The following is a 288,358-nucleotide window of genomic DNA, read 5'->3' as shown; positions in this document are numbered from 1 at the left end:
AGACCTAAAATATTTTGTCATTAATTTATTCATATTGTCCTCTTTAGGTAGTTCTTTTTATGTGCTCTCTTCATTCTCTTTTATTCTGAGAAAATGAAAACTACCAAAATGGTTGCTGTTTTTTAATTAATAAACTGAGAAAGTACAACTCCAAGACTGTCACTAAAAAAAAATATATAATAATAATAATAATAATAATAATAATAATAATAATAATAATAATTCAATTAATTAGCAAATAAACGTGTATTTTTCTTGAGGGCTACGTAATTTAGAACAGGTATCTATAATTTAGACAATATTCAGCTTTAGCTAGTAGGCTTTATAATGAAGTTATGTGAGTATTAAAATAACTTCTACTAATTGTTCCCCTCACAGTAAAAATTGCCTGTTTCTTAATAGATTAAATGTCATGATAACTGTCCTAATTAAAAGAAATTAAGATTTCCCTACCTGCAAATGTATGTATTGTAGCTGCTGCAGGAAGAGTAGGCAAAACCTTACGTATAATTTTGATGTTTAAATCTTAAACTTGCAAAACTTAATGCAAACAAATAAAGGTTACCTATTCTATTAGTTTCATTTAGCAAATTGAAATACACGACTGTCTGCAAACATGAATGTTAATCAAGCTTACCATGTGAATTTACCTAAACAACTATGACATATTGTGCAAATAATCTTTGAAATAGTATTTTTAAAATAAATGTACATGTTTTTTCCAATCTCAGAATTTTCTTCAGATGCTGTGGACATCTTTGAGAGCTCTACTCTAACCATGTATACGGGACCACCAAAAATTAGTGACTGCAAGGGTCAATAAAGATTTGTCAACCAGACACTTTAATTTTGTAATGCCTGCATGTCTGAGATTAGAATTCATTTTCAGGAGTCCACTACTGTGTTTTAGAGTCCTGCATACAGGAATAGAAGAGAAAAGAAGGAGCTCCCCATAGACACTGTTCCATCACTCTAAAACAAGTCCTGGTCAGTTTTGTTTTATTTTTTTCCTCCCCTCCCCTCCCCTCCCCTCCCCTCCCCTCCCCTCCCCTCCCCTCCCCTCCACAAAAGTCTTTAACCTTTTCAGAAGGACATGTGAAATACCCTTCTTTGTAAGGGTACTCTTTTAAATATGATCTGTAGAAATGATCATACAGTGGCTCAGATCCCCAAAACAGAGTGAGGTTTTTCAGCTAAGAATTTTTCTTTCTGTCCTTTATCAGAAAATCACAGGCAAGTGATCTAAAGGATCTAAAGAGGATACCTCAGATACCAGCTTTAATCTTCTCTCCCTCGGAAGGAAAGTAAATTGTCTTCCATTCCTTTTCTTTCTGACTTGCATCATCTTCAACATCCTGTTCTTAGCCCCAGTTTTTGATAATGTAACCAGCCTTTACATGTAACTGCCTTTATTCCCACAGAATCACACAATACAAATTGTATCATTTGATTTCCCAAAAGAAATCTTACAAGCTTCTATGTGATGTATTGCTACCACCATCTTTTATTTTTCTTTCTTTTTCTTTTCTGCTTTCTTTTGTGAGGGGAAAAAATATCAACAAAGATAAGAAACATACAGTACCAAATCCCTCTATGCAATTATCTCCCACCTTTCTAAGGGCTGTCAAGATGAGAATACCACTGCTCAGAAAGAAATATCTCTTAGTACTTATGTTATGCTGCTTTTCGCCTGGTGTTAGACATAAATTGTCTCTGAAATATCAACTGCCTATTTGAGTGAAAGTGCCAAAGATAACCATAATGGAAATTACTAATATTTGCTATGATAAAGGTCAAATAAAAGTCTTCTTACAAAAGCTTATTTACCAGTTTCCTTTTCTACGTTCTTCAGAGCAGATCTCAGCTAGAGTGAGTTGCCCTAACTCCAGGAGACATGACAGTTTACCCCAAAAAGAATAGCTGACCCTTAGTTTCTAAACACAAAGTGTTCCAAAAATGGAAACAGAGAGATTAAAATCACGTCAAGGAACAAGAGGGATCTGAAAGAGAGTTAGACTGGCTGTTGTGACATTTCCATGCTGATGTATGAAATTTGCAATGGAAATAAACCAGAGAAGAGGCTTTTCCTATCTAAGGCTCTATATCCACTAAATGTTATACACCCTGTACAAAGCAGAGATGACGCCTTTTTGCTAACTGTCAAAAGTTATTCAAAGGGGATAAAAATCCTCTGTAGCTGCAGAGGTTTGGTTTGGCTACTTCAATAAGCACCTCCTGCTGAAAGTCAAAAGGAGTATGGGACTGCATTATTAAACACGGTGTCCCCCTTCCACAATCTTTTGGTTTTGCAAATTAGTCTGAGAACAGAATTCTGAGGATCTCTCTCAGGTTAGAATATGGTGCTTAATAAGTGTAGATGCACCAGGCAGAGCCAATTTAGGAGAGATGGAAATTGGTGATGGCCATTTTGTGCATTTTGGCAATACATAACATATTATTTTCATCTACTAATGCTTGACAGGATATTATAATTAAGGAAAAGTTTGAAATACAAGATAAAAGTGTCATTCTACTTAGAAGGGCAACGAAGCTGGTGAGGGGTCTGGAGAACAAGTCTTACGAGGAGCAGGTTAGGAAGCTGGGATTGCTCAGCCTGGAGAAGAGAAGGCTCAGCGGTGACCTTACCGCACTCTATAGATACCTTAAAGGAGGCTGTAATTGGTCTATTCTCCCACATGCCTGGCGACAGGATGAGGGGGAATGGTCTAAAATTGCACCAGGGAGGTTTAGGTTGGATATTAGGAAAACTTTATTTACTGAAAGGGTTGTTAGGCATTGGAATGGGCTGCCCAGGGAAGTGGTTGAGTCACCTTCCCTGGAGGTCTTTAAAAGATGTCTAGATGTAGAGCTTATTGATATGGTTTAGTGGAGGACTGGTTAGTGTTAGGTCAGAGGTTGGAGTAGGTGATCTTGGAGGTATCTTCCAACCTAGACGATTCTGTGATTCTGTGACAAAAGTGGAAATTAAAGCCATTTTGTAAGTTTTCTTATGTTCTGGCTTATTTTATGTTAGCCATTTACAACTGAAGACAAGTAGTAATTTTTGAATACTCTGTTCTTTGCTCCTGGTTGTATCCTGTTCCCATGTAGCCTGAAATGGCTCTTAGAGTTTTGTAATCACTGTTTCTATCCAAAAAGGAAATTAGAGGCATAATGTATATGGACATAATTGAAGGATAGGAATGAAAATTGAAGTATGGACTTTCCCAATATTTTCAGGTTACCAGGCTGGCCTATAACTTCATCAAATGAAATATTGATTTTTCTGCAACTCCAAGAAGAATCCTATTTGAATTCAGCTTAACCTAATTGCTTGTTATCTAACATTAAGGGCAAAAAACTAGCAAAAATGTTTTCCTGCTTAATGTACCACAGTCCATGAAGCTATTTTTAAGCTTAACTATACATTGGGGATCCCATGTGCAGAGACAGCTGCCAAAAATGATAATAAATATTTAGTTGGTCTAATTTAATCTACTGCTTTTTCTCCAAACTCCACAATAAGGAAAAAACAAAACAAAACAAAACAAAACAAAACAAAACAAAAAAAAACCTACATAAACAGTTTTGGGATGAGTACATAACTGAAAAAATATTCTCTAGGAATGTTCTGCATATATTATTAATGAAGGCATGCACAGACTCTTATTTTGGGATGTAATGCATTAGATGTGCAGTGAATGGTAGCAGGTATATCCTAAAAGGGGAAAACACTTTTTCTCCTTAGGATTTCTGAGAAAGTTTCATACATCTTAACTTGGAGACATAGAAATATAATCAAATGCAAAGGCTGAATAATTAAACTGGCAACACTGATATTCCATTGTCATAAGCTATAACAGTCAATAAATACAATATTTTGGGGACTGTTAGCGTTAAGTCAGAGGTTGGACTCGATGATCTTGAGGTCTCTTCCAACCTAGAAATTCTGTAATTCTGTGAAATTCTATTTCAGGTCCAGAAGCCAAATCCTATTTCTTATTAGCTATGAAAAAGACAAAATATTTCAGCTAAACCCTAAGTCTTTAGCCAAAAAATAACTGATGCTTGCAAACTGGTTGATAATTAAACACAAATAGTAAGAGAAGCTGGGATAGTACATCGCAAAATGGACTGCGTTAATTAATAAAATGAGTTTAGCTTTAGTAATTCATGCAAATATATCAACGCATATTCATTATTGTTTTGCAGCACATTTTGCAAAATAAGCAATTTGTATGCAACTGTGATACAAATGTTCTTGAGGGCCAATATGGTTAAAATATACTCTGCATAATAATAGTTGAATCATATTTCTCCTCAGTCAGCAATAACTGTGGAAACTCATAAAAAGGAATTTACAGTGGTAGCTGGGACTATAATCTCATTGGCCAGGTTTACCTAACCTCACATTCTTTCCAATTTCTTTCCTAAAAGGAAGGAATACATTTTGACATGGCTTGGGGGTGGGGCAGTGGATGTGGGGAGCAAAACAAGACAAAAAATATGTTGCAGACTTAGTCCAGTGAGCATGAATCACGTTCACAGAAACTTTTAGGTTCAAAGGGACCTCTTAAGATCAACTGGTCCAACTTAATAGTGAAATACTATTTTTGTCTTGATGAATCATTCTTAATCAGGTCATCATTGTAGGTGTTTCACACAAGCTGCATCATTTACTATGGCCTTTATTTGAACTTTTTCCTGTTTCTTATAACGTTATGAAAAGTGGGAGCAAAAAGATTTCAGATAATCTTTAACCAAAATATGAAGAGGGGAAATAAGGATCCCATATGTCGTGGTTTAACCCGGCTGGCAGCTAAACACCACGCAGCCGTTCGCTCACCCTCCCCCCTCCCTCTCTGGGACGGGGGAGAGAAATGGAAAGTGAAGCCCGTGAGTTGAGATAAAGACAGTTTAATAAGACAGGAAAATAATAATAATAATAATAATAATAATAATACAATGATGATAATAGTACTACTAATAATAATATGTACAAACAAGTGATGCACAATGCAATTGCTCACCACCCGCTGACCGATGCCCAGCTTAACCCCGAGCAGTCCGGCCCCCTCCCCCCGGCTAGCCACCCCTATATATTGTTTAGCATGACGTCAGATGGTATGGAATACCCCTTTGGCTAGTTCGGGTCACCTGTCCTGGGTCTGTCCCCTCCCAGCTCTTACTGCACCCCCAGCCTGCCTGTTGGCAGGACAGAGCAAAAGTCTGAGGTGTCCTTGGCTTGGTATAAACACTGCTCTGCAACAATTAAAACATCGGGGTGTTATCAGCACTCTTCTCATCCTAAGCCAAAACACAGCATTCCACCAGCTACTAGGAAGAAAATTAATTCTGTTCTAACTGAAACCAGGACATCTATCCACCCCTTATTCCATACCATTTATGTCATGCTCAGGTTACACTCTTTTCCATACATTCTAATTAGTCACCTATAGTAGTCATGGTAGTGGTAACATACAGTATTATATAGCAATTAACATGGTACAATTCAGTTCATGGGCTATTCTCACCCAGTATTAAATCTCCTTGAGGTACACACCGGACCTCTCCGTTCTTTTGCATCACCCACCAAGTGTATCCAGGTCCCTGAGCGAAAACAATTCCACGAATGGGTTTGCCTTTTCCTGAGGCAGGAGTAGCCCAGACTGTTTTACCCAGCATATTTTTTACATGCACTACAGGAACTTTATCCCCATCTACAGTACGTAACAGGTTTGATTGGGCAGGTCCAGCTCGGTTGGCAGATCCCCTAGTATTGACTAGCCAGGTGGCCTTTGCAAAATGCGTATCCCAGTTTTTGAATGTCCCAGCGCCCATTGCTTTCAATGTAGTCTTTAACAGTCCATTGTATCGTTCAACTTTCCCGGAGGCTGGTGCATGATAGGGGATGTGATACACCCACTCAATACCATGTTCTTTGGCCCAAGTGTCTATAAGGTTGTTTCGGAAATGAGTTCCATTGTCTGACTCTGTTCTTTCTGGGGTACCATGTCGCCATAGGACTTGCTTTTCAAGGCCCAGGATAGTGTTCCGGGCGGTGGCATGAGGCACAGTGTATGTTTCCAGCCATCCGGTGGTTGCTTCCACCATTGTAAGTACGTGGTGCTTGCCATTGCGAGTTTGAGGGAGTGTGATGTAATCAATCTGCCAGGCCTCTCCATATTTATATTTCAGCCATCGTCCTCCATACCAAAGAGGCTTTGACCGTTTGGCTTGCTTGATTGCAGCACATGTTTCACAGTCATGAATAACCTGTGCTATAGCGTCCATGGTCAGGTCCACCCCTCGATCACGAGCCCATCTGTATGTTGCATCTCTACCTTGATGGCCTGAGGTGTCATGGGCCCATCGGGCTATAAATAATTCACCTTTATGCTGCCAATCCAGATCCACCTGAGCTACTTCAATCTTAGCAGCCTGATCCACCTGCTGGTTGTTCTGATGTTCTTCAGTAGCCTGATTCTTGGGCACATGAGCATCTACGTGACGTACTTTCACAGCCAGGTTCTCTACCTGAGCAGCAATATCTTGCCACAATGCAGCAGCCCAGATGGGTTTGCCCCTACGCTGCCAGTTGTTTTGCTTCCATTGCTGTAACCATCCCCACAGGGCATTTGCTACCATCCATGAATCGGTGTAGAGATAGAGAACTGGCCATTTTTCTCGTTCAGCAATGTCTAAAGCCAGCTGAATGGCCTTCACTTCTGCAAACTGACTCGATTCACCTTCTCCCTCAGCAGCTTCTGCAACTCGTCGTGTAGGACTCCATACAGCAGCCTTCCATCTTCGATGCTTCCCCACAATACGACAGGACCCATCAGTGAACAGGGCATATTTCTTTACATTTTCTGGTAACTGGTTGTACAGTGGGGCTTCTTCAGCACGACCCACCTCCTCCTCTGATGATATCCCAAAGTATTTACCTTCTGGCCAGTCCATAATCACTTCCAATATTCCTGGGCGACTGGGGTTTCCTATTCGAGCCCGCTGAGTAATCAGTGCAATCCACTTGCTCCATGTAGCATCAGTTGCATGATGCGTAGAAGAGACCCTTCCCTTGAACATCCAGCCTAGTACCGGCAATCGGGGTGCTAGGAGGAGCTGCGCTTCAGTACCGACCACCTCTGAAGCAGATCGAACTCCTTCATATGCTGCCAGTATCTCCTTTTCAGTTGGAGTATAGCGGGCCTCAGACCCTCTGTATCCCCAGCTCCAAAACCCCAGCGGCCGACCTCGAGTTTCCCCAGGTTCTTTCTGCCAGAGGCTCCAGGTGGGGCCGTTCTCCCCGGCTGCAGTGTAGAGCACATTCTTTACATCTGGTCCTGTTCGAACTGGCCCAAGGGCTACTGCATGGACTATTTCCTGCTTAATTTGTTCAAAGGCTTGTCGTTGTTCAGGGCCCCATTCAAATTCATTCTTCTTACGGGTTACTTGGTAGAGCGGGTTTACAATCAGACTGTAATTTGGGATGTGCATTCTCCAAAACCCCACAACACCTAGGAAAGTCTGTGTTTCTTTTTTGTTAGTTGGTGGAGACATAGCTGTTATTTTGTTGATCACATCCATTGGGATTTGACGACGTCCATCTTGCCATTTTATTCCTAAAAACTGGATCTCTCGTGCAGGTCCTTTGACTTTATTTTGTTTTATGGCAAAACCAGCTTTCAGAAGGATTTGGACTATTTTCTTCCCTTTCTCGAAAACTTCCTCTGCTGTGTCACCCCACACAATAATGTCATCGATGTACTGCAGGTGTTCAGGAGCTTCCCCCTGCTCCAGTGCAGACTGGATCAGCCCATGGCAAATGGTAGGGCTGTGTTTCCACCCCTGGGGCAGTCGATTCCAAGTATATTGGACTCCCCTCCAAGTGAAAGCAAACTGTGGCCTGCACTCTGCTGCTAGAGGGATGGAGAAAAATGCATTAGCGATATCAATTGTGGTGTACCACTTGGCTGCCTTCGATTCAAGTTCGTACTGAAGTTCCAGCATGTCCGGCACTGCAGCACTCAGTGGTGGCGTCACTTCGTTCAGGCCACAATAGTCCACTGTTAGTCTCCACTCGCCATTAGACTTTCGCACTGGCCATATGGAACTATTGAAAGGTGAATGAGTCTTGCTGATCACTCCTTGGCTCTCCAATTGACGAATTAGCTTATGGATGGGAATCAGGGAGTCCCGGTTAGTGCGATATTGCCGCCGGTGCACAGTTGTGGTAGAGATTGGCACTTGCTGTTCTTCGACCCTCAGCAACCCCACAACAGAGGGGTCCTCTGAGAGACCAGGCAAGGTAGATAATTGTTTAATGCCCTCTGTCTCTAAGGCAGCTATACCAAAAGCCCACCGGAACCCTTTTGGGTCCTTGCAATATCCTCTTTTGAGATAGTCTATGCCAAGGATACATGGAGCATCCGGGCCAGTCACAATACGGTGCTTTTCCCACTCATTCCCAGTCAGACTCACTTCAGCCTCCAATACAGTCAACTGCTGAGATCCCCCTGTCACTCCACAAATATAGATGGGCTCTGGTCCTTTATAGCTCGATGGCATTATAGTGCATTGTGCACCGGTGTCTACTAAAGCCTTATACTTCTGTGCGCGTGATGTGCCAGGCCATCGAATCCACACAGTCCAATAAACTCGATTATCCCTTTCCTCCCCCTGGCTGGAGGCAGGGCCTCCCTAATCCTGGTCGGAATCTTCTTCATTTCTGTGTTTGAAGGACTGTCTGCTGGAAGTTGGAGCAGCAAACTTTTCAGAGAATCCCTTCTTCCTGATTGTTTTCTTTTGCAACTCACGTACCCGTGCTTCTAGGGTCGCGGTAGATTTTCCATCCCATTTTCTCATGTCCTCTCCATGGTCTCGTAAGTAAAACCACAGGGTAGCACGGGGTGAGTACCCACCATATCGTCTTCCATGTGTGGATGAACGACTACCCCTGATAGCTGAGACACTGCTCTGTACAGGTACGGAGGAGAATAATCTCTCTTCAAGTTGGTGAACCTTTTCAGAAAGTTTCTCCACAGTGTTCTCTTTTGGTCGGTGGACACTGGTTGGTTCAGGTGGGGATGAAGATAGATTCTCTTTAAGTTGGTGGAACTCTTCAGAAAGTTTCTCCACAGCTGAGACGCAGGCCTGTAAGGAAGAGGAGAGACTTTCTTCGTACTGCCGGAGTTGTTTAGCCACTTCATCCACTGTGGGTTCCTCATCCTCTTTCCAGGCCATTATTGCCAATGAGCTGGCATATGATGATGGTGCACTCCGTACAAACTTCCGCCACATGGGTCGTGTACACCTGACTTCATCTGGATCTTTGGATGTTTGTCTGAGGTCTGGATCCTCATAAATCACTTCCCGTACGGCTAATTCCCTCAGATACTGGATTCCCTTCTCCATAGTGGTCCACTTGCCTGGTAGACATAAAAGTTCTTCCTTGAAGGGATACCTTTCCCTCACAGCTGAGAGGAGACGCCTCCAGAGGCTGTGAGATTGTGCTCCATCTGCAATTGCTTTGTCAATGCCTGCATCTCTAGCAAGGGATCCCAGTCGCTTGGCTTCCCTGCCGTCTAATTCCACACAATTAGCTCCAGTGTCCCAGCATCGGAGCAGCCAGGTGACAAGCTGCTCACCTATACAGCGACCAAAATCTTTTCGCACATCTCGTAACTCACGCTCGTTTAGGCTTTGGGTAGTTACTGTTGATTTTTCGGCATCCTCATCTTCCTCCTCCTGAACCCTTGATGGCCCAGCGTCGTCGTCATCTCCGTCGTCTCTATACCTAGATTTGGCAGAAGATTCTCTGCGTTCTAAACGACCTGAATCTCTATACCATTTTTTCACCTTCTCTACAGGGGCAGCTTGCACTGCTACTGCTCGTTTCTCTGACCTTGTTACAGGGTCTGCCACAGAGGTTGGAATACCCTCCGCAGGGTCAACTTGCACTGCTACAGCTCGTTTCTCTGACCTTGTTATAGGGTCTGCCACAGAGGTTGGAATACCCTCTGCAGGGTCAACTTGCACTGCTACAGCTCGTTTCTCTGACCCAGCTACAGGAGCTGGAGCGGCTGCAGGAGCTGAAGCAGCTGCAGGAACCGGAGCTGGAGCGGCTGCAGGAGCTGGAACTGGAGCGGCTGCAGGAGCTGGAACTAGAGCAGCTGCAGGAACCGGAGCTGGAGTGGCTGCAGGAGCTGGAACTGGAGCGGCTGCAGGAACTGGAGCTGGAGTGGCTGCAGGAACCGGAGCTGGAGCGGCTGCAGGAGCTGGGACTGGAGCAGCTTCAGGAGCTGTGACTGGAGCGGCTTCAGGAGTTGGGACTGGAGCGGCTGCAGGAGCTGGGACTGGAGCAGCTTCAGGAGCTGGGACTTGGAGTGGCCGCAGGGTCTGTCACTAAGTTGATAGCAGTATCCATGGCAGCTCGATAGGCATGAGCCAGGCCCCAGCATGTTACAATGATTTGTGTTACTTTGGAACTTCCCGAATTGCGACACCTTTTATTCAAGCATTCTGCCAGTTTTTGAGGATTTTGCACTTGTTCAGGGGTGAATTTCCAAAACACTGGGGGTGCCAACTGGTCTAGATGCCTGCCCATATCCTCCCATACTCCCTGCCACCCACAACTATACTGCCTCCGGGCAGATCTCCGGATGAGCTTCCTAAGTAGTTGTTTAACTTTAAGCAGAACCTGAAGCGCATTCAGGAGGCAGAACAACAGGACTATGCTGGTCTGAGTATCCCAAGGATATTCAATATCTTGGAGAGCTATTGTAATAAACTCGGAGGATAAGAGGGTGGTGAAGGAGGAAGGGAGAGTGATCAAGGAGGGTACAGGGGTGGTGAAGGAGAAAGGGAGAGTGATCAAGTAAGAAAAATTATCTTCCCCTTTCCCCTCCACAGATTGACTCCCTAATGAAAAAAGGCAACAGATATAATTGCTAATAGTTTCCAAAATACAGTTTCCAAAGTATAGAATCGAAGATGTTACTGAGTACAAATACCAGGTTAGAGTCATGGCCAGATATTTCATCATCTCATAAGCCACTGATACAACACACAGTACCATAATGGTCTGAAACCAGGGCCCGGAGAGGATAAACAACATGACAGAGAGCACATACGGAAAATAACGTGCTATAATACTCAATTTGGAAAACAGGCGCAGCACAGTTGAGATTAAAGCAATCAGCATTATGACAAGTGACTATTAAGCAGGTCTAATACTTATACCAATTTTAGTTTAACACACTCTGGTCAGATCTGCCGTTATCTCAACCTTTCGTGCCCCACGTTGGGCGCCAAAAAGACTGTCGTGGTTTAACCCGGCCGGCAGCTAAACACCACGCAGCCGTTCGCTCACCCTCCCCCCTCCCTCTCTGGGACGGGGGAGAGAAATGGAAAGTGAAGCCCGTGAGTTGAGATAAAGACAGTTTAATAAGACAGGAAAATAATAATAATAATAATAATAATAATAATACAATGATGATAATAGTACTACTAATAATAATATGTACAAACAAGTGATGCACAATGCAATTGCTCACCACCCGCTGACCGATGCCCAGCTTAACCCTGAGCAGTCCGGCCCCCTCCCCCCGGCTAGCCACCCCTATATATTGTTTAGCATGACGTCAGATGGTATGGAATACCCCTTTGGCTAGTTCGGGTCACCTGTCCTGGGTCTGTCCCCTTCCAGCTCTTACTGCACCCCCAGCCTGCCTGTTGGCAGGACAGAGCAAAAGTCTGAGGTGTCCTTGGCTTGGTATAAACACTGCTCTGCAACAATTAAAACATCGGGGTGTTATCAGCACTCTTCTCATCCTAAGCCAAAACACAGCATTCCACCAGCTACTAGGAAGAAAATTAATTCTGTTCTAACTGAAACCAGGACACCATAAAAACCTGAAAGCAATTTCTATACTTTACTAGAAGTTACAATATCAGATATAATAACAAATCAGAAAGGTGGGGAAAAAATATTTTGAACAGCTCCCAAACTTTACTGTCTAGTGGTCAACATTACAACACAACCCACAAACTAGTATCCTTCAGACAGCTTTTTTTCTTGGCATCAGTTGTAACTTTTCCATTCTGTGGTCAAAAATTTCTTGAGAGGACTTTCCACGAGCTTGTTCATTGATTTGTTTTTGTAAGATAATGGAAAATTCACTTAGCAACTTATGTGGAGGACCCATTCCTTCATAAGAAATACACATACATCAGCCATACACTATATTGACCATATGTACACCTACATACCTAGACATTTCAAAGATGAAGATGCTTTCTTTAATTTCCTTAACTTCACAAAATTACCTCCTATTTCTACACAGAAAACACATACATACATTTCTACACATACATTCAGTATGGCTGTCCATAACAACTTTCTTCTTACCTTAATTTCTCAGAAGACTTGGTCTCAGATTTCCCAAATTGGAATACACTTCCTCCCCTTTTGCTCTCTTCACCCCTTAAATTTCTCAAATCATTCTGGTATTCAGATTTCTTCTTCAGCAGTATGCATTTATGAATAAAATCTTTGATCCAATCAAAACAGTTGCTAAGTCTGAAAGAAGAGTCAAAGGATAACAGAATTTATTGCCATTTATGACTGACTACAAGCAACAACTACTCATTTTGCAAAGTTATTTCTGTTGAATGGCTGTTGGAAGGTGTAAAAACTAAGTCCTACTGAAACATTTCCTAAAAGTCCAGCTACTAACTCTGCCCTTCAACTTTTTTTTTTTTTTGTGCATACTAGTTCTTAAGGCCCCTATTATATAGAAAATAAATAAATAAATAATTTCATAAAGAAGTTAATTGTCAAATCCTAGTATTATCATTTATTTGTTAATGTCACTTTTCCTACCTAGGCTTTTAAAGCAGTTTTTCCTTAATCCTACAAGAAAAGAATTGCTTATAAATTGACAGTACAAACACTGTCAGCTGAAAAAAAGAATAAATGAAATTTTCTTGGGGGTGTATTTTAGTTACTGACTAAATCCCTACTTGCTATATAAAAGCTTGTTTGTTTTTCCATTTCACAAATTACAGTTAAGAGATTAGGATTGATGGAAATGTTTTTAAAAGTCACCTCTTTAATCCATTCTCCCTATTTAAAAAAAAAAAAAAAAAAAAAAAAAGATTTTTTTTTAAAGTAACCTCTCCCCTTCTCTACACTCCTTTTGCTTGTTAAGCTTTGTCAGTTTTTCTGTCTACATTTATATTCAAGGAGAATGCATGTCATAAGACCTTTTATTCATGAAAAGTTAAAGTGATTTAAGAATCCTTTGATGAGATGACTCCCCTATAGAGACTCATAATTTTATTAACATCAAAATTCAGGAGAAAATATGTAATAACATTCACATACCACCCAGAAACCTAAAAAATATTCACAATTTAAAGTCCATGAAGAGTCTAAATTAGTAGAAGAGTGTGTGGCCTCTCAAATTAGCAACTCCACTGACAGCACCTGAGACAATAAGCAAGCTCAGAAATTATTGCACTACATTTTGATTCTAATAATTGCATATTGTCTTAAGTGACATGACAGTGACTTAACACATGCTAGAAATGTAGCCATAAGAGGACAAACTGTCAGAAGCAAATAATACATTGAAATGCATCTTAATTGCTAGACTGAATTTTAGAAAGTTGTTTGACATTAAAGATAGCTCCGCCCCAAAAAAAAAAACACAAACAAACACACACACACACACACACACAAAAAAAAAAAAAAAAAAAAAAAAAAAAAAAAAAAAAAAAAAGTTATATAGTCTTTCTTTTCAAGTAGTAATTTGGAATGCCACACTTCCTGCTTTATTCAGGAGTTTCTTCATGACCCCTTCTACCACAATAACTAGAGAAAGCTGCCTTATTGAACTAGCTCTAAAAGCCATTCAAATTTTTAATATTACAAATTTAATATAAAAATTGCTGCTATTTTGACTGTACTTTCACATTTTAACTTAATATGCTATACATTATGATGGATAGGAAATGGAAGAAGCTTTCAAAAAATCTGAACAGCTTAAATATCATAGGCTGAATTTGAAATCCAAATACACAAGATGTTTTCAGAATGGATCAGCTGGTGACATTTTTGAGTCTTTTTTTTTTTTTATAAGAATTTTGGAATGAATAATTTCTAAAGGATTATTACTTACTATGGCTGATCAAATTATTTATATATCATAACATAATACCATCATTTTTCACATTTGAAATCTTGCATGAATGTAGCAAAGAAGAATTTATGTTATCCATAAAAAGTACTTGTATTTGTATTAAAGTACTTGCAGTTTCATCAGGTCCAACAATACTTTGGTACTCTTATAGTGAAAGGTTTGAACTATGAGGTAAATTAGAATCATTGTGAAATGATTCTAGAAAGATTTTCTTAGAAAATCTGTGTTAGGATAGTATGATAACCAACTGTACATCACACAGGTATCACAAATTGTTAGTTGTTAGTTGAGTTATATTTAGTAAAGGTTTTATATAGTATAGAGCTATTGCTGGCCTTTATTAGGCCATATTAGTGCTATTAGGGTGTGGGACTCCAAATTAGATCAAGCCATTTTTCAAAGACATTTGACTTCTATACATTCCCATAACTTAGATTTTATTAATGAAATTCAACTTTGAATTTTCTGACCAAATATTTCCTGAAGTCTATGAACCATTATAGTCAGGCAGCTTACCAAAAACTGATGAGATTTCTATTTAAACACAATTTTTCTTTGTGATTTCCTGTAAATTTTATTGGTTAAAACTAAGTAGAGATATAATGAGAAATTACATCATATTTCTATAAACTCTAAAAGTTTAAAGCAACAGCTGGGTATCTTTTCAAGTTATATCTTTTCTAATCACATTCATTGATTGATTTCTTTTTACCTTTCTTACACATCTCAGTAGAACTGCTGAAGGGTCATGCTGGATTTCCAGCTTCTTTACACTGAAACATTACCACAGAGTACAGCAAAATTTTCTTCAGTCTTTCCTCCTAGATTTTCCTCTCACATAGCTTCTTTTTACTTTTCTACTTCCTATTCACACCTTATTAACGTAATATATGTAACACAGGTACCATACATGTATGCAATATATGCATGTATTCCAAATACTCAAGAAATTCAATTCAAAAATGTAACTTCAAAATAATCAATATCATATCCTTGTTATGGGTCTTTCTCTCCCTTTCCTATATGCAGTTTACTTTCTTTCCTTCCAATGTGAAACACACTTGTTTAAGGTTGCCTGCATTCACAGCATATTCCTACCTATCCCTTCAATTCTTCTCATGTGATTGCTGTTAAAAGCATCACATTAGGAAGCATTTCAAAATAAATATTGTTTAACATTAATTTTATAAGTTATAGGAAAAGGGTATTCCAAACCCTTATTTCAGAAGCATATACATGTTCTTCAGGATTGCTAATGAAGATTACATTTCTTTAATATTATCTCCACCTTCCAACCCCCTCATAGGAAGTGAGGCCACAAAGAACTCTCAGTTAAGCTACCTTCAAGATTTCAGCACCTAATATTTCATATCCAGATAATTCCTGTGAAATCTTTGTAAGAACATTGAAAATAAAAGGAGGGATATACCCTTAAGAAACTCTACATGGAAGTGGTGACCTCAGTTTTGCTCATCAGTCCAGGCTGAAAACTGGAAATGGGGGAAGACAGGTATCACAAGGCAGGGTATGACAAAGGTTTACATAGAATATTCACACAACATTACAGTGAAATTTTCAACTAAACAGTCAGCCTTTTACACATAGTCTGTATAGTTTCCAGGTGTGAAGACATGATTTAGAGAGTGTGAATCAAGGCGCCTCAAACATTTGGTCTAGTTTTAGGAAGAGATCTGGTTCATATTCTTTTGCATATTGAAACAATCTGAAAGAATTTGTACAGCTTTTATAGTTAAGAATTTTGTTGATATTTTTGCTAATTCATGTCTATTCACATTGTTTTTATTATTCCAAAAAATTAATCAGCATCCCTCAGCCAAATTAAACCTGAAGTCGTGGAATTCAGTAGTACCTATTTGAGAACCTCCTTCTGACAACTTTCTATTGTTTCTCTGAAACTTTCTCCAATTTGGAACAGACCCTGATTTAATTCTTGTTCCAAACACAATAAGAACTATCTATTTTGGCTACAAGATGCTTCAGCTGAACATGCTTTGGAGCATCTTTAAACTAGGTAGGAAGGGGGATGGGGCTGAAGCAAGGATTGTTGGGGCTGTGCCAGGGGGAGCAATGGCAAGCCTGGGGGATAAGGTAATAGCCCAGCTGAAGTGCATCTACACCAATGCACGCAGCATGGGTAACAAACAGGAGGAGCTGGAAGCCATCATGCAGCAGGCAGGCTATGACTTGGTTGCCATCACGGAAACATGGTGGGACCAGTCTCATGACTGGAGTGCTGCAATGCCTGGCTATAAGCTCTTCAGAAGGGACAGGCAGCACGGAAGGGGTGGAGGTGTGGCTCTCTATATTAGAGAGTCTTTCGAGGTTGTAGAACTCGAGGCTAGGAATGACAAGGTCGAGTCCCATTGGGTTAGGATTGGCAGGGACAATAAGGCTAGTGTCCTGGTCGGGGTCTGCTATAGACCGCCGAACCAGGATGAGGAGACTGACGAGGAGTTCTACAGGCAGCTGACAGAAGTTTGCGAAATCGTCAGCTCTTGTACTTGTGGGGGACTTCAACTTCCCTGACATATCCTGGAAGCACAAAACAGCCCTGAGAAAGCAGTTTAGGAGGTTTCTGGAGAGCGTAGAAGATAGCTTCCTGACGCAGCTGGTTAGTGAACCTACCAGGGGTGGTGCCCCGCTAGACCTTCTCTTCACAAACAGAGAAGGACTGGTGGAGGATGTGATTGTTGGGAGCTGTCTTGGGCAGAGTGACCACGAAATGGTGGAGTTCACTATTCTTGGCGAGGCCAGGAAGGGGACCAGTAAAACCACTGTATTGGACTTTCGGAGGGCTGACTTTGAGCTGCTCAGGACACTGGTTGGTGGAGTCCCTTGGGAGGCGGTTCTGAAGGGCAGAGGGGTCCAGGAAGGCTGGGCGCTCTTCAAGAGGGAAATCTTAATGGCGCAGGAATGGTCTGTCCCCACATGCCCAAAGACGAGCTGGCGGGGAAGAAGACCAGCCTGGCTCAACAGAGAATTGTGACTTGATCTTAGGAGGAAAAAGAGGGTTTATAATCTTTGGAAAAGTGGGCAGGCCACTAGGGAGGACTATAAGGTTGTAGCGAGGCTGTGCAGGGACAAAATTAGGAAGGCCAAAGCTCATCTGGAGCTCAATCTGGCTACTGCCGTTAAAGATAACAAAAAACGTTTCTATAAATACATCAACACAAAAAGGAGGACTAAGGAGAATCTCCATCCTTTACTGGATGCGGGGGGAAACTTAGTTACAAGAGATGAGGAAAAGGCAGAGGTGCTCAATGCCTTCTTTGCCTCAGTCTTTAGCGGCAATACCGGTTGTTCTCTGGATACCCAGTACCCTGAGCTGGCGGAAGGGGATGGGGAGCAGCATGCGGCCCTCACCATCCACGAAGAACTGGTTGGTGACCTGCTACGGCACTTGGATGTGCACAAGTCGATGGGGCCAGATGGGATACACCCAAGGATACTGAGTGAACTGGCAGAGGAGTTCGCCAAGCCACAATCCATCATCTATCAGCAGTCCTGGCTATCAGGGGAGGTCCCAGATGACTGGCGGCTAGCACACGTGATGCCCATCTACAAGAAGGGCCGGAGGGCAGACCCGGGAAACTATAGGCCTGTCAGTTTGACCTCATTGCCAGGGAAGCTCATGGAGCAGATACTCTTGACAGTCGTCACGCAGCACTTGCAGGGCAAGCAGGCGATCAGGCCCAGTCAGCATGGGTTTATGAAAGGCAGATCCTGCTTGACGAACCTGATCTCCTTCTATGACAAGGTGACGCACTGGGTGGATGAGGGAAAGGCTGTGGATGTGGTCTACCTTGACTTTAGCAAGGCTTTTGACACTGTTTCCCACAGCATTCTCCTCAAGAAACTGGCTGCTCTTGGCTTGCACTGGCACACGCTTCGTTGGGTTAGAAACTGGCTGGATAGCCGGGCCCAAAGAGTCGTGGTGAATGGAGTCAAGTCCAGTTGGAGGCCAGTCACTAGTGGCGTCCCCCAGGGCTCGGTGCTGGGGCCGGTCCTCTTTAATATCTTCATCGATGATCTGGACGAGGGCATTGAGTGCACCCTCAGTAAGTTTGCAGATGACACCAAGCTATGCGCGTGTGTCGATCTGCTCGAGGGTAGAAAAGCTCTGCAGGAGGATCTGGATAGGCTGCACCGATGGGCTGAGGTCAACTGCATGAAGTTCAACAAGGCCAAGTGCCGGGTCCTGCACTTGGGGCGCAGTAACCCCAAGCAGAGCTACAGGCTGGGAGATGAGTGGTTGGAGAGCTGCCTGGCAGAGAAGGACCTGGGAGTGATGGTGGATAGTCGGCTGAATATGAGCCAGCAGTGTGCTCAGGTGGCCAAGAAGGCCAACAGCATCCTGGCTTGCATAAGAAACAGTGTGGCCAGCAGGGCTAGGGAGGTGATTGTCACCCTGTACTCGGCTCTGGTGAGGCCGCGCCTCAAGTACTGTGTTCAGTTTTGGGCCCCTCACTACAAGAAGGACATGGAGGTGTTTGAAATAGTCCAGAGAAGGGCGACGAAGCTGGTGAGGGGCCTGGAGAACAAGTCCTACGAGGAGCGGCTGAGGGAGCTGGGCTTGTTCAGCCTGGAGAAAAGGAGGCTCAGGGACGACCTTATTGCTCTCTACAGATACCTTAAAGGAGGCTGTAGAGAGGTGGGGGTTGGCCTGTTCTCCCACGTGCCTGGTGACAGGACGAGGGGGAATGTGCTAAAGTTGAGCCAGGGGAGTTTTAGGTTAGATGTTAGGAAGAACTTCTTTACCAAAAGGGTTGTTAGACATTGGAACAGGCTGCCCAGGGAAGCGGTGGAGTCACCATCCCAGGAAGTCTTTAAAAGACGTTTAGATGTAGAGCTTAGGGATATGGTTTAGTGGGGACTGCTAGTGTTAGGTCAGAGATTGGACTCGATGATCTTGAGGTCTCTTCCAACCTAGGAATTCTGTGATTCTGTGATTCTGTGATTTTTCTGTTTATACAGTCACCTCAATCCTCATTATTCAAAGAACTAATACAATTAATACCATCTCAGATACTTTCTGGCTTCCCCTTTTTGTTTGTTTGTTTGTTTGTTTTTTATTTATATGGTCATAGACATATAAATAAATGTAAATATTTCTGTGTTTATAATTAGCATGTAGGAGTTGATTTTTGCCTACAGCAATGTACAAAATTTCTGCTTTTTTTTTTTTTTTTTTTTTTTTTTTTTTTTTGCTTCTTTCTCTTTCCTTTTCTTTGTGGTAAGCGAAAAAGATAAGGTTGTCTTAAAGTTGATATAGCTGCCTCCTGGGTTGATTTCCTGCTTTTCTTCCTCCAGTTATTACAAGTTTTTCAGGGTAGCCTTATCTCTGAATTTCTTAGTTTGAATGTTTGAAGTATGAGATAACATTCTTACATTCTTACAACATTCTTTTTACATTTCAGTCACTGACACGAGTTCACAATTTCATTATTATTTCTAAACTCTCCAGGTGGGAATTCCTTCAATTATTAAAAATTGTACAAAGTGTCAAAAACAGAAAACTACAAGCAACTGATATGATAGTTTGTGATATGAAGATCTTTTAAATCAACTGTTATTTCTTTGTTTCTTTTAAATTTCAGAGACAGTTCATCAGACCAGTAGAAAGCGCTCAGCAGAGTTGCTACTTAAAAGATCATGACTCTTGCACTTGTATCTAGGAAAACAAAGTGAAACAGAGCCTCACTGGAATACACATTATTCAAAACTTGCACAGGATTTAAAGCTGCAGTGTATTGTCAGATGAACAAAAAGCAGTTAATACATGCTTACTAATCCAATCTTTACCTGCAATTAGCCTATGTTATTTTGTAATTAATAAGCAGCAGGCTTATAGGGTTATGTAACTAGAAACATTACATGGAATGGGAAGAGAGAATATACATCTTTGATTCTGTTTGGATATGTCTACACAATATTCTGAAGTCAGAACTTGATCTCCTTAAAACTAGACCAAATGTTTGTGGCACCCTGATGCACACTCTCTAAATCAATTCACACATGCAAAATACCATGCCAGCAAACACTCTCTGAATGATTACAGAAAAATGCTCTTGTAGAATAAAAAGATATGGTCAGTAAGTAAGACTATCCCTGCATTGCCTTTTTGATACTTCCATAAAGAACATGCCAAGAGTTAAGCTGTACTTTGGTGTGTAACTCTGAGACCAACACCATGAGCCCTAGAAGTTGAAATTATTTGATCCACCTGGGGGAATTCTCACCAGGGCTCCACAGTCTCTCATCCATTAATTCACTACACTTGAGCATCTACTGTGTAGTTAATCAGTTCAATGCAGTTGATAAATGCCTTCAAAGTACCTTCTGCACAGTAATTCGTGTATGTCTACTACTCTGTTTTTCTTAGTTAATCACTGTGTTAATAAACTGTCCTCTCAGTTCAGTGGATCATCTTGGGAAGAAAGAGAACATCAGGAAAAAAAAAAAGCTATAGATATTTTAGACATTCTTTAAATATTACCTCACAAAATCTTCGCTTTTCATGGAAAGTGAATTACTGCTAATTTTCAGGCATATTATACCAAGTTTAAAGTGGCAAAGTTTTGTTGTTTGAATTGTTCATCAGCAATGAGTGAAAGTACTTCTTCATGGTGACGGTGACGGAGCACTGGAACAGGCTGCCCAGGGAGGTTGTGGAGTCTCCTTCTCTGGAGATATTCAAGGCCCATCTGGACGCCTACCTGGGCAGCCTGCTCTAAGGAACCTGCTTTGGCAGGGGATTGGACCCAATGATCTTTCAAGGTCCCTTCCAACCTCTTCAATTCTGTGATTCTGGGATTCTGTGATTCTGTGATTCTGTGATTCTGTGAAATGGCAGATAAATAGTAATGAGGTCAAGACTTCTGTACATTTAAGTATGGAGCATGGAAAATTCCTAGAAAACAACTATAGTGGCCTGAGAATAAAATCACTTTGAATAAGCCAACATTGACTAAGCCCCTGGACTTTTTTTTCAGACCATGGGACTGAAAAATGTTACTCTGTTATATTGACAGACTACCAAACCTAGAACTGAACAGCTTGGAAAATTGTGCTTAAAAAAGTCGTCAACCTTTCAAAGTTTAAATAGAAACTTGGGAAAAACTTATATTAAGGTCCAGTAAATTCAAAGTAATAAATGTGATAAAAAGTAGTTCCAGCTAGAGATAAAGTGAGTTGTTAGCTAATTGCTGCCTATGACTTATAATGGCTAAATAAAGACACTTTTAATAAATTAATTTACTTACAGTTAAATATAAATACAAGAAAGTAATTAAATTATTATTTGGATGCAAGTAAAAATTGTCATAGATGCTAAATATCCTAAAAGATCATATCATGGAGATAATGAGATGCTTCCCTGAAACCTAACAAATTTCTCAAATTGTTTTATTGTTGTGTTTATACTTAAATCTAACGTAAGTTAAATATTTTACATTTTGCAAGTCTCTCTCTCATACTTAATATGCCTCATCGTATATAATATATGAAGGCTTACTACTATGTTTTAGAAGACTATGAATAGGATAAAAGTTTCTAGATTCAGAAATGTCATTCAAAAATATTAAGGACCGTGAAGGAATTGAGGTCTCCACCCACATTGCCTTTATTATCCTTAACATCTGTGTACAGAAAATGAAGCAGAAACTGAGAAAATCATATCGCTTTCAGCAAGTGACTGCAATTAATGACTCTACTAAACAACATTAATAATAATATAAGTCCCATATATACCTATAACACTCAAAAGCATACAAACCTTGGCAGAAATTGTAAAGGATAGTCAGGCAGACTGGCATACTAGCTGAGATGTTATAACTTAGGAAAATTCTTAGTATGATATAGTCACATTAATGCATTTGTTTTAATTTAAATACATATTTGTGCCATTAATGTAAACCTATATTTTCAAGTGTTCTGGTTTTTGTCCTTACATCTTGTTTGGCAACAGCCCTCAAACTTATCATATGTATATGAATCATAACTCTCCTATGCTTTGCAGAGGGCAAATATAAATAACTCATATGACCTGCATCATTTAATTCATTCCATGTAGTAACTACAGGAAAGTTATAGCTTCCATTAAGTTTCTTGTTTCCTAAATTTATTTGTAAATTTGATATGCAAAATAGCTGTAAGGTAGGAGATATATGGAATCCAGTTCCATGACTGTGACTTGCAGGATGAGTTTTTACAGTCTCAGAATAAACCCGTCATTCTCTACCACTTTACAACTGAAATTCTGCCAAGTTCTCATTTAACATGTAATTCTGATAGCTACATTGTACATCTTCAAACAAACAAACAAAAATCCTCTTCCTCAAGGATTACTTCCTACCACCACTTAATTTTGAAAGTGTCTTATGCCTCTTAGAATAGAGTAATAGAACTGGGCAATTAACAAGACTATGAAACTTGAATGCACATCCCAACAGCTACCCTGGTGCTTGAGAAATATGTTTTGGCCATTGCAAAGAAAACAATCCAGCCACTTTGTCAAACCAAGTCATCTTTGGCATAACACACTCAAAGCTCATTAGTCATTTACTTGTAAACTGTAAATTTTTGGCAAACATAAAAAATGAATGCCATCCATCCATTTCCAGCTTGCACTGGAAACTCAACATGCTAATACCTTGAGGGTAGACTAGATAGAAGTAGACTAGATGGAAGAAATTCTAATATTGGCTTTCTATATGTGAGGATACCATGAGAATAAAACTAAAACTATAGTTTAGGCTTGTTTAGGGCACACTTCTGATCTTCTAATGCTATCTACACAAAATTGTTTTTTGGCTGTTATAAACACAAATATTTCTTCCTGTGAAGAAATCACAATCTTCCTGTTCTCAAATCACACAAATTTATGTATTACACTATCAGATCAATACTGTCTTGCATAGCTGCTTATATCCAAAACTCAAATCTACCTGTCATTTTACCTACTGTCTCTAGGCAACATGCAGTTCTAATGGAAGGCAATTTCTTTAAAAAAAAAAAAAAAACAAAAAAAAACAATAACAACAAGAAACTAGCTTTTCAGGAGTTTCAGGAGTAACAGTCACTGCAACTAAAGGTAATGTTTTTTATACTTCAGAAATTAGATTGATTTTTATGAGTATCGTTAAATTTTCTGATTCTAGAAACACAAACATTTATTCTAAACATAACATCCTTTTCTGATTTCCACTTCAGCAGAATAAGCACTTTAGTCCAGTTCCAAACAAATAGGTAAGGAACTTATGATAGCACAATACTTACTGACAAGCTCCTATAAGAGCAGTCCGAGCAGACAGAGAATGAAGAAATGAGATCTAAATTGGTCCCGCTCTTAGGCTTTTCCTTCATGGCAAAAAGGTTATTATTGTCTACAGAATTTTAACTGCCAAGCCTGTTCATTGGTTAGGGTTTTGTTTCTTTTCTAAGAGACTATCTTCTCTTCAGAAATAAACCTACTTGAGGTTGAAGAGGCTGAACTGACCTGAAGAGGAATTACATAAAATATTTCTTTTCAGGAAGTAAATACAGGAAATATTTTTTTCTACACTGGTGGAAGAAAATAGTATGTATTTTTGAAATAAAAGTAGGGGGGGGGGGGAAATAATGGCAATTAAGCGATGGTATCTGTAGATTATAGTTACGCAGTATAGCTATATAATAGTTCACATCTGTTAAAGAATTAAGCCAAATCAAGCCATGTACTATTCTGATATTTTATAAAGGACCTGCAAACTTTAAGTTCTAATGAACAACAACAACAACAACAAAAAGTTTATGTCACATAGGAGATTTCTAAACAGGTCAAGACAGTGGTTCTCATCCATGATTTAGAGCAGGCAACCTCCTAGACCCAAATCTCCTAAAATATTCATATAGTTCATTCCCACTGAAGTCAGCAGGGCCCCAGCAGTAAGGCTCAGCAGTAGCATTATTGTTGAATTGGGCTTCGTAATTCATAACAGACTTAGTAACTTTGCAAGAAGAAAAAGGAAATGGTGGAACTGTCTCCTTACATCAGTGTTACCAATGAGCCAAATTGTTCTCTCAGACTGGCCAGCAGCTGTCAAGCTGAGAAGAGTATCTCTACAACATCCTGTGGAAGATGGTGGGGTTGTCTCTCATCCACTGTGGTTTTGCGTGGCTGCATTGCTTTCCCTATTACTGTCCGAAATCTCTGACTGGGTAACAAGGCAATTAAACTTCCTTTCCACACTCCAAAGGTCCCTTGCACTAAGATCTCATATGACATCTGTCTCAGATGTCATATGCCATACCAGACCAAGAGTCTGGAATCTGCAGGCTTTTTGTGTCCTCAAACAACTTTGGTTTTGCCTTGATTCTCCCATCCATAAATGGGGATTGGTATGGGAGCCCACATAGCCCACTCTTGGCAAAATGGCTTGGATGGCAATAGCTGTTAAATAGAAATGTCGACATACAAAGCATGTATGACCCAGCAACCAAAACTGTCTGAGACTGAATGAACCCCCAGACTGATCATGTTCAAGAGGAAGAACACCATCAGTCAGATTTAACTGTAACCAGAGAATTACCAGGAGGCTTTTGAGAAAATGAGTCATCATGAAGAGAAGTATAAAAGAGGCATGAAAATTTGTAGCACTTAGGAGAGACCTAGTAGCCACAACCAGGGTCTGTTTGGGCTCTGGTACCTGTTGCCCCATGGCACTGCAACACCACTGTCAAGGGCAGTTGCCCCAAGGGCACTGCAACCAACTGATGGCTGGCAGCACAAGGCAGAATGCAGGACCCCCACACTGGATGCCCAGGGCTGTGAGGGCTCTCTCACTGTTGTTGCATGTGTTGGCAGAATCTGGGGAGCAGCAGGGGCAGATGTTGGGCTGAAGAATCACAGAATCACAGAACTCCTAGGTTGGAAGAGACCTCAAGATCATCGAGTCCAATCTCTGACCTAACACTAGCAGTCCCCACTAAACCATATCCCTAAGCTCTACATCTAAACGTCTTTTAAAGACTTCCTGGGATGGTGACTCCACCACTTGCCTGGGCAGCCTGTTCCAATGTCTAACAACCCTTTCGGTAGAGAAGTTCTACGATCCAGCCTAAAACTCCCCTGGTACAACTTGGCACGTGGGAGAACAGACCAACTCTCACCTCACTACAGCCTCCTTTAAGGTACCTGTAGAGAGCAATAACGTCGCCCCTGAGCCTCCTTTTCTCCAGGCTGAACGAGCCCAGCTCCCTCAGCCGCTCCTCGTAGGACTTGTTTTCCAGGCCCCTCACCAGCTTCGTCGCCCTTCTCTGGACTATTTCAAACACCTCCATGTCCTTCTTGTAGTGAGGGGCCCAAAACTGAACACAGTACTCGAGGCGCGGCCTCACCAGAGCCGAGTACAGGGTGACAATCACCTCCCTAGCCCTGCTGGCCACACTGTTTCTTATGCAAGCCAGGATGCTGTTGGCCTTCTTGGCCACCTGAGCACACTGCTGGCTCATATTTAGCCAACTATCAACCAATACTCCCAGGTCCTTCTCTGCCAGGCAGCTCTCCAACCACTCATCTCCCAGCCTGTAGCTCTGCTTGGGGTTATTGCGCCCCAGGTGCAGGACCCAGCACTTGGCCTTGTTGAACTTCATGCAGTTGACCTCAGCCCATCGGTGCAGCCTATCCAGATCCTCCTGCAGAGCTTTTCTACCCTCGAGCAGATCGACACACGCGCATAGCTTGGTGTCATCTGCAAACTTACTGAAGGTGCACTCGATCGCCTCATCCAGATCATTGATGAAGATATTAAAGAGGACCGGCCCCAGCACCGAGCCCTGGGGAACGCCACTAGTAACCGGCTTCCAGCTGGATTTGATTCCATTCACCACGACTCTTTGGGCCCGGCTATCCAGCCAGTTTCTAACCCAACGAAGCATGCACCAGTGCAAGCCAAGAGCAGCCAGTTTCTTGAGGAGAATGCTGTGGGAGACGGTGTCAAAAGCCTTGCTGAAGTCAAGGTAGACCACATCCTCATCCACCAAGCGCGAACCCATGGTAGCACTGGAGTGAGGGTATATGGAACAAGTCATCCTTTCCATGGAGGGGCTGGTGGCATGCAACCCACACCTGCTGAATAGAGGTGGGGCAGATAGAAGCAGAGCTTTTGGGGATTAGTTCTCCAATGGTTTTAAGAAATTTGTTGTTGTAATAGTTTTAAGTGTCTAGTATCGGGATTTATTTGTTGTATTACTGATCCTGAATGCACAGTTCATTGAACACCAGTTAAATACCAGCTGCTAATAAACCCATGACTTGCTTCAATCCTGATTTAATTTAAGCTACACAAATAAAGCAGGATCTTTTTTTTTTTTCCCTTGCAATAGGGTTCATACCTCTTCCTTCTCCTTTCCTTGTCACTTGAGATTATAATTCTTAACATGAGACAAACTGAAGTCTTATCTTTTTACTATGCACTAGCCATTCTATAAATTCAGTTGAAATAATAAAACCAGCCTGTGTTCTAGATAAGCATGTGCAATATGGCAAGCGAATAAAAAGCAAATTGCTAAAGTTTCTCAGGCTCATCAATTGCTGGTAAAACTTGTTAATATACTTTCAGCAATTAAGATGCAACTATTTGTCTTCCATTCCAGCTTCAGATTTCTTCCTTTGTCAAACACTTCATCTGTACTTATCTTTTTGTCCTATAAAACAACTTCCTATAAAACAACTGTAAAAAAGCTGTTACATCATTCCTTGTGTTTTACATTTCTCATGTAAATCAAATGTTGACAGGGTAGTGGTAATAGCCTTGGTTTTTGCTTTCATATGGTTTCTATTCAACAGCCAGTCCTAAGAATATCAGTATAAAATCTCATATTCAATAGGTTTAAAAATTTGGGCCTGATTTTATCTATGCTATCAGGAAGACAGCTGAATGCTTATGTTAATCCTCCCAACTACTGAAGTCAGAGAAATAGATCTATTTATTAGTTGACTGTACAGTGATTTAATTATATGACCCACAAAATTAAATAGATGAATGATCTTGGACTTCATGGTCATTTGCCTGTGAAAGAAGAGTTGTAAATCTCCTTTCTCTTAAATCATTTCAAGTAAACCATGTCAGGTCCTCCAGGTGTTGCCTAGGGCAGGACTTTGCATTACACATGTGCCTTTCTAAGGATTGGTCATTAGACTCCAGTGCTTGCACTTGGTGTCAGTTTTGAACTTTGTGAGTGGATTTCACCAACACATGTCATTTTCTATTTGTTTTCCTTTCTAAAGGGTAAAACAGGTAACACAACCAGTGAAAGAGGAAAAGCAAGTCTGCCTAGAAGCAGGAGCAAGTCATTCTGTAGATCAGTTTAGCTGTAAAGCAAAACCATACCCTCTGTTTTCTATGACAAGAAAAAAGAAAAATAAAAGGGATGTTACAGGGCAGGAACCAAAGCATTCATCTCTTGAGACTCCAGTTATGCCTCTACTCACAGTCAAATGAAGCTGTAAAAGTAAAGAGTCTAGCAATGTGACATCCCATTACTGTAGAAAAAGTTTTGGAAGTGTCAAGTTAGGAAGGTCAATAAGGTTTTGGGGACTTTCTGTGGACTTCTTTTGCCCAATGTTGCTTGTTTTTTGGGTTGTAGGGAGGTGGTTGGCTAGCCAGGTGGAAGGTCTTTACTACTTCATTGAATTTAAATGAAGCAGCAAATGAAGTCTCAGAATTATAAGATATCCCTAGGAAGATAACAGAATCATAATCAGCCTTAGGAGAATGGAGGAGGCCAGAGGAACAGGGACAAGAGATAACAGATAGCCTGCATCAGCAAGTATTTGGTCTTGAGAAACTTGAGCTAGAAAATGGGGATTAGAGACCTCTGGATCCAGTAGTTCATATTTTCAACTGGTGTGGCATGGAAAAAAAAAAGTAAAGATCAAAAGTGATCTGTACATGGTTAGATATCTACTTATGGGCACATGTGTAAAATTTTCTATATTTTTAATATAAATTTTAAATAAATATATTTATATCAGTCCTTTTTATTTAAGCTGCACAGAGGCATAAATATAGTTTATACATAAAATTAAGGGTTGCCACTTCAATCTCTCTTATTTTAATCAGTAGTGATGACGAATATTTGTTCAGACAGTCAAACCTTTAAATGTTAAATTAGTCCTAATAACTGAGAGCTTCCAAACACTTAGATAGAGCAAACATTAGCTTACACCCTAGTGTTGTCAGTGAGACAGACAGATACACTAACGTCTACTGTTAAAATGTAGGCTCTGAACTGGTCCATGGACTATACATTATTAACCCTTAATTTAGGTTAGTTTTGGTAACACCCTTCCAAATCATAATTTACTTGTCAATAAGCCTGAACCCACAGTGCAGAACATTATCAGTTTTCTGAAGAACTACTGTTGAGTCCATTTTATAAGTTTCTTTCAAATAAACAAGTGACAAGGTGACAGCTAACATACAAGAAACAAGACTGAAGTTTAATAACAATATAATAAAAGAGTAAATAGCCTCCAGGTGCAGCAGTAAATAATAATAATAATAATAATAATAATAATAATAATAATAATAATAATAATAATAAAATATATAATAAAATAAATTGATTTATGTCTCATCAAGCCATGATGAAACAAGAAAGAGCAATGCATTGGAAGCCAGCATGTAATGCTGGCTTGCAGTGAAATGAAACATGATAAAGTCACACACAGGAATAGATTGACTAAGACAGTATCAGCTCATGCTATTTCATTATGAAATGGAGTGCTTCAAAATTAGAATTTTAGGAATTTTCAGTGACCCACATATCCTACTAAACTACTTGACTCGCACTGTCTTTTCCCACTACTGCAGTTCTGATCATATTACCTCATTGCTTGGGTCCCTCCACCTGCACAACCTGTTATGACACTATTAAGTACTGCTCTGCACTCAGGTTTTTGCTGTTCCTGTTGAACTTCAAATCAGACATCTTGAACTCATCTCAAAGGTCAGAGCACAGCACCACTCCTCCATATCCCACTTCACTGGCTTATTTAGGAAAGAACAGCCATTATCACTGTGAAATAGAATCATAAGATTTCAAACTTTCAAAACCATCAAGAGAATGGAAGCAGTGCATTTAGGAAGCTGCTTAAGGCAATTAAGTGGTGCAGAAGGAAAAAAAAAATATCTTCATGGATAGATGATGAGATAATGAAACAGAAGATGGGTGTAAATGGATTTTCTAGATGTATAAGCATCTGTAATTCTGTTAATAGCATTCCAGAAGTGAAAGAGAAGACCATTTTAATTAATATGATCAACTTTTGAAAGGATTTTGCAACTTTTGCTATTAAAACAAATTTCTTTATTGGGGCACATGAGGAGGTTAATAGTGACAGTTTTACTTTTCAGGTCTACCAAATCCAACAAGGAACTATGTAACCTAGGAGAAATGTATTTGGATATCCATAGCTAGGTGCAACATCAAAGGACAAAATGGTGGTTGTGTATGTGTAAGTATAATTATATTTCCATTCTTTGCTGCTGTTCATGAACTACCTTAAAGCTAGGTGGCTACCTAAAGAAGTACCAAGTAGTCCAAGTAGTACCTGGCTTGATGGACCCATACAGCTTGCCTGAATATTTAGATAAATACTCATCTGGTTAAACAACGTTGAGATTCAAGAAGCAGTCTCTTTGAAACCAATAGCCTGTCTAGACAACCAGAAAAAAAAAAAAAAAAAAAAAAAAAAAAAAAAAAAAACCTACATATTGTTTAATTCAAGTTAAAATTAAAGGTGTTCAGCTGACATACACTGACTTAGATTTATAACAGTGACTAATAACATGACCTGTAGCTTCGATATGTAACAACATATCCTAATTCCTAAGCAAGGAAGACAAATAAAACTACCACTATAGTAGTACTTTTTTTTTTTTTTTTTTTTTTTTTCCGAGAGATACATCATCAACCTTTAATACTACGTACCTATTTAAATCATTAAAATTCAAGTTACTTGTAGTCCAAGGCACTGCTTAGCAGGCCAGGTATGCTAGCTGTGCTAGCTTATCACAGCAGCCAAAGAGAATGTATCAGTCTGTCTTTAAGTGGCAATAGGCTCATGGGTAGCGAGACCAACACTAAATGAAGGCGTAACAGAAGAACTCAGCCACTGAATGTGAATGATTTTCTACTTCACAGCTTTTCCAATATAGTTTCCTCAGAAGTGAAAAGTTTCTGGTGGAACCAGGACATTAATTTTTTGGTGAACTTTTTTTGTGATGTAGTAGCTGATAAAACTCTAAAAGGAATAGGTAGGCTGGTTAAGTTACAAAAGAGAAATTTACACAATTATCATGCATCAGCAGTAAAAGGGAGACTGACTATCCAAAGACTGTTGCAACAAGATTTGCTGTACCAAAAAAAAAAAAAAAAGTGCCAGGAGTTGATTACAGATAACATTACATAATATTACAAGAATATTTTATATTTAAGAATACATTACATAATTTACTTTACATCACATAATTTACCTAACTTTACATAATTTATTTTATATTTACATTATATATTTACATTGCATAATTTATTTTATATTTAAGAATACATTACATAATATTACAAGATAACATAATTTTGCTTAGGATTAATATGGACTGGTTACTTCTACTAAATCATATCTGTATTCTGATCCATAAATTAGACAAAAATCATTAATAACATATTAATCTCCTCTAATTTGGTCCACGTGTGTAATATCAATTTTAATAGAGAAATGTGACATTTATAAAACACCTTTAAAACATTTAATATATTAATCTTAACTTTGAATACTGTAATGCATACAAAGAGTCTAGCAAGCAATAATACATTTTTAAATATATACTTGATTGTAATTTTTAATTTATAAAGTAATTAGTGGCATTACTAAGAATTGGAGTGATGAGAAAGAAGATAGGTTACATTTTTTACATGAATACAAACAAAAATCCCTATTGAGAGCACAATGTTAAAACTATTGAGAGCACAATGTTAAAACTAGGATGATAGAATCTTGTGTATAATACTTTCATGAAGTTACTATATCCTTCAGTTCTTCCAAGGGTAGTAACAGGAGGATCTTTAAATCAAAAAAAAAAGAAAGGGGGGGGGGGGGGGGAGGGAGAGAGAGGGGCAGGTAGTGGAAGAGGAAAATCAGCTCAGAGGTATACCATAGCGGAAGCATCTTGTAAATTGTTTCTAGTTTTGTAACTCATATAAGCACCTAAACATACATGTACTTCATTCAAGAGGAAGGCAGCAGGTTCGCTGCTGGCTGACTGCACTTGAAAGCAGAAAAATCAACAAGGAAACAAATAACAGCTAAGCTTGAATAGCAGAGAGAGCATTACTTGTGCATTCTTGTACAAATGCAAAGGTCTTTGGAGCAACTGTTTGTTTTCCATGCTTCCTCTAATGAAAGTTTTGTTTCAGCTGCCTCTGGTACAATGACAAGGTGAACCCATCAGCTGGTCTCACGTAGCATGTTATTGTCACAGCGCTGCTTGCCTTCAATGAACAGCAACTTGGTGCACAGACAGAAAGTTCCTAAAATGCAACTTATCAAGCCTGTGTTATAAAATCTGGGATTGAAGAGCAACATAAAGACAGTGTTTTCTTGCACACAAAGGCAGCCATTTTAGTTCACAGCATTTTAGCTCTAGTGGACAGGATGTAAAAGAAATCTTCACTACCGAATCACACCTGGGGTTAAATGTTTCACTCCCTTGAGCAGGACGGGTAGTATTTTTAATGCACAGATAGACAAAAGAGTTGAGTTTATCCCTAGTTCTTTCATGTTAAACTATTGTACCTGCAGAACAGTTACAAGCCCCTTCTGTCAAGCTGTATATTTTTCTGAAATGTTTTTAAGTTGAAAGAAACAGTGAGTTCTGTGTTGATGCTGTATAGAAATGTCACAGAACTGTTATTTAAAAATGTACAGTGCTGCAAGGCATGCTTCTCCCCTACCTCACCCCTGCCCCCCCCCCCCCCCCCCTTATTCTTAACATTGGAAGAAAAATGTTCTCAATTTTTAGATAAAAAAAGTACAGATTAGTGCTTAGTAACACTGTGTTACTCATGAAAACTATTAAAACTATTACATTGCATGGGCTATTCAGGAGGCCTTTGTCTTGGGGATATAGATGCTGCATTTATGCAGTTATTTTCTACGTTAAATTTCAAAAATATATATTTTCATGAAGCTGGTAATGGAAAAAACATACCCACACTACCGGATACCATTCAAGTTATGCCAAATTTGGATAAGTGTAACACCTAAGTTTCTTGAAATGTAATTTTAAATTAAGCTTCATTAAATAAGAAAATCTCATTTTGCCATAAATGCAAATCTAATATTAGCTCTAAGTCATACCAGCCTTTTACAGCTTTTAATGGTCTTTCATTTATTCAATTAAAAAATAAAAAAAAAAAAAAAAAAAAGAGTAATGAAAATGGTCTACATTCCAGAGTATGCCTGTTGTTTTATTATGGTATCTTTATTCAGACTCCGTAAATCCTTGCTGTTCATTAAATTCATGCTGTTGTGCATTGTTCTTTCATTCTAGCCACCTGAGATGGATTCTTTCACAAAATGTTTTGTTTTGATAGAAATATGTCATTTCCCACAAATACCTATTAAAGATTAATTTCATTTTTCACTTCAATGAAAGCTGTTTTCATTGTGATCAGGGTTATGCAAATCTACTGTAATTATAACTTTTCCACTGTATTTAAACAGATGTAGAACCCCTACTCTTCATAGTAATTTCACTGACAACATGGAGAAACTGCAGAGACTTGTCACAGGTACTGAGAGGACATCAAACCTGCGGTAAATGTTTTGATAATGCTAGTTAATAATGGTGGAGTGCACATAAGATTCTCTGTACACATACATGCATGTGTGCTTCTAAAAAGCAGATGTGCACTAGCTACTGCTATAGCTGAGCAATCTGTGTGGGTTTGAAGACTGACTTCAGCAATGGATTAAATCTATGGTCACTCTGGAGGAGTTCCAAAATAAACAAACAAAAAAACACAGACACACAAGATATTTACAGTGAGCTTTTCTAGGTTAAGACCTAGTACAGTCAGGTTCTTCTGGTGAGAGAAACAGTAAGGGAAAATAAATACGTGAAAAAGGGCAAGTCCAAATATACAGACCATTGCACCTAATAGCTGTCTGTGGACCTATCATTTATGAAGCATTCACATCTTCCTTGACCCACATCACTTTTACTTCCACAAGGCAACAATACTACTACAATAAATTCCACAACACAATGAAGTACTGAATCAAAGAACCTCCATTATCTTCAGGCTTTTACAGATGACTTCACTAGGCTATTTTATCTGTATTTTTCCTTTGCTTGTAGTCAAGTAGAAGATAAGCAGACTAGTGGAGTGGCACAGAAAGAACAAATAGGGTAATTCTAGAACCCAAAAGAAGCAGAAGAACAAAGACAATAATTTTTCATTAGAATTTTAGGAAGATGACTATCTTCTGAGGATCCAAGTGCTATCTATAGAATCTTTGCCATAGATTACCTACATGAGACTAGGCTACTCACAAAACATCAGAAAGAAAAAAGCCAGGCGCACAGACAAGCCAAATTACTAGAAAACTTGAAGTTTACAACTTAGTTTTGCATAAGTTTGTTTCTCTCTCTATATATATAGTTTAAATATGTGATATTTGGATGAAAATATGTGATATTTGGATGAAATTCTACATCTGAATCTATCATTTCTCTCTCTCCTTATATGTTCATAAGAATATCTGATTGTTTTTTACCCTTTGTTCCAGCTCTCTTCTTGAGCTAGTAAAGAAAAAATCTTTTTCAGGATAATTTTTTTGTATTTTTATTTTTCTTCAGTTTTTTCCTTCTCTTCTTCCTTTCCAATACATTTGTATGTTTCCTCAATGTTTTTAAGATCATACAATGTTATTATTTTGTATTAAATATACAGCAAGTACACATATAGTAGTATTATTTTTCTATATATCAATTTCAAAGTAACTTCCTTTTAAAGTACCTAATCAAGGCTCTGGGCTTTTTGGCAAAGTATTGAAAATAAAGCTGTCCGAAGGAACAAACTTTTAAATAGAATGTTGGATCAACATACAAAACCATCTAGGAAAATATAAATAATCTATTTTTCTTATTCTATTACTTCATTCACTAATTTGTGTGGAATAAATGTACCTACCATATAAAACTGCTTCTAAATGCACAATTCTGTTATTATTTTGTAACTTTAATGTTTCACTCTTCTCCCACTCTACAAGCATAAATGTATTTTGTATTTTGACAAGCAATGACAAGCAATTAAAAACAAACAAGCAAACAAAACAAACCAACCAACCAACCAAACAAAAACCAATAAACCAAATGAGTAAGTTTTGAAGGGAGGAATTGTCTTTGTTACAGGTATGAGATTATTTGTCATGCTTGTTCATAGAAACCAGCATTTCATTTAAAGTGACAGAATATGACTGTGTAGTTGTCACTTGTGAAATGAAGGTAATGCTGATATTTTCTCCAGTGTTGTAGATAAGTTCTACTATCACACCTCTTTGAACACTTCCAAAGAGTCAGCCAAAATTATTCAGTGCATCCTGTATATTCAGTGCATATTCCATATATTTAGGCTAGATGTTACTCTGCTCACTCTCTTTATTTAAAATTTTCCTCACTAACAGCATTCCCTGTTTAATGTTAAATTCTGAACTACAGTTTCTATTTGTGGTGGGTTTTGTTTGTAAAACTAAAATGCATTGACTGATGTTGTAGAGTTTTAGCCACTCGCTTAAATCTTATTTGATAGCTTCAATATTAGAAGGGACTGTTCTGCAAGAGGTGTCAGATGACTTCAGGGAGATTACAGTATTCAGTACAGCATGAGTTTGATCTTACATGCCTTTCCATGTAAAATGATGCTCTGTACTTGTAGCTGATATAGAATAAAACTTTATTAGTTTTTGAAGTTTATTGAAGTAATATTGAAGTTATTCAAGTAACTTCAGCTTTTGCATCTTTGCAATACCTTCTTAAGTTGCATAAAAGTATCTTGTGAGAAATAATATATAGTACTTGCAATTTATTTGATCATTATAAGTACAACATATTGTTGTTAAAATTTGTCATGAAGTTACAGAAATGTTGTCTAAGAGCTAAGAAAAAAATTACCAGGCAACCTTGATTTTTTTGCTACCAGAATATCAATATCAATTTATTGGAATGTGTTTTTTTATATGCAATTATGTATCATTTTGAAGGCTTTGTTTATTTGTTGTTTTAATGCCTCCATGACTAATATGCCCTAAAATTCAATATTTCTTTTCATAGGTAGGGTTGAAAAGATGCATCTTAAGACTTCACTGAAGTACTCTTCAATGTACTAAATGAGTACACAGACATTTCTGGCATACATATTCAAATATACCAATTTATAAGACAGTTTCTATAAATACATATGTGAGTAATTTAAAAATCTGCTTCCTAGACAGGAAAATGATCATTTAAGTATGTACAAAAAAAAATAATAAATAATAATAATGCAGAAGAGACACAAACATCGTTGCAATGGATTGATTTCAGAACATATTTTACAAATTTCAAACATCCTATCATTAGTTTTTACATTGATGAGATGACAGTCCATCTAAGATATGTAATCACAAACATGCATAAATGATATCTTATAACAGCCTAGGTATAAGATAGCTCTTATATTTCTATATTTGCATATTTCTCACACTGCACATTTATCAAAACTGTTAATTTAGCAATAATATATGGAGGAATACACTCCAATCAGCAAGGTTCTAGTTTTCTTTAAACCCACAAACATTTTTGAATCATTACAGCAGCATAGCTTGACTCTACAGTTCACATCCAAAAAAAAAAAAAACAAAAACCAAAAACACGCAAGTTTGCTGGGAGGCAACTGTCTTCCTTAGACTCTCAGATCTCTAGTAAGTGTACTACCTGGTTTCAGCACCCAGGAAAGAAACAAAAAATAAATAAAAAGATCACACACAAAGTAAAGGCTGAGACAGACACATAGGCTTACTGGGTAAGCCTCTGGATTCCTAATTGTTGAGAAAGAGTTTGAGGCTGTCTCTACCCCTTAATGTCACAGAAGGGTAAATCATCTCAAAGTCCGTTAAGTATCACATAGAAAAGGAAAGCAACATCACAGAGAAAATATACAGCAGTAAGTGAAGAGCCATTGTCAGTATCTGCAAGGAAAATATCTTGAGAGTTTAAAGCAATCCTGTGCCTTTCCTGAACATACACTGTTCACTCCAGCACCCTCCTTCTCAAGGCTCATTTTAATTTTCACTTAAGTTGATCTTCAAGATCAACCCTACGGAGTTAGCATGAAACACTTTGCTTGTTCAAAGAAATTCAAAGCTAGTTCTCTTGAAAGGCTGCACATCACAGATGTCTTGTTTCAGGTTGTTCACTATAATTGTTTTGTGGTTCTAGCCAGACTGGACTGAGAGGAAATCAAATAATATTTCCAGGAGATGATAATGGAATTGCAGCATCTCTGTTACTGTCCCCAGTATGTGCAGAGAGAGTTTCTAGTCTCGTGACCCAAAGTCAGTCTTATTCCTTCTGGATATCCACAGCATCTAGTCCCTAACATCTGTGCCAACATAGGTAAGCAGGCCAAAGCTAGCTGTTTCTGTTCAATTAGTATTGGTACTAATTGATACAAGATGGATAAGTCCAAGATGAATATTGCAAGAGAAAAAAAAATAAATCCTTAAAATTAATGTCTGCTTCGGATCTTCAGTAAATGCCCAGGCAGAATTTTATTAGAGTTCCTCCTCTAATTAACATCTTGTTAGCCTACTGTCAAACCCAGCACCACTTGAAATATTTTGTATGAGTGCTTCCTGTACTGGAATGGAATGAGAATCTTGTGTCTGGATTCTCATTATTAACAACTACAACTGTTCACTCAAGACCTGACAAACTCACCAGATGTGAAACAATGAACAGATAGCTTCAGTTCTTTTAGTATCACAAAATATTTGGAAATTGTATAATTAGTGAAGAACATACCAGGGAAAATAACTTAATCTTCAAAACAGCAGTTGTTAAAGTTATCAGAAACAAGATTCGGTATTAAATTTTTTGGATGCTGTAGAAGAATGAACATATCCCCTGTCCCTTTTTCTAACCTACACTACTTCCAAATAACATATATTAATAAATACAATGCCTAACACTTTTAATGACTTATAAACTATCCTTGTCACTTGTCCCAGTAACTTAAGATGCAAATATCCTCTAAATCTAAGGAGACCTCCAAGAAAACTACTTCAAGGTGGACTCTGAGAGTAAGAAGAATAAACCTGTGATCACATTATCTTTAACATGACAGAAGCCAGAAAGAAGAATATTGTCTTCCCACTGACACAGAAATAGCAAACAGCCTGAGGGAGAAGCTGACATAATGGTGAAGGTTTAGGCATGCTTAGTATTTTATTCTTCACCTGACTCTTACCAGATATTTACTGAAGACTTTGTCTAAAAGGCTTCATCAGACTGAACCCCTCTGGTTCTTCGATAATAGCAATATAAAAACGACATACAAAATCATTTTTCATCAGGTAACCATCTTTGCTCTGGAAGACAGTCCTGTTTTGTGTGTCTTGTTGCATTTGAAACATGGAAAACAGAACAAAAACAATGAAGTAACACAAGTTTTTAATAATAAGAAATTCTGGACAACTAACAAGGAGGATGCATGTGATGAACATCAAGATATAGAATTAGTCACTGCACTTCCAGTGCTTGGCCTCTAGTAAGTCAGATAGTGCCAGAAGCTTCAGATTCAGGAGGAGAACTGAAAACAATTTTTCACTGAACGCTACCGATTCATCTGCCAATACAGAAAGCACAGAAACTACAGGTTAATATATGAAGAGTCATACTTTTTAAAACAGTTTATTGTCTAGGCTTTGAACATCATTAATGGTATTCCAATTAGTTTTGCTTTCTCCTTTTCATGAAATCCTGACATGTCCTTGATTTAATGTGATCTTGTGGCCATGAGTTCCACAGATTAATTTGTAACAGCCCAGTAAAGAACTACAATGCTTTCTTGTAATGATTGTCAAATGCCTGTTAACAGTGTTACTGTTCTCTCTTAAGGACTTAAGGACCACCACTTCAAGATTTAGCTAGGACTGAAACTGCTTAAAAGGGAAAGATTTGCTTACAAATTTGAGGCTGGAATTTTAGGGACTTTCAGAGAGAGCACACCCCAGAAGTAAAAGTACTTCTTCCCTCTGTAGTCAATATACAGACTTGATATTGGGAAAATTGCACTTCGAGTTATATTTTTACCATCAAAATGGTATTAATTCCAAATATATTAACAGGAAGCACAGTTTCTCTCTTTAAATGATAGAAACAAATATTAATAAAAGACTTCCATTAAGTATGTTCCCAAGATTTAATATTATATATGCTTAAAATAAAATATTGATTCAAAAGTGTGATTGCACTTACTAAGAAGAGAAACTATTCCAACTTTTTCATCTATAAAGATGATAGCTGAGCATTGATTCTGCAGCAGAGAAAAGGTGATTAAGTTTTTAAAACTAATAACGTGCAGCTTCAAGCAACTCAGAAAAAAAAAATCAATTTGTATTTATTATGTGTTTCCAATATACTATATGTTCTACAGCCCTTTTTCTAAACTGCAGACTACTTACTCCAGCACCTGAAAATATATAAACCTAATTGGAAAGAGGAAAGGAAATAGTGAGATTTCTCTTGCATGAAGGGTTATCTTCTGTGGAACAGTCTTAATTTTCCAATACCAATTCTTAAGAAAGAAGAAATGCATTCAAAATATTCCCACAATTTTTATTTTATTTTATTTTATTTTATTTTATTTTATTTTATTTTATTTTATTTTATTTTATTTTATTTTATTATTTTATTTTATTTTATTTTATTTTATTTTATTTTATTTTATTTTATTTTATTTTATATTTCTTAACTTGCATGTATACTTGCCTTTTCAGTTCATATGTACAACTACTGCAGTTTCACAAAGAAGCCTCAAAAAATACTATTTTAAAATTATCAAGTAAAAAAGATGTTTCAGTGAAAGTATGCATTTATATCAGGAAATGCTGTTCCCTGAGAGTACTTTGTTATGTGACAAATCCGTAGATGGCTAAAGTCACTGGAAAGATTCTTTTTTAATTCAGTAGTTTGGGCCCTTGTGGAAAGAGACCAGGATTATACAAACGTGTAGGAATGTTATGGCCCTTTCCAAATGACTACTCAAAAAAGACAAAGGAAAAATACTCATTTTAGCTAATTCATTTCCATTATAGGGCCTCTGTCACCCTGTTGAACTGTGACAGACTTTCAAGAAAGCAATATTTTAATATTACTCAACTGTTCAAAACATTATATTAGATATTCTTGTGCATTTTGGTCTATGTGTCTTCCAATCCAAATACACGTATGTCAATGCAATGCCATCTCTACACTTTAACCACAAAGAATTAGGCTCCCAGGTTCCAGAACTTCAAACACATCAATATGTGTCATTTCTGTTGAAAAAGGCATGGAATGTTTTGATCTACACCATTGTCCAGGGTCTTGCAAGGTAACCATTTTACAGGTATAAGATAGGGCAGTTTGAGCTGGGCTGCTTTATGATCAAGACCAGCAGCAAATGGAAAGGTAATGTTCAATGCTCTATTGTGGTGGGTAAAATAGATATGTGATTATCATTGGATTATATAGATATAATGACAGTTTTACTAATGTAAAGACTATGTCCTGTAATTGAAACTGTTCTGAGTTGTTTTTTATATGGTATACTTATAAAATCAGCTTTGGAGAATAGTCTAAACTTGATGCATTAATAGTTAAATTATTGCAGCCTGCCTTTTCTCATCCAAATTTGCCATTCACTACAAATAAATGTTTTCTTGAAGAAACATGTGATGAATCCTTCTTTCTGTGTTCCTTCTATTGAACCCATATTTTTTCATGATATCTTTGCTCTATTCCATTCTGTAAAATTATCATTACACAGCATGTAAACTAAATGATACAGTATGCAAAGAGATCAGAACTTATAGCAAAATAGAAAAATATCTGCATTCAATGAGTAAGTGTTAGTATCTTTTTTTAGAATCACCATGCATACACAAGAAGTAGCTAAACTGCAATCATTTGGTTTATGTATAATATCAAATATACTTTAATTGGTGTGATTTGAATGATACTGAACTAAATCAGAAATATATATATATATATACACTAAGAGGGGTTGTTTATTTATTTACTTATGACTCCCTAAACTGGATGAACTTAAAATACAACACTTTTTCATACTTGTAAGTGTAGTGTAAGGATGCATTACCACAAAATGCAGAACATATTGAAAGAAGTAAAGGTCAGAGCTCACTTCCATTCATCTTGAATGCTCTGCCAAGTTCTTTCCATATCATAATTCATCAAATAATCTAATTAACTTGTTTAAAAATATAATTAAGTTAGGCATACTTAAGGTCATGCAATTACAAGTCTGTGAAGAGAGTTTTACACCAACAAAGCAGCTGCAATCCAAATGACAAATCACACATCCTCTAATAACTCTCCATTCCCAGGGAGCTATTAATAATGTTTTAATGTTTTCTTAAAACCAAATTAAGTGTTCTTTTTTTTTTTTTTTTTTTTTTTTTTTTTTTTTTTTTTTTTTTTTTTTTTTCTTTCAAAGTGCTGTGTATTCAAGGAAATAGTAGAGATTGGTATAGTCATTGACTCAGGCTAAGGTGTCTTGATTGGAATCTGGAATCATCATTTTCCAAATGCAGAAACACTGTCAGGAGATGTTGGGCTTACTTTCCTGCTTCTTGAGTGAATTCACTGTGATTCAGTAATGTTTTTTCTTCTTCTTCTAGTTAATTTTTTAACTTGTTAGCTATGTCTCAACTATGACTGTTACAGGACCCAGACAAGCTTGAAAAGTAGGCGCATGTGAACCTAATGAGGTCCAAGTGCAAGTCCAAGTGCAAGGTGCTGCACCTGGGCTGGGGCAGTCCCAGGCATGGGTACGGACTGGGAGAAGAACTCATTGAGAGCAGCTCTGCAGAGGACTTGGGCGTTCTGGTGGACCAAAAGCTTGACATGAGCCAGTAGTGTGCGCTTGCAACCCAGAAGGCCAACTGCATCCTGGGCTGCATTAACAGAGGAGCAGCCAGCGGTGTGAGAAAAGTTCGACCTTCTGCTCTGCCCTCATGAGGTCCCACCTAGAGTGCTACATCCACATCTAGGGCCCCCAGAACAAGAAGGATGTGGATCTTTTACATGTATAGTGGGTCCAGAGGAGGGCCACAAGGAGAGGACTGGATCACCTCTCCTATGAAGAAAGTCTGAGAGAGCTGGGGATGTTCAGTCTGAAGAAGAGAAGGCTTGGGGTAATCTTATTACAGTTTTTCACCCTTTTTTAAAGGGGGCTTAAAGAAAAGATATAGAGCAACTTTTTGCTCAAGCAGACAATGATAGGAAAAGGAGAAATGGTATATAGGAAATAACCGGAGATTTAGATTAGATGTTAGGAGGAAATTCTTCACTCAGAGGGTGGTGACACACTGGAACAGGTTGCCCAAAGAAGTTGTGGATCCTTATCTTTGGAAGTGTTCAGGACCAGATTGGACGAGGCTCTAGGCAACCTGATCTAGTGGGTGGCATCCCTGCCTTTGGAAGGGGGGTCGGAACTAGATATCTTTAAGGTTTTTTCCAACCCAAGCCATTCTATGAGTCTATGATACGACACAAGAGTGCATAAATTTGTTATGCTCTGTGGTCTTAGGACCTGGTCCTCACCAAAAATCTGAAGAATAAAGCTCCCAACCAGTCTAATAAAGAAATATCAACATCTGCCCAACCACTGAGCTAGATAATATAGCTTCACCAATATATGAGTCTTCATCCATGGTGATGATTCACTGCATTCCTTCAAGGAAATGAGTAGCATGCAACTATTTTACATTATTAACTCTTTCAATAGTCAAAATTTGCAGCTGGCAGAGACAGCTGAGATAAGGCCAGAACAAGCAGTCTGCCTGACAGCAACACAGATATCTTAAGAAACTCATGTCCATAAAGACTGTGTCAGAAATTATAAAAACAGAAAAGATAAGTAGGTTGGTTGTCTTTTATCTAGCACAAATTATTATGTGTTTGTTAAATAACATCAGAAAGGCTGGCTGAATATGGAAGATATAGGAAAAATGTACCTTTAAAATGGTCTTCAAGAAAAAGATAAATCTGGAACAACTCAGTTTTTAAGCAAGTGACTAACATTCAATAATGCTTACAAGTTAGAACTCAGGAACAGAGTGAAGCAGAGCCTGTGGGCTGTGAACACAGTGTTTTTGATACCATATTAGCAAAATAGAAACAAGTAATATTTTTTTTCCTTCTAGAAGAACAATTTTTATAACTGCAATCGTCTAGAGTTTGACCAAAAAGGAAAAAAAAAAAAAAAAGAAAAAAAAAAAAAAAGGCTTTACTCACCCAAGAAAGCTAACAGACTGCTGGGTGGCTGGATGACTGGTCACCACAGGTATTGAGAAGGTAGGAAGGAAGGAAGGAAGGAAGGAAGGAAGGAAGGAAGGAAGGAAGGAAGGAAGAAAGAAAGGAAGGAGGGAGGGAGGGAAGGAAAAGAAAATGAAGAAAGAAAAAGAAAATGAAAAGAAAAAAAAAAAAAAGAAAAGAAAATGAAAAAAAAAAAAAAGAAAAAGAAAACTCACCATTAGTATGTTTCCAATTAATTTCCACTTAATCAAACTCATGTGTTATTTATCTCAGTTCCCCCATTACTATTGTGATGATAAATTCTGCTATTCGTGTTATATTCTGTTACATCCTGTTCCAGAAATAGCTTGACTGAATATGAAGCACGGGTTCACACCAACAAGAAAACTGTGCTTGTTTACATTAATTTCTCTGGCTGTCAGTTGCAATCCAGTAACTATTCCAAGATACTCACCCCAGCTTAACCCAAGGTGCTCCTGAGTCTAACGCCTAAATTTCAAATGATCCTTTTTGATCAATATGTCATCCAGCTCACAGGCAATGTAAAGTTGTCATGCCCTTGGCATCTTTTTTTTTTTACAGAAAATCTTTATCTAGATGTCACAGAAGGAGTTTAATAAGTAAAGCAAATGACTGATTTAAAATGTGAAACATGGAGGAACAATCACCTACCTTTCCAAGGTAAATGAATGGATACCAAGTCTTTGGAGGATAGATCCTTACTCCCATGTTCTTGTTCTCAGGATGAAAATCCATGCTGTTGATAATCATCTCTCCACTTGCTGCAGCGAAGCAGCAGCAAGCAGAGCCAGAAGGTGAGCTGAACAAGACCTTCATCCCCAAATGTCTGCTGGAGCCTCCCGGCAATCTCAGTGCTTTGGCATGTTCCCTGATAAAAACAGGCTGGACATAATAAACTGATCAATAAGGGCTACAGAAGATATATGAGAGGACAATGTCACATCTGTCACCTCTCATGGATTTATGTAAACCATTTTCTTTTCTTCAGACTTCAAACCCCAGATGTCACTGAAGTTCAATCACACAAAACAGGAGAGATGAATTGGAAAAAGGAAACAAGGAAGAGACAAAAGGGACAGCCATCAGGGAGCAAGGGAGACATCAGGACTGTAGTAAAATGTGTGGTTTAAGCAAAATTTATCACGACAAAGTGCTTCCCTGTAGGTAGCAGGGAGATTTAAATTCATTAATATTATTGATTAGCAACTTATAGGAGCAGAGGGACTGTTAAGCTCAATTTTGCCTATGTCTTATTTCCAACTAAATTGGATTTTACCTGATTACTTCTGTATTACACTAGAAGATTATTTTTTTCCTTTTCTAAAATGTCTGTAGCTGTTTTTTCTAGTCCTGTGCTTTGCTGTAATGTGAGAAGAAATATAGTTCTTGTGAAGGAAAGGGAAAGCCTAGATTTTCCCAAATATGAAGGTTCTAGTGAAGGTGAGGAGAGGGAGAAAATAAAGATAACTTTGCACACATTTTTCAAAAGTTACTATTAAAATCACCATAAGATCACTTTCATAGAATCATAGAATCATAGAATATCCTGAGTTGGAAGGGACTCATAAAGATCATCAAGTCCAACTCCTGGCACTGCACAGGTCTATCCAAAAGTTCAGACCATGCTACTAAGTGCACAGTCCAATCGTTTTTTAAATAGAGATAGACTTGGTGCAGTGACTACTTCCCTGGGGAGCCTCTTCCAGTGTGCGACCACCCTCTCAGTGAAGAACCTTGTCCTGATGTCAAGCCTAAACTTCCCCTGCCTTATCTTAACACCGTTCCCACAGGTTCTATCACTGGTGTTTACAGAGAATAGGTCACCTGCCTCTCCACTCCCCCTCACAAGGAAGTTGTAGACCATGATGAGGTACCCCCTCAGCCTCCTCTTCTCCAGGCTGAACAGTTCCAGTGACCTCAGCTGCTCTTCATACGTCTTTTCCTCTAGGCCCTTCACCATCTTCGTAGCCCTCCTCTGGATGCTCTCTAACAGTTTAATGTCCTTTTTGTACCGTGTTGCCCAGAACTGCACACAGTACTCGAGGTGAGGCCAGCGCAGAGTAGAGTGGGACAATCACCTCCCTCGACTGACTAGCAATGCTGTGCTTGATGCATCCCAGGATACGGTTGGCCCTCCTGGCTGCCAGGGCACACAGCTGGCTCATATTCAACTTGCTGTCGACCACAACCCCCAGATCCTTCTCTGTGGGGCTGCTCTCCAGCATCTTGTTGCTCAGTCTGTACGTATTGCCAGGGTTGCCCCATCCCAGGTGCAGGACCCAGCACTTGCTTTTGTTAAACTTCATGCGGTTGGTGATCGCCCAGCTCTCCAATCTGTCCAGATCTCTCTACAAGGCCTTTCCACCCTCAGCTGAGTTTCCACCCTCCAAGTTTGCTGTTGTTGGCAAATTTGCTCAGAACACCTTCTAGTCCTACATCCAAGTCATTTATAAAAACATTGAAGAGGACTGGCCCTAAAATGGAACCTTGAGGGACCCCACTAGTGACCATCTGCCAGCCAGATGTGGCCCCATTTACCACAACCCTTTGAGCCCTGCCTATCAGCCAATTTCTTACCCATCGTATGATGTTTTTTTTTAAGTTGTATGCTGGATATTTTGTCCAGTAGGATCCTATGGGAAACCATGTCAAAAGCCTTGCTGAAGTCCAAAATGATCACATCAGCTAGTTTCCCTTGATCGACTAGACAGGCAATTTTGTCATAAAAGGAAATCAAATTTGTTAGGCAGGACCTACCCCTCATGAACCCATGCTGTCTGTGACCAATGACCTCATTGTCCCCCAGGTGCGTTTCAATAACTTCAAGAATCATCTTCCCCATAATTTTACCAGGCACTGACATGACACTGACAGGCTTGTAGTTGCTATGGTCTTCTTTCTTACCCTTCTTGAAAATTTGCACAACATTTGCCAGCTTCCAGTCTACTGGCACCTCTCCAGATTCCCAAGATCATTGAAAAATAATTGAAAGAGGTCTCGCGATGACATCAGCCAGCTCTTTAAGCACCCTGGGATGAATCCCATCCAGACCCATGGACTTGTATGGATTCAGGCAGAGCAGCAAATCCCATACACGTTCAGGGGCAGTTCAGAGTTTGTCATTCCCATTGTCATGGTCCTCCAGCTCAGGGCACCCTGGGTCCCAAAGCCTATCATCAGCATTGAAGACAGAGGTGAAGAAGGCATTAAATGTCTCTGTCTTGCCTATGTCATTGTCTGTGAGGAGACCTTCCCCATCAAATAGCGGACCTATATTTTCTTTGGTCCTCCTTTTTTCTGTTCACATATCTAAAAAAAACTTTTTATTGTCTCCCACAGACATGGCCCGCTTCAACTGTAGTTGGGCTTTGGCCACATGAATTTTCTGCCTACAAACACGAACAGCATCCCCATATTCCTTCCTCGTCTCCCTTCTTCCAGCAGCTGTACACTTTCTCTTTTTGCCTAAACTCCAGTAGAAGATCCCTGATCAGCCAGGCCAGCCTTCTGCCCCACCTGCTTGACTTCTGATATTTTAGAATTGCCTGATCTTGTGCTTTTAGGAGGCAGTGCTTAAAGATTGACCAGCACTGATTTTCTGAAAAGTGTATAGGAATCACCAACATTAATGCACACCACAAGTAATAGGTGGTGGGGCACTGGAACAGGCTGACCAGAAAAGTAGAAAGCAGAAAGCATCAAAAACTCCATTCACACATGAATGAATTCTAGGAAGCTGAAAACTGTGTATTGAAGAAATAGAGAAAGTTTGTCCCTCTTGTCACGGGGCCACCACAATCTTTGTGTGCCTATCTTAATGAAAAGAAATACTGGCATCATTGAGGTGGATACTCAGCTTTAGCATTACTAAAATGTCTTTTAATGTTTCTTAATGTTTTGTTGTATCCACAAAAATCTTAAGTGTAAGAGGTAGTGTGGAGATACTTCAAGTACAGTTAACATGAAACACTTTAAACACGAGCAGCATGGCAGTTGGTACTTACAAAGGTAATGCTAGGCAAAGTGAGAGTTCTGTATCAAAAAATTACAGGAAGAGAGGAGTAAAAGCAACCAACCAAAACCAAGAAAAAGTCAGCCTTCTTCCTGTTTCTACCAGCACTGCACTAGTACTAGTGATCCCATACCCAATGCAAAAATCCAGGGACAAGGTGTTGTTAAAGGCTTCCAGCAGCATGTGGGGAGAAATGACCATGGAGAACTTGAAATCAGCAGAAGCAGCAAGCTTAGCTTGCCACAAGGCAAAATGGAAACACAGAAATGCTTGTTATCATTCTGAAAGCCATAATCAGCTTGAAAAATAATCTCTGTTACTTCACAAAAAGTTGAAATTTTAACTCCTTTATGTCGACTCTCATGTGTATTTGGGAAATAGAAATTAACAGAAACAAAATAAAATAAATAATGAATAAAATGTTATTTTCTATCACATCAAATTTATTTCTTCCTTGTCTTTCATTTTTCATTTATTGTCTTTTGTCTTTATTTCCTTTGTTATTTTTCTCATTATTTTCTTTATTATTTATATCATTTATTATTTCCTTTGTGTGTCATTTGCTTTTTGTCATACTTGCACTTCAATTTCTCTTTCTAAGCTTTGGTCAACAGTATAGCAACAGTTCCTCATAGTTAAATTGAGAACAAAATGAGTGACATAGGTGAAATATAGCTTCAAACTGCTCGAGGAAATTAGAAAAACATTATCTTCTGTATCTTCTTTCAGGAGAGAATTCTGGAAGCATATAAGCTATACATTGCCCAAGGTCAGTCAAGAACATCACAACAGTTGCAAATGGAAAAAACACTCAATGTTATATTTGCTATAAGACAGTTTTTTACTGAACTTTTTTTTTCTTTCTTTCTTTCTTTTTTTTTTTTTTAAGGAAGAATTTTTTAAATAAAGCACTTTAACACTTTTGAGCTTTTGAGCTTCTGATCTCACTGCCCAGACCAGAGTTAGTAATTAAAAATCTACAATAGATCAACGTGTCTTTTCATAATCTTCTCATTGTGTATTTAATTAAAACTTCTCTTTTCCATCTTCTTTTATTATATACAAGTGTTATAAGTAAGTCTTTAAGATTTTATTTATAGATTAGGCATTGGGCATTTCAATACTTTTTATTCATTGCTAGTGAACTGCATGTATTCAGAAATAAACTTTTCCTTTATATTATTACAAAGCATATCGTAATATAAAACAAATATATCAAAGTCTAGATGGATTTATTTGTCTTTCTTAGCTTTAAACTGACTTTGCTATGTATTTATTCAGCACTCAATGAAGTAATAAATATGAGGAAATAAATGTAAAAATCTTCAATTGCTTATTGTATAAGTACATTCTGTATGTACTTATTCCTTCTGGTATAAGGACCTCCTTATAGGACCAGGAACTCCTCTCTATGATTCCCAATGAAAAAGACATATATTCATGCATGCTTAAGTTTATCTAGAAACACATGGGCTTGCAAAGCACTGTATAGGCAGACTAAACATGAAGAGTGTGTATATATGCACACAACTCTGGGATGCAGATTTCATAATTATTGGAGTTTCTCTCACAACTGAGACCCCTGTCCTATGCATTGTAGGAAGCATAAAAACCATAAAAACGTGACTTCTTGTAATAGGTTGAAAGGTATACTACTTGTATTATTGTAAAAGGTATTACTTCTTGTAATACCTTGAAAGGTATGTTCAGAACATTCATGGAATGCTAAGGGGCAAACAATTCTCACTTAAATGTATATATATACCACTTATATTTTATTAGTTTGCAATTGTGGTGTACACATACACCATATTAAAAACAAAGTGTCATATTTTATCTTTAAAAATAAAATATATATTAAAATAAAAATACATATTAAAAAAATCCTAGAGCCAGCAGCACAGAAATACTTGAATAGAAATGGTTATTCCTTTTATCTTTTTTTTTTTTTTTTTTTTTCATAAGCAATACTAATTTACTATTCAGCTTTCTCTAGGGATCATTTAACATCAATAAAAACACATGCTATCCAAATGCAAGAGATAAAAGACAGCCAATTATGTTTAACAGTAAAAATCCAGGCTAATGTTCCCAAATGGATGGTTAGTCAAAGAGCAATCAGTTATTTTGTGAGATTTTGCAGAAAGAATAACTTATTTTTTTACTATTATCTTTCCTGTTATTTTTCTATTTTTCTATTTTCTATTTCTATTTTCCTATTATCTTTCCATTTGGTATTATCAAATTAATGCGTATTTTTACTTTATATCAGTTTGCTTACAAAATATATTAAAAAAAAAAAAAAGAGGAAAATTCTCTTATTTTTGTATTTATTTTCATTAATACAGATGTGTTGAATATCCATTACATACCTCCTTTCTCCCATCCCCCTAATCCCATGGAGTCTCAACTATTAATCTAATTCCTAATTATCTTCATCCATATGCCACCAACATACTTTGCTGATCAACTCTGCTGTAGAAATCCATAAATATGGAAATATTTTTACCTCCAACACATATCTTCAAAAGACAAAGTAGAAATGGGACTAGCTCCAGATTAATCTAGACCAGGACAACCTTAATTCACACTAGAAATGGAAGGGAAAGAGTGGAAAAGTCACAGAAAATAAATAAATAAATAAATAAATAAATAAATAAATAAATAAATAAAGTATTTAATTCCTCTCTGGCCAGGAAGCAAGAATTTTAGTAGATTTTTATAGACTTGTGAGACTTCAACAAAACAGCTGATCTGCTGTAAAAGAACACATTTGGAAGAAAAGAGCTTCTTTCCCCTTTACTTTTTTTTTTTTTCTTTAACCCCTGGAAACTAGTAAATATTTACATTATACCTTTCTAAATATTTATTTCAATTTTGTCTAAGAATCACCAGTTTCTTGTGAAATATGGAACATCAACTTAAAAAGACAGTCACATACTAGAATTTTACGAAGGAAGAAAACCTTGATCTCTCATTTTAACTAGTCATTCATTATTGATAGTCATTCATTCATCATTTTGATACACTCAGATTTGAAGATCTCTAATACCACTGGCTTGTTCTTGAATATCAAATGAAGCTAATCTGAAAGCAGTTTGGGCACATTTTATACCCAGTTAGTTGAATCTTAGCAATGAAATCTCTTAGTCTCTTTGCTTTCTCCCTGCCATATACCTTGAGAGCTGTCTTGGCCTATGATCAAGATGAACACAACTGATCATGGGTAGGCATTTAGCATGAAACAGATACTATGTTCAACAGAATAAGGTACCGAAGATCCATCAACTCAGATCCCTAAGTGATCTGGAAGACTAGTTATTATCAGGACCTGCCAATTCAGGTGACCACTCTACTATCTCATATTATTTATGATGAAAAAAAGAAATATGTCATTGCTATTTGGGTCTGCTGCCACCATCTTTTATTGCCATCTTGTGGGACATCTTTCTCACAAAAAAATAAAATAAAATAAAATAAAAATAAAATAAAAAAGAGGTCATTAAAAAAAAAAAAAAAGATTAATTTCAATGTCTGCTTAAAGCATCATTTCCTCTCTGTGAAATTAAACCAAATAGAGCTAATCAAGAAGTAGTTGATTTCTGCATTCTACATATGTATCTCTTATATTTGCTTAATTACTCTTTAGAAATACCAGGGGTCATGTAATTCATGCAGCATGACTGACAGGACAAGACACCCTTAAGTTTTGATGGCCTATGAGAAGGACCAGCAGTATCAATTAAATTTATATTGAGGAATTGAAAGGAAAGTGAGAATGTGGGGAAAAAATAATCACTATGGAAATGAAGAGTCATGAAATTATAGATCTAGCTGACTGTGAAGTAGCTCAGTATACAGTCTAAACATTTTTCCTTCTGAATATTTTCAACACTTTACAAAACTCATAACTGACCACAAACACTCAGCAGCTTCAGCCCTCTGTGTGAACCCCAGCCTGATAAAATCCAAAATGCTTTTACTGGAATTTACTTGGGTAAAGTGGCAGCACTCAAGATTAAGCACTCCATGCTGCCACTACCTATTTGGATATCGCAAGAAACTTTCTAAAACCTCAGTCAAAATTCTGAGGTTTTGGTCAGGATAAACCAGTAGTTTTTAGGAAGATCTTTCTAGCCAGTTATGGACTTATGGACTTGACATTCAAGTGGGTCACTTGAGGTCTAGCTCTTCAATGTACTCCTTAAAAACTATTTTTTTTTTTTTTTGAATAACTTCTCAGAAGTACTCCAGGCACCTGAAACTAAAATGACTATAAAACTGTTCCTCTCAGCGCTACCTGAGCCAGTGGGAAAAGGAGTGTAGGAAGACATATATCCGATTTATTCATCCTATGCTTTTTTACTCCAGCAAGACCTTTCCTGGAAGTTACAGCAGAGAAACATGTCTCTCTTGAGCTTTTATACCTGCAAGCAGAACAGAAACAAATGCACTTTAGCTGGATATCCAGCACTCTTTAATCCAAAGACTAGGCCTTTAGGGTCTTTAGCAGAACCAGTAAGCTGCTCACAGATTAAATGCTGGCACTAGACACACCAGGAACCAGATGGTTTGATTTCATTGCTGGACATACCACCACCTGTTATCTACATTTCTCATCAGAACATGTACTTCCCGCATTCACAAATGCATGCTAACATATTTAAATGAGGCTGTTTTTCTGCATAGATATTTGGCAGTTGGTCTGTATTTCTGTTATCATTTGTCAGATAAAGCCGTCCTGATGTTTGGGGATTCCTGAAGTTTTTCTTAATCCTTCTCAGCATTTACTCTAGAAGCCATCAGTATTTCTGCATGCAGTAAGAATCTTTCCATATAATTTCGTATCTCTATTTGCCCTTTACCAGTTCAGAAAACACACAATCCTACTGAAACTGCTTTTGAAGGGCAAGCACTCTTCTTCCCAGGGGAAGAGCTGCTTTCTCTCTACCACAAAACCTTATCCAGCATGTAGGAGATCGATATGGAATTGCAACTATACAGGTGTCCAGTTCACCCTGTGCATGATCCTTCGATTTACGACCATGTCTCCAGTCCTGAGATGAAAATGAATGTGTTGGGTGGCCCCAACATACCTGGCACTGAAGGGTTATCTTGGCCTGAGCAACTTGGCCCTGCTCAGAGTAAATGTGGCCTGAAATATGGAGCTGAAAACTCAGGCACTTCCTCCAAATCTGTGTAGAGTCTTACACATTTCTGAGGTTTGATTGAGATTCTCATGATAGTAAGGCTAAAAATAACTTCTAGAGTAAAATATATGAACACTTCAGTTGTATATCACTTATTAGTTTAGTAGCTATAGAAAGAAAACTGGAAACATGATCTTCAGCAGCTTAAACCACCACCAACAAAATCTTGTTGGTTTTCTTTCTGGTGGGCTGAAGAGGACAAAAACTTAGTATATTTGAAAATATTTTGAATTATATATGAACAATATATATGATAGCATGCAAAGCAACATATAGAAATCTCCATCTTCACTCTTACATTTCTTAAAATATTCCCCCTCCTATGTAACCTATGTTACCTATGTAACATGGATTAAATAATCAGAATACTCGTCTTCTGCATTTCTTGGCAGAAAATCATGTGAGCCTACAGTACTAGTCAATGTTCTTATTATGTTTTAAACAGCAGAGACTAGGGAACTTTTATGTTTTCTAACTATTGTGTCTCTTCTTTTAAAGCATAGTTTCATTACAGTCAAAGTATGCTATCCTCATTCCATTCTTTTCTGTCATCTATATATCAAAAGTTGTCCACTCCATTGTATTAAGAAAACATTGCAAAGTTTTTGGAAGAGGTAATATAAAAGATAATGCAAGTATACAAAATATATTGTACTTTTCTAAGTGCAGGTTTTAAAGCAATCAGCCTTGCAATAAACAAGAGATTCTCTTGATAGGAACAGTCAGTATTTATCAGGCATATTTCCTTTAAAAGAGTTGAGTTGATATTAATAGCAATCTGTCGTTCTCCCTATCAATCAGGAATTGCAATCAGCTACAAACACACCCTCTAGTTCTCCTTCAATCAGGGAAATAGCGCAGAAACTCAACTGCATGTATTTAATAAATTCATAAAGGGAAAAATTTATCAGAAACTATTGGGAGCACACTGTCATGTCTTTATTTAAACTAGGATTTGCCTTTCTTTGTGAGCAGCTTTTTTTTTTTTTTTTTTTTTTTTCCCATGAGTCTTCACCTGCATCAGGGTACTATGAGCCTTCAAATAGACTGTGTGTTTTGGAGAGGTTTTAGTTCACAATCACTGTGGAAAAACAAATCAAAGTGCTAAAACTATTGCTATTTAGCACTGATGAAAATATATGTCTCTTTTTTCAAGTGTTTTCTGGGAAAGAAAAAGTAGGTTACCTGTCAGCTCTTCCAAAACAACCTCTGTAGTAAAACTCCAGAGCAGATTCCCAATTTCCCAGCATGGAGGTATCATTAAAAAAACACCATGAATTTAAAACCAATAAGCTTCTTTTTGAAGAGCTTAAGACATTAGCAAAACAGATTGTTTTTCCCAATGGTATGTTTAAACAAGCAAGGTACTTTCAAAGTGTTACTGTAAGGAACAGAATTTCACTTATGCATGTGCTTGTGATGCCAAAAACAAGCTTCTGAAACACATTGCAGATTATTGTTCATTACCAAGCAGAGACTTGCTAAGCATTACTAAGCCTCCAGTCTTGGTACCATATGCTTTAATTCCCCTATGGGAAATCTCATCCAGGGCAGAAGTCAGAGCAGGTGGAAAATCATGCGAAGTTCTTTAGAAATAACAGAAAATAGTTTGGAGTTTGGGATTTTTTTACGTTCACCTCCTCCTCCCCCTGCCCCCCCCCCCCCCAAAAAAAAAAAATAAATAAATAAATAAAATGATTATCTTAGAACACTGTAATAAATTCATACTTGATACATTATATGTCAGAATCAGGAGAGAGATTTGCTCAAATTAGCTGAAATGTAAGGTAAAATAACTGTTACTTTAATCCAATGAAATCCTTGGGAATCTGTCTTTTCTAGGTAAATAGTGATTAATACTGACTGCATTGCAAAATTTTTGTAACAGTAAGTACTTGTAACTACTTACTACTTCCAGGACAGCAAAGAATATTTAGGTCAATGTAAGAGCCAAATTTTAGACTGAGTTGTTTAAAACTGCAAGGTGGAAATATTAGTTCTAAAAAATGTCTACATGTAATATTTTTTGTCCTTGAGTAGCAAATCTACTGTTCTGGAAAAATAAATAAATAAATAAATAAATAAATAAATAAATAAATAAATAAATAAATAAAAAGCCAGTAACTGATGTGTTTATATTATATCTGCTGTTATCAGGTGATGCTATTCTTAAGTAAACTCATTTTTAAAATCATGTTCATCAGAAGAGGAAAGCGGGATTTAATATTCAAAGTAAAACAAAGATGTTCTTTGGCAACCTTAGAAGAACAGAAAGAGTGTTAAAGTCTGAAACTGCCAACAATTGAATTTGGATAAACCATAGAAGATTAGTTGTCCAGAAGAAACATGGAAAGGGGGGGTTCAAATATCTGCATGTGCATATATATATATATATATACCCACATATATTATATAAAGTTAAAATATCTAAATAGATAAGTTAAGTATCTAATAGATAAGTTAAGTATCTAAATAAAATTAAAATCTAAATATTTTTACTACTATGACTAGTGTCATGTAAAATTTCTCCTGTTTAAACTAATGCAAAATAAACATCTCTTCATGTCAGAAAATGTGAAATAAGTATAAATTGCTCCTATACTTGATAATTCTAAAAGGCTACTTATATAACATAATATAACTATAATGTATTATAATTATATTACAATTATAATAATATAATAATATTTATATTATTAATATAATACAATCATATCTTATATTAGTATATTATAATAATATAATAATACAGTATTATTAATATGATATAATGATTATATGTTATATTAATATAATATTACATAGGCTTCCTATGTTATATCCCTTTTGAGATTTTTTTCACTTGCTTTTTAGTTGTTGTTTTATTGTACTTTTGAGTGAAAAGATATTAACTGCTACTACAGAATTGAAATAAACTTAAAGGGACAGGAAATCAAACTCAAGAAAAGGAATTTTCATCTGAACCTTTTGACCCAAGTAGATTATGTTCACCTTTTAGGGTTCAATATCTTAAAATTATCAGACTAATACTACTTTGATATGATATTAAATGACCTGGTAAACAATGATTACATTTAGCAAGAAATTTGAGCCTCACACTTTAGGTAATAACACAAAATTATTCCAGCCTATCTTTTGATCAGAATATACAGCATGCCCTTTATCACACAGATACTTCTGCCTTGAACACTAGCCATAGTAACCTAGAAATGTAAGTCAGCAATAAAGTCGCTCTGGTATGTGATTATGGGCATATTATTTTGAAAATACTATATAAAAATGTAGTAATTTAAAAGATTACTTTATAGGAGTCATAAAGAATGACTTCTACTACTTAAAGGGCCTGGTGCTTTAGGAAGGCACTAAACTATTGTACGCTATGATTTGTCTTTATGAGTATTTGTCATCCCCTTGGCAGCTAAGAAGAAAATGTGTCTTTCTTTCCACCTCTGCTCTCCCTTGCTCAGTGTATCACAACAAGTGTTTATACTAACAATCACAAATATTTAAACATTCAAAACGCTTTGACTTCGTTTTGAGACATAGCATCTGAAGTTCTAGATATCAGGGCATTGTTAAGATATCCATCCTAGGCCTAAACTGGGAAAACACATGTAGCCTCCTCTGTTGTCATCAAAACATTACATCTTGATGACAGAAATAATTATCAGTTATGTTTATTAAGATTTGTAATGCTCCACTACAAGAAATTTTTATTATTAGGGTGTTATTCTGTTCTGAGACAGCTAATGACAGCACATTTAATCAATACAGACAAGCCATGGGCATACCAAGGTCATTAAACCATATTCAACAACATCTGAACCCAGAGGAGTATTCTTTATTCCTTTTATCTTTATTTTCCTAAACATCATTTTGAAAATTCTCATAGTTCACTAGTTTTAAAATCAGTTAATTTATTAAAAAGCTTTATTTTCTGTAAATGCTTCCCATAATAAATGTGATGCTCTTAAAGGACAACATTTTCAAAAGCCAGGACACAAAATAAAACATGGTGATTGAAATAAGAATCAAAGCCAGTGAAGTCCAGTAAAATAGGATCTACATTTAATTAAATTGGATTTCTCATTCTGAAAGGGAAAGATAAATAGCATTACTGTATTTTACAATGTTTTAAATCATGACACATTCACATATTTATGTTGTTATCAAGCATGTCTAGACACGGCTGCAATGAAGTTCTCCATTTTACCCTTTCAATTAGGGCTTTTTACTCTTCTTTTTCTAACAGCCTTGGTAAGAGTAATTTACTATGATGAAAGCAAACTTATGTGTACACGTGCAATTAGAAATACACCATTTTTGTGGGAATACAAAAATGTTTCCTATTTAGATATAATGGAACTGAATTTGACCTATTGTTCATAATTTTTGTTAGAAGGATCAAATTAATGTTCTACTGGAAAAGTTGATAAATAAACAGGCAAGTCAAGGAACTAATGACTGTTTTTTTTTTCTGTGGAGTTAGTACAGTAAAAACTGATTAAACCCCAAAACAACCTACATTTTTAACATTGCACAAGCACCTATAGATGCAGCAAAATAAAATAGGAATTGGATTTTCTACCATTACTTGGCATAAAATTTTACCACCAACCCCCCCGCATGCCCCCCCCCCAAAAAAAAAAAAAAAAAAAAGATTTTTTCTGAACTGGAAAGGCTAAATAACAGTGGGTATTTTTTGTTCATTTGTTTGTTTACAAGACTCTATGAGTCTTGTCATTGATAAAATATTAAATACACTTATAAGCATGAAAATTTGGAGACTTCCACATATTTTTACTTGTATGGATGTGCATGTGTTTATATCCATAAAGTGATCTTAAAAAAAAGAATAGGTTTGCTATATTTATTACATTTATATTGTGTAACCTTCCCTTGCTATTTCCTCAACTTTTTCTTTATGGGAAATGTTGTGCTTTCAATGATAACTAGAACATAATAGATGTTGCATTTAAAAAGACATGTATCCTCATTTAGCTTGGTTTCAAGCTACAAAACGTTTATTTTTTACTCTAAGGCAGCTGTCTATAAAGCATACCAGTATGTTTCTGCCAAAAGGCTCACATTTCCTAGCCAAGTTTTTTCTGACATTGCAAGATAGGAGCAAAGACTCTGTTCTAGCAGCTTAAACTACACATCTTGAGCTTGTTGGTAACAACTTTAAGTTCTCTAACAGCTTGTATGGAGCAGGTCGTTAGACACAGAAAATGGCTTGTTTTTGTAACGGAAAGACAGTCATGTTGCATGTGGCTTCAGATCATCCAAATCTTTACTTTTCTGTATGAATGTTTAGATCATACACAAAACTGATCAAAGAATAGGTTCCAAGAAAATTCCATTTGGAGAATTACAGTTTGGCGATTGGGGGGTTCTGAAGTCAAGAAATAAAAAGACACTTAGTGAAAAGGGGTGATGGGATGAAGCCGACACAAAAGCAATGCTCAGATAAGTGAAACATTGACAACATCTGTCCAGATCTAACTCATTTGATGATTCTGGTATGTGCTAGCAACACAGGAAAAGTTCAGATAGTTAACTGTTCTGTGGAAGGCTTTCCCAAAAGCTCTGTAATATATCTGCTGTAGTCTCATAATTTAACTATGTACAGCAAAGAAAATATGACATGCAGATGAAATTTTAACAATTTTACATGCTTATAGAATGTTTCCTGATAGTTATGGTTAATTAGTTTTAGTTACAGCAAAAAGCAAGATTTGTTTGGGGTGATCAACAAGGCCATGGGTCACTTATGCCAACAATCTAGGTTAGAAAGCAGTAAAACAGCCCCTTGGGAACTCGTTAATAGATGTCCAACAGCAAGCAGATAGCTGATCCCAAGTAACAGTGCATAAAGACCTAGCCAGCAGACAGGACTTGGATTTGTCAACCAGCCAGAGCAAGTATCCTCATTGCCAAAGGTCATGGTGCTGGTTACTGCTGTGCTGGAATCCTCTGTCAGTTCTGTTGGTGTGCGCGTGTTAAGGCAGAAATCATTACCCATGTGGTAGACCCACCCCACTCAGTAAATTAATATTAGATTTGATGTTACTGAGTGGTATGGTTCTGTTCTTTTGGTTACCACAGCCTTAAATTCTCCAATGGCTGGCTGTCCTCCCTTCATAGCATTAGAATATTAACATCTTAATTCAGCATAAATGGTTAATGGCCATAATATTGACAGTAATTAAATACTTCATGTCTTTACTCTAGTATGATATCACTATGGTAAGAGACCTCTGTGTTCAAAATGCAAGCTTCACCCCCTTTCTTAGTACGATTGATAATATTTATAGCATGACATAAATCTCGAGATTAGATAAATTTACAAGGAGAGAATATGTATTGTGTACTTATAAAGTGGAATGGATTTAGAGGAATGCGTAAAATGCAGTGGGAAATATCAGTTTTAATAATACATATACTTTTCTTGTTACTTTGCAATTTATAATTCAGTAGGGTTAATTATTCTTCTGTTGCCTCTGATAAGGCTATATAAATACTCTGAAATGAAAGAGTAAAAGGTGAAACAAACTTCTGTATGATGGTATTTGATTTTTCCAAACTTTACAGTTGTAAATCTGCAGACTAATTGCAGGGCAGTTTTATTTGCTCATTTGTTTGGCTTTCACTTGAAAATAAAATAATAAAAAAAAAATGCAAAGAGACTGTTACACTATAATCAAACATGCCAACACCTGCAAAGGATAGATATTTTTTTTCAATGCATAAATGCATAACACAACAGTGACTTAAAAAACTAATAAGGAAGTGCTTTTTCATAATCACTTTCTTTGGAGGAAAGTGATGGTAAAATAAAATGAATTGAGAAACACAGACAATGTATTTTTATTATTATTATTATTTTTATTATTACTTGAGACAACATTGACTTTATTAATGTCTGGCTGGTCTGCACGTAACAGCCCCTTATGATCCATGCGGAGTATATGCTTTGCAATATATGCTTTCAAATTAAAAGGACTAACTAAGCAATTTATAATGTCTTCAAGTACAGTGCATATAAATGTGTAAGTAGGTCAGAGCTGATGAAGTCTAAATATTCCTAAATAAAATACATATTTTCCACACACTTTTCATGAAGACAACTTGGGAGACAATTGTATTTCAAACTTCTTTTGACTAACTATTCCATATTTTAGACAAATATGATTTTTAAGTATATCTCTGCAAACAAATGATTTGGTTGAGTAATCTCAGTTCTTAAACCCTCACTCCTGAAATCTGATTTCAGAAGGATTAAAATAAGATTTTCAAGAACTAGAGAATTCACACAGCAGATCCACTGAGTGATCTGAGGTGGGAGTTGTCACAGTCCCTGTATTCCAGAACTTTCTGTCTAAACACAGTAAAAGGAATGGATCATCATACAAATGAGGCTCTAAGCAGCCTGATCTAGTGGGTAGCATCCTGCCTATGGCAGGGGGACTGGAGCTAGGTGATCCTTGTGGTCCCTTCCAACCCAAGCCGTTCTATGATTTAGTCAGCTCCTTATAAAGATCTGAGGGAGAAGGTCTTATAAAGATCTGCTAGGGGAAGCCTAGAGGTCCATGACGGATCAAGAAAAGAGCATATAGACAACTACAGCTGGTAAGTGTGGGTTTTAACTGTTCATATATGTAAGCCGTATTTCCTTCTGTCACTTAAGACTTTGAACTGGATCAAGATTTCAAGTAAGTAGTTAACCAAGATGTAAAGAACATCTACTGGTGATGCAGTTAACTTTTCAGAAGCAGATGCCAATAACTATTCAATTCCTTCAGAATAGCAGTGCCAGGTCATAATCAAGCTAGGAGCTCCACCATATAAACACATGGTGACAGGTAAGTGACCATATAGAATGTAAAAGACAAAGGCACATGTCTCTGCCTCGCATATGTTCAGTTAAAAGTCAAGTGAGACAAAACATGAACCAAGTTCCTGAACTGCTGAATCCAAAGCAAGATCTTGCAGCATTGTAAAAATTATACCATTTGTGCCAATGTAGATATCTGAGCAGATAATTGGAAAGAGAAAGACATAATGTAACAGTTTGTTTGTTTGTTTGTTTGTTTGTTTAACATTCACTTTCTTTTTCCTAAACAATTGAGAGAAAGAGTAACTCAATCTGTAATTGTGAGGTAGTGCTATTCATTTCACACATTATATTTTGTAGCAAAAATAATATTTATGTTATTAAAAAAATGAGAGAGAGCCTAAAATATACTTCTGATATATTCAACAATGAGGAACAGTCCATACTGAAAAGATGCAGTAGGATTTGCATATAGATGTTTCAACTCCCTTTCCTCCTGGCACCACATGCTGTGCATTCACAACATTGAAATTCAACAGTAATATGCCAAAGTATTACATTTTCCAGTAATTCTGTTGTAACAGTAAGATTTGTCTACTTACTCCTTTGGCATAAAGCTCTGGCTTTAACATTTGTTATAACAAAAGGAACAGCAAAGAGAAGAGCCAGTTGAGCCTCTAAACATTATGCATTTCCAGTGCAGAGAGAACTTATTTCTAACTCATTAGAACTGACATGGTGTGCAGGATCTGAAGGATGTATTTTCAAATGACATCCTCTGAAAGCTGAATTTGTAATAAAATTTATTTATGAACTTGGCTCAGCAGAATAGTAGTAGCATGAACTGTATCCTGAGTCAGAAAATTTCACTGATATAATATTCCACAAGAACCCTCTCTAGTGTAAATGGCTTTCTCAGCCTGGGGAAGCAGGAACGAAGGAACATGACAAACAGGATCTTTTAGTTTCCTCAAGTAAAACTTGGAAGGAAGAAGAATTCTTAAACACACAGAAAACAGGAAGAAACTCAGGCATGCAAGCTGCATGAAGATGTTTCTTATCTAGTAGCAACAAAGCATTTCTAAAATAAATATTAGGTGGAAATCATGAAGTTAGGGTCAAAAGAAGTTAGATGTATTAGCACTATGATTCTTATGCTAACAAACCTATGGAAACTGAGAATTCATGTACATCAGTGTACATCAGACGTGACAAAGATTAGTGCCTTAGATTTTCATCTTCTTAGCTACCCACTGAATTGCTTGGACTGCTATGCAATTAGGTTCAGTAGAGCACTACTTGCTAGCTCATTCCTAAAACCACTTCCAAAGGCATCACCATCCAGCACTATAAAGATTTTGGTTTTTGATTATTTTGCTATTTTCTTATTTCAAGGAAAGAGAAAAAGACAATTTTTCCCAAATTTCCTAATGTTTACCTAGAAGAAATTCAGAGGCAACTTTCTTACTACTTTTCACTAGAAAAACTAGTGCAAGCATTGTGAATTAAATCTAGAAGTAATGACAGCTGTGGGAAGTTACTGCTTACTTTAATATTTCAGGTAACATCACTAAATGTATCAGAAACCACAGCTACACAAAGGATTAAACCTCTCTTCCTCCTAGGTTCCAGTCTTGACTTCAATTTCTGAAAGCCAAAGCTGTTCCCTTATTAGAATTTTCACTGCTATGAACGGCTCCAAATATTTCAGCGGAGGAAGGAAAGGAAAGTAGTTTCTCCCTCCTAGATTTCAAATTGTTTTGGTTTGGTTTTTAACATGATTTGGTTTGAAAAATTTTGTGACTCCCTGATTCCAACTTCCAGTTTTGAAGTTCAGTGAATAAAGAGGATCAAAGTTACCAAAGCAAGAAAGCAGGCCCACATAGCTGCTAGCAGAGAGGCCCCAGGGAAGCTGTTTACCCAGCTCCAGTAAGAGGAAATAACTGAGCTCCATTTTCTTTAAATATCTCAGAGATTATCCTCAAGTTCAGCTACAACTGGAAACATAGTACTTCTGGCTAAAGTATAACAAATAAGTTTTTGTGTTGTGTTATGACAACAGGGACTAATTTTGACTTTTCATGAGTTGGAGTATAGTATAATGTATATGTAGATGTAACATTTTGTCTGAGATTGTCAGCTAAAACAAACTGAAGACACTAAACAGAGCAGGCAAGGTGGGAAAAAAAATGTGCTTCAATACAGAGAGGCAAATGCAATCTAGACAGCTCTTTTCTATTTGTGACTTTGCAGTGACAATGTGAAGGCTTAAATAAAACCTCTTTTCCCTTCTATGCCTTATGTATAAAAAAAAAAAAAAAAAAAAAAAAAAAAAAAGAAACAGATGTTTCCTATACTTAGTATAAAATCCTTATGTGTAGAGAAGAAAAAACAGTAAGTGAAGTGGAAATTCTTAGTTTTAGGTGTATCTTCAGATTAAAATGACCTCCACATGATGTGAATGTCACAGTTACATTCCTTTTTGTAATATTCTCCTACCAGAAGCTACTCTTATTCACCCTTGCTTATATCCAAAACAAATTTCCAATTTTTTCCACACAGCATTTGTTCCTCCCCTTTCTGCCATTATTGTATTGATTGACTGGAAACTTAATGGAATTTCTGTATTCATCTTCTCTTTACTTAACACGCTATTAGCTCCTTCATCAACTTTCTCATTTTCTGTTAGTCCTCAGGTAGTAGATTACAGATCACATTTTTACTTTAATTGACTACCTACTCAAATGAAATCATAGGTTCTTACAACAACTATTTCCCAGAATCTGTTTGGCCAGGTGTGCTTGACTGAAGAAGTAATGTTTTCATTATGTGAGTACTATATGGTGTTGGGTTTGTGCAAAGGATAATTAACACAGCCCACATGTCCAAATTAATAACACTTTTCTAAAGGCCCATTTCTGAATGACTGTTTGTGGGATTACCTCCAATGGGTTCCCTTACCTGCTAACAAATGCACACATGCAAACAAAATCTTCAGGAGCCTCATTTTGCAGAAGGAGCAGGCTCTCCCAGAGGGATGGATAGGAGACCCCACTTGTAAGGCAGATGATGGCTTCTCCTTTGATGTCACAGCAACCTCTCCCATCAAAGCCCCTGTGGTGGTTTTACCCTGCCTGGCAGCCGAACTCCACCACAATGGCTCTCTTACTCCCCCTCCTCAGAAGAAGGGAAAAAGAAAATAAATAAATAAAGCAACTCATAGGTTGAGATAAGGATAATTTAATTAAAGGGAAAATAATTATTAAAGTAAAATTATTATTATTAAGGGGAAATTAAATAATTTAAAGGGAAGAGGGATTAAAAATACTAATAAAATAATAATTATTATTAAAAAAAAAAAAAAAAAAAAGCAACGGCCAGGATGCGAAGTCCATATAGAAGCACAGAGAGAGAGGAAAGAAATTATTCTCTACTTCCCAGCAATGAGTGATGCTTGACCACATCCCTGAAGCAGGGCATCAATACATGTAGCCATTGTTCAGGAGGACAGACGTTTTCGTAACAGCCCTGCCCTCACCTCTACTTCCCCTTTCCCACTTTTTATTGCTGAGTGTGACATCACATGTCAGTTGCCCTGGTGATATCCCCTCCCCACCTCTTACTCAACCCCAACCTGCTTACTCTTGAGGGGGCTGGAGGGAGTCCTGATCCTGTGCCAGCACTGCTCAGCAATAGAGACAACACTGGTGTGATACCAGTGCTGTTCTAGCTACAGGGAAAGTTAACTCCATCCCAGCCAGACCCAGTACAGCCACTGGGAGGACTGGATGACCCAGTCAGTGGTTCCCACTCCACTGGACTAGTTTAGAGACAGAAATGTTGCCTTTTCTCTATCAAAAACATCAAACTTTTTGTTACCATGGTTATTTTGGTGTATACAATTAATTATTAATCGATATACTCTGTGAATTGATAGGTCACACAAAATCATTTTATTACAGCAGAATCATTTTATTACATACATCTATGCCCTCCAAAGCCAACTCTGCAAATGTCTTGCCTATTATTTTATACAGACCAAGGAGAGTGGTCTGTACATGTATGTCCAGGAATGACTTTCACGAGCTTCACCTCTTTCAAGATTTTAGTGTTGCTACACTAGAGGAGGAAAACAAAACAAAACAAACAAAACAAAAAAATAAGCTCTACCATCTAAGCATAAAATAAAGCCTCTGTAAGGCAAGCAAATGAAAGCAGGACATCACAATGGCTTCTACGCAAGAAGCACACATCTGAAAAGTCAAATGCACAGAACATTTTGTATTGTACTGCTGTGTGACACAAAATTCAAATTCATAAATAAGACATATGATGTCACACATGCTTGGAATGCTGTGTACTCACACTGGAAGACAGACTATGTATGGGTATGTGTAAGTACAAAAAAAAAAAAAAAGCTGCAGAAAATCTAAGTAACTTTCACCTGCAACATAACTAGCTTTAATGGCTGATTGAAAATTCTACATAAATACCATTCATAATCCTTTAAATATCATCATGAATTGAACATCTGTTGAGATAAATGGTTAAAAAAAGTATTGTTTTCCTCAAAAAGAATCATTAGAGATTTTTATGCCTCATTCAATTTTTCCATCATTAAATATTTTCCAATTCTATTATAACACAGTTATGAAAAACATGTATGTATGAAATATATTGATTCTGAGAAGCACCTAGTTTTTGAATAGCAGTTTGATTTTTTGATGGAGCCCCGAGTATCACAGAATTGTCTAGGTTGGAAGAGACCTCAAGATCATCTAGTCCAACCTCTAACCTAACACTAATCAGTCCTCCACTAAACCATATCGCTAAGTTCAACATCTAAACATCTTTTAAAGACCTCCAGGGATGGTGACTCAACCACTTCACTGGGCAGCCCATTCCGATGAATCACAACCCTCTCAGTAAAGAAGTTCTTCCTACTATCCAACCTAAAACACCCCTGGCGCAACTTTAGCCCATTCCCCCTCATCCTGTCACCAGGCTCATGGGAGAATAGACCAGCCCCCACCTCACTACAGCCTCCTTTAATGTACTTATAAAGAGCGATAAGGTCACCCCTGAGCTTTCTTTTCTCCAGGCTGAACAAGCCCAGCTCCCTCAGCCGCTCCTCGTAGGACTTGTTCTCCAGACCCCTCACCAGCTTCATAACCCTCTGGACTCGCTCGAGCACCTCAATGTCCTTCTTATAGTGAGGGGCCCAAAACTGAACACAGTACTTGAGGTGCGGCCTCACCAGAGCCAAGTACAGGGGGACAATCACTTTCCTAGACCTGCTGGCCACACTGCTTCTTATGCAAGCCAATAAGAAGCTTATGTAAGCTTCTTATGCTGGCCACATAAGAAGCTTATGTAAGCTTCTTATGCTGGCCACACTGCTGCTTATGCAGTGCCTCAAACCTGTTGTGTAAGGGCACCTGGGAAGGTGGGGCTGGTGGGGGGGGCATCGCCTGTGATGTCGAGTAGGGACCTATTTCCAATCCTCCTGAACTCTCAGGTCCCCTCCCTCTGCCTGACAGCAACAGGGCAGGGGGGCCACCCCCACGTGGGGTGTCTCACCCCAGTACCTGTCCTTCAGGCCCTGCAGGGAGTTGTTCCACAAGTCTATCTCCCCCTCACACTCCCTGATATCCCTCAACCTCTTGACCTCCTCCTTGAGTTCTGCCACCAGGCAGACCAGGTCATCCACCTGCTAGCACCTCACGCACACAGTCTCTCTGCCCCCTGCAGGTGGTAAAGTAAAACAATACTGGTTCCAAATCACAAATATATTGATTCAGCTCTTGTGCTGATGCAGACCACAGAAAATACCATTTAATTTCACTCTGTTCTCTTTCTTCTGGGAGCTGACGCATCCTTAGCAAAGTGCAGCAATCTGCAGCACCCTCCTCATCCTGGCTGTTCATGACTATTAAAAGTGAGCCCTCCCCTCACACGAAGCTCCTACGCCTGCTGTTCATGGATGAGCAGCAGCTGATCTGAGAGCAGTTCCTATCAATCTAAAGGGACCTGTGAAACATGGCAGAACCACACCCATCTCCAAGGCGTGTGTTTTCAGGCAACTACCAAACTCTTATATCAGAATAAACTACATAATTTTAACACTGGATGGATTTTTTTCCTTGTTCCTGGAAGAAAACCCTTATTAAGTGGGACGAGCAGTAGTGTCCCCATCTCACCCTTCCTGGCCACCCCTTAGACACCCCTCCCCACCAAGGACCATGCTTAGACAACCTCCCTGAGCCACTCTAGTATGGCCCACCATCCCATTTACAGAGAGGCTGTCTCCCAAAAATACTTGACATAAAGCAGTTATTTACAGCTAGCAATTGGCATAAAGCTGTCATTTGCTGGTTAACACATACAAAAACAGCTACAACATAACCAGCTCTGAGGCTAAGCACCACCCCACCGCATACCAGCATGTAAAAAAGCCAGGCAGTAGGTGAGGTGTAGGTGGCAACAAATCCTCAGCACGGCTTGACTACCACTTTCCCACTGCCCTTTTCTTCCTTTAGGATCTATATCTGCCCACATTTCATTTTTCCTACAGAGCAGTGAACTGCTGCCTATCCCCACCTCAGCAGCCCTGCCCCTACCTGACAGGGTTATGGGCAGCAGGCCTCCTCCCAGAGCAGTAACTCCCGCAGCCCTGGGCTCTTCAGTGGCTGACGCAGGGAGGGGGCTGGACACCAAAAAGCCCATCATGCCAGCAGGAAGGTCTGCGAGGGACTCTGCAACCCAGCCCACATGACAGCAGAGGCTCTCCCACTCACTCCTCAGGCAACAGCAAATCACGTTCCACTGGCATGCTCATGATGCCTGCACTGGAGGTGCAGTTCACAGCATGAATGTTCACATCAGCATGACACACACTGATTGCACAGGCCCCCAGGAATAAAACTTCCTGTTTAAAGATTCTCTGTGTTGTGCTCTTTAGTGATTACATATATTTCCCCATCTGTAATTACCACTATTTTGATCCCTAAAGGGTGATAGAAGTTTGCTCATTCTCCCAGAACACACATGCTTTCCTTTCATATGCAGCAGGAATGATTCAAAGGGCTTTTATTTTATTTTCCATTTGCATGACATAGACCTATCCAGCAAATTTCAGGCAACTGGGTTTTAAAGTAGCACTACATTACAGTACTAGACTTGTGTGGTTATTATAATAAATTCATTCCAGTCTTCTGCTGAGTGCATGCAGAAAAAAAAAAAAAAAAAAAAAGAGCAATTTCTGTACTACAGTCATATAGAATGTATATTAATTTCCATTTAAAAGCTTAAATCCCTTTCAGCAAATCCGAGCCATATTCTGACTGGCTATTTTCATATGCCCTTGTCAGAAAAATATGTGAATAGATACTTAGTTTCAAAGACACATGACAAAAGAGGAAAATCGGTTGAATTTCCATGAATACTCCAAAAGAGGCCCATTTTCCAATCCTTCAAAAGAAGTATTTTACTGAATGTCATGCTCCAGGCAAGAGTTTCATATACAGTTTAATGCGAAAATGTTTATTAACGTCAGGGTCTCTCATAAAATAGAGGTCTTACCACGCTATACTTGTGCTGGGTCTGGTTGGAATGTTAACTTTCCCTGCAGCAGCCCATACAGTGCTGTACTCTGCACTTGTAGCTGGAACAGCAGTGTTATCCCACCAGTGTTGTGTCTACTGCTGAGCAGGGCTGGTACAGCATTGGGACTCTCTCTAAACCTCCCAGGGGGTGGGCAAAAAGTGAGAAGAGAAACATCACCAGGGCAGCTGACCTAAACCAACCAAAGGGATATTCCATACCATATGATGTCACACTCAGCAATAAAAGGTGGAAACAGGAAGAAGAGGGAAGGGGTGGGCTCTCATGAAAACATTGGTCCCCCTCCTGAACACCGGCTATGTGCGTTGAGGCCCTGCTTCAAGGACGTGGTCAAGCATCGCTCATTTGTGGAAAGTAGAGAGTAATTTCTTTCCTCTGCACTTCCGCATAGCCTTCATTTGTTTTATTTGTTTGTTTTCCTCCCTTTTTTTTCCTTTTCCCCTCCCTTTTCCCCTTTCCTTTTTTTTTTTTTTTTCCCCTTTAGTTAAATTTTTTAGTTCATAATAATCTTTCTTTAATTATTATTATTATTTCCCTTTAATTAAATTATCCTTATCTCAACCTGTGAATTGTTCTTTGCTTACTTCTTCCCCTCCTCATTTAAGGAGGGGGAGTGAGAGAGCTGTTGTGGGGTTTAGCTGCCCAGCACGGTAAAACCACCACAATACTTCAACTGCAATGAAAATGATGATGCATAAGAATATGTACATACAAACCATGCAGTGTGCTCCTAAACAGCATGTAAGCACAACCAAAGGATTATTATTATTTATTTATTTTTAATCCCTAAACTCTCACTTAGCGCAGAGACTGGTCTTAGCTTTCCCAACATGAGAGTATCTATCTGATGATATCAGCAACATCCAAATAAATGTATTGATAAATTTCTTCTTCTCAGGAGAACATTTCTTCTTCTCAGCTTTTGACTCAGAAGTGAATTTGAATAAATTGCTAGTCTACACATAGATGAAGATAACAAAGAACAATTTATGTTTTAAATACTTCAAAACTTTTTACTGGTTTCATGCTCAAGAAGCTCCTGCTTCAAAGGTCCAAAGCTGGTAAAAACAAATGAACAAACAAACAAACAAATAATCTTTTGGCTTTTCCTCTCTCCTAGTCAGGCTTGAGAGTCTTTTTTTTCTTGCATCAACTCTGGAATCACAGAATGATGAACTATTCAAAAAACAATTCATGTTGAGACAAACACTCAGTATGGAAATTTTACGTCTGAACCCTTAAAGTTTGGCAGTGTCAAATGTGTTTGAAATGCAAGAAGAAATTAAGCATTTCCTTGATATAGGGAAATTACTTATCTTTTAAATTAGGTCATGCATCTTTTAAATACTAGCCACTTTTAGCACTGATCATTTTTCTATGATAGCCAGCAAAATATATTTCATGCGGTATTTCAGAAATAAATTGAGAAGTCAGTCACATTGAGACTAAATATGCAGAAATTTATTGGAAAAATATCTTGTTGTCAATGTTAATAATGAATAATAGTTTCACTACTGCTGAAGAGCAATTTTGCAGCCTTCACGCATAATGTCTCTTGTAGACAGTGATCTTGTTCATATCAGCCTGTGTACAAATGTGGTAGAGAAATTCAAGGTCCATACAGTTTGCTGTCTGTTTCCCCTCACCTACTCCCATTTAGCTTTGAACTTGCTTGCTAATACCAAACAGATTTAGAAGAATGGCAGAAAATTAAACAATTATTATTTTCCATGGAAATTTGCAGCTGGGTGGAGAATGGAGATGCAGATTAGGAGAAACTCAGCCCTTATACATTCATTTTGACAGCTGTAAACCAGTTAATTAAGCAGTTTACAGCACAGCAGCCAGTCAGTCACCTTGTACACAGAGGTGTCAGGGCCTGTGTTATCTCTTGCGTAACAATGGAGCAGGAGGTTAGGCCATGCTTTTGGAAGATTTGAACAATGGAGACAGAATGCCAAGTTCAATTTGTTTAGCTTTTCACAAAACAACCTAACTGTATGCCAAAACATGCAGAAAGATGAGCAGCACAGAAGCCACTTTCAGTGCACCTTTATTACCTTCCATTTATTACCTGTATCTCTTTCACATCAACAAGATATTGTATCACTACTTAAAGTTTCTGTGAGTCAGTCAGATTTTCGCTTCCCTCCCTTACACATTTTATTAAAAGACATTTTATCTAAATGTGAGACTTGAGATAACCTGATATAATAACTTGATACAACTTGATAACACCCTAGTGTCTTAGGAGATGGCTTTCCAGAGCTACTCTGGTTTTGAAGACAGTATGTTTATATGTTACTTCAAACTATGAGAAAATTAGGTCTTCCATGTACAGAATTTGCCACAAATAATGTTGAATTTGCTTGCCATTCTATCTTGCCAAATACAAATGAAACAGCGTGTAAAGACTTTGTGGGGAAGGACATTATTGCAAGGCTTATGGGGAGAATAGATTTTGTGCAGAAACAAAGCAGCCAAATGGAAGACTGAGAAAGCTGCTGAATAAAACCATTTTGTGTTGTATTCTGAGTCCAAACCAACTTCAAATGGATCAAAGAGCCTCTGGACAGCTGTCAAAAGAACTTCACACAACAATTCAGGATCAAAATCTATATGGTTTGTTAAGTCAGTACATGACTAGTCTGCAATACATTCTTAAATATACAATCATTCTTTACTTGCCTGTTTCATAGGTTTATTCAAGCAGATTTTGGCTGAGACGTGATTTCTAGAGTCTTACAAGGCCATATTCTCTAATTTTAAGGCTGCTATGTCTCAAGTTATTTTTTTGTTTATTGCATTTTAAAAGCTAGGTTGCCCTTCAGCTGGCAGGATTTGCTGTATTCAGTAAAGAAAAAGCAATCAACGAGTTTAGACTACTGATAACCTTTTATTTTCTTCAGTGCAAAATGTACCTCTGCACATGTATACATTGGAATAAGTACCTGAGAAGATAATAAAGCACATTCCTTGTTTCCAAACAGCAATATCAACATTCTTTTGAGAGAGATGCCAAAAAATTCACTGCACAGATCAGCAACCTTAGGAGTCTGGCAAAGAATATTTGTCTGAATAATTGGCAGGAGTAATAGAGTAGCAATCTTTTAAGTTTCAGCTTATGATTTCCAATTGCATGAATTGAAAGGTTACTTGCTACAGAAGTGTAACTACAGATACTGAGTTATGTAAGTCAGAAATCTTAAGTAGCTGGCTTCCTGAAAATATATCTACTAAAAAGGAGAAGTCACCTCTTTTACACAGCCTGTCATAAAACCAGACACTGTGTGAGATCTTAGATCATATACAGCACAACAAATATTTATTTTTTTTCAAGAAGCAAGACCAAAATAATACAGCGTGGATGAGAATAGGTTTGAAGACGCTGATATGCTGTTGCAATAAGTTCCTGAAGTAACACATTGGAAGACTTCCTGAATGAGAAAGTTGTCTGTCTCTCTTTGCTCAAAGAAACAAGAACATGTACACACATTTTTCCATAAACAAATAGAATTTCTTCAAAAAAATTGAATTACCGATTTCTAACCAAAGTAGACATGGGAAGTCTAGTGCTGTCTAGTGCTGTCATGCTGTCATTTAACAAAACAACAAAAATGAGAAGTAATTCTTGCCTAATATGTGGCCTTTATATTCTCATTCTCAAATGAATTGCATGGCTCATAAACAGATGGGAAATCAAATTGTATATTGATGACTTGTAAGCTCAAGCTTCCAGTAAACAGGTTATTGCAGAAGTTTGCCATAAGCTAAAAGAATCTTGCATGCTACCTACTTAATCCTTAATCTTTGTTCTGCTTAAAACCCACAAAAAGCTCTTTGTCATCAGCCACAATAAATAAATAAATAAAATAAATAAATTAGTCCCTTCACCTCAATAATACCCAGTGACCAAGTAGACCATGGATTTGAAACAATCTCTTTTATATAACAATCCCCTTCATACTGTAACAACAGAAACACGAAAAAAGTCTATTGCTGCTTGTGTTCTATGAAGAGATAAATGCATGTGAATGACTTCTTACCACATGAACATCAGCAGTAAATTGTCTGGAAATTCTACAGATAGTCAGTTATTTCTTCCCCCTCACCAGCTTCATAATTTTAACCATATTTTTCATTTACAGCAATATAAAGAAGAACAAATTATGTCCTTATATCTTTAGAGTCCTGATGATGTTAGCTGATATGGAAGATAAAGAACGCAAAATTATAGGCAATAGTAGTGGGATTTTGGAGAATATGAAATAGCTTGTAATATAAGAGAAAGAAGATTTTGGACTTTTAATCTTGAATTTATGAAAAATATTAAGAAAAAGACTTCTAAAAAACTATATTTAATAGTTTTAATAAAGGAACAAATTACACCATACTCCAGATATTAGCCTAAACATGACTGTGAGGTAAGCAAGAACCATAAACTTTTTCTGTCTTTTAAAACAATCTTTTTAAACCTGAAGCAAAACAGTGAATTTGATAATTTCCTTATTTTTGAAAAACCTTTATAAGCAGGTCTGTTTCAGACATCTACGGATGTCTGAAATCCAGTATTTGCAAAACTTGAAAACACTAAATGACATTTTAAAAAGTTTAGAATATTTCAGAAAGTTTGAAACCCTCTGGAAAGCCTTGGAACTGCAATCTTTCCTTAGTCCTATGTGTTTTCAAAAGTTATTATTAGTCTTTTTTTTTTTTTTTTTTTTTTTTTATGAAGCTGCATTTGACTTACACATCTATTTCATTATCCGTTTCCTGACATCCTGTCTCCACTGATATCAGATCTATCATCCACAGTCCTGCCTTACCTTAAAACTTCAGCACTAATAAAATAAATAAATAATCAACCACCATAGATTCTGGCTGTTTATAGTAAGAAGAAGTTAGCTAATGACTGGCCGATTTCTAATTTTCCTGCACTTCATAGCAGGTCATATATCAATAGGCTGCACAGCTGAACTTTCAAGAGACTACATCCTCTTTTCTTAAAAGAGCTGATCTATCCTCAGGTGTGTATGATGTATCACACTCAGATTTTGCAAATCTGGGTTTGCAGGTCCATGTGTTTGATATTTTCCTTGCTGAGCAGTAACCCTGGGGAGTTTTCTCTAATTCCTGCACCTTTTTTTTTTTTTTCCACGTTCTTTATCTAGCTGCAGCATAGAGGTACAACACATTTATGTTTAACAGGTTAGGAGTATACTGCAGGACCTACATTGATTCCCCTTGAAACAGCTTGAAACAGCTCTCCTCCAAACAATAGAATTGTAAAACCTGACTGGAATTCAAAAAGAAATGAGCAATAATAAACTCTTTTCAAAGACTTAATAGATAACTAATACTGAGAAAAAGTTATGTTTATATTCAACTTGAAAGATTTGGGGATTTAATTTAATCAGTTAAATGAAGATGGTCTGAGAAATCTATTGGTTTGATCAATGTGTTTTATTTTGAGAGAAAAGTAGAAACGCCCAGACTGAGATTTGGAAGCAGTACACCATCAGCTGCCTGTGGATACTTCTTTATTTAAATTGGAGTTATATTATTTCCTTCCTTAAACAGGATAAATGCATTTCCTTTGTCTGTCTGAGAAAGGTAAATACTTGAACATGGCATTTTGAGAAGAGTGATGAAAGGATGTTACAGGAAAGACTGGCAATCAATGAGGGTTGATAGGACAGGAAATAGGAGCACAGAGCCACATGTAAAACATACTGAAAAATAATAACATGGAAAATTACAGTTTTCTTACAGTTCCAGGTAATCTGCAAACACTGTAGATATTTTTATTTTATTTTTTTTCTTGACACAAACAGATAAAAATATTGCAATTCCAACGAGACTTAGCATAACACCTCCCAAACTTGGTATCTCAAAATCAGACATCAAATGCCTGGGACAACCAGGAGTGATCTACAGTGTTACAGCGTTCATGGGTTGCCTCTTATTCTGTTGGTCTGTTCTCAGATAGTTGAGCATGTTCACAGTCTGCTGGAATAATGAAAAAGGAACAGATCTTTTTGGATCTATTACTTATATGGAAGCACAGGGTGTTGTTCTTTTTGTTTGTTTGGAGTTTGTTTTGTTTGTTTGTTTTCATTTTTGTCCCCTTTCAAAATACAGAAGTAACTCTGGCAGATTTCTCTCCATATAATATAAATTAAGTCTTCTCCAAACAAACAAAAAAGCATGCTAAAACATACATCATGCTAATTTGAGCAGAATATATCAGGTTTTAAACTGAAAGGAGTTAAAAAAAAAAAAAAAAAGACAACAGAAAAAATAAAATTTACAAACCAGTTTGTAGGAACAATCAGAATAGTGCCAGCAGAAATTCTGAACAATCATAATATTTCATTCATAAATCTATACTTGAACAAAACAAGTATAGATACCACCAGGTGAGAATCTCCTACGAGCATTTCTAATACAATTTACATTCAGTTTAAACATACAGACATAAATGACCACTTGGCATTTAAACAAGCACTAAAAAGGAAAAGCAAATCGCATACTTTCGCACCCCAAAAAAAATGTTACCTGCAGTACACTATTGATTTTTACTCCAGCTTGCATAAAACATATCAAATATAGCAGTTGCTGACTCCTTCCTGTATCTTTTATTCTCCAAAGTTACAAGTGAGCAATGTTGTGTGCTTAAACTTTGCCCTTTCCTCCCCATTTTTATTTTCTCAAGATGTGATCATTAAGTTTTTATACAAAAATGAAATCAGTCATTCTTAAAAGGTTCATCAGTTTTTAATCCACTCTACTCAAAATAAACAAAAGCAAAAGGTACCTCTACTCTGAAAATAAATAAAATAAAATAAAATAAAATAATAAAATAAAATAAAATAAAATAAAATAAAATAAAATAAAATAAAATAAAATAAAATAAAATAAAATAAAATAATATTTTCCTGTAGGAAATTATTGATTTACCATTGTGAAGTGGCTTGTCAAAGAACATTTATTTATTTGAGTTTGATTGCTAAGGAAATGATGCTAGCATGATTGCACTAAAGCACTGCTGCCTCTCCACATTCATTAAAATCCCTGAATAACTTTTGAGACAGACAATGATTACAAAAAAATGTGGCAAAAGTAAAAAAAAAAAAAAAGACTGAAAACTGTTGCCACTTCATGGGAGAAAAAAAAAAAAAAAAAAAAAAAAAGTCACTGCAAAGTGGCCAAGACCTATCTAATTTCTGACAGCAGAAAAGTCTCCCATCTTAGACAACAAAGCCACAGGTGTTCTTATGCAGCATTATTCCTATGCGCTTACTCCTTACTCTCATGCACTTACTCCTATGCTTTGGGATCTTGTTTGTCTCTTATTTTTTCAAAATTAAAGGAAGAAACAGAGAAAAAAAGAGAGAGAGGAATGAAAGGAGGAAAAGAGGGAAGGAAGGAAGGAAGGAAGGAAGGAAGGAAGGAAGGAAGGAAGGAAGGAAGGAAGGAAGGAAGGAAGGAAGGAAGGAAGGAAGGAAGGAAGGAAGGAAGGAAGGAAGGAAGGAAGGAAGGAAGGAAGGAAGGAAGGAAGGAAGGAAGGAAAAGAGGGAAGGGAGGGATGGCAGGGAAGGGAGGAAGGGAGGGAGGGAAGGGAGGGAAGGGAGGAAGGGAAGAATTGGACTTCTGTTTTGTTTGTTTGTTTGTTTTCTTTTTATTTTTTTTAGCCCATGCAAATACAAGATTCTGCCTTACTGAGAATCACTTAAAAATTCTTCTCACTATGAATTTTAGTGTTTTGCTGTATTGAGAAACAGAAGAAGAATGTGAAACATTATAATTTTTTATTTTATTTTAATAAGTGGGAGTTAAATACAAGCCACTTTCAGGTTTACTCTTAATTTCGAGTTGCTGAAAAGCTGACAACAGGAAAGAATTTTAAAGCATCAATAGGCAGTTACTGGGGAGTTACTAGGTGGGAACCTCCTTGCACACATACCAGCTCATCCAACTCAAGACATCTCAAAGAACACAGGGAATACAGAGGCAACATGAAGCCAGATATAGCTTGAAACCTCCTTCCCAAGTAGTGGCTGCACTATGTGATGAACGAGACAGCCACAGCTCCATCTGGATTCTCTGACGTTTCAAAAGTAGTAATAGCATTAACTGTGAAGATTAGGAATATTCAGAATCATTAATGCTTGGCACGTTGGATCATAAGTTGCACCCACACCCTAAGGTGCTACAACAACTATGTCAATCAAAGAGTGAATATTTAACACATCAGATAAGAGCTGATGTTCCAGACACTTGTTTTAATTGGAAAGCATGCTCTCAGCATTCAAAGCTGGCAAGACATTGTTTTGAGAAGAATTCTATTTCTAACCTTTTGCAATACTAGAAAAAAAAATATACAATGAAATTATATTCTTATTGATGCTGTCCTTCAGAAGTAGACAATAGATGATATCCTACTAAAGGGAATCTCAGGAATGTGAGATGGATCCTACAAAGCTGTTAAAATTAAATGTTAAATTATATCTGACCACATTCCTTAACCCACTTATAGCTTTTATGCTTACTAATTGTCAATGCTGTTTTGATATGTTTTTAATAGCAAATGATATATTATATACATGGGCAATCACTTTCTACCTAATAGTATGAGTTTTTCAAATAACTAATTTTTTAGTTTACATTGCAGATAGTATCAAGAGAACTTTTTTCTCAAGTCATAAGACAGATTTTGCATATATTAACAGCTAACTGGCTTGATTTAAAATTCTGTTTATCAGTTTTTTATGTCTCCAAGTGGACAGAACCTATTCAGGAACATAAGAGATGTCTGCAAGGGAAGAAAAGATTAGGAGTGCCAGAAAAACACCTTTGGATTTTGCAGCTGAATAGTGAAGAAACTTCAATCCAGAAAAGCAACATCCCCTTAGCTACACTTCTGGTGCACTGCATTTCCTGATAATGATGCAGTGTGTGGAATATGCACTCAACACCAGAGGAAACTGTGGTTAAGAACTACCAACATACTCATTCATCCTACTTCCAAGCTAATATAAAACAATGCATAGTCTCGATACTATACTTGCTATTATAGAGAAGTTGTGCTGTCACATAAATGTGCCAGTCTAAAGGAATGAGCAAAGCAAAGTCTAGAGGAAGAAAAAATCTTATCATCAACTGATACAGCTGTTAAAAAAAAAAAAAAATAGACAAGCATTTAGCCACACAAGATTATATTTAGATCCCTTGCCATAAAGATGACAATGTGTTTATGATCTGAGCATATTGACTTGGTCCTAATTGGACACATGCTTTTAAAGGATTAGCAAGGTTCCTATTGATTGATAATCTTAGGATTTCTATTATGATACAACAAACCTGTAAAGAACAAATTAGGAAATAATCTTGAAGTTCAAGCATAGGGTTGAAGGGTTCAAGCACAGTTCAAAACAATATTAGCTAATTTATTCAATTTTAAGTCACTGAATCATAGAACCACTGAGGATTGAAGAAACCCTCCCGTTTGTCAGCTACAGTAGATTAGGTTGCCAGCAGCATGTTCAGTCAGGTATTGAACATCTCCATGTATGAAGAAGCCACAAACTCTACGGGCAATCTGTTCCACTGTTGGTAATCATCACTGAATTTTGAAAAATAAAATAAATAAAATAAAATAAAATAAAATAAAATAAAATAAAATAAAATAAAATAAAATAAAATAAAATAAAATAAAATAATAAAATGCCCTAGCCAATGTTTTAGTGTTTTCTTCTTCCATCTTGTTCATATGGAATTTTGTACTTCTTAGATTGTATCTATCACCTGTCTCTTGAACAACAGAGGAAAATCTGTCTCCCTCTGCTTTCCTTTCAATTACATATTTATACACGCTAGTAAGATCCCACATGAGTATTCTCTTCTCTAGGCTTAGCAGTCCTGCATCACTCAGCCTCTCTAAAAAAAAATGTTCCAAAACCTGAATCATCTTTGTGGTCCAGCGCTGGACTTGCTCCATATCTTTCTTGAGCCAAGAACCAGAACCAGTACTCCAAGTGTGAGTTCACCAGTGCTGAGCAGAGAAGGTTTCCCTCCCTCAACCTGTTGGGATCACTCCTCCTAATGCAGCCCAAGATGCTATAATCATTTTTTCATTATAGATCAGTTGTTTTCTGATGCCTGTTCAATAGTCTAAAATGGAAAGTAATACTCTTCCTTTGAGAAAAATAAAATCATACTCATGTAATGTTCAGATACAGTGACCATGTATTTGTAGAAATTAATGTACAGATATGACTGCCTCTCCTATACTACATAAAGGTGCCTAATACAAGATATTAGAATACACTTTGTGCACCAGATACTGAAGGCTATCTGCTGTAAAACTCAGCATGGGAGTCCCATATTCTACCCGGAAATGTAACAACTTTGCTTTGTTCCAGCAGTGAACATACCACATACAGAGCAGTAACCATAGTACATCCAAACAGCCATGGATACGTGTAAATTCCTTACAAAGCAAGAAAAACTAAAACTACAAACTAACAAATACACTCATGTTATTTAAAGGTACTTGCTTTGGGGTGTTTCTGTTTGGTTTTGGTTTTGTTTGGAGTGCAATTATGTTCGTACTTCAGGGTTTTTAGTGAATGTTTAGATAAAACTTATTGATTTGAATAAGTAATTTCAGGCCAATGATCACAAACACATTTTGTGTCACTGAAATATTTGTAGGTATATATATGTAGCAATAATATCTATACCATTGCAATGCTAATAAGATAAATTGTTCACCTCAGATTTGGGACATGGGGTGTATGTATACATGTATGTATGTAAGGGATAAAACTGTGAGGAACAGGCAAGGCTAGATTGATTGGCTTGCTAGAAATTCTGTGTTTAAGGCTTCTCACATATGCAAATTCTTTGCTAGAGTGATCCCATAATTCTGAGTTGAAAAGCTCATCATTTCTCACCTGAATGAAAATCTCCTTTATTTTCTAGACACTAGATGCCACTAGAAAAGTACTTATTAAACCATACCATAACTATTTCAGTGCTGTCTGTCCCTGTAAAAAATGCATAATAGCAGAAGAAGAGTAAGATTTTTAGAGTAAGATTTTTTGACTCACAGACGAAGAACACTACTTCTATAAGGCCTTAATATTATTCATAGTGATTTGATCTATACAAGGGAAGACATGCACAAAGCAGTTTTGTTTGTTGTTGTTGTTGTTGTTGTTTTTTAACTTAAGAGATAGAATACTTTTTATATAGTTTATACATTCATGACTGGAGAGAGATTTTTGTGGAAAATTCAGGTGACCATTAACACAGCCAATAAACAGTCATGGAATTGCTAACTACAACGGAGATTTCTCAAGTGAGTTGTGAGTAATGCAATGTCTGCATCAATATTCCATGTAAAAATCACCAGAATTACATTATTGATTTGGTTAAATTTATTGTTGTTCTGATGATTTGGATCCATTGCTTTTGAAAACAATTTTAAATTAATAGCAAAGATATATTTCAGGTAATATGCTTCTGGGAGATTACTGTGCTTCTCAGCTGGTTAAATCCACTCAGCCTTCAGTGTGGGGCTGCAAACACTTCTAAATTGTGTAGCAGTCTCCCACAGAAATCAACAAGAGTCATGTCTTACTGCTTTCATAAAATGTGGTTTACACCTCTCTGAGTAATTGAATTTTGCTAGGGTTATAGGCAGGCTGAATATTTCTGTACACCAAAATACTATGCAGCCCTTGGGGAAAAGAGGTTCTTTCTATTGTATGAAGTCTAATCAGAAATTACTTTGTGAAATTTATGCTGGTCATTTTTCACTCTAAAATGTTAATTAACAAGGAGATGAGTTGGTCTAGGAGAAAGAAAAGTCTCATAGAGTTATTACTGCTCTTATAAAAGTTTGGAAAGGCTTCTTGTGTATTATATAAATATTAAGTCTCTGATATATTCCATTACCAGTATAAATATAAAACATCTCTCCCTACTGGGAGAAAAAAAAAAAAAAAAAAAGCGCTCCTACAGTGAAGTCAAAGTCTGACAACTTATGAAGATCACAAATGAAGAAGGAATCATGCCAAGTGCACTAGTGGATTTTTCCTTAATGTGGGTAAATTAAACACTCAGAATTCAAGAGACTATCAAATTATTCACAACTAGGCATGAATGTATTTGGATGCAGACAGAACTATAAGAATTATGTGTGTTTATATACATACATATATATATATATGTATATATATACACACATATACATATATATATGTATGTATGTGTATATATATATACACATATATGTATATATATATATATATATGTATGTGTGTATATATATATATATATATATATAGGTCCACACACAATATAAGAATGAATGAACAAGCAAGCAAACAGGAAAGTGTGTTCACACAAGGCAGGGAGTAAAGTCAGAAGACTGTTAGAGTCAATCTTGGACAATTAGCAGTCCATACCTGTCAATGAAACCTTGATCATTGAACTTAAAAGGTTATAGAGAAAACCTCTATTCATTAAATTGTAAATAACAGACTGTAAATAACAACACAGAATATTTTTCACTTGCTGCTTAATATTTTTGGCATAGGACAAAGAGAACCGAGTTCTTCACAGATAGGTGTAACAGGAGCAACAAATCCAGTTATTGAAAACAAGCCAGCATCATATCTCCCCTTCTGAATACAGTGCATGTTTAAACTAACAAAGTCATTGAATTATTTAATCCTCTCTCCCTCATTTTTATTAGTCCTGTTTTGCTTCTGTAAAAAGACCTGGCAGGATATTAAACAAAGTACTGTTCAGCAAATAGTGTAAAAAGCAATAATATAATTTCTTAAGTCTTTAGTGCAACAAAGGCCTGCATGTTTAAAAATATTTATAGTGCTATGCATATTCCAGGAAAATTTTACAATTTCATCTATTTTATCATCAGCTTGAACATTATATTTCAGCTCCAGTGGAAGCCAGTGCTACTGTTTAATACTTGTTGACACTAGCAATGATCCAGTAAACCATTTTACACTTGACCCTTCTTCAGGATTTTGACGCTGAAAGAGCTGTCATTCCTACCAAGTATTCCCCAACCCAGCTAAATACAAGAGAATAGCACTCCTACATGTCATGAGACAAGATCTGGCTTTCTGGATAGTGAAACATTGTCTGCAGCACCAGAGTCCACTCAAAAAACAAAGGATATGAGTTTGTTTAGTAACATTTTATTAGAGACAATAATAATGCGCCTCACATCTCCTTGAAAACCATAAGTATTACAAAGGATGAGTGGATTGTACAACTTAGAGACTGCTGAAAAAATGTGCTGTCTTCTACTTTTATCACACTTTTGAGTAAAACTGGAATTTTCACATTATGGAAATTTTGAAAGTTTCCACTTTTTTCCAATAAAGAGGCTTCCTGAAGAATTTGGGAATGTTTAAAGGAATACTTCCATGTATATTTTTCCTCTGTTGCAGCTCAGCATAATTAGGACTAGGTCAGATTCCTGTTCAAAAGAGAATCACAGAGTAAATTCTCATTTATAAAAGTGAGAAAATATATTTTAAGGTACAATTTATGATAACCCATGACAGGAAACCAACCAGAATGGCAGATTTTATTCCTGAACTGAACTTAACATGTTTTATTTACTATTAGGTTGGCCAAAGTTTTGAAACTGAAGTGATCCATCCTTTTCTTAAAACAAAAACACCAGAAGCATCCAGGAACAACTTCTACCTCTACTGTTTTGTTTTATTACTGTACAATCCAGGAAATAATCTTTGCAATAGGAATGTCTCAGATCTGCTCTCTGTAATAGATTAAATATAAAAGTGGTTGTAAATAAATCTCTCCCATGTTTCTCTGTACATTCACCTTTACCAGTGTCAGTATTCAAGAAGTCTCCACCATTCCTATCCAAGTCCATAGGAAAAAAAATTAAAAAAAAAAAAAATATATATATATATATATATATTTTCCCTTCACCTCAAAGGTCTGTTCCCTCCTTTATTCAGCAATTCTGCAAATAATAATTATACCATAGGTTCCAATGTCTGCCATGATTTTCAGTCTGTACTACAGATTAGAAACTTATTCAAGAAGTGCATACTCAGTTGCTTTTTGGGAGGGCACAATTTCTTCAGACTCCATAAGATTTAACTCAATCCCCCATTCAGCAGTCAACAAAGGACAAGAAAGTATTTTTTCCATCATGTTGTGCAGAACCTTTTGTGAACAGAAAACACAGTAGCATCTATCAAACAGTAACACCTATCATATAAGACTTCAATTGCTCTGCCACCACCCTGTCTTTCAGAAAGAAGTGAATGAAACACCATTGGAATGGGTTGAAAAGACACTCAAATTTAGAGTTTTCTATTTGTATTCCAAAACCAAGAGTAAGTAATCTACTGATGTTTAAATAAAAATCAACAGGAGAGTAACAATATAAGTACCTTTTTTATATGAACTGTGACTCTGCCTAAAGACATCTGAGACTAATGAAAAAAAAATAAATGATGTAATAGCTTGATAATCTATAGATAACGAAGGGAAAAATGTTCTTTTTTGTCATACTTTTCAAGGCTAAAGGGAGATGCTGCAAGGAGTACAGAAATGACATGAGAGTTAACTGTTTTCACGTTTTTAGATTTATTTTTTTTTTTATCAAAATATGACTCTGCAAAACACAATTCAAATGTGTTCAGCTTGAACTCACAGTAGTATTAATTCTATTTTTATTGTGTACTGGCAGTATGCGAGATGCAACTGAGCAACTAAATGTGACAAAGACTCCTTTCTGCCAGACAGAAATGCTGAATGTTGGGCTTCAAAACATATATAGCCTAACCAGACATGATTGTCAAAGCAGAAATGGTGCTAAAAGGAAGGGAAAAGCCCAACCCAAATGACCCATATCATACCACTGCTGAGAATCCACAGGATGCTCTTTTCAGCAGTGCTAGACTCACCTAAGCTTCCCTGGATGGCTTCTCTTTGTATGGCTGGAAATTCTGTCTGGGTAGAATGAAAGTGGGTTTGGTTGGCATGGGCTTTTCTGGTTTGGGGTTTTGTTGTTTTTTTTTTCCTTGTTTGTTCGTTTGTTTCTCTGGTAGAGGGTTAGTGTTTAGCATTTGCCTGGGATTTTGCAATGCCCAGCAGTTTGATTAGAAATAATGTACAAGTAGCAAGCCCAGACCTTAGGGAAACTTCAAGGTCAAGTGCTAGGCTAATGCTTCCAGGAAGCATTAGGCAGACTGTTTTGGTTTTGTTTGTTTTGTTTTTAACTATGTGAATCAATTCATGGGAATCAAACATATGAGAGCATTCATGAAAAAAAGCTACAAGGAAACAAAACATTCAATATGCATACATTTACAGAAGCAGACTGCATCAAATGGACACTGTCTATAATCTAGAACAGCTGAGAGGAATTGCAGAGTACATTATGCCTGCCCAGAGACCAGGTATGTATTGCAAAGTCAAATAAAAAGTCTACAGGCTCAGATAACTGCACTATGAGTGTGGATTTGGAGAAGCACTTGAAGAAAAAACTACCTGCCCATTTTTACAACTGAACTTATTGAGACATTGAATCTTAAATCCAGTTTGCTTTCTAACAGTTGCATCCATCGTAACACCCTAGGGAAACATAAAACTATTATTTAGTTGTTTTAATCTCACCCAGATGAATCTAGGGATGCAGCATCATGCAATGACAAAAAATTTATCCTTCACAATAACCTGATAAATAGGACATATCTGAGGACAGAGGGCACTCTTAAAAAAAATCTTTAAAAATCCACTTTTTTTTTTTTCTACAACAGTTACATAACAGTGCTAGTTTCAAAATATGTCTGCAGGTAAAACAGTCAAAAAATGCTACAAAACATCCATAATTCCAGTCATTACATGACAAATTCCATTCTAACAACATGGTGGCAGCATTACATATCTCTGTATATTCTCAAATATAAGGAAATACAACTCTTTATGTCGATTTAACTTGTAACATTAAATTTCTGTCCACTTTTAAATACAATTAATATTATGGAAGTGAAAATGCAGTACTTATTCATGCAGCTGGGTTGGTTAAAATCCCGGTTCATATGATCCCCTGTATAGCCTTCTGTCCAGCTGTATGTTTTTCTATAAATTGTATTTCAAGCTCTAAGGATAAAGATTAAGTCCCTGGATCCCTGTTTTCTCCTCTGAAGTCTGTATTTGAAATTCATCCTTAAAAATGTTCACACTCTTTGAAAGCGTGATCACATCTATTAATTCTACTGTTGAGTCTTCCCGTTCTTTGGAGACATGGCTTGTTACAATTTGAGGGTTGTGTTCTGCACATATTTACATTGGGGTACACCTGGAACAACTTGGAGCTACAGAATAAAAGTGATATAGATGACAAAGGAAGTTTTCCACTAGAAAAGTGGAAGAATTCCTTTTAGAATAAATCTGTACAGAGAAAAAGGACTAAACATGAACTGAAGACCAATTTCATTGCATTGGGTTGAAATAAGTCTAATTTAATATACAGCACGCCCATGCACTGAGCTGCATGAAGACTGCTTTGTTATTTGATGAGAGCTCCAGAGCCAGACTCTGATATCTGTTCCATCAAAAAAGTGCAAAAAAGACAGTGCCTGAGAAAAGACAAACACCTTCCCACTGTCCAGGCCAGGAAGAAGGAAGGGAACATTACCCACCCTGCCCTAAAAGAATGGAACAGCAATTTCGGTTTGAAATTGCTTACCCTGACCAGACAGCGATGCACATTAACCCATCTCCTGGTCAGCTTACTTTGTCAGTTTACTCAAACTTTTTTGTGTGTTTCTGCTTAACTTTTAGATTTGTCTCAGCACCTTAGTATTTCCATCTGGCAGTGTCATTGCTTCATTTTTCTCTAAAAAACATGCTCCCTATTTCTGGTTTCACAGGACTTGACTGTGGATCGTAGTAGCCTGAACAGAACAGACTTAAATGACAAAGTGATTTTTAGGCACCTAAGGATGCAGTCTCTCTACAAAAGATAAGGCACTCACCTGATCCCAGTAAGAGAGAGCATTATTACTAACATTTTCTCTCCTGTGGGCTTGCTGGAGCTTTCTGTCTCAACCAGTGTCTCTTTTACTCCTCTCTGGGTTCACTGCCTCAGGTGAAAATGTTTTGTGAATTAGTTCCAACACAACATTAGTTCCTTAGCTACCAGTTTTCTGGATTTTACATTAGTCAGTTAAGGAACAGTTTTTTTCTAATTGGCAGAAGTTTAAAAAAAGAGATCAACCCTCTCCAGTAAAACCATAGCTGAGGAATGGATCAGTAACTTTAACAACAACAAGTTAAAAATAACTAGTAATAAACCTTCACTAACCTCAATCTATCAGGAGAAAAAAAAAAAAAATGAACAAACAAAACAAAACAAACAAACAAACCTCTGTTATTTAGTAAAAAGTGAACTGGGTGAAAACCAGTACTTGAAATAAGGATTACAGAGACACACCTCAGTTTATTCAAAAAAAAAGTATTAAGCACACGAGTAGTTTATATATTATTATGACAAATATGATTTAGGCTATTTCTTGTAAGAAGGTTTATCTGTTCAGATCATGCAAATCTCATCAGAATTTGTTCTACGGCTGAATGTCTAGACCTCCATTTATCTTTTAGGACAGCATACAAGTAAGGATACAAGTTTCCACCCAAGATGGGAATATCCATAGCCTCTTGGCCTGTGGAAATCTTTCCATTTGTTGTTGTTTGTTTTTTTTTTTGTTTTGTTTTGTTTTTGACCATCCCCATGGGTAAAAGAAAAATAATTCCTCCTATCTAACTAAAGTTGCCTGAATTTCAACTTGTGTCCTTTGCCTCCTTTCACACCACAATGAACCTGAGAAGTCTGGCTCCATCTTCTCTATACCTTTTAAGCAGTTTGAAAGTAGTAAGATTCCCCTTTAATTTTATTTCCTCAAGGCTGTACAAATTTAGTTACCCCAGCCTCTCATTATGTGCTTAAGCCTGATAGTGGCCTCCTGCTGGGTTTGTTCCAGTTTGTCAGTCTCTTCCCTGTATTGTTTTCCTTGTTCTTTTCATTGAGCTCATTAACATTTATATATACCTATACACACACATATACAGATATATAAAGAGCGTCTTGTACTGAATGGTCTATTAACTTTACCATAGAAATATTTCAGCAATAAATGACAAAGAAATCTAACTTTATTCATAACCAAATAGCTTGACTTGATACATGAATGACAAAGGGAATAAGAAGAGAAGGAAAGAAAATCTTCTGTTACTGGATTTCCAATTTCAGTTTTAGTCCTAATATTATCTGAGACTGTAACAGAGCTGTGACACTTATATTGGCTGAGGAATTAACCCCAAGACAGAACTAATGAGAGTCAGAAACTACTTTTCAAAGCCAGACAAAAATCTGGTAGCCAAGCAACCAGTTCATTTTATACTAAAGAAGAGATTTGTGGCCTTTTCCAGGATGCTTCTGTCATAGTCCTGTTACATCTGCTTAGTGAATTCTGTGTACTTTTCCCAGAAACAAAACCAGCACAACAAATTGACAAATTCAAGTTTTCTTGTATCTTGTTAAAGAGATCCCAACCTCTATTGAAGCTCAAATACTGTTTGAACAAAAATTGTAAATGAACCTAACAAAAAACACAAACTATTTTTGCAATAAAGTTACTGCTCAAAGATTTCAGTGAAAAAAAAAAAAAAAAAAAAAAAGATATTATCAATATAATGATTATTAATTATTAATAATTGGTTTCTCTTAAAAAACATATAGCCATTCAGTGTGGGGCATACAAAACAGATGTACAAAATATTCTGTCTCCCCCCCATCTTACAGTGGCCCTGAAAGTCTATTTCAGAATAACAAACATAGACCAGCAGTACCATTATCTGTGTCAAAACAAGAGTAAGTTCAGTAAACTGAGTAATATCAGACTGAAATTGATATCCATGCAAAGAAAAAACTTACATAGCCACGGTAGTCAGGCAGACCAGCAGAAAGCAGGGCCAGTTGTGTTCTCCAGACAAGCAACTCGGAAAAGCAGTGGTTTCAGGAATCCCAAGTTCTCCAGTGAGACTGTTCTCTTTAATTGCTGAGTTGCAGAAGTATGATCTGGGTTTGTTAACTGGCATTTCTATCCCACCTCTGCTTCTGAGCTGTGCCACTTCTCAACTCTGTGTGCGCACTGCTAAAATGCTACCTTAAGTGGTGGACCATCTCCATATGGAGAAAACAAACAAACAAACAAAACAGTTTTCTGAAGATGACAAGTATTCTACTGCCAAAACAAACAAACAAACAAACTTCATTCTCAACATCTTAAATTTATGAAGATTTAATGGTTTATTATTTTGATTTTGATTTTTAAAGCATTTTCTACTGGTCATGATAGAAGATTTTTACAGCATATCTTCTTATTTCCTGTGGCCAGCCTGAGATGGGAAAGAACTGGTCAGTTACCATCTTCTGAAGAAAAGTAAGACTTGGAACAGACTTGAGGCAGAGCCTGGAATTTTACACTTCCCTTTGAAGTTTTAAGTAAACCCACAGTGTAAACCCGTTTCTTAAATGTGACTTCAGAGGACAGACTTTAGGTATTTCAGAATGTAGGTATTTCTCACAGCTTGACCAAAGGCAACATTTTTACTTCAAAGCACATGCACAGGAGTCCCTCTATTCCCTTCAATAGCAGTTACAGTACTTGCTCAGTAACACAGTGATCTGTCTTCTTTTCCCTTCTTCTCTTGAGAGCATTCACATACAGACTTCCTACTCTGATTGTCACTCAAAGTAGGAAACTTTTATTCATTTACCTTCCAAAACTGTAACTATCACTACAAGATTATGGGGTTCTCATAGCAATCGCAAGCAGAATAACATCACACTAGACCAGGTAACTATATCTCCTGATAGATCCTGAGCCTGGCCTATTCTCATCACTTCAGCACAAGACTACTTATTTTCTCTCCTTTGGTCATTTTGAGACAGAGAACATCATTTAAATGTCTCCAAATGCCAGACTGAGACCTCTAAATAAAAGGCTTTTGCAGAAGACATCACTTTCAGCATATGTGAAACCACCAGCAAGTTCTGAGAAGCCTATTTGCACATGAGGTGATTGAAAAATGCCTAGCTGGAGAAGGATCCTCATTATTTTGGACTTTGAGCTGGCAAACTGAGGAGTAGGAGCTGAGCTGCTCAATTCTTTCATGACTGGGGCATTTCTGAGCAAGCACAGAGACACAACTATTAACAATTAACTGACCTGTAAATTAACAGGTGTTCTATTCGGAACCCTTGAGAAATCTCCAGCACTAACCAGCATAGAAGTCTTCCAGCCAACACAGAAGACAGATGTCCGGATTTATGATTTTCATAATATTTAAATGTGTACATTTTAGGTAGAAGATGTTCAGTTTAATTAAAGTTCTTTATGTGTCAAAGTAGTTTAATTCTAGGTTTAAATGCATATAAATTTTTATATATATATATATATATATACACATATATATTAACAATTGTTTAATACTAAAGATAATGCCCAGAAGTATTTTCCCAAACATGCCTGAAACAATTACTAGAGGCAGTGGAATAGTGCAGAGAACAAACCACAAATTGAGCAGGTCACTTGTATTCCCTGAAAATCTACCAGAGACAAAACAGCAGACAAGTTCGACCACTGCTGACCAAACTTTCTAAATAGGAAGTGACTCATTTTATTTTCTTGTTCTTAGTGTTCCTCAAAGCTAAGAAGTCACATCAACATTTCTGGGAAGTTTAAGTAATTCTTTACCCTAGCTACTATCCGATTTCCATTATTTGCAAACCTACATTTCAGCAACTTGAAGCCAATAGTTTTCTTTCATAACAGAGGATGCTCTCTATTCCTCTGATCATCCTAATAGTCTGTTCCAGCTCGTTAAACAATGCATGACAGAAACACACATAAAAGTCCAGGTGAAGTCTCACCTGTTTCTTTAAAATAGTCTTAAGAGTTCCCAGTCTTCCCTAAAAATCTCACCCAATACATAGTAAAACTACACTTACTTTTTTCTTTACCATATCATTTTGGTTTCTCATTCATTCTGTCACTGCCTCATATTTCTTAGATCTTTCTCCTCCTGCATCTATTTCCATCCTTAAAGAATAGTAACAGGAACAACGCAACCTTGGGACTTTGCCCTAGTGAATATCATTGTATTTCTATTACTGTCTCCTCTAGGTGACCCTATTCTGCTATGTGGTATTCTGATCCTTCTCTTTACTAAGAAGTACTCAGAGATTTGTGTTATAAATAATGCTCTCACTTTGTGCTTCAAGGTCCTTAATGAAATTAAATATTAAATTAAAACTCTCTTCATATTCATCTCTTCCTTTTCAAATAATTGCCAAGACGCTTTTGAAGATTTCATCCAAGGACGTAAATAAGTATTGATTTGGCACACATTCATTTTAAGAACTACAAAAGATTTTGGCATTTCAAAGTAACACTATAAATGCTGTAGGAAAGAAAAAAATAAGTTAAATCACTGGAAAGACACTTCTAAAAGACACAATTACATTTTTTATGCAGTCTAACTCATTCACACTCACTTTTAAATGTGTGAAATGGGGAGGAGGGCTGGCAAAATATCTTAGAACTTGACAACCAGACCTTCAAACACAAATGGACAGTGAAATGGGTGAGGTTTCATCCATATATTCATATGAGAAAAGGAAGACAATTATGTATTCTTATATTTGTAGAATTCGTAGGAACACTTGGTTGTTTTTTGTTTGTTTGTTTGTTTGTTTTTTGTTTGTTTCTGTCAAAGGTCCTTACTAGGAGACACAGAAACATATTCAAGCCCCAAATATTTCCTTCTGCATGAACACTCTCTTGAAGAGAGTTTGGCTATGACATCAAATTCACCTCTAATGTCACTCCTAGAGATGCTGAAATATGAGAGCAATCAATCCCCAATTGCTTCACTACCACAAGATACTGACCCTAGTAATAGAGCGCAAGGGATTTCCAGCTTCCCTGATTAGCACACGCAGAGCATTGCTCCCCCTCACTCTATCAGCACCATGCCCTCCCATGTCCTTGTACTTGTACACCAGCATAAATATTGTGCTAACAAGCAATATAATCACTTGCATGTCCTTAGTTTATAGGGACTGCTTCCAAACCCTAAGCAAACTTCTTCCCTATGCCTTTCCCTATGAAAGGAAATTTTGTCAAATGAAACCAAAAGAAAGCAAAGAAACATGAAAGAGCCCTGCACCAGGATTATAAACAAAGAGAATATTCTCTTTTCTGTTAATGCCAGTAAAAGAATCAGCTGTTTACTTCCACATGGTCTCAGGTATTGTATGAGCTTCAGAGAGACCAGGCAAAGGTGGCCAGGAGCAGTCAGGTGAGAAGTTGCAAGAGGAAGCTGAAGGATTCTCCCTCATCTTTGAGGATGACATGACTTTGGAATCATCTATGATTTAAAAATCTCAGTTCTTCTCTTATTAGGTGTCAAGGGGAGGAGTGTGACCCCAACTCTGAATATTACAGGGATAACATATCCCAGGTGAAAGAAAAGGACTTAAAAAATAAATAAAATAAAGAGGGACAGGGCAATTAGATGGATGCTTGGACACACCAATTAAAAAAGAAATCTGGATTTTATCTCAAGTTGGCAAAAAAAAACACCACATGGTTATTTCTTCACAGAGAGATCATGATATTTCTGATCAACTTTAATCTTTAGTCAGGATTTCATTCCATGTGCTCTTCAGAGCAGCTTGTTAAAAGGAAAGTTAAAAATAACTGAACTCCGCATTATACCCTTATCAACTATTAATACAGACTCTCTCATGAAAATGTTTCTTCCCATTGCAATCAGACTAAAAGAGAGATTGACGTGTCTTGCATTCCATTTAATGTGCATAATCAGTGTATAATATTAAACTGATAAATCTTTCTATTAAGCACAGAAAAATTCAACTGTAGATTTTTGAAATATAAATACCTAGCATGAGAAAGACAAGTTTTCAGGCAGTTTCAAGACACATAAATGTTGCATATATGCCTGGAATACTTAACACACACACACAAAAAAAATAAAATAAAATAAAATAAAAAAATTGGTTTGCAAGTGAAAGCAACTGATGGATCATCATCCTTCTCCCATATCTCAACAGACAGAAAAATGGAGATAAATTTCAGGAATTTCCTCCTCTTGAATAAATCAAATGAATGAACTACAATACTGATGACCTCAGAAGTAGTTATAATATATAACAACGACCAAGGAGCAAGCAAATAACCAGTTTTTTAAACAGAAATAAAGCTGAGTACAAGTGTCACAGAATAAGTAAGTAAATAAATAAATAAGGTAAGGTGGAGGAAAGGAAGCTGGTGGGATGATGAGGATGACAGCACTAAGGACATATATGCCTGACACTTACTAGCTTTCACTGGCTGCCTGCTACCACAAAGAAAGAAAAAAAAAAAAAAAAGTAAAAAGAAAAAAAAAAAAAAGCATGGATGAAACAAGAGGCAGGAGGCAGAAAAATTCAGAGCTTGCTAGCTTGCTATAAGCATTTAATCACAACTGCAGAACCTTGCAGAAAGAAAAAAAGTAAATGAAGCACAAGTAAAATAAACAAGATTATTTTAAATTCACAGTAACAGCAAGATCATTCAGGAAAAGGAAGAACTCAGATATTGAACTCAGATTGTGCAAGCAACAACCACTACAATTCAGGAAACATTTCTGATTTTACCGATCATTTCAGAAATGTCCATTACTTTTATATTCAGACCACAAGATAAAGCACAAATTATGGAGTAAAAGGGGAGGTAGGAATGAAAGCCAAAGAGTATTGTCCTGCCCTATAAGATTAAAGTAATTTTGACAGAAATCACCATTTCAATATATTTATCTCTTAGAGCACAAGATTTAGAAAACTACTAGGAAGATATTTCCCATCTGTCATCACTGACAATTCAGAAAGAAATAAAGAAGAAAATAACACCTACTTTCTCATAAATGCATTTCAACTGAGTAAATTAAACAGCATTACACATGAAGGGAGGGTGCCACCCAGTCTCCATTCTATGTATGCATTTCAAGATAAAAATAACAGGTTTGCACTATCATTAATCGGAGGAGAAATCAGGCATAGCAACATTCGCGACAACTAAATTATATTAAAACCAATTACAGATATATGGTAGTGGAAGTCTGCAACATTAAGAGTGCAGATAAGATCTCTACATATAAAGAGAAATCACAGAACAAATCTTAAAGTTTTTGTTTTGGTTTGGTTTGGTTTTAAGAAACCAAAACTTCAGTTTTTCTTCTCCAGACTTCTGTGGTTAAAAGGACAAGTGAGCATGACAGTAAAGACAGAAATAAGAGTTCTCTGTATTTCCAAGGAGTCTGAGGCATGGGAGAGACAAGGGTCTGATCTGCATCCTTCTCTCACTCCTAGTTCCCTGCTGCAAAGCACTAATGCCAGATGAAACAGGAAAAGTTTTTGCATGCCTAAATAAAGATATTGCTATCAGAGACAAAAGCCAAAGTAGACGTTTCAGTTCTAATCTTCCCATATTCATCATATACATTCTGAGTGCAGGTCTCCTATAGCTTTACCTGACATGCAGCTGTTCAGATCCACATTCAGGTCCATTGGCCTCTGGTTCCTAGAGGACATACTGACAGTGCTACTGACACTCTCTTTTGCCAAAAAAAAAAAAAAAAAAAAAAAAAAAAAAAAAAAAAAAAGAGGTTATAAGTGAAACAAAACAAATCTGCTGAATACAAGAGAAGGTACCTAGTAGTAATAGCTTCTATTACTGGATCTTGCACTGACCCACAGCCTGACAACAGGTGGGTGATATAGCCTCACTGTGTCCTGAAAACAAAAGAAATCCCCAACCTTCCAATCTTCTCTGACACTGAATGAGAATCACAAACAATTTTTTTGAAGTACAAGGTCCCAGATATTTCTGACATAGACAATTCATGCAAAAGAGCATTACAAGAGAATGTATCCCTCTTATAATTGCATAGCTAAAAATATTGTTGTAAATAGAGACTGGAGGTGAAATTAAATAGCATCTGTGGGCTAAAATTAAACTGTGCCAAAAGAACTTACATTACCAAATTCAGAATAATTTTTTTTCTCCTTATCAACATTTACTTTCCTTCTTTTTTTTTTTTTTTTTTCCTCTTTTTCTTTCTTACTGTTGCAAAACAACTTTAGATTTTAGAGGTACTGTCATTTCATCATGGTAATTAATACAATTTTCTATCAGGCCAAACTAAGGGCCTTTTTTCTGGGATTAACATATGTGCCTGTTACTCACAGGCTTTTGTCCCCCCTCACCTCTTCTGGGGACAAAATCCGTCACCATGTGCCTTTCAAATGTGCAGACAGTGATAAACATAGATGACTAACCAAATAACTAGAGCAGATATTATGCCCTTGTAAAGCAGTTAGGCCAAACAGATGTGCAGAAGTACTGGATGATCTTAACCATTTGGGATTAATTTTATTTTTATTTTAAGTATGGAAACAAGATTGATTTCATACATACCGTACTAGGTTAAAGAAAAATAAAATAATAATATAAAAATATATACATATGTATTAAGCAAGAAAACAGTTCAGGAAACTGAAAACAAACAACAACAACAACAAAGTAAAAACTTGCCTGTAAATTCACTGATTTTTAAATGAATGATTATTTATGTTTTCAATTTTTTTTTTTAATCTGACATCACTTAAATTGTATAATTTGCAGAGGAAAGACTATCTGATTGATATGTCCAGAAATTATGGCTCGGATATTTGACTGACATCAATATAACTCCAAACACTTCAAAAGTCTAAGTTCAGATTCAGTTCCTACAAGGATTAAATGTCTTTGATGGATCCCTTTAACAGTACTTCCAACTTCTGTTTCATGAACCAATGTAAGAAATGAGATAACTCTGATTATGTGCAAGGGAAAAGGAGTTGGGCAAAGACATGCAAAGGAACCAGACAGACATAGTCTGACATAGTTAACTAAAAATAAACTGGTATTAATAAAAGTGAAAATAATCAGAAGATCCATACATGTACATATTTTTAATATTTATTAACTTTCTCTAGCAACACATTAACTCTCTTCTTTAATTGTATTAATAGTTTGTCTTGATTGAAAGACAAAAGTGCTTCTCTGACAGACCGAAAGGGTTTTCTATTCTAATTCATTTCTATTCTAATTCAGAGAGCATCCACTTAATCTCTGCTGAACTCTTTCAGCTTCACTGACTGGGGACCATGAGTGAAGCCCTGGTGCTCAGTGGTAAACCGTGAAACTCAAAGATTTCCTGTGCTTTGTTGCTGTGTCCATAAAAGCAAGAGAAGCTTTTTTCTCTTGGTGCCTACTCTTATAGGTGAGATCTCATCGCTCTTTCAATGGGAGCAGAATAGTAGTGAAGAAAAGCAAGCATGACTGGGGCTCAATTTGCATGACCTTTAATTTTTGCTCTCAGTGACCCAAGTATATCTTTTTCCTGTAACTGACAAAAAAAAAAAAAAAAAAAAAAAGGAATAATCTCTGTGGGCTGATATGTGACATTCTCCCCAGATACAACCATTAGCCCAGCAAAAATACATTTACTCCCTTAGGCAAGTGCACCCATGAAGAGACTGTTTACATGTTCCTGGACCCTAGTGATACAAGATCTTTTTCAACACTAAGGGGAGAATAGCAATAAATTATTTTTTAGTTAAATCTTAAACTAACACACTGAAACGATGGCTGATGGACAGCAATGTAACTCCTATACTATCTGTCCTTCTTGTGAGTCAGTCTCCACTCTCTGCTGTGGAGAAATCACCTGCAGAGCAGCCAACTTCAAGAGATTTTGGGGAAGAAACGAAACAGGAGTGCATTTCTGAACATCACTGAACTGAGTTTCTGAGCCTTACAGCTTTGTTATCATTTGTGCACTGAAAACAAACAAACAAACAAACAAAAAAAAAGTTTTATAATTACCACTGATATTTCAGAACAACCACCTTCACTTGCAGACAACTACACAGCTTCCCTTCATATCTTGCTTTTTTACATTGCTCCTATGTTGTAGTTTCTTCTTTTAAATGTTTCTCTCTTGATGGGAACATCTTTGATGTCAGACTCTCCATCCTACCAAGCTTCTGCACCTTGAGAAATCACAAACAGTAATTTCTTACTTTAACTGTTTCTTATTAACATAGTTGGACACAGTTCCCAGTTCCATATAATAAAGTTTTCTTACATACTGTTGCGCACCTCAGAGGGAGCATTTTTATCATAGTTAAGAAGTCATGATAGCCAAATTACTTCAGACTCTGTTGTGTCAACTACAGTAAATTTAACTCCTGCCTACAAAGCCAAAGTAACAGGGCTAAAAAGGATTGTCAGCTGTTTCTAATATGAAACCCTGGCACTGCTAAGTAAAAGGTCTGCTTTTACCTATTACCTTCTCCACTTGCCTTTCATTTCATCTCTTCATATACCCTCTGTCATCATCTTGCTGAAGTTTTGTTTTAAGCTTGATTTTTAAAATGGGCCCCAGGATATTTCTTTGAAAATGAGATTTAGTTAAAAGGCGTGAGATACCTATCAGTAGAGGCAATGTTTTCAGAAAGGCCATCCAGTATGATTTGTTGGGCTGGACGAATGCAATTTCATCTCCGTGTCAATAATGTCAGAAAAGCCACATGGGAGCAGTCGAGTTCCTGCCCCCCAAGGATGCAGTTATTACTACTGCTCCAAGATCATCAGCCCCTTCTGTGGAGCTGACAAGATAAAGCCAAAGACAAAGAAAACAAAAGCCCCAAAACAGCAGTTTTTTGGATAGGTGAAGTATTTCCCTACCCACCTGGTGGCAGAAGCCTGTTTCACTGGGCTCTCAGCCGTCCTGGGGAGGTGAGAGTAAGGGATGTTGTGGGGGAAGACAGCACAGAGAGGCAGTGGTTAGGAGTCAGCCCCAAGATTTTGTGCCTGTGTGGGACCAAGCAATCTGCAGCATCTGTGTCAGATCTGTCCCACACATCAGGGAGGCCAAGGCTGCTCCTTGGAGTAAGTTAGAGCTTCACAGCAACCCTTCTGTAACGCGGCTGTGTCACACAGGCTGCCCTGCACTGGTGATTAATGTTCAGTTTGGATGTGCTGGAAGGCTTTAACTTTGTACCACGCCTCACTAAGCACCCAAGAGGTGATTAAGCAGCACTGGCACACAGTCTGTCATGCCTTACTGATTAATTGCAAGGACAAACCTACAACTTCATTGTTCCCATTGTATTGTTATTTCTTTCTTTTCCTATGCTGTTGCTTCTGGGGGTGTGATATACAACAACTTGATTTCATAAAGAGGGCACACTGTTTATCATGTGAACACCGTGAACTACATACATCAACATTGCTCATAAGAGAAAACATAGCAGCGAAATGCTTTTTTAAACAACATCATCATTCCTTGCAGCTTCGCTACTTGACAGCTACTATTATTTTATAAGGGAGGTGGCTGGCAGATAGAAACTTACATATATATTATTTGTGATGGCAATAAGCTTCAGTCCTTTCCTCATTACTTTGTCATTCTCAATTCACCTTGCTATTTCTCAAAGAGTAGATTTTTCATCACACCAAAGAACCTATCCAAAGACACATAACTAGAGCACCTGGACAAGTCAATGCACTGCCTGCTCAATTTCTCAGAGAAAAATTGTGGACAGAATTGTGAAAAGTATGTCATGATGACAGCACCCCAACGGGTCCCTTTAGAAGTTAGAATAGAAGATAGTACAAAGCATTCACCCTTTAAAAATCCTTTGCTGTTTAGGAGTCTACAGGGCCAGACTGCCTCAGCACAAGTACTCCTGGCCGATTTTTGTAACTTCAGCAGCATTCCTCTCTCTCTGCCTTTCTCTCTCTCTCTCTCTCCTTTCTTTTTCTTTTTGAATTTTAAAGAAGAGGAAAAAAAAAAAAAAAAAAAAAAAAAAAAGCTAGGTTGCTTGCAACTTTGAATACAAAACTGCCTGCTTTGTGAAATTTCTGACCAGCTGGCTTTATGACCAGAAATCTCTTTCTGTAAGTTTAAAGTATATGTCATGTACATAATTCATTAGGTCTTGGATACCAGGCATTTGGAAAATGTAATTTAAAAATCGATATGAGCTTTGGAATGTTAAGACAATTAACATTATATTGCTGAGTTATCCCTGTCTATTTTATACAAGATTGATCATTATAATTTTTTATGCTTAAATTAGTCAGATAGAGCAAATTACTTTTATTATAATGGGCACTCCATATGCTTCATTCAGCTTGCATCTCTAATAGCTGTATAATGCACCTGCTGTTTATCTAAACCTAAAAACAGAATGTATTTTTTGCAATGCTTTCAGATTTGTGTCTGAAGAAAAATGATTATTTTTCAAATACTTCAAGGCCAGGACAGAACTCTATTTATCATTGTGAATAATATTTTCCTTCTTTTTTTTTTTTTTTTTTTTTTATTTTCTTTAAAAATGATCATTTTAAAGCAGAAAATAATGTATTTGTCAAAAATTAAGCTGACAACCTAACATTGAAACATATTTACAGGTTTAGAGTCAATTCAAACTGCAGTTTCCATAATAACTTGAGAAGCTGAGGAGAAAATGGGGACTGAAAGTACCAGACAAAAAACTCATTTTTATATAATTTTTTCTTTGTAGCTTCCTTCATTTTGTGTTCTATTTTCCAGAAAAAAGTTGAAGAAATTATTTACTGAAAAGAATTTATGTTTCTCAAATTAGAAGCTTTATTCAAAATTAAATATCTTACGTACAGGTAATATCTCATGTTTATTCTGTTTCTTATTCCTTATTCAAAAATCTGTTGAAAGTGATTCAATTAAAGCTCTTGTTGAAAAAAGTCAAACATCTTCCCAGAGTACTGGACAAAAAGTGTCAAAAAAAAAAATCTAGTAATACAATGAAATTTCTGGGGTCAATGATTTTCTCAGACAGTAGATAAGGATTCATAGATGCTGAGACCAAAATGGAAATTTTGGCTGCAGCACAGGTAATTGCACTCACACTAATTTTTCTTCACCCACTTTAGGAATAACTGTAGTAAAGATGTCTCAGAGTATCATACACAAACTCCCAGGTCACAAATTGCGGACACTAGCTGGAAAGATAAACTGGCAGAGTAAGTAACAACACAAAGCTGCAACTCAGATTATTTAAGGTACCAGTCCTAATAGCTTCCTGGAGGGTCCTGAGAACCTCTCTGCAAATGAGTGTTGTAACTCAGCTACTGGTTTTACCTTTTTTTTTGGATTTGTACCAAGGTTAAATTCTAAGGATCAGAAAACAATTGAATATTTATATACATTAATAAATAAATAAATAAGTACAATAATAATAGGGCACCTGTTTTAGCACTTCTAGCACTTATAAATTATTAACTGAGAAATGTGACATTATCAAGAACAAAATACTGTACAGTTCTGAATTTATCTTTACTGTAGTTGTATAGATAGTAGATCTAGAACCCTTATGACTTTCTTCAGTAGAATATGTTCAAGGGCAATCCAAAGAATTGTTTGTTTAGAATGGTAAACTCAAATTTTAGTGAGTTTAAAATACAAAACTGAATATGCTATATCCCTGGTTTTGATTTCTGTGGAGAGCTGAAGTACCTTCCAAATCCATCCACTACTAGTTAGATATTAAATAGCTTTTGGCTTAAATTCATTCAATTTTCTTTCAATAGTCTCATTTCTCTAAGGTCCCCGAGCATATCAGCTTCCACAATTACATCTTTCCATTTGGAAATCTTGGGTTTGGTAAATTTAAGAGCTCTGATGAGTACATTAGAAGTTGCAGTGCTGTTGCTGCCAGAAAATACTGCATCTCCAAGCAGGTTGCCAGACATCCAGAGATCCCAAGAAAATAGCCACTGTAACTGTTTAAATTGTACATTGCATACAAAAGAATTCAGCATATCCATTCCAATTTGGTATATATCCATATACACGGACCAAGTGGTCCATGGATATTCTAGATGAATCAATCATTTTTACTGCATCTGCACCTACAGGTAATCTTAATAGATACACAAAGCACAGATACATATTGTTCATTTCACAACCCATATCATTGTTTTTGCCTTGCCTGGAAATAATAAGTAAGACAAGTTGAATAAAAGCCAATAAGAATAAAAGCAAAACTAAATTTCCAAACATGAAAATAGTCACTTTCTAAAGTACAACATTATTTCCTTAAAACATTAAAATCATTACATTACTAAAAGTTAAATGCATACATATTTTGTATTACTACTAATATCAGTAACGTTCCCAATTTATATCAAATATCTATTTATGTTCTCAAAAAGTCTGTTTTCATTCCATCTCTCTCACTCTTTGCTCTTTGAAAGATTGAAAGTAGAAAAATAATGAATACACAGGTCCTGACATTTCAGTTTTCAGGTAGGTATTACTTCTCAGGGAGGGTGGTGGGTGCTGGGCAGAATTGTGAAAGCCCTACAGTTTCCCTCTGTCAGCTGCAGCTATTTCCAATAATAACACTTTTGGAAAAGCTCAGCAAAGTAACAATATTTATGCAACACGAAGCATGTGTTCTCAGTCTCAGAGCAGGTTCAGAAAGCATAACAGCATAATATTGACTAAAAATGAAACAGGACACAGTCCTCTTAGGACTAGGGAGAGTTTCCCAATATTTCTGAACCTGTAAGCTTATGCCTACAACACTTTATCAAACAAATACAGTATGACAAGTCTTGCAGTGAGTTTTCAGCTAGTTTTGAAACTGAAGAAACCAAGGCAATTTAGATATGCAATCTCCTTTTTATTTATATTAATAAAACTTGATATCCGCTATCAAAGAAACCTTTCTAACTGCATTATAAAGCTTTCATATGCAATCACATTTTGAATATTAAACAACACACAAAATTCCAGCAGTGGCATTACAGGAGCTATGTGCGAAATATAGGAAGCATCAGCAGCTGCTGAAAGGACAAAGTAGGATCATAGGAACAGACCATCACAACTGCACAAAAACCTGAACTCAGTGCTAAATAAGATAATATCTTAAATGAATATTATTTCAAGTAACAGATTAAATACTTTCATTTTGGTATTTACCCAGTTTGCAGAAGTTAAGAAAAAGTTTACAGGCACACCAGTTGTTTTAAAACAATAAATTAGTAATTAATTATCACTTTTAATTGACATTTTGATTTCTTCTTTTCCTTGAGATAATGGCAAAGATTTCAAGAGACAATGAGCTTTAAATCTAATTTCTATACCAAATAACCCGTTATTCTTTCTAACATTGGTGCATACTAGAAGTCAGAGTAAAAGTCTTCATTCGGACCAACATTATTATCATGGGCTACTCATTTTTCATAGTACTTCTGGGATTTCAAGTTTGCCACCAGACACATTAGAAAAAAAAAAAAAAATGATACTAATTTACAAGATCCAAAAGAAACAGGCAAAAAATCCTGGTGATATCTTCTCAACAATTAATTTGCATTGTTATCAGTTATTGCGTTGAGAGATTGACAGATAAAATGCTAAGACCTCAAAAACTTGTGTCATCCTCTCATGCAGCATTCTCTTGAGGTCATTTCTCATCCCACAGCATTGGAAATTGCTCTGTGACCAACACACCTGTGACACCTCCTAACCATTCCTTGCAATGCTGTCAGAAATCTTCCCCTATGCCAAGGCCAACCATTCCTTTAAGACGAACATCCTACCCATATGCAAACAAATCAAAGGGCTATTGTGTCAGTTGTGCCTTGTCCCTAATCATGGACACACGTCATGCACTTTTTCTTCTTTCAGAGATTCTTTTTCTGACAGGCCAGAAGAACAGCTCATTTTCCCAGCAGCTTCTAGATTCTACTCCAAGCATGAGATATTCTTACTAACAATACTTCACAAATTTCTCTTGCTTACAATGTACTCACGAGAGTTATCATCCTAGTGCACTGGAAGGAGTGCACACAGATGGAAATAATTTCAAACTTGGATTTGCTTCCTGGACTTACCAACCAAAACATTATTTTTATGCTCACAAGGTCATGTTTTCTATTAGTGAAAACTTCCAATCAAGGCTTAAAAAATCCTTCCTTGGGTGTGAAAGAAATCTCTAGTACAGATTCTGCCAGGGACTCAAAATACATTTCTTTACTCAAATAACTGAAATCCTAGGAGGGCTCTCCAACATCCATTCAAAGTTTCAGCCATTATAGAATCAAATTTTTGCCTGGGCCTGACTCAAACATCCCAGCCCCAAACATTATCCACATTAGCAAACAGACCCTACACAATGAGTCATATCCTGTGCATAGCAGGGATTCATTGGCTTCACATACATACAGACCTTCTAATTACAGGCTGTCATTATTTGGTCAACACTGCCCAGAATTTCCAATAGCAATTTCCCAAATTACTAGAGACATGGAATCCCCCTCTTAATTACAGCACCAGTTGCTAAAGAGCTTCCACCCTTGAGGAGTGTACAGATGTCTTACTGTGCCCACATTTTGTTCCAGTATTTTTAATAAACATTCACACAGTGTCTTCCATATAATTGAGTTTAGATGAATGTGATTATGATATTAATTATGAAAGGTAAGATAGGTTAAGAAGCCTAATTAACTCATCAAACTTCAGGTCTAGTCTACAGCAAATTGGCTGCATCTCTTAAAATTAAAAGCTACTGTAGATTGATGCAATAATTGTAAGACTTTGTTTACGTGAGACCTGAAATTAATTGTGACAAAACTTCCTGATCATTGCAAACAGCAGATCCCCAGCAGAACACCTCAAAACTACTGTGACAATTGGTCTGTCGAATAAGCCATAGATGTAAAAGGCCTTTAAAATGGAAATGAGATGCAAGCAAGTTAAAAATAAATATAATGTGACAAATCAATTCTGTGGTCACCATAGCAACTTCCATATCATTAAGCATGAATTATATGACAGAACAATTAAATATTGCATTCATTATAGTCATTCAATGTATTTTATGCTGAATTGTGACCATATTACTTCACCAGAAAGTTTAAATGAAAATGGATTCTAAAAGATACTTTAAAATTTTGGAAAGGTAAACAGGATTAATGGCCAGAGGAAAAAAGTTGGATCAGTGTAAAATGATTTTAGGGTACATGCTATAGCAGCTAACTAATATCTAGTTCTTAAAAAAAAACAAACAAAAAAGACAGAAATTTAAAAACAATCGGAGACCTTATTCTTCTCTCCTTTTCCTCCATCAGCAAGTTGAACAATTACAATTGTAAAATTGTAAAATAATAATAATGCCATATATAAGCTAAACTGTTTGTATATAGGCTATCTGCTTATAAGACACCAAAAAAGTGTCATAAAAAAAGGGTCATTTTTCCCCTTGAAGCTCTGGCTGGAGTTGTGTGTAGTGATGGATGCATATTTGACTGCTTTTTATCCATGGTCTTTCCATTTTATCAAAAATCCTTTATGAATTTCTCATGCAAGAGGCAGACACTATTTTAGGCATGAAACTAACACTGGATATAGTAACAAAATGGCCTTATGGGTGTCTGAAGATTTCTGATGAATATTAAAAGATCAGATTAGTCCCTATGATCCTAATGTCACACTGGGACCTAGTGAGAATTAACTCTCTAGATTAGAGAGTTACCCTTTCTCTAAGTACAGGACAGGAACTTCTGTGCACGGACTAACCTCCCTTCCTGGATACCCAACCTGATTGACCCATCATCTTGTTTTTAACTATTTCTTTTCTTCAAACTTAATATTTGTCTAGTATTTATATATTAAAATCAATATTAATTATCTAGCGCTGCATTTTTTTCAACCCTTCTGGAATCATATCAGGAAGGATTACTGGTTAAAACAAGTCCAGCTTAGCAAGGTTTCCTCCTATTTTTTCTACAGTTCCTAGCCCCTGATTTATTGCATTTAACATGAGCACCACCTTTATTTTATTTAATATACAGTTCTCATATGAACCTGGCTTCGTCTTCCAAAAAGGCTGCACACTTGCTGGACAGTTAAAGAGTTTAAAATTAAAAAAAAAAAAAAAAGTAATTACAACAACTTTACAACTAGCTTGTCTTGTCGTTTTCAAGACTACATCTTTTAAAATATGTAAAAAGCATATACATCTAAATATTTGAATACTTAGGAAGTGCTTATTTTCAAAGCATTATTCACAATTTTTCCTCAATAAATAGTCTATCCAAAATGATTGACATCTATTGTTTTCAGCTTTAGATGAGCAGGTTTAAAATTCCAAATACATATATCATTTGTTTGGATTTTATTCTGTTTACCAAAGCCATGTGAGGTCAAGTCTTGATGATTTCTGTTTGCTTATCTGTTATTCTCTGTTCTGAAATCAATTTCTCCTTATCTGTTAAGATCAGGTCTCCAAAGCTTTATGCTGTGTTGGGTGCAAAATGAAAACAGAAAGTGAGTTTTAGAGTACTTAAAAATGTCAAGCACGCTTTGTTATTAGTTGTACAAAATCTCTAACATTATCACCTGAAGAGAAGCCCTGTAGTGATGTAGCTTTTCTTCCTCTCACTCATTTCTAATCTGTGATTATCAAGCAGACCGGAGGCCTGGAGCACTACCTAAATTATAATTCATCTTGCATATTATCTGTTATGACATTTTTCCATAAGCAATTAAAGATTGTTTATGCTTCTGACTTGTCAGTTCCTTGAACGTGGTAATGTCTTTTTTGGTTTTGGAAGAATATATATCCTTCCTAAAAGCATTGCACAAGTAAAATTTTTTTTTTTTTAACATTTCAGTCCTGTTAGCCATCAAACACAACTGTCATAACACCAAAGTTAGAATTTTGTTTAAAAATTTAAAATTACCACGTATTTCATTTTAAATACAGACTCCTAGTACTTCTGTATCAGCTATTACCATAAATAAATAAATAAAATCTACTTGCATTTTTTCATGTAAGACTTTTAAATTCCCACTTCATGATATTTTACTGCTCACTATGTTCCCTCTTCCAGTATAGATATGCATCATTCATTAAAAAATAGAATAACATACACTAACACATTGGCTTTCTTGATACAGAGACCACACCGAAGGAACAGCACCTCTCTGAAGAGCCAGCATACAGCACCATTTCCCAAAGCCACTCAGCCTCATGATCCACCCATCTACTTGCTCCTGTAATAGCTTGCCCTCTGCCTTTCACCTGCTCAAAAACACACAAAACTTCCAGGAGCAGTTTTAAGCTGACCTCAGGAACCTGACCTGATGTTTCCACCATCCCTCTAAACCTGTTTCTGACCAGGAAACAGGTGGGAGGAAAACATTTGGAAAAGCCACATCATGCCACACACTGCAGCAGTAACAGTGCATCCTTCACCTTGACTTCCCCATGAATTTTAGGAAGTTTTCTCATTTCGATGTCCTAAACTTACCTTGAAATTCTTTCTGTAGGTATAATGCTGTAGGCAATGAGCTTGCCTGGAGCAGTGTCTATAAGAGCTCTTGTTATGGCAACACGTCTCTGTGCCACACTACAAATAGCCTTCAGCCCAGTATGTGTTACAGGGATTATTAGGTATCATGCAGATATGGTACTGTGATAAAACATGCTAAAAGACGGAACTACAGAAAACATATATTTTCTTTCATTTATACATTAATCTTGGTGCACACAATAGTTGTTTTGTCTATTCTAGAAATAATAAGTGTGAAACATGATAAAATTAATATATATTTATCTGTATGCAGAACTCCAGTTAAATTTGATCCCTGCCAAGAAGATGCTGGAAAAAAAAAATTTCACCAAGTATCCCAAATTGTGCGTTGTTTTTTTTTTGTTGTTTTTTTTTTTTTAACTGTAAAAAAGTAAGCAATACCGTACTTCTTCAGAGCCTGACTATACAGATAATAATAAGGAACCTCTGTTATAGCATACCTTTTCATTCTGCAGAGGTTGAACAATTCTTCCTTTTTTCAGGAATACTTATTTTGACATTAGTAGCTAACCTCATGATACCAACATAAGGAAAGTGGGGGACACTTTGTTTTCTGATTTATAGTGAAAATTAAGCTACCATGGAGAGATTGCCACATTTTTGCAGACCAAGATCTTACTAAAGCTTTCCAAATCTTTTAGATGACATCATACACTGAAACGAAATTACAGATTTGTACTTTACAGTGTTTCTCACACACCTTTTATTCAACACTTTGCAGACATTTTTCTAACACCTAGAGAGCAGAATCCACAGCTATATAAAACAGCCCCAGAAACTTAGTGTTACTGGGTTTTGCCACAATTCTTTGAAAAACCTAATTTGAATAATCCATGGATGTAAAAGCATTATGTATTTTCTCTTTCACAGTCTCAACAATAATTCTTTACCATGTGTTTTTTATATTTCATTCAGAAGACATTATGAAAACCTATCTGATTTATTTCCTTTATTTTTGACATGGACTCAGTGTTCAGTTTCCTCCATACAACCCCATTCTTCACTGCAGTCTCCCCCTCTTCATTAAGATCACAGTTCTACCTTCTAGCTGATTTATACTTCTGCTGTTTCTGCTTAATGATTCAGAAAATAGCCTCATTGAAAAAAATATATATATTTCTATGTAGTGTTCAAATGAGATCCAACTCTTGTACTCTTCAAAATGATTCTCTGACAGAGTCCAGTATGCTTTATAAAAGCAGTATTCACAACTTATATAATTACTGTGCAGGCAAGAAAAAAAGTACTAAAACTTCAGCACAAAAAGTTGTACACATATGAAGTATTGGACCCAGCCTAGCCCAGTACTGGAGGGAGCTGTCATCTGCCTTCTTGCCTGCAGGAAGTTCTGTTCAATTTGTATCAATGATTTTCAATAGCTGGTTTAAAATCCTCTTAAAACTTATCATCTCTGATCTTCTGAATAGATATTTCAGGTACACTGGACAGCTGTATTAAATGTTTTTCTTTGGGATTTGATTACTTACAGTACATTGGGTTTTAATGCATCATCCACTTTTAACAACGGTTGGATTGTAACACTGGTTACAATCCAGCGGTATTACAATATGATTTGCAGGCAGCTGAGAGTAAGCTCAAGATACTGCAGTGTATGTTATTGGAAATTCAATGTTCCTACATATCACTGAAGAACAGAAAAATTCCATATAACATACAGCTTTATCATACAGCTCAACTGTCAAGAGGAAACATTATCTGAAGAGAATGAATAAACACAATACATGCTAAAGCATTCCATTAGATACTGGGCTGATGATAACATCTGAAAATCAGACACTATTTTCAAATATTCTTGTCCCAACATTTCAATCAAGGAAACAATAAATATGTAAACATATGTTTCATTGGTAAATTATCATAAAAGTTAACCAATTATGTTCTGTGGGACTTTTCTTAAGTGGACATCGTGTTTTAACTTCTAATTTCCAAGAGCACATTCTCTCCCATGTGACAGCGAAAGACATGTTCGTTCAGCCATCCCTACTGCAGCACTGCACCAATGTGGCAGAGCTCTCACAATTCTCCCACAGAAGAACAAAAGTTCAGGTCATTTATATTCTGCTATTTTTCAAGGAAAATTGATTAAAATACTTAGTTTGCTATGATGAGCAAAAATTGTAATAAGAAACTATAATTCAGGCAAAAATCAATAGACTGCACAAGCAATGAGAAGAGAATACAGATTTTTAAGTCCATTCCCATGACAGGTTTTCCCCCCTTGTGGTAACAATAAATGATGTTATCCAGTTGCCTTTAATTCACTTCCATTTTCAAAATTTTATATCTTTAAATTTAAGGGCATTTGTATCTCCTGCTTTAAAACTTAGAAAACTCGTGCCGTAAGAGACACAAAATGGCATATACCTAAAGTGATATTCCTTGGCTCAAACACTGAACCATGAAGCTACTGCAAAACAACAGGCAGGAAAAAATGATATTGATTTCCTTCAGTTTCATTTTTAAAGAGCTGGATGAAATCTAATCATTTCTCTTAAATATTTTTTTAAGGCTTTTGAAAAGGTTGAGGTGTGGATTTTGAGCTGGCAGAACAGCATCTCAAAACTCCAAGCTGAGGTCTGGGGGACTACAGAGGCTCTTTCAGGGCATTATAAGATCTTCTGTCTTATTATTGACTAGATCCGTACAACTATATACTGAAGGGTAGCAGTGTAATACATATCAGTATTCAGCAATATGATGTTTTAAATCCTACTCTGTGATGTCAATTCTCCCTAAGAACCATGCAGAGAATATAAGAGTTTAACTGAACATTCTGTCTATACTGGATGTCTAGCGTGCAAAGTATAAGGAGAGCCCAGTATAGCTCAGACCTATGTAAAATGTGTTTATATTCACATTGTTGGCTGTAGGACTTGAAGGAATCACCCTGTTCTTAGCAAGACCTGAGCTTAGGAAACTGAAACGAAGCACTGATGACAGATTTCTGATCTGTCAGGAAGAGGTCAAGGACAGCATTACAGAGATATGCAAAAACACCCTTTTTCTTTTTAAAGGCTCCCAAAGGGCTTCCTAGCACAGCCTGGTGAACTTGCAATATGAGCAGGAGACAACGACATAGAAAATATGTACTACACTTATCCCAAAACAGCTTTTCTTTTCCAATCCTAATTTCATGGATGTCTAAGGCTCTTTCAAATACAAAAGAAGAACTCCTGTGGCACTGCACAGACCTTTCAAATTCATTTTTCCACCCCATTGGAGAAAACATATGGAATGCTGCATATCTGCTTAGACTTTACAGTTCCATAACTGCACCATTTGCGAGGCATGCAACCATTTATGAAATAAAATGCTATGCTCAGTGATTCCCAACAGAAAGTAAAAAGCTTTCTGGGAAGAAAACCAAAAATGTTTCCTTCACTAAAATGATTACTCTTCACTCAGAAATATAAAGTAACAGGAAACCAATACATTCTTTTACATATTCTTTGTCTTAACGCATTCTCAAAATTCTCACAGCAGGAATCACCATAGTAGCACAGTGTAAAGGTGCTTAAAATTCACAACTAAGCAACACAGCAAATGTTCCTAAATACTTCTTAATCTAGATGCACTTTGAAGGGACTTTGTTTGAACTTGGAAAAAACAGATTTTTCTGATACAAACAACACAGAAAACACTTGCCATTCTGCATATTCTGGGTGATTTACCACCTCTGCAGTTTTACTAAGCCCCATTTGCACTGAATCAATGGAATCATTATAAAAACTTAAAGCAAGGTTGCTAGGTGGTGAAAAGAAACATTGAGATTGTCAGAAATTTATTTTTTTTTTTAATATGTTATTATCTTACAGCACTAGCAGCTGTCTAAAAGCAATAGCATACATGCTTAAAATGCAAAAATAACAAACCACCCAATTTTCAATGTACATTTCACAAGAAAGTGCATGAAAGGAATGAATGAGGTTCAAAGAATAGTAGGAGTCAGGTATTGCCAAAATCCTCCTTTGCACAAAGGAAATTTTTTCCCCTCTGAGAAAAAGAGGGGAAAAAAAATATTTGGCCAGCAAAGAGGTTTAAATCAGTATTTTCACAAACAATATAACCTAAGTACATGGCAACAATTGATTTCTTCTTCCCTAAGTGAAATGGATTCTCACAGAAAGAATAGCTTTGTTTTAAAAATATATTCTTTCCATGCAAAGAAATTTTCATGGAGTCTCTGTATCCAAGCCTTAAGGATTGTCACAGTTAAACTGCTTCCTCCCTTGTGAACCCTGGAATGGTATTAATGAGATACATAGGGAGCTATATTAAGATTTTTTCAGCCAAAAGCACACTTTGAGCTACTTTATTGATTTTGAAGGTAGAATAAGACATATGCTTTCCTTTATGCCTATCCAATAGGATATACGCAAGTATCCCACATATCAGAAGTACTGGCTATACTTTATGACTAGGGTAGTATATTAACACCTTGCAGCTCTGAAGAATGATTGGAAGAAGACGGAGAACTTCAAATAAATACTCTTCTTCTATATCTGTCATTAAAAAGATATTTTCAACCTCTTAGAGCCCCTTTTCTTAATCCTTAAATATTTTCATCTCAACTCTAAGGGTGTTCTATTTCAATTCATGTTGGAACAAACATTCTTAAATCACTAACAACTATACTCGAGGAAAATTAAACTTCTCAGTTTCTACAGTGTTTGCTTCTTTCTAATTTAAAGCAAAGAAAACAGTCCAAGAATCTGGATGGCTACAAAATTGCTGACCTTGAGGCCAAAAGAAACAGCAACAACAAAAAAGCCTTACTACTAAATGGTTGTGTTTTAGCTGGATCTGCTGAAATTATTACACAAATAGCTGCCTATTCAACTGAAAGCAGGTATCTTTTCAATTTCTTTGTTATCTTTAAAAGGAATGAAGTAATAAATTTATTTTTATTTTTATTTTTATTTTTTTTACAGTTCCATACAATCTTTTCAATATTTTGCATTTCCTCCAGGGGAAGTGCTGGTGAAGAAGGGTTTTTGCCTTTTCCTCACAAGTACTTTCCTAGAAATACTTTGAAGTGGGATTTAACACTGAAGGTGGCTCTGCTCTGAACAAGTACTTTTTACCATATCATTTCCAGAATTCTCTTCCAACCTACTTTGTTCTGTGTTTCTATTAAGATTTACACATAGTAGCCATATCATGCATCACATAAATCACTCACTTGGAATTTTTCTGAAGTCTGCCATCATCTGTATAACCTTACAGATACTTATCACAAATACATGCTATTCTTATATCACATGTATTTTATCATATCATATATTAAAACATATCAAGTAACTTGTGTATCATTTTCACCTATTAAAATAATTTGATCATTTACAGGATTCTTTCTTTCTTCACAGCAAAGCTTCCAGATCTCTCAGGGAGACGGTGCTCAAAGTCAAGAAAGCACATTCCTACAGCTCCATAACAGTTCACTCATACTTAGCTCATTTGTCTACTGTCAGTTTACAATTGCTTTCTGTATTTCATTCTGCTCAATGTCATACTAGATGGCTACAAAAATAAATAAATAAATAGCCATTTTGATAATTCTGCTTTCATCATCTCTAACACAAACACAAAATAAATAAATAAATGAAATAAAATAAATCACTGATAAGTCAGATTCTCCTAAACATTTGAGCTTTGAGAGTAAAGACTTCAAATATGGTAGCTTGCTTCTCTGAAAGTAAGACTTGCATAAACACAGCTTTCAGCCCTCATATTAAAACTCATTTAAACCAAAACTGACATAGGAGTCAAAATATAAGTTTAAGGTTTCCACTGGGAGGAAAAACAATGATGTGATTTGCTCTGGCCAACCTTTGTGGCTGAAGATTGCAGACAGACATGCTGATCAACCAGCAATGTTTTAAAATGCTATAGAACCTGCTGCCTCTTCCGAGTCAGTAACTCACATGAAGGCAGGTAAGGACAGGAGCTGAAAGTATTATAGCAGAGAAACAGAGACTACAGCATAAATGAAGACAGAGATTTGCTGAAGTGGAAAACATAGGGTGGTGTAAGAATAGAGAAAGAAATCATAAATAAATTATTGCAGCTACTGAACATAAAATCATCTGAATGTAAAATAAGTCTTTTATTTGTTTTACAAATCAAAATTTTCTCTATCTAATTTTTGTCTAAGGAAACATAATGTTCTTATTAGCTTCTTCATCTAATACATGGAAATATATATTTATATATGCATGTGTGTGTGGATGAGGCAAATTATTCCCCCTGTTGGCAACATGAAAATGAAAGCATATTTGATGATCCTTAGAGATATATGCATGTAAAATTTTCACTTAAAAAAAAAAAAAAAAGTCAGATGTAAATATACTGCAAACAGTATAAAATGGGGTTGAGCAGAGTTTATGGAGTCCGCATAGCAAAGCTGCAGATTTAAAGTCTCTGTGAAGATAGAAGTTTCTTCTCATTGCTTCTGCTCAGAGTCAAAAACAAAGATTTAGAAGCATATTAGCTTTGTAGGATGTTCTGTTAAAAATAAAAACAAAAACAAACAAACAAACAAACAAAAAAAACTATAAAGTAGGGTGCTAAAGAGGTAAGTAAGCATGAAGAACGGTTAAGGCTATCCCCCGGAGGAGGTAAAAAAAAAAAAACAACAAAAAAAAAAAAAACGGGGGGAGAGGGTGGTAGCATATTGCCTAGAGGTTCTGTTCCCAGGAACAAAGAGGCTATAGGTGCATTTGTCCTCTGTAAGAAGTTGCTGAATTTCCCACAGCTAGTTGTTAGTTGTTGAAGACATACTCCAGATAACAGATGCATAGATAACAGGTGTGTGTTAGATAATTTCTGTCAAAAAAATTGTTCCTGGTAAATTAACACAACCTTTAATAAATCTCTTAAAGTATTAAAAAAAGATTTTTACAGACTATTTCCTGGACACCAGAAACACTAAGATAATGCTGTATGACAAGCATTTCTTTAAAGGTATAATATCTCAACATTCTTGTCATTATACCAAGGAAGGAAATGCAACTATACCAATAGATAAGCACCTTCACATTCTTAAGTAATTAAAGCTGCAGCAACATGCTCAGCTTCATAGAAACAAGTGTTATAAACAAATACAGCTCTACAGATGTGGAGTTCAAGCCACAGTTCTTAGTTGGGATGTAACTGCAGTTACAATATTGCTGTTAGATTTGTTTAATCATTCCTCCTTAATGAACAAGGTAGCAGGATGATTAGTTATTCTTGTACTGAGCCTTCTGTTATCATGATGGTGGATGAAACCTAGAAATTTAGTTTTGTAGAAATTCTGTAAAGCAGCTATAACTGCTGTCTCTTTACTCCAGGACACACAGGATGACTAGTGAGTACTTTATGGTCACACAGGTTTCACACAAGAATTAAATACAGAACTTCCAACTCCAAATCCTGTGCCTCAGCTCTGACCTCTCTACCTTTTTATCCTGGGAATGTTGCAGTGTCCCCACTATTCATCAGGAGAACATCTTGGAGAGGTGATCAATCCAAATGATAATGTATTTTATAAGCTTTCTCCTTTGGTCAAATAGTGACAACCTACATGTACCTTCTCTTTCTAAAAACAGCAGGACATTGTGACTTTAATCCTCCATTTCTGGTCAAAAACTGCTGTTCCAACAAAATAAATCACCACAGGAAGACACTTGACTATTTAAAAGCATTAGATCTGTTTGTTCTTGAAGACTGATGTGAGGTCTTGAGCTGCTATCCTCAATCCACAAAGCTGGGTATACACTACTCCATGACACTGTTATGACTTTGAAGCCTTTGAGTAATCCTGACTTTGTTTCAGACACGTTGTTCTATTTTTTCTTCACTATCACCAACATAAACAGCATGTAGGAGGAAAAAAAAAAAAAAAAAAAAAAAGCTTTAAAAGCTTAGATAATTGACCAGAATAAATAATTGCACTGAACACTTTTATTGTATAAAGAGATTCCAGCCACAATCCAGATATTTACAAGCCAGAATGAGCCAAAGTTAATTTCACATGGATACCTCTATAGAAGGTAGTTTACAGGTTTACAGGAAGGATTTGAATGCTAAAAAAGTTCCTGCCTTGCCAATTGTATTTGGAATAGACTGGATGGGGAGAGTAAAATTCTTTGGAAAAAAAAAAAAAAAAAGTTAATCATAGCATTAACAGCTGAATTCACAAACATGTACAGCATTTAAAAGTCACATTGGTATTTGAGAAAATTACAAAGGTTAGACATCTGGAAATATACTTAATGTACTGAAATTCCGTGGAGAAACATGCCTTTGACCAATTTAATGACTACCAAAACAAGCCATTTTCCTTCTTCCTTTGTTTCTTCAAAATTGGAACCATTTCCAGTGGAGCTTCACATGAATAAAATTTTACCAAAATAACTCTAAATGACTGCAGTGATTCTACTCACATATACATTTTGCAACTGGTTTAACACCCTCCTTTCTACATCAGAGTGCTATAGTTAGCACCACAGCTATCAGGATTGCTTGTGTAAAATCTACCAACAATAGGTCATCATTTTTATCAGTGTACAGAAACATAGCAGAAACATCCCAGAAACTCATGAAGAAAAAAGACATACCAATTGTCATAAAAAGAGAAGACAGCGGGCAAGATAGCACTAAGGACCACTGAATACCTTTGAGGAATCAAAAAGTATTGTGAAAAACAGAAACTTCTGAAAGAAAAAAGAATGGGAACTTGCTAATCAAAGACCATTCAGACCACTGGGGAGCAAGCATGCACCAAGTCATCTCATTGAAGAAATAACTTGTTTATTTCTTGCTTGGAAAGCAGCCCGAGTGGCTCAAGGCTTGAAACCTGCTACATGCTCAAAGCAGCATACTCATCTACAGAAAAGTTCCATTGAAAATTTCTTGAGTTCCATGATGTAGAGGAGTCATAAAACAGGGTGACACCACAAGGTATAAAAAAGTAAAATAATTAATTAATTAATGTGGAATTAAACCTCTCTATAGCTTGCAGGAAGTCATGAGTTCGAATTTTGTGTCAGGCATACGAATTTCACCTTACTCTGTCAATAAGGTGCAATAACTATTCTCTCACTGTCACACATGAAGGATCTAAACATACACTGCTTTTAGGGCTTAAATGAGCATAGGCAAGTAGAGAAATGGCTTAGAGTTCATAAAGATAGCTCAGGATTCAAAGATAAATTCATATTCTGGATACTACTGATGCCAACGTTTTCCAGTACAGAACTCTACAGCCATACATGCCTTCATTCTTCATGCATACATGCCTTCAAATTATTATTTTTTTCTTTATAAAACCTTCAACAACATACTTGACTTTCACTATCTTCTTGTACAGTCTGATTTAATAGAACCACAGAACAGTTTGGGTTGGAAGGGACTTTAAAGATCACAGTTCCAACCTCCCTACAACCTCCTGTCCATTGGCAGGGACACCTCCCACTAGACCAGGTTGCCCAAAGACCCATCCAACCTGGTCTTGAACACTTCCAGGGATGGGGCATTCACAGCTTCGCTGAGCAACCTGTGCCACTGCCTCACCACCCTCACAGTGAAGAATTTCCTCCTACACCCCTTTGTCATTTGTTTGAGAGATACTATATGATATCAATATAACTATGTATCAATAGTCCACATCACCATGTTGGAAAACAGTAAATTTCTTCAGCTGTCCACTATATGTTTTTAATAGAAAGCCTGGATGATTTTAACAACTACAAGACATCAACCTACTAAATGCCTTCTTTCTTGATTTCTGACATTACAAATCAGTTTTGAAGTACCTACCATCATGCACAGCTCCCTTAGAGCACAGGGCAGGGCAGTGCAAAACCACCCTATCCAAACCTAACATTATTCTCACATTCACTCACCCCCTTTATTGTTTTTTTCTGGGAAGAAAAAAAAAAAAAAAAAGAGCTTCATTAATAATTGAAAACCTACATATATGAACAGTAGCATACATCTATGTAAATGAATACTGAATGCCCTTGCATTTGTCTTTTTGTATGTCATCTACTGTGTGAAATATTTTAAGTTTCCTTTCCTTTTTAAAGGGTTACTCCTTGTTTTTCAGGTGACAGCTGAAAGAAGTTTTTACCTCTGCTTTCCATCACAGAACTCCTAGAGCACATTTGCTCACTCAGCACTTCACTTCTATTCTTGGGATTTTTTTATTATTTTTTTTAAGTTTAGTTTTAAGTTCACAAAGCCAAAGATAAGATAGTCTGAATAGAAATTTCCATAAGTCTTTCAAAGTTTTCTCAAGGATCTCTAACATTAAATTAGCTTCCTTCTCCCTAGTGATTTAATCTGTCGATTCAGTATAGTTTCAGAGAACTAGGTCAGGGATAACCTAGTCTGAACCACAAACAGCAGATATTCTTAATGAAACTGTTTGCTGAAAAAATGAAAATAACCCGACAAAGCTCTTTTTTCTTTTTTTTTTTTTAGCAACATATGTTTTTAAAAATATTTTGAACTACACGAAGTAGTACCTACCTAAGACAGTAGTACCTACTCCCCAGAAATGTAAGAAATGTTGACAATAGAGTGTAGTAATTGGAGTGGATTTTAAATTAACATACAAAACACGGGGATTTCTTTATGATAAGCACCTTTTTTGCTCTTGAGACCATCCCATTTGAGTCTTGCTCTGGTCAATAATGCATGAAAATCAATTACACTTCCTGCACATACATGATGAGGTTGAACTTCAGGGTTACAAGAAATTTTGAACATATACCTATCTCTCATTAAAGCCAGTGGAAATGTATTATTATAACTAAACTAAACTATAACTATATTTAAACTAAATATAGTTTGAAACTAAATATAGTTTCAAACCACGGTGAAAAACAAGCATTGCAGTTATTTACAATAAATTTCTCCCTTTTTTAATAAATTATATTCTAAGGTGAATAGAAAATGTCTGTACCAAATGAAGAATCCCTACAGTTTTTCTCTTTTGAAAAAGTAAGAAATACATTCAGCTCAGTTATATAAAAGCTATTAACTTCACCTTTACAAAGCAAGAATTTATTTAAGAAACTGCATTCACATGAACTTGGAAAAACTAACTTTCCAAGTGAATATATCAGACCAGCTATTTCCACATATTGTTATTGTTAAAATGTTTGGTCTTAATCCATTACCTCTGTTGGCTATCCCTCCAAAGAACATTACTAACCACAAAAGAAGTTCTACAACATCTAAAAAGAATAATATTCAGAAACCACAACTTGATAAATACATTTCACCCTGACACAATTCAGCAGGGGAAGAGCCATCATGCTTGGCACAGAAAACACAAGGGAAGACTGATGTAAGTAAAACTGTCAATTTGGAGCAGTTTGTTTAAAAGTCATTGTTTCCTCTGTACTGTACTGACAGATGATAGCAGTCTTGTCACCTCGGAAAAAGTTGAAAGGGAATGATTTCATTCTTCCTGCAATGCTTTGTAATGTTGAAGCACTTAAGACAAGACGATAGCAGGTGATCAGAGGAAAAGGAAAGTACTTTCAAAGGAAACTATTCACAGCCCTAGAAATTACAATCCATACAGACCATTTTACTTGGACTCTGCTGCAGAAAATATTTTGTGCAGTGTATCAGCCCCACAGTGAGTTCTACAACACCAGAACAGATTGTAAATATTGAATTATTATTTCTTGCACCAACTGGCATTATATTTGATTAGCTCCGGTTTTAATTGCTTTCTCTCCCATAGTTTCTCTTCTGGGGCACATCCTACTTGCTAAAGGATTATTCCACAGTAGCTCCTGCATATCAAGGCCTTCCCCCAGGCATTTTCTTTCATTCCAAGTTCTGCTGTCAAAGTGTATAAACTTTGGCTACCAGAGTTTCCAGGTGCAGCAATCCCATTTCATCCACCACATACCTCAGTAATAACCATGCCATTCGCCATATCTAATGTATATCAAACCTGGTATGTTGTAAGCACATTACATAGCCTGCACAAGGGCAAGGAAACCCAGCACTCTCAGAACATTGCACCCTACATTGTACACAGGCCACCTGTGCCATCCTCAAGCAGTGTTCACACAGGCATGTATTTTGTTGTTACTTCTATCCAGTAAGTACAAAAACTGCTTCCATCTTTCCTACAAGTTGCTCACTTGCACATTTTTACACAATCTGGAAAACAAACAAACAAAAATATTACCCTCCAAACATGCTGTAATAAATATCAAAAGGAGCCTTTCAAATTGCCTATGACTTCAGGGGAAGAAAAATAATGAAGTACACATAATGGCTTAACAAGTGCATCAGAAAACCCAAAATAATACACTCAGACTCAGTTAAGATTGGTGACATTTAACAGATAACCTGCATTCCAAATTCCCACACAAGGGAATGATATGATATGCTTGAAAATATTTTCTCATTTCCGCTTTCACTAACTTAAACATATTTACTGCAACTTTACAACCTTTACAAACCTTTCAAGGTGAAAGAACAAATAATTACCATACTTTTTGAAGAAAACAGTGATAATGCCCATTTAAATTGAGTCAGTCCCAGGGTTGCAGAAGTGCACAGAGTCTTAAAGTAGACATGGAACAGGATCCAAGATTAAAGATTTGTTCACTGGAATAATAATCATTTTTAAATTGTAAGTCAGAAAAAAAAATAAATAATAATAATCTCCCACCCCACAATGTGAGCAGTCATTGCAATCTAATTCATTCTGTAACTGTTAGCTATACATGTTGAGCTTATTCCCTTCTACAATTTATTCACATCAGGACATAGCCACACTTCTCTGTGTTGTTTTCAGTTTCATTTTAGTTTGTGCCTCATCTAGTTGTGATAACAGGGAAATTAGATCTTTGCTTTTGAAGGGGGAAAAAAAAGAAGGAAGGGAGGAAGGAAGGTAGGGAGGAAGGAAAGGAAGGAAAGGAAGGAAAGGAAGGAAAGGAAGGAAAGGAAGGAAAGGAAGGAAAGGAAGGAAAGGAAGGAAAGGAAGGAAAGGAAGGAAAGGAAGGAAAGGAAGGAAAGGAAGGAAAAGAAAAAGGTTATTACCCCTAAATTCAAGAAATAGGTTGTGATGTTAGGAAAAACAAACAAACAAAAAAAAAAAAATCAATACTTTTCTTCTTCTGGTACAGTCAGCTAGACAAGATTCCATATAAAGTTACTATGCTTTTTCAAACTAATTTTTGGTCAAGAAAGGAAAAAGTGTTTTTATTATTATTGTTGTTGTTCTTGTTGTTCTTTGGTGGTTTTGTTTCCTTTTTTTGAGTGTTTTTGTTTGGTTGGTGGTTGGCTGGTTGGTTGTTTTCACTGAGGAAAACTAGTTGTTCTAATGATGAAGTAATCTTAAAATCAGTTACCTGACTTCAGAAATAAATAAACACAACTTGTAAAGCTTGACTGCATGACCACCAGCTTCCCTAGAGAATATTTTACTTACTGTTTTCTACTTGAAATTTTTGTCTGTATATGTTATGAGCTTTAAAGAGAACTGCAGAGGAACTGGATTCTCAGGGCCCAAGGTTCCCAAGACTTCCAGTGCCAGAGCCCTCCCTTGTCAGGGCACTCTATTAGCAGCTGCAGAGGCCCCCCTGCCAAGGCAATTGAGGAAACTGGGAAGGTTGCTGGCAGACCCTCCAAATCCAGTCGTCTTTTTCACAGCTGTCCCTCTGTAGCCAAACTTAGATATGCCACCAGTGCATAAAATACAGTTTTACCCTGCAACTTTTTGACAGGGCTGGAAAATAGGTAGGCAAAATCAGCATAACACGCCATGGCTCAGTTGTCAGTTCACAAGCTGTGACAAAATACAGTGTTTGGGCAGGTTTCTGATAGAACTACTAAATGTCACTAATGCTGTTTCATTTCAAAGCATTAAGCATTTAATAGTCATGAATATACTATATACGCCAATTTTCTATGTAACACAAAATTTCCAGGAGAGTTTTCCTGCAAAGACTGATTGCCTAGAAGATGATATTAGAGGACTAGTAAGTACCTTTTGGAAACAGTATAAACTACCATCACGGAAAAAAAAAAAAAAAAAAAAAAAAAAAAAAAAAAGTAGGAGAATATCTGCACTGTATTTCCCAAGGACACTATATAGTGACGAATGTCTTCTTCATCTTGGCCTTGCTTTTTGACTAAGATCAAAAGGAGGCAATGAAGTAATTGCTAAAGAAGTGACTGGAGAAGTAATGCTGCAAGCACGTCTCAGCTATACAACTTTGAGAAAGTTAAGATGCTGTCAACATGGAAAACTGACTGCTTCTATCCAGCCAAGGAGGGTTTGTCCTCCTAAAGCTAAGTTTAGGCTCTGAAAGAAGCAGCAAAGCAGCTCCCTGCTCACACATCCAGGCAAGTCATATTTATGCCTGAAGTTTGGAAGAGATGCATCAAAATTCATCACAGAAACCAGCCATGTAACTAGCTTGGACCTACATTAAAAGCCATTGTTTACTTTGAGTCCCAGCTGCTTGTAGCAAAGTTTTGCTTACAGAAGTTATATTTCAAAAAGCCATTTCAAAAAGCATTGAGAGATTTACAGGGAAAAATAACCCACTAGACCAGGTTGCCCAAAGCCCCATCCAACCTGGCCTTCAACACTTCCAGGGAGGGAGCATCCACAGCTCCTCTGGGAAACCTGTGCCAGTGCCTCAACACCCTCATTTCTTACATTAGAAGACATACGCAACACAAAAACATAAGCAACAATAGATCTAAGCAACTTTAAAATACCATGGATTACTGAGCATTACTGTAAATTGGAAGTTGCCTGTAAGCTGCAAGCAAAAAGATTATTTTACAAATAATTTTTTATCACTGAGCATTGTTTGAAGCCATTCCACTTATTTATTTTTGCATTTGGTATCACTAATGTAACTCAGGTTAAATTGCACCAGTGGAATAGGAAACACTACCCATTATCTGAGAACTTCCTTTTTCTCCACCAGTGACTCAAAAAAGATCTGGATGATAAAGATGAAAGATTATCTCCCAGAACATTATACTTCTACCATACCTCAGGCTCCACAGGGGCTAACTGGAATTAAATTTTCCTTACATTTTCCTTGAGAAAAAACAAACAAACAAACAAACAAACAAAAAGAAACAATAACAACAACAACAAAAACTAATAAATATAAAGTAAAAACTGAATATCTTACCTGAATATAACTTCTCCTGCTTTTTACATGTCTTTTCCTTTTTTCCTTTTCACAGTTCAAATTCAGAGGAAGTATAAGAAGTTTTAAAGAGTTACAGGACAAGTATGTACAACATGCAAACTACTCTGATAAAGTTTCATCTATATTAATCTATCTACCTACCCTACATAGGACTTTGTCCTGCAGAGCTAATGCAAATTAAATTGAACATTTACTTTTAATCACAACAGAATTCATTTGCCCATTTTGCTTCCCAAGATAAAGGGCTATAGCAAAAGAGGAAATACTTGCCAGCTTTTTCAGTGATGGCTCTGAGACATGTTAGTTGTCACTCGAACAGGAGACTTTTCAGAGCTGAAAACTTTAATTTCTGCCTGTCTTCCCTGAAATTCTTCCTTTCAGCAGGCACACTAAGATCATTCAGAGATGCATCTATCACACCTAATGATCTTCTACCTGGCATTCAAACTTTATTCCAAGTTGAATTGGTTTTCTTTGAGGAATACAGATGTGTCTGAAGAACAATATATCTGTTCTCCACAAGAGATATATTAATGTGAAATCAAATACTGTTGTTGTTAAGCTGTCACATTTACTAGCATCCTCATTTCATACTTTCAGGACCTGGCTGGGAGAACAGTCTGAATTTTATGTAGCACAGAGTATCTTGTATCCTGTTCCTGCAGAATACTAACACAATCCGGTCATAGAGCAGCAGATACAGGTAGGTGCATACTTTGTGGTTCTTGTAATTTCCAAAGGCTTCCAGTGGAAAAGATACATTCCATTGCAAAATGTCTTTGTAAGGACAATATACTATAAATTTCAATAAAAGTGGTCAGGGAGCAACCCTTTTTTTATTGCTTTTAAAGGGCTTTGTACGCTCCAGCTAGAAGTTTCCAAGTGAAGAAATAGAAACAGAGATTAATTGCCTCATCTGCTCAAGGGTAATTCCCTTTTGGGTAGTACTATAAAGCTTAGAAAGCTTACTGACGGAGTCCATGCTTTTCTGAGGAAACTTTGCTAGTTTCTTTGCAATGGACTTAATCAGTTGAACAGGGTAATTTCAGATTGGCATTTTGTTATTTGGAAGAGTTACATACTGAAGCAATCCATCTACATCAGGAATGAAATCTCCCTATTAATCTACACATGACTGTAGTCTTTTATGTACCTCTTTGGCAGAAGTCATTCTGCTAGCTCACAACTAAATAAAATAAACCTAAGTATTTCTCTGTAATTCATTGTTCTTCAGCAAATATATTTAATTACTGTTAACCTTTTGATTGTGGAATATAATATGTTACTGCACATTCATATTATAGAAACAAAGTTAAACTTCATCACAGATAGCTGTAGAACAAGTGATCAGTTCAGTATTATATAAAAAACTAAATTATGTGTTACTTCAACAAGTCTTCTTCATTTATGGTGCTGTCAAACCATCCCCTGCAATCTTCGGTAGATTTTTCTGATTATATGCACTGCAAGCCACAGTTTCTAAAGAGACCATTACCTGCAGGTAGTGAAACAAATTTATTCATGATTCAGGCCACTTCTTTACTCCATGAATAGTATCATGGCCTACTAACTTCCACATAGATTGCTTCAAGAGCATAACTGTGCTAAATCAACTCCACAGCAAATATTCTGACTGAGTATAAAGTAAAAGACAGATAAAAGAACAACCTGGCAATATCAGCAGTTTACCAAAACCAGGCAATTCATATAACTCCTTAAGTAATGGGAAGCACCTTAAGATCCCATTTACAGGTCTGTTATTTAGGATTATTTTTAGAACTGTGTAGAGTCAGAGTTCAAAACTCTGTGTTTTAGAGTTCATCATTTACTTTTGTAATGGGCTGTAAGTATTCAGACTTCATAATCAGGAGTAAGATTGACTGCTGTTATCTAAGCTGCTGCTGTTCAACTGATGAAACATATCAACAAAATCAGCATACATCAGGAGGTCTCATACTCCAGCTAAGTTCCCCTTGCCAGATTCTCCTTCATACACCATTGAACATGTTATAACGATAGTCCACTGAATAGTTAATAGCATTAAATAAAAGGCAACAGCAAAGGAAAGCCTTGACCTTTCACCCTTTACTAAACTCATTACAAGTCTCTGAAGTGGATTAAAATAGCACAGAAAGCACCTTTGATCCTCTTTTAGTCACAGAAATGACCTTTGAATTTTATTGTGTTTACAATAATCTTCTATGCAGATGGTTGTGAACTTTAGCTAAATTAGTTTGACCTATTGCAAATAAAGAAAAATGATTTGCATTTAATGTTTCGTCTTGGAAACTAAGGACAAAATGAAGCCATAGAGCAGTATACCTAGAAAATGCTTAAACATTTTCTCTTATTCTGCAACAGAAATATGCAAAATTCAACACAGAAGGAGAAGAAAATGGGAGCTTAAATGTATCTGTCTTATACATATAAGGAAACAGGATATAATCTGGCAAATGTACAGCTGGAGATATCTGGCTTTTCTAAAGTTTCCAAGCCCCAGAAAGGTTACAATCACTTTCTTGTATGAACTCTGTTATGTACGTAGCCATGTTAACAGGAAAAAGAATCTAGTCAATGAAAATACCACTGTAGGCTCCTTGTAGCTAATATCAATCAACAGAAAAGTTAGTTGCAAGGAAATACTGAAGTAATTTACTTCATTAATTTTTTTCCTTATGCAGAACTCCAAATTAAAGACCTGTCTTACTTGCTCTTTAAATTAATTTATTCCATTAAAAAACAGTAAAGCATTTATACAAATATAACAGGAATGTTACAGAACTGCAGCTATATAATGTAAACCATTTCTGGAAGTACATTCAAAATGGCAATTTTGCAAGAGGGATGCACTTTACTTTTCATGCTTGTAGTACACAGTTACACTATCCTAGTGCAAACTAGAGCGAGAAAACAATTTGTGCTCATTTCCCTTAAATACCATTCACTGCATCCATATACTCACAGACTACCATCCAAAGGTATAGGTTGGCAGAAGCTAGGCGTATTTATGAGGAGAACGACTACTCTCTACCCGTGCTGTTCCCACATCCTTCCCTGAAGGATTTTTTGTCAAAGACCTGCTATTATGTCAGACAGACCTTTGGACTCCTGAACTACAGTATACTTATTCCATCCCCCATCGCATCCCTTGCATCACTTTGCTTTTCATCGCATATCCCTCAGAGGGGAAGTCCATGTCTGGATGCAGACAAACCTTCCTCCTCCTGCTGCAAATCTGTCACTGTCATCACAATGTATCACCTTAATGAGGCCAAGGCCTGCCCTGTAAGTCTAACTACTCTACAAGCTTTATAAAAATTATAATTAATATTAAAAAATGCAGTCTAGTCTAATGATTACAGATGTAAATGAATAAAGCTTTATTGACATTCATACTGCCCTCTCTAAACTATCCAGTAATCTTTAGCACCAAACACTTTTGAGACATCCATAAAGGAGATGATATTTTTCAAAGCCAACATTTCAAACTCTGCATTTACAGATCCAGGAGTCCATAAATATTTGGAAAAGAAATTATTTCTCTATAAATAGATCTGCAAAGTCCTATCAAAGACATCCATTTACACATGACTAGGATTTTATGCATCTAGCTGTGACCAAATGTGACCACTTTTCTTGAGATACATTTGCTTATTATTAGAAAAAGAACAGCAATAGCCGTAAGCCTCCTCAAATACTGTACTTGAACACAAAACTTACATATGTGGACTAGCTGATTGCAAAACCAAATATTTTATGAATTACACAAAATCAAAAGACACTGGCATACAATTACGATCAAAATATGCAGTTAAACTGCTAAAAACATACGTACTTTGGAAGTGATAAACTTAATTGTCAAGTGAAACCACCTGAAATATTTCCAAGTGCAAACAACAAATTGATCATTTTGTTCCTTATTTTTTCTACACTATAAACTTAAGTTTTCTGAAAATTGAAGGAGGAAGAAAGAGTGTATCACTGGCACTTGATTGCTACTATAAATGAAGTGATTGCTGGAAGCACTACATGCTGTAGCCTTTACAATGTACTCCTGCTTTCCACAACACCAGGTGTTTTAGCTCTGTTCTGAAAAGCCTGAACTACCATTCTATCTGCAGGTTACTGCTCTCTGCCATTCACAGATTTTGCGAACATTCTCAAAGTGAGAAGATAGAAAACAAATGCACAGGTCTTTTCACGTCCATCCATACCAATAAATGTAAGGAAAGTGCATGCAAGACAATGTTTTATTCTCTGCTCAACAGGGTACCATGTTTCTGGGTGTACACAGAAAGAAGTATTGGCATGGGTGAGGTTTAATTGACAGGCATTATTCTAAGGCTTGTGCTACAAAACACAACAGTTGCTAATGCAACTTCACTTTTAGTATTAAAAAAGAATAAAGGCAGTGGGCAATTAAAACAAGCTCAGGTAGAACTATATTCATTCGTAAGACTAAAATAAAATAATATTTTTTCTTAATATTTTCCCGTTCTTGGCCCATAATTCACAACTGTCAAGACTGCTGCACATTCACAGAACTGCTTCTCAATTTCAGGATTCCTTCTTCAAATGTAGTGTTGCTTTAGCATTGATGGATGTCCTGTGGGAAAATTACATGTAGACTGTTGCCACAAACCTCTTGAGTCTGTCAAAGAGCCATTAGACAGAGCAGATCTGCACAGTGTTTCGACAGGAACCAAAAGATGATTATGTATTACAAGAAAAATAATCATAACATGCAAAACTATCTACCCATAGCTCTGGAAAAGGAACTTGTACTTCAATTCTTCTCCTCTTACTGGAGAAAGAGGATGATGGAATCCTTAATGATAGCAGGGTAATGCAGGTAGTTAATCAAAGCAGAAAAAAAAAAAAAAAAAAAAAACAATTCTTGTGAAGAGGAAGGGAATACAACAAACAAAGGTGTATTTAAAACAGGAAAGAATCTGTTCTTTAACTGCATTCTTGTATTGTCTCTAACTGCAATGGAGTTAACTTTCTTCATAGCTACATCTATGGTGCTGCATTTTGGATATGTGACTAAAACAGCACTGATAACACATCAATGTTTTGACTATTGCTGAACATCATTTGTACAGTATCAAGGCTTCTTCTTTTTCTCAATCTACCTTCCTTCCTACCCTCCAAACAGGAGACAGCTGACCTGAATTGACCAAAGAGATATTCCATATAACATCATGCTTAGCATAAAAAAAAAAGGGGTGGGAGGGGAGGGGTGTGCCTTTAAGTATTCCAAAGTAGCCACTGAGTGTAGACTGGCTGGGTATTGGCCTTCTTGTGGGAGATGATAAACAATTTCATTTTCATCATTCCTCTTCCATTCACTCATTAAACTGTCTTTGTCTCAACAATGAGCTTCTTTGCTTTTGCTCTTATTATTCTATGATTCTTCCCCCTATCCACCTGAGGTGAGTAAGTGGCTGGGTAGCTCACACTCACATGGGTGTTAAGCAATAAGTTATACTGTCAAAAGAGAGATCAATGTTAGTGGTATCACCTCTGTTCTACCAAGCTTGACATTCTTTAAACATTCTGCTCAAGCGTCTTAGCTTTCCTTTTGATTTACCTTGCTCATTAGATGGTAAGATTAAGTTCTCTTCCTTCTTTACTTCCTGAACATGAGAGAAAAGGGAGCAGTACATGCAGTTAAACTGATTACCTTATTTCTCCACACAGAAAAATCCATCATCAGCAACATTTAGATTCCACTATCCTCTTTTTTACTACCCAGTAATACGTTAATGTTGTGTTTTATAAAAGGAGAGATTCACCATTAAGGTACAACAATTAATGCCATTAAATTAAAGGTTTGCATTTGAATGAAGTCCAATATTTGGTGCCAGACTACACAAGCAAAAACTGCACCTGTCATACATATTTTTATGCCTAGAAAATGAATTATGAATGGTTATCCAAGTACTTTGATTGTACATGCACAAATGAGGTATTTCAAAATTCACATGAAGAAGGAAGATTGCATTTATGGTTAAAAGTTGCTCCAAAGACAAATGGTAAATTTGAGAGCAAAAATAACTCCAAAGAGGCAGTCTGTTTCTCAACAATTTGTGAGCCTTCCTGGGTCCATAACAAGTCCGCATTTGAAACAGACAACTATCAGACATGTATCAAGCACATGTAGCGCTCCGGAGGATGATCAATTTTATTAGTTTGTACCGATTACAGTACATTATGTGAAGATAGCACAAAGCATGGCATACTCCAAGTTTAAAGCTAGGCTGAGGAGGCTAGTAAAACCCTTCAGTAAGAGGAAGAACAAAGGCCATATTTCTTGCAAGGATTTTGGAAAACACATTTTGGAAAATGTGTTTTTCTTGTATAATGGCTTCCTTTTATCCTGAATAAGTGAATCACTGTAAGGGGGAGAAGTGTTGCTTTTTCGGTCAACTGTGCTGACTGAATACGCAGTAAAAAATGCATTATGTTTGGAAAAAAAAAAAAAAAAGTAACTGATGTCTAAAGTCTGATAAATATATAAATGAGCTAGATTCTTTGAAGATAGCGTGGACAGCTGCATCATTTTTACATTTCATAATGATAATGAGCCAATATAGTAAAGAAAGCTATATTTACACCACTATTTGTAAAATAAAGCTACTTGTTACAACTTCTTCTAATGCACTATGACATTTACAACAAAAAATGGCTAATGATAACAGTTTTCAAAGACATAAAAACTTTTATTATTTTATGCTGAATAGAGATGTCTATAAATACATCCTGATTAATAGTTATAAAAATAAAGCATTATTTTTGCTAAAGCTTATGGGATGCTATGTGTTATAGCTCCACTTGCATTCTGTTTTAAAACACATAACTCTACATATGCTTTCATTGCAACTACAGCATAGGACACAAAACTTAGAGAAAGCATAGTCATTAATATCTTCTGTACCTTTCACAGCCTTATTTTCAGCCACTTATGACTTAGCCAAATGTAGCTATTTGGATATGTTTCACTGAAATTTCCAAAGACGGGATTTTTAAACTAAACTACATTAAAAAAAGTAATAATAGTAATTTTAAAAGTAAAATAAAATAGCCTAAGTATTTTCAATAGGGTCTTAAGACAATGAGGTTTTGTCTTCATGGTAGAAAAATCAGTTTTTCTTCATCTTGTGGATTTTTTTTCTCCAGTTTGGGCAAGTTATACATCCTACACTTCAGTCTAACGAGGATTTAGACATTTGTTAACTATACAGCTGCATTTGTTCAAAGACTGTGTTACACTAGATACCATTGAGAACTGTATCATCTCATTACAACTGCATCTGACCCATACATACAGAAAAATTTGAAAAAATAAAAAATAAAAAGGGCACTTTAGGTTTCAGTTCCATGTGTTCTCATCTCCATTCTGTATCTCAGATAAAGAAATGGCAAGCAGAGAGATGGTCTGCTCTGAACAATCAATACTGCCTCTTGCATGAGCTTAAGAAGTGCAGAAGCAGCAGCTTCATGGCATGAACTTACATGCAGGGAAGGATGGATGGATACAAGGCTGTCAGGCACTTAGGGATCCATGTCAAAAGAGATTTTAAGGGCAAATGAGAGAAAGAGGGGAAGAGCAGAAAGAAAATAAAAATCATGTACTACTGTCTCTGCAGCTAACTGTGTGGGTCAGCTTATGGCTATGGCTAACTCTGGCTCCAGACGCTAAAAAGCTCTAGAATCAAGCTGCTGATCATGTTCTCACTACACAGGTCTGCACATGCCTCCTCTGTGAGAGCAAGCACAGCTCTGCTCAGCTCCAGAACAGGAAAGACCATCACTGCAATGCTGCTCTGCTACCACTTGTCACCCTGTCACCTACCTGGCTGATCAACTGGATCAGTCACACACCTTTAGTTAGACAAGGCTCACAGAAGTGTAGTGAGCCATAAAGCTAATGTAGTGGTAGATAAACATGAAGCAAAGCCTCAGAAGTCATCCAAAAGCTGACACCTATCTTATAGTCTCAGCTGCACAGTACATATAAAAGAAGAGATGGAGTCAAGATATAAAATGCAAAAAAGCATAACTAAGATTTAATTGGCAGATTGGTACCAGTGTGATACAGAAGGCTCTATTATTTCCTTCCTATAAAGAAATGTGTCCCTTATTAACTGCATTGCATTCCCTTCCAGTTTCACTGCAAACCCAGTCAGGTGGATAAAGAGATAATTGCTCATATAGTTGCTCAAGAAAGAAACATTAAAAAAAAAATGCCCTTGGTAAAATGATATGAAGCATTAAAGATTACATCATCCTGGTATCCTCGCATTTTTGCTGCAGAAGGGTAGGAGAAAAAACAACTGATTCCATAGCATATACAGCACTATTAGTCTATGAAGGACTCAGATTTACAGTGATTTATACAAAGCAATGCCCTGTATTTTATTAAGGTTCTGTATTTTTAGAAAGTAGTAATGAAATGTTTTGATCGGTTTAACACCCCTCCCTCTACCAGAAAATTGTCAGTTCATCATAAAAGTGGCTGCCAAAACATGCCTATATGGAAAAATATTTCCTAACACCTCTCTGCAACGTATGTTACCTCCCTCCTTCTGTAATTGTTATATCCATATCAGATAAAAAATAAAAGAGAATTTGGATAACAAATCTAAGAAGGAACTGTCTAAATTCTATCAGATTTGTTAGGCATCTGAAAGTGACATCTAAGGTTCTATTGTTCTGCAAGTTAGTTATCTTTAGGGACTTTTTTTTTTCTTTCCCCTTTCCAAAACTCCACTCGGTAACAGAGCCCAGTCCTCCCAGAGAATTATGTGTCTCCACCATGACAAGCACCTGTGGACACTGGCACAGAGCAAAACTCAAGAAAATAAACCTCACTGGTCAATGACCAAACCCAGAAAATCAGCACAGTGAGAAGATACAAACTATTAGACTTTGTTTCACTTATGTTTTTGTGTTGACAGGCCATTGCAGCTTGCGATCTTGGGGAACTGTGCTAGCCTGCCTGTATGGTAATGTTACTGAACTTGGTGCATCATTTTACACCACTGAAATATTCATCTCTTCCTACTGTGAAAAGAAAAAAAAAAAAAAAAAAAAAAAAAAAAAAAAGGATTTTGGAGACGCTGGAAATCATTTTCTAGATCATATATACATATATACTCCTAGTCCTTATCTGAAATACTATCAATTGGTTCAGTGTCTGAGCTTAGGGACCAAAACACTGAAACCATAGAATCATAGAATATCCTAATTTGGAATGGACCCACAGGGATCAATGAGTCCAATTCCTGGCTTCACACAGGACCACCCCAGATTCAGACCATGTGCCTGAGAGCATTGCCCAAATGCTTCTTGAACTCCAGCAGTTCAGTGCTGTGACCACTGCCCTGTGGGACCTGTCCCAGCACCCGACCACCCTCTGGGTGCAGACCCTTTCCCTAACCCCCAGCCTGACCTCCCCTGTCCCAGCTCCATGCTGTTTCCTCGCGTCCTGTCACTGTCCCCAGAGAGCAGAGCTCATCACCTGCCCCTCCGCTCCCCTCGTGAAGGAGCTGCAGGCCACTATGAGGCCACCCCTCAGCCTGCTCTGCTCTGGGCTGAGCAAACCAAGGGACCTCAGCTGCTCCTCACATGCCTTCCCCATCTTTGTAGCTTTCCTTTGGACACTCTCTAATTAATTTATGTCCTTCCTCATACTGTGGTGCCCCAAACCAGTATGTTAGGTGAGGCTGCACCAGCGCAGAGCAGAGCAGAACAGGACAATCCCATCCCTCAACCAGCTAGTAATGCTGTGCCTGGTGCACCCCAGGGTATGGCTGGCGCTTTTAGCCTCCAGGGCACACCGTTGACTCATATGCAACTGTCCATCAACCAGAACCCCCTTCCCTTTCTGTGGGAGCTCTGCAGCCTCTCATCCCCCAGTCCGTATGTACATCTACGGTTGGCCCTTCCCAAGTGCAGAATTTGGCACTTGCTCTAGTTCAGTTTCATGCAGTTGGTGATTCCCCAGCCCCCTCATTTGTCATGATCTCTTTGCAAGGCTTCTCTACCATTCAGAGAGTCAACAGCTCTTGCTAATTTAGTGCCATTTTAAAACTTCCTTAGTATACATTCACTTCCTGCATCCAGATCATTTATAAAAATATTAAAGGGAACTGTCCCTAAAATGGAGCCCCTCGGAATCCCACCTAGTCCCCAGCCTGATGTATTTACTGCATCCACTTACTATAACTCTTTGAGCCCAACCCATCAGTCAGTTGTTCACCCATTGTATTATGAATTTATCCAGCTGTATGCTGGATATTTTGTCCAGAAGGATACTGTGAGAAACAGTATCAAAAGCTTTGCTTAAATCCAAATGATTACATAAACTGGCTTCCTTGGTCAACTACATGGGTGGCCTTGTTGAAAAAGGAAGTTCGTTAAGCAGGACCTTCCCATCATGAGCTCGTGTTGGCTGTGACCAATGGCTGCATTTAACTTCAGGTGTTTTTCAGTAACTCCCAAAATAATCTTCTCCATAACTTTTACTAGACACTGGAAGTGAGACTGACAGGCCTGTAATTACCAACGTTGTCTTTATAGCCCCTCTTGAAAACTGGGACAATGTTTGCCAGTTTCCAGTTGACTGGAGTGTCTCCAGATTCCCAAAACCATTAAAAAGTAATTGAGAGAGGTCTTGCAATGACATCTCTCTGAGTACCCTGGGACCTAGTACATTCCAGTATATAAGCAGAAATATATACATCCAGGTGGAGCAGCAAATTCCACATAAATTTGGGGTTGGCTAGAAGTTTATTGTTACCAGAGTCACCATCAACCAGCTCAGGGCTCTGGGAGTCCCAGGGTCCGTCACTGGTGTTGAGGACAGAGGTGAAGAAAGCATTAATGCCTCTGCTTTGTCTACACCCCTTTTTGTGAGGTGATGATCCGCACCAAGTAAAGGACAATATTATCTCTGGTCCTCCTTTTGCTGTTAATATATTTTTAAAAGGCCATTTTAATGTTGCCCACCGTATTGGCCAACTTCATTTCTAATTGAGCTCAGGCCATACAAATTATCTCCCTACAATTGTGAACAGCATGTATATAGTCCTTCCATGTCACCTTAACCAACTTCCCATGCTTATACATTCCTTTTCTAAATAAGCTCTGGAAGAAGATCTCTGGTCTGACAAGCTGACTTTCTGCCCTACCTGCTTGAATTCCAACATTCTTGGATTACCTGTTCCTGTGTTCTTCATAGGTATTTAACTGTTAATAGGTACTTAATAAGTGGCCATGTAGGTTCACCTCCCAAGAGACCAGCAAGCTGCAAAACAGGGTCTTTCTGGATCAGTTTGGGATTTACACACCCAAAATATGCTTTAGTTCATTTAAAATTATACACATGATCATTATCAGCATTATCAGGCCAACTGAGAAGAGTTGAGACTAGTCCTCATTCCCACATTGATAAACTACTACTACAACTGCTAATAAGAGAATCTTAATAAAACACCAAAACTGTATATTGCTATGTAGACCAGTGCATAAGATAGAAGAAAGATAAGATAGGGATACAGACTCCTTCCTCTTAGGATAAAAGGATTGCTGCAATCTCCTATAAAAGCTACAATTTCACAGCAATTTTTGCATTCCCTCTAGGCATTTGATGGGTAGGAAGTGTTTGAGCCACCACACAATTTACTCCATTGGTTCCCCAAGCGTTTTACCAAACAACTTGCAAAAGATAACAGAGAAGATACCACTTTGTATGTGTCTGCAATACAACTCCACATCACCCAGCATTACACACACAAGGCAGGGAAGTGGCGTGACTGCTGAAATAGCTCAGCTATGATGAAACACATTTAGCTCTATCAGTAGTTTTGATTTCCCAGTCACAGCCCTGACATCAGGGTTCTATGCTCACACACAAGACTTTACCTATTTCTTCTTGTTCCTTCTGTGTCTTTCACCTGTCATGTCCATGCAACTGTGCAACCTTTGTGCTTCCCCAAGCAATCAGTTCAGGTTGATGAGATGCAGGCTAAACACTTGATATTATTTGTGAATATATATAGTTGCCCAATTACTGTTTTCCACTGATATGGCTTAGACTTTAGAGTAGCTCTTGTCTCCAGACCAGCTGGGAGTATACAGCTTGCAAACAGGGAAGCTCTGAAAGCATAAGAGAAAAGGGAAACAAGCAATACTGCACTCACCAGAATTGCAGTTCTACTTAAAAATGAGGGTGAGCAGGGGAAATATCAAAGATTATGCTTTATTTTGACATTTTATTTCAGAACTGGCCTCAATAGTCTTCAGTTGCTCTCAACAATTCATATTTCAGACAAGAACATTATTCTTTACTTTTTTCATTTTTTTTTTTTTTTCCTTATTCAGGAAATTTTAAGTCAGCATATACAACTGACTAGTCCTTTTTTTTTTTTTTTTTCATATGAAAGCTCAACCTTTCATATGAATTTTCCACATGATTACCTAACTCCACAGTGATGCCCAGCACCTGAGGTGCTTGCGTAATTCCCAGTGCCTCTAATATTCCTTCTGAAAAATATAATAGCCTACGGCAATTATTTACTCTTAATATTTTATTTTCTCACAATTACACAAGTCATTCAGCATTTTAGAGTTCACCATAATAACCCCACCAGAAATATAGCAAAAATACAGTTTCATAGATATATTCTTTTGCTTTGCCCCCTTCTGCTTCATGTAATCAGCTACACACTCAAATACAACTTCATATCACTTCTTGGATTCCCCCCAAGGCATCAGGAGGACCCCAGGTATCACTCCCCAAGGTGTGAAATGCAGAGAAGCAATTCTCTTTCATTTTTCTTATTTGTAGGTGGAAAGGGAGGACAAACACTCAATATTCCATTTTAATTGGAAAGACTGCATTGCATTTGAAAGTTACAAAACTCCAACAGAGACTGGAAATTTAAAGCACAGGAGAGTAACTAAAAGAATAACATCTTCCCAGCACAAACTCCTCACTGATATTGTAAAACCTGCATCCACTGCATGCTGCCATTTAGACATCCAGGAGCAATTTCTAATAATATTTAAATTAATAACAGCCTTATGAAAGGCACTGTTACCTAGGGTTATTAGATAGCTTAAATGCAATAGCACTGGAGCAAGTTATACAAAATGTCTGTAACATATATTGGAGATATTACAGTTTATATGCAGAAGTATCCCTCGCCAAGTGAATGGAAATTCACCATATAATCGTTTTCTGTTCAGAGAAGATAAAGTAAAATTCTTACAAGTTTAAAGGGTAGAAATATCTTGCTTCTGAAATAGCCACTAAGTTTTTGGTGTGTTTACATACACACACATGCATACCCACAATGAAATAAAAGGATCAGATTAAGATACTGGCTATTTATCTTCTGTAACTTCATATCAGAAGCAAAAAAAAAACAAAAAAAGAACAAAACAACAACACCAAAACACAAACCCAGCAGACTCTCACATAGGGTGTTCATGTTTTTGTATGTGGACTACCTTAGTAAGGGAGAGAATCCTTCAGATTAGTTCATGTTCATTGGTACAGCAAAATCACCATGACTTTGCGTAGGAACCTCTCTTTAGATTCAAGAGACAGTTCTGGATGGCCCAAATGTTTCTCTGGGGTTTCTTTTTAAACATCTTTTTGTTGCTGATCTTTGTTGCCTGGAAAGATGAGAAGGATAGATCAAAATGAAAATAGAGAGAACAAAATTGTGTACAAAAGAGGAAAAAAATGTGAAGCATGTAAAGAGGTAAATAAGAGAAGCAAAGGAATAAGAGCAAGATGGTTCACAAGCAATCTTTACTCTCCATATTCTACTTTTCCAAGGGACAACAGGTGTCGTAAGGGGATTTTACTTGCCAATGTCTCACTCCAAGTTTTGGGTTTCTTTAGCTCAATACTTCTTGCAATTAAGCTGTAATCCTGGTGCATGAATATTCAGCCTATTAATACACGATAGCAGGGCTGTAATACATTGGTTTTATGATATTTTTGAAGAGATTTAGTCTTTTTTCTTCGATACTGCTATTTCAACCAGGTTTTAATAATTGAAATTCTGAATCAAATGAGTGCATACATTCTCTTTTTTTCCCCCCAAAAAAATAAGTCTCCTTACTCTTTAAGTAGTCTTTTAAAAATGAAATGACTGCTATTAAGCCTGTAAACTTAAAATGCTCAAGACAGTATTATTTTTCTTAATTTGAAGAGATAGCTCTTATCTTCCTGATTTGGTGAAGAGTTGCTTAATCATCACTAAGCAATTAATTTCCCAGTTAGTTTCAGTATTTAATTACAAATTTCTTTGTTCTATACATAGAAAAGCACCTCATGATTCATAAAATGGTGTCAAGTAGTCACTGTATACCATAAAGCATATTTATGAATATATACCTCTGCTATTTTAACTGAACAAAATATTTCACTCTGCAGTTTAACCAGCAAAATCTTCTTTTGAAAAAAGTCTAGACACATTTTTTTAAACAAAACCAAAAATTCACTTTTTCCTATTTTGACAGGAAAGAGGCTGAAATAGATTTTTATTTTCATGTGTGTTTTGAGCAAAGATATAGCCTATAATACTGTCCTTTGTAACAAACTACCTTCTAATAATTTTACTTCTAAATTACAGTGAAGTTGCCTTCACATTTTATTTGCAGAAAGCCACAGTATCTGAAGCTCATTCATAACTGGAAAAACATGATAGAACTGGAGTAAATTTGAACCCGGAGTTAGTGCAGATACAGATAAAAACACTGGTTCTGCGGAAATTTAATTCACAGAAGACTGCTGTCATACTGCTGAGTACTGAAAGGTTATGATGGAGGAATCTCGATCCACTCTTAGCTGTCTGCTGGACCTGTTATTTGACCCAAATATACTTTAAGTTATGATATTTAAGAACATTTATAGAAACCAATTGGAGGCTAAATATAGGCCCTCAAATAGGAAACTTTGTAGTAAAAGTGTGCTCAAACTGTATGTAGCCTAACACAGTATTACCACAGACCAGCAGGTCAATTTGAAAACCACTGAAAATTATCTGCCCCCTTTTCCTGCTATCCTGCTCAAAACCAAGAAAGAAATAGAAATAAGGATCAGCAGGGTGGGGACTTGTCAAAGCACATTACAGAACAAAGAACTGGGTGCACACAACAATTAGGAACCTATGAAAAGCAAGTGGTGAGGACTGGAGGAAAGAAACCAGAAGATGGTCTTAACACTAAGAAATACCACAAGAAGCTGGGGAGCCACCAAAGGATAAGGTTTTACTTTCATCAGACTTCACTTATCTTTCATAGATGCAAAGACTATCTAGTGTATCCTAGAGGCTTTGATAATAAAGTCAGAGCTGAGAACCCAGTGTGCACCCTCTCTGTAGGGATTTCTTTGCTCATTTCCTTTAAGCAGTAACTGGTAAGCACTCCAGGAGGCCACAGGGGCCAACACTGATGCACACTGCAGTAGGCAGCCCAGTCTAGCACTACTCAATTTGTTTATAACTTTGTAGCTTGGGTGTTGGTTCTGCCACTTTCTTACAAGAAAAGCAAATAAACATCTTTCCCCAATTTGCTCTACAAAAATATACAGGAAGCGGTCATTTTCTCCAAGTATGGGCGTAAAACTAACAAAATCTCTAAATTCCATATCAGCATGAGGAAATCTGCAATTCTTTTTTTTTGTTGTTGTTTCTGAAGAAACTTAATTAAGAAACTTAATTAGCTTTTCCAAGAACAATTAGCACTTCCTTTAGTGATCATAAACACACCTAAATGTGTCTAGAAGCAAGCAAGTGACATAGTATATGACATAGTATAGTTTGAAATATTATAGCTTGAAAAAGACAGAGCAACAGGTCTTTTAATTATTTAAATAATAATAATAATAATAATAAAATGCTCTAAATTTCAGTAGTGTCGAATTTAAAAGGAAACATTTGCCAGCAAAATATTCCTTTATAATCAAAAATGATTGATTTGACTGCACAACAGGTACTGCTGTTTCCCTCATTTTTTGAGCAGTAGGAAGAATATAGTCTATTTGAAACATGGTGGTTTTGTAGGCTTGTTTTGTTTTCAGAGGCAAATCAAGCCTTCTCAGAACAGGGTAGAACAATTGCAGAATTAGACAGATCTATAATCTGTCTAATCCAAGACTGCACTTGAATAGTTTGGATGGACATTTTAATTTTGCCTTTATATGCTTGCCGAAGTAGCAAATGTTTTTATTTCACCCCCTTCAGGACAAGCACAAAATATGTCAAAAGATGAGTGAGTGTGGAAGACCAGGCTGACTGAACAGAGAGCTGCAGCTAGAGCTCAGGAAGAAAAGGAGGGTTTAAGACATTTGGAAAAAGGGGTAGGCCACTCAGGAGGACAGCAGAGATGTCACAAGGCTGTGCAGAAAATTAGAAGGGCCAAAGCCCAGCTGGAGCTCAATCTGACTACTGCTGTTAAAGATAACAAATAATGTTTTTATAAATACATAAACAAGAAAAGGAGGACTAAGGATAAACTCCATCCTTTATTGCATAGTGACAAAAGATGAGGAAAAAGCTGAGGTACTTAATGCCTTCTTTGCCTCAGTCTTTAGCAGCAAGATCAGTTCTCCGGGTATCCAGCCCCCTGGCTGGTAGATAGGGACAGGGAACAGAATGAAGCTCTCGTAATCCATGGGGAAGTGGTTAGCAACCTGCTATAGCACTTAGATGTGTCCATGGTGCCAGATGGGATCCACCTGAGGGTACTGAGGGAGCTGGTGGAAGTGCTCTCCAAGCTGCTTTCCATCATATATCAGCAGTCCTGGCTATGAGGGGAGGTCCAGTCAACTGGTGGCTAGCAAATGGGAGGCTCATCTACAAGAAGGGCCACAAGGAAGATCCAGGAAACTAGAGGCCTGTCACTCTGACCTTGGTGCTGGGGAAGCTCATGGAGCAGATTATCTTGAGTATCATCATGTGGCACATACAGGACAATCAGGAGATCAGGCCCAGTCAGTGTGACTTTATCAAAGGCAGATCCTGCTTGACAAGCTTGATTTCCTTCTATGACAGGGTAACGCACTCAGTGGACTAGGGAAAGGCTGTGGATGTGGTCTACCTAGACTTGAGTAAAGCTTTTGACACCATTTCCCACAGCATTCTCCTGAAGAAACTTAGGCCTGGATGGGTATACACTTTGTTGTGTTAAAATCTGACTGGGTGGCCAGGCCCAAAAATTCAATGATTCTATGAAATAAAACTTCATCTTGAAGAGGTAGATTGTTACCCCTCACTAAAGGCTGCCAGTGACACCATTTAAGTGCTACACTACTGAACATCCAGTGCAAAGGAACCCACCTAAGAATTAGACACAGCTCTGTCTCAAGGTCAAAGTCATGTTAGCAAGCAAAATCATAAAAGTCAAAGTTGATGTCCTCCTTTAACAATCCATTCCCTTCTTCTCCAATTTAGTTTCACTGCCTCTGCCATTAGTATTCCATGGGTACTGATGGGTGCCTGCATTGATATTGTTACCAGCTTCAGTAGATCATCCCAGGGTGCAAAACTATCAGCTCCTTATCTCGACATGAAGGCCAACATGAAAGTTTAGACTAGTATTTCAACCAGTAGGAAAGTGAATCATTCTTACTCCTAAGCACAGGGGACATCAAAGAGACAGATTTCTATCTTCTTGTCTCCATTTTCTCAGACTGTAATGCATTTTTAGGCTGAATTAATAATACCTACTTCATACAAAAAGAAGTTTCCAGAAGAGAAATCTATCTGGGCTACAAAAATCCAAACAAACCAATTCAAAAGTAGCAGGGGCTGTTTAAGGTCTGAATAAGTGACAACAAGTTCTCCACTGCTTAAAACATTTTTTTTTTTTTCAGTTAAAACTCCTGTTGTCACTTTACATTTCTAATTTACCTCTCTCAGGAGTTGCCAGGCACTCTTGAGCCAGGCTGACCCAGCAAAAGATGACACTAAAAGAGAAGACCAAGCAACAAGCCATAATCTTATGCTTCATATTCACTTGTAGTGAAGCCAATTAAACAGGAAGTCACTACAGAAAACAGTGACACTTCTATGGAGAAGGAAATAGATGTGCATCCAAACATGTACATGAAAGTAAAATCTAGCAGTAGATCAGTCTGTGAAACTGGCATTTACTGTAACTGCAGGTGGTTTAAAATTATAGGTTTTAAAGCTATCATTTGGAAACAAAGCAAGACTACTATCATTGTTTTGCATCGAAGAGTTTTATAGGACTGACATGTCATCAGTAAGTGAAGAATGTTTGCTTTAAAGCGTACTGAATTTAAAATGCAAAGCAGCCTACAAATGGTAGGGCAGGGACAAAAAGAATATGAAGCTACATTAGGCACCTCATTATTTTATATTTGAAATACAACTCCTTGTGTTTAGAACTATATTTTTTTAATAAACATGGATTTCTTTTTATTTCTACTCACCTACTTGTGTGTATGGGGTATGGTCAAGATCTAGGAATTAAAAACAAACAAAGAAAAAAAAAAAAACAAAAAAAGCAAACAAAAACAAACAAACAAACAAAAAGAAAAAAACACACAAACAACACTGAACAAATAAAATGCTCAAAAAAATTAACATCTAAAGCAAGAACTCCAGAACTTATTCAGAACTGTAACAGTAGTAACTCAGAAACAGGTAGGCAAAAGGCACACCAAAGAAATCCTAGGGAGAAGTAAAGAAAACAAGGGTTTCAACTATACTACTAAATAAATAAATAAATATCTGTAAAGCATAAATGCTATTTCGCAAAGTCAAACTGTATCATTAAGAACAATAATATTTTTTCTTCCTGATTTCTTGTTCAGACTGCATACTTTGGTTGTTTGTATCTATGTACTTATCCATTAGATACTTTTACACCCAGCATCAACTCTGCCTATTCTAAAAATCCATTAGAAACAAATACGACAAACACAAAAATTTAGTTTTCTCTGTTGTTAAAAGATGAATGCATTCTGATAGTAGTTTTCTACCAAGAATCTGGGAGAGTCTCACTTTGGCTTTATTTTAAATAAGAGCTTTGCTTCTCACAATTTTATGACTTGTATTAAACTTCAGAGTTTTAATACTCTGTGACCATTTTCTTGGGAACATTGTCCCCAGCTATTCCCGTGATAATTTAATGACAATAAAGTTATCTTGAGAATTGAAAAAGAAAGTGGAAACTCATAGCCAATTCAAGAAAATGGGGTGTTATCAAATGCATATTTTAGCCTCCATCTACCAAATAGCTTAAAGACCTTTGAATGTTAAGCAATAAGCTGAGATTTAGCATAAAAGACCGATGTTTTATTCATACCATGGAGAATCTTATTTGAACTGAAATATCCACCAGCAAAAAGCTCATCAATTGTGTCCCATACTAATAGACCACTGTACCTTATTAAGCAGAGCAATTTAAATCAAAACTTTTAGGAATTAGATGAAATATTAAATAAAGAATAAGATTTAAATTTCCAGTCAATATATATGCTTTTTAACAAGTGAATGGCTACACAAACATGGATTAGTAATAGAGAAAGAAAAGCAAAGTGAGTAGGCAGTACGGGGGATGAAAGATACTTTGGATTCCACATGATGTATCTTTCCAAAACTTGCAGCAACTTAGCTCTTCTCAAACATTTTAATACATGCCAGTGTAATATTTAGAAGAATTGTGATATTATGCAAACAAGTTTATAAAACGTTATGAGACTTTACAAAATTTTCAAGGCATGGTATCTTATACAAGAAGTTTGATACAATTTGATTATAGCTGGTATACACAAAATCCTGTCTTGCATCTGTATTAAAATAAAAGCTGATGCCTTCTATGTAACATAAAACCACTACAGAATGCATTATTTTATACAGTGAAAGTTCTTTCATTCCTAAATAAGAAAATTTAAAAAAGTGAATTAAATCAAATGGATGAACATGAAAGTGGCACAACACACAACTTTTTCAACACTAACTACAGAGCTGAACTGACCCATCAGATACTCTTCCATGTGGCCTTTTATTCAGGAGGGAGTCTGAAGCAGCACAAACAAAAACCCTACACTGACAGGACAAGCACTTCCATACTTTAACATTTTCACATACTATCAGAAAACTATTTTCAAAAGGCTCTTTTGACAACCCAGCTTGCTTATGAGCAACAAATCCTCAAAAGGGGATAGTAATCATGTTCTGCCTTTGAAAGTCTTTTCTGAGGTAAATAGATTACCATTTAGGGAAAGGCATGCTTATTCCAGATATCACATAATTTCTATTGTTTTAAGAGACAGGTTTTCTCCTGGCTGACATCTGATGCAATAATCCGCAAGTGTTATTTTACTCTGAAATTGAGAGCTAATATGTAAAACAAATAACAAAAACCTTTGTCTTCTTACAATCCCAATACAGTTCAGCCCAGTCATTTGTATCTCATAGCTATAGTAACCTTCCTCACAGCACCAACCCAGAAGCGTCATCTGTCATCCAGAAATGACAAACCATTCCTTAAGTATATTTATTATCAGCAAGTAACATCGTACACATTTTTCAAAGCATGGTCTCTCTATATATCTTACTCAGTTGAGTTCACACTTCTTTATCAATTACCCTTGTACTAGACATTGCATGACAAGTAGAAGATGAATGGAAGTAGTAAAACCAAATTCTATAAACTAGACACACAGCACAGTGCCCTGATGAATACACAGGGAAAGATAAACACATTATTTACTTTGGAAGTTAACAGTAACATTAGAGTAACATAACAGAATAGCCACTCATCCTTAACACCAAGAAGGCATCCTTCTGGAATGCAGTGGATTGCTTTCTGGAATAATTACTCTCTGTGAGTTCAAATGCTTCTTATGGAAGTGTATCTCTGCAGTATATACTTGACGTGAAGCCTTTATAATCTCAGAAGTTTGTTTGTTTGTTTAAAAAAGTGTTAGTTGGTCAGAAATAAGAACACGAATTGAAAATTTATTCCTAGAAGTTAAAGATGTCTAAATTAGGCACACACTAAACGACACATTGGGAACACTGATCTAAGATAGGTAGGTTCTGTGCATTCTTTTTTTATTCATATTTAAACTTTTTGACCCATTATATGGGTCAAATTAGGATCTTAGAATTCAATTTTGTTCCATGCTATTAAATAGTACTCATGGAAACCCATGTACAGGCATATTAATCAAGAAACCTAGCACCATGACCGAGTCATTCACTGAGCATACTTGCTCACTTTTGGTGTTTTATTTCCAAAATATGGATTCATTCATCTTGGAAGGCAAGGCTGAGACAAAATATCACTTCCTGTTTTGAGCACAAACCTGTGAAAATGTTTTTCAGAAATCCTAAATTCTTAATCTCAGTGGACTACAACAAGAAAAACAAATGTATCTAAAAGTAAGAAAAACCTCAACAATTCTAAAGCATTTGTTCTTCCCTTTCATCTCATTAGTCACTAGTAACATTGCCTTGATAATTACTTATGTCACTATGCACCCTACAGTCTTTAGATAAGCAATTTTTATATCTATTATAGAGAAGAATGCAGAGGGGGTGAGATTACTGATGAAGGCACAGCAGTTTAAAACAAAAGAAGCCCTGAAAATAAGGCATTTAAATCTTCTGGAAGGTAATCCCAGATGTAATAGACTGAATATGTCAATCTGAAGTTCATAAGATAAAAAGATAATGGAAATAAAGAGAACTATTGATTCTGTTCACAAAATGAGCACTTATACACACTCATGTACAACCCACTCTTCATTGGGAAGATTGCCAGGCACAGAGTGATAGCATAAGGAATTTTGACTTTGATGGGACAGAGTATTTATATATTTTCCAGGATGCTCATACAAAGTGTAGAAAAGACTGTGGTGGGGGGCAGCAGAGGGAAAACCCAGATGCTACTGCCATCAGTGTTGGGGGTGGCACAGGCAGAAATAATCAAAATGACCAAAAAAAAAATAAAATAAATCTCAGCCAAGTCATCTGTTTTATTACACAACCACCATATTTAGACATGAGACTGAGCTTCAAATCTTTCACCTGTTAAAAATATGCTCTTTAAGCCTGCCCATTTGTTTAGAGCCTATCCAGGATGGCAAAATCATCTTCACACACATTTAAAATAAGAGTAATAATATCTGTCTTTGTTGCAGTGAGGTCCAGCTGATATTTAGTAGTCTGGCTAACACCCAACAGTTCTCCATTTCCAAGGCAGAACATGTCACTGCGACAGCTGTAGGTGTCACTCTCACCTAACTCCATGTACTACACAGCTGCTTCCAGTGCTCTCCCATCTCTGAGCCCTGCTACTTAGAAACTTCAGGTTTAAGACTCTGAACTAATTATTTTTCCTAGCCACAGGGAAAAAGAGTTTTCTATTACATAGATGAGAATAATAAAGTTACATTTTCATCATATAAAAGCCTTTTCCTTCATCCTTAGCTTTTGCTTTTTTAAGAAAATTCAGAAAACTAATCAAAGCTTAATAATGTTCTCTCATTATTATGAGGCATGAGTTAAAGAAAATATATCAAGATATTACAAAGTGAAACTATTTTAAAATAATGCCTCTGGTCTAACCCTCCAATACAGTTTCATCACAGCTCACCTTTCCATAATTTTAGTGGAACTTCACATCAAATTACAACAGTACCAGAAACGATTTAAATTAGTTATCTGCAGAAATGCTAATGACATCTTACCTAAGAAGGCCTGGATAGCCTGTCACTAAGACAAGTGCAAGCATTTCCTTCCAGTTATTCCACCTTTAGAACCCAAACTGCATTCTGACATCTTACAGCTTATTTCTGAAAGACAGCAATATAGTGATTGATTAGCATTAGTATTATACTGCAAAGCTATTTTAGGATGCTTTCCCAAACAAGCACATTGTCATTCATCAGAAAGTCAAGAGCAAATGTTATTAGCATACTTTATAGACACTGTTTCCTTGCTGTTATAGAAGCTCTCTAAAACTTGTAATGCTATTCAGATAGGACTTTGAAGAAGTTTGATGTACAAGTGACTCTTAAAGCCTATTTCTCTTTTGTTGTTCCAGACAGCAACAACTACCCAATACTCTGTGACAGAGATTGATAGAAATGGAAATACCATCTTTACTGAAGCATTTGATGTCAACAGCAGAATATTCATACATTGCCTCCTAAATGTTGGTTAAAGCTTAATTTAACAGGAGAAAATAAATAAATAAATAAATAAATAAATAAATAAATAAATAAATAAGAAAAAAGCATAATGACCTAGTGAATTATCTTTAAGTACAATCTTTTTTATTGTGCTTCTATCTTCTCCTGGTATTAAGTTGTGGCACTCAAGTGATGAAAACAAAATATTTTGAACTGAAGTTTTTTAAATGAATCAACTGTTGAAAAGAAAAAAAAAAAAAAAAAAGGGCAGTGTTGGTTTATAATTGAGAGGAAGGACACTAAAATTTCAGCTCCTTAGAACAGCATGGAGGCTTTACACAAGCTCGAGAAACTGGTTTCTCAAGCACATGCCCATATACAAAGCATTCATAATAGTGTTCCTACACTTCAGAATAAAAGGTGTACTACTTTTTAACTTTCTGCAAGCTCAAATGCCAACACTGTGAATAGCAGGCCTGTCTGTATAATTTGGGAGTTTTCACCTCCCAAAATACTCATTGACTTTTGAAGAATCCTAGGAAGACATTCAAGTACGGACAGTGTCAATGAGATAGTGTGGCCAAAAGTTGCTAATGGCATAACTAGTTGTATTGGGTATATGTGGTAAGGTTGTGGTACCAGGGGGGCTGCAGCGGTGCCCTCTGAGAGCAGAGCCCAGCAGCTGCACCATGCCAGATCAGAGTCAGCTCCAGCCGGCTCCAAAAGGGACCCACTGCTGCCCAGAGCCAAGCCAAGAAACAATGCTGGTTGGGCCTCTGGGAAAGAACAGTTAAGAAAGGAAGAAAATAATAATAATAAATAATAATAATTAAAAAAAAAAAAAATGATGTGCTACAGCAGTTCGGAGAGAGGAGTGAGAAGCAGCCCTGCAGCCCCCCAGGTGAGTGCAGCAGGAGGGCAGGAGGTGCTCCAGGCAGGCAGCAGCAGTTCCCCTGCGGGCTGTGCAGGGAGAGACTCAGCATCCCCAAGGGATATTTCAAAGCTCTCTGAAGGACCCGTCATTATCTCTGACACTGCAGTCTCCATTAGGAAAGGGTAAATATTCCTTGCCCTTGTGGAAAGGAACTACTCAGTTAGCTGTTTCTAACCAAAATCTCTTTGTTGTCTTCGACAGACAGCCACCACATTTCTAGCCAAGCTAAACCACTGAAAATGGAAGTATTGGGACTACTTCCAACCCCTGCTGCTGCTTCTAAGCAGAACTGCGATGTAGGTGGGGACACAGCAAGAAGACACGTCCAGGCCACAGTGGAACTGAAAGGCATCTGTCTGAGCCACAGAACGAAGTCAGCGATTCCCAGTTGGAGACTGTTGCTCGACCAGTGACACAGCAGCTGGAGTGCTTCTGGTTGCTGCTGATGGGTTCCCGTGAATCAGCCAGGGATAGGAGCTATGAGAACCACTGAAGCGATCTGAAGTTACCTGAAAGAAAGAAGAGAGGAGAGAAGAAGACAAGAGGGGAGGGAAGGGGAGGGAATAAAAGGAAGGGAAGGGAGGGGATGGGATTGGAGGGGATGGGATTGGAGGGGAGGGGAGGGGAGGGGATGGGATTGGAGGGGAGGGGAGGGGAGGGGAGGGGAGGGGAGGGGAGGGGAGGGGAGGGGAGGGGAGGGGAGGGGAGGGGAGGGGAGGGGAGGGGAGGGGAGGGCAGGGCAGGGCAGGGCAGGGCAGGGCAGGGCAGGGCAGGGGAAGATAGTGTAGGGGAAGATAGTGTAGGGGAGGTTAGTGTAGGGGAGGTTAGGGGAGGGTAGGATAGTGTAGTGTAGCGTAGTAGAGGGGAGGGGAGCGTAGTGTAGGAGAGTATAGGGTAGTGTAGGGGAGCGGAGTTTAGGGGAGTGTAGGGTAGGATAGGGGAGGGGAGTGTAGGAGAGCGTAGGGGAGGGGAGCATAGGGGAGGGGAGCATAGCGTAATGTACGGTAGTGTAGCGAAGGGGAGTGTAGGGTAGTATAGGGGAGGGGAGTGTAGGGGTGTGTAGGATAGTATAGGGGAGGGGAGTGTAGCAGTGTGTAGGGACAGGGAGCATAGGGGAAGGGAGGGGAGGGGGGAGTGGGGAGGGAAGGGGAGGGAAAGGAGGGGAGGGGTGGGGAGGGGAGGGGAGGGAAAAGAGGGGATGGGAGGGGTGGGGAATGCTTCCATAAATAAAACTGTCAAATACATGACATTTTGGATCTGGAGCCAAATATTTGTGTTGCTGAAGGGATGCAAGACACAGACTCCTGATGGCTCTTGAACAGGAGGCGTTTATTGCCCTTTTTCACTACTACATGTCCTCTCCCCTTAGCCCCACGTGCTGTCCACACGCCCGAATCTATCATACAGTTGGTCAGAGACCCTCAGACATGCGCCTGGAGCCAGCCAGCTCAATTGCCCACTGCCCAAAGGTCCTCTTTAACACTGTAGCCAATTCTTGATCTCAGCCTTGCTCAAGGTTTTGTTTCTACCCCTTGTTTCCTCATTACCTCTAATTCAGGGACCTGTGAAACAGCGCGAAGCCACCTGAAAATTCCCTCCCCACACGTTGCCATTCATTCCACAACCTGATTTATCGCTGCCATCCGCGCATTGCACAGTGCCATGAAAGGTTTGGCGTGCACAGAGGTGGCTGAGGATTTTCAGAAATAACTTTCCTTAAGAACTGCATCAAGACTTTTGCTGGAAGGCAAAAGATCGGGTGATTGATTAACGTAGGGATGGCAGCTGAGCAAGGGAAGCATCTTCCAAACTTCCAAATATTTCCTGTATACAGAACTACAACTCCTCTGCTCTCCGGTTAGGAGTTTCTGTCACCTGCTCAGGAAGCAGAAGCAGTAAAATGGGATTTAGAGGATCCAGCTGAAGCGTCAGTGCCTGTTAGAGGAAACCATCAATTTACGGGCTTTGAAGAGAGTTTGACCAGTTTTCCAAGGAACATGTACTAGTGCTGCATATATATGTATGTAAGTATCTATACACCTGGCTTGTATCAGACATAGAGTGGCCATCAGGACTAGGGAAGCGGTTGTCCCTCTGTGCTCGGCTCTGGTGAGGCCGCACCTCGAGCACTGTGTTCAGCAAAGACCTCGAGGTGCTGGAGCGTGTCCGGAGAAGGGCTCTGAAGCTTGTTAAGGGTTTAGAGAACAAGTCTGGTGAGGAGCGGCTGAGGGAGCTGGGGTTGTTCAGCCTGGAGAAAAGGAGGCTCAGGGGAGACCTTCCTGTGCTCTACAGTAAGCTTAAAGGAGGCTCCAGAGAGGTGGGGATCGTTCTCTTCTCCCAAGCCCCAAGTGACAAGACAAGAGCAAAAACCCTTAAGTTGTACCAGGGGAGGTTTCGGTTGGTTATTGCGAAAAATTTCTTCACCGAAAGAGTTGCTCTGGTGGGTTTACGTGGCAAGGTTTTGGTAGCAGGGGGCCATAGGGGTGGCGTCTGTGAGAAGAATCTAGAAGCTGCCCCATGTTAGATAAGGGCTCCACTGCTGGCCAGAGCCAAGCCAAGAAACTATGTCGCTTGTTCCTCTATGAGAGCATATTTAAGAAAGGAGAAAAAAAAATAACAACAACAACAAAAAAGCTGCTTCACAGGGAGAAAGAGAGGAGAAGCAGCCCTGCAGCCCCCCAGGTAAGTGCAGCAGGAGGGCAGGAGGTGCTCCAGGCAGGCAGCAGCAGTTTCCCTGCGGGCTGTGCAGGGAGAGGCCCCCGGTGGAGCAGGCTGTCCCCCTGCAGCCCATGGGTCCCACACGGAGCAGATCTCCACGCTGCAGCCCCCCCGTGGGTGGAGGAGCCCCCGGTGGAGCAGGTGGATGTGGCCTGGAGGAGGCTGCGGCCCATGGAGAGCCCCCGCAGGAGCAGGCCCCGGGCCGGAGCTGCAGCCTGTGGAGAGGAGCCCCCGCAGGAGCAGGGGGTCTGGGGGGAGCTGCCGCCCAGCCGTGGGGGACCCGTGCTGGAGCAGTTTGCTCCTGGGGGATGGATGGATGGACCCCGTGGGACGGAGCCGTGTGGGAGCAGTGCTTGAGGAGCTGCTGCCTGTGGGCAGCCCGTGTGGGATCAGCTGGGGAAGGACGGCATCCCGTGGGAGGGACCCCACGGGGAGCAGGGGCAGGGACGGACCGAGAAGGAGCGGCGGGGACAAAGCATCAGGGACTGACCGCAGCCCTCAGTCCCCTGTTTCCCTGCGCTGCTCAGGAGGAGGAGGTGGAAGAGGGCAGATGGGGAGAAGACGTTTTTGCTTTCTTTCCTATGTTTCTCACGTGTCTAGCTTGTTGGTAGTAGGCAATAACTCTTACTATCTCCCTATGCTGAGTCTGCTTTGCCCGTCACGATAATTGTTGAGCGATCTCCCCGTCCTTATCTCAGCCCTTGAGCCCTTTGCATCGTATTTTCTCCCCCTTTCCCTTTGAGGAGGGGGAGTGAGAGAGCGGCCGTGGTGGAAACTCGGCTGCCCATTCGATTCAGACCACCGCAGTTGCAAAGGACTGGAAAAGTTTTCCGAAGAAACAAGATGGATAGTTTTCCAAAGAAACAAGAAATGCATCGTTTCCTTATTAAGGCTTCCTGGATAATTGGGGTTATTTCATATTCCGAGCTCAGAGGAAGAGAATTGTTGATTTCACCTTCTTATTTCTTACATGGAAATAAAAGGTGAACTGCTCTACAAGTACGGGCAACATATCAGAATCAAGCTCTTTTTGTCTGTAATCCTTTCTCAAGCAAAGATTTATCATGCACCTTCCACAAATGTAGGGGAGCAGGGAATAATTTTTGAACTACTCTAATTAAAGTCAGTTTGGGCATAGTGGTACTTCTCTAGCTGTTTCTGAGACATACGCATTAGCAACAGAGAGTGTTGCGCTGTCATTGCGAGGCGCCTGTGGTGATGACTTCAGAAACAGAACTGAATTATGTCACCACAGCACTTCGGGAACAGCTGCCTCTGTGCACGTTTAGCTGGGAGGGACAGAGAAGGGTGCTGGATGTGATGAAACCACACGAGGATTTGTGGATCTCCCCTTGAGGGGCACAGAGAGGGCCCATGCCCTTCTGTAAGTGTTGTGATGCTTGGCTGGGGAAAACAATGTGGTTTTGTTGTGAATGCTTCATTTTAGTATTCTGTAGTTTGTGTCAAGTCCTTACAGAAGCATCAAGTTTGGTACTTTGCTCAATGATGTAGCTGCACAGAGTGAGAACAGACCCAATGTACGGGTGAGGGCCTCTGCACGTTCTCTTCTCCCTACAGACAATCAACAAATAAGGGTAGACAGAGAAGAAGAGTGTGCTGTGGTCCTCCCATAGACCGCAAGTACTAAAGCATAAACAAGAGGCTTAAGAGTCCCCCTGTCACGTTCAAATTCAGGACAGCAATGGACTTCATCACATGGGCTGGCCTGTCGAGTAGTGTCTCAGGCTGTGGTGTATGAAGATGCACTCCATCTGCTTTCAGGGTAGCAATTGCAGTGGGCAAGCTGCCTGACCTTAACATTTTTCATTCCATTTTTCACCTGAGTTTTGCTGGTTTCCCACCATTCACTCTTGGTCTAGAAAAAAAAGAAGAAAAAAAAGATATTTTTTTTAAAAAAAAGGGAATTTGGATCAAAATAAAAGGATTTCCTTTCCATTAATTACATGTTCTTAACTTGACAGATTTGATTATCGACTTAGAAGGCAAATATCTGGCCAGAATGCAAGACTTATGCTCGCAGCGTGGGACAGCTCTCGTAAGGGTGATTCAGGGTAGCTTCTGGAAAACAAGACGTCAGATCTCCAAAACAGCTTTCTTTGTGCTAATGTAGGAAGGGCGAGTAAGAGTAAAGGTAAGAGTCCAGATACCGTAAGAAGCGGAAAGTGTGAAGGAAACTTCCTTCTGGCTGATACGGCTCCATATCTAGTTGTCAAGTATGAAGAGAGCAGTTCTAAGTTTCTTGGGGAGAGGAAAACAAAGAGACTGGGAGATTGTACAAAGAAAAAAATGGGATTAGCTATTTCAGGAAATCACAGTAACTGCAAATAGAGATTGGAAGAGTGCTTTAAGCCAAGACAGAAACTTTTTAAAACTAAAACCTAGGAGTTGGATGAACCAAGAAATTAATACATTTTGATTATGCAGGTGTGTCCAGTGTTATCTTGGGAAATATGGTTTCCACGTAAAATGTATCTGGGGCTTGAAGTTTTCCTAACGCACTTCTCTGTGTATTCCCTACTGTTTGGTAAGCGATGAGGTCACACTGCAGACAGCAGCACGTCCTCTCCCCACTACTTAGCTGTCTGTTTTCACAACATGTCTAGCAACAGAATGGCTTGGACACAACTGCGCCTATGACCGAGTTCATTCAAGCTGGTGGACAAGGTAAAAGCTCTGGACAAGCGAAGGGGAGGGAGGGATGGACATACAATATGATCACTTTAATCTCATTTCTCTAAGAATCCTTGCTGAGAAAACCAAACAAAACAGAACGGAACAGAACAAATGAAGCAAGCAGCCAGCTTGCTGGAGACATTGTCTGGGAAACAGTGAAAACACATGCAGACAAAAACATACCAAAGGACTAACTAACTCTTGGAGCTTAATTCTACTCCAACATCATAACCTCAAAGTCCTGTTTCTGTTCATAACAGGCTGGTACAGTAACATGGCGCATTTGATGACTTTGCAGCATAGATGTCAGGAATGCAGCTTGGGATCACCTCCTTCTACTTAGACTTCAGTTTGAAGGGATGAGCAAGTAATTTTCCCTGGGTTGACGGAAATCTAAAGTCTGTTTTCTAACACTCTTACAGACACTTCTCTGTCCATCGGCCTGTCCTGCCAGCTCTGGTGTGAGTGTGAAGTTGTGGCAAGAGGGGTTTCCCGTTCCTATTTCACCTGGTGGACACCAGCTTTCCTAGGAAATTGCTGATGTTGCTGAGCAGGCAGCAGTATCAAAGCCCTAGATTCAGAAAGAAGCAAAGCAAGCTAGAGGAAAACTGTATGTCCTGGTAATTTTCTTTCTTTTTATTTTTTCATTCTTCACTTGTAAGAAAATCTAAGTCTTTACACCATTTGTTTGAAAACACAGCTTTATGGAAATGCTCACGGGTGTGCTCCTTCACCTTGTTTGGAACCTGCTTAACCTCGCTTCAGCTATAGGACACCTATGCTCAAATTTATGCTTCCCATGATAAAGCGGCGTTCTTTCGGTATTCTTTTCTGTGATGGTTGCAGGTGAGGTTGAAAAGAGTTGTCAGTACGATTCTTCGTTTCCTTTGCAGTATCCAAAACTCCGTATTACAGCGGATCTTCTCCTCTGATCTGAAAAGCTTCACAGGCCAAAAGAGAATTGAGATGAAGAAGGAAATAGAGAATGCTGACCAGTATTTCCAATTACCACCCGTAAGTTTTGTGAAAGAATCTGGTGCATTTCTGTAGTGGTAGAAAGTTAATAAAGTCATGATCGTGCACTTGAAGGCAAGCAATGCTCTAAAAACGAAGAATGCAAGGCCCTGGTTAAGGACAATCTTCAGGCTGCTTCTCGATCAACAGCTCATTTGGTTCTTCCACAACCTCATCTCCGCTTGCTTAGAAGTTGTGAAGGTCGGAAGCGCACTCCGTGTTTTTCATCCCCTCTGTGTATCTTTTCCCTAACAGCAACTTCTGTCTTGGCTCTTCACATCAAGCTAGAGCAGTTTCTTTGCCTCCGCAACCTGCAGGCTGTCCTCTCGTGTGTACCTGTGGTGGACTGAGGGTAATGCTTGTAACGCACACAGATGCTGTATTCACTAGGACTTTTAGAAAAGAGAGCAAGAAGCTAACCTGCGCAGCAGTTTCTTAGGTTTCTGTATATCTATCTCTCTCTCTCTCTCTCTGCGTATATATTTCATTACTTATTTACTTATTTAAAGATCCTTTAAATATAGTAGATACTTTAAGAAAGCTTACTTGTCCTTCTCCTTTACTTGTTTGTAACGTTTACTTTTCTAACCAATCCTTAATGTTACAACGTTGGATTTATTTAGTTCTCAGTTCTTAGAAGTTCTCAAAGCACATCAGTGACTTCTGTATTTCTCAATCTTCCCATCTGCATTGAGACCTCTTATCTGAATTTAGGTATTAGGCGAAGAAGAACACTGAAACCAGCTGAAGCCGTATCAGCATAGATGCTTTTATGCTAGGAAGTAATTCAGAGTGCTTCCATGGTGTACTTTAGACAGATTTACTCCGGTCCTCTGGACTCAGCATCCCCAAGGGATATTTGAAAGCTCTCTGAAGGACCCGTCATTATCTCTGACACTGCAGTCTCCATTAGGAAGGGGTAAATATTCCTTGCCCTTGTGCGAAGGAACTACTCAGTTAGCTGTTTCTAACCAAAATCTCTTTGTTGTCTTCTATTGACAGACACCACCCGGCTAGCCAAGCTAAACCACTGAAAATGGAAGCAGTGGGACTACTTCCAAACCCTGCTGCTGCTTCTAAGCAGAACTGCGATGTAGGTGGGGACACAGCAAGAAGACACGTCCAGGCCACAGTGGAACTGAAAGGCACCTGTCTGAGCCACAGAACGAAGTCAGCGATTCCCAGTTGGAGACTGTTGCTCAACCAGTGACACAGCAGCTGGAGCGCTTCTGGTTGCTGCTGATGGGTTCCCGTGAATCAGCCAGGGATAGGAGCTATGAGAACCACTGAAGCGATCTGAAGTTACCTGAAAGAAAGAAGAGAGGAGAGAAGAAGACAAGAGGGGAGGGAAGGGGAGGGAATAAAAGGAAGGGAAGGGAGGGGATGGGATTGGAGGGGATGGGATTGGAGGGGAGGGGAGGGGATGGGATGGGATTGGAGGGGAGGGGAGGGGAGGGGAGGGGAGGGGAGGGGAGGGGAGGGGAGGGGAGGGGAGGGGAGGGCAGGGCAGGGCAGGGCAGGGCAGGGCAGGGCAGGGCAGGGCAGGGCAGGGCAGGGCAGGGCAGGGCAGGGGAAGATAGTGTAGGGGAAGATAGTGTAGGGGAGGTTAGGGGAGGGTAGGATAGTGTAGTGTAGCGTAGTAGAGGGGAGGGGAGCGTAGTGTAGGAGAGTATAGGGTAGTGTAGGGGAGCGGAGTTTAGGGGAGTGTAGGGTAGGATAGGGGAGGGGAGTGTAGGAGAGCGTAGGGGAGGGGAGCATAGGGGAGGGGAGCATAGCGTAATGTACGGTAGTGTAGCGAAGGGGAGTGTAGGGTAGTATAGGGGAGGGGAGTGTAGGGGTGTGTAGGATAGTATAGGGGAGGGGAGTGTAGCAGTGTGTAGGGACAGGGAGCATAGGGGAAGGGAGGGGAGGGGGGAGTGGGGAGGGAAGGGGAGGGAAAGGAGGGGAGGGGTGGGGAGGGGAGGGGAGGGAAAAGAGGGGATGGGAGGGGTGGGGAATGCTTCCATAAATAAAACTGTCAAATACATGACATTTTGGATCTGGAGCCAAATATTTGTGTTGCTGAAGGGATGCAAGACACAGACTCCTGATGGCTCTTGAACAGGAGGCGTTTATTGCCCTTTTTCACTACTACATGTCCTCTCCCCTTAGCCCCACGTGCTGTCCACACGCCCGAATCTATCATACAGTTGGTCAGAGACCCTCAGACACGCGCCTGGAGCCAGCCAGCTCAATTGCCCACTGCCCAAAGGTCCTCTTTAACACTGTAGCCAATTCTTGATCTCAGCCTTGCTCAAGGTTTTGTTTCTACCCCTTGTTTCCTCATTACCTCTAATTCAGGGACCTGTGAAACAGCGCGAAGCCACCTGAAAATTCCCTCCCCACACGTTGCCATTCATTCCACAACCTGATTTATCGCTGCCATCCGCGCATTGCACAGTGCCATGAAAGGTTTGGCGTGCACAGAGGTGGCTGAGGATTTTCAGAAATAACTTTCCTTAAGAACTGCATCAAGACTTTTGCTGGAAGGCAAAAGATCGGGTGATTGATTAACGTAGGGATGGCAGCTGAGCAAGGGAAGCATCTTCCAAACTTCCAAATATTTCCTGTATACAGAACTACAACTCCTCTGCTCTCCGGTTAGGAGTTTCTGTCACCTGCTCAGGAAGCAGAAGCAGTAAAATGGGATTTAGAGGATCCAGCTGAAGCGTCAGTGCCTGTTAGAGGAAACCATCAATTTACGGGCTTTGAAGAGAGTTTGACCAGTTTTCCAAGGAACATGTACTAGTGCTGCATATATATGTATGTAAGTATCTATACACCTGGCTTGTATCAGACATAGAGTGGCCATCAGGACTAGGGAAGCGGTTGTCCCTCTGTGCTCGGCTCTGGTGAGGCCGCACCTCGAGCACTGTGTTCAGCAAAGACCTCGAGGTGCTGGAGCGTGTCCGGAGAAGGGCTCTGAAGCTTGTTAAGGGTTTAGAGAACAAGTCTGGTGAGGAGCGGCTGAGGGAGCTGGGGTTGTTCAGCCTGGAGAAAAGGAGGCTCAGGGGAGACCTTCCTGTGCTCTACAGTAAGCTTAAAGGAGGCTCCAGAGAGGTGGGGATCGTTCTCTTCTCCCAAGCCCCAAGTGACAAGACAAGAGCAAAAACCCTTAAGTTGTACCAGGGGAGGTTTCGGTTGGTTATTGCGAAAAATTTCTTCACCGAAAGAGTTGCTCTGGTGGGTTTACGTGGCAAGGTTTTGGTAGCAGGGGGCCATAGGGGTGGCGTCTGTGAGAAGAATCTAGAAGCTGCCCCATGTTAGATAAGGGCTCCACTGCTGGCCAGAGCCAAGCCAAGAAACTATGTCGCTTGTTCCTCTATGAGAGCATATTTAAGAAAGGAGAAAAAAAAATAACAACAACAACAAAAAAGCTGCTTCACAGGGAGAAAGAGAGGAGAAGCAGCCCTGCAGCCCCCCAGGTAAGTGCAGCAGGAGGGCAGGAGGTGCTCCAGGCAGGCAGCAGCAGTTTCCCTGCGGGCTGTGCAGGGAGAGGCCCCCGGTGGAGCAGGCTGTCCCCCTGCAGCCCATGGGTCCCACACGGAGCAGATCTCCACGCTGCAGCCCCCCCGTGGGTGGAGGAGCCCCCGGTGGAGCAGGTGGATGTGGCCTGGAGGAGGCTGCGGCCCATGGAGAGCCCCCGCAGGAGCAGGCCCCGGGCCGGAGCTGCAGCCTGTGGAGAGGAGCCCCCGCAGGAGCAGGGGGTCTGGGGGGAGCTGCCGCCCAGCCGTGGGGGACCCGTGCTGGAGCAGTTTGCTCCTGGGGGATGGATGGATGGACCCCGTGGGACGGAGCCGTGTGGGAGCAGTGCTTGAGGAGCTGCTGCCTGTGGGAAGTCCATGCAGGATCATTTCCTGTGGGCGTTAACTCATGTGAAGCAGGGGCAGAGTGTCTGTGATGTAGTGTCAGAGACACTGGAGGCAAAGCATCATGGACTGACCATAGTCCCCGGTCTCAGTTCCACTGTGCTACTCCGGACAGGAGACAGCAGAGAGTGTATGGGGGTGGGAGGCAGGGCGTGGAAGGGTGGGACAGGGGGGTGCTTTTGGTTTGCTTTTAGTTTCTCACTGTTCTAGTCTGTGAGAATTTGTTGTTGGTGGCAGGCAATATATTACATTAATATCCCTATGCTGTCTGTTTTGCCCATGACTGTAATTGGTGAGTGATCTGCCTGCCCTCATCTCAACCCTTGAGCCTCTTTCATCGTATTTTTTCTTCCTTTGCCTTTAAGGAGAGGAGCTCATCTGTCCAGAAGGGTAAAATCATCATGTTGGTATGAAATTTTGTCCTGTATCTTGCTTTGTGCAAGCCATTATAGGCTGCTTGGGTAACTAGAACAGCTTAAAGTTACACTCATTCTAACCCATTAAGTACCTTTGACAGCACAGCTCTGCAAGACTGAAATGGAAGCTAGATAAAGATCGAGGCATGACTGTAGTCAGATTGTAGTACTGTACCTAAGCATCATCATCTGGCACAACCCTGACTACAGTGACAAGAACAGCTTTCAAAGGAGAGGAAGTCTTTACATTTAGGTTGGAAAAAAACAAACTGTGAAAATATTTCACTATTATGACTAAATGTAACAAAGTGTTGTCATTTTCTCCAACGTTCATGTTGTGTCATGCATACATGTTCACTGCATTCACTGCATTTTTATTGCTTTGCCATTCCAAGTAAATAAGCATCAAGTAATAATCTATTCCATAACTCTGCATTCATAAGCTTGTTATGCTAAGCAAGGTGTAAGCACAGCATGCACCTTTTATGTGAATTCTCATTTTAAGTGAACAAACCCTATACCCGTTCAGAACCAAAAGATCAACATAGTCATATATTGCCTGAAAGTTGAAAATTAAAGCTTGACAGTTACTGAACTATCATATGTGATACAGAAATCTCCATGGTGACAGGATTTGCCTTTCCAATATTATAGGTAGGAATTACATTTAGCACTTCTTATAATTTGACAACCATTTAAGCTACAGCAAGCCATATAAATGTATGGCCCTATTACATGTGGGGGTGGGGGGTGTTAGTGTTAAGGGTTGGGACGCTGCAGGTACAGTCAAAATATGCTACAGAGCATCATGTACACTTAAAAATTGTTTGATTTTTCTAGATGCTCGGGTGGTTTCATTTCATATTTGGTGTCCAAGTAAGCCTGAAAAACACCAAGTTCATAAACATTACCAAGCTCTTCACAGTTTTGAGCAGAATAAAATCACCTTGGAATGCCTAGGGAGAACTTCAGTCACTGGTATTTGCTCAAAATGTTCATACAGCTCAGTTCTCATAGCCAGAGTTCATGAAGGACAGAGCCAAATAATTTCTGCCCAGCTTCACATTTCATAGGAACCATGGTTTATAGCCCCAACTTAAACATGATTATGTTTGGTGTTTGGCTGCATGTACCTCACTGAAAATTGAGTTTTGATTTAGCACAATCATTTTAACTAAGCACAACACTAAACACAACCTGCAGTTCATACACAGATGGATTAAGTGTGATACCACATCAGCTAGGAAACGTGATGTTAAATCTAAATTTAACTTCCCATGTTGATACTTTAAACACATTAATCTCTCCATGCACACAAATTCACACTTATATAACTACCTTTTGATTTTTTCTTGCCATCTAAATCAATTCTGAACTTCAGCAGAAAAATAAGCAATTTGTTCAGAAAAGATATGTAAGCAAATATTTTAAGATATATATGCTTATGCAATACATTTGTTATCATATATAAGCTGCACACAGAGTACACCTTCTGCAGTTGGCAACTATAGTGAAATAAATGTTACAATTTTGCACTAGAAGTGGAAGACTACCTTTTAAATTTTTAATTCTTATTTTTAATAATCCTATTTGTTTACTCATTCTTAATGGTGCTCCCGCCCCCCCCCCCCCCCCCCCTTTTTTTTTAACCTTTATGTAAACACTTATTGCTCCTAAGAGGAACATAACATTGCTTTTTCCATATTGTCCTACACATTGTGTACATACTTAAAATTATACCACTCTAGCCTGCCAAACAGAAATGCTGAAGAGTTGTATATGTGTTTACCAAAATTCCAGACCATGGCAATTAGAACCCATCCCCTATAAACTGATATTTCAAGGACAGAAATGCTTCATCATCAGAAATCCAAACATTAGTGTGAAGATTAGAGTTTCCTAATCTTTGTACTGAAGAGCCCCAATCATGACCCAAGGTTTGCTTTGCACAGAGATTCTTTGTACCACGATCTCATAACCTGCATTTCATCCTTATTGACAAGGTTCTAAAAAACAGCTGTCAGAAATTTACAATTGGCATTGCTATTTTTTTTAAATCAGGTCTTTATTCTCCACAGTCTCACAATACAACCAGAACTACACAAATTTACAGTTTCCTACTTCACAGGATAATTATCATGTCTAAGACGTGGCTTTGAAAGGTAAAGGCAATGAAGTTCCCTGCTTCACAAAGGCAACGTTTAGAATGATTTGTTTCGAAGATACACTTAGAAGTAGGGTACGTAATCCTGAATCCTCAAATGTATTCCTACATTTTGTACCCTCAATGTGACCACAGCTATAATTAATCTTTCTATATTCAGAATTAATTCCCTGTATTCTGTGTGTCTATTAAAGCTTGTCTTTAGTTTTATATATTATACTTGCCTCCCTCTCAAAGTGGAAAGATTTATTATGCTCACTTGTTGAAAGACTTTCATTGTTCAGGCTATTAGTTTGATTCATCCTCAAGTTTTTAAAGGTCAGCTGCAAACCCACAAACAGCTTGACAAACAACCAACCTTTATAGATGAATATCAAATTTACGTGATATTATATCATTCTCATACTCTTGTAATTTGCAGCAATCTAGTTCATAGCATGTCATTTAAAGATATGTAGGTCCTGAATTATTCATGGATTCAACCACCAATAAATTGTTCAGAACTATCCTTCTTCCTTGAATACCTGTTTCCATTTAAATTATTCAAATTGCAAATAATCTATTCAGAATTTAAGCAGATAACCAAAATCACCACTGAATTTGTTTACTTATTAATCACATTCTAATAAGTTAGTTCAACAGAAGGTACTCAAACTGGTACCTGTAGCATATGTAGCATAACTTATACATCAATTATGGTTTGTTTAGAAGAAATGCGCGCATCATTATAACAGATATAATTCTTCTCACAAGTGTGTGCACACCTGTGTGTGTATATGCATATACACATGCACAAAAAGCAAAGACAAGTTAAATGGCTACTGGCTTCAAAACAAACTGTTGGGCTGTTAGTAAAGCTGGTGATTAGAGATAACGCAGAAAAAATATGGTGTATAAGACCCCATCAGAATTTTCAGCTTACATTTCATAAGAATTGAAGTTTAATTTAGGAATAAAAGGATGTGATAAGTATGAAAAAAGGCAGCCCCGTGCCAGGCCTACACGTCTTAACCCAACATAAGTAATTTGCACTGCTTTAAGTACTCTACAATGAGCAAATCATACTACCTTTTCAAATATTTTCAACAGGATAGCAATAATCTTTTCTTTATACATGTTGACTGGGGAAAAGAAGCACAAAATGATTTTACTTCTTTGATATGTGAAGTCAGAATACATATATAGGCACTTCATAGACAGACCTAAGGTTAAGAGTAAATAGAAATTATTTATCTAAGGATACCTTTGCCTCTTTCATGAGGATGGAATCAGTTGTCTGATATTCAGGATATTTAAAATTAACAGTTTATTCACTACTATATATTTTTTACTACTACTATTTGAAAGTAGTAGTATTTACTCCTACTTTTGAAAGTTTTGTATTTCTACAGTGATTAATATTTTTCATAGCATTTGCCTTTTGATTTCAGAAGTCACTTCTAAAAACTGACTAGTTTCTCAGCATTGATTAATGGATTAATGGATTATTTATCTCAGTTACTGTGCAGTTCTGGTCGACTGATTACTTTGAAGTCCTTTAATACTAAAGAAATACATCAGCTTCAACATTGTTGTTTTGTTTGTTTGTTTGTTTTGTTTTTTAATTATGGAAATAACTGAAATATCCACAAAGATTCTACCATCAGAATTATTTGTGGAAGTCACATAGCAGAAATAAATATGGGACCAGCCTCAAACTCTATCCAATTAAGATTTTACACACTAAAACAGGCCACAATAGTAAATACGTCACAATAAACGGAACCTTTTCAGCCATCCTTCATGTTATCTTCATATAAAATAACTCATTACTTCTGAAAGAAACACCATTATGAAATTTCATATAAAGATTTATATAAGGCATTGTACACATTTGTGACATTCTCATAGGTTTATAAGGTCTTGCAAGTGCTCTACCACATCACAAAAAGTTAGGCTGTTATGAACCAAAATGGAGAGGGTGGAGAAATGAATATAAATTCATACTACTGGAGTCCATATGCTATCATTCATGGGGATGCCTATTTTGTGCAGGGAAATTGACTTCCATCCCACTCTTAGGTCACTCAGAAGCTTACAGATTACTTGAATTTAAAATATGCTTATGTACAACATTATCCCACACCTTCTCTTTAAAAGTGTATGTTTTAATCCTATTCATTTAGGAGCTATCCTGGCACATACTTTCCATGTATGATAACTACGTAACAGCTTCTATGGGCAGCAGAAATTTATTCTCATTTGCACTAAGACAATTTCATAACATAAAAGGAAATCTGGAAGTTCTTGAATTTCATCCACAGCAAGCATTACCTTCCACAGCTGATTAAGTTTATAGGAAATACTTGGCTTGCTCTACCACTTTTTAATATCACTACTTCAAATTACTTCCGTTAATATGAATTAAAAAAATAAATAAAATAAAAAAGTACTGTCATGGGGTTTTGATATGTCCTTTTTGTTAATGTCAGAAAGAGACCAACTTACCTAATGCTACCAAGTCAGTGCTGATCCCAAATACAGGCCAAGATCACAGAGACACATTGAAACCCTGCTCTAGCTGTTAGATGATGCCTTCAGCACCTGGAAAGAAGATGCTAAAGCTGAGCTTGGGCTCAGCTCTCAAAGACGTCACTTGCGTTCTGTTTTCTTATTTTACCCCAACAAAGTCCAATTTCTTACCTCGTACGGCTTTCTATTTTCAAAAGCACAGATGACTTTGTGTATTCAATGGCATCTTTTTTTAGGGGTGGGGCTTGTATTTTTGTATTTGACAAATACACCTGTGATCTTGTTTTCATGCATATGCTAGGCTTCCCACCTGGAATATCTGTCCCCTGCTCCATCATAGCAACTCCAGCTTGAGAGGAAATGCTATAGATCTTCTCATGGGAGATGCTGAACAACCAAGGAGGTAAAAAAGAATAAGAAGCACCCGAATCAGAAAGCCGTCATGACGAGATGAAACACTTCCCAGAAATTAAAAGTTTGTTTGGGTGATACATGTTTTACTCTTTTGCAGAGTAAAAGAGTACACTTAAAAAACAAACAAACAAACAAACAAACAAACAAACAAAATGAGAAATGTGGCCAAAAGAGTAGAAAACAAAAAATTTTCTGATAAACTGTAAAGGCCAGCCAACTGGTTGATACTCTTATTGCTCCTTTATAACATGGAAACATCTTTCATTGGCCTTTCAAATCTAGCAGGTATTGACAGAATACTCTTGGCCAGGTACTAAGGTTATTAGTGATAAAAATGTGTCCTGAGGCTCAGGCACGTATATGCATATATTTCAAGCTTACTGCAGCTACAGAAATTGGCAGCCCTAAGATAAAGCTGAATAAAGACGATCATTCTTCTCCAGTTCTTTCATTACTAGACTCTCCAGCTACTTTCCCTTCAGGCTTTTAAACACAGTTTTCTGCACATTTTGATATGCTCTTTTGTCAGGATACCCTAGAACAGCACGGTTATTACTGTAACTGTCCTATACGCCATACACCCCAGTCTTTAAAAGAAAAAAAAAAGGAAAGGAAAAAAAAAAAAAAAACACCACTCTGAAGTGTGAAGAACACAACTTTAAGCCAAGAGGTAGCCTTGGATCTTTGTACAAAGAAGACAGTTCAGGAAAGCCACATACTGCAGATTGCTGCCATGCTACCTGCTGCTGCAATTCCATATCCTGCTCATCTTCCCCCTCCCTTTTCCAGCAGAACTAATGGAGAGAGCACTGCTGGCTCAGGCACAAGCAAGTTATCATGATCTTAATGGGTTATGCTGCCAAGCTGAAGTAGCCATCTGCCTGCATGCTTTTAGCCCACTTCAATTATGAGATAACACAATTTAGCTTAATCTTCAGCGTAAGAGCTAAATGTGAGATAACATGACTTCTCTTAAATCTGAAACTAAACTGCATTATCTCTCAATTTGACAGGCAAAGCATGCACCCAACTAATGGATAGCAAAGGTTAGCTGAAGGGAGGAAACTTGTTAAGCCATTACAACTCAATCATGCTAATGAAAGGTTTAATCTAATGTGCTTTACAGTGTATCTGCAGTGGTAAGTGCCGTTAAGGATGCATTCGTGAACAGTTACTCTGGCTCAGATGAGGAACAATAATTCATAAAGCTGTGCAGTTCATCTGTGATGCTTGACAGATCATACAACCTTTGTATATACAAACTAGATTTTGTACTAGAATAAGTCAAATAAACCTGAACAAAGTTGTTTAATATTCATCCATAGGCTACCCTCCTTTTCTGAGGAGGGTAGTCCACTAATCTATGGTGTGAAGACTATATAAGTCTTCTGCAAACTAGATACAAGTCTCTTCATCTGGGGATCCTTTTTGCAAAGCAAATAAAAATAAACACTACATCCAGTTTTATTAATACATAGTTCCAGATTCATGCCCAGAGAGACAAAAACATTGCAGTCTCCATCACCTGCTGAGACCAGGAAGTAATGATCTATGTCGCAAAGACATAGGTGACCACTCCATTTTCAAAAAAAAAATAAAAATTAGAGCCTATAAAAAGTTACCATTTATTTTACTCATATCTATGTTTAATAAATTAATGCCTCATCACACAATGATGTGTAACATGTTTTCTTATGGGAAAAATGGTAATTTAGGAGCTTTTAATCTGAATTAAAACATGTAACAAAATAGCTAGTACTAGTCTACTACTCCTGAGAAACAACTGTTTTCCTTTCAAAGGACTGTTATTTGCTCAAATACATTCTCAGTACTTACACTACTGGAAATGTCCAACAAAACTATATTTATCTTACTGAAAAAAAAAAAAAAAAAAAAAAAAAAAAAGTATATTGCTTTCTGGCTACTTAATAATATGGCAAGACATTTTATTTTTAAATAAATGGTAGTATTACTAACCAGGCTTACCCTATGCTTACTCTACTGACTTCAGCAGAGGTACAACAAAGATAACTCTGGTCCATTATGCCAAAGTGACCTGGAGCCAAATTATGATGAATTATCAGGCAGTGGGAGTTAAAAATAAATAAATATAAAAATAATAATAAAAAAAAAAAAAAACAAAGCTTCTGTTCAGAATGAATACTAATAAGGCTGAAAAACTCCAACGCAAATTACTGTACTTGTACAATATGCCATTGATTAAGATAACTACATAAAATAATGCCTCTTCGTATTAATATCTTTCCGTAAGATCACACTACTTACAATATTACCATTAGCCTCATAATTTTTTCCTAACTTTTGTTTTAAAATAAAGCAAAAAACAAACAACAACAAAAAGCATTAAAATATTTTAAACACGTATGGATAACCAAGAACATCCACCAGGGGATGATTGCTTTAAAAATCATTTCTTTTAATCTTGATTTTGAAGCAAATATACATTCAATTGTAACATACTTGTATATGACACTTATTCTAACCTGCTATCTCTTATTGGACCAAAACATATTTTGCAAGCACTAGAAGCACCCACAATCTGCATCTTTAATTACAACTTAATGCCATTGTTTTCTTTCTCCTTTTAATTACAACTTCAATGGCATAGTGGAAATCTCAACAAAAGCACTGCTTTTCTTCTTGTTTTCGTAAGTATTTTGCTGCTGCATAAGACTTACAAGTTCCAGAACCAGTTCACTAAGTACTCCTAACAATTAAAACATAACAAATGAAAACTGTGCAAAGAAAGATGCTGTTATAGAGTAATCATTCAGTATTACTAGTATGTGTGCAATCATAAGAAGGTTTTTGTGTTATTTGTTCTTTTATTTATAAACCATAACAGGGAACTTGTATGCTGTATTGATACATATAAAAATTTTAAGTTATAACTGACATTCTCATATTAATTGCCCAATTAAAAGCTCACGGTATTACCTGATCTACAGTGAACAACAGACTGTTTCAGATTGGATTCGGTACTGAAAATGTCACTTGGGCAACTGCATGGCCAAGGACATCTGCTTTGTTGTCCCCAAAGAGGACAGATGTAATTTCAGGATCTTTTTCAGCCAGCAGGGAACATCCCTAGTGACAACTTTTTCTCCCCTATGGAAAAGAAAATACATCCATGCCCAGTGTTAATTGTAAACTATTATAAATCTGGCATTATGTAGTACATCTAGACTTTTCAAGTTAATTGATTAAAACATTATCATTTGTCTACATGACTACCTTCTCTCTGCCTAATAATGTGAAACAATTCACAACATGGTAGTCTACCCAAAGCTGAAAGCTTAATCTAACTAATGAGCAACATTCATCACAGTCCAGTGGGGACAGTCAAGTTTCAGACAATGGAACCAATTTAAGCTTGTTTAATAAGCATTTCTGGTGAACATGACTGATTTTCTTCTTAGGTACAACACCACCAGGTATGAACATTCACTAGGTACACATGTCACTAAGAAAGGCCTTTTGCTGCCAGACTTGTATAATTAACTGAAGAAGTATGAAAAAAACAAAAGCAGCCTTCAAATACAGCTGTCATATACAGAATGTATTTGCATAATTTACAATTTTAATGTACAACAATTGGCCAAATTATGTTTCATCTTGTCAAAAAACATTTTAATTTAAGAAAGCAAGGCTGATCTTGGGATGAGCAGAGTAGCAACATTTCTTATTGGATGCTCCAGCCAGAACAGATGTCCTGGCAGGAGCAGCACTAGATCAGGATTTGGCGAACTCGTTACAACAGACCACATGCATCTTGCATAACTTGCAAACATCCAGTGCTCACTGTAATACACAATAAATGTTTGTTCATTGTCTTTTGTATTATAAAACAAGGAGTTCCGTTTGAGGAGCAGTAGTTGCAAAAGCTTCCTGCTGAAGTAAGGAGATGTATAATACTTGGCTAGACACTATGAAAATTCTTTTGCTTAATGTAACAAAAAAGAGAACCCTCAACCCCCACCCCTTCTCTCCTTCTGCATCTCAGTTGCCTCTTTTGTTCAAAGACATTGCTGCAAAGCTCATGTAACCATCTCCTGATAAGTTGCTAAACTAGTGTATCAACATCCTGCCTTCCTGTCTCACGCTGGGCCAACATGACCAAATAAAAAAAAAAGAAGTTGAACCACAATGCTGAGGAAGACTACGGCCTTCATCTTCACGACCACCAGAGGGACAGAGACGACCCCCTAGCAACAGTGCGTGCAGTCGCAGAACATACCAGGATGTGCTGCGTAATCCCGGAATTACCAAGATATAAAAAAGGACCCTGGCAGGGGTGAGGTGCGCGCCGTTGGCGGAGCCGAGACTCCCCGGCCGCCCAGCGCTGTTTTGCTTGCTGTTGCTTACTCAATAAATTCCTTTCTACTATTAATGCAATGCTCTCTGAAAATTAATTAAGGGGGCAACTTATAACAAATTTGGTGCCGTGACTCGGATGAAGGCAATCTGATTGAAAGACCTTCGGAGGGGGCGCCCCGCTGATTTCAGCGGCCTTCACTAGGACTACTTTCATTCAAATCCTTCACCGACGAACCCTAAATTTGGCAGCAAGCAAATAAAGCCGGCAACCCCTAGTAATCTTTGTGCATGAAGACCGAACGAAGACTCAGGAGTGAGTAAGTATAGGCCGGTGATCCGTTTGGTTGGGGTTGGGTATCCTGGAGCGTGTCGCTGTGAGACGTCCAATTGCGGACGAAGCGAGTGTGGACCCCTCGGTAGTGCGGTTCCCACATCCCGCAAGGGACTGGGCCACAAAAAGGGGGAAGCGATTCGTGCGTGTGTGTGTGAAGGCGCTCCAGAAGATGGGACAGAAGAAGAGTAAGCCTTCTGGTCCCATGGGTGGGGTAACGACAGATGTTAGGTTACCCCAGGATTAATGATTAAAAATTGGGAGGGGAATAAAGTATATTCCTTCCCCTTCCCTTTTAGGCGGGGAAGGAATAAAGTAAAAATGATACATTATTGTGTTGAAGTTTGGGGCAGTAAACAGATTCGAGGAGACCACCTTTACTGGCCCGTATTTGGGTCCTTTGAAGATGGGTTTGCCAGGCCCTAAATATTTATGTAAACTCAAAGGAACCTTTTAGTTTGGAAGAAAGTGAATATGCACATTTGTGGATCAGCTCAGAAACTCAAGCCAATTTATATCCTCTAAAAGAAAAAGGAGGGGATGGGAGGCACAAGAAAAACCGAGAATTAGAGATCCCAGCCCCACTGCCTCCCTATATTCCACCACCCCCACCTGCAGCCCCTCCGACTCCTGGGCTTCTTAATCTGCAACCCCAGGGGGATGCCAATAACAACTCTGATTCTAGCACTCAGGGACCAGTGACTAGGAATATGTGGCAGTCCCCATTAACCCCGGGGACATCTGAGATTTTAAGAAAGAGACAGGAGGAAGGTAAGCGATCTTTAATGGCAACTGGCATAATGTTTGCAGCTGCTGAGGAATAATTCTAACTGGAATAATAACTGTACATTGTATATTGTATATATAAAAGCCCGGGCATTTTTGTTAAAGTGTTCTTTTATACATATGTTAATATGTAAATATGTAAATATAAGAACTGCCATTGAGGTGTATGTCTAAGGGAACAAAATTTGCCCAGGCATATTATCAGCTCATCAGGTTTAAATGTCCCCAGTGTAATTGTCTACAGGCAGTTAATTTACAGTGGTCTGATTTTACATGTGTATCTGTATATTGTGGATTTTGGAGGGATTGGGATTGACTAGTAAAGAGCTTCTAGGAAAACAGTGGAATATTCACCACTGTAAATTACAATAGGAAAAGTTCAAAGCAAAGAAATCCCGAGGAAAAGCCTCCTAGGATGTATACTAACACATTACAGGGATATAGTGGTGTGAGAGGGTACAGAGAGTAAAAGAACCCTTATCAAATATTGTAATCAGTGGTGGCCACTTTATAAACTAGAGGATGGAGTGGAGTGGCCCCTAAACGGAACTACTAATTATAACACCATATTACAGTCAATGTTGGTTTTGTGGAAAGAAGGAAAACAGGATGAAATGTTGTATATTGATGTTGTTTCAGCATCTTGGAGGGAAAAGGTACGGGATTAAGTTGGCCCCTGACTGAGCCTTTGATGTCGGCATTAGAAAAGTAAAGGCTAGAGAAAGATAAAGGAAGTGTTAAAAGGTTTGTTGAACGTGTTAAAGGTATTCGAAGTTGAATGAGCAGGGAAAGGTGATGTAGGCATTATCTAAGTAACAGTGTAGAAGTTTTGGTATATTTGCATATTTGCTGTGGTGTTTGTTCAGTTTCCCAAGCACTGGGGAGGGGGGAACAGCCTGTTCCACCAGGGGCCTCTCCAGCGGCCGCAGGGGGGCTTCGGCTCCAGCGCCTGGAGCGCCTCCTCCCCCTCCTTCTGCACTGACTTTGGTGTCTGCGGGGGGGTTTCTTGCTCTCCCAGCCGCTGTTGAGCAGCAGGTTTTTGTTTGTTTCTTTGTTTGTTTGTTTTCGTGGATGTGCTCTCACAGAGGCACGGACTGTATTGCTCATGGCTTGGCTCTGGGCAGCACTGGGCCCCTTTAGGGCCAGATGAAATTGTCCCGTATCTACCACGGGGAGGTTTCTGGTTTTTCTTTTTTCATGGGGGCTGCCACTGCAGTTTCCCACCCCCACACCCCTCACACCCCCCGAACCTTGCCATCAAACCCAATACACTGGAGCAGCTAAGTCATTACTGACTTGTAAAGTATCAGGGATTAAATTAACTAATGAAACCCTAAATGTGATGGGGGTAGAAGGGACTGGGATAACTGTGCCACTTTTGGGGGATACCAAGCTGAGACTAGGGGATAAAATGATCACTGGGCAATTATTGTATGTATCCAGGGCAGAGACTAACTTGTTGGGAAGGGATTTGATGATTAAATTGGGCATTCAACTAGTAAATTGTTAGACTGGAATAACAGTGTTATTAATGGAGTGCTCTCTGGCCCTGAGAGCAAACGTACATGTATATTCACCTCTGACTGGAAAGACCCTGAAATGGGGGCGGAAGCAACAATATAGATGGACAATTTTACCTCAGGGGTTTACAGGGCCACCTATCCATTTGGGTAAATTCTAAAAAAGATTTTGGAGCAATTACAACCTCCCAAGGAGGTATTAATGTTACAAATATGTGGATTGTTTTAAGGAAAATCGATACTCCCTGATGGGAGAGAAATGCTGAATAAAGTGATAATGAGGCAAATATTAACTGTTTTACATCAGAAGAGTCATTGGGAGGTGCAAGCAATGTGTGATGTTGTTCTAAGAAAGCATGTCTGTGTAGGCATATATACTTTAGGGAAGCACGCATGCAGAGGATGTACTATATGTCAAAGGGTAAATAAAGAGGTCTTCTGTAACCTATCTAGAGGGGGACGGGAGCCAGGGCTTTGACCTTTCCAAAGTATACAGGTAGACTTTACTGAGTTACTTGTTTGTCCTAACTGACCACGTGACTGAATGGGTGTAAAGCTTTACTGCAAGGATTAAAGCAAGCCTTAGAGATTGAGTGGGATTTTCACAGCCCCTGGCACCCCTCCTCTTCTGGAAAGGTAGAGCGAATGAATGGTGAAATTAAGAAACAACTAACAAAACTTGTGCTGGAAACTTAGGCTTCTTGGGTAAAATGCTTAACCCTTGCACTGTTAAACATATGGACGCAGCCCAGAACTGATGTAGGAATTTCTCCTTTTGAAATGCTATATGGTGTGCCCTATGACTTGGAATTGCCACTTAATCACCCTCAATTCTAATTAAGACTTGGAAAGAGACTTCTTTAACACCACGATGGGGAAGGCCCCTATGTTGTTTTGCTTACCACAGAAACGGCAATTCGAACTGCGGAGAAAGGATGGACGCATGCCAGCCGTGTGAAAGGACCAGCCCGGGAAGGTAAATGGGAGGCAGCTCCAGGCCCTGACGACTTGAAGCTGACACTAAGACGGACTCGATAAGTATTGTGTAGTATCTGTGTATCGTGGGAAGGGGAGGAGGCCCTGTTTCGAAGGCTCCCTAGTAGGTTCCCCTGAAGAACACTGCTGCTGCCAAGAAGAACCAATACCTTGTAGTTCGCTGCAACCAAACTGACAAGCGAGGCAGAGAAGTGAAAACGGTGGGGGACTGAGGGGCCGACAATTTAAAAACACCCTGGAGAGATGGGCTCTGACCACCTCCTACAATACATGGGAGTCAGTATCATCGTTTTGGTCAGCTATGGGTCTGCGCATCCCCACCAGCCTTTTAAATGGAGCTTGATCAAATGGAAGGATCAATTCGTCATCCAGCAAACAACGACAGCAAGTGCCCCCAGTTTCTGCATCACATTATGTGACCTGGTGTCAGTGCAGCCATGCTTTAACCCATCAGGATTTTATTTCTGCCCAAGTTCTAACCCGGTAAAGGGGTACTGTAAATGCCCGAACATGTATTATCGTGCATACCGGGGGTGTGAAACCATTGCTACAGACTGGACACTCGGGTCTGGATAAATTCTTACAAGTGAGATATGGGCTGCAAGGTTGTAACCAACAAGTGGATCCCTGTTACAGGTGGCGAGGGCATGGTATAGGGTATACAGGAACCTTCCACGGAAATAAAGAAATTTGCAAGGTTCTATATATAAATATAACAAACTTGAATGATACTAGCTGGATACTAGGAAAAATGTCAGATTTTACGAACACAGAACAGATAAGGGAGGACTCATACTAATAAAAAGGAGGATGCTGATAGGCCCCAGGCAGTAGGACCAAATGAGGTATTGTCAGAAAATGTCCAGGGAATCCAGCCTGCGGAAAATACTACAGTGCCAACTCTCGGCAGCCCTACAAGCTCAGGTAAAGCCGAGAATGATAACATAGCTGAGAATAACATATGGGGGTGGTCATGAATGCCAGCTACCAATTATTAAATAAAACAAGCCCAAATGTAACAAAACACTGTTGATTATGCTTTAGTATAAGGCCTTCATATTATGATGCTATTGGGGATCCTGGAGAGCCCACCCGTACAAATGAGAACAACCCTCTACAATGCAGTTGGGGAAAAGACATAAGGGTAACACTAACACAAGTCACTGGAGGTGGTAGGTGTGTGTGCACGGTTCCTAGTGGGAAGTGTCACCTACGTAATATCATGGAGAATGGAAAACAATCAGCCGAGTGGTTGATCCCAGCCAACAACGCTAGGTGGGTTTGTTCATGAGTGGGTGTAACTCCTTGTCTATCACTAAAACCCTTTAATGCGTCTCGTGATTTTTGTATACAGGTGATAATTATACCAAGGATTCTATACCACCCTGAGGATTATATGTACACCCAGACACAGTGGAAAGTCATCTGGAAAGACGGGAAACATTCACGGCTCTAACTTTGGCCACCCTAATAATCCTGGGAGGAGCTGGAGTGGGGACCAGGGTATCCTCATTGGTTAAACAAAATCAAGGATTTACTTCCTTACGCATTGCTGTGGACGAGGACCTGACCCAAATTGAACAATCCATCTCAGCCCTGGAAAATCTATCAGGTCGCTTTCAGAGGTAGTGTTAAAAATTGTAGGGGATTAGATTTGCTATTTTTTTTTTACAGCAGAGCAGGCTGTGTGCAGCCCTGAAAGAGGAGTGCTGTATGTATGCTGTCACACTGGAGTGGTAAGAGATACAATGGCAAGACCCAGGGAAGGGTTGAAAAAAAAAAAGGAAATGGGAGAATGAAGCCCGACAGAGCTGGTACGAATCTTGGTTTAATTATTCACCTTGGCTTACTACTTTATTATCAACAATAACAAGACCTTTGTTGTTAATAATAATAGCACTAACTTTAAGACTATGTCGTTGTACTGGCAGTCTATTTTTTCCTCTTACATAAAAGTCGTATGGAATTTACTAGTAAATTTGCCTCTGCTTGTTTCTGTACACAGCAAAAGATTTTGCTCCCGAAGAAACTTCACATGGTATTTGCAGCAACTGAAGCATATACAAAGAGTGGTGGGGTGGGTGAGAACCTCTTAAACACATCCCAGAAAAGGGACTGTCTTAATTGCTTAAATGTTTAAGTCAGTATTCTGAGACACATTGCAGATTCTCTCAGAAGAGTTCCTTCTGTCCCAAAATAAAGTCTTCAATATGTGTGCATGAGACCTTGTAGTCACTAAGATTTGTTTGGCTTTGTCCAAAAGTCAGAACTCAGACCAAGTTTACTGCAATGGGTTGTGTTACAGCCCGTGTTATCTCTCAGTTTTTCTGTGTTACCCCTTAAAAAATATTCCATTCCCTTTTCACTGACAAAGCTTTCTAATAAAGATACACAATTCCTTAAACAGTTAACACAGTTATCAGTTTGCAGCTGCAAGAGTCATAGCATTATTCTTTCAGAATACATTTTAATTAAATCCATCATGCTAAGTAATTCACATTGGTAAGATGATTTTACAAAATGATCAATGACATACTTAATGACGACCTTTAAAGATGATTTCATTCTGAAAACAGTTGTCACATTCCATATTTATTGTCTACAGATGATTTCTACATCAGGTGTCCTCAGCTTTCAAGTGTAATTACTTTCCTTAATGCTATTAACAATAAGCTATCAAATTCTAAAGAAATGCAAAAAAAAAAAAAATACCTTCTCCTAGATTAAGACACGGAACACTTAAGGTCTTGGAAAATACTATACTAGCTAAATTTAATTCTTCTTGTAAGTGAAATCAGCTGATGAATCAAAAATTTTAGTTTCATCCCTGAGTTAGCACTGGTGATTCACCCATTCTATAGGATATTCTACAAAACAAGAGAAGCTTAAATATATACATACACCAGCTACCCCTTTAGCCAGGGCTAAAAAGGAACATTTCAATAGTCCCAGCTTGGATTTAAAGAGAGAGTCTCTCAGTCTAGCCATAACGGATTCTCATTTTCTGAGATCTGATCACAGAATACAATACATATTTTCCAATAATTTGCAAATATCACACAAAATCTATGAATTTCATGCATCTAGGATTTTATTTGTTCTGTAGCAGAACACCAAGTCAAGGGCTTTGAACTATGACTTCCTAGACCTTTTCCCTGACTATAAAAATACCAAAAGCTTTTAAAATAAAAAAGCTAGATTTCACTAGAATACGCTTGTATAAATAATTTTGCAAAATAATCTAAGCAACTAAGGCAATAATAGCAAGGTTTATATGCAAGTCTTCCCTTTTTGCACTGTATGTACAGCCTTCCTCCCAATGACTGAGTTGCAACAAGTCCTCACAAGGTCCCCCTGCTTTTATCACCCCGAGGGTCTGTTGTCTATTCCCAGCCTCCAAATTGGCTAGCTCTGTTCCTCTGCCTTTGGACTTTGAGCTCCCAGATCTTTCAAGTGTCTCCCCTGTTCCCTGCCAGTATCAACAAGCTCTCCCAGAACAAGCAGCATTGCTTCCCATTCTCCCTGAAATGTCACCTAGCCCATCAAAAGCAGCCAACATAAAAACCAAGAGCAAATCCAAACCCTGCAGAGATACAAAGCAACCAGCAGAAAGCTCTCTTGGAACATAGCCTTCACTGGAAATACTTCTAGGATAAGATTCAGGACCTCACCCACCTCACTTGATGATTGAAATATGAAAGCCTGTCTTTCACTTCTGCAGGTGGATTTTTCATAAGCAATTAAAGTTAACTACTTAGAATAAATTTCTCAGATCTCAGGGCAAGAAGTCCTTATTTCCTTCTTACTGCCCCTAATAGACCTGAATACTGGCAGTACTTCCACTGATCTCAAAAAGACGTAGTTTCCTACATTTATTGACTAATTCAGTCTTTTCCTTTAGGCACTTAATGTCTGTCTGTAGATACCTAGGTGAGAGTATTTTGACTAGATAATTTAATTGACATTTTTTGTAAATTAAATTATACACTTCCCTCATAAGAGAGAAGCAGCAATGTATTTACTGATATAATATAGTGATCTAACAAAGCTTAATCATAAATAAGATAGCAACTTAAGAAGATACCAGATGGCAAGGTACACTTAATTATTTACAGCCTAGAGGACAGGGTATATCATACACATCAGGGAGACCCTCCCACTGAGTCACAAGGTTCAGAGTGGACCCCTTTGAACCAAAGAGGTAAGGAGACTAGGTGCTGCTGAATCTACTCCTAGTCCCTTGTACAACAGCACATCTAAGGATTACCCCTCTCTTTCCTGCATTGTCTCACAGTTCCATGAATTAATATACACAATAGAGACAAAACTATGTATTTTTGCAGGTGCACAACTACAAAGGCATAGGATGTACAACATTGGTCAGGCCCAAGCAGATGTCCCATCCAGAGCTGCAATAAGGCCCCCAGGCTCTTGGGTGGGTTGAGAGCCCCAGGTGAGTCTGCTCAGGACCATTAATGCCAGTCAGTATTCTCAGGGCACTGATGTCCAGCTGTATATCTAACATTCATGTAGCTTCTTCACCAAAGGGCTTTTATAAAGCATACTTCAGGGTTTTCTTCTCATCACAGGATTTTGCTTAGGATTTCCTATCTTGGTTCAAGGGCAGAAAGGAATTTCTCCTCCTTTTATCACACCAAAAAGCAAACAAACAAACAAAAAAACAACGATATCTTTATCATGGACAGAATCATAGAAACCTTATTGCTTTAAAAAAAGAAAAAAAAAAAAAGTAACTAACACAAAAAATAAATTCATTGCAGCAGTTATAATGTAATGACACAGTATAATGAATTTCAGATAATACACAAAGCAACTCCGGTCATTAAAATCATTTTTCATAATTTTAATTGCATTTTTTCATTTAGTCCACATCCAGTAGAGCTCTCTACCTCTTTCTTAAATGAGCTTCTACTGAAAATAGATGGCTCAGAGCTGAGGATGAACTTGTTCAACTTGTGGATGGATCAGCTGTTCTTCCCTACATTCCTGAGTCACTGCAGACACCTGGCTGTCCCTCGGTAGGCATTTTCCAATGAAACAAAAGAGGAGCAGGCAGCAAAGAATCAAAGCTAGATGAGATTTTTGGTTAGTCTGAGAACCATGACTGAGCTCATTCTTCTGTTGGTTCCTGATCAATGAGTCTGGGAGCATCTGTGCATGCTGGTGAATTATTCACTTATGAATAGCAACCTTGATATTCTTCATGAAAATAGTTAGTAAAAAGTCACCTGAGCTTTAAAAATGTTGCTGTTTCCCTTTCCTCTGTTGTAATATAATATTCAACTGATGTGACGTGCAAATTAAAAGGAAGGTGTTTTTTTTAGTTCCTTTGTTTGCTTGTTTCTTTGGTTTTGTTAGGTAGTTCAAATCAAAATGGTATTTGATTTAGACTATAATTACTGAATCAGGGAAAAGTTACCCCACCCGTTTGCTTGTACATGATGAATATGCTGTCACATCTTGTGTAGTAATTTTTAAATATGAGTATTTTCAAATAAAGAAGAACAAGCCACAGTTAAAAGGTGAACTTGTAATCAGTAAAGTTGTGAAAATGTAGTCTGTATACTTCATATTGAAATTATGGTATGAGGATGCTGCGATACGGTAAGTCTTCCAGGTTCTGTATAGTATCTTTGTCTGTTTTATCTGTATTTGATTTGATGGATATTCACCCCTCCAAGAGGGACTACAAAGGGCCAGCTGTCATGACTGTATCATGCTTTTAGCTTACTTGTTTTTTTTTGCAAGAGTAATTCAGAATTTCTAGCTCCATTTGCATGAACTTGAGCTACTAATATGTGTTTTTTTTCTGTACAGGTATCCCTACTGCGAGTGACCTGTAGACACATCTCATTTTGGTACAAATTAATTCTGTGTTTTTTTTTTCAAGAATGGCCTTTTGAAAGACAGGTGTCCTCCAAAATGGGGAATCTTAACAATATACCACAGACAAAAGAAAGTTAGGGAAAAAAAATATTTAGGTTTACCTACTTTCCAGGTGAATGTAATTACAGCCAAAATAGACAATTAGGTGTAAAAATCTCTATATAACTTTCAAAATAAGACACATTTTGGCATATATTTTAACTAAATAAAAAATAAAACAAAATTTTAATAGCATATGCTACAAGACTGTGTTCCAAAGTACATTTTGCTTGAGTAAAATAATTCACAGTATGTAGGTCACTGTAATAACAAATATAATAAAGGTTAGCAGTATAGTAGTGCAGCATCACCCAAAATAACGAATTTAGAAAAGGCATTGCACTGTGATATATGTAAAGGTAAGACCTTTTTATGTGATCTGCATAATCTTTATGTTTCATATTGGTCTTCACCTACACAACCGCCTTCATATCTCATGCATATGTTTGATACAGGGGCCTCCTACAAAGTGTCAATAAAAAGTAATTGCTCAGTAATGCGCAATTGTTCATGTTCTTCAACATAAGGCTTTGGTTAGAGAGGCAGTTACAGACAAAACAGTAGGATAAAACTGCTAGGAAAGGCAAAGGTTTTGTGTGTAATACATATTAAAAAAAAAAAAATGTTTTATGTTTATTAGCCCTGAGTATAAAGCCAGGTATTCATATTTGAAATGAGTCTCAGTAAGGATACGTGGAGCTGCAACACATTCATAAGCATAAAGACAGGGTGCCATGTCTCATCAGGTTTGGGTGTTATTGCTGCTGACTTGAAAAGGAATCTAAATCAAGCTTTTAAATGTTGATGAATTCTCTCCCATGCCAGTCAGGTTTCCCTTACTCAATAGCAGTGTTCCTACTATAGTGACAATATAAAGTAATAACAGTTCCCCTCGTCTCCCTGGATAGAATGGCACTCCTTTTCATTCATTACCTGAAGTCTGTTATAACACCAAAGTACTTAGGGAAAGATACTATCATCATAGTGCAATCCATGCAAAACTGGGTTGTATCCAGCTTCTGAAAGTACCTGAATAAAAACAGCAGAATGCAAAGAGCTCTTTTTCCCCCCCCCTTAATAGACGTAAAACCAGCAAGATCTCATGCTCCCAACCCTCACCAAAGCTAGGAATCAGTGATGCTTATTTGGGACATTTAATTAGCTCAGGATTTTTACAGACACTGCATGAAGAAAATGGTACAACCTTTAGGAGAGGAATCCCAGCAGAACAAGTAGACAGCTCCTGAGGACAGCTTCTAAGCATTCCTTATACCTGTAATGCACCAACCTGAATTCTGAGTAACAAGGCAGAACTTGTTTTTATGAGACATCACAATATAACTTAACATAGGTACACATTCACATGCTGATCATTAAGATAAAACTCTTTTCTCCTCTAAGACGTGGCTGTTTTCTCCAACATTAAATTTCTACAATTTCCTAGAGACCTTGTGAAAGTTAAACTAGATAGTCTCATAACAAAGCTGTCAGTGTCTAGCTTTGATGATGACAGGCTGCTATCCTTCTTGCATCCTCCCCGAAACATAGCCTTAGCTCTTTTCAATCTTTTGGTACAATTTTAAACATATCAGAAAGAGAATTATTTATAATTTAAAATGTTTTTATTACAGTGTCTCAGACAGACCAGATTCATAAATTCATTCCATCGGAATACTAAAAAATATCTTTTCTCCCCTCAAAACAGCAGTAGAAACAAAACAACAAAAGAGTGAATTAATTATTATTGCAAAAGACAAACGTAAGTCTTCCTTTTCCCACTGGAATTTTAAACACATTAGTTTGCTATTCACCCAGGAAACCTCTCCATCTTATTGTTTCAACTAGAAATGATGAAACTTTTGTAATAAATACATCCCAAAAAGCCAGTTTATTTTTGTTAAAATAATTGGAAACCTTCATTTCATCACTTATTGACATGTTTCTTATTGCATGTCATAGAATTCTGAAAGTTACATATTTATGACCAAACCTGGCAATACTCCCTAAATTTATATACCAAACACAATCTCTTCCAATTTACAGCTTCAGTCGACACATTTAATACTGTGCATACATTTCCAATTATTCCTCCACCGAACCAAGGAAAATACCAGCTAAGATGCAAATTAGCTGCTAAAACATACAACCCAACCCTGCATCCAGAGCTTTCGTTAGAACACTCTAGAGACGAATTTAAGACTGTTCTATAGTTTGAGTTAGCTGACTACTAATTGACTTATTTTCATTTTCCATAGGTTAATTTTGCCAAAACCAGGAACACATCTGCTTCAGCTAATTCAAGGTAATTCACTTAAAATATTATTCATTCTGAAATGACTCAGCAGTTCCAAGGAGTGTTCCTTATGTACACTGTTTGTGAGACTGGTCCCTAAACCAACATTAGAAACCAATGCAATATAACAACAGTACTGTTACAGCATCAACAATTTCTGAAGGTCTGGCCTTAGTGTTAATCGAAAGCTATGAGGGTCAGGAGACCCAGCATTCTTCCCAATGTTCACTTTATGAAAATATTAGAATATATTCTGTAAAATACATGTGAAAGTATGTCTATCAATATACCAATTAACACGACCACCAAAGAGAACTTTTTTGTGTTAAACATTAAGATATGTATTACCAAAATAGTTGAGTTGCTTCATAATTTTCACTGGCTCTCTTCACCCAGATTAATATTTAATCACCAACATCTATCATATTCTTCAAGTGCGGTTTTCTGTAAAATGCCTAAGAACAGGAAGACTAATCCTGTTCACTTCAATATCAGCTCATTGTACTGAAAGTAAGACAAGAAAAGCAGACGAAAGGAATAGAAAATTTTTCCTGGAGATTTCAGGAGATTATATCACAATTCAATTACACCTTGATTATATTAAAGCAATGATTTTTATAACAGCAAAATAAATTATTAAAAATTAACAAGAGAAAGAAACACAAGACTCTGAATGGGAAAAAAAAAATAAAATCTTGTTCTCAAGGCAAAAGTAGATTTTTCTGCTTCTGAATCAAACAAAAATAAAACCTGTGTGTGTTTTTTCCAAAACTTCCTTTCTTCAATAATCTCTACCCCAATATACTCAATATTTTTGAACTTTTTTGAACCAGAACTTTCAATATATCAGATGTTAATTTCAGCAGCCTGTAAACGTGTCCTTAACTTACAAGAGGTGCTCATTAGCACCACTGAAACCTGAAAGATGCTTTTATTTGTCAGACTTTTCAGGAGATCTTTCCTTTGAAAGACCGTGATTATCCTCATATACAACTCAAAGCACATCAAACTTATGCAACTGTGTAACACTTAAATCTTCTTCCAATTCATAAAATTCCCTTCAAAGGGAATATTGCATATTGCAATTGGCTATATAACACTGCAAAACTTTCATAAAACTAGCTGAATCTTTTCTAGCTTTTGTGATAATCTGCCTTATCCTTTTTAGTAATATTTTTTCTCTGCTGTTTCACTGACAATGAAAAGGATATTATGAAGTAGCTACAAAAACTAACACATTCCAGTTATAAGGATAGCAAACTGTGAGTCAAGACAGTTGTGTTTTATTCCCCATTCTTTCAGTGACCTTCCCTGCAAACTAGGGCAAATCACATCAAACCTCGATTTTCTTTTGTTTGCTCTCTTGATTTACCCTTCTGGAAGCTCTCCTGAGATCAGACTTTCCCTGTATCTACCAATGTCCCATGGAGGCCTCATACTCACCAAGGTCTTCTGGGTCTTTTGGGTCAGATTCTATGTATTAAATACTGAATAGGAAATGTTTGTGGCTTATAAACACACATGGTTGAAGCATTAATTGAAGCCAGAATGGCCAAGATTTTGAGTATCTGATATTGCAGATTTGCCACAGATACAAAGAGTGTGGAAGAAAAATGCTTCTTTTACTTTTACCCAACAAGTTAATGTCACTGCACCAATGATAAATCATCAGTCTCCAGAAAAAAAAAAAAAAAAAAAAAAAAAAAAAGAAGAAATGGTGCAATCAACAAGACCTTTCATGAAGCATTGAAGTGACCAGTGTCCCAACAAGAGTCCAGAGAAAAGAAGCAATTCTTACACCCCAAAATATTCTGAACACACTTATTCACTGATGTTTTCTGTTTTTCTTTAAAAGGGCTATATAATTCCTTCAGCAAGGAAATACAAATGTATTTATTTCATTGTCTCATCAGGGTTAATTTTTTGGTTTGTTTTGAGTACTTTGTAAATTTTGTAGCAATATCAATAGAAAAAGAAGTAATACTGTTAACTGAATGACACAATGCCACTATAGTTCAACAAACACACACAAAATAAAATAAAATAAAATAAAATAAAATAAAATAAAATAAAATAAAATAAAATAAAATAAAATAAAATAAAATAAAAAAGAGAGAAAAAAGAGTATGTTAGCATTTCCTGTTTAAAAAGTTTTAAAATATTGTGCTCTCTTTCTCTTTTCTGAAGAGAAGAAGGAATGGCAATGGCTTTAACTACAGATAGAGTGATTCTCTGAGTCATTTCACTGATTCTGGTAGCCTCTGATTACTTTATTCATAATTTAGAAATTCTTGAATCAGTAATGTTACTTGCAAAGCTAAAGTATTCCCAAAACACATTAACTTCTCCTACCTGCCTGGAAACATGTCTATTTTGGATGTGCTGGTGGAAGGATGAATGTTGAGACTTCGCTGCCACTGAGATTTAATTGAATATAAAGAATATTCAATAAATATTCTTTATTACATAGAATAGGTATGTGTTTTTTGTTGTTTTTGTTTGTTTGTTTGTTTGTTTTAAATGTAGCTCTGTTAGACATAGATACTACACTTGCTGAATTTTGGAACCCCCTAGCAGTTTAATTAGAGTGATTTTTAGTATCAAAGTATGCATAGAGATTGATGTCACATACCTAATTAATGACTATTTTTGTCTGCAGTTTGGCACTGATTGCACTTCCCACTTTTATAAAATTGTATCACAAAAGATAATTTAAAATGCTGCCCCTGTCCAATTCTGTTCCCTGTTTTTACATATAAATCCCTAAGACCGTCACACCAAAACTCCTAATTCTCTGTTCCATTCTTCCTACCCACAATAATACATTCAGGAGACGGTATGAAATGTAAAAAAAAAAAAAGTATTCTTGTTGCACTTAATACTGCTGAAGTAGTAAGTTTAGTAAAACAGAATTAAAAAAAAAAAAAAAAAAAAAAAAAAAAAAAAAAGAAAAGAAAACCTTTCATCAAAAGATCTATCAGAACTCAAAATACTTGAAAAACTCTTTAAAAGAATTATCTTTTTTGTAAGCAAAGGGAAATTACACAAAAGAAAGAAGAGCGGATATACATAAAAATTGGAATGACTGCTCAAAGAAAAGGAAGAATAAATATAAAAACAAGGCCTAAAAAAGAGGTCTCTGTATGAAAATTGGAGATACAGAGAAAGAAAAAAAGTGAACTTGTTTACATCTCCTATTCCTGTCCTTAAGGGCCTAAGTAAATATTTAAGAGGAAAGAACTGTTCTGAGATTCTGTTTTTGTTCCTACATTGGAAAAAAATCTGGCTTTAATTTTCTGTCATGAAACAGTGGAGTTAATTAGTTTCCAAAAAACAGAAATGCAACCACTTCTGTTTAAGATGTGTATTGCAGTACAAATGTTTTGATCTCAGTTATGGAATATGCTGATTGTTCCCTGAAATTGTAACAACTTCAATTTATCCTTTACTCAACCCTCAAACCACAATTTTCAAGGAAATTCTCAGCTCATCTCCATTAAGGCAAACTGCGTTGCTCTTTGTTTTCCCCATTTATTTCTCTCACCCAGGCTGAATACAATTTAAAATATCTCTTGAGATAGTAGTGGCAGAGGGGGACAAAAGGTAGTCAGGCAGGGAATAAGAGAAAAAATGAGAGAGAAATCTTGCTAAATTAATTCTGTCCACAGAAAAGCTCTGAAAACAGTTATATTCTCATCTAGGCTGGGAAGGGAATATTACTTTTTGTATATAGCAGAATAAAGCAATAAAAATTTTAAATGCACTCAGCAACTTGGTACCGAATTTTGTGTTATCAGTTAAAATTCAAGGAGCTGAACTGTTTGCCTAAAGGACATATCAGGGCTTTCTGTACCAGTGTTTTGAGGATTTTTTTCATGATGTATGGGAGGCGTGGTTCAGAAAGAGCCCTAGAATCTTTTCTAGTTCTTAGGCTTAAAATAATCAAACCCTTACAGATACATTTAATTAATGGGCTCAAGAACATTAAGTCTAGACTAATATAATAAAAAGGAACAACTGAAAGCAAACTGTAAAAACAACCATGTTAAGATAATTTAACCACAGTAAAAAAGCTGGAAATCTTGGGCATTTTCTAAATAGTAGTTGAAGGCCATTTTCAGTGAACAGCTCAAGCATCAAAGTTGAGTAATGACTGAAAACAGCATTATTTCCTCCACATGGGTAAGTTCTGTGTCTCAAGCTTTAAAAAACTATCTTCTGGAAAAAAGAAATAGCATTCATCTGTCATCAGACATACAGAGGAGATTTGTGAAATGATACAAACAGACATGCCTAAAATATTTACAAGTGGTGTTTCAACAGAGGTATTTTTGTCAACAAAAAGGAGCCACACGTTGGGAACCTTCTGTCTAAACATCAGGAAGCACTTCTTTGTTGCACAGGTGATGGAGCACTGGCACAGTGTGTGGGACCAGTGGCTGAGTGGCTTGAACTACACAGCCAGCTGCTGCTGGGATCCAGACCTGGCAAAACAGGGTAGGAGACACGATGGAGACCTGGCATGTGTGTACTGGAAGACAGCTGTGTGGTCAAAGCAAAGGGAAGCAATGAGCAGCCCCCACTGAAATAGCTTTACCAAGAAGAGGATTGTACATATTTCAGGAAAGCAATTTTAGGATGGCAAATCATCTCATTGTACTGTGAATTACCCTGTGGCCCTTCCCCTTAGCCCCTAGTAAATTACTTTTCATCAAATCAACTGATTCTTATCTGAAAGTGAAAAAATGGAGCTTACTGAGCCCCAGACAGCCCTATTTAATTTCTCCTAGCTTCTGGGTAAGGCTGAAGCAGGCATTTATCAGTGATCCATAAAATTACAATTGGGCATTTTTGCTGCCAATCAACTTCTATCCTCACTTTCTTTATTCCCAAACCCACACAGTGCAAAGGGACATTAGTTTCCTTCTTCAAAGTAAAAATAAAACCCTTTCATTGCAAAGCAATTTTTGAGGCAATATAGGCAGAATTTTAGTATCTTCACTTATTAACCTCAGTGTTCCTGGCCACTTCAAATTCCTCTTCTTTACTTGCTCCTATGCATCTTGGAGCTGAATCATTGTCGTGGTTTAACCCGGCCGGCAGCTAAACACCACGCAGCCGTTCGCTCACCCTCCCCCTCCCTTTCTGGGACGGGGGAGAGAAATGGAAAGTGAAGCCCGTGAGTTGAGATAAAGACAGTTTAATAAGACAGGAAAATAATAATAACAAAAGTAATAATAACAATAATAATAATAATAATAATACAATGGTGATAATAGGAAAATAATAATAATAATATGTACAAACAAGTGGTGCACAATGCAATTGCTCACCACCCGCTGACCGATGCCCAGCCTAACCGAGCAGTCCGGCCCCCCTCCCCCCGGCTAGCCACCCCTATATATTTTTTAGCATGACGTCAGATGGTATGGAATACCCCTTTGGCTAGTTTGGGTCACCTGTCCTGGGTCTGTCCCCTCCCAGCTCTTACTGCACCCCCAGCCTGCCTGTTGGCAGGACAGAGCAAAAGGCTGAGATGTCCTTGGCTTAGTATAAGCACTGCTCTGCAACAATTAAAACATCGGGGTGTTACCAGCACTCTTCTCATCCTAAGCCAAAACACAGCATTCCACCAGCTACTAGGAAGAAAATTAATTCTGTTCTATCTAAAACTTCTGTTCTAACTGAAACCAGGACAATCATCCAGGGTGCAGTTTGCATCCAAGTTTGACTGAGATCTAAAATCATTTTCTGTTTTTTACCTTAAGTGCTCTGGTGCGTACAAGCCCTGGTAAGCACTTTCAAACTATGACAGAAATACCTGTTAAAAACCAGAAGCAGCACAGGAAAACCTGCTGCTGTTTCTCAAAACAAAGCTGTGCATCCTCAGCTTTTGGTCAAAACTAAGGAATTGACCCCTCATGAAATCAGTAACATGACTTTAGTTTCTACCTCATATACCTAGCAATTAAAGGCTGCAGTTTTCACCATCACAGTGCTAATTTGTTTGAGGGTGACCTGAGCACAGGCCACATGCTTACTGACAGGGCAACATCTGGGTGAGCAATGGCATTAAGGCCTGTCAAGAGCTCAAGGATTATCAGACCAGGCTTCTGTCATATCTCTGCTGGTACTGGCTTTCTTAACAGAAGCGTCTGAAAGTCATGGCTAGTGTCCATGCCCACTAATAGTGCCATTTAGGAGTGAGAAAGAGAAAGATGTATCATAAGACTCTGCTCCCCAACTCTGCTCAGCTAGCAATGGGATGTTAAACGCATATGTATATAAAACCTGTCCAAGAATTTCATATTTTCTTGTATCCATTTTGCTAGAATATACCCACAGGTCTACAGAAACAAATTCTGCTAAGCATTTAGAAAGAGCAGCACAAGCAGAGGCGTACTTGCTTGTTGCAAGATTGTACTGGGTACAAGAAACTCTCAACAGCCTGTGCTACACCCACAGACACGCTGAATAAAAATGAGACAGAATAGGTAATAACAATAGAAATTGTTTTCCAGAACAGTCTTTAGTAAGCAACTTGCTTATCTAACTACCATAATAATCTTTTTCCACAGTAGTTATTTATACTCCTTGTGGGACTTTAAAGGCATTTCAAAATCTTTCATTATTCACACAATGGTTCTTGTTGGCTATAGAAATAAAATACAGATAAAATGTAAGCCTATGGAGTAGTTTTCAGGCTCAGGTTTCTTCTACAATCTCCACAGAGCACTGAAAAAGTGCTGTAGTGAAGAAACCAGGTCCTTTGCAGTCATTTAAAACTGCCCTTATTTAGGTAACAATGTTGTGCCTGAAAAATGCAAGGTAAAATGAGAAAACATAAAATACAGAGAAAACACGGAATAAAGAGACAGGCATGTGAAGAAATAAAAAATATTTGCACAGTTACCACTGAAAGTCTAAATTGTAGGAGTTCCTTTGCTGATGTTGAAAAAAAAAAAATAAAAAAAAATTCAATAGCACAGAGTCAAAGCTTGACAAATTACATAGTTCAAATGACAAAGTGGAGACAATAACTCCAGCAGAAATCACTCTGTGCTCATTTACAGCAATCTCTTTAATATATACTAGATAAATTTATACAATCACCAAAATAAAAGACTATGCCACTTCAGCATTTCATCGCCCTTTTGCAGATATCTACATCAAAGAATTTTCAAAATGACTTAAAACTTTCACAGTTTTGTAATTTTTTTTTTTCACAAATCACACAGCAGGGAACACAAATCACAGTGAAGAACATATGCACTGTAGGTGTACACATTCAGTACCTCCATGATAGCTCTTAAATGACATCCAGTTGACTGGCAGCCGTCACCATCAGTTCATTTGTAAGAAATACGCATCCTACCTCTAAAAGCCAGTAAAGAGAATAAAGATAGATTTGAAAACATTTGATTGGAGGGCCAATGAAACAAACACTGAAAACAAACAAACAAACAAACAAACAAACTTTTTTCTTACATGTTCATATGTATATATATGATTTTAAAATGAAGGTACAGGATAGCAACACTTGCTTATTTTTTTAACTGAAATCACATATAGTTAGTAATCAAGATCACTTTGTTGAAACTGAAGTGACTGTTTCAGCTATACTAAAAACCCTTCCTATATTTTTTGATATGATGACAAATGTCTGAATAAAATTTGTACATAACTTCTTACTGGTCTTTGAGAAGGTGTCATGTTAATATGGGGGTATTTTGTTAATAACTCACTGGCTAAAACATAACTGTCAAAGTTCACGGGCAATAAAAGTCATAAATATCTCAAAAACTCCTTATATAGCAGGACACAGAGGTTGGTAAAGAGATTCAGAGGTTAAATATCTGCCCTTAAATAGAAAATGGATATTGAGTTCTTTCTGTAAGTGTTAGCAACAAGAGGGTTTTGCATAACTGACTGTACTTTAGAGGTTATCTATACACAAACAGTATCAGTAATATTTCATGTCTTTTGTTTGATAGGATTCATAAATATGAAGCAACTACACTTACATGGGTAACTATTGTTTGCTATATTTAATTTTACTTAATATGGAATTACATGTATGAAATAGACGAGGCTTGGTCTTGTGCATTTGCCTGTGTCACCAGTGAGGGGAAGTTTGCTGACATTTCAGCAAAACCAAAATGAAAATATGTTTCAGGTCTCTGATGAATAACTAGAAAAAAAATAAAAATATTTATTATAAAATATTAGAATTTGTTGAAAGGAATACTTTAAAGTTAGAAAATGATTTTTAAATTGAGAAACTGAAAGTGTTTTCTTTCACTAAAAAGAGACTTATGAAGCAAACATGAAGTTTAAAAATCTTGAATCACACAGAAGGTGCACAGCTTTGTGGTTTAAAAAAAAAAAGCAATGCCAAACACTTTATAGTAACTCTTCTTTTATATATATATATCCATTATTATATTTCTTTTTATCAAATACTAGCTTATGTTTTTCATTTAATTTTCATTTTTAAACCTAAATTAATTCAACACAAGAACTAGATAATACAAAAATTAAAAGAAGTAGGACACACATTTATAATATAAAATATATTATTGTGTGTGGTATGTCTGCACATATTTGGAGAAAAAATGCACCAGATTTGTTTAAACTTTACATGTAGCTGTTCATCACTTTAGCAATAAACCCTAATACTCCCTTTGTCTGGGGATATGCAAAAAGTAAAAACTAAAAAGTTGATATGTGAATCAAAACTTGTGCATATTCATTAATCTGTGGATAAAGTGGATGGTCACCATTTCTTCTCCTACTTAACTGTATGGGTTAAGTCAGTCCCAATTAACAACCTATGCTTGTAGTTATGCTATGTGCTTGATTCTGGCTCATATTTCAACCACTGTATGATAAAACTCATCTACTCTTCTTGACATATATAACATAATGTGCTATGTTGCTCATTTTTTTATTACTGCATTTCATAGAGTAGATAAAAATATTTAAAATATACAAAATTCTGTTTCATTTCTGCTCTTCAGCAGACAAATACAAACAATTTGAATTGCACAAACTGGTAGTAAACATGTTGCTGTGTATGACATTCAAAGAATTATTTAGCAGTCAATCACATAATAATTCAGCATTATGCTCTCTGTATTCTGAGTTTTGCAAGGCTCTGTGTAGAGACAATGTTGCTTAGAGGAGGCTATCTGTGAGCAGCAGGACAGCTGTCTTCCACTGTGATTAAAATCAGTTCCTGAGAATGAATTACTCCTGGGGCTTAAGACTTCCGAAATGAAAGCTTCTGTGTATGCTGTCTGTTCCTCTGCATGGTATGTTCTCTGACTGGTTTCTATAATGGAAAGAAATCAGTTATGTTTGCTCTGATAGACAGCCCAAATCTCTCTGAAATGCTATGTTTGCATTATACCTTGCAAAAGCATGTTTCAAACCTGCCACAGCTGATGGGGAAGACCTAAACACTTACTTTACCTTCACCCCACTGAGTTTCAGTCACTTCATCATGGACTGTTTTCCTTATGTTGGAAGGACTGTTGCAGTGTGGGAAAATACAGATGTACAGAAAAAAAAAAAAAAAAAAAATTAAAAAAAAGTAGATTGCCCAGATGATAGTCAGTAAAGAATCATTTTGCAGAAGTGAAATATCACTAATTTTGAAAGACTCAACATACTCATAGAGTGGTATACAGAGGAATTGGAATCCTAATTATATTTTATTAATATAGAAATTAGCTTCCCTGGCATCCCAACCTTAAACTGTCTAACTCTATTCTTTAAATGCCAAGAAAAATATAGCACAAGTGGAAAAGAAGGAAATATAGTTTAATACAGTGTATTTCTGATGTCTGTCTTTTCCTAATAGCTTCCAAATATGCACCTGAGATCATCATCTGACATCTTTTACTAGTCTCCTAAAGAAACTACCTGCAGGCATTTTTCATCTTGTCATTTATACGCAGTTTTATTAAATAAAGGAAATGTAATGGCCTGCTGACCGTTTTACTTTTGTGTATGTCAAAAAAGATGTATTATAGTAATTAAACTGTACTTGTTGGACCCAGTTCCCACCTATATTTCTGAGCTGATCTAAGGTATGTAAAGGACAAGAAAGAACCAAATGATAAATAATGAGTTAGTGGTTTTATTGTAATTAATATAATTACAGATTGGCTGCACCTCAACTGTATCTCAGTTCTTTAAATGACTCTCAATTATAAGTGGAAATCAGCAGCAATCTCTCCATCAATTTCAGGTTAAACCATCTTTTCATATCTCCATGTGGCAAAGGGTCTAAATATTGACTACAGGAAATGGCTGAAATAATTATATGAATTATAATAATAATAATAATTATTATTATTATTAATAATAATAATAGAGCTTCTATTCAAATGAAAGAGGGAAGGAGGGAAGGAAGAAGGAAAGAAAGGAGGGAAGAAAGGAGGGAAGGAGGGGAGACAAGAAGTAAAATAACCCTATAGCCCCCAGACTGTTGTTGGCCAAACTGCCTTCTGACTTCCCTGCTCACTTCCACACTTGGTTCCCCCTGGATCATACCAAGGCATGACACCTAAACCCCCATCCCTGCAGCACTCTATAATAAGATGCATCAAGTGCTCCATATCGCACCTCATTCATCTCTCTTGCCCACACTGATGCAGGTTCCTGAACCCATCATGTCCTCTTGAGCACTCATGAACTGGAGAAGTGTAAGAGGAGCTGGAGCATACAGACATGTATAGAGGTGCCATGGGCAGCAGGATGTGGTCTCTGGGATCATCCGGCTGTTACACCTCAGAAACCACCAAACACCAGGTGTGTCTCACTGGATTACTAGCATCTTGCTGGAGGCGAGGCTCACCCTGGCTCAGAGATACTGGGTACAGGCTCTGAGGACCTTCTTACTCCACAGGCACTGGTACAGACTGAACAACACAGCTGTGGTGATGATACCACCCATGTGGTATAGCAGGGTATAGAGTAGATCTCATCTTTTCCACACTGATCTCAGGGAAAAACTATTAATCTCAGAGTACTCTGCTGCTATGTGCCCAAGAGCAAATATACTGCAAGTATCTACCACAAGGTCTTTTTGTATGAGGCCCAAATGTGTACATATGCTGAGAACACCGCACGTACAATGTGGATACATGCAAAACTGATTTATTTTTTTTTCTCAGTGGACACATCTGTGAGCAAATAATCCTTTTTGTCACTATTTTCTAGAAAATATTCACATGCATTAAAACCGTGAAGACATCTGTAATTTCAGTTTTGTTTCGTGTCTACAACTGTTCTAACCAAGATTAGCATTTTAACACAAATACATAAAACCAGTATGTGGATCCATCATTTATGCTAGTGAAGAAAAATGTTCACTGTAGGTCCCCTGACCCACTCAGGTTACTTGTGCTGCTTGTTGCTGTTCATGAGGGGTTTTAACCTCTACAATCATTTCACTTTGAAATAACTCCTACGGTAGCTTCTAGTTTGGAATATCTTTAAAACCTCTGGATTCCAGAATACATTTTTATATTGTTTAAGCATTTCTATCTGTTGGATATTGGGTTAGACCTAAGAAAGAAAAAAGAAAAAAAAAAAAAAAAAAAAAAAAAAGAAAGGAGAAAGGAGAAAGGAGAGAGAAAGGAGAAGGAGAAGGAAGGAGAAGGAGAAGGAGGAGGAGGAGGAGGAGGAGGAGGAGGAGGAGGAGGAGGAGGAGGAGGAGGAGGAGGAGGAGGAGGAGGAGGAGGAGGGAGGAAAAGGAGGAGGGGGAAAAGGAGAGGGAGGAAGAGGAGAGGGAGGAAGAGGAAAAAAGGGGAAGGAAAAAAGGAGAAGGAAAAAAGGGGAAGGGGAAGGGGAAGGGGAAGGGAAAGGGAAAGGGAAAGGGAAAGGGAAAGGGAAAGGGAAAGGGAAAGGGAAAGGAATATTAAGGAAAATGGATGAAACAATCCTTTAGCAATTTGGAATGTTATTATTTCATTCATTCCACCTTTCCTTCAACTACTGATAATGAAAAGCTAGTTAAATCATTTTATTTTTCATTCCTGTGTAAGGGATGTGTCCACTAGAGCTATTAATGATTCCTCAGAAAATGGGAGGCATTTTAATTCACCTTATTTTCTGATCTTCTCTGACTGAAAAATGCTTAACAGGTTTTTCACAGTTGTCCTGGGATTCGTGACATTGGTAAGGTAGGAGACATAACTTTATGCTTCCTGCTGGGACTGCATCTCTCATAACTTAAATTACACTCCACTGTTATTGTCTACTACTGTTGCAATTCCTAAGAGAGTGAATCTTAAATGTGATGCTTGAGCTCGGTAACAGATCTCTTCATTGCAAATTTGAGAATATTAGTTTATGAAGAAGCTTGGAGCAAGAGGTTTTTGGTAAACAGGTTAACTAAACATTCTGAGAAATTCTTCTCTGTAAATTTAATATATTTCCAATGTTTCTTTTCAAATTTGCTTTCCAACAGACAGTGCCTTCCTGATGATCTGCTCTCTTTGACCAATTTTTCAAACTCATCTTTTTCAAACACAGTAGAATCGGGTAATCTAATCAAGTCCTGCATATCTACCAGGAGATAACATCCAGCTGACTGCATCCAAAGTCATCAAGAAAACATTTAGTTAGAAAACATCAGAAAGCAGAGGAGCAGGTTGGGCTTTGGGCAAGGGAGTGAGGGTCACTGGTGACACAAGGCCACCAGGCAGTCACTCACCCCTGGACTGCAGCTCTATGACACTCAGCCAGGTGACCAGCACAGACCAGGACCAGCGACTGAACTCAGAGCAGCTCCCAAGCAAGGGGGGAGTCCCAAAGGGGCTTCTCACAGCCCAGATCCCTCCCAGCCATGGGGCCCAGGACCTATGGCTGCCTCCCAGCCGGACTGGCCAAGCACTAGGGCCTGACATAAAACTTTGGAAAAGCTTGTCCTCCATGTAATATGAAGAGTAGAAAAATTCATCCAAGGGTAATGTGTCATGATGTGACTCATACACTTTTCTCCTCCTAACACAATTAAACTGAATTCACAAGGGTTTGCTACGAGCTTCGTTTACAAAATCTGGAATCGGACATCTTCACGTAAGATGTACTACATGAGAAATAGACAGAGGTGACTGAGTAGGCTGATGACTGAGAGTAATGTATAGATGGGGTTGTGTCTATTCATCTCTGTGTTTTCATCTTTATGTTTTCATCTTTGTGTTTTTGTTCATCTTTGCGTATTCCTATTGACCCTGTTCAGAAGCCTGTCGCCTCTCTGATATAGTAATTATACCCAAATAACATCTTCCACTTTCAGATGATGCCTACCTTGTTTCCTACACAGTATGAGTAGTGTGTATGAATTACATATATAAAAACAGACATATATAACCAGTTCTTTAATAACCTCATGTCCTCACTGATGTATAAATAATTCTCTAGAGAATGGTATTATAAAACTCCATGAAACAGCATCACCTTTAGTTTACAGGCATGTGAGGACCATCATCAGGGAAGTATGCATTTTACTTCACATCAAAGTAGTTGTGAGAGAGAAAACATAAATTAGGAGCTGTATTTATGTTCTTTCCCTTCAAAAATAATGAGCAAATGATCAATAAAGTCAAAAATTACATACACAGAGGAAGTGTTTTTGACATTTTGCTTGTAAACTTTTGAAACTAAGTACTGCAACATATGAATAATTCCAAGATCCTAGCAGGATTCTGCAAGTGTTAGCCATGTGTATAAATAATGAGTATGTCCAGAAGTGTGATAAAAACAAACAAGAAGCAGATAATAAATAGGCAATCATAAAACCCAAGAATTTTCACCCAGGTCACCTAAACTCTTAATCATCAACTTTCAAACAGGTCTCAGAATTATTTTAAACACAGAATTAACAATGCTTTTGTGTATATTAATAGACTTTTAGAAATTGTTTCTAAACTACTGTATTATAATAATAAAACAGTTCATTAAATGACTTCTTCAGGCAGTTCACCTCATCTGCATTTTAATCTTCCATTTAGTTGTTCTAAGACTAACACGTTATTAAGACAGTAGATGTATTTGCTGGAATTCTAAATTAAGAGATAATGTCAGAATATTTAACAGAAGTGGCTAAAATTACTGGTATGTGTTCAGATTCTGCATGTCAAACTATGAGATTTGACTCTTTCCCCTGTCCACAATAAAAGCAATAATCTGAGTCTTTTTTTTTTTTTTTTTTTTTTTTTTTTTTTTTTTTTTTTTACTGAAGAAATCATGATTATACTGAGGGATACATAAAGACAGTTTACAGTCTAACTGAAGAAATGTAGGATGTCATTAAGTAGTTCACTTTATTCTGGAAATATTCTGTTGTGAAATATAACATACTATATATGTACTGAGTTTACCTGGCAAGGGTTTGGTAGCAGGGGTGCCCTCTGTGAGCAGCTGCTCAGATGTCAGATCAGAGCCAGCTCCAGCCGGCTCCAAAAGGGACCCGCTGCTGGCCACAGCCGAGACAGGGAGCGACACCGGGAGGGCCTCTCGGGGAGCAGAGTTAAGAAAGGGAAAAAAATACTGGACAGCAGCACCTGGGATTGAGGAGCGAGAAGCAGCCCTGCAGCCCCCCCAGGTGAGTGCAGGAGGTGCTCCAGGCAGGCAGCAGTCCCCCTGCAGCCTGTGGAGAGGCCCCTGGTGGAGCAGGCTGTCCCCCTGCAGCCCATGGGTCCCACACGGAGCAGATCTCCACGCTGCAGCCCCCCCGTGGGTGGAGGAGCCCCCGGTGGAGCAGGTGGATGTGGCCTGGAGGAGGCTGCGGCCCATGGAGAGCCCCCGCAGGAGCAGGGGGTCTGGGGGGAGCTGCCGCCCAGCCGTGGGGGACCCGTGCTGGAGCAGTTTGCTCCTGGGGGATGGATGGATGGACCCCGTGGGACGGAGCTGTGTGGGAGCAGTTCCTGAAGAGCTGCTGCCTGTGGGCAGCCCGTGTGGGATCAGCTGGGGAAGGACGGCATCCCGTGGGAGCAGAGAATGAATGTGAGTGAACAGCAGATGACAGTGTTATGGACTGTACGGACTGGCCACAGTCCCCATTCCCCTGTGTTGCTCCGGAGAAGAGACAGCGGGGTTGGGAGCATGCCAGGGAGGAAAAGTGTTTGTTGTTTACTTTTAGTTTCTCACTGTTCTTGCCTGTCTGACATAGGTAATAAATTACATTAGACCCCCCTATGCTGAGTCTGTTTTGCCTTTGACTATAATTCGTAAGTGATTTTCCTGTCCTTATCACAATCCTTGAGCCCTTTTCATCATACTTTCTCTGTCCTCCTTTGAGGAGGCGGGGTGAGAGAAAGGTTGTGCTGTAGCTCAGCTACCCACCAGGGTAAAACCACCACACTATAACCTGATTGCTGCAGTAAGAAAAAATTGTCATTGGTTGGCCACAGAAAAGTTAATGGAGCTCAGAGCTACATGGAACTATCAAGAATTCTGTCAGGTATTACATAAAGTTCATGATTGCAGGGAATCCTTTCTAATGATAATGACTTTTATTACAGATAATGGATAATCTGCTGTGCATTTCTTACCACTGAGCATACAAGATGTCAAATTCAGTTCAGGTGACTAAATGGAACAACAAGGGTTTTGCCTGCGTTATGCCTAGGCTTTCATTTTGGGAAGCTTTGTCCTTATTTGACATAGGGGTTAGTTACATTTCAGTTTGCGATGAAGTCTCCATTCAAGTTCTCCTTATCAGCTCTATCATATTTATTCATTTATGTATCCAATGCTTTAAAAATACTTATATAACGCATAATTTATAATACATATGCACAAATACTTTAAAGAAAATATACAGTATTTTTTTAGAAAATTTCTGTCAAATATTGTCTGGGAGTGCACATTAATACCTTTAGAAATGACAACTTGATGCAGCCATAAGCTACAAGATGACTTTCTTTGGTCTTATGACACCAAAAAGGAATGACATTACATAGAAATGCTCCAGAGAGTGGTAGATGAAAGGGAGACAGACCATCAGAGAAGTCTACTAAATGTTGTGGAAGTAAAAGCAACGACTTTCTGTCAGAAAGGATAAAATGATTGTCATTTTATTCCAAACTTCCCATAGCTCCATATCAGTGAAACCACTGTAAGGAAGAAGCAACAGATAATGTGTAATTGCCATTTCAGTCAACATGCATTATAAAAAACATGACTGAGCCCTTTTGACAAGGTAAATCTTCACTAGGAGCCTTTAGGCAGAGAGACCATTATGCCTGAATCCTTTTGACACAGGCATTAAATTATGGTATTTATTGAGAACAGCTGTAGAAGTTTGATGAGTAAGTGAGACTCACATGCTTCATAGTGTAGACTGAGTACCATTTTCACCAGCTTCCAGAAGTCTTTCTACACCGTAACCATAGGCTTTTGGAATGACAGCCATCAGTAACACATTTCATAAGAACAGCTTTCCACCACCTTTTGGGAAGGAGTTGAAAATCATGTAAGAAAATGATGGAGTTAAACATACAAATTCTCTATCTCCCCAAGATGCAAATTGCTCCTCTTGCTGTGGCCTGCACTTCCACCTTCTTATCCATAAACTGCATACTTCTCCTAGAAAACACCAGTATTACAGCAGCACTAGCTGATCTTTCACAGGAAAAATGATTTTCACATGGTGAAATGACTCAGTTAGGTAACAACGCATGGCTGGTATCTTTTAGCCTTCCCATCCAATTTTAGCTCAAAGGAGATGAACGGGACCCTTCAAAGCCATCACAACAAACACCAACCTGTTAAAAAAACAGGAATCCAGAGTGATGTTCCCTGGTCATCTCACTTATAAGACACTGTATCACTACAGCACTTGTTGATCTCTTGCCATTATTGGGAAAATTGTAAGAGTTTCTATAAACTCCCCCAAATAAACTACTTTTTCCAGTGATTTAACACCTCAGTCATGCAACACAATATAGAGATGATATGGCAAATTCGTGTCCCATAGTGAGGCATATCATCTGTTTCAATTACCTTTGCATAGATATAGAGTGAAAATGAAAACAAATGTAAAAGAAGTGTAGATATATAAAATCAGAAGTAATGATTAATTCAGGCAAATGGTAATAAATAAATTATCTGCAAGTGCACAGTGCTTACCCCGCTTTACTATTATTCGATCACCGATAATTATAACATACAAATTTGTACATTATGTTATGCTAAAGACTAAATTGATTAAAACAGATAGTATTAAGTTATATGTCTAACACATTGCATTGAGGAAAACACCGTCTGGCATATTAATAGTAAAGTAGCTTAATGTAAGGGACATTGCTGTATTTAACGCCGTATTGTAAAGAATGGGAGTGGAGAACTAAATCCTAACCAGATAACCCCCATTCCTCTTATGTTCTCCTGTTTAGCAGGTGACTGTCATCATCTCATCTAGGCCTTGAGACTCCCTCCCAGGAGATACTCAGAAACACACAGCTTTCTAAGTCAAGGGTCTTAAGTGGAATGTAGGCCACCTGTAGAAGTTTAATCATAATATGTACCTTGATCAGGTCTAGAAATACAGTATGACATCTTCAGTAATCAAGTAGCCTAATTACAAATTTCATATTATTATGCCACTTTAATTTAATAATGTATCATCTGATTTAAATACTGATTATTATATTGATCTTTGGAAAAGCAGTTTTCCTTCTTAATTTTAACCTCTCTACCTCATACCTTATTTCTTCAAATGCAAAGTATTTCACTAATATTGCCATTATTTTTTCTGATTTTCTAAGAAACCTATTGTTGTGAACTCCTCAGTTCCCTTTAGCCAGTTTTGAAGCATTCAGTTACAACCTTTGACAAGCCAAGCCTGGAACGTAATGTAAACTAATTGAAACTCCCAGAAAATGTATTTAATTGAAGTTATCATACACCAGTTTCTTTAGCAGAATATTTCTATCTGATGATACCATTATCACTCTGTTTTGCATGAAAGCAGATTTTTATTTACATGACTTTAGCTCATTACGTTATGACAAATCTCTTGCTCTTACCAAAAAGCCCCTTCATGACAAAACTGTATCTACAGCTATTGCTGAAGAAATAGTGAGATTCTCTTAGGACACCTCTTTAAGCAGACATAACTAACTAGAGAATTATTGCTCATTTTCATTCTTGACTTTCTTCATGGCCTCAGGGAATACATTTGTTCATAATCATCTGTTGTTAATAGGATATTAGTGCCTCATTTCCTTAAACGTACGTACTGTGTCTCTGCTCTGACAGTGTCTCCCTGCACAGTACTATGCAATTGTAATATACAGTGTTTCACCCTCTACCATAACACAAATTAAAAAAATCTTCCTGCATAGCAAAGCTATGCAAAGTCTACTTCAACTAACCCATAAAAGCCTTCAATTTTCCCACATGATTTTTCATCAGAAAATTGTTGTGCATGGATTTTTGGCACTCAGTAAATCTCATTACCGCTGTCAAGTTATAATTTTATGATCTTGTTTTAAATATATGTCACCTTCAAAATGGATGTAACCCTGACCAGGGGAAAGAGCTGCACAAGTCATTCCTATTACTTGTGGTAGACACAGAGCATGGGTTACAGACTAATGAATGGCAATTAAATTGATCAGGCACAGGCTTCATTATAGTACCAGGGGATTTGTAGTGCCACTTTTGTGCAGATCACTGGGCTAACCTTTCAGCCTAGTCCTGTTTCCATTTCCAGTGCACTGCCTTATTTCTCCTTCCTGGTTCCTACATGGAAATTGGACTGGTGCTGCTGCCATCAACCCTGTTCTCCACCAATAAGGAGTAAATTCAGTGCACTCCTTTTTCCTGCACTCTTTTTTCCCTTGCCAGTAGTGCTTTCCCTTCTCTAACAGCAGCAGCTGTGAAGTTGGCCAGGGGGCCCTGTGAGGCATACATGGGAGAATGAGTTATGCTATGACTTTCATCTTTGATCTTACCAACTTTTACCTTAAAGGAGATCAATAGGATACTTCACAGTCATCTCAGCAACAAACACCAAGATCTTAAAAAACAGGAAGCCAGAGTGATGTTCCTAAATAAAGGTTTAGTAACTAGCATTTACTGCTAATTTGATGTGTGCTGAAGTAAACTCGGTAGTCATATCTTCCTCTTCTCTTTAAAAAGTAAATATAATAATTTCTTTATGAAAAGTGATAATATAATTAAAGTAAGAGGCAACTGGCATATTCAAAGCTTATCCAAGCTTAGCTGTTTCTGATTTTCTGTCTTAGATGAGACTTCACTGAATGCTGCAGAAAAGAAGATGATAACAAAATAGATTAAGTAAATAAAATTATTGAAGATGATGAGAAATAGGTGTCAACAAATGAAGATATTTAATTAGTATTTTTAACTGGAAGAATCTGGCCAAAAGCTTCAAATATTTGTATTCTTACATCTGAGAATTTAGAAAATATGGATAAAATAGTTATAATAACCACAAATAGCACTCATAAAATAAAAAGTAGCAAGTATCCTCTTTGAGTTTATAAGCAGTGCTTCGTCTCTCTCCAGATGCATCTGCAGTTTGAGTTCTCAACATCATCAAGTATTCTAAAATAATATGTCTCGGTTTCACACATAACAGTGCATGCACAGTTTATTCCCCTGTCCTTACTTCACACGAGGTGAAGAGAGATTTTTCAAGGGAATTGCTATAAATGTGTTAAAGCATTGGATGACAGACCATATGGGGGTCCAATGTTTTATATAGGCTTTTTGTGCAAGGCAATTTAATAGTTCATAACTCCTGTTGAGGATCACAGCATAATGAAAAATTTCCATACAATTCTTGTCACATTTGTGTGATACATTTGCATAAAATCAGTGGGTTAGAAAAACCACACAAAAATTCTCACACCAGGTATAATTCTAACCTTGAATTTTGTAAGGACATTAAATTATTCTTGACTCTGGCTGAAAGTCTTCCATCAGAAGCACTGTGCACGGAAGACCTGGAGAATGAAATGGAAGCCAAAGTTGTCTTTTCCTATCCATCTTACTATAGCCATTTCAGAAATGTAGATATGTATTGAAGGAGACGAGGCTTTCACTGATGCACACTGCTAGCCCTTCAAGGCTGCTTTTGCTGTTAATGTATCCAAGGTTATGTAGGTGATTATATAACCAAAAAGACTGCGCCAAGGCTGTGGAGATCTGCCACAAGGGAGCAAAAAATGCATTTTACAGAGATACATCAGGACTAGCCATCTGAAATAGTACCCAGGTATGCCACTGAACAGAGCTGAATAGGAGGCACAAGGTTATATCACAAATGCTTGTTCTTTCTCACCCCACCTTGTTTTTTTTTTAGTAAGTCAGCTTGAAACAGTTAGTAAATCCAAACACAGGCACTAAATTTCCCCAGCTAGAGCAGCTTGCAGTCCTCATCACTTCTGGAGAGGTAACTCTATAAATTCAAGGGTGAAATAATTCTCCCTGTGATGTGGCAATCTACATTTGTCTTGAATTCTTCTTTGTTCTCAGAGGGAGAAAAGAAAGGAGAGTTTCTGCCTTCTTCCCATGCCCTATGTTGCATAAATTGCATATTTCTAACATTGATATATTCATAATTAGTTCTCCAAATAGAGAAATATTGTAAAATTAAAAAAAAAAAAAAAAATCCCATGAAACTGAGCATTAGCACAACTTAATGATTTTATGACATCACCTTCCTGATGGAGAAAGGATGGCCCTGTTACTTTTCTCCTCCCATTAACCACATATTCTTTTATGGGAATAATTGCTACTGGAATGACCAAAGGCTGTGCTTACTAAAGAATGTCCTGAAGCAACCATCCAAAAACTTGCAAGCAAATGAGTCCAAAGTGAGTGTGAAGGAGAAGAACATGCAGTGCTGGGACTGGGAGAAATTCACTTGTTTTCATTTCAGTCTCTGAACATTCAAACAAAGTCCAAGCTAGTCACTTCAAGCTCTCTCAAGAGTCAGTGGAAAGACATTTAAAAATAACTGTCTTTGAAGGAGAGATGACATCACCTGGAAGCAACAGGCCCTGTTCTGTAAAGGGAGCCTGGAGTGATTAGCTCTGCTTTCAGTACCTCATGTGAGACACCTCAGAGCTGATTATTCTCCCCTGAATCCTATCCACTGTTTCTCAGACTCTCCCTCCTCCAGCCTCTGCTGCACCTGCAGTTGCTCTCCTGAAATGGTAGACCTGAAATGGTCTTCCAACACAGATAACTTATTCTATGTTCCCACTATCTAGAGGGCTCTTAAGGTATTTGCCTTTGTGATACCCACAGATCTCTGAAAACACTGGCCTGGGACTCCCTTTGACCTGGGGAGGCTGTAGAGGCAGTGGAGAAAGGTCAAAAGTGTCCTGCATTGACCATTTGCAGTTTCACAAAAGACAGCAAGGTTCTTCCGCTTATCAGAAAAAGGACCTAATTAATCTCTTCCACATACTTTAACCCCTCTCTCACAATTGAATTTATACAAGGTATTCCACTTTTGCACACAGTTTTTACACAGAACCTGTTCTGATAGTATGGTAATTTGAAACAATATAAAAGTATAAACAGAGAAAGTAAGGATGATGATTTTATGTAATCACAGAATGGTTTGGGCTGGAAGGGACCTTAATAATCACCCAGTTCCAACCCCCCTGCCATGCCCACTAGATCAGGTTTGCCAAGGTCCATTCAAGCCTGGCCTTGAACACCTCACAACCTCTCTAGGCAACCTGTGCCAGTGCCTCACCGCTCTCTGAGTGAATAAATGGATTTAATGGATGTTACTATTACTCTTATTGACAGAATACATATATGATAGCATAAGAAAGGATTCATTCATTTTATTCTTCAAGCAAAAGTTTAATCTTTTATTTTTAAACCAAATACCCAATATTCTGAATGTCATATAAAATAATGAAGAAGCACTGTGTGTTAAATAAACTGTTCAGAGTAAGAAAAGGAGATAAAACATACATGTATATATTGGAGGGGAGGGGAGGGGAGGGGAAGAAAAAGGAGAGGAGAGGATAAAAAGAGAGGAGACAAGAGGAAAAAGGAGAGGGGAGGGGCGGGGATGAAGATGCTGAAGAAATTTTGTCCTAACTAAAGGTGGAGCAATGATAGTTTATACCAAAATAGGCAGGTGACATTACACAATTCTTTCATTTACTCTATCCCTTCCTATATGGTAAATGTCTTCTGTAAATTCTCTTTGCTGTACAAAAGCTGATCTAATTGGTTTCAGTTTTGTTAAGGAGAAATGGTCTTCAGCAGCCAAGAACCTAAGTGGAAATTTTTAACGTGAGAATATTTAGTAGGTTCTGCATGTGGAATTGTAGGCCAGAATACAAAGTCTGGCTTTTAAACACATGCAGCCATGTGTTGACTCTCAATATTTTCAGAGGTGCCGAATAAACATAAGTGCATATTGTTTGTTGTTTTTTTGTTTGTTTATTTGTTTTCTGGATAGGAAATAGTTTTTTGAAATGTAAAAGTCCCTTTCTGTAGCATTTTATTAAATTAAATACTATCAAAACTGAAAATAAATAAATAAATAAAAAGTAATAGATATGATATTGAAAAGACAGATGTTTGGAGCATAAAATTAACCTTCACAATATTAAAACACAGCTAATTAGAATGAGAAAGTAGTAAATAGTAACATGACTAAAACTATAATGACAAAATATTTGCAAAGAAAAAGATCAGCTATGTAATTTTGGATTCTGGAATAGTCCCAGATATTTCCTTTGTAATTTCTAAGTAACTTCTGGAGAAGCAGTTAGCTTCTTTATTAGTTCTCAAACAAGTTCAAGAGGCCTTCATTCCAAAGAGAGGACTGAAAAAAAAAAAAAAAAAAAAAAAAAAAAAAAAAAAAAAAAAACACATTATTTCATTCTTTGATTCTATCAAGCCACACAAGATTATAGTTTAACAAGGAATAAAACAGCCCTTACTCACACATCTACCCTATGAACATTCACCATCAACAACTGAACTACCTGTCTGACTTCATTCATGTTTTCTCCTCTCTCTTAGAGACTGTTTACAAAGGTGTCTTGGATTAGGTACTCCCCTCACAACCAACTTCCCTTATTAGCAGGCATCTGATTTATTGTACTTTCTCAATGAAGGGTGAGGTTGCCGAGATAGCTTTGCCACTGCTCATCCCCAACAGAAACAGAAGCCAGAAGATGGCTCTTGCTGGTTCTGGGACACATTCACACTTCATAGCAAGAAGCCCTTGACACGTGTCAAAAAGCAGCAAGCCTCAGGGTCAACAGAGCAGTTGTGTAGGTTGTGCAATCTCAACTGATGCCTGCTAATATATCATACTTTCTGAAGGCAGGAAATCTGACTATAGAAAAGGTATTCAACAGAAACGGACAGAAACCTCTCCCCATATGAAGATAACGTAGGGGACGGCTAAGGCCAAAAACTAAGTGCCACTGGCTTTAAAAGTAGAATAACGCAGAATGAGTTAGGGAGAAATATGCTGAGCCAGTAATATACTTCTCTTGCAGCTTCTCTGGGCTCCATGGGAAACTGAAAGCTGTATTCTACAAAGCCCTGAGGCACGTCTCACATGCTGTAATGAAGTCAATAGGACTAAATTCAAAAAGCTTATTACTAGCCTGCAGAACACCACAACGTGTGCAGGTAGTAGTCATCTAAAATGATAGCTTACTCTGCTATATTTACTCACATCTTGAAAATATATCAATTTTATTTCATGCTACATAGAAATTGATAAATTTCTTGCACTAAGAAAGGTGTTTTTTTTTTTTTTCGTTCTGTATTTTTAGGCTGATTTTCTAATGGAGAGGGTTATATAATGGTACTGTTTATGCATTTGACAGTTTTCTCCTAACGTTTTTTTATTGTCTTGGCCAATTTCAATTAATGTGATTGAGGTAGCTGTGTCAGAGATGAGAAATAGATGACTGAGAGCAGACAGAGAACTGAATTTGTGCTCCATGATCAAAGCAATGGAAGAGATGAGCTCAGCAATGCAATCTTCCCCTGCAGACTGGGCAAGCAAGCAGAAAGTGCCAGTCACTAAGCACTCTCGCAGCGCAGGATCAGGCACAAGACCCAAGGCTAATGGCTTGGCTGGATGGGGAAGGCAACTTGGGTTGCAGATCACAGAATCACAGAGGAGAAATAATAACAGAAATGGCAGAAGGTAGTGGGGGGATGGCAAGGGGAACTGTAGGTAAGCTGACAAGGGTCGAAGGTAGGCACAACAGGGGGCTGGAATTACTAGGGGAGAGGGAGGAGACAGTGGACAGGACACACATCCAAAGAAAATCATTAATTATGCTGCTCCTGTAATGAGCTGGGGAAGGAATGTGATTTCACTCTTGTCTAACTAGCCAGTATGTGGGTTGTTTCTTTGTTAAGGAATTACCAGATGAGAATTATAGCATGGCAAGTTTACTACAGAACTGAAAAGAAGTTGGGAAAAGATTCACTGGATAAACTCTTCATTCACGGCAGAACACACTCACTATTCCACTGATGTCCTTTACAGAAATAAACCAATTGCAGCCCCTGCTCAAGCACACAAAAATATAATGAATCTTTTCTTTTCCCAATTGCATTCCTCTCTGATGAACAGAACCATCACCTCTGGATAAAGGATAGGGATTTTCTGAAATATGTCCTTGAGGTAATAAATGTCATCCTCTCTGAAAAGCAATCTCATCTCAAGATAACTAAATCTTTTTTCCATTTATCAAATATCAGAAGGATAACTATCCTTACTTGCTATTTAAATTCCTCAGCAGAAATTGAATTCTCGCCTCACAAATAAAGATGGTTGCAATTATTTTCTTAAACAGTAAGCACTGCTTAGGATATAAAAAAGGAACAGGGCGTTAGTGGAAAAGTGTAATCTGCAAACGGGGGGGAACCAAGCATGTTTTTACACTCCATAAGAAGTCAGGTTATCTTTTAAAAAAATTTTTTTTTTTTTTTTTTTTTGGTGAGGGGGGATTTTCACATTATCTGAATATTATTTATTAGCAGATTTTGAGTAAGGTTCTAAAGCCTGACAAAGTTCAGATGAAATAATCGCAGTAATAAAACTGGCTCATTTATAGCTCTGCCTGCATTTGCATGTCATAGGTGTTTCACATGTGTTCAGCTAAATGTCACATTTTGCTTTGATAAAGTAGTATGTGCATCCTTCTGAAGAAAAGCAGTGAATCAACTGTGCTCTGAGTTTCCATACACTAAAATCAAAGTCCAATGAAGTGACTGGAATCACACAAGTACTATGGTGGTCTCAGCACTGTGAACTCACCAACATGATGATTTTCCTCTGACAAGAGGGGAAAAAAAAAAAAAAAAAAAAAAAAAAAGAGAGAGAGAATCCTTTTCTTATTCTAGAGCTAGTTGTTTTAAAGAAAACAGTGATAAATCACCTCTAATTCAACTGACATAAATCATTAAAAACAATCTACCTTCGTTGTCAGAAGACTCAGTAATGGATCTGTTTCAGAATATGCTCTCAGAAAAAAAAAAACGTAAGCAGAAAGGATGTGTGTTTTTGTTATGGGCATTTTCAAACCATTTTTGTTGAATGACAGAGTTCTTTGTTTTGTTAAGTTTGATATAGATTCATATTTTAAATCTTCTATGAAATAGAAACAATGGCCACATAGTTTGCCAGTTTTTTTCTCATCTGTTCAGCTTCAGTAGTGTTGGAGTTACCATTTTCAATCAATTCTTTCAAAAATAAAGTAGCAATTGATGGAGGTACTATATGAATTGCTAAAAATCCCTGTTGTTTATGTCCTTCCCTTCTCCCTCTTTTTCTCAGCCTGGTAAGTTCTTCCCTATGAGCTACTAGTTGTTCATACAAGCCTGTTTCAGAGCTATGGCTTCCAAAGGCTTAGCTTATTCCAAGGCCATGTAGCCTCTATCAGCAGGGCAAGACATCCACAGAGCTAGAAAATAAAGACTGTCCCTTCTGAAGACATGTCTGTACCTCATGTGCCCTGTTATAAAATGATGCCGTCAGATTCTTTACTTGGTTGAGATTGCCAAAATGCACAATTGCATTTTGGAAACAAATACATATATCTGTTATATTCCAGTTGCATTGGGAAATTAATAAAATAAAATAAAATAAAATAAAATAAAATAAAATAAAATAAAATAAAATAAAATAAAATAAAATAAAATAAAATAAAATAAAATAAAATAAATAATCTATGTTTCTGTAAGGATGAAAACAGCCAGACAGTTTACATTACAGATACTATAGGTTTGTGTAGTAACAATGTAGATGAGACAAGGTATTTATTCTGCGAAGGATGCTTCTTACCTTCCATGTGGAAAGCATCATAACTAGGGAGAGCATCATAACTGTAGGTCTGAGTTCCATGTATATTCTCTAGCAGATCTATGTTGTGGCTGGTATTTAATTCTGTATGGGTATGTAGATGAAGAGTAAGACTTTGCAGAGATTTTATTAATTAGTTAAGTTCTATAAAGAGGCCATAATATAAAGGTCTTACACTGTATCATAATATAAAGGTCAATGTACACATGATCACAAATATCTCAACAGTCAGATCTCTCTGATTCTTCAGGTGTGCTAAAATTGTATTCTTTCTTTCAGGCTCCTAGGACAGTATCTTTTTCTTGCTGCTTTGAATACATTATCATTATCTCAAACAACACATTGGCTTCATCTTTGAAGTTTCAGTCAGCTCCTGCAGTGATATCAGCAGCACACAAGTGCTTTTAATAATCTTTGGGAAAATGTAATGAGGATGATTTCTCTTCAATTCCACTTGGCTCAGTGCTAGAGCACAACAATGGGATGTCGTCAGAATAAAAGTTTGAAACACACTGTCTCATTTGCTTCCTTTCATTAGTGTTTGGGGGAGGAGGGGTCTGTTGTGACAGCTGGTCAACACTGATTCAATTATATGCTCCATTCTCTGGACTTTGGTTCAAGATGTCCTTTGGCAAGCTGAGCAACTGCTTGATGATAGATTTAATAGCTCAGATTTGATTGAGTATGCAAAATGATACAACTAGCTTTGATATATTTCTAAGGCAGTGTGTCTTTCAAGGTGAACTACTAGCTATGGAACGTCTATTTCATCAACACTTCCCATGCAGTAAGACAAATGCATTAAGACTAATTCTCCTCTCCTCCAGCTAGGAAAAGTCACCCCCTTTGGTGCATGGAATGATGTAGCTCAGAATGAGAATAAAAACAGATTCACAAGTGCTAAGAACTAAGAAACAGATCTGTCCTGATACATTACTTCTTTAATCATCACATCTCAAGCAAGAGGGAGAACTTTCAAAATCCAAGTTCAATGAGGATGCTTAAGTTGGGCCTGCAGTTGCACCAAAAAGAACACAAGGGCCCCTCAAGAGCTCCAATAACTTCACAAAGCTGTGATCCCTTCGAGTGCCTAGGGCAGGTATGCCCTGCATGTTCTCCGTATGCATCTCTTTTCTTCTTCTGAGCATGCTGGAGAGTGCAGAGGAAAAATGCATTCATCCTTTGAGTTCAAAGAAGCTTGTCTTAAAGCTCTCCCACCTACCTCAGCACAGAGAAAACGGAAGTCAGTCTTGTGAAAAATGAATGCTGTGGAAGAAATGATAAGTTAAACTGATATCCATGACTGACCGAGAGATCCAGCTAATATATTGCAGTTTATGCCTCTCACCAGTCTTTCACTGATCCCTCTGGCACAGCCGTCTGAGTTTAAGGAAGGATGGCTGCCAGGGGAGTCTTCTCTGCAGAAGAATGCTTCTCAATTTTAGATGCAACAGAGTCCAACTTGCACAGCAGGGCCAGCCAGGCCTTATCTGTTCTGACAGATTTTCCTGAGGACTTCAAGATGATTGAATAAATGATTTAGAGCAGAGATATTCAGTATCTTTTCAGATACTTTTTTGCAAGAATCCTGGAAATCTGTTTTGTGAGGAATGTGAATCTCATAGAGATTCTCATGGAAATATTGTGAGCTTTAGTGGGGAAAAAGCGTTCTATCAATAAACATAAAGCAAGATCATCAGAAGATTATTGCAGGTCATCAGAATATATGTAAAAAATACAAAATGATTCTATTTTTCCCTTTCTTTCAGGATAGAAGCAACTTACTGATTCTGTTATGCTTGGCAGCAATCCATGAAAGTGAGCTTCTCTTAAACATCAGTTTAAAAAATGTATGGTGTTAGAATTTAGTAATTATAACTACACTAACAATCATACTGACTGCAACATATTATAGGTAGCACAGCAACAATATGATAGCAAATATGTATATATATTCATACCTGATCCATAATTAGCTAAAAATAGACACATCGATAAGTAATTAGCTAAAGCTGACAGATCTGTTTCTGTCAATATTAAGGGATACAGCCAGCTTTAAAAAAATATTTTTTCAATATAGCACTTAGGATTAAAACTGTAGGTGAAACAGGCATCACCAATGATGTTAGAAGGCTGAAAAAAAAAATTGTTATTATGAGCTCATAATTTTACAGAACATTCCACAGATATTTGGCATCCATTTTTCTTACCTAATCTGTGCCCAAAGTCATCCACACATTTCAGTGCAATAGGATTTTTTTTTTTTTGGGGGGTGAGGCAGGCTTGACTTATTGAGGGAAAATTGTCACGTATTTTCATTAAATCACACTGATTAGTTGGAAAATATATCACAAATAGCTACAATTTGAGAAACAGTGAATTAATAACTAAATACAATGGAGTAAGGACAGTAAGCTATGATATCCAGCATGTCTGGTTACAGTATTTTACCAACTGTAATTTAAATATACTTTATTTTCACGCCTTATGTCAGGAGCTGCTTAGGAGGATTTTAGTAGATGATTGTCTAGAGAATGCCAGTCTTTCAAAAACTAATTTAATGTATTTGTTTTTTGTTTGTTTGTTTGTTTGTTTTTAATATTAGTCTCAAAGTATTTCTAAGAGTAAGTAAGGAAAAAGATATCATAGAGAAATCTAACTGCACAACTGGTAAAATGCTAGTTTTCATCTTAAACAGAAGCTCAGAGTCCTTATTAAACTTGCATGTTCTGAATATTCAGTTTATTGCTCTTTTCTTACATAAAGATTGCATTTTTAGCTGGTGTACCTTAGTGTTATGTTAACACCATCTTTCTTATATTCAATTTTGTATAACTAATTTTTATTAAATGACATTATTTCTCTGGAATGGTTGGAATCTTATCAAAATAACTGTTTAATCATTGCTGTTTAGTTCATTATTTTCATATCACTGTGATGTCTCCTCAGGGAAGCAGACACCTGTCAGATGTTCACTTCTCTAAAGTGTGCTTGAGTAATATTCCAGACATTAATTTTTAAAGCGGGATGATAGTTTTTAATCTCAGTATTTTCTGCTTTTTAAGCACAAGAGTTCATCTAAACTTTATACTTCATCATAGGTTGTTTTGAGCTATTGCAATATTACAGAAGGTCTGAAATGGTCAAGTACAAAGCAGAAATCTTTCAGGAGAATAGTTATTCATAATAAGCCTTCCAGTATATAGGGCATATACCTTTTTTTTTTTCCCTTTTTTTTTTTTTTTTTTTTTTCTTCTGGGAAATAGTCATTTTAAAAAGTGTTCCATTTATCTTAGTTCTGAATTTTTTTTACTTGAATTTTTTTTACTGGAAGACTAAGAAATCATTTTGAATGTACAAAGCTTTGAGACCAGACAGATTGTAGCAAAATCATGCATGCAATATAATTCTGTTGTTAAATTTTGCAGTTCTGATCACAGGACTACTACTCCAAGCAGTAAGAACAACAACAGAAACTTCCTTGGAGAAGGTTGTATTGAATATGGTTGGAAAAGTCTAAATTTTCTAGATCCGCTAAGTGGAAATAAATCACCATCAAAACAGTGACATTAATTTGGTTATATAATGGTCTCAGTCAGAAGCAGGGAGGGAAAAAGCAGTCCAATTCATTGCTGTTTCTATACTGAAGGCTAGTAAATGATTAACAGATCCAAACTCTTCAATAAATGACGACAAATTCACTGTGATCCCAGCAGCTCTCCCCACTTCCTGTAACAGTTCCAATACAGCTTAGAAAATGCATTACCATCCATTCACCCACCATATATACATACACATAAACTCAATAGAATATAGTTTATGAAAATTTTTCAATTACATAACAAATCAAGGATTCAGGTAAGCACCCAAAATGATAAATTATTCCTATTATATTAATTTTTTCAGTCACACCTGGCAATGGAGCATTTACAAAGTATAAGGAAGTTACATAGACAGGAAGATATTCTATATCTGTTTTTAAGTCTTTGTCTGCAAATGCCTCACACAAGTACAGAGGCATATTGCTTTCAAAATACAAACCCTCCTGTTTTCTGTAGAGGAAAAATAGCTTTTGCTGGAAAATGTATTTTCTTTCCAAGCCTTTGCTCTCAATATATTTTGTTGTTTCATGTTTCCTCCAAAATTCTCTGAAACAAGTATGCAAAATATCCACAGTAATTGCTTGAACCATGATGTGAGACCTAAAACGTGAGATTAAAAATAGGTTTAGTTGGAAGAAAACCAAGCAAAGCGTAGAAAAAGTTAAAATCTAAGTTCAGTCTTTTCCACAGGGTGAAGACCTATAGAAACTATATGAAGATCAATTTATAGTAGAAAACCCTTTTGTCTACTTTGGATTGCTGTAGAATTGAAATAAGACTATATATATATATATATATAGAGAGAGAGAGAGAGAGAGAGAATATATATATATAGAATATATATATATATATAGAATATATATAGAGAGAGAGAGAATTGAAATAAGACTATATATATATAGTCTTATTTCAATTCTAAAAAAAATAATATATATATATTATATATATTATATTATATATTATATATTATATATATATATATATATTTTTTTTTTTTTTTCCTAGAGATAAAAGGAAACACTTCATGTATTCAGTATGCAACTTTTTCCAACATTCTCCAAGGGATGCAGGGGCACTTACTTCAGATAAACTCAGTGCTTCAAAGGCAAAGAAATTAGGTGATAGGCAAGCTCACTAATTATAGAATTCAAGGCTATGTTTAAAAGGAAGTTTAATGAAAGCTTCCCTACAACAATAAGCTGTTTCCCAAAGGAACATGGACAGCAATAAGAAATGAAATACTCTGCCTCTGTGTAGTTTAGAATTGCATGATAGAACCTGCCAGAGACAAAAAAAAAAAAAAAAAAAAGTATGTATTTGCTGTAGTTTTTTGTAATAAATCATGCTTAAATATATGTGGAAAAAGGAGAGTGAAGAAAGCATGTTCAGCTAAACAGTTCTGTTTTTTCAGATTGTAGGCATAGGATATGAAAAGGATTCCTAGTTGGTGTTGCTTCTTTCACCTTCCCATACCATGTCTGTTACTTATTCCTATTCAGTAAGTCCAGATTAATAACTGAATTAAGTTTCCTTAATGTTAACAGAAAGATTCTTTAAGACACTAGATGAAATAATCATTTTTTGCAGTATCTCCCTAAACAGAGTTAGGGACAACAAATTTAGATACTTTATCACTGTATCTCACATGGGTGCAAAACTGATTAATTGAACTTTGTTCTTTAGTCTGAGAGACTTGAAGGAAAAAAGCAATGTAGCATTATCTGGAATGTAGTACCTATTTTTGATACTGACTGTTGTCTTAAAAAAAAAAAAAAAAAAAAAAAAAAAAAAAAAAAAAAAGCCCCATGCTCATTTCCAGGACATGGTTAGCAAGGACTTTATATGGAAAGATCAACTGCATTTGTGTACACTGAATTTTCTTGTATCTGTAGCAATTGTTTAGGACAGCACATTAAGGAATGTGGCAAAATAACCCACCTTTACTCTTACAGGATTCGGAAAGTTGGGTTGATAAAGGGATACTGTCTTTTCAATATCAATAACAGTTTAACCCCCAGCTCTGGTTTTACATAAAGAGCCAAATAACCTCTCTCTTCAGTTCACACTTGCAACTTTAATCTGCCTCCTTCTATAATTTGCAGTCAAAAACTAAAAACACCAGGTTCAAAGAGACAAAACATGTTCCTGACTACCTTAGAATCCAGGAAATGTAACAGCTGTTCAAAAAAAAAAAAAGAAAAAAAAAAAAAAGGGAAAAAGTACTAGAGTTCTCCAACTTTATTTATTTGTTTTTACACCATTTGGCCAGGTAAACATCTCAGCTGAAGTATTCAGTACTTCAGTATTCATTTCTTTTATTCAATGAATTTATCCCAGATTAGGTGAGTCATTAGTTCTAGATTGGTAGAGGTGAAATTATGCTTTTTACAGGAAGAGAGTCAAAACATCAAAAAAAGCTATAGTAGGCCTCTACTAGAAACTACCATTGATTTTTAAAGAGGCTTAAACTCTTAAACACCTTACTGCCTTTGAAAACAGGACTTGGACTTCTAATTGACTTAAATACATACCCAAGTTTCTTTTAGCAATTCACATGCTTCTCAGAACCATTTTAAGACATACTCCTCTTGGGTTTTGACTGAATATTTTATGTACAGCATTGTTGTGAGCCCATTAATCATCATTTTTGCTCTATTGCTCCCACCTGGAAAGAATCAGCCTGTAATTGAAAAGGCAAATTTAGCATTTATATTGGTAATAACACAGTTTCATTGCCATTCTCCTCAATAGGAATGTGAACATTATGGTGAACCGTATCTCACTGATAAGTGAATAGAAGGGAAGTAAAGCTTTCTCATTAGCAGGCCCCCAAGAGCTAAGTCATTTGTTTGTTGAGCAGAGCCTTCTATTGTGTTGTAACAATTGCTTTTACTCCCAGATATGATAACTCTTTGAAGCAGTACCTGGGAGACGCACGTGATCTACATTAGCAGAAGAGTAACAGTGTTGGCTGATAAACTAATCTCATCAGCCACGCAGCTGATCTTTCATTGTTGGTTTTTATTTTTCTTCTAATAGTAAAAGCCATGGACTTCAATCCAAAAAATTTAAGGCAGAGTAAATTACTTGATTCCATGATGAAGTTTAAGATTATAAATGTGTTTTAGAAATTTCTGTTGGAAACATAACTTTGTTCTTTAACATTTTTAGTTTGTTACAGATTAGAACAGAGTTTGAAAGGAGGCTTGTCATGCTGTCGGGTATATATGTATGTTATTCTAGGATACCTTGTCAGGCTAAAAGTGTTCAGCAAGCTTCTGAATGCCACTGTGAGTATGAGTAGGAGGAGAAGGGCATGGATAAGTGGTGCAGCAAGATAGTGAAATAATCTTCATTTTTGCATAAACTATAGTTAGCATTTAAAGATAAGACACGTGAAATACAAGACTGATAGATCATTCTGAGAAACTATTAATGCCATAAAATCAACAAAATTGAAGACTGCAAAGTCATTTTGCTGCTTTCCAGTATGCTATATACAGAGTAAACATGCACATACACCTAAACTAGCAAAACAATTCAGTATGCACCTTTAGCTGCAGGCTTAGGGAAATAATTTCTGAAGCAGTGTGAACTTTAAAATATAAAACACATCATTGGTAATAGTCCTTGTATGCGGTTGTACCAGGATACACAAGTGTCTTACAGGATTTCATGGTCAACAGTAAAACACATTACAGTGGAACAACAACAACACAACTTTGAAGTGTGCAAAATGCAACTAAAGTAACTAAAAGTAACTATGCAATTACATTAATGAATGAAAAAACATACAATTTTTGGTATGAATTTGTTTTGCTGAGCCATCCTTGGGTTTTATTCATCATAGAGGTACCAGTGGGAACCCTGACTTCAGACTTGATCAATATGCCAATACAGTTGATGAGAAAGTTTTGTGCCCTGAATATGAAATAAAGTGATTCTGACAAAGGAACCAAAAGTTTTACCGCTACAAAACTCAGCAGTTTTAAGTCATATATATATATATATATGTATGTATGTATGTATATATGTATATATTTATATATATAAAATCAATAAATATATATATTTATTTATTTATTTATTCCCCTGGAGAAATTAATAAAAAAAAATGTGGTTATGCACAGACTGGTCACCTTTGATGTGTCTTTCTGCTCACAGGAGCAAGGGTCTAACAAGTCACTGTTATCCAGCCAGCAGAACCGCTGTGTATTTCAAGGCATGGAGGCAGCAGCCACTCAGGTAAGTAACCAGAGAGCTCTGGCTTCTTCCACCATGCTGCTTCAGGCAACCAAGCTTTCATATCTATTCAGGGCCACTAAACAATGTGTGCAGCTGGAAGGCACCCCATCCATCTGCATGAGACTTTTTTGGTTCTGCCTCACTTTCTTGGGTACTAGAGATACAAAGGACAAATGCTGATGTATTGATCATATATCATCATTCAAGCCATGCCATTTGCTGAGCATCACTACTACTCACCTCCTCAATCAGTGGCCAGTCTGAGTTTTATCAATCTGAGTAATGCATCAGTACACTAGATGGCAGAGACATGCTTTTAAGAGCTTCCCAGGAGTCCACATTCCCTTCTGAATGCTTTGTGCTGCCTACCCTGGAAACAGACACTCACATACCCCAAGGAAAACCAATAAATTGTGTTTGTTTCTTATTTTTGCTTCAGTGGGCACTACATGAAGCCATGCTTAATTTATCCTCGCTGATTTTATGAATGTGCTGTGGTGGGCTCACCTTCCTGCTGACAGGGTACTTGATGTGTTTCATTGTGCTGAGGTTCAGCAAAAAGCCTGCCTATGAGGGTATCTATAACCTGATCCTTCTTTTTTGAGGGACACTGAGGACCATGTTCAGCAGCCATGTTCAGCCTTCTCACTTTTTCCTACTACTTGGGGCAAACTAATCACTGGCTAACAACCCCCATCTCTTTTCACACTCTTTTTCCTCTGTTCACTACCAGAACAAACATTCCCCATTCCACACAGCAAATGCTTGGAGCATAACACAGCATTTGCAACTGCGTACAATTTAGTGGGGGATGTAGAAAAGAAGAGTTTAATAGCTCAGTGAAAGAAAACACATTTTCATCCTGATGCTATCTTGTGTTACCCTAGGCTGCACGCTCCAGACTCAGCTCGCACTAAATTCAGCACCAACATTGTATAAGTAAAAGAGGCAGCCTGACAGCTGCAGCAGCTCAAAATGTGGTCCAAATCCAGTTTTAAACTTGGAAGTACTTCTCTGGTTACCAGATAAAAAAAAAAAAATCAGTTGCTGATTCCCCCCCATCCCCATCTTTACCCACTACTGAGTCTAGCTTTCCAAATGACATTACTAACATTCACAAACCTGACTAGGAACAACAAATTACTGATAGTTAGCTGGTGAACACTGCCACATTAGGCACAGTCACCATACTGCAGGTGCCACTCCCATCAAACCGTGTATTTGAGATGCTGACACAAGCCTTCACAGTTGGGCTCATTCAGAAAGAATATTTCTGTACTTCAGAAACTCACAGAGGAATTTCTTGGGACTAAACCAGGATTACTGAATCACACTTATGAGTATCTGTGAATTACCAGGAGATACCAGGCATGACAGCCCTCTACAAGTATGCAGAGATCTTCAGTACTCATGTAAATGGATTTGAGATTAACTTGTCCTTCCCTGTGAACCTGTGAAAATTCACTGTGAATACACATGAAGATGTTGTAGCAATCTGTCTTCAGATGAAGATTGTGATAAGAATTTCTAAAATCTTTCACTTTCTCCGGCAGAGAATCATCATCTTCAAAGAAAAGTCAGACAGAAGCACCTTAACATCCAACAGTTGTATAATAAGCACAAAAGCTTCTGACTAGAGAAGCCTGCACCATGAGAACAGTTACAACATTAAGTTCTTAACAGGAAGGTAACAGCCACCTCATCCACAGATGCAGAGAATGGTACTAACATCCGTATTGTTTTCAAAGTTTCAAAGTCTGAAAGGCATGTTAGACTGGCAAGATGACTATCAAAAAAAAAAAAAAATCTTTTTTTCCCCCAAGCATATAATCTTTGAAAAATATCCAATTCCCATTTCTCATCTGCCTCTTAATAACCTTAGTAAATGGTTTAAGAGTAAATTTGTTAGCTAACTTTCATATCTTAAAAGAGATACTTAGGTATGAATTGACTGCAAGAAAGTTTCTCTGTTCTTTTAAGGTTTGCAATAGAATTCTTTCTGCCTTCTTACAAAAAGATTACAGAACCATGAACCTGCAAATCAAAGTAACACCATGAAGAGAATTATTCACTGGTGAAGCAAATGCTAGTAGCAGGTATGCTTAAAAGCACTTATAAAACAAGCTAAAGAAGAAGCAAAGTGAAGTAATTTTTGGGGGTCCTTCCCAAACACAGCACTAATTGCAAAGTGACTGTACACATTCCTGTAAGACTTCACTCATTACAATGCCCCACACAGTGTGTGATTAGATTCTGGTGCTCCTGCATCTTATTTACGCAGTCATTGATGGAGATAATTTTAGAGATAACGGTAACTTGACGTTAATGAAATGGTAAAGGACCAGTGACATTTTGGTACCAAGTACGAAGCTATTTTTCGTTTCAAGGAATGCATTTCACTGATGCTTGTGAGGTGAAAAAAAATATTTTTCATTCGTAAAGAGAAACAAAATATCTATTTTCAGACATTTGTTGACCAAAAAAAAAAAAAAAAAAAAAAAAAAAAAGGATTATGACAATTCTAAGTTCTCCTTCCAGTCACAGTAGTCCCTTTGCTATGTAAAGTGTTGAGTTGCTAAAGCTGCTAAGGAGAGTAAGTACCTTTCTGGGCTCCTGGGGCAGTTTTAACTCTTAGAAAAATATTCGAAGCAGATATTCAAGGGATAGGGGGAGTAACAACAAGATGAACCTCCTATGGATGGGAAACAACAGCAACACTCCCCAATAGCAAAAAAAAAAAAATAAATAAAATCTTTTTATCAGTAGATTCATGAAGAGGATAATCCTCAGCTGATCTAAGATCTTAGTATTTAAAGCACACCAAGAGACAACTGGTAGACTGAAACTGTCTGGTAGAGTGCATCAATCCAGAAAGCCTGAGTCTGTAGACATAGTATAATTACAGGAGGAATATGGCTAAATGTTGGTACTAAAGGCTACCTGTAAATAACTGTTGTAATTTGTATTCAGGGGGAATTCAGCATTCCAGGCAGCCATAAAACAGAACTATAATATTCTTACAGCAATTAAAAGCATGAAAACAGCCTACATAAAATGTTGAAAAATAAACAAAGTTTTTCTTTCAGCAATACGCGGCCTGAATTTGAATACAGTTGTCACTTCCCCTAAATAACTACTGAAGCAATATCAGTACTCTGATTTTTTTCTGAGGCGTTCCATTGGCAAACACATTAGAGAAAGAAGGAACAGCATTACTGCTCTGGATCATCCTACTCAATGGAAACTGATACCACTACACTGACAAGATGTTGTTACAGTTGTCTAGAAGACTGCATATAGGCTAGGTTATACTTGGCTTCTGCTTTCTGTGTCGAATCTTATTTGCTTTACTTCCTTCACTAATCCTGTTCTTCAATAGGACATACAGTGAATAGTTACTGCATGTTCATGATGTTCCAGGTGGTCCTTTAAAATCCTCAAAAAAAAAAAAAAGGCAAGTGTTTCATTCCATTGAACTACTACACATGAAACAAAGCATTGATTCAGGAAACTAATTTTCACAAATCGTTGTCTCTTTTATCTTTCAGTATTTATCAATACTTAATAATGAAAACATGCAGTTTCAAATTTATTTCTATTTTGGATTCATGGTACAATTTTAACCCTAATTACGGAAGATCTTAAAAATGATTTTAAAATTAAATATGCTGGCACATACTCTCCATTTACATGTCGATATTTAACAGTGCTGTGAAACCAATAACATCTTTTTTCTCTTGCATGTTTCTTTTATGATACCCTGCAGAACTGACTCACCTAAGTTACCAGAACCCCACCCCTTTACATATATATATTTTTATATATATATAATTGGAGAAAACAATACAAAACAAAACAAAACAAAAAACTTATTTACACATGCCCTTCAATAATTCTAGGAGCAGTCAGCTATGGCTTTTTGCTTTCACTTTGATTTCTCAAATCCAAATGAAATAGAAAACTGCTAGAAGTGAAAAACATGTGATTCATTTGTCTGGCCTAGTAACAACATTAGTAATTATTACATGTAATATGTTCCAGTATCTTTTTTGGGTGGTCGACTTTTCAGCAAAATTTATGATTAAAACACCTAACTGAAACCTTCTTAAAAAGAAAAAAACTCTGTTTATATTATGGCTAGTAATTATTTTGGACCTGACAAAGGTTTACATAAAATTTACAACTGAAGTTAGTAACTTAGTCAAAAAAAAAAAAAAGTCAGACATTTTTAAGTAGCAACCCACACAGTGGAAAAAATCTACATTGGGAACAGCAATATGAGTTCTTTCACACATGGCTTTGCTTATACTACTAACTTTTCCTTCCCTTCCCCTTAATACTTGATAATCTGACAGCAGTTGACTGTTACTCCAAGTTTTTATCTTCCTGACCGCTTCGCTTTTTTCTGGTTATGTTAAAAGTGAAGAATTGGCTGGGAAGTGAAGACAAGGTTGAAAACAATCATACTAATACTATTTAACTCTTTGAACAGCTCCTTGTGAATGATATTGAATTTCCATTCGTGTGGGTGCAATAGCTTCAACCAGCCAAATCCCTGGGACCTTCATTTCAGTAGGATTTGGCATGAAAAACTCAACTGCATAAGCTGTGATACCTTCACAGGCACAAGAAGTAACTCCTCCTGAAGTTTTCCATACTTTCCTGTTCCACACCAGAAAAAAAAAATAAAAATAAAAGAATTAATGTCATTCCATCATGGAGGAACACAGTACATTCAGTTGGCTCACAAAGGTGCAAGTTTAATGTCATGTCTAATTTTATTTAGGTATCCAGCTATATCTATCACGTCAGATCATTTCTCACAAGGAATATCAGTTGAAGAGCTCTAGATAACATGGCACAGAAGCTTAGGGGCATGGCAGAGATGGCAGGACACAGGGGTCAGAACTGTTGTGCATGCTGAAGAAGATCTATGACTTGACTGCAAGACATCTGCTCCCATTCAGGCTTGAATTTACCTCCTAGGGCAGCCAGCTGACATGTCAAAGCAGAAGCCATCTCCTTTTCTTAATTTAGACAGCATGGATAAGCTAACCCAAAATGGAAAACAACTATGTGAATTGGCTGTCACTTCATACACCAATGCAGTACAGCATCCTAAAATTGGAGGCTTAGAAATATTTAGGAAAAAAAAAAAAAAAAAAAAAGCTAGATCTAGGACATTAAGTCGTCTGTTACCCTTCCTTCTTCTTTTGAAGAAAATCCTATTTTAAAATAGGATTTGGAAAAAGAGCGTTTGACCAAATTAGGCTCCCAGTCTCCATTAACATCTGTTGCTTCCTTTGAAAAGCTTGGGGAGTAGTTGAGGAGGAATTTTTTTTTTTTTTTTTTTTTTTTGTAATTGAGCAGTTCTATTTTTTAAATTACTGTTGCTTTATGATATTGGTATAATTTGACATATTAGGATATTATAATGACCAGACACTGCATTGCTACATCATTGAAGAATAAGACACAGCTGCCCATGCTTTGTGCAAGCAAAGCACTGAAGATAATAGCCTTGTGATGAAAGCACATTGAGCCGTTAATCACTTTCTAATATTCTGTGCACAGAAATATTCTTGAGATATCTGAAATTAGACACAAGAGGCAAAAGAAAGCATGATTTCTATGTGATAACTATGGCTGTCTAACCATATATGTATTGAAATTGCTCTGCTTGAATGCAAAGTAGAAATAATGCCTACTCTTTCCCTGGTCTAAATATCTGTCAAATCCATAATTTCATAAAACTTTCACTCCAGAATAGAAAATCCCAAACATTACAGAAGTTTATGACCCAGATATGCCACTGTTATTTTGGTGACTTCAGATATTGGGAAAGATTCAATGATATAACTTGAGACATATCCCAGGAAGGGAAAACTCCTTTTTTTTTTTTTTTAAATAAAAATAAAAAGATTCAGGGAAGGATTATGAACAGATTCAAAGACGAGAAAGTAAACTTTGAAGTCATTTCCAAACCTTTTAACCTCTTCAAGTTTAGGCTGGATTCATCTTAAGCTGATCAGTCTCTCTTCAGCATTATAAAAAGACTCTGAAATAGTTTTGGACAGAGAAGGAGAAAAAAATCTTTAAAGGATGAACGTTCATTATTCCAGTAAACAGATGTGTGTTGATCTGGAGACTTAAGATGCAGAATATTAGAAAAGTCCTACTGAATCAGGCCAATGGTCTATCTTACCCAGTATTTGGTCTCCAGTAGAGTCAGGTACTATTTAGTGAAGGCATGCAAGCCCACCTCTCTCTGCTGTGTATCCTCCACACACCTTCCTAGCATCTTTTTTTTTATTATTTCTCCTTTTTTGATATACATATATATATTTTAAGTGTGGCTAGTTAAGGGGCACCATCCCTGCTTACTCCCATTAGTTTGTAAACCTAGGAATGCTCTGCAGGAGGATCTGGATAGGCTGCACTGATGGGCTGAGGTCAACTGCATGAAGTTCAACAAGGCCAAGTGCCGGGTCCTGCACCTGGGGCGCAATAACCCCAAGCAGAGCTACAGGCTGGGAGAGGAATGGTTGGAGAGCTGCCAGGCAGAGAAGGACCTGGGAGTGATGGTGGATAGTCCGCTGAATATGAGCCAGCAGTGTGCTCAGGTGGCCAAGAAGGCCAACAGCATCCTGGCTTGTATCAGGAACAGTGTGACCAGCAGGGCTAGGGAGGTGATCGTCCCCCTGTACTCAGCTCTGGTGAGGCCGCACCTCGAGTACTGTGTTCAGTTTTGGGCCCCTCGCTACAAGAAGGACATTGAGGTGCTTTAGCGGGTGCAGAGAAGGGCGACGAAGCTGGTGAGGGGCCTGGAGAACAAGTCCTACAAGGAGCGGCTGAGGGAGCTGGGCTTGTTCAGCCTGGAGAAGAGGAGGATCAGGGGCGACCTTATCGCTCTCTATAGGTACCTCAAGGGAGGCTGTAGCGAGGTGGGGGTTGGCCTGTTCTCCCACGTGCCTGGTGACAGGAAGAGGGGGAATGGGCTTAAGTTGCACCAGGGGAGTTTTAGGTTGGATGTTAGGAAGAACTTCTTCACTGAAAGGGTTGTTAGACATTGGAACAGGCTGCCCAGGGAAGTGGTGGAGTCACCATCCCTGGAAGTCTTTAAAAGACGTTTAGATGTAGAGCTTAGGGATATGGTTTAGTGGGGACTGTTAGCTGTGAGGTTGGACTCGATGATCTTGAGGTCTCTTCCAACCTAGAAATTCTGTGATTCTGTGATTCTGTGAATGCCTACCCAAATGCATCTATCTGCTGATACCACACACCTGCCAGTCCTCCCATCACAGAGGCTCCCTGAATAAGGAGAGTACTTTTATCCACCCCAAACCCACCTGCTAATTTCCTTAAGTGTCCCCTGGTTCCAGTACTGTGGGATTTAGCCAACAGTAGTCCTGCATTCTTTTTCAATGCCGTCAGGATCCTTGAGCCTCAGCCCTCAGGATCCCCTGCACCCTCTGCTCTAAACTGAGCACCCCTTTCCTCTCCTTATAGTGCAGCTGCTCCAAGCTCTTAACCAGTTTAGTTGCTGGTCTCTGTTTTACCTCCGCTATGTTCTTCTTTTAGTCTGAGAAGACACAAAGCCATGTTTGCAGACCCAGGTCAGTGCCCAGTACCTATATGATTATAGGCACTTTTCCTTTAACCAGCGACACAGGCCGATCACGTGGCATCAGGATATATAAAATAATCCTAAGGATAGTGTTGTGCAGGCTCCCCATCCTTTCTTGATGAGTCATAAGTGACAGATTTTTAAAAACATGTCAGATACCTGTATGCATTGTGCAATGCTATTTTACGAGTCTCAAGAGTGCTCTTGCTGTTTTGATCCTAACAGCATGACAACTTGAAGTGGGAGAAAATAGCATCTCAAATTAAAATCCTGCATATCCAAACTCATCTTGCATGTGGGGTGAACTCCAACTCAACTTCACAACCTGCCATCACATTCTCATTTGGTACATTTCCTAGAGTAAGTCAGATGATTAACCACATATAAGTATTTTCTCATAACATAACCTCTCAGCTTGCTATCAACCCTGAATTTTAATGTTAGTAAAACAAATTCAGAGGAACAAAAGATGACTCACTCAGTACAGTACCTTTTTGATATTGCATTTTCAAGTCTTAGCTTGCCCTTATTTATGGGAGGTTCTAAAGGATATAATAAAGCAATATCAACTTTTCCAAAAAATTACAAATTAAATTGACTAGCACACAATCATTTGCAAATTATTCAAATGCATTTGTAATACACAGTTTGAAATTCATGCTGCATTACTCAGTCACCCAGCTTATTCATATGAGAGTAATGAAACCGTCATCTGACTTGCATATCAAGTAGTCTAACACAGATCAAAGTACACACCTGACTTTTGCTTAACACTTAGATTAAGCAGTGAGTTTCAAGATTCTGACCAATTTAAGAGGAAGGTGATTTACAAAACTAGCCACCAGAGAACTGCTTGTGCTTTTGCAGTGTTCAGGTAATTAAAAATTTGCTTTTAGCTTTGAGCATTCACGCTTCAAAAATCTATTTTCCACACTTTTTGTTACAAAAAAAAAAAATTAAGCAATTTTGGACAAAAGTTGTTACACTCAAATTAAGACCAACCTTCAATTCAAAATCTGCTGAGTATATTTTAATAATTCTAAAGCATAATTGAAATCTGGTTTTCTTGTAGAACTTCACACTTAATTTCAAGTAGGCTAAGTTTCACATTAGACTATTAGAGTACCACAGAAAGAAAAAATGTTTATATATATATATATATATTTTTTTTTTTTTAATTGAATGAATGATCAACCTTTGTTTGTTATCAAATGTAGAGGTTTGGTCAAATTCCCCAAAGACTTTCTGAACAACCACTGTACATGTTACAAAACACCCAAATATGTTTACCTTATTGTTGGCAGTGACCATCACAAGAAAACAAGGCCACTTCTCAGAGGTGTCTAATGATAGCATTCGAATAAAGTAGTACACAAGAGAAGTTGTAAATACACAAGTAATCAAAGGCATTTAGGCTTTGCACACTTTTGTCTGTTAGAACACTTCAAGAGTTCCTTAAAATTAACCTTAAAGGAGGCTGTAGCGAGGTGGGGGCTGGTCTATTCTCTCATGTGTCTGGTGACAGGATGAGGGGGAATGGGCTAAAGTTGCACCAGGGGAGGTTTAGGTTGGATATTAAGAAGAACTTCTTTACTGAAAGGGTTGCACTGCATTGGAATAAGCTGCCCAGAGAAGTCACCATCCCTGGAGGTCTTTAAAAGACATTTAGATGTAGAGCTCAGTAATAGGGTTTAGTGGAGGACTTGTGTTAGGTCAGATGTTGGACTAGGTGATCTGGAAGGTCTCTTCCAACCTAGATGATTCTGTGAAAATTACAACATAAATACAAGACAACTTCTGAGTTACCTTCTTTAAAGACAAGTAGGTCTGTCTCTCTGCTGCACGAAACAGACTGTACCACTTCATTACAAAAGTTTGCTTTCCCTCTACTTCCACCTAAGAAAGCTGATATCAGTGTTTCTATCCATAACATCCGTAGATTAGTAAAGAACATCATGAAGCCTCAATCTCATTATTGCAGTTCTCAATTTATGGTTCACAGGGTACTACTTGGAATGCAAGATCTGATGATCAACTACAGGAAATTAAATTGCAGAAAACAAAGCCAATGGCCTTGCTCAGTGTTACTGTGTCGGCACTGCTGCTTGCAAAACAGAAACAAAGGAACATGAGAACACTATTGCAGGACACATTAACTCTTGCACTCACCAGATACCTTGTGTGTGATTGGGTTTAGGAGAGCAATATTCAGATCTATTTTTTTGTAAATACCTTACTGTTGAAAAAGCCTCTTTCAATCTGGTATTCTTTGTGCTGGGATATTCATTCATATATCACCTCTTGTATGCTCTGAATCTTATATCTGTTCTTACATAGCAGTAAGGTTAACAAGAGAAGTTCAACCACCGATGAGTAACACTAGCCTAATGGATCCATAGTCTTCTCCCTTAAAAATGGCACTGAGTTGGTGTTGCAAGTGGTGAGATATTGTACATTAGATAGATCTGATACTTTAAGATAGCACTGGCAAGCCTGTGAGGTAAGAGGAAATTAAAATTACACAGACACTTCTCAGGCTTTGTATTTCTATTGATGTTTATTATTACACAAGAAAACTATTAACACTTTTTGGATTCCCAAACACAAATCATTTCTCAGGTTATATCTCAGCATATTGAAGCTGACAGAGAACTAAGTTTATCAAGATTAACTGAGTTCTTTTAATGAGAAATCTACTTGATAGTTCCATGATCAGCAGAGAAAGGAGGAGGGTTAAGCATTTGATTAAACAAGAGAAAATGGTAGCAATACAGCATTCGCTTTATTCTTCATATCTATGTCTGTTTCCCAGAGTATATTTAATGTTATCTTATTATGGGTACCAAGGAGAAGCATGGTCCTTTATACATCTCAGATTACAAATTCCCTAAACTACAGTTTGTTTGCATAACAGCTGGGTGGTTTTGTGGTGGGGTTTGTTTTTAGCTTCCCCCCCCCCTTTTGCCTTGCAAATTAGCAAGCTATCAGCCAGCTGTGAAAATTGCTTCTGGAATTCAACAGATGCGCGTTTTTATTTTACAATCTTCTTGATCACCAGCATACACAAAAACCATTAGCAATAGACAAGCCCTGTTCTCACAAATGGTAAGCTCATCGCTCAAGATTTAGTGTGGCTGTGTCAACAAACACTGGCCCACTGAAGTGGCTGCTAAAGGCACTAGGCCCACCAAGGATTGTTCAGCCAGCATTAAGAAAAGCAACAATATTTCCCTTCCATTCCCAGCTGCATGAAAATCTGCGCCCACAAAAGGGTTAGCAGGATGGAAACATATTAGCAGCCAGTTCTACAGCACAGGAAAGCACTGAAAAGGAAAAAAAAAAAAAAAAAAAAACACAAAAAACAAACAAACAAAAAAAAACAACACTGATTTAAAACCAGCACTTCATAACATACAGTTTTAGTCTTCTTATAACAAAAGTGTGGATGTATTAAAAGTAAATAAATCATGTTTTCATTAACAGTACATAACAAGTTGAGATTTCTTATATATCCATCATTTCTTTCTAGAACTAATTTACTGAAATTTCATTAACAACTTCATACAAGAGTAGACTATGAAAACCATCTGGCTTTAGCAGGTTCATATTATTTGAAGAAAACTATAGGGCTGCGGTCCTCATGGGTCACTTCCAACTCAGGATATTCCAGTTCAACATATCAGTCAAAACAAACAGCTCAAAGGTAAACTTATAGAAGAAACTTTAGGAAGAACTTCTTTACCGAAAGGGTTGTTAGACATTGGAACAGGCTGCCCAGGGAAGTGGTGGAGTCACCATCCCTGGAAGTCTTTAAAAGACATTTAGATGTAAAGCTTAGGGATATGGTTTAGTGGGGAATGTTAGCGTTAGGTCAGAGGTTGGACTCAGAGGTTGAATGATCTTGAGGTCTCTTCCAACCTAGAAATTCTATGATTCTGTGTGATTATAAATTTTCATAGCAAATAAGGACTTACCGTACAGAAATCAGGAAACAAAGAGGAAGAGAGAGCATTATGTTTTAAATCATGCCAGGAGGCTGTAGCAGAGACCCCTTTCCTTTCACAGGTCCACACAGACCTAGGGCAGGCCAGGCAGCCAGGACTGCATATGCCCTAAGCTTCTTTATCCTGAAGATATAAGAATATTTAAAAAAAAAAAAAAAAAAAAAAAAAAAAAAAAAAAAAAGGAGGGGAGAGAGAGAGAGAGAGAAACACAGTTGTAATTAGCTAGTGATCACATGCACACACGGGTACTGCAGGGACCTACAGGTCTGACAAATGCTTTTTCTAGCCAGTGCCACAGCACTGCTTGTTCTAGCTATAAGGTGAAGGCTACCTACAGCCTCATGACAAAGGAGTGGAAAGAATGGGGACAACAACACTAATGAAAATCTCTCCAACTAATACAGAATAACTTGAATTACTGCAATGTAGAAGTTCTTCTCTTCCTTTTATTGCAGGTAATTAGCCTGATAACTATGTCACAGATAAGCCCTGAAAAGCCTCACCTGGGACCTCCTCCACACCCATGGGCTCAGGAGCTCTACTTAAGCTCCACCAGGGCATAACACTCCCTACATGAATCTTGTTGGAGAAGAGTTAGCCTTTGGCTCAGGCACAGCCTCTATCTCTAGTTATTAAGTATCATGATCTGGGTGCTGATCTTAGTTTTTTGTCATAGCCTTGCACAGTGGTTGTTGGATATGACCTTAACCTATGTCTAGGCTTCTGGTGTACTTCACCACAGTGATATCATCTTTTGATCTGAACTTGTGATTAGACCTGGCTACTGCCTCCGTGTATTTTGCTCACCTGGCTCAGGGGTGGTGGGACAGTTCCTAGTCATGAGGTCTGTACCTTGCTGCTCTTTGGCAGTAGTATTTTTAGTTTATTGCTTCCACGTATAACATGAGGGACTTATTCCATATAATACTGGAGCTTAGCTGGGAGCCAACTGTGCTGTTGTAATGGGAGAGTGATTGTGTTGCTGTTTGGTTGGACTGAGTTTGAGGAGTGTATATTTATTCACATACACATACTCCTGTATTTCTTTATGCAAAACAGCAGTGAGACAAATTTTATTGAAAGTGTTTGTGTATATATAGATGCATTAAAAAAAAAAAAATCCACGATTTCTGTGACCTTCTTAAATAACTTGCAGTTTCAAGCTCTAATGGTTGAGATCAGCTCATGCATTTATACTGCTCTACTGAGCTGAATAGAAGTGCATTAATAGTTATAGAAAATAATTTTGTATTTAAAGGAACAATGTGTTTATAGAGATAGTTATTACAGGGATAGCCTAGACTGTCTTGATTTCTAGTTATGGCTATCTGTGTCTAGAACTATGCATGTTCCCCTACCCCTCTCCCCACCCCCCCCCTCCCCCCAACAAAAAAAATATAATAATAATTAAAAAAAAAAATTACATCATGGTATCAGACCCCAAACAGGACAAATTATGAAACTGTCTCATGGCAGTTCTCAGTAAGTACTCTAACAGACAATGGTTGTGGAAACACGTATCACAACAGTAATGCAGTATGTGCAGTAACTCAGTATCTCGCTAACAACTCATCCTTTTACTAGTTGCTCTGACACATCTCAATTTTTATAAAAGGATCAAAAGTTGGTAGCAGCATTCTGAATCTACCCTGGCAACAAAGTGCTTTTGTCTCCATAGTACTCAGCTGTCAGGAAAGATAAGCTATAATATCTAACATGACTACATATTAATTCCATCATTTTAATACACCCTATGTGCTGCATTGAAACTTGAACAAAGTTTCCACTTCCGTCCATATATATGGACTTGAATTGTTTATAACTTATGGCAACAGGTTTCACATATTATACTCAGTCCTTGATGGTTTATCTAAATCTTCTCCCAGGACTGCCAGCCAGAGCTTTTCTGCACTGTCTGCATAGCTCTGCAGTGTGTGCTTGGATAGCTTCAGTATCATCAGAAGTTAGTCCTGTGCCATTTTATTAAACTCATCAAGACTTTTCTCTAGACCAGATGGAGCCTAACGTAATATAAAATCTCTCAAATTTAAACCTCATCCACTTGATAGACTTTCCAGTGTAATGACCAACACGTTAGGCCCACTGTTATTTCTTGTGTGTCTGTTTCTTCTTTGGCATGTAATACTATACCAGCTGGATAGGGAACCAGGTAATAGAGACCAAAATGTTCCTCACGTTTCTGCACTGAACAGCATGCTTCTCATGTACCTATTTATTTACCCAGTTTTATGAACAACATAGACATATCTTCAGCAGGAATCTTTGGGGGCAGATGTGGTAACTTGAGCAATCAGTGATGAAGAAGTAGGACCCCACTTTGTTTACTTAAGATGAGGTGTATCCAAACTTGGTTTTAGCCTCCATCTTCAGCCCTACAACACCAAACTGAGTCCTCTTGAATACTTAGACTTAATGCTGTTAGAAGCAAATTCAGTCACAAAGGAACATTTTAGCTGGACCATACTTGTTTGCCTCTGTAAATCAGTGCAGTTGATGGAAAGCTGGCACAGCCTCTGGTTTCTGTCCATTTCCCTGTGCCCAGCTGAATTCACAGGCAAACAGAACTGTTAGTTCTTGGTTTTTCATATCTGAAGCATATCTTCCTGCTTAATATAAAGCTGTGACTGTAATTGCAAGTGAATAAAGGGATTGTGCTCAAATTCTGTTTTCAGGCATTGAATCCAAAAGGAAATTACCATTTCTAGTGCAAGTGGTTCCCCCAGATATCAGAGCTAGTGAAAGCAGAATGTAACCTTTCTACTTGCACTACTGATACCTGTCATCCTACGCTCTGCCTAGAGAATGCAAAGTACAGAAGGGGAGAGTGCTCTTAGCATAGCCAAGCTTCATTCTGAGAGTTTTTGGACTAGCTTTCACAACCTCCAGCCAGCTAAGCCCACTGAACCAAGTCTGGGCCTGCCTTGCAATTTCTGCCTCTCAGTGAAAGTACAAGAAAATTCTCAGACCACTATGAACATCAGAAGAGACTTCTGCCCTATGAAATAATACACACAGCAGTGAGACAGGATGACTACAGCACCTCAGATAAACAGAATTTGTCTTAGCCTCCAACTGATTCAATTTAAATTTTGGAGGTGAAAGGCTCATTGTTAAGAAAACAGAAAATGTCATACAGCCATAACTATAGCAGCAGTATTCTTTTGTTTTTAGAATTAATGTGATACTTTTTATGGACTTCTGAACATTACCCTAGTATTTATGTCTCAGGGCACATTTTCTGCAGGCAGGTTTGTAGTGTACCTCATTAGTCCAAAGTGAGGATTGTGCTAGTTTAGAGGTTACTCAGCGGCTCACCTTTGACAAATGAATACCAGGAAGTTCTTGCAATACTGTTCTGTTCCAGAAATGCCAGCTACAATTTTCCATATATTCAACAACCGTAAGTGATATTGTACCTTCTACGTGATCAATAATTGATATATGTCTGATAAAGCAAATGCAGCAAGAAGGTTTCTGTTGCATGACTCTTCAGGCTGCTGTATATTTTCTTGGGTATTGGCAATGCTAAACCAATTAAGAAATATATATTCACTGCAAGCTCAAGCAAGTCATACATTCCACACATGAAAGAAAAAATAATTATATTCTCAGAATTAAGCAATTCAGAGGGTTAATTTGACATTGTGAGTCTTATTATTTTGAGAAGCCAGTAGACCACAAAAAATTTTAACAAGAGGTTTATTTTTCCTAACTTTTATCTAGGATTTGTTTGCATTATACACAAATAAAATAATTGTTGGAAGAATTAGCTTGCAGCTAAGCTGAGTTCTGAAGTGTGCTATATATTGTATTCTTAATCCAGTAAGAATGATGAAATTATTCCTTTCGTTCTTGACACTTACTATAAAATGGGGATGCTAGCTTGCCCTTGCAATATAAGCAATCACAAGCAAGGACTACTGTATATCTCTCTGTAGAAGATCTTCCTATTGCTGTATCTACAATAGAAGTGTTAAACACTTCTGAGTGCCACAGCCAGAATGCATGTACAATTCCACCACTTCTTCCACTTATTTTCTATCTTTAAGCTGTATTGTAGAATTTAATGTCAATACAGAAAATTTCATCTTATAAAGAAAGCCAACAGGTAAACTTAGGAGAATTACAATTACAATAAATATTAGTGTAGAATTAAACAGTAGCATAGGATGAGCTGTTGTCAGATTAAAATGCCAGACTGGGCATTTCAAAACATAACACTGTGTTGTCTGGAATCCAGCTCTGTTGGTCTTAAAGCTTACAGTGCTCTCCTTTCTTTAGCAGATTTACAATAAATAAACATGTATGTTGGTCAAACTGAGTAGAAAATGATTATATACCATTCCAGCACTTCCCAAAATGTCACTGTCGCTTGTTGTACGCATTAGCTGCAAGATGGAGCTCCTATACTTCCGCAGCTTCTGCACAGGACTGCTACACCTCTGTTCTCCAGATATACTCACTTCTTTATCTCAAAGAAGATAGAAGATAGTTCAAATAAATTCTGTGACATATATATGTGATACTCTGAAAACTCAGGAAATGGTGGCTATGAAAAGTCTCTACAGTTTTCATCCTTGTTTCAAAGGACCTCATTTTGAACAATTATTAAACCACACATAATGGAATTTTCAAGTGAACTTCATGCATTCATATAAAGTGCTGAATCCTACAATTCTTCTTCTACTTACCTCATTTTCATTCATCTTCAGTCATTCCTAATCCAAATCAATGCTATTTGGACTGAGAAAGCACATTAGGATCTATCCTGGCAAAATAAGAGAAAATACTGTACCAATTGAGTTCTCACTTACACCACTGAAAATGTGGTAATTGGAATAAATGCTGCAATGAAAGCTTAGAAAAATCATCCAATTTAGTAACAAAAACAGTATCATCAAAAAAATTGCTTTTATAAAGTCTGTGCTTTGTCAGCTGTTTACATGTTACATGTTACTTTTTCTGAGCTATGTCTGATGGAATAAATAATCCACAGAGATTAGATTATCAATGAAAATCAGTAAAATCTGCCTGCAGTTTTGTTTTCTTTTGTGTTTAAGTGGGATTGGGTTTTCAGCAATGCAGTAAAAAGCATGTTCGTGTAAGTGATGTTCTGTTTATTATCAGTTTCAAAATCCACTTTAGCTGTATATGCATGCTAATAATGCCTAGCTGCATAAGCAGTCATTAAAAAATAGTTGTCAAGTTTAAGTTATCTCTGAAATTTGAACAAATGTTTCAATAAAAATGTGTTATGTCATTCCTTAATCCCTAGACATCTACATACTTAGAAGTGGCAAGTGGCAAAAATGCTAGGCATCATGCTGTATTAACAGTTTATGTATCAAGCTAATTTGATTTTAGAGTAAGAGATTTTTGTTCATTTTTGAAAGCTAGCATATTTCTTATGTTATTTCACAGAATCCATCTTTCTGCAGGGTTGCTATGCAGTCTCTTCTGAAATGGATAACATTACAAAATTCAAAGAGCACTAGTCCATCTTCTTTCTTTTGTATTTTTTTGGGGCAGATTAAAAAAAAAAAAAATCAAATAGTTAAAGCAATGATATCTTTATATCTTTGCGAAAAGTGCTAAGCTGTCCTTTTCCCTGTGTAGATATGAAAAGATGTGGTCTTACTGCCAGTGGTATTTGCTCTGTGGGAAAGAAGCTGAAATAATGTTCTAAACACAAATAGACTACAGATGACTTGGGCCTTTTGAAAATAACTCTTTCTGTATTGATTCACTTCGGGAATAAAAGCATATAGGACTGATTGAAAGTTAGCCACAAGCACATATGAACCTCTGCAGATGCTTGAAGGTTTTAATAAATGTCAGCTGTGGATAACAGGGAGGGAGAATTACCCAGCAGCTACGTGTCCCTCCCCCCAAACCTTTTTTATTCCAGCTCCCAAAGACATTCAGTTTAGTTTTAAAACACTCTCTTCCTTTCATAGGTGAGGATTTTGAAAGTGAAGATGAAGTCACTTTTTAATAAAGTGATTATTCAAGGGAGATAAAAAGAGAATGATACTAAAGCATTATACGAAAGCTTTTACCACTGCTAGAGGGTAGGTGTCTGCACTGCTTAGATGCAGCCAGCAAGTTACAAACTTAGGTTCTTTGAACATACATCTAACAGAGAAAAGTTTTGTTTTTTTTTTTTTTTTTTTTTTTAAATAAAGACTTATTGTGATTCTAATTGTCTGATTCACCACTTTAGAGAGAGCACATCATCCCCAGAGCTTTTTGCAGAAACATTAATTCACCTTAGTTAATATTTAGTATGAAGTCCTATCTTCTTAACTTTCCATGACTAACTACTTGCTAGTCTGTTTGCCTTTTGCAGTGTAGGCACAGTTAAAATCTGTATGTGCCATTTCGTAGTGTGAGCATACACCTCTCCAAGACCCTCACACTTCTGCCCAAATGGGAGTCATGTTGAAACAATCCCAAATACCAGCCATGCATAGATATAATATCTATTGCATAAAATAAGTGTCTGGTTCAGCTCAAATACTCCTCAGCACTCCAAATGGTCTGCTACAGGGAAAGTGAGGACCAGAATCCAGCATATGACTGAGGAGATGACTGCAAGGGGCTACATGGTGTGATTTTGTGTAGCCGAATTTAGGAAGATAAGGTTTCCTGCATCTCATATTTTTCAAGATCAAATACTGTTTGGTGTCTTATATAAAAGGCTGAGAACGCTTCCAGTTCATTCCTGACATGGATGATGGGTCAGAAGTATCCTACCTTTTTGTCCTGATGTCTTCCTAGGAGAAGCCACAGAGGCATGGTCAGGTATCAATTTGGTTGAATTTAAACAAATACCTCTTTGACACAACAATGTTGTGTGCCCAGTAACATATCATCTGGATACCCCAAAACCATCAGATATTAAACTCACTGGATTTCTTTCACAATTTGTCAAAGTAGATATTAATCTTACCAGCGTATCAACCAGAGTCAACCACAGGGTGACAGAAGTACCTGCTAACAGCTACATAACTGTTAACCTACTGAAATCAATCTACTAGCTCAGATCAGTTCCCAAAATGACACAAAACCCACATCAAATTACTCATCAGTTGTAAGAACAGGCAAGAAATGAGTGAGCACAGGGGTTTAATCACCTTTGTGCAAAGACACTGATACTGACACACTTAACACTGTCAGATGATGGCTTTAGTAGTCACTTTAAATGTATGTTTACATTAATAAGATTTATTCATTATGCAAGCATGGAAATTAGAGCTTTTCCTCTAAGAGCCAGTTGAGCTTCTTCAAAGCAAACTGTGTACACAACAAATAGTTACAAAGCACAGCATTCAGGCTGATTTAGCTTCTGTAGCAAATAAAATTTTGATTTAATAAAAGGGTTTCAGTAGAGCAAAGACTCATCCTTGAATGAGCAGCAAAATCTGCCAATTTTTCCAGGATCATTAATGGGATTTGTAAGAAGTACTACTGAACAGGAGAAAGAAATGAAGGAGGTTGAAAGCTGGCTGTTAAAGAATGCAATCTCTTTTGGATTCCTAGCAAAGCAAACTCTTCTGACTGTGTACATCCTTACTCCGATGGAATGGCTGCAGACTGTTGAGGATCAAGGAGCAACAAAAATCTACCCAAGCCCAGAGCACAATTACATTTCAACAAGCATTTGCAATTCTGCTGTCCTTAGGGAGAATATGGAAACAGTCACATTTCCCCTTCCTAATGACCACATTCAGAGGCTGATTCAGGAAAGGAAGACAAACAAGATGCTTGAACATGGTAACACTGCTGTGGCATAGAAAGAAGTTATAATAATTTGCCAGAGTACGGAACTGATTTTTTTCATCAGCAAAAGAAAATAAAGCAAATGAATATGTAGATTCAAAACAAATAACTGTTGTTAATATTCAGGACAGACTTCAAAATTACAAGGAAAAATAGTGAATTTCTCTGGGAAGGGAAGCAAGGCACTGTACAGTGGAAAGTCAAAATTTAAAATAAATTAAAATCAATCTCTGAAGGATATCTGTGAAGGATAGTGATCTGAGAGCTTAGATCCAGATTAAAACTCAGAAGTTGTTTGGAGAATGAGAGCAATTCAGCACTTCCTAAAGTGAGGCAGCCCCTCACAAACTATTTTGAGATAATGTTACAAATTGTAGTCAAAAGCTGCCCATTCAAAAAGCTAAAGCAAAGATGATGAATTTCTTGAAGCATTCATTTTGTCTTTAAGGAAAAGTTATATTTTAGCAGAGTCGGTATTTGCAGTAAAGTACTGCATCGAATTGCTTCAAAGGCAGCCCATACAGTGCCTCCAGCAGCCAGTAGCATTATTTTTCATGGTCAGCAGCTCTGAGTGGCCAATGGTACATTCAAAATCTCCAGCCACAAAGACAAACAGTGCTTGCACCTGTCTGAAGGGGCACATCTCCCATTCTTAAGTAGGAAAAATATTTTTTGACAAAACCGTGATCATTCTCATGGTGGCATTATATATTTCAGCCTACAACAGACACTAAGCTTTGAGCAGCAGTGCTAATGCTTGCAGCTAGCTGACAGATGGGCAACATCTGAGAGAAAAGGATATCTCTTGGAAGAGGGATGGTAGCTGCGAAACTGAGAGGTGCCCTGGGTGGTATTCACTAGCAGAGAGCTGCCAGATCATAACTCTAAGAAGGAATAAAAAGGAGGATTGCAAGAATGGGGTGTGACTATCCCATTTTCTGCCTCTTATACTGAATAGGAGAGATGTTCTTTTTGCTGAGAAACTCAGCTGGTAGTTCAGGGCATCCAGGAGATGTTTTAACCACGAGGAATTGCCTTAGAGGAGCAAGTGATGGTTAGAAAGCAGCAGCTATGAACAACATGCTGCTTCTGCAGTGATTTTAGAACAAGACACAGTCCATGGCATGACAACATTAGCAGGAAATGAAATAACAGCTGCATAACAGCAGCATCCCTGACAGACATTATGGGAACCTCCGTCTACTGGAAGGTGTGGTGGTCCTTTAAGCATCTGGTAATCTGCGGTGTGGGGGAGAGGAGGACAACAAACAAAAAAGTCTGTGTATTTAGCAAGTTTTCAGATATTCCTGGTTTCTCATGTCAAATCATTCTCCAAGCCTTTGTTTCAGAGATGATTATAGCAGCATTATTAAAAAGACATATAGGTCTGTGATATACACTTGAAAATAAATTATGAAGCCTACCTGAAGAGAGTGCTTGTGTGTCAGTAGGATTTCAGATAACACCATCTAGGTAACTGCTGGTGACTGGCAGTGTCCTGCTAGAGTGTCTAAATCCAACAGAAGTGGACGGGTGCGGTGGATAGGTATGATAGAAGGTATGATGGCATTCTGGCTAACAAGCAGATCTTATCTTTATAGAGAACTGGTGTTATGGAGGGAACACTGACTTTATTCTTGCACATGAGACTTTTTAGAGAGTATGCTCCTATTGCCTTTTGAGAGAGAATATAAAAGAAATCATCCGAGGAGAGTCACAGAAGCTTTAAATGACAAAGCCACTACCCACCTAGTGGAGTTAGTTGGCTGACTAGTAACAAGTGGGATAAAATAATGGCAGGCAGAGGCTATCCAGAAATTGTTAGCTGCTGGGAGACTGAGAGAACAATTTACGTAGCAAAATTACAACACCAAGAAGTACTGACTTTGAAAGAGAGGGCAGTGTTCCTCTTTTCCTCCTCTTCTAACTGAGCACCTACATGTTTAGTAATTGCTTTTTTACAGCACCATCATTATCATCAGATCTTTGAGCACAGGCCACTGATGCAGCTAAAATATTGGAGATTTGATCTTCTCCAGCAGTCCTCTCTCAGGGAAGATTCACCTATCTATCCATTTCTCATGAACAATAATTTTCCTTAAAATTCAACACACACATACCAAAGCTTTATTAAAATTTGTTTTTTGAGCAGTGCATCAAAAAGCTGCAAAATGTAGGGTTGACAAAAGCAAAAGAACCATATGTGACCTAGCGACAGTAACTGTCAAGTTTAACAAGGATGAAGGTTTATATATTACATTTCCCTATTCTATTTTCCAACAAAAATAATTATCTATGTGTCTTTTTTGTTGTACAGTTCTGAAGAAATAGGGTTGTTTTTTATAACTCAGTGTTCATATGACATTTATTTATTTTTACCCTAAGTTCTTAAGAGCTTTCTCAAAACCATTCCTGAGAAGCTACAGCAATATAAATTAAATGCTTCAGATATATGGTGTTCTATGATTCTAACAAGGATGAGTTGTTCATGTATAATTTCATTTGCACATTAGAGATTTTGTCACAAGTATGGTGAGCCCATATTTGGATACTTGGTTTAGTATAGTACAGACCGGTAAAAATCAGGTCTTTCATTTTCTAGTGTTCTTGTATCTATTTTCTCTCAGCACTGCCATCTTTCTGAGATTTACCCATAGGAAAATATGCTAAATACAGCAGTATTGTGAAAAACGTGTTACCTGTGAGAGAGGCTTGCTTGTGATATATCAAATATTAAAATATCAAAGCTTCCTTCCTAAATCAAGACTGTGCCACTGTATTTCAATGGGAAAAAAAAAAAAAAAAAAAAAAAAAAAAGCAAACAAACAAAAAGCCCTCTTCATTAAACTAACATGCCAAATATAAAACTGTTTCCACTCAAAGAACCTGTAATGTGTTAGCTTTTTTTTTTTTTTTTTCTTCAAGGTAGAAATAGGTTTTCTTACCCTCCCCAACTTCAAGTAACACCAAACACCATGAGTAGGAGACCACTGATCTCTCTTTTGCTGTTTTCCCTGGAGTATTTCTTTTGTCCCTGTGCATTATAAGAACATGCATGCCTACAAGCTGGCACTGTAGAGCACCTGATATGCATAGGCTTTTGTTCTTGTTTTGTTCTTGTTTATTTCCCCAGTAAATTGCACCAGCAAGCAGAGGAGATGCTGGTTTTCAGGGTTTCAAATTTTGAGTATCTGCTTTGAGGTTTATAGTGATAAATTGATAACCCAGGCACAAGCATTTTTGTAGCAAGCTTTTGTGACTTTAAATTTTTCTTCTCTCTTTTGCCTTTGTTAGGAACACTTTGCCATCTGAGAAGCAGACTTCTGTGAGCAGTTTATTTGCAGCACCTGAAAAAAAGAAGCATATGCAGCACCAGGTGGGCTGGCCAGTTTCTTAGTCAGCTGTTTCATCCATTAGCCTTTTTGTGTTTACTGCATTTGCTATTCCTTGGTCTTTACCTTCTACATTTCATTTAAAAAAAAATGAATTTCCTAAACTCAAAAAAAATGTCTTTTTTAAGCCAGGTTCAGACTTTTTCATATGCATTTTCTCCAAATGCATGCATTACAAATCAAAGAAACTAGTTCTTAAAATATCAGTCATACAAATATCTGACACTTCCATTTATTTTAATTGCATTAACTTAAATGCAAGACAATACAGTCCTGTGATGAATAAGTTGGAAAAAATCTTAGTAATACCTATTTCCACTTCTCTTAAGAAATGCATCAGTTCACAATCACTTCCTCATACACATATTGAACATTCACTGTCAGTGCACATATTTGTAAGTCAAAAATGAGTTGAAGTTCAATGTTTTCTATTCTCTGAGAACTTGACAAGTCTAGTATTAATTACAAACTTGACATCCTAGGGCACTCAGAAAATGTAATGTATGGATGTATAGTTGACTGGTAAAGCAAGAAATGCTGAACATACAAAACCCCACAATTCACAGATATTTACATCATGACATGATGAAAATAGGCCAACCAGAAAGTAAACAGTACTAAGCTAGCTGGAGAGGAAAAAAAAAAATTACTAATATTACTGTAGTTGTTATGTGACAGTAATTTAGAATTACAGGAATAATTCATCTCTAATTTCAAAACAAAACAAACAAACAAAAAAACAACACTTTACTGGAAGAAAGATATCTAATTCTATCCTTTAACTCCAATAGCTTCAATACTTTATTTTCATCCAAATATATGAACCTATTAAAAATTAGAACAGAATTTAGGCCATTTTTATATTTTAAACCTATAAAATAATGCCAAATTCTATTATTTTCTTAATTCATGTTACACAACTTTTGCAAACCTTAGAATCAAAATACATGGGGATTATACTATATTAATTAATTTACCAATGTATAACCATTCTGTATGTTTAAGTCATTAGATTTTTTTCCTGTTTATTTCACTGAGTTATACCAGTTTTAAATTGATATAACATAGCAGTTGATGTGGTACAGAGATTATGCACAGTTTATTGTGACTGTATATTAGATAAAAATAAGGGAATTGAAACATTTATGTTCAGAAGAAAACTCAACTCTGATAAAATTAAATTCAGCAACTTTACTTTTGTAGGAAAGCATTTGTTCTTTTCAAAAATGTCAGAAAGTAAATTGCAGTTAATTAATCACACTCTGAGTGACTCCCAATTAGTTACCTGCAGTTCTCCTATGACAGCTCCTTCCATTACTACAGAGTGAGAAAACAATAACCAAAAGAGAATGACAATACATAATAACCAGGAGAAATTCAAACGTGATAACTTCATAGAACGCTCCAAAGTGATGTCCACACAGAATAGCTCTGGCAGGTTTCATCAGTAAAGATGTGGGTAGTAACACAGAGTTCTTTCTTGAACTTGAAGATGGGAAAAATAAAATACTTTTAATTTAAAATAAAATTTTAATTTGAATGTGTTTGATTTCCTTAAGCAAAAGCATCTCCCAAATGGAATTCAATTCTTGTTCTTTTCTTATTCATCCTATTCTTATTCACTTACACATTGCTGTTAAAACAAATGAAATTGACCCTCCATATTTTCCTTTATATCCTCGTAAGAAATTGAGACATTTAATCTGAGAAAACAAAATCAAACAGGAAACAAAAATATAATTCATTAAAGCTAGTACATCCACAAATGATAGCTAAGATAGAAAATAAATAAATAAATAATAATAATTATTATAAATAAATATATATATATATATATATAGTGAGATTTGAAATACGGGATCCATTCTTTCTACTGCATAAATAAAAACTTTAGTTATTCTCTGTAGAATGTCAACTCTGTCACTGTAGGAGAAGCATTTCCAGAAAGGAGCACTATAATTTCTCGCTCTGTGTCAAATATTACTGGTTTCTCCCACGCGTGAAGATCACTGATGCACTCGTTTTCGCTTGCATCTCACAGTATTTATTATTTCTCTGCAGTTACTTTACCAAGTCCTTCAGCAGATGATTAGCTGAAATCAATTTATTTGTTTTATAGAGTATAGTATGCTATTGCAATTTCATGCATTTACTTTTTATTTTTCTAAGAGCAAGCCAATGTAACTCTCAGCAGTTCTGATTTGCTTCTCTATGCTTTTATTCTTTTTAGAAGAACCTAAAAATGATTCTATCTTGAATACAGGCTATCTGCAGAGTATTTCTAATTCTCAATGCTTAATGATTGTCGTCTTAACCTTTAGCTGATTTTAAAAGAAACATCATTTGCACTATTTTTCTGGTTCCTGTGTTGGAACAGTACATTTCTGTATGGACTAGATATGGGCTTGCAACCAGAATCGAATCTAAAAGTAGCATCTGGAAATTCAGCTTTCTGTCTTATTTTGTTACTTTTACAAGATATCTTTTATATCATGCCCATATGTGCAGGCAACTTCCAAATCTCTATATCATTGACAGCTGCTAAGTCTAGGGAAGGGGCTGCTGAAAAAAATGTTCACCATAAGACATACACAACTTCCTTACTAACCGGAGCTTCTTACTAAACAGTGTCTCCTAGTGGAGCAGAATAGAAAAGCATGAAAAGTTAATCGGGGAAAAGATAAACAAGAGAAGGCGTATGGGGAAACCCCATGGTTACCACAGAAAATATTTCCCAGATGTCGAAGACCTAGTGAAATCTCTGGAAAGTTTGCCATGGTTGTAAATAACACAGCAGTAGTTAACTGTTGCTCTTGTCTGGCATTGCTGTCATCTCTCCATTCAAAGATAAATATCAAAATGATAGTAATTGAAATGGTCCAAAAATTTCAGCACTGGCATTGTCTAAAATGATCAACTCACCTTAGAATGGGACAAGTTAGGTAGTTCTCTCCAGTGGGAAAAGAAAATGCTCTACAGACACACTCCAAACAGGCAGGCACAGAAGTAAGAGCAGCAGTGGATCCCTCTTGAAAGCTGAGGAGCACCTTGCAAGTCATACATCAGGATACCCTTTCAGAACGGAAATAGAGCAGTTACAGCAAGAGGCAGAAATACGAGTGAGTCAAGCCTACAAAAATAATCTGAAATATTCAGTGAAAAAAAAAAAAAAAAAAGTGTTTTATGAAATATTAGCCTTTGACCATTGTAAGATCCACGTTCAGTAAAAATGCCTTTCAGTCTCTAAGCTAAAAAAGATGTAAAGGAATGATGGCTGCATTTTGCCATAAAATTTGTTTGCATTCCAGTGCAGGGACTGTTTGCAAGGCTGAAGTAGTGCTGTACATTAGTTCTTCCTGCTTACAAATGTTAAGAGGAGAATATTTGAGGAGAATAGGTTCAAACCTGATAATAAGAATCAGCAATCAGTTTCAAGGGAGAACTTCTGCCAAGAGCCATGTTTTCTGTGACATTTGGGTAAACCACTCGACAATTTTGTAGTGGAAAAGTCAGGAGCAAACTGTGATCAGACAATAGCGAGGTCAAACCTTTCAGGGGTTGTGAACTAGGAGGAGAGATGCTGCACGCTGCTGCACTTGGGTGAGTAGGCTGGAAGCTCCGCAGAGAGGAGAGAGAACAGTGACCTCAATTTTCACCTTATGGCTTGGTTTATATCTAATTTTTTACAAATAATGAGGGCAATGAACTACCAACAGCCATTCACAGGATGTAAATCTGTCATCTTTGGGAGACTATGGATAAGACAGGACATCTTTCAAACCCAGATACTCCCAGCAGCATTCTCTATGAAAATCTATATCCCAAGGTAGCCCTGTGGTATTTATATTTGCATATTTAAGCATAGGAATATCCTTCTATTTCCTACTTAGTCATACAGCTTACCAAGGATGTTTAAATCATATCTCAGTATTCACAACATCAGATTACCTTAAGCAATCACAGACCTTTGCAGTTGGTAGAAAATCCCTGCTTTTCTCAAGCGGCTTGTGAAGCTGAAGCTATCACAGTGCAGCCACTTGGGCCACCTGTAGTTCAGAAAGGTGGTATTTACCTGCAGCCATCTTAAATTGGACTGCAAATTAATTTTGTCCCGTGGCCTTTTTAGCCTGATATTCCTTATCCCTGCTGCCTCCCACTGGCCCCAGCAAGTGAAGAAGGCTCTTTTATAAAGTGTGTTTATAATGTGAAGCTCTTTAAAAGGTCTTTATGGGGTTCAGTTCTATTAATAAAAACCTCAATTGTTTTCAAAACATAATGCTAAACACCATATTTCAATGGAGGTTTGTTGGCTGTTTTTGGTTGTGTTTTTTTGTTTTGTTTTGTTTTGTTTAGCACACACAGTGTAAAACAAGGCTTTAGCCATATATTCTGCAAAAACGGTGGACCTTTATGCAAGAGTGTCTGCCAGAGAGCAGGCTGATTTGGGCAAGGATGATCCTGTGTCCTTCCTATCTGCCTCTGGCCAAGGACGTGCTGAGAAATTATTTTTCAATAAACAAACTGACAACTTCAGGAACGATCCTGTTTTATAGGACGTATAACCACTAAGCAGATCAAATATAATTCCTCAGAACAAGCAGAGAAAGATTTAGGAAGCAGAAAATAGTGTTAAATTCCTGACGCCACTAGAATTTCTAGGAGCCATCACAGAAATAGCAGTGAGCAGGAAAGGGACTCTCTACAGACCTTGAGTCTGCAGAGCTCCCTTAGCACTTCCTGGAAAGCAGGAAGCCTGCAGCCAGAGGCATGTGTGGTTGTCAGGGCTGAGCATATAAGATTTAGCTGATTTTAGCATTTTCAATTATTTTCATTGAAATAATATGCTAGAAAATGGAAAGCAATCCCGAATACTGGAGGTTAGCACAGTTTTGAGCTAGTTATCAAGGCTTTTCAGAATCCCTGCTACTAAGCTCCAACATTTATGATTCTGGGGACATGAAGTCCTAGGCAACACCCTCAGTATGTGTTCAGTAGGGATGTTCTTTTCATTCAGCTAAAGATCCTGTCAAGATCTCCATCTGGTTCAGTTATACATTTCCTTCCACTGTGGTTTAAAGTTGTGCCGGGCCAAATGGCCAGAAGTGGTTACTGTTTTGGGTACATGACATTAAATAAAAACACTTAAAACACTTTTCATCTATCACAAACTAAAAATCTGGCAGAAGCAGAGTCAAACCTGCAGGATGCTGAAAGCTTTGACCTTAATCTAGAAAATCACTTTGGCTCATTCCTAGCTTGACGCACATGACAGTGTCAGTAACTGTTCACCTAAACTGTAGGATATGCTTTTAGGGAGAATAGACAGAGAATTCTGCTGTGTTTTTTCTGATTATATTAATTATGCTTTTGTCCTCTTTGCAAGGATGCATTAGGCAAAACTCTTTGAGAAATGCTACTTTGCTTTAAAGAAAAGGGAAAAAAATACCAAAACTGATGTAGGGTCTCAGTACTTCAAAGAAAGGTTCATAATCTGAAAGACCCTAATCGCTGTCTTTCCTATTATCCTGTCAAGTATAAATAGCAGTACTAAGAGTGAAAGTGCCTTGATTCTAAAACGCACATTTCTTCTGAAGATCTCAGAGCATCTCACAAAAGGCTAAGCAGAACTTTAAGACTTTAACATTTGCATTAGGTAACAAAGATAATTAGAGTTTGTAAGTAGAGAAAGTATGTTATAATTTGTAGTCTGCTGTGCAAACATCACCTGTAAATGTTTTCAGCCAGGGTTGCAAGTAATCTTCATTTAGCTGCAGATAGTGAGCCAAAAGGCAAGGACAGGTATTGGAAGACACACCTTTGTGTGATTTCTAGGACTGTGTGGAAATAGTTTATCTTTACCTACACAATGAGTTTTGAGGTATCCATAAGGTATATTTTATAGAACATGTGGTTTCTGAAAAATACTGGGAGAAAAAAAAAAAATCACATATTTTTCTAGGGAAAATTAGCAAAATACTTAGAATTTTCTCAAAAGAAAAATGGGAAAAGTTCTTTATTTCAAATGGTTCTCCTGAGTAGAAACAGTTTGCTTGTAGGACCTAATCAACTACATTGATTCAACCAGTCTGTTTCAACTTTGGTAGTGCTTAGTAGGTAATGTTTCATGTTCCTATTTTCCCATGTGATCTAAACTTTTTTGCCAACCAATCCTCAACTGTGCAAGAGCATTTCAATCCAGAGGCACATTTATTTCCTAACTAGGTTGCTGTCTAAGCCCATTTTTCTAGTTAATATTAAATTTTATCTTGAGACTGAAAGACAAACACATTGACAATTTAGAACTCATAATCAAATTAAATTCCTTTTTTTATTTTCAATTAGATTTTGTCTGCATTGACTTTACACAGGACTGCTTCAGAAGTCTTCATTATCAAAATCAAAATATTTAGGGGAGAGATGATGGAACAATAACTTTTATTAATGTTTAATATTCTGTGTAATAGTAGCATCTAGATACACCAATCTGAGTGTTACAGAAGCCACTAAAGCAAATCTCTGTGCCATGTAACTTGCAAATAACAAAGAATCCTTGATTCTAGGCCCAGGTCCTAACAGTGAGGTTTCCAGCACGTGGTTCACAAGTTTCTGGGCTAAGATGAATTCTCATAAAGAGTAATTAAGAATAATTGAGGTAGTTATTGCTGTATGGTGAGCTGCATTCCATAAGAGCTGTCAGATTATGTAATATAAAAGTATAGGCTAGTCTTTATCATTCAGATTTGGTCCTTCTCTAAAACATTATTTCATTTTCTCTGCTTTTTTTCTCCTATCTTAATTGGAAGGTCTCAGTATCTGAAGGCTCACTAGGCTGTAGCCTAACTTTTCATTTTGAGATAGCCTACAGAAGGAGAAGACAGAAGACAGAAACTTGGAAAAAAAAAAAAAAAAAAAAAAAAAAAAAAAGTAAGAATTTCATGTACTCACTCTATGTGTCATCAGAAATCTTTCATTTTTCTGTACTTTTTTTTCCATGTAGTATCTGGCACTACATGAAATGAAAGGCTTTTGGAGTGGATTCCACACAACCAGAACCATCAAATTGTGGCAGTTCATTAAGCTAAGAAACATGTAGCACGTGAGTAATATCCACTGGGAGTGAGAAAGGTTTCTGGAATGGGAACAAGTATAAATATTGCTTTTAGATTTTGAATAGCATATGGACATTAAGAACAGAGAATTAAGAATTAAGCATATAGAACATTAAACATGTGCAAACACACATGAATCCTGGAAAGAAACTTTTTTATTTTTGTGTGTGTGTGTTTCTTTCTATTTCTGTATGCTACTTCATTATGGGCTATGTTAATTTTCGGTCAATGGGTTGGTGTTTGTTTTTGTTTTGGTTTGGTTTCTGATATTTGGAGTGCATTGTTCAGTAGTTGGTCTTCTGTTGAGTAACAGAACTTTTATACTGTGTGAGAGATACCACAAAAGTACAGTTCTCTGTTTCTTTGAGGAATTTGCAATCTTTAGGTTTACTTAATTTTAGAATACCTGATTATAAGATCGTTTAGAACCTGATTATAAGTCAAATCTTGCTATGATCTTAAACTGGTATTCACAGAACCAGATGGACAAAATGGAGGTAGGACATGTAAACTGAAAGGTCCTATGTCAGGTGGTCTGATGGTTTCAGTATTTTAGTTCTGATCCCAAGAAGTGCTGATCATGAGAGGGTTTGACAACAATTTTATCATGACCTAGACTGGAACAGAAAGCCTTTGCTACTGGCAACCATAAAAAGAGCTGCATGATTTTGGCAGGAGTAGACTGAGTTGCAGTATACAAAAGGGATAGTGTTTGGAATTAATTCCTTATTGTAGAAAGGGACTATATCTTTCTCTGCAAAGGCACAGCATCGTCACAGCAGGATATCTGAGCTGTTTTTCAATGCACTGATACTTACTTACAAAAAACTATACAAAAGAAAATCAGATGCAATTACAAAGTTAGGCAATCAAAGGATTGCCTCAGTTTCTAGTCACTTGTACAAACTGAATTTGTTTTGTCCAGTCGTCCTTGCCATGATAGTAGTACCAGCAGGCTATGGAGTTTTTAGTTGAATTCATGTAAACTCAAATTCATTATCTTCTATTGCTACTCCAGAAGACTGCCTAAGCTTTCCTCTCCTGATATCCAGCAAAAGAGGATAACATAGATTCCCAGCAATCCGTAAAGTAATTCATACTGGAAAAAATTTCTTGAAGCAAATATAGGCAAGATTATTTGCAATAACCTTTCAAAAGGAAAACTAGGAGACTTAGAATAGTGGAAAACATCATGGAAAACCATAGCCCTAAGCATGGAACGAATACCTGAAATAATTTTAATCAGATCCAGAATTACCATGTAGAAGATGTAATACTCAAATATTAGGCCACTGTACTACAATAAACAGGGTATCAAAAGGGCCTTTTCATAACTGTGGGGATCTAAAGCATCCCTCTCCAAAACTGAAAGCTTTGAGTATGAATGAAACTGCTGGATATTTCTGAATGCAAACAAAGCACTGGATAATGCAAAGGAGAAGAAAGAAAAGGAAAGATAAAAGATCTGGAACAATATGCTACTCTGTGCTTAGCAGATAATAATGCAAGAAAGACTTTTAAAAGAAATGGAGAAAAGTAAATTTATTTTTGGTCTGTTCCTCTTTTTGAAAGCACCTAATTCTTTCAATTAATTAATTTGAATGACAGTCGTCAACAACTAATGAGCTACAGATGTCCAATTCCATAAGCTGCAGTCAGGAAAACGTGTCTTATTTATCAGTCCTTTACAAGGAAATTTAAAAAAAAAAAAAAAAACTTTTTATCTGTTCTTATTTGTGTTCAGTGCCTTCTAACTTTGCAAAAATCTTTAGCTCCATCTTCAGAGCAATAATGTGTATGCACCTTTAAACTAGAGAGGTAGGGATCTATTAAATATATCATAAAACACTGGAAAGTAACAGCACAAATGATTTGGAATACAGTTAAAAGCATGAGTGAATTTAAAACAAGTATGAGGAAGAAAATTTTGAAGAGCAGCATTTCCCATGGATTGGCCCTGATTCTGACAATTACTTGTGCTACATTGGTTTGGGGAGTTCTAATATAATTTAAGAATATATGTGTTCAAATTCTTCCCTGAACTAGGCTTTGTTCTGCCAATATGAACATAAAAGATCAATGAAAAACTCTCGGCAAGGGTTGAGATGGGGAGAAGGAGGGTGTGCAGTGAAAAACAGTGATTTATTTAACCTGATAAATTACTGGGTACTGAGTGGCTTAAAGCTGGTGATGAAAGTTGACACTCAGCTGTTGGTACTAGAGAATGAATACTTAGGAGCCTACAGTGTTTGAAAATAGGAAAGCCATCATTTGGCAGAGTTAATGGGCCTGTTGTCAGCTGCATGACAGCTGGGTTATAGAGTAGTAAGGCTAAAGAAGTCAGAGGAGCACAGAATAAACTAATTCTCAGCTGACTGTATGGTTGCTTTTAATGTCAGTACTTCAAAGGCATTTCATTACTTGGTTATAAGTGCCAAGTCTGCTTTTGCCAATGGCTTTTTTCTTCCTCTAACCTGTGCAGCTTCTGTCTGAGATCAGGTGGAGCTGTGCTTTTGAGAACATTGCATCTCACTGAATTGTCTGTGAAAATGAGCAAGTTGATTGGGTTTGTTACTATTTTATTTATTCAGTTTGCAGTATTTTCAGGACATACTTGAAGCAAATGACTCTTGCAGCTCACTAACCAGCTGAGAATCTAGTTTTACCCTAACCACATGGGTATTGAACAACAGACCTAAATCCTTAGGGGACTTGATCTAAACATTTACAATCAGTTTAATATGCTTCAAGTCCAAGTCTAATAAAACAGACTTCCTCTTCTCAAATTCAGCAAAGTATTACATATTATAATTAAAAAGACGCTGATGCAAAAACCCAGGAAAGTTAATGTTTGCATTGTTTTTCCAATAAAGGATAACTAAAGCAAATTTCAGTTTTTATAATAACCAGGAGAACAGTGCTTAAGACAATTCAAACTAAGCTGGACACATTACGTTCAAGACAAGTGTCCCAAAGCAACCCTAAATAATAGCCAATTGTCCTCCTTTCTGCAAAATGTAGTTCTTTTATACTCAGGACTATACACCTTGCCAGGGAGTTTGCTTGTGAAGTCTGCAGCTCTCTCTCAAGGTCGGTCTGTCGAAGGGGATGGCTTTAATACCTATGAACTTACTTTTGCTCCCATTGATTGAGAGCTGTGCAAAGAATGTCTGGACTGGTTCAGTCAAACATAGAAACTGCTAAAAACATAACCAGTTTGCAAGCTGCCTATTAAAACCTACTCCTGGCATTCCTGTTGCTAGTGCTCTCTTGTGGGTCACAAGCAGCATTTTCAGTTCAGCTGGTACTTTCTTCTTTACCTGTCAAATCCAAATCTGTCTAACAAGAGAAGCACAGCTAAAGGGGTCAAACCTCAGTAAGTACCAAGAAAACAGTTAAAGTAGAAAGAGGAAAAGGCATGTGTATGATGTATCAAAGCTCTGTTCTGGTAGCTCAAATCCTACCTAATCCCTGTAGATGTGGGATTGTGCCAGACAATATAGGGACCTCATTAGCTCATGGCTAGAACTAGGAAATACCCCACCACGAAACAAACAAAAAGGACAGCAAGCACATGTGTGGGAGTTCACTGTTGGTTACCAAAAGGAAAAATATTTTCTGAAAAAAATGGCACATAACCTTCTGCAACAGTAACTCAGGGAAGTGAAAGGCCATATGCAGAGGGTTGGAGGTCACTTTTCACAGCCTCAGTTTTCATTTCATAGAGAATATTTAAGTGTTTTCAATCACCTTGCTTCAGAAGTCTGCATAAGTCATTCTAACCACCACACTTAATTTAGGGTACACTCCTAGTACTCCTAACTCATAAAGCGTGGTCCATACTAAGTGCAAAAGGATGGTGTTATTAATGATCAAAATGTGAGAGGAAACTGAGTTTATATCTGTATTTTTAGAGTCTGTTTTCCTGAGTACAGCCATAAGCATATCGTGGATTGAATTATGAAAATTATAAATGTATAGAAGCTACAAAATGTGTAGTTCTACACATCACAGTGTTATGTAGAAAAGCTGTAATGTGTATATAGATAAATGCTTTGGTTTTTTTTTTCCTTTCTTTCTTTCCTCTAGTAAGACCATGAAAATAGGAGCCTTTACTAAGGGTTCTTAGAGCCAGCTTGTTCTACCGAGAAACACAGCTTGCAGCAAGTACATAATCACTCCTTACCCTGCTGAATTTATCTTTAGAGATTTCACAAAGTTCAGCTTGCTTGCAAATGTGGAGTTCCTTTTGTCATTTCCCCATGTTCTTACATTGTACCATGCATCATTCCATTAGTCCACGGCTTAGTGTTCATTGAACTATCATCATTCTCTTTGTGCTTAATAATGTTTACTAAGGTTTTAACAGCATTCCTGCACACAACAATAACTGTATCTAACAGATGAAAAACACAGCCATTTCAGTGCAAAACAATTAGCTTACATATCCTTGAGAAACTGCTTGTGTTGTAAAACTCAAAAAGGAAGAAACCATGCATGTTAATTGGAAATATACCAATAAATAAATAAATACAATTACTGGCATGTATTCTCATGTAGCAAAATTCAGTACTTAAATGAACCTATTAATTGCTTTATTTCACAGAGAATATTTAAGTGTTTTCGATAGCCTTGTTTCAGATGTCTGCGTAAGTCATTCTAGCCACCACGCTTAAATCAGGGTACACTTGTAGTACTCCTGAGGCTGATAGAAAATTATAAAATTATCTGCCCCTTTTTTCTTCATCATACCCAAGCCTCCCAGAACAGCCCCATTGCTCTCTGCATCCAAGCAGGCAGCCTTCCACTGACGCCTTTGGTACGTATTTGGTGCTGCACATGCCTCGCTTCACTGAGAGTACCCGGCTTTTCCTGGAGGCTAGCGGGAGTCACAGCTCTCTTCTGCAGGAATACAGAGCAAACCCAGGAAGCAAGAAGCCATTTATGTGCCAGAGATTCCTGCCTGCGAACACAGAAGAGGTCGGAAGACTGACGAGCTGCTGCCACCTGCTGATGGTTCATTTCCAACCACAAAACAAACCCACAGCAGCCCGCAGAAATAGCAAATCATCTCGTTCTTCAGGGAAAAGGGAAGAAACAACCTGCTGCGTTTATCCTAGAGGAGCCAGGCACTACTTAAATGTTGGGCACTAATGCCAGTGCTATGGCTGCTAGCACTCAGTTCCTTGGCTTTTCTACCCTGCAATTGCTGCTCTGTCGGTGACTTTAATGTGTCACCTTCAGAAAGCCAATTAAGCATTTTAATGTAACTTTCCAAGCAGTAAAATGTAAATAAAACTTGCAGTGTTTTTCACAACAGTTTCTAAAGGTGCAGAATGTATCGACATAGTTGTTTAGGCATGTACCTTTTATTATTATCTTTAGATACAAATTCTTCCAGAAGGCTATTTTAATAAAGTTCCCATTGCAATAAAATGTTTAAGCTTTGTTGATAAGCATTAGTATTCAGCTATGAAGCAGTAAGTCTGCTCCAATCGTACTTATAGTAGGCTAAAAAGAGAACAGTCTGAATCAACAGGCATAGGATGCAGTAATGCAATGTTTTTGTAAAGGCTTACATTCAAACATTATAGGGGGCTCCATGCTCTACACAGTTACCAATGGGGGTCACTAAAAAATTGCAGTGTTCTTCAGGGGACCAGCTTTTTAAAAGTAGGAGTAAGCACTGAGTTTCAAACTGAGGTCAGAGGTCAAGTTGACACATTTACTAATAAGTGCTGATTCATTAAACCCTATTGTCTACTAGAGGCAATACAACATACGTAATATATACTAGCAAAATAGCTACCACCTCTGATGGTTTTTGCTACCTGTAGGTAGCATATTTATTGAAGAAAATCCGTTCCAGCTAGTGGCATGGGAATACTAACTGCCCTGATCTCACTGCCAAGCATGGAAGAGAGAGTTGCACAAGTGGAACTGCCGGCAGGTGACTTTCCGTGATCCAAAGGAGCATCCCTGTGAGGGGCAATTTGATGGCCCTCGGTGAGGACAAAGTGAGCTGGTTCCCAAGCTGGCAGCTCTCAGAGGAGCACTAGCAATTCTCAAATTTGCTGGTGGCTTATAGCCTTATACCCAGCATGAAAACTCAGTTTTTTATTTCTAGTTATATTTTGAAGGCTGCACATACTTACTCCAAAGCAAGTAGTCATCATCTAACAAAGACCAAAATAAGCATGAAGTATACTAGTTTCATCTACCCATTTTTAATCCTTATTTCAAAACCAAACATTTCTCAAGTAGTCACCATTTGCAGATGCTCAGATGTATGTACATAAAACATGCTGCAGATATCAATCATCCTGTGACTGCTTATGTCTGTGTTTTGTGTACTCTTTGAGGCAAATGAGAAAGATTGGGCAATGCAGTGCAGACTCAGTATCAATGGGCACAGACAGCCCATTAGCAATGTACAATGTGCAGCTACTTCAGGGAGCTAAGCTTTACTTCACTTATATGCCAAAATACAGGGTCTGTTCCTCTGTTGGTGCTTTAATTACTTCATTTTCTCAAATGAAAAATTCTCTCTACATGGTTGTATTTCTCCTACCTGTTTTTTCGTCAGCTGTAATCAAAAGTGTTAAGAGCATCTTTGAGCCTCATGGCTTTTTCAAATCAAAATTAACTCCAGGGACTCCCAGGGAGGTTCATCTTGCAGCATTAAACATTGCCACTGTTCCAGGATGAGTTATACTCTGTCCCTCACCATGACACATTCTGTCATAACTGAATTCTCCCCTCTTCCTATCTATGGGGAATTTTTAAAAATAAATGAAAAAGCTATGCTTCTTATTTCTACTATGAAAGAAGGGTCTCTGTAATTCAACCCATATCTTCTAACAGGCAATATAACTGCATCTTTATTTTCAGTCAGGAAAGTCTCCATTAGTCAACTGAATAGTGCAAGTTAGAAATTTTATTTTTATTCAAAGAGCAGCTGGAGTGTGAAGAAAATGTTGTTGCTGGTTTTAGTAAGGGTTTTTTTGGCTGTCAATGTTGGCCTGAATGTAGAACAAAAACCTTATCCAAGATCTCATGAATATGGAGATTTTTAAATCAGGACAAGCTGGTTAATTTTTAATGTTGTTTGTATGTACACCGGAGCTTTTTGTTTTCAGCTTGGACCACAAGCACAAAAAGACTGGAAAGAGACTTCTCTTGTTTGCTGATTATCTCACTGGAGTAAGGCAATGGCATTCTCTTCTGTCAGCCAGTTTTCCTCCCTTGAATGAGCCACTTGAGTCTTCAGTACCTTTGTTTCTCTGTCTGTAAGACAGACAAAGTCTGCTTCTCTTTGTAAGTAAATCTCTCTGAGCAGTAAAGAAATACTCAGGACTCACCAGCTAATATCTAGAATATTATGAGGCCTGTTCAGGTGATACTTTCATCTCAGCTGAGTATCAATAAATGCCAGAAATTCTGAGAAAATATAATCCTTTTATATTTCCATGGAAACTGGTCATTACATGCCCAGACAATCTGCAGAGTAGCTCAACTAAACTGCTGAGACATCTCAAGTTTCTCACTACTAATCCTATTGCGATAAAGGTTAGATTGATTCATGATCTCTACCTGTTGGTTCAAAGAAGACCAGACTTGTCCACACCTTTGGAAGCTGGAAACAGCAATTTCCAGAGAGGAGAGAAGTCCATACCAACTGTTGCAAGGTTGGGCTGTACCTCATTCCTTATATTTCCTTTTGTCTTCCAACAATTCTTTCTGATAATGTTGTAATTTGGATTTTTTTCATTTCTGTTTACATGTTATAAAGTTGTATAATGATCCCCTATCGTAAGAGGAACAGCAGAACAGGAACAGTAGTCTAGTCTCATACGAAATGTGAAGGTCTCTGGACAACTTCAGATGAGCAAATTAACTGGAGAAAATCAGATATCAAGTCCTTTTGTTATGGTCCTATCGCAATGCCTGAATCAGTCACTGAGGCTGGATAGCACCTCTGAAGATTGTCTAGTCCAATCTACCTGCCAAGAGTAGGTTGACCTGAAACAGATTGCTGATGGATGCCCAGCTGGATTTTGAATGTCTTGGAGGAAAGAGAACACTTTTTTTCTGGTGTTCAGCCACCCACAGAGTAAAGTATTGACAGTGTTTGTTTTTGTTTTTTTTCCTTATGTTTAAGTGAAATATTCTTATTTTCATTTTGTGCATAGTGCCTCTTGTTCTATCACTGGGCACCACTGAGAAGAGTCTGTATACAGACTCTATTTAGCTCTCCACCCCAGTCAGGAATTTATACATATTGACAGGAACCTGCCTCAAGCCACCTCCTCTGGGCTGAGCAGTCCCAGTTCTTTCATACGTTCCTCATATATGACACATGCTCCAACCCTTTAATCATCTTTTTGGCCCTTTCCCGACTCACTCCTGTACATCCAATTCCTTTTTGTACAAGACCCCACACCTGGACTTCTTTACTGCAAGGAAAGATTGTTGGCTCATGTTCAATTTTTTTTTGCACCAGGACACCCAGCTCCTTTTCTGCCAAGCTGCTTTCCAGCCTGTCACCCCAAGCCTACACTGGTGCATCAGGCTTTTCCTCCCCAGATGCAACACTCAGCCTTTTCTGTTGTTGAACTTGTGCATTTCTGCAGCTTGTCAATTTTCCTCTGAATGGCCACACAACCATGCACTGTTCCTAGATTTGTACCATCTACACACTTGCCAAAGATGCACTCTGTCCCATTGTTAAGTTCATTAATGACACTATCAAACAGTACTGATTCCAGCATCAGCACCTGGGGTATTCCACTACGGACAGACCTCCAGGTGGAGGTGGAGTTTGTGCCTATGATCACAGTCCTCTGACCCTGGCAGTTTGGACAGTTTTCAGTCCACCTCATGGTCCACTTATTTAGGCTGTACTTCCTCAGTTTGTCTCTAAAGAAGTTTTGAGAGACAGTATCTTACTGAAGATGAAATAAATAACACCCACTTGCTACTTTATTATTTCAGCATGCTAAGTTTGAAATGCAAGAAGTAACATATGAGATGCCATAGGGGAAAATGTAGTAAAATATCTTACATTGAGATGCATGGCCTTTCTTAGGTTTGCCCATTCCGGCACAGACAGTGTTTTGGGACAATCCAGCTAGGGTTATTGGCATGCAACAAATTTGCCTGATTGCAACAGATGAAAAATATTGCTTAGGCAATTGAAAGTGAGGGCTGTCAAGGTCATGGTCCTGATTATGGAATTCTTTTCAATGGCTCTCTCCTGATGTGCTAAGTTGCTATAGTGATTATCCATCTGCTTTTACAGCAATGCCATAAACATCAAGGAAAGCTAATCCATGTGGCTGTAATATTCATCCTGAATATTAAACTGCAATATGAAAGAGGGTGCTACTTGACACTTCTAGTTCAATAAAGGTTTCCCTGGACAGTTACAATGATATTACAGGGCATTTTGGGATCTAGACAAAATAAGTTTATCAAAACTCCTGGGCAAAGTAAGAAAATTACACATGCAAACAAGAACAGCAACTTGTGCTGATAAATTTCACCCAAAATTTCTGATTGAAATTGCATGTCTGTAGTCTATATAAAGCCAAAGGAAAAACAAGTGAATTGATTATTCTTTGCAAGATATGGATACTATCAAAATACAGCATTAAAATCAAAATTGAGGATTGTGTCTCCATGTTAATTTTAAGAAGCCCTTCATATTAGGACCTGTCATATTAAAACTGCATAAAGGGTATAGACATCTGAAAGATCTTGCAATTTGGGCAGTAGCACAAGAGCCTCAGTGGACAGGGATCCCATTTTTCTTTAACTTGTGTTTCAGTTCCCTTTCTTTGTAACATAAATTATAAATAATAAAATAGTAACTTTCTAAAGTTCTTGCAGAACATTTCAATCAGCAGATATCCATACATTTTTCAAGCAAATATGTCTCCATTTTTGAAAAAGTACTTAGGTGGATCTTGGAAAAATATATAATTACATAGCATATATGTGTGTTTGTGTAGGTAGGCAGATGAAAATATTTTGTTTGTATCTTTTAGGACATTGGCAGAATTACTTTTGTTCCTACTAGTTATGCATTTTAACTTGAAATTACACTGCAAAGGACTTTGGAAATAATAACCAAGATTATTTTCAGATAACTTTTGGAAGAATAAGTCATGCTGAGAGAGATGATTTCAATCACAAAGGGACTTTCTGGTTTGTGTGTATGGCTTCTAGCACAGCAGGATAAAGTTCCAGAATCAGAGATCCTGAACACCACTGTGATGCAATGAATAAATAATAGTGCCTGATCCAAAACCAATTAAAAGTAACTCTGTTTTATATCGTGCTTAAGCACAAAAGATAAATTGGGAACAAATCATAGGATATTGCAAGAAATCCAACTGTTAGATCCTGCTAAATATTTTTCTTCCTATCCAGGCATTTCGTAGTTTATAGTTTCATTCCAAGCTCTTTAAGAATGTTGACAAGGGACTTCTCAAAAAGTAAATAAAGTCTCTCAGTCCCTAAAATGAAGGAAGAGAAAAGGAACTAGGAACACTTTTTGGCAAGTTGTCAACAGCAAAATATTTTGCAACCCACTCTGAGGTATGTATAACTACTGAAGTTCTTTAAAACTGTAGAGACAACCATGTTTTCTTGCAGCTAAAGGCCTTTAAAGATTTTAACCATTCAGGTAGTTTGAATTTGTACATTACAGAGCAAGTATCTCATCTAAACCAGGATTGTGTAATGCAGACATGTATACATAAGAGCAAATCTAAAATGCGGTTCCACTTTTGGGAAAAATCTGAAACCTGAGGTAAATAACCAGTGCAGGTTAACTGGTAAACAGCCAAACCAGGGTTTGGCTATCTTGGTAAAGTGAAAAAGTCTCCTAAGACAAGCAGGAAATGAAACAAAATAGTCTCTTTTTGTTCACATTGGAAATATGAGTGTTGCAAAGGCAAAATTCCCCAGATAGTAGTCAAGAAACATTGTTTGTTTGTTTTTTACCTTTCTATGTGAAGGAAGTGAGTTGTTATGCTCCAGTTCTTTGCTCTTTTCCCCTCTCACACTCCCTTTGTCTTAAAAGCTCCTTGTGACAGGGACTATTCCTTATTTCACCCCTGTACAGAGCCCTGAGCTGTGCCACAAGCACAGCTGTCAGTGATAAACAGCCTGAGATGCAGCCTAACACCTGGATGAGTGCAATTAAACTCTTACATTCCTTATAGTTTGCAAGCTCATTGTATTTCATGTTCATGAAAATATCAGGTGTTTGCAGGTACTCAGGGTCCAAAGGTTATTTGAATTTACAAACGTGCAATCAAATTTATAAACGAGAGATGTTTGCAAATATGCTTTTAGTTTTACAGTCTAATTCTAAAAAGATAGCTGTGTTAGATAATAGAATCATAGAATAGTTTGGGTTGGAAGGGACCTTAAATATTCATCCCCTCTGCCATGGGCAAGGATGCTACCCACTGGATAAGGTTGCTCAAAGCCCCATCCAATCTGGCCTTGAACACCTCCAGGGAGGGGTAATTCACAGCTTCTCTGGGCAACCTGTTCCAGTGTCTCACCAGTCTTATTGTACAGAATTTCTTCCTAATATCTAATCTAAGTATCTTTTAGTTTAAAGCCATTACCCCTTGTCCTATCACTATGCTCCCTGATAAAGTGTTACTCCCCAGCTTTTCTGTAGGCCCCCTTTAGGTACTGGAAGACCGCTATAAGGTCTCCTCAGAGTCTTCTTTCCCCTAGGCTAAACAACCCCACCTCTCTCAGACTGACTTCATAGAAGAGGCGCTTCAGCCCACTGATCATCATCTGATCATGAAACATACCATAGATAAACAAAAGGGTACTTTCCCAGGCTTGCCGTTAAGATAGCTCATGGTTCAGATATGCCTTGGGATTTTGTTCTTAGGAAGGTGAGGTTGGGAGGGGGTGTTAGTATGTCCCTCCTTGCAAGAGTTTCAGCAGCTGTAGCCCAAACTTTTCCTCTGAAGACCAACTTAGAATTGCCCTGGGATAAGTGAGGAGAGAAACTATGGCACTTCAGTAAAACAATTTTGCAAAAGTTCAAGTGTTCTGACAGGAGCCATGGAAGAATTTGTTCTGTTGCACTGAACTGTAAACATTCCTGGACACTATTCTTACTTTGTCAATCAAGCTTTAAAAAACAGAACTTAGAAGCTGAACCATTAAACAGTTGTTGCCTGAGACTCTGTTGAAGGTGCTATACCCACAACAATGACTCAATAAATGTTTTTTTTCTGTCTCTTTTTGCACTGTATTTAAAGCTTTTGCTTCTCTCCCTTGTTCTTCATTGGCCTTTAAGTCTATTCATCTGGGGAATGACTTGTGATAACATTTTCTTTGAGGTCAGAGATCCCCCTCAGCTGCATGTCAGATTTCTTGTCTCTTCACTGCACTGACTGGCATTGGCACTTCAAGCTTTTGTTAGGGTTTCTGAGTTTTTCCTCATCTATCTGTCTATCTTTTTTAGCACCTTGCACAACATTGAAATTAAACGTTGAATTGTTCCTCTTGGTAATTCATATGTACTTTAGAACAGTGCAGCCACTCCAAAGGGAAAAACATGGTGCTTTTTTGTTGATTTTGTTGTTTTTTTTTTTTTTTTTTTTTTTTTTGTAGGCCAGTGCTTGCATAACAACCTCTGTATCTGAACCAGGTGTTAGACTTTTTCTGAGAACTCTTCCCTTTTTGCAGTTGATACAGGTCAAAATTGCTCAGCAATGTCTTCCAACATTATCAATAATTCACAGCCTATAATGGAGCTTGAGAAATATTTTTTATTCATAAAGGTTTGTTTTGTTGTTGATGTTGTTGTTTGTTGTTGTTTTTGCATGGGAATCTCAGGCTTCGCTTGCATATAGCAGGAATAATATATGACAGAGTGTGAACTTTAATGGCTTATAGAGCATGCAACCTTGGATGTGTTGTTGAACATAAAGCTGTGAGGCTACTTGCACTGGAGAAAAGCATCTAACTCATTAGGACCATAGACCCCTACAGTATGTGGCTGTTTACAGAAATATATTATTTCCACTGCATTGACCCTGTCAAGGAATGCACACTTATCTTCTCATCTTAAAATGTTAAGAAATTGCTAGAGAATATGTCACATAGAAAATCCATCAATATTGCTTTCCCTGAAAATACCACCCTGCCTGGAACTAATAGCTGCTTTAAACTCAGCAGCAGTGAGCCTGTGAGAGCCTAGCTGACAGCACATGGCCCCAGGGTCCTCAATATCACACACAGGGAAGGGAGAGGTCCAGCAGAATAACTTTAAAACATGAGAGAAGCTAAAACTATGTCAGTGTGGTATGGTCCTGTCTGGCTGCAGGGCTATCAGGAGTCATTGACACCAATTACATGTGCTCTGTTGTCCTTGCACAGACAGGACCAGATGATGGAGCCACAGTTCTGCCATCTCTGAGTGCTACATGGTCACATGTATACATCTTTTGGGATGTGTGAGAATCACCTTACAGAGCTGGATTTTATTGGAGTGTATGACACTAAATTAAAAGGAGCTGTTGGCAATCATCAACTGCATGAAATTTAACAAGTGCTGGATTCTGCACCTGGGAAGGGGCAACCCTGGCTGTATGTACAGACTGGGGGGCAAGAAGCTAGAGAGCAGTCCTGAAGAAAGGGGTCTACTTTTTATTGTTTTTATTTTTAAATCTCAGTGCTGCTAACTCACTCACATTGCCTGTACAGTCACTTTTAGTGTTTGTATTTTTTATTTATTTATTTATTTTTTTAGAATGTTACTTCTGTTGGACTGAGACAAAAGGGAAAGGGCCAAGTTTGTCATTCATGCATTTGTTTTACGGAAATACAGAAATACTGTTTGGTTCAAAGCCTTACCTTCAGTTAAGCCATTTACACATGAGTCATGAGTGTCAAGGCTCTCCAGGGGCTTACTGGAAGGCTATTTTGGAGGCAGATATTCTGGAAAACAAGCATGGGTAGCTTGGGGTTGATGGGAATTACTAAATTTGAAGGTAACAGACAGGGGGCAAGTCAGCACAGAATTACTACTTCATTTGCCTAGAGATTGAAATAGCCTGCTGCAACCCCAGTGCCTCCCATCACTCGCTACAGGGCTAGTGTTACCAGCCCCAAGATATCACAGCATTTAAGCGTGCTGTCAGAGAGGGCTAAGACTGCATGTAATTCACATGGAAGTCACTTTCAGCCCCCCCTGAAATGCTGACAGCCTAAGCAGACAGGGTTGGAGAGGAGGCTGCTTTAATACGATCAAGTAATTCATCTTTTCTGTTTGGTCTTTTAGTAAGCAGAGAAGATGGTAGCCAGGTGGATTTTAAGGAATATAAGTGAGTCAGCAGTTCCACTTTATGCCCGTTTAAAAATCAATCTTTCTTATTAGGATTACCATTGTCCCAGTGCTTTCAGTGGGATGCTATTAAATGAAAAAAAAAAAAAAAAAAAAAAAAAAAAGGCAGCTCAAAACTCAAAATGCTCTAAGCAGAAGAAATAAGGGCTATTTCAGTCTGAGAGTAGGTGAATAGAGTAAAGTGCCCCATACTAAGCAGTTGTGTTGTTGTCTAGCTTCTAGCAGACAAAAAAGAAAGAGTTGGGGGAAGAATTCTCCCCTCCACCCCCAAATAAAAATTAAGATTGGGAGCAACCCTGCAGTAATAAATTTTTGATCCCTGTTTTGTTCCAAATAATCTCAGCAAGTAGTTAAGCCTGGATATTCTAAAGTGTTCGTAGGTATCTACAGCTTTGTGGCCCGGGGGGTTGTTTCTTTCTATGTCACATCTTCATCAGTGCAATGGAATGAGAAACAGGTTTTCATTGTGACCTCCCCTTCCCAACATGAGACTGAGTAGTGCAGAGCTGCTCAGCTGCAGCAGAGGGAACTTCCCTGGCCCCAGATATTCCCTGCCTGACTGAGCCCTCTTCACCAAAACATTTAAGACCATGTTCAAGCACTTTTCCAAACTGTGGCCTCTGGGACAAATTAGGGGGAGCAGCTTTCACAGTGTTCTTCAGAACTCTGAGAAAAATATGAGACAGGACACTGAGGTGAAGTGACTCATATAAAGGGATAAGTAATCAATACCTGTGCATAGCCACATAGCAGAGCCTCAGATTGTTCCTCCCATCTGGAAATAACACTTATTGCTGTTGTTTGAAGGCAGAGCAGCCTGGGGTTGAAGCAGCAGAGGGGAAAGAAGAGAAAGTACTTTTCTGTCTTTAAAAGCAATATAGAAGAGGCAGAAACTTAATTTGCAAATAAAAAATAATAACATACCCATAATTGTGCTGTACATTAGTCAGCAATGTGCTGCTCCAGAGCAGAGCTATGTACCTTCAGTCCCTCAGTTTTTGCTCTACCTGACAATGATATACAACCCCTGGGTAAACCCCTTAAGTACAATTTTCTAAATCTATATTTATACAGAGGCAGATTATTTATCTTTTTGACAATATTAATCACCCAAAATATAATTTGTAAATTAAAAACTCTGTAACATTGTTACCCAGAAATACTGTATCCAAGTGAGAACATTTATCTTCTGTGTTGTCTTCCTCATAGAGCAAAGTTATTACATGATTCACTTAACTATATCTGTGTTAATTATGACATAATTTTACAATATTTTTCTCAGGCTTCTGTAAATTATGTGAAAGAATTGCCTCCTTCAGACTCTCTTCAGATTCTGTATTTTGAGACTATTTTTTTTTCTAAAGATGAATATATTTTGCAAAGTGTTAGAATACACAAATATTTTAAACCTGCAAATCTTTACTAAGCTGGACAAAACAATCTAATATAAAGCATCTAGCATAGATCTCCTGAGTATCTTTGCTAATTAACATTCCCAAAGGCATTTTCATAGCAAGAGCCTGGTATAAACTATTTTAATAATATATCATATTGCTTTTCTGTTCAGATTTCCTTTTCTCCATTTCTGTAGCTGGATGGCAAGTCAAGCACCTCAGGTTCCTTTCCAGGCATCTTTATGATCACACCACAAAGCACAAAAATATCAACAGGAAAGAAAACACCTAATTAAATTTACCTTGTCCTACCTCATCTTTAGATTTCATTAGAATGCTTGAAATTTTTTTCTTGAAACCTCAGGAAAAAATAAATAAATAAGTAAGATTAGCACGAATAACCTCCCCCTCCCAGGGGAAAAAAAAAAAAAAAAAAAAAAAAAAGCATAGTGTTAACACTTTGCTAATCACATTTTTATATGCAACTCTACTGTAGCAAAACACTTTCAATTGGAAGTTTTTGCAAAACTAATTGCAAATCAGAAAGAGTGATTGTAATCCTCAGGCTTAGTGTGCAAGACAAATTCTGATTACTTTTTTTAATAGTAATTTTTGGATAACCAATATCAAAGCCCTCTGAAAATTTCACAAAACAAGATTTATCTTTAGCTTGTATAATATGTCATGCCTATGGGCTAGAAATGGTAATCAAGTGCCATGCAAGGTGACACAATTTCTGTGTTTTAAAGTTCCATCTTCCTTTTCCAGACAATTTACTGACAGTGTGACTATATTTGTGCTCTATCATAAGGAAATAGTTAGCTATGGAAATTATATTTCACCAAGTTGGTACTTTCAAATTGCCAAAACGTAAGATATGTCACCAAGTTAACCACTAGAGAGTAAAATAGTGTCTTTACATGTCAGGTCCAGTTCGAAGCCCAAGTAGGAAGCAAATTAATAGAAGACACGTTTCATTTGTTTTTCTACTGAGAGAACAAGGCATTAGTTTGCAGATTTTAATTGTTATGGTAATTGCACATTCAGCTCTATCCTGACCTTTTAAAAATAAATAAATAAATATCCAATTTAAACAGATCATTTGGCTTTGTTCCTGATGTTTTGCCTAAAAATATAGAAAATATATGATCTTCATCTTCCACAAGTTCCATATAGGTTCATATAGGTTCAGCTATTTAGGTTGTGTCAAATTTCAGAGTCTGGTAGAACAACCTCTGCAGAAATGTTAGGAGTCTTTTTCCATTCAGTTTTTTGTCCTTCTGAGAAAGCTGCAAAAAGAAAATATTTCTCATTAGAAGCCTAAATAAGTCAACATTTTAATCCTTAGCCGGCCACAATGAATGAATGGTGCTACTACCTTTCTGTCACTGCTCTTGTCCATTTTTGACAGAGCTGCTGCTTGGGATATGGGCTGGGTATCCTTCCCAATAATCCCAGTGCTATGTGGAAACACAGAGTCATAGAAACATTAAGGTTGGAAAAGACCTCCAAGATCATCTGGTCCAACCACCACCCTGCTACCAGTGTCACTCACTAAACTGTGTCCCTATGTACCAGGTCCAACCTTTCCCTGAACACCCCCAGAGACAGTGATGCCACCATTTCCCTGGGCAACCCATTCCAATGCCTGACTGCTCTTTCTGAGAAGAAAGGTTTTGTCTGAATTGTTGAAGAGCAGTGCTTACACTGAGTCAAGGACTTGTCATCTTCTCATACTGCTCTGCCAGTGAGGAGGCTGGGCGTGCAGGAGGAGCTGGGACGGGACAGAAGCAGGACAGCTGACCCCAACTGGCCAAAGGCATATTCCGTACCATATGGTGTCATGCTGGAGAAGTACTGTGGGGTGGCTGGCAGGGGGACAGCAGAATCATATGTCTGTCATTACCAAGTACTCAGCTAGAGAAACTCACTCCTAGGATAAGAAATTAGCTATCTATAATCACTTACACACTCCTATTTTCACACCTCAGTCTACTATTTGTACAAATGTTAGAGGTGCATGGTGGCCCTCGCAGACTCCTCCTGTCATCCCAGCACAGCAGCCCGAAGGGAGCTGGGTCCTCTCTTGTGGTCTTCCTCAAGGCTCTGTGCAGAAGGGATACCACCTCTGGCACAAGGGCTGGGGAATGGGAAAGACGCACTCACACAACCCCTGAAAATTGGCAACAGAGTGGTTTATTGCCGGGATGACTTGCAGGTAAGCCTGTGGGATGTCTGTGGTGTGTGGGGGCTCCAAGCTAATGCTTGGGATGGAGCCTGTGTGACGATGAGTAGGGGGCTGGCCAGGCACTCCTGCAACACTGTTTTTGTGCTTGGACAGTGGAGAGCAAAGATGCACCGTGGTAGTCCCAGGTCTGTTCTGGCCGAGGTGGATCCACTTCCATCGGTTCCTCCATGTCTTGTGGAGGATCCACCTCCATGGGCTCCTTGGTGTTGGGCAGAAGGCTAAGCCAATCTTTGCCTGGGACTGCCCAAACGGGATGCCTTCCATCCGTAAGGTTTCCAGACTGGAGTTTCAATCCACGGGGTCGTCCAGTTCCATGCTTACGTCCACTGTCAGATTGATTTTCTTGCGTAGGTCTGACATTGCCATCTGGTTTATGGCTCTGGTTGGGTCCTGCGCTGTGGTACGGATGATATGCATGCCTGTGTTCCCCATGGCTGTCTGCCTGATCCTGCTGCCTTTGCCCCATGCCGCTGTTGCGCCCATGGTAGTAAGGTGCAGACCTCCTGTCACTGTATTGTCACCAGAAAGGACTGCGTATGGCCCGGAGTGGCTGATGATCAAACCCATCCCTTCTTGGGACAGTCTGCATGGGATGCCTTCTATCTGGGAAGTTTCCAGGCCGGGGTGCTGAACCACACGGTCGTCTGCTTCCATGCCACAGTCCCCTGTTACTGTGCACTTCACTGCTGTTTGTGGGTCCAACGCTGCTGTCTGTGTTGCGGCCGTGGGTGGGTCTTGCAGTCTGTTGTGGACTATAGGCACACCTATACTCCACACAGCTGTCTGCATGACACTCCTGCTTTCTCCCCACACTGGTGTTGTGCCACTGGGAAGGCCCAGACCCCCTGTCGCTGAATGGCTGAGGGGCTGGCCTGTCCCCCGTGTCGCTGCGGAGCCAACGGTACCACTTATAGGTGTCTATGGGCTGCACGCTTGAGCTCCCTTGGCCACTGGTGTCAGTTGTGCCTCCAGTGCTCTGCCTTTGCCCATGACACTTCTCATCAGCTGCCTTCTTTCTTGGTGCTTGCTGGGACTGCATCGCGGTCCTCTCACACCAACAAGGGCTGCCTCTCACCTTCCTGCTTCTGTTCTTCTTCCTGCCACACAAGCTGGCTCTCAGAGGGCCTCGAAGCTCAGCGAGTGGCAGGCCAGTGGCAGGGGAGGCTTTTTATAGGGCCCGCAGCAAAGGCAGGGCAGTGGTGGCCACCATGACCTTAGCAAGTCTCTCTGATGGAGTGGCCCCTGCGTGGCCAAATACAGGTGGCTGTGTTGAGAGTGGCCTTGGAAGATGCCCTCATGTAGAGGAAGGAGGAGGGTTGGGGGGCTGAGGGACCTTTTTCTGGGGCTGGCTTCACCAAGAGGATGGTCAGGCACTGGAACAGGGAAGGGATTGTCCTGCTTTGCTCTGCACTGCTGCAGCTTCACCTAGAGTACTGTGTGCCGTTCTGGGCACCACAGTATGAGAAGGACACAAAGCTATTTGAGAGTGTCCAAAGGTGGGCTACAAAGATGGGGAAGACGTGAGAAGCAGCTGAAGTCACCTGGTCTGCTCAGCCTAGAGGAGAGTAGGCTGAGGGGAGGCCTCAGGGAAGCCTGCAGCTCCCTCACAAGGGGGGCGGAGGGGCAGGCGCTGAGCTCTGCTCTCTGGGGACAGTGACAGGACCCGAGGGAACGGCATGGAGCTGGGACAGGGGAGGGTCAGGCTGGGTGTTAGGGAAAGGTTCTGCACCCAGAGGGTGGTCGGGTGCTTGGACAGGACCCCCAGGGCAGTGGTTACAGCTCCTAGCCTGCTGAAGTTTAAAAAGCATTTGGACAATGCTCAGACACATGGTCTGGTATTTGGATGATCCTGTGTGGAGGCAGGAGCTGAATTTAATGATCATGGTGGGTTCCTTCCAACTTGGGATATTCTGTGATTCTGATTCATCTCTTTTCACTATACCTCTTCAATCTGTACTCAATTCTGTTTGGATATAACTATGAAGGTTATGATCATTCAATAATTACATTAAATCATTATTTTATTTGTCCTCCTAGAGAGATTATAATGTTACTCACATAATTAATTCTGCAAATCAATGGTTCTCAAAGTTTAAGACCTTACAAGAGCAGAAGTAGTTTGTGTGTTTCTTGAATTTATAAAGTTTAGTTATGAACAGTTTTCATTGCACTGTGTTAGTTTTTAGCATGCGTGTTCTGAATATATGTCTATCAAAAAACCTCCCCAAAAGTTCTCTAGTAAATTGTCACTTTTACACAGGGACAGCATCATCTCTATAGAACAGCAGAGAACATAAACAACATAGTGCAATTATGGCTTTATCTTTTTTCCTAGGATATTAAGTGAAAAGAGTTCATTCTTAACTTGTATCAGCAGAAAAATATATATATATATCTAAATAGCTGTAGTGAAAATCAGTACCTGTGTACATGTTTGCAACCATTTTCTGTCAATTTATATACAATACATAAAAGAGATTTCAGCATATATATATACACTTTTAAATGAGGTGTCTAGCCCACTCTTCTTGTGTTTTATATTTCATTTCATAGTTCAGCTAAACTGCAATAAAGAAAATTTCCAGCTTGTGAATAGCTAGTCATTGCAAAAACCTTTTAGTTTCACTTGTAGTTACAGAAAACCATACCAGAAGAGGTCCTTTTTGAATGCTCCAGAGGTATGTGTCCATAATTCACTATGATCACAAACCCCAAATGGCCATGTAGGAAAGATTAATATAGAGGCAATCTATGGCAAATATACTTAAAACTGCCTTAAAGGTAAAATGTCAGCAAATGCCAGTAAAAATAAACAGAATAAGCATTTGTGTACTTCAACAACTCTTGCCTGTATTTTCTGAAAATGGCTAAATGCATTTGTTTTGGTTTGCTGTCATTATTTTCAGTAGTATGTCAGGAGAAGTTATCCCAAAAAACAACTTTTCAGAGTCTTTCAGATTAATAAGTACTTGTAGAAAAGAATTCTCTTTTTCTCCAAGGTTTTAATTTGGAGAAGAGAAACAGCTAAGCACAGAAGAACAAAATCTGTCCACAGCTACTGGTAGGCAGCTCCACATAGCTTAGTGAAAGAAGGGCACAGATCTGCCTTGGTGCCTGTTGATATAAAGGGAAGTAAGGTCACTTGAGAGACAGCTATATGGAAGAAAAATCCATCCGCAAGAGCCTTTACTCCCTACCAGCCTCGCATACAGCAAGGAATAAACTGCTTTGTGAAAAGAGGTTGAATAAATTGCTCGGTTCTCTCAGTAAACCAAGAGGTGTGGAAAAGGGTAAACATTCATTCTCTGGTCTGCCATTGGGATGGATTTCAAAGTCCTCCCCTATAGACCTTGAAGCTTAATTGAATGTGACAAGGTATCCCACCTGAGGGCAGGGAAATTTCAAGAAAACCAGTGGTTGTTGGCATTATGAGGAGCTTGTGAGTTTCTTAATTGGGCACTTGGGCACCCATCCACAGAGCCCTTCAGCCACCTAGCAATCACTAAAATTCAGAGAAATTGAGCACCTAAATATCTTTGATGCCATAGACACAGTGCAGGTAGAGACTTATTAAAAATAAATGCAGTGTCACTCTGCTGACAGGGAGCGGATCCTGTTTAAAAATGAAATGGGCTGTGCCTTCATCAGGAGGAAGGAGATGAAAGAGATTTAGGGCATACTGTTGTAATGAGATATAGGGATGGGAAGGAGGTGTGGAGCTGAGACATCCATGTCTCCTTTGGTTTCACAGGATGTGAATGAGAGAGAGAGGATGAGCAGATTAGAGAGATTTGCTAATTTCGTATTGATCTGATAATTCATATGCTTACTGCTAATCAGGAAGATTCAGTGCTGTGTTGACATATTAGAAATTATTATAATTCTGTAGCATCTCCACTTTCTTACCATTTTAGACAATTATATCTAAGGGAAATAATGTCCAACATTAGAGAGAGGGAGGAAGGGGACTGGAGTTTTCTGAGCTCCAGATCAGCAAAACTATCGTTTGAACTAACCAGCTACCAGAAACATTTTGTAGCTAAGCTGTTTCAAAAAGGTCCAGAGAAATAGGCAGGTTTGAATTTAGTTCCACTTTGAATTACAGATTTTTGATGCCAACTTATTAAACTCAACTAATTTTCACTGCTGGGATCTGCCCTGTAATAGTTGCCAATTTACTTTTCCATTGAAGCCACATTTTTTCTTTGTTGAACAGCATTAAAAGTTCTGTAGACCTGCCAAAATGATCAGTGTGATCAGCAGATGGGAGAAATGTGGTTCAGGCTTTTCTTTCAGATTGGTCATCTGGAGACCAAGTAACACCTCTGACAAGTTATATACATTTATACCATGGAGGAAGCATTCTGTCTAATTTATTCAATTTTGAACAGACTATTTTAGAAACTGTGGAGTTTGGCAGGTACATTTTTCTTTCTCCCTTCCCTTCTGCTGGTGCTAACATATGACATCTAATTTTCTCAAGATAACTGTTCATAATAGACCTGATATTTACCCTTGTAAATATTTTATTCATCAGCTTGATTCCAAGATCTCACATTCTCATGCTTGCTAAAACATTTTTTGAAATTTTATTTGTCAAATTGAAGAAATAAGCCTCATTTTTTTTAATTTTATTTTTTTCTTCCCTTCCTCCACCAAAGAGGACTTGAAACTCAGGGCTGAATTCAGCTACAAAACTGAGCAGGTAATAAGACATTGTGGGAAATGCATAGCACAAATAGGAAGATGACAGGCTCCTTTACCTCCTAGTAAATCCTTTGCTCTTTGAATCTTCATTGCTCATGAGAGTCACTTTTCAAGTATACTGAGCTGACAAGTGGGATAAGAGGTCAGAGATACATTCTGTGTTGTTTTGCTGACACTTTTCTATATTTCAAATATCAAAAAATTAAATATTTGTTGAAGCTGATAGTCAGTGAAGTGTCTTAGCCCTCTGGGCTAAGGAGAGAGATCTTTTCTTTACCTAACTCTGCTCTCCCAAGTTTTTATTTCCTACATTTTTTTTCTTTCTGTAAAAATGTCAGCCAAGGTTTTAAAATACTTTTCAGTTTAACTATTGAATCTAAAAGTTGTTGGTTTTATTTTTTTTTCATAGAGATTTGATCAAAAATGACAAAATTGGCCTTGAAAAAATGTGCTGAAAGGCATAACGAAAGAAGTTCCTTGGTGCTGAATACTGCAAGGGAGAAGCATGACACAAGATACAGGATATCCACAACAGTCACACTTTGTTATATCCCATTAAATGCTCTGGCCACATGCTGAGTTGCAGGGATATATAACTCTGGTAGGCCAGTACAACACAGTGCACAGATATCTCATCTCATGGGCAGAAAGGTAGGAAAGCAATTTGTCCCAGGTGACAGTAGAACACAAATGTCAATCATGTTACCATGTCAAATCCACAAGACCTGACAGATCTGTACTCATCTCTTTGTCAGTGCTTTCAAATCTCTTTTTAGCCACAGTGTCCATGTGTGGCTTGTCAAGGCGTTCTTTAAGGCATGGCTGAAGGTCAGTCTCCACAAATCCATTATCACATCAAAGTGACTGATTGCTGTCAAGCTGGCCTGAGACAAGATTCAGCAATGAGCTGCATATATTTATCATGTTGGTGTCTACGTGTGCTGAGTCTAACTGGGATGGAGTTAACTTTCCCTGCAGCAGCCCATACAGTGCTCTGCACTTGTAGATAGAACAGCATTGGCATCATACCAGTGTTGTGTCTATTGCTGAGCAGTGGTAGCACCACATCAGGACTCACTCCAACCCCCCCAAAAGCCAGCAGGCTGGGGGTGGGCAAGAGATGGGGAGGGGATGCTGATTGCCAGGGCAGCTAACCTAAACCAACTGAAGGGATATATCATACCACATTGTGTCACAATCAGCAATAAAAGTTGGGGTTGGGAATGGGAAGGAGAAAGGGAGCTCTCATTACAACGATGTCTGTCCTCCCAAATAACTGTTCCCCAGGAGGTCAAACAACACTTCTGGATGTGAAGTAGAGAATAATTGTGTTTTGTTTTTCTCTCTCTCTTTGCTTCTGCAGAGCAGTTGCTAACTTTTTTTCCCTCTTTTTATTCCCTTTAATTAAATTATTCTTATTTCAACACGTGAGCCTTTTTCTTTCCATCATACTTTCTTCTCCCCATTCTTCTTTTGAGGAGGAGGAGTGAGAAAGTGGTTGTGGTGGAGTTTGACTGCTTAGCAAAACAAACAAACAGACAAACAAAAAAAAAACACTACAGTGTATGTAAAGCCTGGGTACCGGTACACAGGGAAATTAAATTTGATGTCTGTAAGGGCTTCAAACGATGACACGGGTTGTTTCACCAGCAGAGAAAGTACATTTATCCCTCTACAGCTTAACGACATTAAAAATTTGATCAAGCGTGGAGACATTCAAAAGGTACATTAGGAATTCCAGAAAGACAGAATGGCCAATAGCCAAAAAGTAGGAGTATCCAACTCCTAGAACAAGTCCTTTTTAGGAAAGGAGGGAGAGACCTGGTGGGTTAGATCTTAACACAACTAGATGCAACATGGCTCTCCTGCATGTGTCGGGTATTTTGTAATGATAATGTCTATACTTGGATTCAATGGACAGACTTTTCCTGCCCACTTACTTTCATCCAGCTTGTACTGTATGTGATTTCAAGGCCCTAGCAACACAAAGTTTTCCATTTGTTCAGGGCAGTGATCTTTCCATCAGGAGACTGGGCAGCATAGCAGTGCTGTGCAGGCAGTGCATTACTCCAACAAACGCAATAGGTATCTCCTCCATGGACCTGGTGGATCAGGGAACAAGTAAACACAGAGGCTGGTATGGTAGAAATGACCTGTAGCAACTGGACTCAGGCAGTGGTGAGCTTCTGGAAGCTGTAGGACAGTGGTAAAAGTGGTAAAAGAATTCCAGCTATGTTGTGGAGATCATTTCACCAGGGAAGAATGTGAATTCTGTTCTCTTTAGATCAACATAATACAAGTATCTTAAAAGCAGTACACCAACTATTACCTATCACTTATGAAGTTCTAAACCATACAGATAAATCTTCAGCTATTGCCTAAAAGCAACTGGATTAAGGCAGAGCTGGGTATGTTAAGGACTGTTCTGCACAGGAGGGGTTGGAGCATCAGTTAAGGGCTGGTATATGACATTGCATGCTCTTGCATTTGCTCTCTTCACAGCAGAAAGCCATGTGACATAGGAAATCCTTGTGCCCTCTCCATACTGTTAGGTATGGAATTGAAAGTATGCATTTTAACATCTTTCTTTTGAACTCCAAATCCTCTTCATTGCTTCACACACAGTAACTTCAAAATTCATAACCTAAGAATTGTCACAGCTAAAAACAAACAAAACAAAATATATCAGACAAGCTGTATACTTACTCCATGAGCCTTTCTCTTCCCATTTCTACTTACATATGCATACACATGTAAATATGTGTGTTTGTGAGTGCATTAAAATTATTTATGTAATTACAGTTTTAAGTTCTATAGCTTACCTTAAAATACCATACACAGTGTATTGTAGATGTATGCATATACATTTATCTGCTCTATTGTGTTCCTGCAGTTAGTAGTACTCGAACTATACAGTCTGAAATTAGAGGATTGAGCCTCCTACCATAAATGATCAAAGGGGAAAAGGTGGTAGCTTATTTATTTTCTACATCAGAGTTTTGTTGTTCTACAAATGAGCTAGAATCATCTCAGCTGTTTATTCTCCCTGTGAAAGCTGCTAACCACTTCTTTTACTGTTTAAGCAGGAATTACTTGCCATTTTCATTTACACTCAAAGGTAATGGTAGCAAGCTCCACACTCAGTGCAATAGCCTCATTGCATTAGCCTGCCTTCTGTTGTTTTATATTATTCTGCTCTTTCAAACACTTGCGTGTCAAAAGGAATTTTCTTTTTCCTCTAATCTGAACCTCCTATAAATGTCACCTTTTGTTTGTGGCATCATAACTACCCCCTCAAGGGGAGAGTTTTCACAAAGGATTATGGTCTTCACATCAATAAAACCTAGATTTAAGATGCATAAGGAAAGAGCAGCCATTTACAAGCATCCATCTTCACTAATTAGCCATTGATAGGAAAAACGTCCCTGAAATAAATGATGGATCCAAATGTTTCTGGAACTTGACTGAGCTCAAAAGTTCTCCTCTAAAATATTCATCCTGCTGCCAAAATGGTAATGATATCCAGAGACTGTTTTCAGAATCTATACCACTGAAATTGTATTTATTTCTTTTATTTTTTTGTTAAGAAAAAGCACTGACTTTGAATTTTGGATGGTTATCTACGGACCATTAACAAAACATTGCCTGTATTCAGAGGCTCATGTAAGTGCAGTGGATTTTCAGTGAGCATACGGATAGTGCTTTTATGTAACTGCTGTGACAAAAGTTGTGGCAATAAAGATTGATTGATTGAAGACACTGATGATATTGGAACGGGACTTCAGCTAGCATAAATTGAAGCAGCTGAGCTGAGGATCTAGTCCATTATTTCAAAAAGCCATTGTTCATTTTCCTTGCCTTTGGTCTACTGCCAAATACACTAAGATTGCACTGATAACTATAAATTCAGCTGAACAGCAACACAACTCCAAAGCACAGCAGGTGACACAGAAGACCAGGAGGCAAGTAAGAATATCTATGGAGTTCATATGCGTGTTTGCCCAATATAAATTTATCCATTAAATAATATCTGTAGTTGCTATCAGGATGATACATGATGCAAGCTGGTGAAGATGTGCCCATGGCAAAGGGGAAGCAAAGCATCCATAATGTGACTTTCTGCACTGCAACATGTTTTACACTATTGTTTGCATTCCACTGTCTTCAATATCCCGTAAGTGTTTATTAAAGAAGCTAGGAGTCTGTTTTAAGAAAACTGCCACTTTTTAGTTTCTACACATTATATTTTTGTAGACAATTGAGATTATTAAATCTTAACAGAATTAGTGGACAAAATTAAGTAGTGATATTTCATGACAGTATTGGAAGTGCAGGTTACCAGGAATACCACACCAGTGATAACAGAAACATTTTAAGTGTAACAGTGTTTTTTAATAGAAGTCGCTGTTGAGCTAAGTTGAAAATGCTTACATATCAGAGAGATTTTCATGTCGCTGAAATGAATAGACACTAGATAGTCAAATCTTCTCTAAAAAAATCAGCTTGTGTTTCAAATTCTTCTCTATGACCCATGTAGTAGGAGAAATATTTGTTGCTCAGCTATGAATGTGATTATTATGTAAATTATTATTTGAGCATTATATCTTTACAAGTAGAGGCTAGCAGACATCTTTGTGCCAGTAGTAAATTCTCTGGAAAATACAGCTTAAATATTCCAAAAAGTATTTGTGGATTTACACTCACTGAATATTTTCAGATCAGAAATTAGTTTAATTAGTTGAATGTCTTCATCTCAGAAAAGATATTCTATCACAGAATACTGACTAAGGAGGAAATGTGTGAGAAATCCAGAGAGCCTTGGTGTGTGTGCTCAGCAGAGTGAGAAACAGCAACGGATGCAGAAGGAAATGAAGGAAAGCAGTGGGAAGGCTCAGCTCAAATTTCCTCAATGACATTTGTCATATTTCTCCTACAGTACCATAAAATATATTACAGAAGTGAGTGATTAGGGTAAGCCAGTAAACCCTGTGATAAGCACAAGCCCTTTCTGAGTAACTGGAGAGAAGTATGCTCCAATGCACCTTTAAAAGCTGTAACTCTGCAACATCAGGACATGAGGTAGGGGAAGAGAATGCAGTGTTCTGAATTTGACTTTGGATGCTCATACTGACAGACAGCACAATGAATTACTGCACCAGTTTTCAAGTTCCTGTAACCCAGAGCATTTCACTTGTTCCCCTGTCCGTGTTATTGCTATGTATGTCTACCCAGGCTAACTCTGTGTTCTTCCTTTCTCCTCGGAAAAAGAAAAAAAAAAAAAGAAGAGGAAAAAGGAAAAAAAAAAATAGTCTAATTGCTTTGCCAAGTGGTTAAGAGAAGCAGATCTGCTGTCCTTTATAAGCTGCCCTGTAGATCAATCAGTGTTACATGCAGTCAGCATTCCAGTAAATGGAGTATTCATTTTTACTACATCTCCAATTAGAGGCCAAAATACTGTATCAGCAGCAATTATATACCTATTAGTAACCACACTCATGGCTGTCTATTTTTTAGATTATATATTTGCGTATATCTGCATATATATACAGACAGATATATATAAAGTAAGATGAAGTAACTTATTCCTGTAAGTACTGTCAATGTTGTTACAGCAGCATATGATTTATTTATGATTCAATTCCAGCATAGCTAAACCACAAAATGTCCACTTCACCTAGCAGAGTTTATTATGATTGCAAACTCCTTATTGCAAATCACAGGCCTGACCTTCCTGTTATGCCAATGTTATCAGATATTTCCACAATAGCTGCTCCAGGCTGACAGTGATGCACCTGACAGACAGCAAGGATCCTCTTCTTTCTTCCCCAGCAGGTTCCACAGCCCGTCAGAGCCCTGCAGCAGATTTGAACACGGAGTGGTGGCAGTTATGCACATGGGGAGCTGGGCAGCATTGCAGTCCCTGCTGTATGATGACTTAAAATCACATTGATCGCTCCAGGGGATGTAACACCTTGAGAGCAAAGCTGTATCCCCCTTTGCCTGTCTCGCTGTATATCTTTGCCTGACTTTAAAAGCAAGAGAAAGCTCTTCATAGGACCTTATCTGCACTGAGGCATTGAATGCAACTGGAATATAAATATCTAGTGAAAGTAATAGTAAAATCTCCGTGGGAAAAAGTTTAAGTTGGTACAAAGCACATTTAACTAAATCCTTTGTATAATTCTGAAACCAGTGAAGAATTTTACTGGCACTCAATTTAAAGCCCCGTGAAGAGGCACAGTTCAGCTTTAGCTTGGCCTTTCCTACCAGTGAGAATTTCTAGCAACCCACAGACCATCAGCAGCAGAATCCTGAAGCTCCTTAATCAGGACATTAGCATATTCCAACAGAGTGTTAAAAAAGCCAGGACTAAAATATGCGAACCAACATCAGAAAGGAGAGGTTTCAGCATACTTATGTTCTCCAAATGCTAAATAGCACTCAGAAGGTAATTGCAGATCTCAGACATAATCCACATGTCTTGTTCTAGGGCTAGAAGTGACTTGTGGTGAGTCTTTATCTCAGGAACAGGCTCCTAGGATTTCCTTTCAAGAAATGAAAGGCTCATCACCTGTTGCAGTTGTCTTATGTTTATTTGGCTGCTGTTAATCCTTTATATAAATTTCAAGTGAAAGGAATTTAGCAGCCAGAGAGGGTCTATGCAGCTGAGCCCGGTGGAATTGTTTATTAAAGACACTCCGGAAGGTTTCCAGCTGTTTCTTCCACCTGCTCTACTCTAAAGCCCAGTGCAGAAAAATGGAAACAGCCAAGGCCAGATGCCTGTTCTGGGATTCAATTCACCACAGATCAGCACAAAGCATCTTGGACACATGAGGAATAAGTGCTCTGTGCAGGGTGGCTGCCAGAGACTTATTTGTATCTTTCAGGTGGTAATTCTGAGGTCTGTGCAGTGAACAATGAGTTGGAAACTTAGATGTTGTTAGCATCACCAAAATGTTCCTTATGTTGGCTGAATTTAAAGTGATCGAAATGTTGTTGCAGGGTATATTATCCCACTGCTGTCTGGAAGGTAAATTTTGTTCCTGGATGTGAAGAGAACAGGTATGTAAATGACATATAATCTCTTTAATGGTTCAGGTAAGTAAATGGTACTGCTGAATAGAAGATCTACTGAAAAAAAAAAAAAAAAAAAAAAAAGAGCCGAGGAGCATGCCCAAATCCTTAGGATTTATTACAAAACCATGAGTCCAGAGTGGTATTCTTGCTGAAGAAAAGCATGAACTTGAAAAATACTTCCTGGGTGCAGAGGTCTGTCCCCGTAAATTAAAATAACTTAAGGACACTCTCATTCAGCATGAGGCAAAGTGGTAGCCGCTTTATGGACTGTCTGATTCTTCCTTTTCTATGAAATAAAGCCCATTAATGAAAATTTCAATTAGAATAGCTGCTGTTCTGGGCTAGATCAAGACCAGGTTATTGTAGAAGAGCATCATGATTTCTTAAGGAGAATGATTAAAACATGAATTCTTAAAGCTTCCTGAGAAGATAAAAACATTAACCTAAAATTTGGGAGGTTAGAAATATGGAAAAGAGAGTAATACAAAGGTCATCACCTGGTAGAAAATGGTTTTCATGAGGTCATAGCAGGCATACACCAATTTAAAACAGTAATTGTAAGTGATCCCTGTGCTCATCTTCCATATCAACAGCTTCTATCATTGCTGCCACCATTAGAGATAGTTATAGCAAAAGTTGTCCTTTTCCTCAGGATGAACAGACTGTTCTCCCCACAGATCTAGTCTCTCCCACTTAGCAATTTCTTTTTCTGGGTTTGTTATTTTACTTGTAACTTCTCTTTTCAGTTTCCACTCTCCATTATTAGCTGTCTGCTGAAGTTTTCTTTTTCTATCTGTCTTCCTTACTTCATTGCCTAGTATTTTCACACTCTCCTGTTCCCTCAACATCTTTCTCTTTGATCTTACTGCTTTCTTTTGCTTTCTGATCTCAGTCTTCTCTCCTGTGCAAGCTAATCCTTTCATTACATAACCACTCCCCAATTTATACATCTAGTTTCCTATTCTGTCTCATTTCCTTCAGTACATACATTGTATTTTAATGTTTTCTCCTCGTTGCCACTTACCTTTTCCCTACTTTCTTCCCTGCTGCTCAGAGCTCCTTATATCTAGTGCATGAAATTTAGCCTTGGCTTGGGAGGAGGTTGCCCAAAACATACACATTTTTACTTGCAAGTAGAAGTTTATTTGTTAATAGCTTATTTTATTTACAAATGATGTGCCACAATGTTTGTCATCCTTCAGTTGCAACGGAAATGATACTGTAGTAGGTATAATAATTTTATTAAATAATATGCTGTCTTCCTGCTTCTTTAAATATTTAAAATCACTTTGCAACTATTTCCACACAGTACACAGGCAGAAAGCAATTGGGCAAAAATAGCAGTCATTAGCTTTGGAGATGCAGTGAGAACAGCAGGTAGTATATATGATTCAAATTCAAACTACCACTTCTCAGAAGCAGAGTCTGGAAGGGTTACAGTTTCTGCAGTAGACAGGAGGAGTATCATCTGAATGCTCATTAAAATAAAACATAAGGGCTGATCCTTATATCTTTATTGGCACGAGTAGACAAAATTAATTTGGGACTCAGGACTATTATGCTTAAAAGGAAGAAAAAAACCTTAAACAAAGCCTAAGGGGAAAAAAAAATCTACAATAATGAAATTAACTAACTGTTAGTTAACTGTATTGCAGGCTCTAAAAGATGGAAAGTTGACCTTTGTAAAGTTGTGTGTACAATAGATAAAAGTCCATAAAGGTATTTTGAGGGAAATGGATTGCTCCCCTCATCAGTATGCAGAGGTGCAGTATGTATTAATCCTATACTGTTTTTAACATGTTTGATGTCTCTTGGAGGAAAAGGTACATAGCTCATATTTGCAACAGAACATTAAAAAAGGTATGTTATCGATTTTGCTGGCTGTGCACTCTTTTTGCTACGTTAATTACAGCCACTTTCCTTTTCCACCCGCTTCACGAAGGTCAAAAGTTAGAGTCCTGCCCAAAGCTTGTGACCAGTAAATAGAGCCCCGAAGTAAAATGAAGGTCAAGCCTGACTACCACATGCCAGAGGGCATGACCACAATACACTAAAGCTACTCCCAGGAACTGTAGGATTTTTGACAGGCAAAGGAGCCTTCACACAGCCACACATTCAGTGGTGCCATCCAAGTCTGTCGGTGACCTCCAGCTGTCAGTGACCTCCGGATACTGAGTTGTTCAAATGAGTTTCTTTCCTATACAAGAATATCAAGAAGGTTTTACTGGATTTAATATCCCTTGGTCTCAATGAACTTCTATATTAGCAAATTTAAAAGCAACAACCACTGAAAATGTGATTTAATGTGAAACTAATCATGGAAATGTTAATGAGGCAGTAAGAGTAAGCTGGCAGAGACGGGTATTTTACAGAGGTCTATATGCCATTTTAATAGGATTTATGCAAAGCCCTTTATAAAAGACTTCTCCATAGGGTTTGTGAGCTGTCTCCAGCCATAGGGAAAACTGGCATTTGTAATGCTACTTCAGGACTTCAAAATATTGTCTACTAGCCTGGGCTGAAAACACAATGTGAGGAAGAGGGAATGTTATCTCCAGGCTGCTTGGTATCCAGGGAGTTAAAAAATGTGTAGCCCATCAGTCTTTGAAAATTTTCCTGCCTACAAGCCATTTGCAGAATCCTCTATTATGTATGAAGTGTTGCTGGTTTAGTCCTCTGGCTTTGCAGACAGCTTTCACAAAGGAAGAAAAAAAAAAGAAAAGAAAAGAAAAAAAAAAAAAAAACACACTTCAATTGACATTAATTGGTTGCAGTCTCAACAAAAGGTCAAGGATTAGAGGGGGGGGGGGGGGGAGGGGGGAAAGAAAAAAACAACAACAACAAAAAAACTGACTTTCTGCTTGCATAGGTGCCCTGGCTACATGTGGGAGGAAGAACAGTAGGGATGAGGAAGTTCGCTTGGCTTTTTCCCAGAGCTACAGAAATACCTTTCCAAAGGAAAAGGTCAAAGTACTTCCATGTCCAGGGATTTCAAGCCTTCACCTTTACTGAGCGCTGCATTTCCCTCAGTAATTTTTATAAATAATTATCAACATCCCATTAGCTACGTTATTATGCAGCAGCCTTCACCAACTCAAGCCTTCCCATCGATAAGCATGATAATATATTTCAAAGTCAAGAGGAAAACTGCATTAGGCAACATGATGGCAACTGTAAGCCTTCTAGATATATTGCACCATAAATACTAGCAACCACTACAGTAGAGCTTTTATCAAATCCTGGGCCTGAATGTAAGAGATTGGGTCTTTCACAAATCAGAAAAATGATTCTATAAATCACTCTTCCTGATGGCATATTATTCCAAACTGCCATCCAAAAAGAACACGATATGGTCAATACTTGCTACGACAAATGGACTGGCCACTGCAGTAGCTTTGAGACATACACACATCTCAGGTTAATCAATGTAAAGGGAATAAAATATCCAACTCTTTGATACTGTTATTCAAAGTTCCTCTTTGGCAGAGTACTAAAATATATATAGCTAATTTGGAATTCAGATTGCCTTCAACAGCAGCCCTTCTGTGTTTAAAAGTAGGCATGTGTTTAAATGCCTTGCAGAAATGAAACCTAGAAGGGAAAATGGGCTAATAAAGATTTAAGAGTCTGAGCTGACAGACTGACCAATTTTAAATTCAGACAAGGATGTCGCTTTTCTTGTTCAAAAGAGGAAGGCACATATTGTTCGTGTTTGCTGCTTTGTGGACAATCATACATGTTCTGTTGGCACAGCCCTCCCATAATTTTTCCCTCATCCAATTAAGCCTGTAGCTAAAATTCCCCTCATAAATCTTTCTCCCCCAAACAATTCAATTGCTTTCACTTACCTCTGCTGTGATTAGCTGAGTGTGCACTCTCAAAGTGTGTTTCTTCCCAACATTCAAATGTGGCGTCAAGTTAATTTCCCAAATGAAAAGTATTTTACTAGCACCTCAGCTTCCCTGAATGTGGTGGGACAGGATGTGAACCTGTGTGACAAAGCCTTCATGTAAGCAAGAGCGCAGAACAATAGTGACGCATTTAAAAGATGTGCAGAGACAGGTAATTCTTACTTCTATGTAAGCATTGCATATCTATAGCTAGCTGACTCCTCCACAATCAAAAAAGATGTTATTATGGAAGAAGGATGAGATGGGTGATGTAGGCTGCGTGTGTGTGCAGACATGTTGTCTGAAACAGGAAGGCCTCTGCACATGTGTATGCTATTCCTAAAAACCTATAAGAAGTTTGGCATAGGAGTTGAGAATCATCATTTTTATCCAACTATATCTAAATTCACACCAGATGTTGTACCACATCATACCTAGTACTTTTTTAATTGCTGGAATTATACCAAAACAGGGTCCAAAAAATACCGAATCTAGTCTGTTATTTCTGTGCAAAACTACGAAAGAACTGCAACAACTCTGTAAACATCACTTAGCATAAATTCCAAAGACAATGCACGTGGGAAGGTCTAAGTGAGCTTTATTTGATATAAAGCAACCTTTGAAATTACAGCAGTCTATATGAATGAAAATAACCACTCTGTTTTATTTTTAGGAGCCAGATTGAATTTGCAGGGCTGGCAGTGAATACGGAAGGAGGAAGAAGCAACCCTTGTAATTTTATATGTAGAATGAAAACATTTTTATGGTGAAAAAATGTGTGAGGTGAGGAACATATTATTTCGTAGAATCATAAAATCTTCTAGATTGGAAAAGACCTACAAGATCATCAAGTCCAAACATCATCTGATCTATTTTGATACTGTTTTAGGTGCTTTTAAGAGCAGAACCCAGCTGAAGGAAAAGGTTATGGAAAAGGACATATGTTGCAGTCAAAACATTCTATATAAATTGTTGTACAAAATGTAATTTCTCAGGCTGACTCTTCTGAATTAAATCTAGCAATATAGCAGGAATATGCTTGCTTGAAAGAAGACTCTCCAGCTCAGTAATGAAAATGAATGGGTGCTGAATCCAAACACTGAATCTTATGCTTCAGTGGTAGCTCCTCCTGGCTTCAGCTGTCATGACAACTGTGATACTGCCAGCCACTACTAATAGGATGACCTCTGGTTTGTTTATCCTGTTTCAACTGGAGAAAATTAGATAGAAGACTAAGGGTCTTAGCAGGTTAAAAAAAAAAAAAAAAAAAAGAGAGAGAGAGAGATACCCCTACTATATTTTGAAATGTGCAGTAAATAAATGAGTTTTGAAAAGGAAGAAGGGTACTAACACTAATAAGCTTTGAAAAACACATTCTTTATCAAAACACAGTTGGCAAAACAGCCATTGCCAGCACTATGAACATCACTACCTTCCCTCTGATGAAGAACCATTCTTATGCAGGGCAAGGTAACTCTCACTGGAGAGGCAGGAAGGAGTGACTGGAGGGTTGTGTGCTTCTCAGAATGGCTGGAATTTCCCCAGTGCTTTCCTGGAGTGCACCAGTTTGTGTTTGGCTACTGTATGGCCTCAGTTCCTCCAGTATTCCTGTCCTCAGTTCCTCCAGTATTTCACTGCAATTGCTATACTTTCTCTTTACTTATGTGTTCTTTGCTCCTAATTTTGAATGGGACAGTCTTTAACTGGTTTGCATCCTGAATTTCTCTGAAAAAAATAGCTTTTTAAAAACTGAAGGCTCTAACGCTTCAAAGACCCACCCTTTCTTCAATGAACATAAAGTATACCTTTTTTTTTTTTTTTTTTTAACAGCACTTAACAATTCAACAGTTAAAATAAAGTAAATTCAGATGGCTTGGGTTTAAACAACCCAGGTTTAAACAATACTTTCATTAAACTCAGAATTAGATGTTCCTTAACTCCATAAACAAAACAGGTAAAATCATTGCAACTTTAAAAAGTTTTTAGTTATTAGCTGCTTCATTTTATTTTATTTTATTTTATTTTATTTTATTTTATTTTATTTTATTTTATTTTATTTATTTTATTGTGTGTGTGCTTACTCTTCTTTGTATGGATCTTACTTTGTGAACTTCTGAAATGAATTGTTTATTGAGAAGTGTTCTTTCTGAATATCTGGGAAGTTGTTAATGACCTGGTTTTGAGGGGGTTGCGGGGGGTGGGGGAAAGGGGAAAAAAATCCCTAAGAGTGGCCAGAGCTGGAAGAAAATAGAAAATCATGGGAAAAAAAAAAAATGGAACCAAGAGAAAAGGAAAACTGAAAAGGAGAGAAGGAAGACTGATTCTTTCTTAAATTACACCTATGCTATCATTCCAGAAATTTCAGATACTCCAAGATCATGAAGCAATGCTGCATAAGGCTAATGAACACCATTTTAAGTTGAAATTTAACACTTTTCCTGTTATGTCCTTTCTATCACGTATACTATAAACAATACATCTATTAACTATTTGAGTAAAGCTACAAATACAGTCTATCTCAGCTTGAACTACTACTGTAATGGTAGATTTTGCTTTCAGGTTGCAGGATCGGCCAATATTCTCTGGCAATAGTCTTCAAATTACGTCTATGCTACCTTAAAAATGAGACACTAGAAATGGAAAGAGTGAATACCACATATGTTTATCTCATTTAAATTTTAATTTGATTTTATTTGGGATTTCTACCTTGTTTGTTTGTTTGTTTGTTTTAAAAAAACCACTTTATGCCATAGTAAACTGATGATATGAAGGTGTTTAAAAGTAACAAGCAAGTGCAAATTATTTCAGTTAATATAAAAATCCTTTTCTTCCTTTCCTGCATAAGAAAGTCACTCTATTCAAAATCTCTCTCAATCATTTATTAAAAAAAAAAAAAAAAAAAAAAAAAAAAAAATCTATATTTTAAAAGCTGCCAGAAAAACAAACCAGTCAAAAAGAATATGATATTTCAGAAATATCATTTTGCAAGCAAAGTTTTTTGGTACTTATGATACTGATAACAAATGCTGTTTGTTGAACAAGCAATTAAGCATTTTGCAGGTAAAGCACCACTGAGAACTGCTGCAGATTATTTTTAGTCCTAGTAGACCTTCACATATTTCTTATACCAAATTGCAGTCAAGCAGTGACACCCAGTGGCTTCAGAATTCTTTCTTCATTTTCTATCACAGAAAAATCTTGGTTTCAGCTCTTGGTTTCAAAACACAGTGTTATTCAATATGGGTAAATAATTTCCAGTTGAACAGGTAGCTACAACCCAGTAGCTATGTATGGTGATCAGGAGTTCTCTGCCTGGCTAGGTGACTCTGGGTGAAATGATTTAAACACCATAAATATGGATGCTATTCAGCTCCATGCATTAAGGGACTTATGCAAGATATCCATGGAAATACACTCTGTAGATAAGCTTTTAAGGTATAGGTACAAAATCTGTGCTTAAAATCCTTTACCAGAGAGAGAGACTTTTTCACTGTTTTTAAAGCCTTTGAAATTCACGGATGAAAACCACTATGTAGATGCAAAACTCCATTAATATTTATGATATCAGTAAAAATAAATAAGAGGTAGTATTAGTATTGGAAGTTAGGATGACAGCTTGACATTCTCAAAGTCATCTGGAACTTAAACAAAAGTTGTGCCAAAGCAAGATTTCCTATCAAACCTGACTGAAGTATAATTTCCACAGAAGCATACCTTGAAAATGAATTGTCTGCCTAACACGAGGAGTAAACATAAGAAGTCTTATTTTGCAATTGCCATGTCTTGGAGACAAACAAACATGACATTTTCTTTTTCAAATCAATAGCCTTGCCTTATCAAAAAAGGAAAACATTTCAGTCGCATTGTATTGATGACCATAAGAACAAATTATCAGATCACCTAGCCTTTAAAATCTAGTCCAATAGCTGTTCTCAGGGTATTGCAGATTTAAATTATCCAGCAACTGAATAAAATTGGGGTCAGTTCTTTACAGATACTGTTAACATCACGAGACATTATGGAGTTGTTGGAAAAGCTACAATATAATAACAACATTCCAATGCATGCTAGACTATATCTGCAAGAAAGAAGTTGTGGATCTGAGGGAAGAAAAAAAAAAAAAAAAAAAGATTGAATAATGCAGCTTCAGTTCTTCCCAAGATGAAAAGCAGTTTATTTGCTTTGGCTTCCACCTCCTTACTCTGGCTGCATACAGTCCTTGTACTTGTGCTGCCATGCGAATGATGATTTCTTTCTCACTTAGCATCCAGGTATACCTCTTGTCTAACTGTGTCCTTAATACTTCCTCAACACAAACGACGGTCTAACTTCAAGAAAATGTAGTGAAAGAGACTGTCACTGCACTGTGAAGGAACACAGAATTGAATACAACTAAACTCAATGCAAAATTTCAAAAGCTGAATTTCAGAGCAGTCATAGAAAGAAAACACCATTGCCCGAATATTAAACTGCCACTAGAAAGCTGAGTTAATTGGTATTCAGAAACATCCTTCCACAGGTCACTGATATTTATACAGAGTCCAAATCACTATAAAAATACAAATTTTAGCTTCCTTATTCAAGAGAAATGAATCACATTGGAAAGGTCAGGATAAACCCCTTAAAATATTAGACACTTACTTTTGCAAAACATTTACCGGCATCTGCAGTGACTGAAATGAAAATATATAAAGGACTGTAACAAAATAAAAACTGAGAAATACCTAACACAGCTCAATCAGTATGCATCCTTGCAAACTCATCACCAAGGGAATTAATAAAATATACCAAAACCTCCTGTAGCTATTAACAGAGACAGATGAAAACCACACTACTGAAGAGAAAAATTGCAGTTAAATAGGTCTTGGCTTGCACAGGTGCTTGCTGGATAAGAGCTCCGAGCTCAGGGATGTCTCCAACTAGGGAGAGCACTTGCTGGTTGCCCTCTTCTTTCCCCTTTGCTCTTCTTTTCACAGCTGAATGGCAAAAGACTCAAAGCAACTTGATTGCATCCATCTTCCTTATGCTTTTTACTACAGCACTTTAAATTAAAGAGTAACTTTAATGACTGACAACAGGGATAGGACTATTTTTTTTTTCCATTTGATCGATGAGGAACAGAGATGTGGCCTCCTCTTCTTGCCTGGAGGATTGCTGTTCTCCAGGCAGGACTAGTTAGTTACATGTGCTCCAAGCTCTGCAAATGCACTCAGGTCCTGCTGGAGTGATGGGAGCAGGATCAGCACAAACACAGCTGTTGACTTTCAAGATTTATAATCTGACCCTCCTACACTTCTGGAACAGTCTATATCACTTTATTTTGGTCAACTGATGGTTTAATATGTGCCTGTTCTGAGTCTGAATTCATGTTTGTACAGTGCTTTACGCCAACCTGCAGAAAAGTTCTTTCTTGTTACTCATACAAGCTATAGAAAAGGAATCCCCCACCAGACTCCTCTTTCTTTGTTTTCCAAAGATGCTTCTCTAACAGCTCATGGTAACCAGGAGGTTCTATGGAAATTAAGAGTGTGGGAACTACAGTATATCTATTTCAGCACATAGGCTATAAGATCAAATACAAATTTTATTAACTGATCTCAGGAAAAGATAAGAAGTCCATATCCCTTACAGTCACACATCTCAGCATTTTCTCAGATGTTCATTATCTGTCCGGTGCAAAATGTCCAAGACAGGCATGCACCACATCATTCCTGAAAACATCAACTCATGCCTGTTTCAGAGGAAATTTTGTGTAAAGCAAGTATGACCCATAGTCTATAGTCTCACCACAATATTAGCAAGTAGTTGCATCTAATTAGAAATTCCTAACAACTCCCAAAACAGCAACCTGAAAATAAAAACATGCACTGTTGAGGTTTTTCCCAGGATAGCTGACTTCTTTTTATTTTCCTTCTTCAGAAAAAATGCAGTGGAGTATTTGGTTTGGACAACAGATGCTGATATGGCTTGTTTTATACTGAGGTGCCAGCTGTTCCTTATGTTCCAAAAACAATGACAAACCTGTTGTTAGGAGACTTATTATAGTGTCTTTTATCCAGTGTTAAGTTGTTCCAAGTAGGCAATTATTCCCACTGAAGTTTTTCCTCTTTTTTATGGACACTTGTTTTTATGCCAGACATCACTGTTGTTACCATTCCCTGCAGTGACGAGATTTCTGGAGGAATAAGCCACATGATGTTCCAGAAAGCAGAACTGTGAAAAGCAAACAGTGCATTAAGCAGAAATGTAAGTATTTCCATAACCGTAGCTGCAGTGTCAAATGTATTTGTTCTTCAAAGGACGTGGGGACTGTAGTGCCAGTATAGTTTTTAGAGAAAAGCAGATTGGCTTGGCAGAAAGCTCTTTCCCATTTGCAGAAATGCTCTCCCATCATAGTAATAAGACAGAAGTTATTGCACCCTTGCAAGAAAATCATCAGTTCTGCTCTTCCCTCTTCTCAGTCTACAACCAGCTCAGAGAAAGCCTTCATGCAAATATTTGATAGATTCCACCTCTCTTTTGCAGCTTTTCTTCTCCCACCTCAGTTATATCTAGCAATCTATGGTGAGTTAGATTATCTAACAGCAAGAGCTTGGTGCCCTTCCAGAGTATCTGGCAACTGCTGAATACATGGAGCCTGTCCCTCCAACCCTAAAACATCTATTCAAGCCTGGTCACACCATGAGTCTATATCCCAAGAGCCAGATCCTTAATTTGAGTTATGTGAAAATCTCCCAAAACCAAAATTCCTTATTGTGTCACTCTTGAGGGAATTCAAAACATTTCATTTGTTTCCTGCTGTTTTAGAAAAGACATCTTCTGTCTCATTTTTAGTTCTCAAACTTATTTCCACCAGACCATTCCTGCCATTTCAGGAGTTTCCTGTGACTTGCTTTTCGTATTTCCACAACAAACAACTTTGTTTTGGAATGGAGAGAATGTATTTTCTCCAGGGATCAAACCATGGAAATGTCAGCTTAGTGGACACTAATAATTCAGAAGTCAATATTGTTGATTCACATCTTTCTATAATACCCAGTCACAAATGTAGGGTAAAAATGCAGCTGCATCTGTTTATTTTAACAAAACCCAACCCAGCACACATCTGAGCCTGATCTGCACAGCTGTCTACTGGAAATGACTCATTCTGCTGTGACAAAGACAGCAAATAGACATCAAGTCCTGGAATAAGTAAGTCACAACACCATCTCTAATCTTCACTGTTTCTACCACTTAAACCCAGGCTGCGTTTAACCATTTTCATGAAATACTTTCTCTCCTGAAGTTATAATATGCAAAGCTGTCACTGAAAAGACTCAACTGGCTAGAGAAACCAGTTCAAGACTACTTCTTGAATTGTTGACATCTACCACATAAGGAAAGGAAATATTTAGCACTTAAAGTGGAATTACTTCAAATCTGTGTAATTTCTCAGCTGGTTAGAGCAAGCAATGACAGATATTTGCTTAAAAACAACCTCGAGTGTATGTTATTAATGGGGACAATTGGCTTTAGCTGAGGTGACCAACATCATAATCTTTCTGAGAGGATACCACAAATCACTAAGAGTTACAAAGCACTGATGAAAGTTTATTGGTGGGTTGTTTAACAAATGAGTCAATGCATTTGGATTACATTTTCATTGTCATAATAAACCATAACCTCAAGTACAGTGCACTACAGCAGCATAACCTGGAAATCACACAGATATGGTGAAGTGTGAGTAAATACTACATCTAAGGAGAAAAGTTTTCACAGGACATTCACAGGGATATTTGTTTATCCCATTTCACAGGGATAAACAAACTCTAGTTGAAAAAATCTACAAAATGGGGCAGGGGGAGGGAGAAAAAAAGATTAGGGTAAAGGAAAGTAAATATAAACTATGAAATCTTTTCCAGTTCCTTCAGGTGAGTGCTACTATTGTCTTAGCCTTAGTCACAACTCTGTTGACCCATCTTGAAACCCAAACAAGAACTTTTACATGGAAGTCATAGCATTGTACCATCTGGGTGTCCCAAGAAGTAGTGCTGCTAAATGTTATCTTCTGTGTATTGTGCACACCTATTAACAAAAATAATGGCTTCATTTCATCCTATTTCTGTCAAAGCAGGCTACAAAATGGGGTCCTGTAGCCTCTAGCTATGAACAGCTTTCAGATAAAAGCCCTACGCCTTACAAGCTTCTCAAATGAGTTTCTGTTGCATTCTGTGCTGTTTAAGAAGGTGGATGAAGAGGAGCCTTGTTTTCCCAGGGCCTCTGACAGTGAATTCACAGACCTCAGGAAAGGACTGTGTAACTCTAGGTAGGCTGAAAACAAATGGAAATAAGTTATATGTGCTGCTCAGCACTTGACTGTGACTTGACTTTTAACCTTAGTATGTAGCTTTCTGTAGGTCATGCATCACAGCACACAGGGTGAAACACACACCCAACCCCCAGTAATCTGTAAACTCATGAGTTGCAGCATGCTTGAGAATGTGTGAGAGAGTTCTCAGAAATAGGATATTCAGGAGAAATTTTGTTTTAAAAAATCCAGCCTACATCACAGTCAGACTGAAAAGGCTGTTGTTCTGAAGTAAAACTTCAGTCTTTCTCAATGTTGCTTGTTAATCCTGTTAGGCAGCTAAGCATCACTAGCCCACTCCCTCCAGATGGGATGGGGAAGAGAATTGGAAGGGTAAAATTGAGAGAAATCATGTGTTGAGATAAAGACAATTTAATAGGGAAAGCAGAAGTTCCACATTCCTTGTAAAACAAGGAATCCCTTCACAACCTCTAATCATCAGGCACATATTCAGCCACTTGCAGGAAAGCAGAGTTCTGTCACACTTAACTTTGGTTACTTGGGAAGACATATGCCAGCACCCTGAATGTCCCCTCTCCTCCTTCTTTACCCAGGTTTATTGATGTGTATGGTGTTGTATGGTATATGGCCACATCCCTTTGATCAGTTGGGGTCACCTGTCCTGGCTGTGTCTCCTCCCAATTCCTTCTGCACCCAGAGCCCTTGCACAAAATTGGCCTTGAGTCTGAGCAAAAACTGCTCAGCAGCAACTAAAACATTGGTGAAATATCAGCACTGTCTTGGTCACAAATCCAAAACAAAGTACCATACAAACTATTATGAAGCAAATTAATTCAATCCTGGCTAAAACCAGTACACTCAATCTTTCATGTAAAACAAAATATTATTTCAAAGAATAGCCTAGGTTGTTTTGTTATTGTTTGCTTGCTTGCTTTGCTGTTTTTTAGTTAGTTTGTTTGTTTGTTTTTGTTTGTTTGTTTTTTCATTGGTTGGTTAGTTTTTTGCTTTCTCTTGGTTGGGTAACAAAAATAAAATTAAACCAGTAGACCTCTTTGGTCTGTCTGAATAGAAAGAAGGAACAATGGAGAAACAAGAAGAAAATAAAAAGGGAGTAGGTGGCTCCGATAAACCAGCTTATACAAACTGCTGAATCCTTGTTCTCAAGTACTTTATGGGTCTGAATTGGAGGTGGCTGGTACCTAATGTTAGTTATCTAGTAAATACTGTGAAGTAAGACTTAACAGCAATGCTATTTATCCGCATGGTCTCCTCTGTGACTCTTGTGTCCCCTTGGTGGCCTGTCATTGCTTAACTGAACTATAGCATCTCAGATTGGGTACATCACGCAGCCAGTGGGTGTTTATACAGTCTGTTGCTGTTTTGTAATTAACTTTGCTCTTTTTAGTGAAAGATGGCTTCATGTATCTAATTTACCAATTCACCTCTTCAGTCTTTTCACTTCTAGCATTCCATAAGTCAATTTTGGTGTTTCTTGTGTTAATTATTCTAAAACATAACTACCCAAACCACTTAAGAAACATCTTTCTAGTGCCTTTTATTCTTTTTATTTCTGTTATAAAATCATGAGGGTTAAAAAAAAAAAAAAATCAGCAACAGAGTTTATATAAACAGCTTGATATTTTTAAAACACAGGGTCAAGCAGATCAGCTTTTAATTAGAAACAGATTAAACTTTGATCATTCCTGCAGAGCTCTCCAGCACTGACTGAAGGTAATCCTTTCAAGCTTTGCAGTGAGTGTTGTTGAGATCTTGCCAGTGACTTTGTATTTAAAACTGAAGGTCAGAAAGTCAAAGCAGCACACTAAAATTGAAAAAGTTTAGATCCCACTGGGACATAGACACAAATAATGTGCTACTGGGGAACACAAAAGAACAGCAATCCAAGCTACAAATTGAGTGCTAAAGTATTCCTAAACTCTTGAGATCAGCTCATTGATTTATAGTAATGTATGAATATATCTATTTAATGACTGCACAAATTATATAAAATAATGTAGTATTATAATTCAGCTCTGAGCAATGGAAATAATAATCTCCAGTTCTATGGGAGATTATAATTTAATGGCAGCTTTGAAATGCCATGAAAAAGGTTTATGAGATTTGAGTAATGGTGTATATGTATTGTATATATATTCTACTAGTCTTTGAGGCATTTGTTCTGTTGTATGATGATCATGTGATTTAAGCTATTATATTCATGTGCATCTTTGTACTTCAGCTTTGCTTCAAAAATTTACAGCTGGAAAAAAATCAACTTAATGAATTGACCCTTAGGGACAGAAGTATGCATGTTTATGTGCAAGAGAAACATCAAATTTAGAGATGAAGAATATCCTCAAAGATACCATTTAAAAAACATTGATTAAAATATTGGTTGAAACTGCAGTGGTAAAGGTACCCCTGCAAGAAACTCAAAGTGGTAAGATAGAACACAAAGTTTTCTCACTGTGACTAACAGGGAAAATAAAAATACCAATTCTCACGAGAAAGCTTCTTATGAAAGCAGTCCCTTGTGCTTTATTTACTTTGTTATACTTTATTTAACTGCTTCTGAAAAGTGTCTCTAAGGTTTTAAATGTTCTTTGTGCTCTTGTGAATGCATGTCATTTAACATTGCCTACTATAAAATCTCACTGAAGCTTTCTTCAAAGCAGTGCAACCCAGTAAGAAGTCATCAGACCCGACCTCTGTATGCAGCTCTGTGGTGACTCAGTTGAAAAACATTTTTCTTGTTTTCCTGCAATTTTCTTGTATACTTTTCCTTATAGGAGTAATGTAACTTTGTGGAATTTAATGGTATTATCTTATTCGTTGCTGGTAAATGATATAGGGACCTCTTAGACCCTGGCTGAAGGGCGCAATTATTAGCTAGCATAAATGAACAGAGGCAAGTGTGACAGCCATAATCTGCTGAACACAAGGGAGGGGCAATCTGAAACACACAGGCGAGAAAGCACCAGCACTGTGGGAAGCTTTTCTCTTCCCTATTCAGACTGAAATGCATTCAAGCATTTGAGATTTAGAGAAATGACTCCAGAAAGCAAACTTGTTTTATTAATTAATTGACGGTGTGCGTAGATGTATATGCAGCCCTGCATTGTCCTGTCAAGGTACTAGGAGACATAGGTAAGACTACCTGAGAAACTGTCTGTCTGTCTGTCTGTGTGTATTTGGGAAGGGAAGGAGGAGTTTGTTGGGCTTTGTTTTGGGTGGGTCCAAGTTATACAGTCCCTGACCTTGGCTTCAATCAAAAAATAGTAATTCTATTTTGACCAAGTTTTTAAAATGCTTCTCAAGGTATCTGGATTGCATGTCACCAAAATGTATTTATATTTTGAGTGGAAAGGAAAATTAGCTCAGAAGTGAAGCCAAAAGTTCTCCATATGTCCAACACAACCTGCATATCCCTCTGCTAGGCAACTTGCATACGTCCATGAATTATCCTTTCCTTAAGTATCTTGTTGTTTTCCACTGAAAAATTAATCACATGTTTAAATCATGTTTTTTACTAAGTTAAGCTTCAGAGGTTAAATATCCTGATGAAATAAGGTGTTTTTTAAGTGCTGAATTAAATCTGTATTCTTCTTCCCTTATTAATGTTGCAGGACCCCACTATTGTTTTAAATATGCCTTATCATACTCAAAATTCAAAAATAATAATAATAAAAAAAATAAAAAATACTTGGGCTCACTTGTAATAAGGAACTTAAAATGGCTAAAAGTACACACCCTGGATCATGAACTTCTGTATTTTCCTTTCATTTGTAAGTATTTCTTCAGATGAAAAGTAAAAAAATGTTATTTAACAGTTCCCCCAAAAATGCTGAGATCTTGCATTAACGATGATTCCCATAGCTTGATCTTTGAATGTGAGGGGGGAAGAAGAGTTGAGAGGTCAGATCATAAAACAGTGAACTGACAGTGCCAGAAGAACACATAGGTATCCGTTTACATCCTAAAAAATTGTGTTCAGTTCTCAACTTTTTTCAATACAGTATTTATATTTTGTATGTAACTTTGCATTGTTGAGTGAAATAAATTTACATTTACTTCCAGGGCATAGGTCTTGGAATACATGAGTTAGTAATAGAAACACTTGCTTCCTGTATTTCTTAGTTTTCCAATGGAGATTTTCTCATCAAAAAAAAAAAAAAAAAATGTGGAAATGAAGACATAGTGATTTATCTGTAAACTTTTTCTAGAGGAAAAAAAAAAAAAAAATCAGTGGTAATTGAAATGCTAAGTATAATATTAATATTTTCCTAAGTAAATTGATCAAATACAATAAAACCTTGAAAAGTGGAACATAGACTGAAAAGCTCTGAATTTAGAGAAGCAGGATGTTCTGCTTAGTAATAACTTTATTTTCCAGGGGTTTTTTTAGACCTAACTTTCTAGGGAAATGGGAGGAATCACTGAATTTTCAGTGAACTGAAAATTTTTCAGTAAACTTAATAGAATGACTTGGCAGTGGGGTGAGACAGATGATCTGGATTTTTTCACAATGACTGGTGTTTCATTGGTTCTTTCTTCTGCACATTTATATTTCTGGAAAGCTTTTTCTGTCATTAATGTGTGTGTTGTTTTTTTGTTTGTTTGTTTGTTTGTTTGTTTTTCCTCAGTAGCACCACTTGATAAAGCCGAGCGTGGGGACATGCGAATGTCACTAGAGGGTGCTGCGCATCTAGTTTTTTAGGATCTTTTTTCCCTTCAAAGTATCTGTGGGTAGCACGAGGTTGTGGTGTATCTAACACAATTCGCTGTTGTTGTGGTTCTGAACTATCTGATTACTAGTTGGACAGGCCTGATAATCCTGATAAGTGTTATATAACATTTTGGGAAATGACTAGGAGATAATTCTGCCTAGAGATTAACAGGAGATGTTGTGTTCATGTTCTTACAGGCTCTTTTCTTGAGCTTTGCTTAAAAAATATTTATCTCTGTGCCATTTTCCTGTCTTATGTGCTTAATTATTTTTATTTTTTTTAAAGACATGTAGCGCCATTTTCTTAATTCATTCTTAAATCATTTAAGCATAAATGGCTTGAGATTTTGAATTTGTTAGGTTCAAACCATCTTTTAAGATAACTTTTGCACATGCCAACCCAGCTGCATTTTCTGGTAACAAGCAAAGCAATAGCTCATGCTTATCATAATGATCTACACCTGTAAACGTTATTTAATTGCTCTGAATACCTATTGGCATTTCAGAGCCAAAGCTATTATATCTGAAAAACATGAGACTGTCAGGTATGGTACTGGGACACAAAATAAATATGCAGACAGAAAAATAAATAAATAAATCAATAAAAATAGACATTAGCAGCAGCATGAATATGACCTGTGCAGCAGGTCAGAACACCCAAGCCAGCTCTAAATGTGATAGTATGGGTGGACACAACAGAATTGCTCCTCTTGAGCCTTCTGCAGGAAATTGTGTGTACCTGATCACATCTGGGATGAATTCAGCCTCTAATAACATCTGACATTCAGATGTGGTGAGTTATATTTGGGGAAACCTCTTGTTGTCATTCTACAAGAAAAGGAATGTTGGCATTCTGGTTGCCACAACTAAACTTTTTCATTTTTAGGTTAACTTATGTTTTCAGACCTCAGGGAGGTGCTTGATTTGGGAATTGTAAGGCTTTGGTTATCTCAGAGCTTTTGTGACCATCAGAGAAATAAGAGCATGCTGTTATCACAGGACCCATCAGGAAGTCAAGCACAGATTTTATTTTTCATGTTGTCATTTTCCTAGGTATATACCCCTTGGTATAATAATGAAATGGTCATTTACCCAGTGAACTTCAGGCAGTATTTTTCTGCTGGTGAGGCACAACTATGCCCAGTTGTACCATCCCACCTCCTCCTTGGGCTCAACTCAGAGACGACCTTACACCCATGAGCATCATATGGCCCTGCTCAACAGCTGTGCCTGCCTGGCCCCTCTGACAGGAATGTCTGACACAAGAAAAATTGTTCCTCTTCTGACAAGTGACTTGCAGTTAATTAGTTCTAATACAAAATAAACAGACATCCATTTCCAACAGGACGTAGATGCTTCCTCCCACCCAGGGGCTAGCATTCTGCTTGTCTGCTACATACACATACACTGTGAGATGTGCCTGGCCTTTTCCTTTTCACAATAAAGAGTAAATAAAGAGTCCCCTTTGACTCCAAGTCTGAAGCTGTTACTTTACAGTGATGTCCATATCCTGTTTCCATTAGGTCTGTGACGTGTAAACTGGTCAGGTGATGACCCTGGATCAGGACAGACGTCATAACCCCAAATATTTGCTTCCAGTGCTACTTAACACTCACTATTTGCCTTAAGATAGCAACCCAGCTTTTCTTAGGGTAGTTTTCATTTGGAAGCTGGCCTGCAAGAAGCTCCAATTTAAGCCAGAACAGACACAGAGAAGTAAGCTAAACCATGGAGAGGTGAAGTGACTTCAGTTCTGGTGCTAAGAAAAGCTTTGACAGGACCCATATACCAAACCATCCCCAGTCCTCATGGCTTGGAGGGGAAAAGAGATTCAGATGTTTGGTTAAGACTAGTCTTGGAGGAACTGTTTCAGAAAACTGAAT

General features: G+C 37.8%; 4 long non-coding RNA genes across 5 annotated transcripts; 1 reads left to right on the top strand and 3 right to left on the bottom strand.

Annotated features, from left to right (window-relative positions):
- Positions 1-80,778: 80,778 nt before the first annotated feature.
- On the bottom strand, positions 80,779-151,304 carry LOC311431818. Of its 2 annotated transcripts, none has more exons than XR_014689656.1 (6): positions 151,113-151,304; positions 142,160-142,264; positions 94,643-94,809; positions 92,244-92,327; positions 82,547-82,592; positions 80,779-81,078 (listed from the first exon to the last, which is right to left on the bottom strand). It is a non-coding gene; the product is annotated as an uncharacterized lncRNA (long non-coding RNA). The 2 variants fall into 2 exon arrangements; XR_014689657.1 differs by lacking the exons at positions 80,779-81,078; positions 82,547-82,592 and adding exons at positions 85,783-86,282; positions 86,581-86,704.
- A 12,073-nt stretch (positions 151,305-163,377) lies between these two features.
- Positions 163,378-189,584, top strand: LOC311430606. Its single transcript, XR_014688904.1, has 4 exons — positions 163,378-164,031; positions 173,186-173,226; positions 175,549-175,595; positions 188,068-189,584. It is a non-coding gene; the product is annotated as an uncharacterized lncRNA (long non-coding RNA).
- On the bottom strand, positions 165,908-173,177 carry LOC311430609. The gene is made up of 2 exons (XR_014688906.1): positions 168,080-173,177; positions 165,908-168,047 (listed from the first exon to the last, which is right to left on the bottom strand). It is a non-coding gene; the product is annotated as an uncharacterized lncRNA (long non-coding RNA).
- Positions 189,585-232,938: 43,354 nt separating the features above from the next.
- Positions 232,939-250,846, bottom strand: LOC311430608. Its single transcript, XR_014688905.1, has 3 exons — positions 250,744-250,846; positions 235,547-235,696; positions 232,939-234,109 (listed from the first exon to the last, which is right to left on the bottom strand). It is a non-coding gene; the product is annotated as an uncharacterized lncRNA (long non-coding RNA).
- Between the last annotated feature and the right edge of the window lie 37,512 nt (positions 250,847-288,358).

The sequence above is a fragment of the Aythya ferina genome (assembly GCF_964211825.1).
Source record: "Aythya ferina genome assembly, chromosome: 2".
Taxonomy (NCBI): domain Eukaryota; kingdom Metazoa; phylum Chordata; class Aves; order Anseriformes; family Anatidae; genus Aythya; species Aythya ferina.
Note: the sequence above shows the minus strand (reverse complement) of the source record. Positions and strands in the feature narration are given on the sequence as shown.